Source organism: Cetorhinus maximus, chromosome 13 (genome assembly GCF_964194155.1).
Source record: "Cetorhinus maximus chromosome 13, sCetMax3.hap1.1, whole genome shotgun sequence".
Taxonomy (NCBI): Eukaryota; Metazoa; Chordata; class Chondrichthyes; order Lamniformes; family Cetorhinidae; genus Cetorhinus; species Cetorhinus maximus.
In genome coordinates, this window is record NC_135891.1 from 65227624 (window position 1) to 65515981 (window position 288358).

At 43.7% G+C, this 288358-nt stretch overlaps 4 protein-coding genes across 10 annotated transcripts in view; 3 read left to right on the plus strand and 1 right to left on the minus strand.

Annotated features, from left to right (window-relative positions):
• The first annotated feature begins 13914 nt into the window (after positions 1–13914).
• On the plus strand, positions 13915–24928 carry LOC144689203 (ciliary microtubule inner protein 1-like). Its single transcript, XM_078556316.1, has 4 exons — positions 13915–14023; positions 18308–18389; positions 23399–23497; positions 24088–24928. Exons 1-4 carry the CDS (start codon positions 13965–13967, stop codon positions 24241–24243), a joined length of 396 nt encoding a protein of 131 aa, XP_078412442.1. The 5' UTR covers positions 13915–13964; the 3' UTR covers positions 24244–24928.
• A 51791-nt stretch (positions 24929–76719) lies between these two features.
• ppp4r1l (protein phosphatase 4, regulatory subunit 1-like) lies at positions 76720–164880 on the minus strand. 4 transcript variants are annotated; one of them, XM_078555481.1, is made up of 20 exons: positions 164864–164880; positions 164723–164767; positions 159146–159278; positions 148287–148393; positions 141562–141704; positions 137632–137778; positions 133981–134088; positions 133502–133567; positions 132652–132810; positions 131958–132091; positions 127049–127620; positions 122698–122960; positions 119938–120030; positions 114548–114733; positions 105495–105656; positions 102716–102816; positions 93712–93832; positions 83006–83140; positions 82491–82632; positions 76720–78731 (listed from the first exon to the last, which is right to left on the minus strand). In XM_078555481.1, the coding sequence occupies exons 1-20, from the start codon at positions 164868–164870 to the stop codon at positions 78583–78585; spliced, it is 2973 nt and encodes a 990-aa protein (XP_078411607.1). In that variant the 5' UTR covers positions 164871–164880; the 3' UTR covers positions 76720–78582. The 4 variants fall into 4 exon arrangements, with proteins under 4 accessions (XP_078411607.1, XP_078411606.1, XP_078411609.1 ...); XM_078555480.1 differs by having other exon boundaries at positions 127049–127623; XM_078555483.1 differs by lacking the exons at positions 164723–164767; positions 164864–164880 and having other exon boundaries at positions 127049–127623; positions 148287–148389.
• A 338-nt stretch (positions 164881–165218) lies between these two features.
• Positions 165219–229754, plus strand: rab22a (RAB22A, member RAS oncogene family). The gene is made up of 7 exons (XM_078555488.1): positions 165219–165493; positions 185212–185291; positions 185390–185471; positions 209509–209580; positions 210395–210501; positions 217857–217966; positions 218862–229754. The coding sequence occupies exons 1-7, from the start codon at positions 165458–165460 to the stop codon at positions 218957–218959; spliced, it is 585 nt and encodes a 194-aa protein (XP_078411614.1). The 5' UTR covers positions 165219–165457; the 3' UTR covers positions 218960–229754.
• Positions 229755–288118: 58364 nt separating this feature from the next.
• Positions 288119–288358, plus strand: part of vapb (VAMP (vesicle-associated membrane protein)-associated protein B and C) — an 88118-nt gene continuing 87878 nt past the window's right edge. For 3 of the 4 annotated variants that reach the window (XM_078555484.1, XM_078555485.1, XM_078555487.1), the window contains exon 1: positions 288119–288247. In XM_078555484.1, coding sequence (XP_078411610.1) covers positions 288190–288247 — 58 coding nt within the window. In that variant the 5' untranslated portion in view covers positions 288119–288189. The remainder of the gene's footprint in view (positions 288248–288358) is intronic. The other variant, XM_078555486.1, reaches the window with a different exon arrangement.

Sequence of the window (288358 nt, forward strand, 5' to 3'; positions counted from 1 at the left end):
TGGTCCAAACCGGGATGATGACATTGCAAGGGGCTGTGAGCACCTCCACCAGTGACTGCGCCATGGCCAACTTTCACAAGGGGATTCTACAACTTGCCCAGTCGTCCAATTGTTCTGCTGCCCCCTAAAACACACATTAATTTGCAGTCTGTGCCCAAGGGGGGAAAAGTTCTGGAGCATTTGATGGCACTTTCATACTTTTGCATTGCTTGAGTGGGCAGAAAAGTTTCAGAGGCCCGAATCTAAGCGTGTTAATGCTGAACAGTCTCAGCTGCGGAAAAATGATCACTTTTGACAAGCTTTTCCAAGTGCTTGGCCGCTTCCCTCACCCCCCTCCCCTCCCCGGCATGTGCTTGTGGACTTCCTCAGTCTGTGCTGCCTTTCCCTGCACCTCCCCAGCCTTCCCCAGCCTGACCCACACTGCAGCCCTTGCCCCAGAAAAGCCAGCCAGCAAGAAGCAACTTGCCTGTGCCCCCCACAATGCGCGGCACCTCTTCCTTGATGTCCTACTGGCGATGCTCGTGAATGCTGTGCAAGGTTGTGTGCACTCACCTCTGAGTTCCCCTCAAAACTCAGCTCGCCAGGTGCATGCCTTTTAAAGGCTGTCGTCAGCCACACCGTTCTGAAGTCACACCAACGTGGGCAGTAAATTTGACGTGGGGGGAATGATTCTGACATGAGCGCACAATAATGAGATGCAAATACATTAAAATTAAGTTCCTGACATTGGACGGCAGAAACACGGCCCACCATTGGTAGGCAGGGTGGGCAATTGCAAACTGGTTTCACAACAGCATGAAACTGATTTTTTGGCCTTCTCGCCATATTGTCCACTTATGCCCGCCATGATGTCCATCGTCAATGGGATCGGATGATACTGCCCAATGTATTTCAGAGAATGGGTGCTTTGGAAACAGAGCAGTACACAGAATAATGATATTGCCGAGGATAAACACTAGCATGGGCTGGTGGGGTAGAATTTCAATGTTGTAATTTCATATAATGCAACTGAAAAGTCGGGCTAAACACGCCACCGATCCGCAGTGCCAATTTAACACCCGGGTAACATCCGGGTATGCCAGGGGACATTTAGGATACGGTATACATGATCTAGTACACATGTTCTTCTGAGTTACACAACTCTCTGCATTAAATAATAATCCACAGGAGCACTAAGAAACGTTTCTAATTGTTTTAGTCTGTGCTTATCAAACTGAGAGATGTTGGCGCCAGATAATGGAACATGTTTGGTTTCAGATATTCAGTATGAGCGTTAAGCACTCCCAAGCCATGTATAGGTTGCCCAGATGTAATATTCAGCTCACCTTATACTGCCTCATCCTTAACTTGAGAATTGTGCCCTTAACTGCATTTGTCTAAGATCTACTTTTCCATTTCTGTCGCTCATTTAGGTGATTATCAATTAATATTGAATTTAAGCAGTTTTTTACCATGTGGCCCTGTCCATTGAAGTTGCCCAAACCAGGCCCATAACAAAATGTTCTCCCAAATAAACGCTCCAATTGATGGGATAATAACAGGCTGCTTTTATTTCTAGACCATGGAAAATAATATGTCAAAGAAGAACAAAGGAAATACAAGAGAAGACTACACATTGCAACTGTTAAAACGTGCTTACTCCCAACAGAGGTCCATCTTGTGGTCAGTTAACACTATGCCAGTACCAATCACATGACAAAAGGTCAGTTCAGACAGCTGTAATGACTGGACAGAGCAGACAAGATTCAACAAGAAACAGATAAACTTTATTACAGAGAGCTTTTCAGATGCTGCATGCTCGATCAGGGCTATCGTCAGGAAGTCCCACCCCCGGATTGCCCACGTTTAGGGCTCATTGGTCAGAGCCTCCAAGAACATCACATGACCCTGCTAGACAGCAGGAGAGGTTATACCTTCAGTTACTACACCAGCAGACAGAGGAGGCATTCATCTCAGATGCCTGGCTGCCTTCATAGAATTATAGAATTGTACAGCACAGAAGAAGGCCATTCAGCCCACTGTGTCTGTACTTGATCTTTGAAAGTGCTTTCCAATTAGTACCCCTCCCCTGCATTTTCTCCATAGCCCTGCAATGTTATCCATTTCAAGTATATATATCATTTCCTTCGGTCATTATTATTGAATCAGGCATTCTTTCAGGCACTGCATTCCAGATCATAACAACTTGCTGGATGAAAAATAAATGCTTTTCCCTCACCCCCATGCTCCCAGTTCCGGAGCCGGAGGCTCAGTGTGCCCAGTGCAGTTCACGTTTTTGGCAGTGATTACTGCAGTTTGTGGCTGGACAATCAGATAGATTATTGATGGAAATATGAAGAATTCTCTAAAAAAAGGTGGAACACAGAAAGGTATGGAACATGACACAGGATATGGCAGAAGCCAGAAGTCAGCAGCAGGAACTGTGACAGATTCAGTTGAATATAGACTTACACAGAATGTGCAGAACTGAAACCGGCCATTCAGCCCAACTAGTCTATGCCAGTGTTAACGTTCCATTTAAGCTTCCTCCCACTTCACCCCATCAACGTATCAGGATACCTCGTGATAATGAAGGCTTTTTAATTCATATTCAGAATAGGAAATCATGCCCTATCATATTTTCTCCAATGTTACTTGATATTCAATGCATCAATGCTCTGTGCAGTCTGAGGGTTGCGCTAAGTTTGTTTTGTTATTCTTTCATTTTAAACGAATGAGGTGTGGTATCCAGGAAGCTCTGAGGTAAAAGGACTTGACCCAGTTGTGTTGGGGTTTTTGTACTCTGTGATAGCACAGGGACTGAGTGGAGAGATCTCAAACGCTGGGATAAGGGGGAGCTGCGGGGAGGAACTCAAAACACATCCACTTCCAGGTGACTGAAGACCAACTTCCATTTCATCACCTCACCCTCGGAAAAGTTCATTCCACAGGACAGCACAATTTATTGGTTCTGGGAAACTCTTCATAAAAATAACAGCTGAATTTCTGGAGCAGATTTCAAAATGTCCCCAAACCTTTCCAGGCTCTTTGTACCACATGATCTCTCTCACATTGTGACTCCGTAAAATGATTCTACGCAGCCTGGGATTCGAGCTACCAGACCTCAACCTACATTCAGGTATTCATTTTGCAAACTTATAGAGGAGCTGCACCGTCATTAATGAGCATTAGACACAGTCAGCCAGGTAAAGGTCAATTCTAAAGTCAGTGCTGGGACAAAAAGACATTTGAAACACACAAGCAATCTGGTTATACAGTCAGTCCAGAATACACAGAATCGGTCCAGTTATACAGTCAGTCCAGTTATAGGCGGTCAGTCCAATTATGCATACAGTCAATTCAATTATATGCACAGTCAGTCCAGTTATATACACAGTCTAGTTATATAGGCAGCCCAATTATACACACAATCAGCCCAATTATGCACACAGTCATATAAAAGCAAAATACTGCGGATGCTGGAAATCTGAAACAAAAACAAAAGTTGCTGGAAAAATTCACAGGTCTGACAGCACCTGTGGAGAGAAAGACAGCGTTAATGTTTTGAGTCCCTATGACTCTTCTTCAAAACAGTCAGTCCAGTTACACACGCAGTCAGTCCAATTATACATAAAGTCAGTCCAATGATACACAGTCAGTGCAGTTATACAGAGTGAGCACAGTTATACACACAATAAGCCCAGTTATGCACACAGTCAGTCCAATTATACACGGTCAGTTGTAAAGAACCAATGTTACATCTTTTTTGGACTGCGGCATTAAAGGTTACACTGTGGCTTTAAAAACTACCATGGCTGCAGTTGAGAGACATGTTCGCTGGAACAGGATGAGCAAAATCTATAATGTTGCTATCCTGGAAATAGAGTGCCATAAGAGAACAGGGTGGTACCGGAAAGGAGTTCTGGACTAGATGGGAACTGCCTAATGATGGCATTCAAATTGGCTCCTGACCAGGAGACAAGGGTTTTGTGTGGTAACAGCGCAGATAGAACAGCTCCTAGCCTGCAAAGAGGGAAGACCTAAAACCACTCTCTCCTGTGTTTGTAAGATTCCAGCAATTCTGCCATAATAGCTAGCTGGCTATCCTTCATTTTTCTGTAACCTGCTTTCTCTGAAAACACCTGTCAAGAGGAAAAGGGGAAAAACCACCAGTAGTGACATTAAAAAGCACACTTTTCAAACAGTGAAACACAGACTGAAAGCACTGGGAGACTACCTTGTGTTATCAACAATGAACTGCAAGGAATTTGGAAGACATCAATCAAAATCAACCCATCTAATCCTGTCTCCGGATTGGTGCTATTGAACTGTTTTATCTCACCCTTAAATTCCATGTTTTGTGTGTCTTATGTGTTTGCATGTGTGTGTGTGTGTCTGTCTGTCTGTGGGTGTGTGTGTGGGTGGGGGGGGGGGCGGGGAATAGGGATTTAAGAAGGGGTAGAGTTTAAGTTATAGTGTTAAAACTTAGCAGTTCATATTACTTTCTTTTGCTACTAGTTAAAGACAATTTGTTCAATAACCAGTTATTTACTTATTAAGTTTACAAACCTGGAGCTCATATTCTGTTAACCTAAATCAAACAGTTAGGTAGAATTGGGGCAATCTGGAGGTTTAGTCAAATTTTTCACATTTGTCGCGGCTCGGGGAACAGTGGGGCTTGGTATTACAGCGCACTATCCCCAGTGAGTCATGACAAAGTTTGGGGGCTCAAGTCTGGGCTATTTTGGAAAAAAAGACAATGATGATATGGGTATAGATTTAGTAAGTAATAAAGACTAAAAGGAAACACCAGGTTTGAACTATCAAAAATAAGATGACACTTGAAGCTGCTAAAGCCTTCCTGCAAGTGGAAAAGATAATTTTACAAGGGATCCCAAAAGCCAGGTTAATCGACTTGGTAAGTAAACTAATCCTGACAAAGTTACGAAGGTGGAGATAATCAAAGAGATGGCACAGCATTTAAAACAGGTAGAAGTACCCGAGAGACTGAGTTCTCCAAGGAGTGTTTCATTGGAATGGGCTGAAATTCAGTTACAAATGAAAAAATTGGAACTAGAGGTACAGAAAAAGAAAGAGTATTCCAAAGAGGAATAGGCAGAAAAGGAAAGAGAAAGGGCATCCTAAAGGGAACAGGCAGAAAGGGAATTAGAAATGGAAAACTTAGAAACGGAGGAAAGAAAAAAAGAGAGAGACAGAGAATTCCAGCTTAGAATGCTGGCAGTTAACAAAGATACACCAGGAGGTGAGACAGGAATTATGTCCAGATCAGAATCCCATGGGGAGATGTTTAAATTTGTACTTTCTTCCAAAATTTGAAGAAAGATATGTTGAAGCATTCTTAATTTCATTTGGGAAGATAGCTAAACAGATAAATTGGCCAAAGGAAACCTGGACATTGCCCATGCAAAGCAAATTGACAGGTAGAGCACAGGAAATTTCTGCTTCACTGTTAGAGGAGGTTTCTAGGGTTTTTGATGTGCTGGAAAAGGCCATGTTGAGTGCATATGAGTTGATCCCTGAAGCATATAAACAAAATTTTATAATTTTAAGGAAATAGCTTGTGCAAACTTACATTGAATTTGAAAGGTTTAAGCAAAATAGTTTTGAAAGATGGATACGAGCATTAGGAGTTGAAACTATCTATCCTCAGAGAGACTATTCTCTTGGAAGAATTTAAACTACCTTACCTTCTGTAATAAGGACCCATGTGGAAGACCAAAGGATTGCAACTGCTAGACAGGCAGCAGCAATAGCTGATGATTAGGAGTTGATCCATAAAACTAAACCTTTTTTCCATCAGTCCCATAAACTTGAAAAGGATAGAAAGTGAGAGAGTGAAAGGAACACAAATAGCCAGGGTAAAGAATGGATAGCTGTGAATACTTTGAGATTGTCTCCCTAGATCAGGAAGGAAAGTACTGAGGGTGGAGGTAAAACTCAAAGGCCTAAGTGGTTCCACTGTAATAAAGAGGGACACATTCGTTCAGAATGCTGGAAGTTGTGAGGGAAGCCAGTGGGACCTACTGGGGTTCGTAAGAATGAGTCCAAAAAGGGAACTCAAAAAGAAAACACCATGGATCAAATTGTAGCTTTAACTACAAATAAGGGTCTGGAGGTAAACACTGCTGTGAATGCAGGTGAAGTGAATAAGGTAGATGAGAGAAGTAAAGGGTTTTTATCTAAAGATAACCCCTTTTTCATCAAATGATGTAGCTAAACCCATAACTATATTAAGGGACACAGGAGCTACTCAAACTCATTTGCTGGGGGAGGAGCTAGTTTTCCCTCCAGAGAGTTCAATGAAGGCTAAAGTATTGGCAAACAGGAAAAGTGGAGAATATATCCCGGTTCCATTGTACAAAGTGCAATTGGGGTGTGATTTGTTGTCTGGATCGGTGGTTGTAGGAGTGGTTAAGAAATTACCCGTGGATCAAGTTGCTTTACTCCTGAGGGATGATTTGGCAGGAGTGAAGGTTATAGCTTCGCCCATAATTACGGAAAGTCCGAAAGAGGCTAAAGACCAGTTACAAGAAAAGTTCCTGGTATTTTTCCATCATGTGTGGTGACTAGAGCAATGGCCATACAAAGTCCATCACCAGAGGTCAAAGGAATACCATGAGCAGATGTTAGAGTAGCCAAAACCTTATTTAAAGATGAAGATAATTCAAAAGAAATGTTTGGTATGTCTTCCTAATTGAGGGTCAGAAAGCAGATCAAGAGTTAAACAAGTTAGCACAGTCAGCTGACACTGAAGCTGAGGCTGAAGGAGTTCCGGAGTGCTAATACCTTGAAAATGGAGTTCTATTGACAAAGTGCAGACATTCCTAACAGACATGCAGATCAGGAATGGACGGTTGTTCATCGGATAATGGTACTGCCCAAATCTTGTAAGGAGATATTGTGAGTAGCACATGAAATCCCAATGGCAGGACATATAGGAATATGGAAAACCCAAGCATTGATAAACAGGCATTTTACTTGGCCAAGACTTCATAAGGACCTAGTGCAATTTTGTAAAACGTGTCATACATGTCAGGTAGTAGGTAAACTTCAACATGTAATCAAACCAGCACCTTTAATACCCATACCAGTTTTTGAAGAACCATTCAGTCAGGTATTTGTAGAATGTGTAGGACCATTACCCAAAATGAAACTAGGACATCAATACATCCTGACAATCATGGATATGACCACCCAATTTCCAGAAGCTGTTCCTTTAAGACAATTACAGCTAAGGTAGTATTGGGAAAGTTAACTCAGTTTTTCACCCGTTATGGCCTACCAATTGAAATACAATCTTACCAAGGTTCTAACTTCATGTCTAAGACTTTCCAGGACATAATCAGCAATTTGGGTATCAGACAACTAAAGACTACTGCTTATCATCCACAGACACAGGGAGCTTTAGAGAGATATCATCAGACTCTCAAAACCATGATTAAGTCATATTATCATGAATACATAAAGGATTGGAACAAAGGATTAGATTTCTTACTATTTGCTACCAGAGATTCTCCCAATGAATCGACTGGATTTAGTCCATTTGAATTGATCTCTGATCATGAAATAAGGGGTCCCTTAAAAGTGATTAAGCAAAAGTTGCTAAAGCAGAAAGACGAATCCTCCATGTTGGGTTATGTGTCCATGTTTCTAGAAAGAATCACAGGAGCGTGTAAATGAGCACGAGAACGGACTAATGGAAAAGAGTTGGAGAAACAAGTCAAGTCAAAACCCAGCACACGTGATCCAGAGCAGAGTAACGGTAAAGAGGCAAAATCCAGAAGTAAAGATCATAAACAGAATCAAAACAAAGAGAGAGCAAAATGGATCAAATCGAAACCTAAAAGTCAAGAACACAGTAAAAGCAGACAGTGATTAAGCAAAAGTTCCTAAAGCAGAAAGACAAACCCTCCATGTTGGATTATGCATCCATGTTTCTAGAAAGACCTACAAGAGCATGTAAAGTAGCACGAGAGCGGGCTAATGGATAAGAGTTGAAGAAACAAGTCAAGTCAAAATCCAGCAGATCCAGAGTAGAGTAATGGTAAAGAAGCAAGATCCAGAAGTAAAGATCATAAACAGAATCAAAGCAAAGAGAGAGCAAAATGGGCCAAATCGAAATCTAAAAGTCGAGAACAAAGTAAAAGCAGACAGCGAGAAAAAAGGGCCAAGTCAAAATCTAGAAGCCAAGATAGAGATCAGAATAAAGAAAAAGATAGAGGGAAAAGGGACAAATCTAGAAGTAAAGATAGGGTTAAAGAAAAAGTAAAGAAAGAGAAAAACATGCAAACTCAAAAAGCAGAGGTAGGGAACAAAAACACAAAGAAAACTGGGTTAAATCCAGTAGTAATGATGCGGAACAGGGCAAGAATAAAGATCAAGAAAAAAAGAGCAAAATCCAAAAGCAAGGAAACGAATAGAGAAGCCGGTGGGGTACTTTTCCAAGAAACTAAACCAATATCAGAGGAAGAACTCTACAGTAGAAAAAGAAACTCTAGCATTGTTGTTGTCTCTTCAAGACTTTGAAGTTTATGGCCAACGCGATAACAAAGAAACACTAATCTACGCTGACCATAATCCGCTGGCGTTCATTGAAAAGTTTAAAACTCGAAATGCGAGACTGTTCAGATGGAGCCTATTGTTTCAGCCATTCAATGTAAAGATTGTTCACATTGCCGGTAAAGACAATGTGATCGTGAATGCTTTTTCCCGGGTGTAAATTACTGAATAAGTATAAGTGGGAAGGATGGATGAATGAGTGTAAGTCTCATGTTTTATTGTCCATGTGTCACATATCTTGTAATGAAATGCATTTTTGAAATGGTGTTTCATCTCTTTTAAGGGTGGAGGCTGTAAGGAACATATTTTTATTTGTCTTGGACTATGGCTCTAAAAATTAGACAGTGGCTTTAAACACTATCATGGCTATGGGTGAAAGGTATGTTCACTGGAATAGGATGAGGCATATCTACAATGTTGCTATCCTGGAACATAGAGTGCCATTAGAGAACAGGATGGTGCCGGAAATGAGTTCTGGACTAGGGGGAACTGCCTAATGATAGCATTATAATTAGCTCCTGAACAGGTGACTGGAGTTTTATGTGGTAACAGTGCAGGTAGAACAGCTCCTAGCCTGCAAAGAGGGAAGTTCTGAAACCTCTCTCTCCTGTATTAGTAAGATTCCAGCAATTCTACCATAATAGCTAGCTGGCTATCCATCATATCTCTGTAACCTGCTTTCTCTAAAAATACCTGTTAAGAGGAAAAGGGGAAAAATCACCAGTAGATACATTGAAAACCAAGCTTTTCAACCAGTGAACCATAGACTGAAAGCACTGGGAGAGCACCTCGTGTCATCAACAACAAACTGCAAGGAATTTGGAAGACATCAATCAAAATCAACCCATCTAATCCTGTCTCCAGATTGGTGCTATTGAACTGTTTTATCTCACCCTTAAAATCCATGTTTTGTGTGCCTTATGTGTCTTTGTGTGTGTGTGTGTGTTTGTATATAGGGGTTTAAGAAGGGGTAGAGTTTAAGTTATAATGTTAGAAGTTAGCAGTTCATATTTCTTTCTTTTGCCACTAGTTAAAGACAATTTGTTCAATAAACAGTTATTTACTTATTAAGTTTACAAACCTGGTGCTTGTATTCTGTTAGCCTAAATTAAACAGTTAGGTAAAATTGGGGCAATCTGGTGGTTTGGTCAAAATTTTCACATTTATCACTGCTCAGGGAATGGTGGGGCTTGATATTACAGCACATTATCCTTAGTGAATAGTACAGTTATACACAGTAAGTCCAGTTATACGCACAATCAGTCCAATTATATACACAGTCAGTCCAGTTATACACGCAGTCAGTCCAATTATACACAATCAATACAGTTATACACAGTAAGTCCAATTATATATACAGTCAGTCCAGTTATGCACACAGTCAGTCATCCCCAACACCCAATCCCTCCTACCGCACCTTTCCATGCAAGGCAGAAGATGCAATTCCTGTCCTTTTACCTCCTCCCTTCTCACTCTAAGGCCCCTAATCACTCCTTCCAGGTGAAGCAATGATTTATTGTACTTTTTTCAACTTAGTATACCACGTGGCCTCAGAGAGATCTGAGGGTACATGTGTTCAAATCATTGAAAGCAAGTTAAGGTAAGAGTGATAAGTCATGAGAGATCCTGGGCTTTATAAAGCAAGGAAGTTATGATAAATCTTTATATGATGATTCTCCAAGAAAGAAATTGATCATATTTTGGAAATTAGGGGCATCAAAGGGTATAGAGAGAAAGCAGGAATATGACGTTGAGATAGAGGATCAGCCATGATCATATTGAATGGCAGAGCAGGTTTGAAGAGCTGAATGGCCTACTCCTGCTCCTAGTTTCTATGTTTCTATAACACTGGTCCAGCCTCAACTGGAGTATTATGTCCACTTCTGCATCACAATTTAGGAAGGATGTGGAGGCTTTAGAGAGGGTGCAGAAAAGATTCACGAGAATGAGTCCAGGGATGATGCACTTCAGTTGCGTAGATAGATTGGAGAAACTGGGGCTGTTGTCTTCAGAAATGGAAAGCTTGAGAGGAGATTTGATAATGGTGTTCAGAATAATGAGGCGTCTGGACAGAGTAGATAGGGAGAAACTGTTCCTGTTGGTGGAAAGATTGACAACCAGAGGGCACGGATTTAAGATGATTGCAAATGAACTAAAGGTGAAAATAGAAGCTTTTGTTACCCAGAGAGTAGTTAGGATTTAGAATGTGTTGTCTGAGAGTGTGGTTGAAGCAGATTCAATCATGGCTTTTTAAAAGGGCATTGGATAAGGATCTGAAGAGAAAAACAAATTCAGGGCTGCAGAGAACAGACAGGGGAGTGTGTCTAGCTAAATCGCTTACAGGGAGCCAGCATGGATGCAACAGATCGAATGGCCATCTTCTGTGCTGCAACTATTCTTTATTCTATGATTGTATTCACTGCTCTCGGTGTGATCTCCTGTGCACTGGGGAGACCAAACATGGATTGGACAATTACTTTACAGGACATCTCTGTTCAGTCCACAAGCAGGGCCTTAAACTTCTGGTCTCTTGCCATTTTAAATTCTCCATCCCGCTCCCACTCTGACCTCTCTGTCCTTGACCTCCTACAACATTCCAATAAAACTCAAAGCAAGCTCAAGGCACAGCACCTCATCTTTTAACTGGGCACATTTCAGTTTCTGGGCTCCACATCATGTTCGACAATTCAGATCATAGCCTCTGCTTCCTGTTTTTGGACAGCAGCTGCCAGTAACAATTCTGTAGTTGTTATTTAATCTCATCTAGATCCATCTTTTGATTCTTTGTTTTTTGTCTCATTACCACATTGGTTAGCCTCCCATCATCATCTATTTTGTCATTAAATCGCTCTTGCCTTCCACTATTTCATAGACCTTCCCTTTTGTGCTTGCCCTCCCCCCAGGCCCTGCCTCCACATTTGCATAAACCCTGTTCCAACTGTAAACTTTTTCAAGTTCTGATAAAAGATCAATGAGCTGAAACATTCAGTCTGTTTCTCTCTTCACAGATGCTGCTAGCCTGCTGAGTATTTCCAGCATTTTCTGTTTCTATTTCAGATTTCCAGTATCTGCAGTATTTTACCTTAGTATTACTGTTTTTCCTTCAGCCAGACAGGCACTCTTCTTATACATATTGTCTTGTTATACACACAGCTGGTGTTCTAGTGTTGAAGAGCTGCGTGCATCTGTGTGTGGGGGTGGGGTGACACAGGAGAGGAAGTGAGTGTGTGTCTGTGGGTATGTGCGAATGTGCGTGGATGTGTGTGTGGATGTGTGTGTGAGTGGGAGTGTGTGTGGATGTGTGTGTGGGAGTGTGTATGGATGTGTGTGTATGGAAGTGTGAGTAGATGTGTGTGTGGGAGTGTGCGTGGATGTGTGTGTGGAAGTGTGTGTGGATGTGTGTATGAGAGTGTGCGTGGATGTGTGTGGGAGTTTGTGTGGATGTATGTGGGAGTTTGAGTGGGAGTGTGTGTGGATGTGTTTGGGAGTGTGTGTGGATGTGTGTGTGGGAGTGTGTGTGGATGTGTGTGTGGAAGTGTGTGTTGATGTGTGTGTGAGAGTGTGCGTGGATGTGTGTGGATGTGTGTATGTGGGAGTGTGTGTGGATGTGTGTGTGGGAGTGTGTGTGGATGTGTGTATGTGGGAGTGTGTGTGGATGTGTGTGTGGGAGTGTGTGTGGATGTGTGTATGTGAAACTGTGTGTAGATGTGTGTGTGAGAGTGTGCGTGGATGTGTGTGTGGGATGTGTGTGGATGTGTATGTGGGAGTGTAGGTGGATGTGTGTGTGGAAGTGTGCGTGGATGTGTGTGTGGGAATGTGCGTGGATGTGTGTGTGGGAGTGTGCATGGATGTGTGTGTGGGAATGTGCGTGGATGTGTGTGTGGGAGTGTGCATGGACGTGTGTAGGAGTGCGTGTGGATGTGTGTGTGGGAGTGTGCGTGGATGTGTGTGGGAGTGCTCGTGGGTGTGTGTGTGGAAGTGTGCGTGGACGTGTGTGGGAGTGAGTGGATGTGGCTATGGGAGTGTGTGTGTGTGAGTGTGTGCGGATGTGTGTGTGGGAGTGTGCGTGGATGTGTGTGTGGATGTGTGTGTGGGAGTGTGTGCGGATGTGTGTGCGGGAGTGTTGTGGATGTGTGTGTGGGAGTGTATGCAGGTGTTTGAGTTTGGGGGATTGGGGTGGTGGAGGAGAGATTGCGGTTGTTGGTTTATGGCGGGGTTTGGGTTTGGGGGAGGGGATCCAGATGCTGATCCTGATTCCAAATCTGATCCAGATCCTAACGCTAATCTTGACCCTGATACTAACCTTGACCCTGATTGTGACCTTCATCCTGATCCTGGCTCTGATCTTGACCTTGATCCTGATCCTGGTCCTGATCCTGTTCCTGGTCCTGATCCTGACCCTAGTGCTGATCCTGATCCTAATCTTGATATTGATCCTGATCACAGTCCTGATCCTGATCCTAATCTTGATACTGATCCTGATCCTGGTCCTGATCTAGATCTTGATTCTTATCCTGATTCTGGTCCTGAGACCATACCTGGAGTATTGCGTGCAGTTTTGGTCTCCCTACCTAAGAAATGATAAACTTGCCATAGAGGGAGTGCAGCGAAGGTTCATTAGGCTGATACCGGGGATGGCAGGACTGTCGTATGAGGTGAGATTGGTTCGACTGGGCCTGTATTCACTAGAGTTTAGAAGAATGAGAGGGGATCTGATTGAAACGTATCAAATTCTAACAGGGCTAGACAGACTGGATGCAGGGAGGATGTTTCCCCTGGTTTGGCAGTCTAGAACCAGGGGCCACAGTCTCAGGATACGGGGAATGCCATTTAGATCCGAGATGAGGAAAAATTTCTTCACTCAAAAGGTGGTCAACCTGTGGATTTCTCTACCACACAAGGCTGTGGATGTTGGGTCACTGAGTATATTCAAGAAAGAAATTGATACTTTTTTGGATATTAGGGGCGTCAAGGGGTATGGAGAGAAAGCGGGAATATGGTGTTGAGATAGAGGATCAGCCATGATCAAATTAAATGGTGGAGCAGGCTCGAAGGGCCGAATGGCCTACTCCTGCTCCTAGTTTCTATGTTTCCAACATTTTCTATTGATCTACAACCTGATCCCGATCCTGAGACTGATCCCGATCCTGAGACTGAATTCCAATTCAGGTCCTGATCTTGATCTTGACCCTGATCCCGATCCCGATCCGGATCCGGATCTTGATCTACAATCTGACCCTGATCCACTCCAGCCGGATGATGTCAGTCGGCGTCTCCGTTGCCACGGTGACGGTGCCGGTGTCACGTGCTGTCAATAATGGGGTCGGTTGTTACAGTGAGGCGGGTGCGCGCAGGGGCTGCGCGGGGGCGCGCCTGAGCCAGCGAGCAGCGAGGAAGCAGCAGTGATGGGTGGCAGAGGGAGAGACTCTAAACTATACGACTTCGTAGCAGCCGATAAACAGTGGTAATTAAAAAGACAGCATATTCATTTCATTCCTCTAACAATATAGCAGCGCGGGGGCTGGTCTATAATTGCAGACTAATGGACCCATGTATCTTTACTGGCTCTTGAACACTATTTACTACATCTCAATCGCAAAACTTCCCGTAATGGTGACTGGAACATTCGGACTGTCCACTACCGCAGGCTGGCACCAGGAGAATCTCGCACCACCGTGCTTTACCAGGACAGTACTGTCACAACGGCGGGGCACCATTGTCATTAGGTGTGCCCAGAGCAGAGTGCGAGTGACTGTGCATTGAGAGTGACCTGGCAGAATGGGAGTATATAAAACAAAGCAGCAGTGACAGCAGGGTGGGACTGACAAGAGTTCAGTGGAAATGACAATGCCAGTTAAGAGTGGATTTACAGAGTGGGAGTTGCAGTGTAGATTTGGAGTGTATGTGCTGAGTGTGAGTGGCAGTGTTGGGCAGGAGTGACTGTTCAGGGTGCAAATATATAGAGCAGTTAGGAATTACAGGATAGATTTGGAGTGAAACAGCAAATTGAGCAAATTGGAGGTGATAGTAGAGTGAGGGTTCCAATGTAATGAGATATTTTTAATACTTTCATGGGATGTGGGCATTGCTGGCTAGGCCAGCATTTGAGCAGATGGTGGTGAGCTGCCTTCTTGAACCGCTGCAATCCATGTGGTGTAGGTACACCCACAGTGCTGTTAGGAAGGGAGCTCCAGGATTTTGACCCAGTGACAGTGAAGTCAGGAAGGTGGTGACTTGGAGAGGAACTTCCAGGTGGTGGTGTTCCCATGTATCTGCTACCCTTGTCCTTCTAGATGGTAGAGGTCGTGAGTTTGGAAGGTGCTGAGTTGCTGAAGTGCATTTTGTAGATTGCACACACTGCTGCCACTGCATGTCAGTGGTGGAGGGAGTAAATGTTTGTGGATTTGGTGCCAATCAAGCAGGCTGCTTTGTCCTGGATGGTGTCCAGCTTCTTGAGTGTTGTGGGAGCTGCACTCATCCAGGCAAGTGGAGAGTATTCAATCACACTCCTAACTTGTACCTTGTAGATGGTGGATGGGCTTATGGGAGTCAGGAGGTGAGTTATTCTCAGCAGAATTACCAGCCTCTGACCTGCTCTTGTAGCCACAGTATTTATTTAGCTTGTCCAGTTCAGTTTCTGAGCAAAAGTAAGTTTCAAGGATGTTGATAGTGGGCGATTCAGTGATGGTAATGCCATTGAGTGTCAACAGGCGATGGTTAGATTCTCTCATGTTGGAGGTGGTCATTGCCTGGTGTGCCACTGATCAGCCGAAGCCTGAATGTTGCCCAGGTCTTGCTGCCTATGTGCATGGACTGTTTCAGTATCTGAGAAGTCGCGAATTGTGCTGAAAATTGTACAATCATAAGTGAATAACTCCATGTCTGACCTTATGATGAAAGGAAGGTCGTTGGTGAAGCAGCGGATGATGGTTGGGCCGAGGACACTACCCTGAGGAGTTCCTGCAGTTATGTCCTGGAGCTGAGATGATTGTCCTCCAACAACCACAACCATCTTCCTTTGTGCTAGGTATGACTCCAACCAGCGGAGAGTTTTCCCCCTGATTCCCATTGGCTCCAGTTTTGCCAGGGCTCCTTGATGTCACACTCGGTCAAATGATGTCAAGGGCAGTCATTCTCACCTCACGTCTGGAGTTTGTCCATGTTTAATCCAAAGCTACAATGAGGTCAGAAGCTGTGGTGCAACCCAAATGAGAGTTCAGAATGTGAGTGACTGTACAAAGGAGGGGAAGGGGTGGGAACTCAATCACTACATATATTGGGAGAGTGAGTGTGGGTGGTGGGGGTGGGTTCTGTTGGGGGCAACCATGCAGAGTGTGAATATCAAGAGAAGAGTGCAAACTAAGGTATAGATTGGGAGTAACAGCAGAGTGACAACCCAGAGCGACAGTATAAGACAGAAATAGACTGGGAATATATAGTGTCATATATCTGGCGACTCAAGACTGGGCATCCTGAGGCGCTTTGGGCCATCAGCAGTGGCAGAATTGTACTCGAATACAATCTGTAACCTCATGGCCTGGCATATCCCCCACTCTACCATTACCATCAAGCCAGGGGATCAACCCTGGGTCAATGAAGAGTGCAGGACAGCATGCCAGGAGCAGCACCCTAAAAATGAGGTGTCAACCTGGTGAAGCTATAATGCAGGACTACTTGCGTGCCAAACAGCAGAAGCAGCAAGTGATAGACAGAGCTAAGCAATCCCCAACCAACGGATCAGATCTAAGCTCTGCAGTCCTGTCACATCCAGCCATGAATGGTGGTAGACAATTAAACAACTTACTGGCGGAGGAGGCTCCACAAATATCCCCATCCTCAATGATGGAGGAGCGCAGCACAGCAGTGCTAAAGATAAAGCTGAAGCATTTGCAACAATCTTCAGCCAGAAGTGCCAAGTGGATGATCCATCTCGGCCTCCTCCGGAGGTCCCCAGCATCATAGATGCCAATCTTCAGCCAATTCAATTCATTTCACATGATATCAAGAAACAGCTGAAGGCACTGGATAGTGCAAAGGCAATGGGCCCTGACAATATTCCAACAATAGCACTGAAGACTTGTGCTCCAAAACTTGCCACGCCCCTCGCCAAGTTACAGTACAGCTACAACACTGGCACCTACCTGGCTATGTGGAAAATTGCCCAGGCATATCCTGTACACAAAAAGCAGGACAAATCCAACCCAGCCAGTCATCGCCCCATCAGTCTACTCTTGATCATCAGTAAAGTAATGGAAGGGCTCATCAACAGTGCTATCAAGCCGCACTTGCTTAGCAATAACCTGCTCACTGATGCCCAGTTTGGATTCTGCCAGGGCCACTCAGCTCCTGACCTCATTACAGCCTTGGTTCAAACATGGATAAAAGAGCTGAACTCCCAAGGTGAGGTGAGAGTGTCTGCCCTTGACATCAAGGCAGCATTTGACAGAGTGTGGCATCAAGGAGCCCTAGCAAAATTGGAGTCAATGGGAATCAGAGGGAAACTCTCCACTGGTTGGAGTCATACCGAATACAAAGGAAAATGGTTGTGGTTGTTGGAGGTCAGTCATCTCAGCTTCAGGATATCACTGCAGGAGTTCCTCAGGGCAGTGTCCTCGGCACAACCATCGTTAGCTGCTTCATCAATGACCTTCCTTCCACCATAAGGTCAGAAGTGGGGATGTTCGCTGATGATTGCACAATGTTCGGCACCATTCGCGACTCCTCAGATACTGAAGCAGTCCATGTCCAAATGCAGCAAGACCTGGACAATATCCAGGCTTGGGCTGACAAGTGGCAAGTAACATTCGCGCCATACAAGTGTCAGGCAATGACCATATCCAACAAGAGAGAATCCAACAAGAGAGAACCCAACCATCGCCCCTTGATGCTCAATGGTATTACCATCACTGAATCCCCTACTATCAACATCCTGGGGATTACCATTGACCAGAAACTGAACTGGACTAGCCATATAAATACTGTGGCTACAAGAGGTCAGAGGCTAGGAATCATGCAGTGAGTAACTCACCTCCTGACTCCCCAAAGCCTGTCCACCATCTACAAGGCACAAGTTAGGAGTGTGATGGAATACCTCCCACTTGCCTGAATGAGTGCAGCTCCCATAACACTATCCAGGACAAAGCAGCCCGCTTGATTGGCACCACATCCACAAACATTCACTCCCTCCACCACCGATGAAGAGTAGCAGCAGTGTGTACCGTCTACAAGATGCACTACAGGAATTCACCAAGGCTCCTTAGACAGCACCTTCCAAACCCATGACCACTACCATCTAGAAGGACAAGGGTAGCAGATAGATGGGAACACCACCATCTGGAAGTTCTCCTCCAAGTCAATCACCATCCTGACTTGGAAATTTATCGCCATTCCTTCACGGTTACTGGGTGAAAATCCTGGAACTCCCTCCCTAACAGCACTGTGGGTGTACCTATACCACATGGACTGCAGCGGCTGAGGAAGGCAGCTCACCACCACCTTCTCAAGGGCAACTAGGGATGGGCAATAAATGCTGGCCCAGCCAGCGAAGCCCACATCCCATGAATGAATAAAAAAATATATATATAGTATAAATAAATAAATGAATAAGTATGGTATAAATTTGGAATGACTCTGCAGAGTAGGAGTTGCACAGGGAAGAAATAAATAAGTTTCCAAGCAGATTGAAAGAACTCCATGGTTTAGATATTTTACAGTGAATTGACTGAAAATGTCATCCATCTTGTTTCAGGACAAATGCAATCTTATTGGAGGCTGATGCAGCAAGGAAATGGGTGAACAGATGGGGATTTCTACTAACTGAGCGTGATCAGGTAATGCCAATCCCGATCTCCGGAATCTAAGATGAGCAGGATTCAAAGGGAATTCAGTAAAGGCAAGGGATGTAGGGGGCGGAGGGCGGAATAGCGTCATGCCAAGGGACACCGCTCCTCCTACTGCTCCACGTAAATAAGTCGCTGCTTGGGATGAACGAGACAATGCACCGGATTCCCCACCACCACAGCTAAAATGTCGGGGGTGGGTGCCCTCCAAGGGGAACACTAGTTGCCAAGCAGCCATTTAGCAGTCAATTGGCTGCTAATAGACTGGAGGTGAGGTTTCCGACAAGAGGTTTCACGTACGAGAGCTGCTGGCCAATCAGAGGCTGGCAACTCTTCGGGACAGAGATGTGTAAATATTGGATCAGGATTTGGGTGGTGGAGTCTCGTGCCCTCCCACATGTTGAATTTGGTGGTAAGAGGGCATTAAATAAGGCGGGACGATTGCAGGTGGGGATCCCACTACCTTCCTGCCTTCACCCCAATTAAGTCCATGGCAGGAAGACGTGTGATCAGCTTTCCTGCCCCACCACCAATCGAGGCCCTTAATTGATGCCCCCTTTAGGGCCTCATCCCACTGCCACCAGGATTCAACTGCGGAGATTGACCCACGCCAGGTGGGCCAGCCCAGCAGGTTTCGCTGTGTGGGCTGGGGTGACGGGCATGGGGTTTTCTCCTTAATGGGCCTCCTGGGCTCATTGGAGGGCCTCCCCAAGGTTTTACCCCTCCCAGTTTCCTCCCTTTATTGACCTCTCAAACCCCAGCCCACTATCCCCCCCGACCAGGCCCTGCCGGCCTGGCATTGAACGAGACCTCAAACACTGGGCAGAATCAGGTGGAGGCAATGGGGCTCGGATGTCGGCAGGTGACCCAGCAAGAGCCCCGCATTGCCTTGCCTTTTTTTGGGAAGGCCCACAGCATCTTGGTCCACTCGGGCACTTGCCAGGCCAGCAACAGGCCTTCCTCTGGGATCAAGAAACCTGAGGCGAAAGTCCCGCCTGACGAGAGCTGTCAGCCAATCAGAATCCAGTGGCTGTAATGAATGGCAGGGCCACCAGGGCGGGGTAGTGACTGCTCCCTGTTTGACATCCACCTGAAGCCTAGGATCATCACTACACTCCAGGCTAGAGGTGAGTAATGGCATGATGGGGGGTCGTGAGCTGTGGGTCATGGGGGAGGGGTTTCAGCAGCAAGGACTGGGGAGTGGGGTGACTCTCAATGAGGCTCCACCTTCTCGATGCCAAGGCCCTCAATCAGGCAATGAGTGCATTTGAATGACTGACTCATCTGGGAGCCTGTAAGCAACCCTGACAGGGTTTGCCCAACATGCTCCCTGTGTGGCGAGCCGCTATCCACCCCTAGGTTAATACCAGGCAGGCCACTCGCTGGAATTTAACAATGCCCACCACCTTCAAACCCGCCGGCTGGAGAGTGTAAAATGCCAGCCCGCTGTTTTGAACAGTCGATAGAACTGGGCAGTGCTCAGGCCCAGCAGGCTGCCTTGCCATTTCTACCTGTCTGCCCCACATTCCCTACATGAATCTATTTGCCACCCACACTGGGGCTCCAAGCTCCAAGTCTGGATGCTGAGGAAAACTTGACTACACAATCCTCTTCCTCAATACAACCTGCAGGCATGAGGAAGGAGCAGTCTCCAGAATTAGAGATGTGTCACGTCTTCTCCCCAGTGGAGAAATTGCAGAAATTGGACAGACTTTTGTTGGTTAGAATTGGAACCCTACTATTTCTCCTGACTACAGTCTGATTCAAAACCCCAATCGCCGCAAACACTAAGTGAAAATCTCCTTATCTCCATTTGTTTTGTGTTCAGCCAAGGGGGAAGAAAAATCTTTGTCAGATTTGCTTTCTCCATTTGGGCTATTGTATGCAAGGATATAATTTTACAATAGAATGTAAGCAACTTGACAAGGGACCAACATTTTGGGCAACTAAGCCTTCATTCATACACCATCCTGACTTAGACACACAGCTGGGTCAAAATCCTAGAAATTCCGACCTCAGGACTGGGTGTAGCTACACCAAACAGACTAGTCCAGTTCATGAAGGCCCACCTTCTCAAGGGCAGTTAGTGACGGACAGTAAACGCTGGGCTTCACAGCAACATCCATATCCCAGAATGAATCTTGTCCAGTCTCGTTTGAAGAATGAAGCAGTACCTCAGTGAGGCAGAACGACCCCAGTGAAGGCAGAATGACCCCAATGAGGGCAGAACGACCCCAGTGAGGGCAGAACGAGCCCAGTGAGGGCAGAACGACCCCAGTGAGGGCAGAACGAGCCCAGTGAGGGCAGAACGAGCCCAGTGAGGGCAGAACGACCCCAGTGAGGGCAGAACGAGCCCAGTGAGGGCAGAACGAGCCCAGTGAGGGCAAAACGAGCCCAGTGAGGGCAGGACGAGCCCAGTGAGGGCAGGACGAGCCCAGTGAGGGCAGGACGAGCCCAGTGAGGGCAGGACGAGCCCAGTGAGGGCAGGACGAGCCCAGTGAGGGCAGGACGAGCCCAGTGAGGGCAGGACGAGCCCAGTGAGGGCAGGACGAGCCCAGTGAGGGCAGGACGAGCCCAGTGAGGGCAGGACGAGCCCAGTGAGGGCAGGACGAGCCCAGTGAGGGCAGGACGAGCCCAGTGAGGGCAGGACGAGCCCAGTGAGGGCAGGACGAGCCCAGTGAGGGCAGGACGAGCCCAGTGAGGGCAGGACGACCCCAGTGAGGGCAGGACGACCCCAGTGAGGGCAGGACGACCCCAGTGAGGGCAGAATGACCCTGTGGGAGCAGAACAACACCAGTGAGGGCAGAACCACCCCAGTGAGGGCAGAACCACCCCAGTGAGGGCAGAACCACCCCAGTGAGGGCAGAACCACCCCAGTGAGGGCAGAACCACCCCAGTGAGGGCAGAACCACCCCAGTGAGGGCAGAACCACCCCAGTGAGGGCAGAACCACCCCAGTGAAGGCAGAACGACCCCTGTGAGGGCAGAATGACCCTTGTGAGGGCAGAATGACCCTTGTGAGGGCAGAATGACCCCTGTGAGGGCAGAATGACCCCTGTGAGGGCAGAATGACCCCTGTGAGGGCAGAATGACCCCAGTGAGGGCAGAATGACCCCTGTGAGAGCAGAATGATTGCAGCGAGGGCTGAACGACCCCATTGAGGGCAGAACGGCCCCAGTGAAGGCAGAACGACCCCAGTGAGGGCTGAACGGCCCCAGTGAGGGCAGAACGGCCCCAGTGAGGGCAGAACGAGCCCCAGTGAGGGCAGAACGAGCCCCAGTGAGGGCAGAACGAGCCCCAGTGAGGGCAGAACGACCCCAGTGAGGGCAGAACGGCCCCAGTGAGGGCAGAACGGCCCCAGTGAGGGCAAAACGGCCCCAGTGAGGGCAGAACGGCCCCAGTGAGGGCAGAACGGCCCCAGTGAGGGCAGAACGAGCCCCAGTGAGGGCAGAACGAGCCCCAGTGAGGGCAGAACGACCCCAGTGAGGGCAGAACGGCCCCAGTGAGGGCAGAACGGCCCCAGTGAGGGCAGGACGGCCCCAGTGAGGGCAGGACGGCCCCAGTGAGGGCAGAACGGCCCCAGTGAGGGCAGAACGGCCCCAGTGAGGGCATAACGGCCCCAGTGAGGGTAGACACCATCAGGTTATGCAGAGAGAAAATGGGGTGGTGCAGAAGCTAGTTAGTTTCTAAGGGTGTAGGTCAAAGGAGAACTAGACATTGAAGGAGTTTGGCATTTATTAAAATGAATAGCTGATGGCCATGAAATTGAACTTGGAGAAGAGCCCAGTTCCTGGTGTCAAGGATCTGAGTTGTGATTGGAAACTTGTGGGCTTTTCTCCTAGAAGGGAGAATTTGGAAGAGATGATGTAATAGGAAATATGCAGGAATTGTCCAGATATAAAATAAATTGACATGAATATTACTTTAAAACAAATTACAAGAGAAGATCATGGATTTAAACTAGTGAGGGGCAATTTTAGGATAGGTTTTAAGATATACTTTTTCACATAAGAATGTTCTGAACTGAACACGTATTAACTATTAGTTAATTAACTATTAGTTAATTAACTATTAGTTAATTGATGTATGGAGCATTGGAGACTAAAACCTTGGGATTATCTAAGAAACAATTGCATGGAGGTCTCAGTGCAGATGAGGTAATATGGGCCACTATCATGCGATCCTGTGATATCAGTACATAAAATATGGCGAGAAGCACTTCTTCCCACAAAGAGTAGTGGAAATATGGAATACTCTAAAAACTGCTGGGCTAGGTCAAAGATTTCGCCACTTAAATTGATAGATCTTTCCTAGGCAAAGGGATTAAGCGATGTGGAACCCCGGAGGGTAAATGGAATTGATCGACAGCGATCTAATTGAATGGAAGAACTGATTTGTAGGGCTGAATGGCCCGATTAGCCTCTGCTGAGATTCCATTTCCGATTGGTCCAAGCTGAGATCACAGCCCTGATTGGTCCATGCTGAGGTCCTAGCTCCGATTGGTCCATGCTGAGGTCCCAGTTCCGATTGGTCCATGCTGAGGTCCCAGCTCCGAATGGTCCATGCTGAGGTCCCAGCTCCGATTGGTCCATGCTGAGGTCCCTGCTCCGATTGGTCCATGCTGATGTCCCAGCTCTGATGGAGGCTGAGATATGATTATTTGTCTCTGTGACTCTTAGACTAGGAATAGGAAACTCATCTGCGTTTCCCCACTTACAATGTACATCCATGAATCTCCTGCTCTGTAGTGTGCCGGTGGGTTGAATTGTGCTGTGATGCCCTCTGTAGCTGCATAGTTTGTCAATATGTTGTCCAGATTCAGACATGAAGAAGGGCCTATTTAAGTGAGGATAGCCGAGGAGCTGAAACCCAATAAAGAACAAGAAGGGAGGGGAGAAAACTGACGAAACTAGCCTCATGTGAATGATCTAACTCTGAGCACACTAACAGTGTCCCTAGCGAGTCTTTAAACACAATGAATGCTATTTATTCTCCTTTCAGATTGAGGCTGAACAGGAGAAATTGAGAAACAAATGCCGACTGCAGACCCCTGATCACCTGAAAGTTCGACCTGCATCTCCCATCAGCAAGTACATCAAGGTTAAGAGTGCCTTTTATTCTATCAATGAGCTTTTGTTAAGGTAGATCTTAACCCAGGTGGAATCTCCCATGCTTCCATGCACAATTTCATTATGTCGCTCAGACTGCAGCTACCTCACCCACACCTCCTGTTAAAAGCCATTCCTTCACGGTCACTAGGTGATAATGCTGGAAATGCCCACAAGTACCTTATCCCCACATACACAGACACACAGCCACATACACAGACACACACACAGACATACACAACACACACAGGCACACACACAGACACACACACCTATGTGCACACACAGACACGGTTCAAGGAGGCAGCACTGTCTCAAGGTCAACTAGAGATAGACAAAAAAAACGCCAGCTTTAGTGACACCCACCACTCAAGATTGATTTAGTTCACATCTGGACTGTCCCCACTGGAAAACTATTACTATTCCAGACTACTCCACTTTGGTATGAAGTCACAGCTGAGAAAGCACCCTCACATCCTTCCTAAAGTGTGGTGACCAGAACGCGTGACCTAACCACAGCTTAAGTATAATTTTGTCACAAGACTCCAGACCTATTTCCAATCTCTCTGTGTCTTTCTGCAGGTGGGGCCATCTCCGCCTGTACCACAGACAACCCAAGGGTTTATTGGCTGGAGGTCTGCTCTACCAGAATTGAAACTGGAGAAATACGGAAGCCCCAAACGAGGGAAATGGAGCTTTCTCAGTCAAATGAAATGGCCAGAAGATTGTATTGACTAACTTTGCAGCAGTCAAACCATTTTTGTAATCAGTGCAACTTAACTACACAATGATGCTCCAGGGCTGATGGCTTTAGCTGCAACCCAGTGGTCATCCAATGGACTTGTTGGTTATTCTTAAGGTTTTAAAAAAGGTCATCTTGACCAAATCTACGTTCATTTCCACAAGGCATAAAAAGCATTTAGAAACATATAATAACAAACCATTTTTACATTAAATATTATATATTGATCCTTTGTCTCTTCTTCAGTACCCCTCTACTTCAAACACTTGCCTCTTTCAGTCTGCTCAATGTGGCCAAAATGAAAGAAATTACTTTCAGTCCAGGGTAGTGACTCTCCTGAATACAGCAATCTTCATTTGAATGTGTTTATTCTACTGACTTCAATTAATGGGAAGCTGCCATGGGTCAAAATAGGATGTGGGTACAGAGACATCTCACAGAGTCAATAAGTGCTCTTTATAATTATTCAGTCCAACCAGCAGTTAAGCCCACCAGAAAGAAACACTTAATATTTCCCCATTTTCTCATTTAGAGACTGTATTTCAGTATTACAATAAATTTTCCCTCTGTGATTGAATTTGTACTCTGTGGCATTGAGGTTTTGCTCCTGTGACTCAGTCCTATCGATGGTGTTACCTTTACTCTTGCTTTGCTTCTGTTACGGACAGGAGAGGAGTTAATTTAAACAGCACTAATTTCTCCTCATCACCCGTCCATAAACAAAAAGGTGTTTTTGATTTCCTTCCCCCATTATAAGCAGTGGCGTATTCCCAAAGCCTTGTTGGTTTTGGTGTGACCCAATTTCTATTAATAACCCACAGCAAACTTGAGGTAGGATGAACTCAAAGGGTTAGTTTATTTGCACACACCCAAAACACGAAAGGAGAGTTGCAACATTGCTTCCTTTTCACTCATACAGTAAAAGAGGGATAGAGAAAAGAAAAATTTACAGGGCAGAGATCACAGGGAAAAGAATTGTTATTTCTTGTGGGTTCCAGAGTCCAAGGAGCAGGAGTAGGCCATTTGGCCCCTCGAGCCTGCTCCACCATTTAATAAGAGCATGGCTGATCTGATAGTAACCTGAAATCTGCATCCCGCCTACCCCCAATAACCTATCACCCCCTTGTTTACCAAAAATCTATCCACTAAGATAAAAGCAAGAATCTATCCAGCTCTGCCTTAAAAATATTCAAAGACTCTGCTTCCACCACCTTTTCAGGAAGAGAGTTCCAATGACTCACGACCCTCTGAGAGAAAAAGTTTAACCTCATCTCAGTTTTAATGGGTGACCCCTTATTTTTAAAGAGTGACCCCTAATTCTAGATTCTCCCACAAGAAGAAACATCCTCTCCACATCCAACCTGTCAAGACCCTTCAGGATCTTATATGTTTCAATCAAGTCGCCTCTTACTCTTCTAAACTCCAGCAGATACAAGCCTAATCTGTCCAACCTTTCCTCATTAAGACAACGCACCCATTCCAGGTATTAGTGTAGTAAACCTACTCTGAACAGCTTCCAATGCATTTACATCCTTCCTTAAATAAGGTGACCAATACTGTACACAGTATTCTAGATGTGGTCGTACTAGTGCTCTATATAAGTGAAGCATAACCTCCCCTCACTTTTGTATTCAATTCCCCTCATTTTAATGGTAACATTCTATTAGCTTTTCTAATTGTTTGCTGTACCTGCAAACTAGCCTTTTGCAGTTTATGCACTAAGACATCCAGATCCCTCTGCACCTCAGAGCTCTGCAATCTCTCACCATTTAGATAAATGCTCCTCTTTCATTCTTCCTGCCAAAATGGACAATTTCACATTTTCCCATATTATACTCCATTTGCCAGATTTTTGACCACTCTCTTAACCTATCTATATCTTTTTGTAGCCCCCTTATGCCCTCTTCACAACTTACTTTCCTACCTATCTTTGTGTCATCAGCAAATTTGGCAACCACCCCATCCATCCCTTCATTCAAGTCATATATAAATTGTAAACAGTTGAGGTCCCAGCACTGATCCCTGTGGCACACCACTCGTTACATCTTGCCAACCTAAAAAAAGACCCATTTATGCCTACTCGCTGCTTCCTGTTAGCCAGCCAATCTTCTATCCATGCCAACATGTTACCCCCTATACCGTGAGTTTTTATTTTCTGCAATAGCCTTGATGTGGCACTTTATCAAATGCCTTATGGAAATCTAAGTATGTCCACCAGTTCCCCTTTATCCACAGCACATGTTACTTCCTCAAAGAACTCCGATAAGTTGATTAAACATGATTTCCCTTTCACAAAACCATGTTGACTCTGCCTGATTATCTTGAACTTATCCAAGTGCCCTGCTATAGCTTCTTTAATAATAGCTTCTATCATTTTCCCTATGACAGATGTTAAGCTAACTGGCCTGTGGTTTCCCGCTTTCTGTCTCCCTCTCTTTTTGAATAATTGAGTTACATTTACTATCTTCCAATCTGATGGGACCATCCCCAAATCTAGGGAGTTTCGGAAAATTAAAACCAATGCATCAACTATCACACTAGCCATTTCTTTTAAGACCCTAGGATGAAGTCCATCAGGACCCAGGAACTTGTCAGCCCACAGCTCCAACAATTTACTCAGTACCACTTCTCTGGTGATTGTAATTTTCCTGATTTATAGCTACTTCTGTGCTGTTACTTGTATCCTCTATAGTGAAAACTGATGCAAAATACCTGTTTAATCAATCTGCCATTTCCTTGTATTTCATTATCAATTCTCAAGACTCACATTCTATAGAACCAACGCTCTCTTTGTAAACTCATTTCTTTCTTAAATATTTATGGAAACTCTTACCATCCTTTGCTGCTCCTTATATTCTGTCCAATCTTCTGGCCTTCCATCTATCTTTACACAATTATGTACTTTTTCTTTAAGTTTGATACCATCTTTAACCTTTCTAGTTAACCACGGATGGTGTGTCCGCCCCTTGGACTTTTTCTTATTTGGAATGTATCTATTCTGCGTGTTCTGAAATATCCCCTCAAACATTTGCCACTGCACCTACATAGGAACATGGGAACAGGAGAAGGCCATTCAGCACATCAAGCCTGCTCCGCCATTCAATACAATCGTGGCTGATCGTGTGGTGACCTAGGCAACTACAGGGAACCCATATAATGCTAAAAGGGTTAATGGGGAAGTTGAATTATATGCCTAGGCCTAAGAGAAAAATACTGCAGCCTTGAGAACAATACCATCTTGTCTGACCACAGTTGTAGGATGAGCCCTGAGACATTCCATTTTGTTCTTTCTCAGGCCAATGTAATCAGGATTGTGATAAGCATTTGCGTAAGCGCAACATATGTTGTGCTGGGAATGAAAATTTACTGAAATATGGATTGGTCAGTTAACTTATGCAAATAAGCGGATAGGTTTGTGCAAAATTTACTGATTGGCTGTAAAAATGCTTTTAACAGGTCTGCGTGTATTCTGCTACGAGACTGTACAGTAGCTCTTTTGTGTGCTGTCTCCCTTGTGCACAAGTAATAAATGGGGTTTCTACGTATTAATGATGCCTTGGTGTGATTAATCTCTGACAATCGAACACTTCAATGCCTTTTACCCACACTATCCCCATAACGCTTTACGTTCTTGTTAATCAGAAATCTATCAATCTCTACCTAAAACATATTCGATGACTGAGCTTCCACGGCCCTCTGGGGTAGAAAATTCCAAAGATTCACAACCCTCTGAGTAAACAAATTTCTCCTTGTCTCAGTTCTAAGTGGCTTCTCCCTTATTTTGAAATTGTGCCCCCTGGTTCTAGACTCCCCAGCCAGGGGAAACATATTACCTGCATCTACCCTGTCTATCCATTTAAGTATTTTGTAGATTTCAATGAGACCACCTTTTATTCTTCGAAACTCTAGAGAATACAGGCCCAGTTTCCCCAATCTGTCTTCATAAGGCAGTCCCCCATCCCCGGAACAAGTCTGGTGAACCTTTGTTGCACTCCCTCTATGGCAATAATATCCCTTCTGAGGTAAGGAGACCAAAACTGCACACACTACTCCAGGTGCGGTCAGCCAAGCTTCTATACACTTGAAGCAAGACTTCACTACTCCTGTACTCAACTCCTCTTGAAATAAAGGCTAACATCTCATTAGCCTTCCTAATTGCCTGCTGCACCTGCATGTTAGCTTTCAGTGACTTCAAGTCCCTTTGTACAATACTTTCTAATCTCTTACCATCTAGGAAATACTCTGCACATCTGTTCCTTCTACCAAAGTGGATAACCTCACATTTTTCCACATTATATTCCATCTGCCATGTTCTTGCCCACTCACCAAGTCTGTACAAATCCTCCTGTAGCCATTTTACATCTTCCTCACATCACACATTCCCACCTAGCTTTGTGTCATCTGTGAACTTGGAAATATTACATTTGGTCCCCACATCCAAATCATTGATATATATTGCGAACAGCTGGGGCCCAAGTACTGATCCTTGTGGTACTCCACCAGTCACAGCCTGCCAAAGGGAGAATGACCCGTTTATTCCTACTCTCTGTTTTCTGCCTGTTAGCCAATCCTTAATCCATGCCAGTATATTGCCTCCTATCCCATGTGCTTTTATTTTGTTAATCAACCTCCTGTGAGGGACTTTATCAAAAGCCGTCTGAAAATCCAGGTATACTATGTCCATCGACTTTCCTTTATGAATTTTGTTAGTAACATTCTCAAAAATCTCCAGCAAGTTTATCAAACATGATTTCCCATTCATAAATCCATGCTGACTATGCCCAATCACATCATGATTATCCAAGTATCCATTTATCACACCCATTATAATAGATTCTAGCATTTTCCCTACTCCTGATGTAGGGCTAACAGATCTGTAGTTCCCTGTTTTCTCTCTCCCTCCCTTCTTAAATAGTGGGTGACTATTTACTTATTGACCTATCCCTTAACCTAATTTGCCAATCCACTTTAGCCAGCTCTGCTTTCATGCCCTCATAATTGTCCTTATTTCAGTTTAAAAACATAGTCTAGGACCCACGCCTCTCTCCCTCAAACTGAATGTAAAATTCAAGCATATTATGGTCACGGCTACCTAGGGGGGCCTTCATTATGAGATCATTAATTAATCCTATCTTGTTGCACAATACCAGTTCTAGTATAGCCTGCTCTCTGGTTGGCTCCAGAACATGCTGTTCTGAGAAACTAGCCCAGAAACATTCTATGAACTCCTCATCTAGGCTACCTTTGCCCATCTGACTTTTTCAGTTTATATGTAGATTAAAATCTCCCATGATTATTGCTGTGCCTTTCTGACAAGCTCCCTTTCTTTCTTCCTTTATGCTCTACCCTACCATGTGGTTACAATTAAGGGGGCCTGTTCATCATGCCCACAAGTGACTTCTTGCCTTTATCATTCCTCTTTTCTATCCAAACCATTTCCACATCCTGGTTTCCTGAACTTAGGTCATCCCTCTCTATCGCGCTAATACCATCATTAACTAACAGAGCACCCCTCCACCTTTCCCCCGCTTCTTGTCCTTCCTAAATGTCCTATACCCTTTTAATATTCAGATCCCAATCCATCTCCCCCTGCAGCCATGTTTCTGTTATTGGTTATCAAATCATACTTATTTATTTCTATGTACATTCTGAGTTCATCTGTTTTGTTTTGAATACTTAGTGCATTCAGATACAGAGCATTTAGTTTGATCCTTTTCTCCTTTTTATAACCTCTAGTCTCATCTGTTGATTTACTGTTAGATTTGTACTCTCTATTCCTTCCTATCACAGTCTGTTTTTGATTTCCATAATAATACGTTTCTCTTTTGCCTTGTCTCTACTCTTTGGTTTACCACATCTTCCCAAATCTGCACCCTTGTCCCCACTATTTAGTTTAAAACCCCCTCTACCTTTCTAGTTATGCAGCTCGCAAGAACACCAGTCCCAGCACGGTTCAGTGTAGACCGTCCCAGTGGTACAGATCCCACTTTCCCCAGTACTGGTGCCAGTGCCCCACGAACCGGAACCCACTTCTCCCACACCAGCCTTTGAGCCGCACATTTATCTCCCTCATCTGATTTGTCCTGTGCCAATTTGCATGTGGCTCAGGTAATAATCCAGAGATTATGACCTTTGAGGTTCTGCTTCTTAATTTGGTGCCAAGCTCCTCATACTGACTATGCACAACCTCCTTCTGTGTCCTGCCTATGTCATTGGTACCAACATGGACCACGATGACTGGGTCCTCCCCCTCCCACTGCAAGTTCCTCTCCAGCCCCAGCAGATGTCCCAATCCCTGGCACCGGGCAGGCGACTCAGCAGTCTGGACTCACGCTCTTTGCTGCAGAGAACAGTGCCAATCCCTCTGACTATACTGTCCCATACTACCACTAGATTCCTTGTAACACCCCCTGCTTGATTGGCTTCCTCTACCACGGTGCCATGGCCAGTTAGCTCATCTACTCTGAAGGCCCCACTCTCATCCAAACAAGCTGAAAAACCTCAAACTTGTTGGACAATTGCAAGGGCCGAGGCTCCTGCACTCCTGCCCTCTGGATCCCTTAGCTGCCTCACTTACAGTCATGCCCCCCTGTCTCTGATCACTGACCAAACCAGAAGACTCCATCCTAAGGGATGTGACCGCCTCCTGGAATAAAGCGTCCAGGTAACTTTCCCCCTCCCTGATATGCCGCAGTGCCTGCAGCTCAGCCTCCGGCTCAATAACTCAGACCCGAAGTTTCTGCAGCTGCAAACACTTACTGCAGATGTATTTGCCCCAGATCACACTGGTATCCTGAAGCTCCCACAGTCTGCAATTACAGCACATCACCTGTCCTTCCATCTGCAATATGTGTTAATTAATTATTTGCTAATCAAAGTCCAATGAAGTATGCCTTCACAGAGGTCGGTGACCTGAAAACCTATGCTAGATAATTCATTTTTCCAATGGCGTTGATTTCACACAATGAGCTAGGTATGCAGAGATGAATCGGTCTTGTAGGCGATGGTACAGAAATTCCAGCAAAAACAATGTACATGGGGCCAGGTATTCAATCTGCATGGAGCTCCTTGTCTGTGAGGCTGCTTGTAGGATGGTAAAATGACAGACTGAGATTGCAGTTCCACAAGGCAATATTACTGATTTCACAAACAAGAGGTCCATGTCACACGACCCCGACATCTCCACACTGTCTTTCACAAGGGATGTATGTTCCTCATCTGGGTCCACGAGAAGGTTAAATGCCCCAACCATTAAGAATTGAAAGGAAAGTTGTGGGGCCCTTTGTCCAAGCAGACGAGTAGACTCTGATTGGCCAACCGGGGTTAGGAAATGCAGATGGCCTTTGTATAGTTCTCTTTAATTTGATCATGGCAGCCCACAATGTGTCATTAATGGCACTTCAGCGATCACGAGGTATCCTTACTACTGCCAGGTAGCTCGTTTTGTTCAGGGGTCACAGACAGACATGGATTCAACCATTTTAATAGTTCTTAAACTATTTTAGTTTATAAAATTTTAGAACTAGCCATGAGGGTATCTATATATGTTTAATAAAAATATACAGCGTGAAGCCTTAGTCCTCTCACACTTTAGTCTTTGATGTGAGTGATATGTACTACTCAAAATGTTTGGATTTTTTAGGAAACCATCCACGGGCGGGATGAGGTTTCCAACGTTAATTTTTTAAAAATAAACATTTTTTGTTCATGTCAGTGAGTCCTTTATGAGGACATGTTTTCACATTCTCAAAATCTTTATTCTTGATTTTAATACTCTTCAGCTCCCTGAGGTTGCTACCTGCCTTCAGGGAGCTTTCAGTGCATGCTCACCCACGCATGCGCAGACTTTTGCGCTCCCCTTCCTCCTGCCCCCACCCCGGCAGTGCCGAGCTTCTCAGAGTGACTTTCACTCTGGCTCTCCGTTAATTGGCCAGTGTGAAATCGGGGTTGGAGGCCGATTGCAGGTGCCGGACCATTTCCCAGCCGCTCCCAGGCCCACTCGCCATGCCCGCCCGACAACCCAAGAATCCTGCCCTGATTTGAGTTGGAAGACGCATGTCAGGGCCCCAAAGAAGTCCTGACACACAGACTTGTGCCGAAATTGCCTGGAAAGTTCAAACTTCCAGTGGGCTGATTCCCACCACCCAGACCCTCAGCAAATGTCTCTGACACTAAGCTCAGTGTCAGAGACTTGGGCCAGATAAGTGGGATCACCTGGATACTTACCCAGGAAATGTTACACTGATTAATACCTGGTCTAACTCAGAGATTAGCCAGCGTAACTCAATTGATCACCACAACCAACCCCACACCCCACCCAACCATCACAACCCTGGCCACCTGACTAAACCGCCTGACCTAACACAACTAACCCACCCATGCGGCTACCCTCCTGACTCAACTCTCCTTCTCCCCCGACCCAACTGCTCACTTACTCACTCATCCACCCACTCACCCACCCCTCATTCACTCACTCACCCAATCACTCCTCTCTCACACACTCACTCACTCATCCAGCCACTCACCCATCCCTCACTCACTCACTCACCCAACCATTCCTCCCTCACACATTCACTCACTCACTCATCCAGCCACTTACCCACTCCTCACTCACACTCACACTCTAACTCACTCACCCCTCCCCCTCTCACTCACACTCACTCATCCACCTACTCACCCACTCCTCCCTCATTCACTCATCCACCCACTCCTCCCTCACTCACTCACTCACTCATCCAGCCATTCACCCATTCCTCACTCACTCATCCACCCACTCACCCAGCCCTCACTCACTCACCCAGCTACTCCTCCATCACTCACTCACTCACTCATCTACTCACTCACTCATTCACCATTCCTCACTCGCTAACTCACTTCTCACTCACTCACCCATTCCTCACTCATTCACTCACTCACTCACCCACCCACTGCTTGCTCATTCACTCACTCACTCATCCACTTCTCACTCACCCACCCACTCCTCACTCAGTCCTCATCCACCCACCCACTCCTTACTCACTCACTCACTCACCCACCCACTCTTCAGTCACTCACTCACTCACTAGCCCACTGAATTGAGACCCTTCAAAATTTACCTGAATACAGCAGCTAATATCATGGGGCGTGTCTTCTCTTTGCTTGTCTTCTCCTACACTTGCCAGTCTTAGCTGGGATTGCCTGCTCTGACCCATCACTGCTGCATCCGGGATCAGAGGTCCCAGCTGAAAAATTGCAAAAAGGTCAGGATGTAGAAATCCTCGTGGGCAGCAGCAGCACCCGCAGCATCAGCACTGACTGCAAGATCTGCACTAGAACTCTCTCCCAGTGCAGATGACTACATCTCCAAGCCATGGATCACTCAGCTCATTAGGCCTGTGGCCTTCAGACCTCCATTGTAAGATTAATTTGGGAAAATCTGAAGCCCGGACCATTGATCCTTCGTTTCTTATGAATAGTCATTCTGGCTAAAGGTTTTTGGGATTAAAATGCAAACTTTATTTCTTTAAAAAGTTTTCACCGCCCAGTGAAGCCTTTTGGAACCTAGAACAGCTCAGGTTTACGTCTCTCAATAAAACAGTCCAGCTACCAATAAGCAATGGAGTGGCTGCGATATCTGACTGAAACCATTGCTATCATTACAAAAGCAGATTAGAAACAGACTGTGATTTTTTTTGGTATGTTTCCCCCTCAGTGGATGTAGCTGACCGCCAGGTGATCTTTCAGCTTTTATTTCACCAGCAATCAGTGATTCTCCAGACTCTGTCCCCACACTTTGTCTGGTTTTAGCTGCGAACTTGGAGAAAGCTATGCTGATTGGATAGAATTCTCCACAGGATACCTCATAGCAACACAACTGGATATTTATCCCATCTACCTTGATAGGTGAGAGGACGTTTGGATTGATTTTCGGATTTCAGTTCCAATGCTACATGCCTGATGAGCTGGAAGAGGTTTGGGGAAGTTGGGGAATTCACCCAATTTTCATCACATTTATTTAAACATTGGCTAGGATCTTTTCAGCAGTTGATCTACTTTGCCAGAATACCATCAGTCCAGTAAAGGTGGATACCAGCTCTCTGTCCTGGGCCTTGATTGAGCACCATTATCATAATAAAACATCCCAAAGTGCTTCATAGGAGCATTATCAAACAAAATTTGACACCGAGCCAAATAAGATAGCAGAGCAGATGGCCAAAAGTTTGTTAACAGAGGCAGGTTTTAAGGAGCTTCTTAAAGGAGGGACTGGTGAGGTAGAAAAGTGGAGAGGTTTAGGGAGGGAATTCCAGAGCTTAGAGCCCGATTAACTGAAAGCACAGCCACCAATGGTGGAGCAGTTAAAATTGGGGATTGTCAAGAGGCCAGAATGAGTACAGATATTTCAGAGGGTTGTAGGGCTGCCAGAGATTACAGAGATAGGGAGGGGCAAGGCCATGGAGGAATTTGAAAACAAGGATGAGCATTTTAAAATCATGGCAAATTGACTGGAAGCCAATCAGCGAGTACACAAGTGTTAACTGAACGGGACTTGCTGTGGTTAAGACACGGGCAGCAGAGTTTTGGATGACCTCAATTTTACAGAGGGCAGAATGTGGGAGAGCAGCCAGGAGTGCGTTAGAATTGTCGAGTCTGGACCAAACATCAACCAAATATCAACCAAACAAGGTTATTTTAACTGTGAACCCTGAAAGCAGCTTAATGAAAAATAGAAAAAGAAAATTGTTACTTGAAGCTTTTCTAGCATCAGGCCTGCTGCTTATTCACAGAACACTGCGTGAATAGCCGGCAAATAATGAACACACAGAGAGATGTGGGACTCCCACATGTATAGTAGAGGCATTGGAGAGCTGTTGTAAGAGGTAGTAAAGGAGGTCAACTGTGAGCTAGCTGTGGAAGGACTGGTTTTAGTGGGCCACATACAGCAGTATCTGAGTACCAAGAAGGAACATGTTTCCTGGCACCAGGAGTGCTTCTCCATCAGCTCCTGCTTTAGTCGTGTCAGAATCACAGACTAATATCCGTATTCTGCTAACAATATCTTATAGAACTACACCAAGTGTCCCACCTTAAATAGGGAGAGTTTGGGAAGTGTTGATGACCTAAGGGACCTGGGAGTCCTTGTTCAATAGTCACTAAAAGCTAGCATGCAGGTATAGCAAGCAGGTGGGAAAGCAAATGGTATGTTGGCCTTCATCGCGAGGGGATTTGAATACGGGAGTAAAGATACCACTGCAGTTGTATGGAGCCTTGGTAAGACCACACCTGGAGTACCGTGTACAGTTTTGGTCTGCTTATCTAAGGAGGGATATACTTGCCATGGAGACAGTGCAACGGAGGTTCACCAGACTAATCCCTGGGATGGTGGGATTGTCCTATGAGGGGAGATTGAGGAGACTAGGCCTGTATTCTCTAGAATTTAGAAGAATGGGAGATGATCCCATTGAACCATACCAAATTTTTACAGGACTCAACACGGTAGATGCAGGAAGGATGTTTCCCCTGGCTGGTTGCGTGGGGGGGCTAGAACCAGGGGACACAGTCTCAGAATGAGGGGCAGGCCATTTAGGACTGAGATGAGGAATTTCTTCACTCAGAGGGTGTTGAATCTTTGGAATTCTCTACACCAGAGGGCTGTGGAGGCTCATACATTGAGTATATTCAAGACAGAAATCGATAGATTTCTAGAGATCAATGATTTCGAGGGATATGGGGATAGTGTGGCAAAATAGTGGATGATTAACCATGATCTAATTGAAAGGTGGAGCAGGCTCGAGGGGCTGAATAACCTATAACCTATCCTGCTCCTATTTCCTATGTTTCTTTATTCCACACCTGCCAACCTTCCTACGAAAAGAGCAAAGAAGGCATAGCACAAGGATAAATGTTGAGCTGCAGATACAAAATGCAGAATCTTTCTTCTCAATATTCTGGGATTGCGCAAAGGAAGCAGCACACATTTTACAGGGGAAAACTTAATTTAGGCCTTAAGAGAAACAAATTAGCAGGACTACAGGGATAGAGCAGACGAGTGGGGTGGAGGGGAGAATGGGACTGACTGGAAGCTCTACAGAGAGCCACCAACGATTCAAGGCACCAAAGAACTCCTACTGTGCTGTAATGACTCAATGGCTCTGCATATTGCAATTTTCACTCTGAACCTGCACTGAAACACATTGAAGTGACTTTGCACAAGTATCAGTTTCGGCTGGTCATGCGAGTGGTATGTATAATATCTTCTGTTGCTGTCATCTACTTTATGGAAGAACAGACAGCAGACTGATTGGCCTCCTCTTCACTGCCTGAGAGAATGGTCCCTAAAAAATATTTGCATTTCATCTGGGAACAGCTGGTGAAGACTGGTTTTCTGAAACTGCCCAGTTAGGATTGTTGGGGTCTGTATCACATTCCCGGAGTAGCGACAGGTGAGTGTTTAACTGCTCATATCTGTGTCCGATGTCCCCATAACAAAACATCATCGTTTAACTCAACGGGGAACTCCACAGGTTCCCAGCGCCTGGTTCTCCAGCAGCAGTGAAACAGGCTGCAGTAAGATCAAGGGTGCAACACAAAAGGGTTTTGTAGCAATTGCGAAGTAAAGAAGAAAAAAATCACTACTGGATACAAAATCCAGGAATTCTAAAATGTAAATGACAAAAAAAGTCTCAATATTAATTACAAAAAAAAACACAGCTTTAAGCAGCAGGTCAACGTGTCAGTCAAGGCTCTGCTTTATCTGACACAGTCAATGCTGAGGGTACAGAGGGTGCTTGGGTTACAGTGGATACTGTGTGTACAGTGGGTGCTGTAGGTTCAGTGAGTGCTTGGGTCAGTGGGTGCAGGGGGTACAGTGGGTGCTGGGGGTACAGTGGGTGCTGGCATTACAGTGGGTGCTTAGGGCACAGTGGGTGCTGGGAATAAAGTGGGTGCTGGGAGGAAAGTGGGTGCTGTGGTTTCAGTGGGTGCTGCGGGTAAAGTGGGTGCTGGGGGTACAGTGGGTGCTGACAATACAGTGAGTGCTGGGGGTACAGTAGGCACTGGGGGTACAGTGGGCACTGAGGGTACAGTGGGTGCTAAAGGTTCAGTGGGTGCTGGGGTACAATGGGTGCTGGCGGTACAATGGGTGCTGGGAGTACAGTGTGTGCTGGGGGTACAGTGGGTGTAGGAGTATTATGACAGAACCGATGTTAAGGGCTGAGTTGTTCAAAGCCCAGAGGGAAACTTGAAAGAACTGTCAATCCATTTTAGCAATTTGTATGTTTTGAGATGCAGGCTTTGAATTCAGTAGTAATAAGACCACCGAGTCTCAAGAAGTTTTTTATAAAACTAAATTAAACATTTATTAATACAAGAAAAATTGTAAGCACATACATATGTCTACAAAATTACTACTATAATAACTACAAAAATCCCCTAATTAATTTGACTCTCAGTTACACCCCCGTTAAGGCAACAGTAAAACTTATAGATTTAAAAAGACCCCAGGCAAAGCACATTTGACCTTACAAGTTTAAAATGAGGTTCTTTGCAGACACAGTTAGAGGTGTACAGACTGGTTAGATCTTAAATGCCTCTGTCTTACACAGACAAACTCCTTTCTGTTTATACCTAGCTTTTCCTTTGAATGTAAATTTCCCATTGTGTTACTAGTTTTTAAATTTACCTCTTCTAACAATAACGCCCTTTGATTCCACCAATTTTGTTAGTAAGCTGAAAAAAATATACAGATTGCTTGGCGTCTTGTAGCTAGGTGCAAGATTTCACCCATTCTTTTGAATAGTTTATTTAAAAATGCAAATTTCCCCTTGACACCAATTTTTCTAAACATCCCCATGTTTATCTAACTACCATTTCAAACCTACTTCTTTCTATAAATTAAAGCACCCAGACTAGCTGGCTTTAATCCAATTAAGACACACACACATAGACACCACTAAACACTATTTTAAAAAATAATTTCCAATAACATTTTAGACATTAATCTCTTCATGACATGGAGATACAGTATGTGCTGTCAGTACAGTGGGCGCTGGGGGTACAGGGGGCACTGGGGGTTCTGTGGGTGCTGGGGGTATAATGGGTGCTGAGGGTTCATTGGGTACTGAGGGTTCAGCGAGTGCTGGGGGTACGGTGGGCACTGTGGGTTCATTGAATACTGTGGGTTCAGTGAGTGCTCAGGGCACACTTTGTGCTGAGGGTACAGTGGACACTGGGGGTACAGTGGACATTGGGGTTCAGTGGGTACTGTGGGTACAACTTTGCATAACTGTCACCTAATATGAGTAACTATGCTACAGAAATGAGCCCTACCCCAGCAGCAGGAGTTCACCTCACCGGCATTAAACAGTGGGTACAGAATCCACCCCCTTCCACAAATTGGGCAACATGAGAACCCGCACCCAAATTTGCTAGCCCCACAACTCACTCTTATCCACTGTAAATTTGTGCCTCTTACCATGGGTCTTGGAACTGACTCGACACGTGTTGGATTTTAAGCTGACCCGCCAGCGGAAAACTAGAGTGGGTCTGGGGTGGCCACTCGATTACGCTGCCCACTGAAAACAACGGAAAGCAAAATGGGACAAAGAAGTGGGTGCTGAGCCTGTTTCCTAAAACAGAACTTTGTGTGTCGGTGTGTGTGTCTGTGTGAGTGTATGTGTGTGTTTTTTTAATTCATTTACGGGATGTGGGCGTCACTGGTTAGGCCAGCGTTTATTGCCCATCCCTAATTGCCCTTGAGAAGGTGGTGTAGGTACACCCACAGCCCTGTAAGGGAGGCAGTTCCAGGATTTTTACCAAGCGACAGTGAAGGAACAGTGTTATATTTCCAAGTCAGGATGGTGAGTGGCTTGGAGGGGATATTCCAGTTGGTAGTGTTCCCATGTATCTGCTGCCATTGTCCTTCTAGATGGTAGCGGTTGTGGGTTTGGAAAGTGCTGTTGAAGGAGCCTTGGTGAGTTCCTGCTGTGCATCTTGTAAATGGTATACACTGCTGCCATTGTGTGTCAATGGTGTAGGGAGTGGATGTTTGTGGAAGGGGTGCCAATCAAGTGAGCTGCTTTTTCCTGGATGGTGTTAAACTTCTTGTGTGTTATGGGAGCTGCACTCATCCAAGCAAGCGGGGAGTATTCCATCACACTCCTGACTTGTGCCTTGTAGATGGTGGACAGGCTTTGGGGAGTCAGGAGGTCAGTTACTCACCACAGGGTTCCTAGCCTCTGACCTGCTCTTGTAGCCACAGTATTTATACGACTAGTCCAGTTCAGTTGCCGGTCAATGGTAATCCTCAGGATGTTGATAGTGGGGTACTCAGCAACGGCAATGCCATTGAATGTCAAGGGGAAATGGTTAGATTCTCTCTTGTTGGAGATGGTCATTGCCTGGCACTTGTGTGGGCCAAATGTAACTTGCCACCAGTCAGCCAAAGCCTGGATATTGTCCAGGTCTTGCTGTATTTTGACTTGCGCTGCTACAGTATCTGAGGAGTCGCGAATGGTGCTGAACATTGTGCAACCATCAGCGAATATCTCCCCTTCTGACCTTATGATGGAAGAAAGGTCATGAAGATGGTTGGGCCAAGGACACTACCCTGAGGAACTCCTGCAGTGATGTCCTGGAGCTGAGATGATTGACCTCCAACAACCACAACCATCTTCCTTTGTGCTAGGTGTGTGTGGCTGTATATGTATGTGTGTATGTATGTGTGTGTATATATGTGTGAGTGTGTATATATGTGCATGTATGAGTGTGTATGTGTGTGTATATGTATGTGTGTGTGTATCTGAGTATGTGTGTGCGTGTGTTTGTGTGTGTATTTGTGTATGTATGCATGTGTGTCTGTATGTGTGTGTGTATATGTATGCGAATGTGAGTGTATGTATGTGTATGAGCGTGTCTGTGTGTATATATGTGTGTGTGTATGAATATGTGTATGTGTATCTGTATGTGTTTGTATATGTATATTTGTGTATGTATATGTGAGAGAGAGAGGGTGTATAAGAATTTGCAAGTTAATGCATTTTCTTAAAAAACATTCATAGAAAAGCAGAAGAGACTGAGTGAATTTCAGGCAGTTGTAATCCTGAACTGGACAGGTTACAGGGAACTGAAGGGGTTGAGAAGGTGGATTCTTGATAAGAGGTTGCCCTCTGCTGGCTCAGGAGAACTTATTCTATTTTAACCCAAGACATCCAATCAACAAAACTAGATTCTGAGAATCAGAAATAAAAATTGCTCATCAGAGAGCAGCTGTCCACAAATAGTGAGTTGACAAATAGTTGACAATCATCTCTGATGAAGGGTTTATACATGACACATTAACTGGCCCCTGTTTTCATGATGTTCAATGCACATGGTGAATAGAAATATGGCCATCTGTAAGTGTATAAAACCCCAGGGTGTTGGTAAATTGACAATAATGTATATAGTGTATTGTATGCAGATACAATAATGTATACTGTAGGCTGCCCAAGGGACCAGCTTATTGGTCACTGAGGTCAGTGACAGGCTTGGATCGGCAGTGATTCTGGGGTTTGCTGATATGAGGTTAGAGATATCAAACACATCCAGGGACATGTGCCACATTCTCCTTCTTCACTAAGTGTAAATATACAAAATTATATACACCACTGGGTAAGGTTTCTGTTATATTTTTTATTTTGTTGTTGACGTCCCCATTAAAAAACAGCATCAACAACACCAAAAAACAGGATTGGGAGTATTTTGATATCTGGGCCGTAGTGTTCTACATCTGTGTCTATAATTGAACAGGTAGCATGATGTAAAATGATGAATTATAGTAATGTACTGAGTCTGTGGGAGGCAAAGGGAACATGCTGCAGCCAATATTGGAGCATGTCACTTCCAATGAACCATTTATCAATAAACACATGGCTTCACTAACCCTGGCTCTGTCAGGCCAAAAGGATGATCATTACACCCCCAATCACCATCACATCGTCAACCCAAACACTTCTCCCCTCTCATTCCTACACACCCTCCTCCCACTTCTTCCACCCTTCCTCCTGCTCCTCCCTCACTCTCACCCATCACTCCTCCCTTCTATCTCACCCATCACCCCTCCCATCTCACCCATTACCCCTCCCTCCCCTCCTCCACACTTCTCCCTCCCTCCCCTCCTCCACACTCCTCCCTCATCTCCTCCATTCCTCCTCCTCCTCCACTCTTCCATCAGTCCTCCTCCTCCTCCTCAATCTCAATCCCAACCCCTCTCTTTCCTCCATCACTCATCCCCCTATGCCCCTATCTGACTCCTTCACTTCTCTGTCCACCTCCATCACTTATCTTTCATCCTCCAACACCTCTCTCTCATCCTCCATCATTTCTCTCTCATCCTCCATCACCGCTCCTCACCTCCTACATCACCCCTCTTTTATTGTCTTTTATCAGCTCTCCATCCAGCGACCCATCACTCCTGCCTCTCCCTCCTCCATCACTCTTCCCTCCCCTAGTCCCCTATTCCCCCACCCCTCCCCTTCTTTCATCACTTCTTCCTACTTGCTTTACCTGACCCGCGACAGGTTGCCCCCCGCAGTCTCTTGGGCAGTTTTGGGTTGTGGGTGGGCAGCAGCTAATGGGCCTGACTTTATTTGGGCCGATGAGGTGTTTGGCCTGTGAGTGCTATTGCTGTTCCCTTCAGCCTTGGTGCCTGTGGTCTCTTGCTGCTGAGCACCATGGGGCTGTGTGGGTAGTTTCCCCTCCTGTACATTGCTTATAGTTATGGTTGGCTTAGGTTTTTGGACCTGTTTAGTGCTATCCTTGGGCCTAGAGGGCCTGGCAGTGCTGGGGGATTGGTTTTTCCCAGTCCACTTTTGGCCCGGCCTCTTCCGCACTCTGACATGGCCTCCCCGGGGCTCACCCGGTTTCAGCAATTCAGCCATGTAGAGTTCACCGTGAGTCCCCGTGTGCCATGTCTTCAACGTGGAGTCATACTTCTGGTGGGCAAAGAGAGCTGACTTGTCCATGAGGGCACTCCCCTTCATTTGAGACTTCTTGTTCATCCAATGGGCCTGGAAGATCTTGCCGGCAGTGTCTTGGGATCCCATCATTTGAGCCAGGTCCAGCAACGTCCGGCCTTTACTGTCGACACCTTCAACGTCAGCTCCTTGAAGCAGCAACTGGTCAAGACACTCAGATCTGGACATGATCACTGCCATGTGGAGAGCAGTGTGTCCATCTCTTGTTTTAGTCCTTAAATTGGCACCTAGAAACAGACATAGGAGCATATGAACATTGGAACAGGAGTAGTTCATTTAGCACCTTGAAGCCTTCCTGCCAATTCAGTGAGATCATGGCTGACCTGGACATTACGGAGACACGGCTGCAAGGGGATCAGGACTGGGAGCTAAATATCCAAGGATATACATCCTATTGAAAAGATAGGCAGGTTGGCAGAGGGGGTGGAGTTGCTTTGTTAGTAAGAAGTGAAATTAAATCGATAGCAAGAAATGATGTAGGGTCAGATGATGTAGAATCTGTGTGGGTAGAGTTGAGGAACCGCAAAGGTGAAAAAACCATAATGGCAGTTATGTACCGGCCTCTGAACAGTAGTCAGGATGTGGGGCACAAGGTACACCAGGAGATAGAAAAGATGTGTAAGAAAGGCAAGGTTACAGTGATCATGGGGGATTTCAATATGCAGGTAGACTGGGAAAATCAGGTTGGTAGTGGATCCCAAGAAAAGGAGTTTGTGGAATGTCTACGAGACGGCTTTTTGGAGCAGCTTGTGGTGGAGCCCACTAGGGAACAGGCAATTCTAGATTTAGTGATGTGTAATGAGGCAGATTTGATAAGGGAGCTTAAGGTGAAGGAACCCTTAGGAGGAAGTGACCACATTATGATAGAATTTACCATGCAATTTGAGAGGAAAAAGCTGGAATCAGATGTAATGGTATTACAGTTGAATAAAGGCAACTACAGAGGCATGAGGGAGGAGCTGGCCAGAATTGACTGGGAGATGAGCCTAGCAGGAAAGACAGTGGAACAACAATGGCAGGAGTTTCTGGGAGTAATTTGGGAGACACAGCAAAAATTCATCCCTAGGAAGAAGAAGCATACTAAAGGGAGGACGAGGCAACCATGGCTGACAAGGGAAGTCAGGGAAAGCATAAAAGTTAAAGAGAAAGCATACAATGCGGCGAAGAGCAGTGCGAAACCAGGGGATTGGGAAGCCTACAAAGACCAACAGAGGACAACTAAAAAAGAAATAAGGAGGGAGAAGATTAAATATGAGGGTAAATTAGCCAGTAATATAAAAGAGGATTGCAAGATTTTTTTTAGATATATAAAGGGTAAGAGAGAGGCAAAAGTGGACATTGGGCCGCTGGAAAATGACGCTGGAGAAGTAGTAGTGGGGAACAAAGAAATGGCGGAGGAACTGAATAGGTACTTTGCGTCACTCTTCACAGTGGAAGACACGAGTGACATCCCCAAAGTTCAAGAGAGTCGGGGGGCAGAGGTGAGTATGGTGGCCATTACCAAGGAGAAGGTGCTAGGAAAACTGAAAGGTCTGAAGGTGGATAAATCACCTGGACCAGATGGATTACACCCCAAAGTTCTGAAGGAGATAGCTGAAGAGATAATAGAGGCGATAGTGGTGATCTTTCAGGAATCACTGGAGTCAGGGAGGGTCCCAGAGGACTGGAAAATCGCTAATGTAACCCCCCTGTTTAAGAAGGGAGTGAGGCAAAAGACGGGAAATTACAGGCCGATTAGCCTGACCTCGGTCGTTGGTAAGATTTTAGAGTCCATTATTAAGGATGAGATTTCAGAATGCTTGGAAGTGCATGGTAAAATCGGGCAAAGTCAGCATGGTTTCATCAAGGGGAGGTCATGCCTGACAAATCTGTTAGAATTCTTTGAGGAGGTAACGAGTAGGTTAGACAAAGGAGAGCCAATGAATGTTATCTACTTGGACTTCCAGAAGGCCTTTGACAAGGTGCCGCACAGGAGGCTGCTCAGTAAGATAAGAGCCCATGGTGTTAGAGGCAAGGTACTAGCATGGATAGAAGATTGGCTGTCTGGCAGGAGGCAGAGAGTGGGATAAGGGGGTCCTTCTCAGGATGGCGGCCGGTGACTAGTGGAGTTCCGCAGGGGTCAGTGTTGGGACCAAAACTTTTCACTTTATACATTAATGATCTAGATGAAGGAACTGAGGGCACCCTGGCTAAGTTTGCAGATGATACAAAGATAGGTGGAGGGACAGGTAGTATTGAGGAGGCAGGGAGGCTGCAGAAGGATTTGGACAAGTTAGGAGAATGGGCAAAGAAGTGGCAGCTGGAATACAACAAGGGGAAGTGTGAGGTCATGCACTTTGGTAGGAAGAATAGAGGCATAGACTATTTTCTAAATGGGGAGAGAATTCAGAAATCTGGAGTACAAAGGGACTTGGGAGTCCTAGTCCAGAATTCTCTTAAGGTTAACTTGCAGGTTGAGTCGGTAGTTAGGAAGGCAAATGCAATGTTGGCATTTATTTCGAGAGGATTAGAATATAAAAGCAGGGATGTGCTGCTGAGGCTTTATAAGGCTCTGGTCAGATCACATTTAGAATATTGTGAGCAATTTTGGGCCCGTATCTCAGGAAGGATGTGCTGGCCCTGGAGAGGGTCCAAAGGATTTTCACGAGAATGATCCCAGGAATGAAAGGCTTAACATATGAGGAACATTTGAGGACTCTGGGTCTATACTCGATGGAGTTTAGAAGGATGAGGGGGGATCTGATTGAAACTTACAGAATACTGAAAGGCCTGGATAGAGTGGACGTGGGGAAGATGTTTCCATTAGTAGGAGAGACTAGGACCCGAGGGCACAGCCTCAGAGTAAAGGGAAGACCTTTTAGAACAGAGATGAGGAGAAACTTCTTTAGCCAGAGAGTGGTGAATCTATGGAATTCATTGCCACAGAAGGCTGTGGAGGCCAGGTCATTGAGTGTATTTAAGACCGAGATAGATAGGTTCTTGATTGGTAAGGGGATCAAAGGTTACGGGGAGAAGGCAGGAGAATGGGGTTGAGAAACTTATCAGCCATGATTGAATGGCAGAGCAGACTCGATGGGCCGAATGGCCTAATCTCTGCTCCTATGTCTTATGGTCTTATGGTCTTATGGACCTACACCTCAACCCCAGTGACACACCTCTTCTCCATATTCCTTGATAATCTTATCCAGCAAAAATCTATCAATTTCAATAGGAGGAACAATAGTAGAAGTTTCAGAATAACACAGGCCCAAAGTAATATTGATCAAGTAGATACAAGAAAGGCTGCAATAGAGAGGATAAGATGGAATCACCTAGAATGCACCATTCAGTTACCATGGAGGAGATCAGTGTTTAGCCAATGTATAACTTAATGCATTCATACTGGTAGCTATTTAACCATCTTGAAGAAATGTTTCAAAAAAGTAGTGAGATGATATCACACCCTCCATCTTTGGGTCCTGCCTGCATTGGGGGATAATATTTCTCTTATTTTTTCATGGGATGTGGGTGTCACTGGCGAGGCCAGCATTTGTTGCCCATTCCTAATTGCCCTTGAACAGAATGGCTTGCTGGGCCATTTCAGAGGGCAGTTAAGCGTCAATCACATTGCTGTGGGTCTGGAGTCACATGTAAGCCAGATCAGGTAAGGACAGCAGATTTCCTTCCCTAAAGGACATTAGTGAACCAGATGGGTTTACAACAATCCATGACATTTCCATGGCACCATTACTGAAATGAGCTTTCAACTTTACTTAATTTAAAAAAAATAAAATTCACCTGGCACTATGACGGGATTTGAAACCATTCCCCCAGAGCTTTAGGCTGGGCTGCTAGCTTGCTAGCCACATGACAGTACCACCACGCCACCATCTCCCCAGTGGACAATATGTTGTCCACTTCCGCATATGACTCAAACAGGATTCTTTCTACCTGATCTGGGTGTGTTTGACGGACTTTTACTCTGTACTTTACAGGCACTGTCCCTGGCCTGGGACTGCATTGAAGCACTCACTGGTTACTGAATTCTTACCATTCATCAGAAGAAATTTGACAGCATTAATGTGACCCCTGTGAGCAGCAATAAAGAGTGCAACAAAAGCACGTTCTGCGATCCAGGCCTCCCTCTGCTTGACATTCATTTGCCTCGAATTTGGAGTGGAATACTCAGTGTCCTTGGTAACGCCTAGAGATATTAACTGCAAGTCAACAAAGACCATGAACAAAATCAGGCTCTATTCACTCCTTTTTTTTAATCATTCTCAGGATATGGGCATCGATGGCAAGACCATGATTTAGTGTCCCTCCCTCATTGCCCTTGAGAAGGTGGTGGTGAGCCGCCTTCTTGAACCGTTGCAGTCCCTGTGGTGTAGGTACACCAAAAGTGCCTTTAGGAAGAGATTTCCAGCGACAGTGAAGGAACAGCGATATTTGTCCAACTTGGGATAGTGTGAGGGGAGCTGATGGTGTTCCCATGCACCTGCTGCCCTTTAAACTAATGACCCCTGTTACAAAGTGGCTTTGTGTGCATGTCAGCTGAGGAGAGAAACACGTCCACTGCTGATACTCACTCCACTCCCCTCCCCAATCTGTGAGGCACTACCTTTGAGAGAGGATGGAAGCAATTGGCAAATACCAGATTTGCAAACATCGAGACTAAGAGGTCAGATACTGGCAGCCATCAACTCATGGGAAAGGGAGAAATTCAGGACACTGAGCCATTGAAAGACCACGTCGGTCACAGATACAGAAACAATACAAATTCATTTCCTGAAACGGCTGATGGGGAGGGGTGGAAATGCCCTGGGAGTGTTTGATGGGGACAGCATAGAGGGAGCTTTACTCTGTATCTAACCCTGTGCTGTCCCTGTCCTGGGAGTGTTTGATGGGGACAGTGTAGAGGAAGCGTTACTCTGTATCTAACCCCATGCTATACCAGCCTGGGAGTGTTTGATGGGGTACAGTGTAGAGGGAGCTTAACTCTGTATCTAATCCCGTGCTGTACCTGTCCTGGGAGTGTTTGATGGGGACAGTGTAGAGGGAGCTTAACTTTGTATCTAACCCCTTGCTGTTCCTGCCCTGGGAGTATTTGATGGTATTATCTATTATTCAGTATTAGGCAGCACTACCTCCTTAATATCACCATGTGCAGCACCATGTAGCAACTTCTGCCAGCCATCTTGAAACCAGGTTTTCATTTTTATTGTTGGATTTTTGATGATACCATTGTATTTTAGGGTAACATTGTCAGGCATTTCTCCTGTGGAAAACAGACACAGCTCCATCAGCATTACCAGTCTGTGACCGCAACAAAGAACACATTCAAACACTGAAAGGAAGTGACAGCTTAGAACCAGTATGGACTGAAGTACATAACCTAGAGTAAGGCTTGACTGCAGTAACGTGGAATGCTGTATTAGGAGGTGCTGTCTTTCAGTTGAGGTGTCAAACTGAACCTCAGCTCAGCTATTCAGATAAACCTAGAAGCCAAGGGCACAATCTGATGCAGGGAAGGCAGTTCAGCCAGTGTCCTTGGCTAATGTGTATCCCTTAAATAAGATCAGAATAACCAGTGACCCATTTCATTTGCTGTCTCTGGAATAAATTGGCTGAGACTTGTCTCTGTAACAACTGTGATTGCACCAGAAAAAAGTGTCATTCATTGGTGACAAAGTGCTCGCGGACACAAATGCTTTTTCAAACTGACAAAGATCACCCTGAAAATGAGGGCCCTAGTTTGTAAAGGAAATGTTTTATTAGCTGCCCAGCTATAGACTGCAAAAGATCCAGTCAGGTTAAGATTAATCTTGGCATCAGTAGATCAGTAGGGTTTAGAGGGGGAGGGGGGGTGGGTGGGGAGCAGGAATCAACCAGGGTTCCAGCTGCCAGTCCTTACCCAATGGCGAATGTTGGAAAGTGTGGTTCAAATGTTAACTTTGGCTTAGTTGGCATTATTCTCACCTCTGAGTCAGAAGGTTCTGGGTTCAAGTGCCACTCCAGGGGCTGGATTTTACACTCCCCCCACAGTGGGTTTGAAGGCTGGGGGCCTGTAAAATCCAGCAGGTGACTCCCCCCACCTATCCATCCACCTGTGGCCTGTTTGATATTTTATGAGGTGGGGAAGGCATTGGGCCCTTGGACCAATTGAGGCCCTTAAGTGGCCAATTAATGGCTATTTGAGGTTCTCATCCCGCCCTAGCTGGTATTTTACCCATGGCATGGGGAGACCCACACCATGCGGGAAGCCCGGCAGCTTTAGCTTTGGGGACCCCCTGGGCCCATGGCAGGTATTCCCCAGCCTCCAAAGTCATCCCTCTCCCTATACCCTACCCACACCCAGCTTCTCAAACCATGCACTGCCCCCCCCCACTCCACTCTCCTACCCTTCATTCCCCTCACTAGAGCCTGTCAGCTTGGCCCTGGTGATACCCAACTTCCAACTTCTTATTAAAGGTGTTACAGCAGGGCACTTCGAAAAATTCAAGGCAATCAGGCAGAGTCAACATGGTTTTGTAAAAAGGAAATCATGTTTAACCAATTTATTGAAGTTCTTTGAAAGAGTCACATGTGCTGCGGATAAAGGGATATACTGTACTTAGATTTCCAGAAAGTATTTGATAAATTGCCATATCAAAGGTTATTGCAGAAAATAAAAGCTCATGGTGTAGTGGGTAACATATTGACATGGACAGAAGATTGGCTGGCTAACAGGAAACAGAGAGTTGGCATAAATGGGTCTTTTTCTGGTTGGCAGGATGTGACGAGTGGTGTGCCACAGGGATTAGTGCTATGGCCTCAACTTTTTACAATTCATATAAATGACTTGGATAAAGGGACCGAAGGAATGGTTGCTAAATTTTCTAGCAACACAAAGATAGGTCGGAAAGTAAGTTGTGAGGAGGATGTAAGGAGGCTACAAAGTGACATAGATAGGTTAAGTGAGTAGGCAAAGATCTGGCAAATGGAGTATAATGTGGGCAAATGCGGAATTGTTCATTTTGGCAGGAAGAATAAAAAAGAAGCTTATCAATAAATGGCAATAAATTGCAGAGCTCTGAGATTCAGAGGGATCTGGGTGTCCTAGTGCAAGAATCACAAAAAGTGGGTAATTAGGAAAGCTAATAGAATGTTATCATTTATTGTGAGGCGAATTGATTACAAAAGTAGGGAGGTTATGCTTCAGTTGTAAAGGGCATTGGTGAGAGCACATCTGGAGTACTGTGTACAGTGCTGGTCTCTTAATTTAAAGATGTAAATGCATTAGAAGCAGTTCAGAGAAGGTTTACTAGACTAATACCAGGAATGGGCGGGTTGTCTTATGAGGAAAAGTTAAGCTTGTATCCACTGGAGTTTAGAAGAGTAAGAGGTGACTTAATTGAAACCTTTAGATCCTGAGGGGTCTTGACAGGGTGGATGTGGAGAGAATGTTTCCTCTTGTGGGAGAATCCAGAGCTAGGGGTCACTCTTTAAAAATAAGGGAGCACTCATTTAAGACAGGGATGAGGAGAAAATTTTTCTCTCAGAGGGTTGTGAATCTTCAGAGCTCTCTTCCTCAAAAGACGGTGGAAGCAGAGTCTTTGAATATTTTTAAGGCATAGCTAGATAGATTCTTGATTAATAAGGGGGTGAAAAGTTATCAGGGTAGGCAGGAATGTGGGATTGAGGTTGCATTCAAATCAGCCATGATCTTATTGAATGGCGGAGCAGGCTCAAAGGGCCGAGTGGCCTACTCCTGCTCCAAATTAGTTTGTTGGTATTTTCATAAGTCCCTCTGAGACTGGGTTCCTCTTGGAAGGATTGCCTGTAATCCCAGCACTGGTCACCACTTCTGGCTGGCGCTGCTGAGATGACAGAGCCACCGGCCATCCGATTGGCCGGCAGCTGTCTAAAGTGGGTCTTCCTTCCCAGATCGGGGCAGAAGCCTCGCCTTAAAGCAATTAATGCTGCTCCCAATGGGGCAGCTGGCTGGACTGTGGGTGGGCTCTCCTCGACCTTTTAGCCTGGGGGCGGGGCGGATAGGTACTGCGGCACCCCGTGAAATCCAGCCCCAAATAAGCACAAAACTCAAGGTTGATCCTCCAGCGCAGTGCTGACAGGGTGCCACCCTCAATCTATCCTCTCAGCTGATGTAAAAGAACTCGGGGCGCTAGTTCAGAGAAGCCCATGGGAGTTCTCCCCAATGATCTGGGGCAATACTTATCTCTCAATTAATGTTACAAAAACAGATTATCTGGTCATTATCACATTGTTGTTTGTGGGAGTTTCCTGTGTGCAAATTGGCTGCTACATTACATAGGGTAGGGTAGACAGGAAGGAACTTTTCCCCTTAGGGGAGGGATCAATAACCAGGGGGCATAGATTTAAGGTAAGGGGCAGGAGGTTTAGAGGGGATGTGAGGAAGAAATTTTTCAACCACAGGGTGGTGGGAATCTGGAACTCACTGCCTGAAAGGGCGGTAGAGGCAGAAACCCTCATAACATTTAAGAAGTATTTGGATGTGCACTTGTGATGCCATGGCGTACAAGGCTATGGGTCTAGTGCTGGAAAATGGAATTAGAATAGTTAGGTACTTGTTTGACTGGTGCAGACTCAATGGGCCAAAGGACCTTTTTCTGTGCTGTAGACCTCTATGACTCTGACTATGACTAAGAGAGTGACATCCATATATCACTGGTTGATGTCAATGTAAGGCCCATTAATGAGACAACAATGCCCTTTAATGGGATTTAAGAACAAGGGAGGGGTAAGAGAGGGAGTGACAATGTGAGGGAAACCCGGAATGATTGCAAGGGAGTTCAGTCTGCATCGAACCGGTTAATTGATGCATCATTTAGACCAAAAACTAGATAAGAAAATCCCTGGTCTGATCCTTGACCGAGTCAGCTGAGCTTCAAATATAAGGTATAAGTTGCAGCTACAGCTGGGCTCAGCAACTCCTAGGCTAGAGGAGGGGACATTCAACAAAGTAAATTGGAAGACAGGGTCCTACACAACTAGGTTTACTAATCCTCCAGGATTATATTCTAATCTCTCTCTATCTCTCCCTGTCAGCAATCTGAGATTAAGCTAGTCCGTTAGCAATCTTGGTGTCACCTTTGAACCCGAGATGAGCTTCTAACCTCACATTCATGCCATCTCTAAGACCACCTATTTACCTCTGAAACATCACCGAAGTTCATTCCTGCCTCAGCTCATCTGCTGCTGAAACCCTCATCCATGTCTTTGTTACCTCTAGACTCGACTATTCCTGGCTGGTCTCCCACATTCTACCCTCCATAAACTTGAGGGCATTCAAAACTCAGCTGCCCGTGTCTTAATTGGCACCAAGTCCCATTCCCCTATCACCCCAGTGCTCTCTGACCTACATTGGCTCCCAGTCAAGCAACATCTTGATTTTAAAATTCTCATCCTTGTTTTCCAATCCCTCCATGGCTTTGCCTCTCCCTATCTCTGTAATCTCCATCAACCACAAACCCTCCAAGACATCTGCGCTCCTCTAATTCTGGCCTCTCGTGCACTCCCAATTGTAATTGTTCCACCACTGGTGGCCGTGCCTTCAGTTGCCTGGGCCCCAAGCTCTGGAATTCTCTCCCCACCTCCCTACCTCCTAACCTCACTTTCCTCCTTTAAGGCACTCCTTAAAACCTACCTCCTTGGCCAAGGGTTTGATCATCTGTCCTAATATCTCCTTATGTGGCTCAGTGTCATACTTTGTTTTATAATGCTCCTGTGAAGTGCCTTGGGACGATTCATTACATTAAAGGTGCTATACGATGTAAGTTGTTGTTGTTGCTGTCTCCAGGAGTTAAAGTCCAATCTCCAGGACATTGCAAAGAAAAGTCATTGGGGCAATTAAAGAAAATTCTTTGAGCATGTGAGAGCATCTAGAACAGGGGGCACAGTTCCTGAATAAGGGCTCTCCCATTTAAGTTGGAGATGAGGAGGAATTTCTTCTCTCAGAGGGTCGTTAGTCTTTGGACTTCTCTACCCCAGGAAGCAGTGGAGACTGGGTCATTGAATATATTCACGGCTAAGTTCGACAGATTTTTGATCAACAAAGGAGTCAAGGGTTAAGAGGGACAGACAGGGAAGTGGAGTTAAGCCACGATTTTATTGAATGGTGGTGCAGGCTTGATGGGCCGATTGGCCTACTCCTATTTCTTACGACCTTTGAGCACATTTGTTTACCAGTTACAAAGATATGCGACATGGGGATAAAAGGCTATTCAGCCAATGGTCAGGAAACATCCAAATGTTTCACACTGTTACACTGTCTGCTCACTTTCTAATTGGCTGGCTAGGTGAGGCACTACAAAGATGGACAGGTCAGGCAACAAATGGTGGGGTAGTTCGAAGCAGGAGGTCATGTGATGAAACCTCCTGGTATATGTATAACTAGAGTTGGCATCCCTATACCTGGCACCACATGTCCTGAATAAATGGGGGTGTCGTAGTCGTGCCAACCAAGGGCCTTACCCTCATCCATGTAGTAGAGCCTTTGTAGGTTGGTGGGAATTCCGATTACCAGCTCCAGCATGGACTTCAGCTCCCCTATCGTCATGTTCATGTGACCCTTTTTTATTTGGAAGGTCTCCCCCGTGTCCTCCAGGTATACTTTCAGGCTGAAGGTCCCTTCATGTGGCATGAGGAGCTCGGCAGGTTGGCTGTCAAGCCTCACTCTGGCCACCTGCTGATAAATGTTTCTCCAGCTGGAGTGACCAACCTATACTGCAACCTAAGATAAAAGCAAAAAACTGCAGATGATGGAAATCCAAAACAAAAACAAAAATTAAAATACCTGCAACCTAGCAGGCCTTCAGAAAATTATAAATACATATATTAAAACCAAAGCTGATAAAGTATTTAATCAAAGTCATTAATTTCTAAACGTTTTATTGGCTAAAAAATATATCCTTCACTGCCTGGGTTTAAGCAGAGTGAGAGTTTCTCTGCTTCCTGGCATCAACAGGGCAATCACAATCAGAGCTTGTGTTTTGACATCTCCCTGGAGACGAGCTTTGCTTTCTGAGTGTGAGGTGTGGAGCCTCCCAGCCACCATCAGCTCCTCTGTAGTTTAAAGGACTTACTTCGCCAGGCTGCATGTTCTGCACTGTCCCTTTGCCATTAACAAGGCACCAACCACTGATAATAAAAAAACGAATTCTCCCTCAGAAGGTCTGAAGCATGTGTGTATCCTCAGAGAGAGGTGTGTATGTGTGTCTGTCCATTTGGTGTTTATCTCCATTTGCACCTGCGGTTGTGTGTGCATGTGTGTGTCTCTGTGTGTGTACCTGTGGTTGTGTGTGTGTGTCTTGCTGTGCATGTACTTGTGTTTGTGTATGTGTGTGTGCTTCCCTGTGTTGTGCCTGTGTTTGTGTATGTGTGTGTGTATGTGTCCCTGTGTGTGTACCTATGTTTGTGTATGTGTGTGTATCTGTGTTTATGCAACTATGTGTGTCCCTGCTTGTGTACCTGTGTTTGTGTATCTGTGTGTGTGTGTGTCCCAGCGCATGCCTGTGTTTGTGTCCCTGTTTGTGTACCTGTGTTTGTGTATGTGTGTGTGCGCGCGTCCCTGTGTGTGTACCTGTGTTTATCTGTGTGTGTGTCTTTCTGTGCTGTGCCTTTGTTTGTGTATCTGTGTGTGTGTGTGTGTCTCGGTGTGTGTACCTGTGTTTGTGCATCTATGTGTGGCCCTGTGTGTGCACCTGTGTTTGTGCATCTATATGTGTCCAGATTTGCGTATCTGTGTGTGCATCTCCCTGTGTGAGTACCTGGGTGTGTCCCTTGTGTCTGTGGCTCTGCTACGTGCACATGTGTCTATCTCAATGGGCAGAATCTTACACCGTCTCTGAAATTTTTCTGCCATCAGGACTCAAAGAGGGTCCCGACTCCAATGATGTTGGCTGGCAACAAAGCCTTGTGATCTTACGGGAGGCAGCCAACTAAGAGGCTACCTCTGCGTTCGCCGTCCAATTAAGAACAGTGGATAGGTTTCTGAGGCAGGATGCCCAATAACAGGGCCTAATGGTGTGGATGGCTGGAAGATCCAGCAGAAAAGGGGAACCCCTCCACAGGGCTGTAAGTGGTTGCAGTCTTGGCCCTCTGGTCTCTGCCGCTCCATGATGGGTGGGTGGAGAGACTGAGAGAAAGGATTGAAGCCTCCCTGGCCTATCATTGAAAAACAGCCTCCAGGCACCCTCTGGACTTCAGCCTCAATGAGGAGGCTGTCCAATGTCGGGAAGATCCCACTGACAGCAGCATTTTTCCCACAATTGCTCCCCAAAGTGATCTATTTGGCTACTGGCCACGGCTGGGAGGGTTATCCACTCTGCAATGAACCAGCTTCTGGCAAGATAACTTGGAGGAGGGAACCCCTCAGGCAGCCCACCCAATGCACTATCGTCAAATGTTATACTTGGTGCTGCCTTCAGCCGACGTGTGGGGGATGACGGGAAGATCTCACCCAATCTGTTTGTGCGTCTGTGTCTGCATTTGTGTGTGTGTGTGTCTGTGTACATGTCTGCGTCTATCTGTGCCTGTCTGTGTGTCCACGCCTGTGTGTGTGTGTGTATTGAAGGATATGTGCACGGGTGTGCGTCTGTATGTGTGCGTGTGTGTGCGCGTGTGTGGATATCTCCCATTGTGCAGTTGGACAGGCAGTGCCCAGTGAATGGAGCTGGACAAATGATAACAAATGGGTGGAGATGGAATGTTTTGCAGTTGAAGAATATGTAAAATTACTTACATACTGAATCTAACAACCTTATGGGAGATAAATCCCAGTCTATGGAGAACACCCACTGGTGACAGGGGTGAGGTAACTTTCTTTTTATTCATTTATGGAATGTGGGCGTCACTGGCTAGGCCAGCATTTATTGCCCATCCCTAGTTGTCCTTGAGAAGGTGGTGGTGAGCTGCCTTCTTGAACCACTGCAGTCCATGTGGTGAGGTACACCCATAGTGCTGTTATGGAGGGAGTTCCAGGATTTTGACCGAGCGACAGTGAAGGAACGGTGATATATTTCCAAGTCAGGATGGTGAGTGGCTTGGAGGGGAACTTACAGGTGGTGGTGTTCCCATCTATCTGCTGCCCTGGGCCTTTTAGATAGTAGTTATCATGGGTTTGGAAGGTGCTGTCTAAGGAGCCTTGCTGAGTTTCTGCAGTGTATCTTGTAAATGGTACACACTGCTGCCACTGTGTGTCAGTGGTGGAGGGAGTGAATGTTTGTGGATGGGATGCCAATCAAGCGAGCTGCTTTGTCCTGGATGGTGTCAAGCTTCTTGAGAGTTGTTGGAGCTGCACTCATCCAGGCAAGTGGAGAGTATTCCATCACACTCCTGACTTGTGCCTTGTAGATGGTGGACAGACCTTGGGGAGTCAGGAGGTGAGTTACTCGTTGCAGAATTCCTAGCCACTGATCTGCTCTTGTAACCACAGTATTTATATGGCTGGCCCAGTTCAATTTCTGGTCAGTAGTAACCCCCAGGATGTTGATAGTGGGGGATTCAGCGATGGTAATGCCCTTGAATGTCAATGGGGCGATGGTTAGATTCCCTTTTGTTGGAGATAGTCATTGTCTGGCACGAATGTTACTTGCCACTTGTCAGACCAAGCCTGGATATTGTCCAGGTCTTGCTGCATTTGGACACGGACTGCTCCAGTATCTGAGGAGGTACGAATGGTGCTGAACATTGTGCAATCATCAGCGAACATTCCCACTTCAGATCTTATGATAGAAGGAAGGTCATTGATGAAGCAGCTAGAGATGGTTAGACCTAGGACACTACCCTGAGGAACTCCTGCAGTGATGTCCTGGAGCTGAGATGACTGACCTCCAACAACCACAACCATCTTCCTTTGTGCTAGGTATGACTCCAACCAGTGGAGAGTTTTCCCCCTGATTCCTATTGACTCCAGTTTTGCTAGGGCTCATTGATGCCACACTCGGTCAAATGCTGTCTTGATGTCAAGGGCAGTCACTCTCACCTCACTTCTGGAGTTCAGCTCTTTTGTCCATGTTTGAACCAAGGTTATAATGAGGTCAGAAGCTGAGTGGCCCTGGCAGAACACACACTGAGCGTCAGTGAGCAGGTTATTGCTAAGCAAATGCCGCTTGATGGCACTGTTGATGACCCCTTCTATCACTTTACTGATGATGGAAAGTAGACTGACGGGGCAGTAATTGGCTGGATTGGATTTGTCTTGCTTTTTGTGTACAGGACATACCGGGGCAATTTTCCACTTGGCCAAGTAGATGCCAGTGTTGCAGTTGTACTGGAACAGTTTGACTAGGGGCATGGCAAGTTCTGGAGCACAGGTCTTCACTACCATTGCCGGAATATCGTCAGGGCCCATAGCCTTTGCAGTATCCAGTGCCTTCAGCCGTTTCTTGATATCACGTGGGGTGAATCGAATTGACTGAAGACTGGCATTTGTGATGCCCCCTTTAAAAGCTCCAAGTCACACAGTGGGGCAGTTCCTATCCATCTCTGCTGCCTACTGAATCCTTGCTACATTGTAGCTTGGTCCAGAATTCAGTACTCTGAAGGATACGACAGGTGACCTTGGAAGACGAGGAAGCCATTCAGCCCCTTGAGCCTGTTCCACCATTCATCGAGGTCATGAAAGAGGGCATCAAGTATTGACAGGAATGGATTGGCAGCACAGTCAAAAAGCCTGATGAGCAGCATTGTGTAGGATCCATGTGGCAGGTGGTTATGCTACTGGACTAGTAATTCAAAGGCCTGATCTAATAAAGAGGGCAAGTTCAAATGCCACAATAGCTGTTTGGAAGCCCGTTTTAAAAAAGAAAACTGGATGAAAAAGCTAACCTAAATAAAAATGACCACGAAGCTGTCAGATTGTTACAAAGACCCAACTGGTTCACTAATGGATAAAGTTAACTGCTTAGCCGGCCTGGCCTGTTTGTGACTCCAATCCCACACCAATGTGGTTGATTGTTAAGCGCCCACTGAATTGGCCTGATGAGCCAGGCAGAGGTGGCGGCACAGTGGTATACAGTAGGGAGGGAGTTGTCCCGGGAGTTCTCAACATCGACTCCGGACCCCAGGAAGTCTCATGGCATCAGGTCTAAACAGGGGCAAGATTGATTACTACATACCGCTCCCTACAATCCCCCTTCAACCCTCCCTCAGCTGATGAATCAATGCTCCTCCATGTTGAACATCACTTGGAGAAAACACTGAGGGTGGCAAGGGTGCAGAATGTACTCTGGGTGGGGGACTTCAATGTCCAGCACCAAGAGTGGCTCAGTAGCACCACTACTGACCAAGCTGGCCATGACCAAAAAGACACAGTTACGAGACTGGTTCCCTCACTACCTGCTGCAGACCCAACAAGAGGGAAAAAGATACTTGACCCCATCCACACCAATCTATCTGTTGCAGATGCATCTGTCCATGACAGCATTGGCAAGCATGACCACCACAGGGTCCTCATGGAAACAAAATCCCACCTTCACATTGAGGATACCTGCCATCTTGTTGGGTGGCATCTAGCAACTCAAGACTGGGCAATCATGAGTCGCTGTAGGCCATCAACGGCAGCAGAATTGTACATAACCACAGTCTGTAACCTCATGACCCGACATATCTCCCACCCTACCATTAGCATCAAGCCAGGGGATTAACCCTGGTTCAATGAAGAGTGTAGGGGGGGGAAACCAGGAGCAGCACCAGGCATACCTAAAAATGAGGTGTCAACCTGGTGAATCTATGCCACAGGACTACTTGCATGGCAAACGGTGAAAGCAGTAAGTGATAGACTAAGAGCTAAACAATCGCACAGCCAACGGATCAGATCTAAGCTCTGCAGTCCTGTCACAACCAGTCGTGAACAGTTGCAGGTGATTAAACAACTCGCTGGAAGAGGAGGTTCCACAAATGTCCCTATCCTCAGTGATGGGGGAGCCCTGCACATCAGTGCAAAAGACAAGGTTGAAGCATTCGCAACAATCTTCAGCCAGAAGTGCCGAGTGGATGATCCAACTCGACCTCCTCAGTATCACAGATGCCAGTCTTCAGCCAACTCAATTCACTCCACGTGACATCAAGAAATGGCTGAAGGCACTGGAATACTGCAAAGGCTATGGGCCCTGACAATATTGCGGCAATAGTACTGAAGACTTGTGCTCCGGAACTAGCCGCACCCCAAACCAAGCTGTTCCAGTACAGACACTGGCTTCTACCTGACAATGTGGAAAATTACCCAGATATATCATGTACACAAAAAGCAAGACAAATCAAACCTATTCAATTACAGCAGCATCAGTCTATTCTTGATCAGCAGTAAAGTGATGGAAGGGGTCATCAACAATGCTATCAGGCAGCACTTAGTGATAACCTGCTCACTGATGCTCAGTTTGGGTTCTGCCAGGGCCACTCATCTCCTGACCTCCTTACAGCCTTGGTCCAAAAATGTTCAAAAGAGCTGAACTCCAGTGGTGAGGGGAGTGACTGCCCTTGAACAAAGCAGCATTTGACCGAGTGTGGCATCAAGGAGCCATAGCAAAACTGGAATCAGGGGGAAAATGCTCCACTGGTTGGTATCATACCTCACACAAAGGAAGACGGTTGTGGTTGTTGGAGGTCAATCATCTCAGTCCCAAGACATCACTGCAGGAGTTCCTCAGGGTAGTAGTGTCCTAGGCACAACCAACTTCAGCTGCTTCATCAATAACCTTCCTTTCAGCATAAGGTCAGAAGTGGGGATGGTCGCTGATGATTGCACAATGTTCAGCACCATTCGCAACTCCTCAGATACTGAAGCAGTCCATGTCCAAATGCAGCAAGACCTGGACAATATCCAGGCTTGGGCTGATAAGTGACAAGTAATATTTGTGTCACACAAGTGCCAAGCAATGACCATCTCCAACAAGAGAAAATCCAACCATCTTCCCTTGACATTCATTGGCATTATCAACGCTGAGTTACCATTGACCAGAAACTGAACTGGACTAGCCATATAAATACTGTGGCTACAAGAGCAGGTCAGAGGCTGAGAATTCTGTGCAGATTAACTCACCTCCTGACTCCCCAAAGTCAGTCCACCATCTACAAGGTATAAGTCAGGAGTGTGATGGAATACTCTCCACTTGTCTAGATGAGTGCAGCTCCCACAACACTCAAGAAGCTCAATACCATGCAGGGCAAGGCAGCCCAGTTGATTGGCACCATATCCACCAACTTAAACATCCACTCCCTTCAGCACCAATGCACAGTGGCAGCAGTGTGTACCATCTTCAAGATGCACTGCAACAACTCGCCTTTGACAGCACCTTCCAAACCTGCGACCTCTATCACCTGGAAGGACAAGGAAAGAAGATGCATGGGAACACCACCACCTGCAGGTTCGCCTCGTAGTCATACACCATCCTGACTTGGAGCAATATCGGCATACCTTCACTGTTACTGAGTCAAAATCCTGGAACTCCCTCCCTAACAGCACTGTGGATGTACGTACACCACATGGACTGTAGCAATTCAAGAAGATGGTTCACCACCACCTTCTCAAGAGCAATTTTGGATGGGCAATAAATGCTGGGCAAAGCTCACCTCCTGTGAAAGAATTTTTTTAATATTCTCGATCCTTTGGCCATGTCCAAATGCCAGTTTTGAAGGCACAGGTAAACTTACCCACGTGGGACTGGATGGCAGTTTAACTAAACCCCTTGAAACATCTGAAGTGGTGCACAGAATCATAGCCAATAGATTTGGAACTAATCCTCTTGTAGAATGTTTAGAACCACAGGCCAATTGTGGGTTACCTAGGAGATTGTGATTCATGCAAAGCAATGTGTAAAGCTCTTGAGCTGTGAGAAATAGGAAAACTGCTCTGTAAAACCAGTGGGAACGATGAACAATCAGAATATAACAGTAAGCTGCTCACTAGTGGAGGAATCCAATCAGCTATTTTATATTTGGAGTTTAATCTAGGGGGTTGTCTTTTTTAAACACATTGTGAGTTTATGTGAAAGTCCCTGATGAGATCAGCATTTATTGCACATCCTTAGTTGCCCTTGAGAAGGTGCTGATAAGCGAACTTCTTAACAATTGGGAGGTTTGCTAGGCCATTTCCAAGGGCAGGTAAGAGTCAGCCACCTTGCTGTGGGTCTGGAATCACATTTAGACCTAAATGGGTAAGGATGGTAGATTTCCTTCTTAAAGGCAATGAGCCAGACATGTTTTTAAGACAAGTTACATGGTCACCATTTACTGATATCGGTTTTTCATTCCAGATTTATTTCAGGAACTAAATTTAAATTCCCTAGCTAGTGGGGAAAAACTTACTCATGCAGCGAATGGTTAGGGTCTGGAAAGCAATGGCTGAGATTGTGGTGGAGGCAGGTTCAATCAAGGCATTCAAAAAGGAATTAGACTGTTGTTATCTGAAAAGGAAGAATGTGCAGGGTTACAGGGAGAAGGCAGGGGAATGGCAAATCAGTGAATTGCTCATTCAGAGAGCTAGTGCAGAAACAATGGGCCAAATGGCCCTCTTCTGCCCTGTAACAATTCTGTAACTCTGAAGATAAATAATATCTGGGAACGAGTTTCAGGCTGGAATCTGATTAAGAAGCTAGATATTTTATGGGTAGAATAATAGATACCCATTTTAATAGTTGCTAATGGAATCCGCGGAAGCTTTGAATAAAGGTGACCCTTGTTACAAGCAATGCTTTTAGAGTTGCCAATTTCATTCTGTTTCTCTCATCTGTCCAGCTGTTGTTCGTGATGGAAAAGATCCATTCCACGGGTGTGTTAGTTCCAGGCAGACACATTGCAAACTGAACAATAAAGCCATCTAATTAAGATGGCGTGGTTGAAGCAAATAGCCTAGATACATTCATGAGGAAGCAGGCTAAGTGCATGAGGGAGAAAGGAATACAAAGATACTTGATAAGATGAAGATGGGAGATGGGATGAGGCTTATGTGGAGCATAAATACCAGCATGGACCTTTTGGGAAAAATCACTATTTCTGTATTGTAATTCTATATAATATGTAAAGAAGTTTATACATAGAATAACAGGTACCTGCAAGCGAGCTACATGCTAAAATCTAATCAAGGGATTTTGAACCTTTGTCATATCCAGGAAAGAGTAGGAAGAAGTCAGTAGAATGAAAAATCAGGTATGGCATAAATTAGGCCCTGACTTTATTTTTCCTATTAACAATGTGTTGTCACCAGTATGTTCTCTTACTGACAACACACGCAGCTTCTCTTATTAACATCACATTAGCAATTGCAGCTTCCAACCTTAACCTGACTGCTAACCCTACACCATGTGGTGTCAACAGCAAATGCAAGGTTGCCAATGGTGCATATAGATAGCATCATCAATAGACTAATATATGTAGATATATCAGCTGAAGAGAAAAAAATTGCAAGGCTATGGGGAAAGGGAGGGGAATGGGACCAGCTGAGTTGCTCTTGCAGAGAGCCAGCATGTATCCAATAGGCCAAAATGGCCTTCTGTGCTGTAACCATTCAATTATATATTATGGAAAAACTAATTAGAAACTTCAGAAAGGAAGATTATGGTTGACAGGGCCAATGGAGTTTATTGAGAGATGACTGTTATGATCCCTATGGGGGAACCATAAACTAAAATAACCAAATTTACCAAACAACCCCCAAATAACAAAATTACCAACAAGTTTTCACTTTTTGTAACTTTTACTTTAATACAAATCAGAACCAATGCAAATTAAACATGAATTAACAGGCAAGTCATACTTCAAATAAAAAAGTAAATTTCACTTTGAATATTCTATACAACAAAAACACGTCTTATACAACCACAAGCACACACATCATGCCCCAGCTCTGGCAGAAATGTGGCACCACGTGCAGTTCCATTGTTCTCTAACTCAGCCTCTGGTACATAGGATCTCTCAACTTTCACACTCAATTGATTTGGCCCTTGAGTTGCATTCATCAGCAGCCGTATTCCATCCAAGGACCCAGAGATGCCATCACCCGAACGGCACAACCTCGCAGATCCTCCTTAGCTAGGTTCACAGCAGTCTTGATGACACAGATTCCCCAGAGACTCCTTTAATAAATCTCGTTAAATGGTCTGGTTGTAGGGTGAACAGGTTTTCAAAAGTCTGGTACACATTTAAAAAGCCTTGTGAAGATGAGGTTCTGTGATGATTGACATGTTGGACAACCAATCGCAGGAGTCTGGTGGAGGGACAGTTGAACATAGGAGGTCATGTGATGACATCTCCTGGAATATGTCCAGCCAGAGTTGGCAACTCTATTAAGGCACCCAATTATTGAAGACAGCAGTTATGAGCTGCAGACTTTTTCAATGACACTTATGCTTCATTTTCTTAAGGCTTGAATCAAGGATTCATTTGTCACAATACCCTAGCCAGAATCCTCTATTCCACTGTAAATTTACAGTGTAATGCACAATGATAATACCAATCTTCATTTAAAAGCCTTGTTTGTTTTCATTTGCACCCTGGGTTCTAAAATAGATGTTTTCAGCCAGGAGCTGGAATTTAAATTAGCAAACATACCTCAAGTGTGGAAGATTCTGTTTGCACCCAGAGATATAATGGCTATTTGCCATATATTAGCTAATGCTAATCTTTATATTGAGTTTTGCCTAGCTTAAAAACAGAAGTTATTTAATTAATTGATGTAATCTTACCTTTATTTTGGCGACCAGAATACTTCTCTGAGAAATGTATTTTCTGTAGCACACTTCTGTTTTTCAGTAGTTGCTAATGGAATCCATGGCAGCTTTGATTAAAGTTGACCCTTGTTACAAGAAATGCTTTCAGAGTTGCCAATTTCATTCTGTTTCTCTCATCTATCCAGGTGTTGTTCGCGATGGAAAAGATCTGTTCCACAGGTGCTTTACTTCCAGGCAGACACATTGCAAACTGAATGATAAAGTCTATATTTTTGAATGTGGTCAAGGAGGTCACAGTCTAAGGATACAGGGTAGAGCATTTAGGACTGTAAAGAGGAGGAACTTCTTCACTCAGAGGTTGGTGAACCTGTGGAATTCTCTACCACAGAAGGCTGTGGAAGCCAAGTCGCTGAATATATTTAAGAAGGAAATATCCTAGACTCTAAAGGCGTCAAGGGGTGTTGGGAAAAAGCGGGAGTATGGCGTTGGGATAAAGGATCAGCCATGATCATATTGAAAAGTGGAGCAGGCTGGAGGAGCCGAATGGCCTACTCCTGCTCCTATTTTCTACGTTCCTATGTGTCCTTGTTTCTAAAATGGGCAAAAATCTCTATCCATCGTTCATCCGCAGGCTTATCCTCCTCATTCCATTGTGCAACTCTCACACCTGTGTATTTTAGTACTCAGCTGGTTTCATCAAACAGCTCAATTTCACCTTTTTGCAACTTTGAAGTTACAAACTGTAGACAGATTCCCACATTTTCTCAAACAGGGATGTTGTTTGGAAGTGTCCATGAAAAAGTGTGCAGTTCTGCAACATTTTCCCCCCGTTCATCCAGGTAAGCCACGCAGCTGTCATCGAATTACTAGATTGACAGAATTGAGCTTTGTGTACTGTTCCTTGCTCCTTCAGGGAGTTAAGAAGACCTTTAGCCCCAGGAAGCCTGTATCTTTCAATCAGTTTTTCTTTCAAGTCCACCAGTTTCAGTGTGACATCATTTTACCATTGCTTTCATTGTGCCATGTTGAAGAGAGGTCAGTTGTGCAAAATCCAGAGCCAGCTTTCACCGATGAGGTTCCCAAAAAATGTGACAATTGCTGTTGGGGCTTTTTCTGGTGAGCAAAAATAGGATTTCAGAGGAGACAGTTCAGCTCCTTGTCAACTGCAGGCATCGAAAGCAAACAAGTGTTGCTGGTACTCAGGGGCTGCTTCAAATCAAGAATCAAATTCTCTCAGAGAGCTTTTTCCGTAAGCTTGATGCTTTCCTTAACTTCCTTAGTTAACCATGGATGGTGGGTCCTCCCCTTAGAATTGTTCTTTATAGTAGGATAATACTTATTCTAAGTATTCTGAAACATCCCTTAAATGGCTGCCACTGCTCCTCTATTGACCTATCCTCTAGTTTAGTATCCCAGTTCACTTCAGTTAGCTCAGCTCTCATGCCCACATAGTTGTCCTTATTTAAGTTTAAAGTACTAGTCTTAGACCCACTCTGCTCCCCTTCAAACTGGATGTAAAATTCAATCAAATTGTGGTAGCTGCTAGCTAGGTGTGCCTTCACTCTGAGGTCATTAATTAATCCTGTCACTTTACATAACACCAAGTCTAATATAACCTACTCTGTTTGGTTCCAGAATGTGCTGCTCTCAGAAACTATCACAGAATTCTGAGAGAATTCACATAATTCTCTCAGTTGTTCTGTTCAAACGATGTAGAAATGGAAGTATATGTAAATCTTTACAATGAATGAGTCAATGTGAAGGGACAGCCTGTCTGTCAGCAGCAGTTTGTACTGCCATGTGGACAATGTGTGCTGCACACTCCATGTCGTTGCTTTGAGGGATTGCTTCATTGAGCTCTGACCTTTCCCACAAAGTTTATGTCAGCACAAACCCCGATCACATTTTCCTGCAAAATGTACTTCCCTGAGATCTGGTGCAATTCTTCAAAAATTCAGCGGAGGTTTCGCTGGGAACAGACGCGAACTGTAAAATTTTCGCTGTACTTGAAATAACAGACGACAATGGATATCAGCTTTATTGGAAGCATCAGTCGAAACAAATGTATAATCGATGTTGCTCAAGTCACTCTTCAGGTCATCCATTGTCAGAGGCGCTAATACATTAGTGACCAAGGCCTCAGTTTTCGTGCGAGCACAGTAGAATTGTGCAATTGTAACATGTACAATTTTCGAATCCATTGACCGAATGCTGTGGTTGTGCTTTGCGAGATGTGATGCAAAACTTGTCTTCGGCTGCAGTCCTATTAAATTCAGTCTTTCCAGGGGCTGCCTTCTCAAATACATTTGCAATGCTGCAGCTTCCAGATTCGACCCACGATTTGTGTTTTTTTGAACATGGTTGTTTACATCTGTCCTTCCACCGTGACTAACCGAGAGTGCTGATTTGCAGTGCGCATCACTTTCACTCTTTCCAACTTCCTCAAAAACGAGAACGCTCTCTGTAGCTCTCCGGTGAACTAACATTTTTGCTTCGGCATCTTGCTTTTTTTTATTATGGAAACTTGAAGAGAAAATATATATTTTTTAAAAATCCTGGATCCCGGTATCTGTTAAGAAGTAAATAATAATAATCTATGTGTGTGGGAGGAAAAATGTGGCCCTCACAGTATTTCTCATCCTTGACTGAATGAAGTCGCCCATTCTTCAGCCAGCATGCGCTGATTGTATGTATGTGTGTGTGTGTGTGTGTGGGTGGGGTGGGGGTGGTTTTGGTAATCTATCTTCGAAGCCACCTACAATCTGTGTCTTTTTTGGAAAGATATGAACTCACCACAGGGAGAAAGCTCCTGTTCTTTTGAATAGTGCAATGGGACCTCTTACATCCACCTGAGAGGATCTCAGTTCAATGTCTCATCCAAACTGTAGCCTGCCACTGCCGCACCTCCTTATACTGCACTGGAGCATCAGCACCGATTACATGCTCATATCTCTGGAGAAAGGCTTGAACGCACACTATAATGTATATATACATATATTATATATGTATGCTCATTGGCTCCCTCAACAAAACCATAGGAGTGTGTGGATTCCAGAGATGGCTTGACAATCAATTCAATTCAACAATTCAATTCATATTCATCCCTCCCCATATACGAACATACAAAGATACCAAATAGGAGCATAAGTAGGCCATTCAGCCCCTCCAACCTGATCCACCATTCAATAAGATCATAGCTGATCTGTTTGTGTTTTAAATTCCACATTCCCATCTACCCCAGATAACCTTTGATTCCCTTACCTAACCAGAATCTATCTACCTCTGTCTTAAAAATATGCAATGACCCTGTCTCCACCACCTTCTGAGGCAGTGTTCCAAAGTCGCACAACCCCCTGAGAGAAAAAAATTCTCCTCATCTCTGTCCTAAAAGGGTGACCCCTAATTTTAAATAGTGCCCCCTAGTTCTAAACTCACCCACAAGAGGAAACATCCTTTCCACATCCACCTTGTCAAAACCATTCAGGATCTTGTTTACTTCAATCAAATCATCCCTCACTTTTCTAAACTCCAGTGGAAACAAGCCCAGTCTGTCTAACCTTTCCTCATAAAAACCAACCCATTCCAGGTATCAATCTAGTAAACATCCTCTGAACTGCCTCCAATATATTTACATCCCTCCTTAAATAAAGGAGACCAAAACTGCACACAGTATTCGAGCTGTGGTCTCACCAATGTCCTGTATAACTGAAGCATAACATCCTTACTTTTTTGTTCAATTCCTCTCAGAATGAAGGATAGCATTCCATTAGCCCTCTTAATTATTGCTGTACCTGCATACTAACTTTTTGTGACTCATGCACTAGAACACCTAGATCCCTCTGCACCTCAGAATTCTGCAGTTGTTCTCCATTTAAGTAATACTCTGCTTTTTTATTCTTCCTGCCAAAGTGAACAACTTCACATTTTTCCACATCATACTCTGCCAGATTTTTGTCCACTCATTCAACCTATCTATATCTGTCTGCAATCTCCTTATGTCCTCTTCACAACATATTTTCCTACCTATCTTTGTGTCATCTGCGAATTTAGTTACCATGCCTTCACTCCCCTCTAAGTCATTGATGTAAATTGTAAAAAGTTGAAGCCCCTGCTGGACTCTACTCGTCAGATCCTGCCAATCAGAAAAAGGCCCATTTATGCATACTCTCTGTTTGCTGCCAGCCAGCCAGCCAATCTTCTATCCATGCTAATATGTTACCCCCTACACCATGAGCTTTTATTTTCCGCAATAAACTTTGATGTGGCATCTTATGAAATGCCTTCTGGAAGTCCAAGTACAGCACAGATACAGGCTCCCCTTTATCCACAGCACGTTACTTCTTCAAAAAACTCCAATGACTGGGTTAAACATGATTTCCCTTTCAAAAAACCATGTTGACTCTTCCCAATTGCCTTAAGTTTCTCTAAGTGCCCAGCTATAACCTCCTTAATATCAATTCTAACACCTTCCCCACGAAAGACGTCAAGCTAACTGGCTAATAGTTTCCTGTTTTCTGCCTCCCTCCCTTCTTGAATGGAGGGGTTATATTTGCTACTTTCCAATCTGATTGAACCTTTCCCGAATCTAATGAATTTTGGAAAATTAACACCAATACACTTACTACCTCATTAGCCACCTCTTTTAAGACCCTAGGATGAAGTCCATCAGGATCCGGAGTCTTGTCATCCCACAGCTCCTTCAGTTTGCTCAGTACCGCTTCCCTAGTGATTGTAATTTCACCAAGTTCCTCTCTCCCTTCCACCTCCTGATTTACAGCTATTACTGAAATGTTTTGTGATATCCTCTATAGTGAAGACAGAAGCAAAATATTTATTCCTTTCATCCACCATTTCGTTATTATCCACCATTAAGTACCCACTGTCACTCTCTAGATGACCTACACTCACTTTACTTCTTCTTTTCCTTTTTAAATATCGGTAGAAACTCTTTCTATCCATTTTTACATTTCTAGCTAGCTTCTTCTCATACTGTCATTTCTTTCTCCTGATTAACCTTTTAGTCATTCTCTGCCATTCTTGATATTCTGAACAATCAATCATCTGATCTGCCACTCATCTTTGCCCAGTTTTATACTTTTTTCTTAAGTTTGATGCTTTCCTTAACTTCTTTAGTAATCATGGATAGTGGGTCCTCCCCTTAGAATTTTTCTTTATAGTAGGAATATACTTATTCTGAGTTTTCTGAAACATCTCCTTAAATGTCTGCTACTGCTTCTCCATTGATCTATCCTCTAGTTTAGTATCCCAGCTCACTTCAGTTAGCTCAGCTCTCATGCCCACATGGTTGCCCTTATTTAAGTTTAAAATACTAGTCTTAGATCCACTCTTCTCCCCTTCAAGCTGGATGTAAAATTCAATCATATTGTGGTCACTGCTACCTAGGGGTGTCTTCACTCTGAGGTCATTAATTAATCCTGTCACATCACAAGATACCATATCTAATAGAACCTGCTCTCTGGTTGGTTCCAGAAAGTTTCTTAGAGCAGCACAATCTCAACAGCATTCCATGAACACCTCATCCAGGCTACTGCTGCCAATCTTAATTTATATGTAGATCAAATTCACCCATGATTATTGCCATCCCTTTATCACAAGCACCCAATATTTCTTCTTGTATACTTTGTGATTACTGTTAGGGGGCCTGTAGACTATTCCCACTAGTGACTAGTGATGGAAGGGGTCATCAACAGTGCTATCAAGCAGCACTTGCTTAGCAATAACTTGCTCACTGATGCTAAGTTTGGGTTCCACCAGAGCCACTCAGCTCCTGACCTCATTACAGCCTTGGTTCAAACATGGATAAAAGAGCCGAACTCCTGAGGTGAGATGAGAGTGACTGCCCCTGACATCAAAGCAGCATTTTACCGAGTGTAGCATCAAGGAGCCCTAGCAAAACTGGAGTCAGTGGGAATCAGGGGAAAACTCTTCCCTGGTTAGAGTCATACCTACCACAAAGGAAGGTAGTAGTGGTTGTTAAAGGTCAATCAACGTAGCTCCAGGACATCACTGCAGGAGTTCCTCAGGGCAGTGTCCTAGACCTAACCATCTTCAGTTGCTGCATCAATGACTTTCCTTCCATCATAAGGTCAGAAGTGGGGATGTTTGCTGATGATTGCACAATGTTCAGCACTATTTGCAACGACTCAGATGCTGGAGCAGTCCATGTGAAAATGTGATAAGACCTGGACAATATCCAGGCTTGGGCTGACTAGTGGCAAGTAACACTTGCGCTACACAAGTGCCAGGCAATGACCATTTCCAACAAGAGAGAATCTAACCATTGCCCCATGACATTCAATGGCATTACCATTACTGATTCCCCCATTAACAACATCCTGGGGTTACCATCAATGAGAAACTGAACTGGACTAGCCACTTAAATACTGTGGCTACAAGGGCAGGTCAGAGGCTAGGAATCCTGCAGCAAGTAACTCACCTCCTGGCTTCCCAAATCATGTCCACCATTTTTAAGACACAAGTCAGGAGTATGATAGAATACTTTCCACTTGCCTGGATGAGTGCAACTCCAACAACAGTCAAGAAGCATGACACCATCCTGGACAAAGTAGCCCACTTCATTGGCAACCCATCTACAAACATTCACTCCCTCCACCACCGACACACAGTGGCAGCAGTGTGTACCATCTTCAAGATGTACTGCAGGAACTCACCAAGCCTCCTCAAAATCCTGGAACTCCCTCCACCCCCCCGCCCCCAGCACTGTGGGTGTACCTACACCACATGGACTGCAGCGATTCAAGAAGGCAGCTCACCACCACCTTCTCAAGGCCAACTAGCGAAGGGCAGTGAATGCTGGCCTAGCCAGTGATGTCCACACCTGAAAAATGAGTTTAAAAAATTCCCCCGTGAACTTTATTCACCACTCACTTGGTCTCCATTTCTTTCAGGCAGTCTCGTGCCTCCTCATGCACCCTTTACTGATCATGCAATTTGAAAAGCCTAGCTCTTAAATATGCTTTTGAGTAAAACAAGGGTCAAATTAACAAATTAAGTTAATAACTTATTGTTAAAATTAACAAATCATGAGGGGTACCATCCCTTAAAGGGACAATGACTCTTATATAGACTCTCTGATGTGCCACTAGCTAGTTTAGCTTCCTGCTACAATAATCAGCACCAATTGAACTAACTGGTTTCAGTTGGTTGACAAATAATTGCCACTACGAGGCAGTTCCCTAATTAACAAGCTAGTTCCTTTCAGTTGATTGACATACAACTGCCACTACCAGGTTGTTGCCTATTTAACAAACCAGTCTAACTTACTTGAAGGTTGTTATTTATATGTCAGAGCCTGATTTTTAATGTATATTTAAACCTGAAAAATAATTTTAAAAAATTTGTTCATGGGATTTGGGCGTCACTGCTTTAGGCCAGCATTTATTGCCCATCCATTGTTAAGAAGGCATTATAAGAGTCAACCACATTGCTGTGGGTCCGGAGTCACATGTAGGATAGACCAGGTAAGTACGGCAAAGTTCCTTCCCTAAAGGACATTAGTGAACCAGATGGGAATTTACAACAATTGGCAATGGTTTCATGGTCATTATCAAACTTTTAATTCCAGATTTTTTTTAACTGAACTCAAATTTCACCATCTACCATGGTGGGATTTGAACCTGAGTCCCCAGAGCATTACCCTAGGTCTCTGAGATACTAGTCCAGTGACAATATCACTATGCCACCACCATGTGAACTTAATTAGCTACTCAAACAGGCATAGTCTCCTATCTCCTTGCACGCCCCTTACTGATCATATGAACACAGTGTCATGGGAAGGTGAAACAATTTGGCTTTATAAGAGGTTCCAATGTTAAATAGGGTAGCAAAATCATGAAGAATAGTTGAACGATGCCATTGATCTGAATGTGCAGAAGAAACCTTGACCAATGTAGCTTACTCATTCCTTACACAGATCTTTATGAAAATGTTTGTTGCACAGCACATTTTGAAATACCATGCATGAAGCAAATAAATTACCTTTTATAGCTTTGGCCTTTTAAAAATTAATTTAATTCTCCTATTTTTTACTCACACCTTCTTTGGGTTTGTCTCAATTTAAGTTACTGGCCAGGAAAATAAGAAATTGAACTTCTCTGATGTATCTGCTGATTGATAGCACTGATCTACTGGGCATTAGAAAAGTGTGTAAGAGTGCCATGGACTGACTAGATCTTTGATTTTTCCAACTTCACTAATGGGAAGGTTCATACATGCATGAAATTTGAGCCAGTGTGTTAATTACTCTCTTAGTTCTAGAGGATCTGCTGTTCCAGCAGTTATTTGCAATCCACAAGAAAGATGCTTCCCAGTGTTTTATAGACAATTGTTATTATAATAAGAGATAAAAACAAAAAACTGCGGATGCTGGAAATCCAAAACAAAAACAGAATTACCTGGAAAAACTCAGCAGGTCTGGCAGCATCGGCGGAGAAGAAAAGAGTTGACTTTTCGAGTCCTCATGACCCTTCAACAGAACTGAGCAATATTAGGAGAGGGGTGAAATATAAGCTGGTTTAAGGTGGGGGGGTGGGGGGAAAGAAGTTGGGGGGAGGGGGTGGTTGTAGGGACAAGCAATGCCTGGTGACAATTGACCATAAAGCTGAATCAGTCTAGAAGATATTCTGGGTTATTCTTTGTCATGACCACATAAAAGGTGTTTCCTTAAAACGGTCTGTGAACTACAAATTTGTGTGTGTATATGTAGCCCCCTTTTAACTTATGAGTGATCCAATTTGAAAATAACTCAGCAGACAAGCTTTAGTGTTAAACAAAGTAAAGGTTAGTTTATTAGAAGACTACAGCTGAAAGTTACTTAGGTAAAAGTGATAAAAGTTATTAGCTAAAATATGGATACAAAGATACAGATAAATGGATACAGATAAAGGGAGAAGATACTTAAAGATGAGATTTCAATCCAGTCTCTGTGAGGTATTGTTGTGGGCCCGTTGCTTAAGTTCTTTCTTTCTGAAGTGAAGGGGTTGAAACTTGAAGTTTGGTTTAGCAGCTGCGAAGGCTTCTGCAGTCGACCAGTTGGTGTTTGTCTTTTTCAGGCAGATTAAGCAAGTTGGCAGGTTTTTGGAAGAGAGAGAAGGTTTCCTATTCCTCACTAATTCTACAGTTATGGCACTTGCAGATTGCCTGGACTCTTTCAGCAGAACAGCAGCTGATTTAATACTTTCTTCTTTCTCCTCCCTTAGCCAAGAACCCTCTGTGAAGTTGATTCTTAGAGTTTTTCCTGGGGTTCTGCATACAAAGTGACTGTTCTCAAACATGCTTCATACAGCTCTAAAACTTAAAATGGCTGCTACTTTCCAACAGGAAAAGAAGTTAGTTATGCTAAGGTGCTGTGAAGTCCCTTCCTGTCTCCTGTTCCCTTAGAAGTATAAGAGACTTTCACACCTTTTAGAATTCAATGGACATCTGGAAGGGTCTTTGCACTTTTAATGTCTCTTCATAGCCAGCTCTAGAGATATGAGTCTGACAATGTTTGAATAAACAACAGGTGCCGTGCTGTTTGTTCACTAATTCCGGTTTGGAAAAAAGCTTTAAAATCAATGTTGTTTAAAAACAGAAACGTGCCTTTAAAACAGTTGTCCTTAAAATCTGTAATATCATAATTATAAGTTCATGAAACTCTTATATTGCAAATAACCGCTGGAAGAGTGTATGGTGACAATTGACTGGGAAAGGTTCATCTGGCGTGTTTGGGGAGTATCTTCCTTGTGGATTTCAAATAACTGCCGGAATAGTATATCCATTCCGTAAAGCAATTTGGACACCAACTCAATAGCAGTTGAGATTTCCCCAGTCTCCCATTTAACCTCAGACAACAGCCAGCTACAGAATCAGTGGAGCATTACTTGTTTTTACTAGAATCTAGAGGTGGTCATTATGACATTTAACAATTGTACATTTCCAAAGGCTGTTTGTTCCTTGGTTCAGAATAGAAAACAAGGAAAGATGAAAGGAAGGAAAATGGACAATTTTGGATCCTAATCCTTATTCCTCCATCAACATGAACTTGGTGATAAAAACAAAAAGCTAAAAGCTACTGTGGATGCTGGAAATCCAAAACAAAAACAGAATTACCTGGAAAAACTCAGCAGGTCTGGCAGCATCGGTGGAGAAGAAAAGAGTTGACGTTTCGAGTCCTCATGACCCTTCGGCAGAACTGAAGTATAGTTAGGAGAGAGGTGACCTACTTCAGTTCTGCCGAAGGGTCATGAGGACTCGAAACGTCAACTCTTTTCTTCTCCACTGATGCTGCCAGACCTGCTGAGTTTTTCCAGGTAATTTTGTTTTTGATATGAACTTGGTCCTTGTTCCGAGGCCAGAGGGTGAGCTTGCAACTGTTTGATCAGGCAGGAGGGTGTGCAGCCTGGCAGGCGGGCAAACTCTTTCGAGTTACCAACAGTCACAGATTGCAACTTCTTTCGAGTACAATCACAGTTCTTGGTTTTCCAGGAGTGGGACGTGAACCCACAACCCTCTGATTCAAAGGCAAGGGTGCTATGGACTGAGCCACAGCTGACACCTCCTGGCAGGCGGGGAGTTGGGCGCAGCTACATAACAGCATTATCACTTGTCAGCAGATCCATAATTGCGGGACCATTTAAAAGCCTGGCTTGCCATGGACATTTATACACACCATGTGTTCTCCTGCTTCTAACAAAATAGACGTTTTCAGCCAGCCAGCCAGAAGCTGGAAACTAGCGAGTATACTTCAATTATGGAGAACCAGAGCTGTAAGAATCAGGAAAGCATGCAACAATCTTCAAATCAAATGAGAAGTTTGGTTGTGCGCGCCATGGCTCAACAGAACTTGCCTGCCACCTCCCCTCGGTGCTGATTGCTTTTCTCTCTACAAGTGCAACTTCTGATGGCACCCAGCTGATTCCCTCACGGCTCTGATGCCGGTGAGAAGGGTTTTTCTGTGTATGCGGGAGCGTTTCGGCACATTGGCAGAACGCTGCACCACACAAGACTTTTTTTTGGTGATGCTGTCATACAGTAAAAATGGAATGTGACAGGCAGGATAAAGGCGAAAGTTCAGGCATTTGAGAATTTTGGAGAAAACTGTCTGGACACCAGGGCCTTTAATGCAAATGTCAGCGTATCTGGTCATCTCTGGCAAAACTGAAACATAGCCATAGAATTGTCCAATTCACAATCCCTATTCTAACTCGGTCTTCAGCTTTCTGTCCTTTTAACCGTATTACACACACACAGCTCCTTGTAAATGTGCCTTCCCTATTACAGCTTTCCTTTGTCTATCGTTTTATGTCTGACCACACAGCTTTTGTATGTTCACTTCTTTCCTGTTGTACTACTTCCAGGTCAAGAGTGACCAGGTCATTTGGGCCAGCATTTCTCATTGTTGGAGAAAATTACAACTGATCCCTTTGCAATTGATGCAAGCTCTTAAAAGTCCCTTTCAACCATTCTTAAACTCAATTGCTAAACATCTTAAATAAATTACAAATTTTCTATACTGTACTGCTTTCAAGTCAAAGGTTGGACTCTGTTGAAGGGAGGAAATGGAGTGGATGTGAACTTTTGGAAAATCTTTAATACGATTAAAGAGATTGTGCAAGAAGATATAAGGGCATGGAATTAAGGAGGGTAGCAAATTGGATTACACAATGGTTAGAAGGGAGGCAAGAGCATGTGAGTTTAGCCAGTTTTGTGGACTAGGTCACGGTGTCCTGCAGAATTCTGTTCTAGGCTTGCGTCTGTTCACTGTGCATATGAATGCTTTGGTTATAGGGCTAAAGGGAGTGGCATTAAAATTTGTAGGTAAAATTATTTACTAAATCTATTTTGTTATGAGAGCTAAAGGAAGCGACAATGGGATATTGACACCATAGTAGAATGGCCAAAATAAAGTGATAGGGATAATTCAATGTCAGTAATAACTACTTTGATTAGGGGAAGGTTGGGTAATGTGGAAGAGCAGAGAGATTTGGCGATCAGGTTCACATGTCATTACAAGTATCACCTCAAGTGGGTAAGGCCATTAAAACCTACTGAAAACTGAGTTTAAAATGTAGACCATGAAAGGCAAGATGTAATGGTGAATCTTATAAATCCTTAGTAAGATCAAAGCTGGAGTGCCATGCATGGTTTTGGTCTCTGCCCTACAGGGAATATGTTGAGGCAATAGAGGTTACAGAGCAGATTCCAGAATATTATCTGGTATGAGGAAATACAAATAAGGCAATTGGAAGAATTGGGGCTGTTTTGGATTGCCTCAAAATCTCTAGCTTACAATTTAAGAGCTGTTTAAATTTATGAAGCAATGGAAGAAATAGATAGAAACAGATTGCGAATTGTAATCAAGTAGTCTAGAACAAAGGAACATAGAAACAAAATTAAATGTTAGAGATTAACAGAGCAGGAGAAACTTACTGAGAGGACTGACAGGCTGTGGAATGCACTACTGCATGTTTATGATTGAAGCAGAGACTGCGTCAACATTTAAGAATAAGTTAGCTTGGTGCTTGAAGGAATAAAAGAATATGGTAACAGGGCAGAGACATGGGATTAGGGCAACTGCTCATATGGAGAATAAAGAGACACAAACCCATTGGGTTAAATGTCCTCTTTTTGTGTTTTAATTTCGGTCTAATTCTGCCTGATAGTGTCCCCATGCCATTTCTTAAGGATCAGGGTAGTTAAGATATTAAATCCCACACCCCTGAATCAAATGGAAATGAAATAGTTAGTTTACCTGAAGGTGGTGTAAACTGCAGGAGGGAACTCATGTTAGTAAGTGACTATAACTACTATGCCCTACAATTATGTAGTCAACTGAGTGGATGACAGTCAAGGAAGACGGATCATAATTCAAAACAATAACTACACCCATCCCATGCAGGATGGTACAAAATTTGGGAGCCATATAGACCAGGCCTATTATTGGAAACCAAGTTAATCAATCAAATCCTAATGGATTTGGGAGTTGAAATACATCATAGCATGCCCAGGCCAGATGAGTTACAATGGAGGCCCCAATGGAATAACTTAACTCAAACAATGTAACAGTTACCATTTTGGCAATTTGGATTAAAAAAAAGTGTCTTAGACCTTTTCAAGGTGTAAATGCTGAAGACTTCTGTTAAGTTTCAGCTTGTTATTTTACTCAGACCAGGGATAACCTAAAACTGCTTAGTAAAAGACACTAAAACTTCTCTCCAAATCTTGGGCCATCCTGCCGCAGATGGGAACATAAGGAAGATTAGATCAGTACTAGAATGGGCTATCAACAGCGACTGGAAAGTATATTTGTGGGCATCAAGTGAGGACAGGTACAAGCTCAGTTATGCCTCTCCTCCTCCACCCTGAGGCCAGGACTCTCATATAATATCCCCATGGTGAATAGACAGCTGATAATCACCATCTAGTCTCGTACAATAAGAATGGCAAGTAACTGGAAGGCAACTGGTGGCTGTGGAACAAAAACAGAATTACCTGGAAAAACTCAGCAGGTCTGGCAGCATCGGTGGAGAAGAAAAGAGTCGACGTTTCGAGTCCTCACGACCCTTCAACAAGTCAAGCCCAGCAAGTCAGTACCTTCCACGGCTAAGAATTGGTTTTGGCAGCAAACCACCCACTAATCAGATGATAATTTAATCAGGATAGAGGGAGTGTTGGAGACAATGTCACGTTATTATTAATTATTGGTATTAATTGTAACCATTTATCAGTTCAAATAACTAAACATATACTGGTGCATTAAGGGAGTTCGATGAAAGCAATGAGAACACACGAAGTATTACAGCAACACAGTATTTAATGTTAATTGTAAAAACGCAAACTTGTAACTATAGTTACAATACAATCAGCCTTTACACTATACAAAAAAAACCTCATTCTTATACACCATTTAATAAAAAATGCTTGGTAATACGAGTCGGCATCAAAACAAGGGAAGTGCAAAGGCAAGAATTCCTGATGCAGGGCATTTCTTTCACCATAAACTGAGGAGGAGGAGATGGAAAAACAAAGGAAAAGATGTCAGACATTCAGGGAACACCCAAAGCCTCCTTTACAGGGAGTTGAGAGCAATCGACTTGAATACGGCCAGTCCGTTCCCATCAAGATGCTTTGCAAGTTGTTCCAGCTCAATATAAGACAAACAAATCTGGAAACATTTCAGTTACTGTACCCAGTCAGTTTTAGCTCAGTCAACTCATTCACTGCCACTGCAACACCATTTGTCCCAGTCCCCAGTGACTACAAGATTTGACAGTGCACAGAGTCTTCAATACAAAGAACCTTAGGGGAACAGTGGTGGGCATTTTGAGCACTGAACGAGTCGATGAACAATGTGAACATAACTGATGTGGGCACGGACTGACACCAGCACACCCCCAAAGCAACTATTCAAGTTGAATTCAGCACCAAAAATAGTTAGATGGAGATGCAATGTATCTCTGCATTAGCTTGGAAGTACCGTGCAGTTCCATCTCCAAGCCCTTACCACATAGCAATCAGCAGATATGGAACCCGTAGCAGCTGCTTTGAGGATAAAACATTCAAATTATATTTGAAACAAATATTAAAGCTCATTCTACCTCACATTTACTGTGTTCAACTTTGAATATCAAATCTCTAGCATTTTTCATTAGTGGTATGAACTGCCTTCTCAGTGCTATTGAACTCTACAGCATTGTTCCCAATTACCTTGTGAATTGAAAAAGGAGAGTGTAAAAATGCATCTATTTAAACAGTCTAGCTGAGCCCAGTCTGCTGGTCTCACAAGCATGGCTGCACCTTCCTGGTTAGGTTTCCCGCAACTAACCTGGCTCAGTTAATCACAAAAATGGTGTGCGGGTGGTGGGGCAGGGTTAAGTAGTGAAGCAATATATGCTCTGCTCATATCCACTCTCCGCACACCTGGAGTCACCGCATTTCTTGCCAATGAGCAGATGTCAATTGTTAACCAGTTAAGAAGACAGCTCAGTGTGGCTCCCAAAGTGCAAATGGAAAAGTAGCTGCATGTGGGAAGGGGAAAATTAGGAAGGATCGCTGCAAGTTTCGAAAAAATTAAAATGCGCTTGAAATCAGTTAAAACGCACTTGAAATCATTGCGTTCACATGCTTTCTAAAGCATACAAATGTATGTCAGTTGGGGATATTAATATAAAAAAATCTGTACAGAATTAGAAAGGTGAGGAGCACATATTAAAAATAAAAAATACCAAGTCGTAACTGTTTCCAAATTAGAAAGTTCATTTTTAGAAATAACTGTGTTAGCAAATAAAAAAGATTGTGTCAAGAATCAGAAGGAGTTTTAAAAAGAAACTTTCCCAATAGTTTTTTGATCCAAAAATAGCTGTAGATTGTTGAGGAAATATGGGCAGGTAAGGCTCTTGTGGTCTCCAGCTTTATTAGTGAATTCCCCCCTTCCCTTCCCCTCATTTATAAAAGCTCTATTGCAGATCTATACACATATTTAACAAAGAGGAAGGTGCTCTGCATCCTCCAGTCCAGATCCAGCCTGTAGACCAAGGCAATGCCCACTTCACCGCTAGGTATCGCCTCCACCTTGTGCGGGACTCGGGGGCTCACCAGACGCACCACCAGTTCAAGACTGTGTGCAGTTAGGAAGTTGACAACTTGGTTAGAAAGGTTCTCAGTTTATAAATGAGGTGGTGTTTTCAGGGTTATTCCGGAGCTCGGCGCTGGCAAAAAACCTCACATCACGGTCTCTGTCTGATTGCAGAATCAGAACAATCTCTTCGACAGCTTCTACGTGAGGGTTCTCAGCCTCTGTGAAATATGCTGGGAAGAACAAAGAATCAATGCAGCATTAAACAGGCCCGCTTTCTTTTAGTCACTTCTCCAGCTGCTGAAAAAAGCTACCAGTTAGTCCCTCTCTGTCTTTCAACATTCCTGCAAATTTATCTTTTTCCAATATGTACATCTTTGCTTCAGGGAAGTGCTTTCCAAATCATGACAAGCCACTGAATATAGAAGCTTCTTGTCTCCCAACGACACCCATCCCTCACCCCCAGCTTTTTATTTTTACTGATTATTTTAAATCTGTGCCCTCCAGTTACTGATCTTCTTGCCAGTGGCAACAGTTACTTCTAAGAATTTCCCTTAAAAATAACCTTGCAAGTTGTGCAAGTGGAATCTAATATAACCAGTATACAAAACTCTCAAATGATAAGTTGTCCCCTTCCACAATCCCTCTTTTTTCTCTACTCTTTACTATGCCAGCTTCACCAACCCCGAAAACTCTCCAGACAGTTCATCCACAAAACTACTGTTCAGGAATTGAGCCTGGTGTAGTAACGTGAGCTTTTATGGTATATTCACCACAGAGAGTCAGCTTGACTCAGTATTCGCTAGATGCCCAGACATGCACACTTCCTAGCAGGAGCTACTGGATAATAAACAGAAGCAGGAACAGTTTTAATTTGCTCATGAGATGTGGGCACTGCTGGCATATCCAGTATTTATTGCCCCTCCCTAACTGTTTTCGACAAGGTAGTGGTGAGCTGTCTTCTTGAACCGCTGCAGTCCATGTGATGTAGGTATATCCACAGTGCTGTTAGTAAGGGAGTTCTAAGATTTTGACACAGCAATTACGAAGGAATGCTGATATCATTCCAGGTCAGGATGGTGTGTGACTTTGAGACAAACTTACAGGTAGTGGTGTTCCCATGTGCCTGTTGCCTTTGCCCTTCTAGCCAATAAAGATGCAGGTTTGGGAGGAACTGTTGAAGCACCTTGGCAAGTTGTTGCACTGCATCTCGTATATGGTACACATTATAGCCACAGTGGAGGGAGTGAATGTTGAAAGTGGTGGATGTGGTGGATGGGGTGGAGGGAGGGTAAATCAATCAAGCTACTTTGTCCTGGATGGTGTCAAGCTTCTTGAGTGTTGTTGGAGCTGCACTCATCCATGAAAGAGAGGAGTATTCCATCATACTCCTGACTTGTGCCTTGTAGATGGCGGACAGGCTCTAGCAGGTCAGGAGGCAAGTTCCTCATCAGGATACCCAGCCTCTGACCTGCTCTTGCAGTCACAATATTTATATGGGTGATCTAGTTCAGTTTCCAGTCAATGTTAAACTGCAAGATGTTGATAGTGGGGGATTTGGCAATGGTAATGCCGCTGAATGTTAGACTCTCTCTTGGCAATGGTCATTGCCTGGCACATGCATGGCATAAATGTTACTTGCCACTTATCCACCCATGCCCAAATGTTGTTCAGGTCTTGCTGCATGCGGGCACAGACTGCTTTAATATCTAAGAAGTTGCGAATGGTACTGAATGCTATGCAATCTTCAGTGAACATCCCCATTTCTGGCCTTATGTTGGAGGGAAAGTCATTGATGATGCAGCTGAAGATGGCTGGACCAAGGACACTGCCCTGAGGACTTGGGTTGTTTTTTTTCTCTTCTTCTAAGTCCAAGGCTGCAAAGGCCACTTGTAGAGCCATTCCTCCACGCCAAACTGGTCCCAGCTCAGATTAACTAACAGCACATTGATCCCTGGGCTGGGATAATCAGGAGAACCCCTTGTAAGGACAGTACTACAGCTTATTAGTTAATCACAGAATCACACAGTGCAGAAGAGGCTCTTCGGCCCATCGAGTCTGCATTGACACGTGAGAAACACCTGACCTACCTACCTAATCCCATTTACTAGCATTGGCCCATAGCCTTGAATGTTATGACGTGCCAAGTGCTCATCCAGGTACTTTTTAAAGGATGTGAGGCAATCCTCCTCCACCACCCGCCCTGGCAGTGCATTCTAGACCGTCACCGCCCTCTGGGTAAAAAGGTTTTTCCTCACATCCCCCCCTAAATCTCCTGCCCCTCATCTTGAACTTATGTCCCCTCGTGACTGACCCTTCAGCTAAGGGGAACAGCTGCTCCCTATCCACCCTGTCCATGCCCCTCATAATCTTGTACACCTCGATCAGGTCGCCCCTCAGTCTTCTCTGCTCCAACGAAAACAACCCAAGTCTATCCAACCTCTCTTCATAGCTTAAATGTTTCATCCCAGGCAACATCCTGGTGAATCTCCTCTGCACCCACTCCAGTGCAATCACATCCTTATTATTATTCCATTAGGGAATTTGAGGAACAATGTTTTTAAATGTAGCAATTCATTAGTGTTCATGGAGAAAAATGTAACAATTGAAGAGAAGCAAAGCTGTTCAGTCTCAGCGACATGCAGGACCAGTATTTGAAAATCCACTGATGGAAATTTTCCACATTTAGCAGATTTGCCTTCAAATACCTGACAAGCAGTTTGTAAGCCCATATAGTTCATGTTTAGATATCCAAGCATTACGCTCAAACTTTGCCCAAATCCAAACAATCCTTTGACTCATCACAATGGGACTAGTTGTTTCGCAGGGTGGTTCACCAATTCCCAGTTTTTAATGACTGAAATGGGGCATAGACAGGTAAATTGAGTGACCTAAACTTCGGAAATTCGAGGTCAATGTGAGGAAATGCAAGCTGGAGCTGAGAGACACAGATTGGAATATTTTCTCAATGATGGAGGACTAGGATCTCTAGAAGAGCAAAGGGATTAGGGTACACAAAGCACTAAAGATTAATGCACTGGTACCGAAAGTAATCAGAGACAAACAGAATGTTGGCTTTTATCCTGAGGAGTTTGGAATACAAAAGAGGAGGAGGCTATACTTCAGTTGAACGGAGACTTGGGTCAGACTCTACCAGGACTCCTGCAATCAGTTTTGGCACTGCACCTCAAGAAGCTTAAAATAACCTTGGAGGGTGTACAGTGCAGATTTATCAACATGATACTCGGCTTAAAGGGTTAATTATGACAAGTTGCATAAACTTAAATTGTATCAACTTGCGTTTAGAATGTGAACAAATTGAGGGGTTTAAAATTATAAAAGGATTTGAAAAAGCAGATACTATGAACCTTTGGTGGGGGATCCTGAACTAGGGTGCATAATCTTAGCACAAGAGCTAGATCATTTTGGAGCAAAATCAGGAATATTTTTTCACACAAAGGGTAGTGGAAATCTGGAATTGTCTTCCTCAAAAGGCTGTGGATGCTGGATAGTTGAAATTTTCAACACTGAAACGGATAGATTTTTATTAACTAAGGTTTTCAAAGGATATGGAGCTAATGTGGGAAAGCAGACTTAAGATATGAATCAGCTGTTGTCTAAATGAATGGCAGAACAGGCCAAAGGTTTTAATGGTCACTGAATGGTCTACCCCAATGATACTAAAAACATAGCAACGGTGTTACTCAAAAGCTGACAAAATTTATTACTCAGCTAAAGTGTAATTACTGTGCAATTTTGGATCATTTGGAGGCTAATTGTTCTGGGGCAGAATCTATTTACCCAAACAGAAACACACATATGCAACATTCTAGTATAATGTATGAACATATCCAATGCCAGCTGTTAAAATCTAGCTGAAAACAGTGTGGCTCACTGTGTGAGTAATGACTCCTAGAATCCCACAGTAAGTTGTTCATTGCATTAAACAACCAATACCCTCCTTTAAGAGTGCTATACATTTTCATATTTACCTTTCTCCAGCAGTGTGTGCCTCAGCGCCTTGGCAAGCAGCACCCGAACATTTGGAACAGGATCAGTAGCCAAACCAAGCAGACTTGGAAGCAGGTGTTCAACAAACTGGCTCACTGGCATGCATTCCTCCTCCACAACAGCCTGCATAGAAATCAGAGTGTTTTCTTAATTTTTTTTAGAAGCAACTATTGTCATCAATTAGGGCCCTTCATTGCTCACCACATCTCTTGTATGTAAAACACTTTTCTAGCCTTTTATCCTGTAACGCACCAACTCTTAAGGGGTTATAATGCTTACCTGCACCAGTAGCCCCGTGCATGACTATACGCGAACCTGGAAAGTGAGCATCAGCAAGACAGGTTGGGAGGAAGGCAGAGGGCAGCGGGGTAGTGGAAAACCACTACTCTTGATTCTGTTCCCCTTCCTCTGGCCCACCAAATATTCCCAGAGTCAGCAGTGAAAAATGTGCCATTTTAACAATAGAAGGAATTATGTTGCTTATTCGTTCACTTACCTGACAGATGAAGGCAAACGCCTGACGTCCGATCCACTTGGAGCAGTGGCAAAACCGAAGTGTGAGCTCATTCATGAGGTTCACAGCTAATGGGTCAGTGGCAGTTGCATAGAACTTCCTTAGGATCTCCACCACCTGTTCAATAACAACAGGAACAAACAAAACCTATTAGTGAAAACAAGCTCCAGTGCAGGGTGTAGCTTCTGCTACATACCTGAATTTATTCCATAGGTAGGCTTTGGCCATCATCATGCAGTCTCAGGCTATCACTTTGGTAACCTCTCCTCGTGACCACATTATCCCAACACTTCCAAACAGAAATTATGCAGCAAGTAACATGAAACCCAATGCTTCTTCTCCCTTCCCTCTTCCCTAGAATTCTGATCTTGCTAAAATGCTTCTTCATTCATTTTTTCAATTCTGAAGGACTGAAGCCCAAAATTTAACTCATTTGCTCTTTCCACAAATGCTGACCATAGAACCATAGAAAAATTACAGTGCAGAAAGAAGCCATTCAGCCCATCATGTCTGTGCCAGCCAGAAAAAGATGAAAAAGAAACTAGCCGCTCATTTTAATCCCACTTTCCAGCACCTGGTCCGTAGCCTTGCAGGTTACTGCACTTCAGGTGCAGATCCAGCATGTATCCAGGTACCTTTTAAATGCGTTGAGCATTTCAGCCACAACCACCGATTTAGGCAGTGAATTCCAAGCACCACCACCCTCTGCATTAAAAAGTTTTTCCTCATGTCCCCTCTAATCCTTCTATCAGTCAGCTTAAATCTATGCCCCCTGGTAATTGACCCCTCAGCTAGGGGAAACCAGTCTTTACTGTCTACCCTATCTAGCCACTCATAATTTTGTACACCTCAAATAGGTCATCCTTAGCCTCCTCTGTTCTAAGGAAAACAACCCTAGCCTATCCAATCTTTCTTCATAGCTGCAATTTTCAAGCCCTGGCATCATTCTTGTAAATCTTCTCTGTACTGTCTCCAGGGCAATTAGGTCCTCCCTGTAATGAGGTGACCACAACTGTACACAAAATTCGAGCTATGACCTAACCAGCATTTTATACAGTTCCAGCATTACACCCCTGATTTTGTATCCAATAAAGGAAAGCATTCCATATGCTTTCTTTACCACCTTATCCACCTGTCCTACTACCTTCAGGGACTTGTGGACATGCACTCCAAGGTCTCTCACTTCCTCAACCCCTCTCAATATTCACCTGTTTATTGAGTATTTCCTTACTTTGTTTGCCCTCCCCAAATGCATTACCTCACACTTTTCTGGATTGAATTCCATTTGCCACTTTTCTGCCCACTCAACCAAACCATTGATATAATTCTGCAGACAACAGCTATCCTCTTCACTATCAACTACACAGCCAATTTTTGTATCATCTGCAAAATTCCCAATCATACATAAGAACATAAGAAATAGGAGCAGGAGTAGGCCATTTGGCTCCTCAAGCCTGTCCCACCATTCAATAAGATCATGGTTAGATCTGCCCCAGGCCTCAACTTCTCTTTTGTGACAGCTGTTCATAGCCCTCAACTCCCCGATATTTCAAAAATCTGTCTACCTCCTCTTTAGATACTTTCAGTGATCTAACCTCCACAACCCTCTGGGGCAGAGAATTACCTCCCATACTTATGCCCAAATTATTAATATGTACAACAAACAGGAAGGGCCCAAACACAAGCCCTGTGGAACACCACTGGAAACTATTTTCCATTTTCAAAAACATCGACCATTACCCTTTGCTTCCTGTCACAGAATCACACAGTGCAGAAAAGGCCCTTCGGCCCATCGAGTCTGCACCGACACGTGAGAAACACCTGACCTACCTACCTAATCCCATTTACCAGCACTTGGCCCACAGCCTTGAATGTTATGACGTGCCAAGTGCTCATCCAGGTACTTTTTAAAGGATGTAAGGCAACCCACCTCCACCACCCTCCCAGGCAGTGCATTCCAGACCATCACCACCCTCTGGGTAAAAAGGTTTTTCCTCACATTCCCTCTAAACCTCCTGTCCCTCACCTTGAACTTATGTCCCCTCATGACTGACCCTTCAACTAAGGGGAACAGCTGCTCCCTATCCACCCTGTCCATGCCCCTCATAATCTTGTACACCTCGATCGCCCCTCAGTCTTCTCTGTTCCAACGAAAACAACCCAAGTCTATCCAACCTTTCTTCATAACTTAAATGATTCATCCCAGGCAACATCCTGGTGAATCTCCTCTGCACCCCCCTCCAGTGCAATCACATCCTTCCGACAATGTGGTGACCAGAACTGCCCACAGCACTCCAGCTGTGGCCTCACCAAGGTTCTATACAACTCCAACATGACCTCCCTACTTTTGTAATCTATGCCTCAATTGATAAAGGCAAGTGTCCCATATGCCTTTTTCACCACCCCACTAACATGCCCCTCCGCCTTCAGAGATCTATGGACACACACGCCAAGATCCCTTTGTTCTTCAGAACTTCCTAGTGTCATGCCGTTCATTGAATACTTCCTTGTCAAATTACTCCTTCCAAAGTGTATCACCTCTCACTTTTCAGGGTTAAATTCCATCTGCCACTTATCTGCCCATTTGACCATCCCGTCTATTTCTTCCTGTAGCCCAAGACACTCAACCTCATTGTTAACCACCCAGCCAATCTTTGTGTCATCCGCAAACTTACTAATCCTACCCCCCACATAGTCATCTATGTCGTTCATATAAATGACGAATAATAAGGGACCCAGCACAGATCCCTGTGGTATGCCAATGACACGGGCTTCCAGTCACGAAAGCAGCCTTCTGTCAACACCCTCTGTCTCCTACAACTAAGCCATTTTTGAATCCACCTTATCAAATTACCCTGTATGCCATGTGCATTTGACTTCTTTATATGTCTCCCACATGAGACCTTGTCAAAGGATTAGCTGAAACCCATATAAACTACATCAACTACACTACCCTCATCTACACACCTGGTCACCTCCTCAAAAGATTCAATCAAATTTGTTAGGCATGACCTCCCTCTGACAAAGATATACTGACGATCCCTGATCATACCTTGCCTCTCCAAGTGGAGACAGAATCTCTCCTTCAGAATTTTGCCCAATAGTTTCCCTACCACTGACATGAGACTCACTGGCCTGTAGTTCCCTGGCTTATCTCTACAACCCTTTTTAAATAGCGGAACCACATTAGCTGTTCTCCAGTCCTCCGCAAATTGTGCACATATTTGCTCCCCGTGGCCAGAGAGGAATTAAAAATTTGGGTCAGAGCCCCTGCGATCTCCTCCCTTGCCTCCCTCAGCGGTCTGGGACACAAATCATCTGGACCTGGAGATTTGTCCACTTTTAAGCCTGCCAACACCTCCAATACCTTGTCACTCCCTATATCAATTTGCTCAAGAACCTCGCAGTCCCTCTCCCCGAGTTTCATACCTTCATCCTCATTCTCTTAGATGAAGACGGAAGTGAAGTATTCGTTCAACGCTCTACTGATGTCCTCTGGCTCCACCCATAGATTGCCCCCTTGGTCCCTAATGGGCCCTACTCTTTCCCTGGTTATCCTCTTCCCATTGATATACTTATTAGAACATCTTGGGATTTTCCCTACTTTTACCAGCCAGAGCTTTCTCACATCCCCCCTTTGCTCTCCTAATCGCTTTCTTAAGCTCCACCCTGCACTTTCTGTACTCCACTAATGTCTCCGCTGATTTGCTCCCCTTTGCTAAAAACCTCTCTTTTTCTTCTCATCGTATCCTGAATGTCGCTGATCATCCATGGTTCTCTGGGCTTGTTACTCCTTCCTATCACCCTAGAGGGAACACGTTGAGCCTGTACCCTCCCCATTTCCTTTTTGAATGCCCCCTACTGCTCTTCTGTAGATTTCCCCACAAGTAGCTGTTCTTAGTCTACCTTGGCCAGGTCCTGCCTTATTTTACTAAAATCCACTCTCCCCCAATCCAAAACATTTTTTTTGCAATTTGTCTATTTCTTTGTCCATAACAAGCTTAAATTGTACCATGTTGTGGTCGCTATCACTAAAATGCTCCCCCACCAACACCTCATCCACCTGTCCGGCTTCATTCCCCAGAATTAGGTCCAGCACTGCGCCGTCCCTTGTTGGACCCTCTACATATTGACCTAAAAAGTTCTCCTGTACATATTTCAAGAAATCCACTCCATCCAAGCCCTTAACACTATGTCTATCCCAATTAATGTTGGCAAAGTTGAAATCACCTGATATAATTACCCTATTGTTATTGTTTTTACACACCTCCGCAAATTGTGCACATATTTGCTCCCTGTCACTGAGCTAATTTTGGATCCAACTTGACACCTTTCCCTCTATCCCATGGGATCTCACTTTTCTGACCAGTCTGCCTTGTGGGACCTTCTCAAATGCCTTACTAAAATCTATATCGACAACATCCACTGCATTACCCTCATCAATTCTCCTCGTTACTTCCTCAAAAAATTCTGTTAAGTTAGCAAGACATGATCTTCCCCAACAAATCCATGCTAACTGTCCCTGATCAACCCGTGCCTTTCTAAGTGACAGCTCATCCTGTCTCTTTGGATTGATTCCAATAATTTGCCCAGCACTGAATTCAGACTGACTGGTCTATAATTTTCTGGCCTATGCCTTGCACCCTTTTTAAATAATGTTACAACATTTGCAGACCTCCAATCCTCTGGTACCTCGCCTGTATCTAGTGAGGATTGGAAAATGATCCTCAGAGCACCTATTTCCTCCCTGGCTTCCTTTAACAGCCTGGGATACAATCCATCTGACCCTGGTGACTTATCCACCTTCAAGGGTGTCAGTCGCTCCAGTACTTCCTTTCTCACTATGCTTATTGTGTCTAATATTTCACACTCCTCCTCAATAACTAGAATGTCTGCATCATCCCTCTCCTCAGTGAAGACGGAGATAAAGTACTCATTAAGAACCCTGCCCACATCTTCAGCATTAATGCACAAGTTACCATGCACATCTCTGACAGACCCTACCCTTTCCTTAGGAGCAGGAGTAGGCCATTCAGCCCATCAAGCCTGCTCTGCCATTCAATACAATCATGGCCGATCATCCACTTCAATGCCCTTTTCCTCCACACTATCCCCATATCCCTTTATGTCACTCGTATTTTGAAATCTGTCAATCTCTGCTTTAAACATACTCAATGACTGTGCTTCCACAGGCCTCTGGGATAGGGAATTCCAAAGATTCACAACCCTCTTGAGTAAAAAAAATTCCTCATCTTGGTCCTAAGTGGCTTCCTCTTATTTTGACTCATCAACCAGGGGAAACATTTTACCTGCGTCTACCCTGTCTATCCCTTTTAAGTATTTTGTCGGTTTCAATGAGATCACCTCTCATTCTTCGAAACAGGCCCAGTTTCCCCAATCTGTCTTCATAAGACAGTCCCGCCATCCCACCCAAAGGTGAACCTTTGTTGCACTCCCTCTATGGCAATAATTCCTTCCTAAAGTAAGGGGACCAAAACTGCACACAGTACTCCAGGTGTGGGTCTAACCAAGGTTCTATACAATTGAAGCAAGACTTTGCTACTCCTGTACTCAAATCCTCTTGCAATAAAGGCCAACATGCCATTAACCTTCTTAATCGCTTGCTGCACCTGGATGTTAGCTTTCAGTAGCTTATGGACAAAGACACCCAGGTCCCTTTGTACATCCACACTTTCTAATCTCTTATCATTTAAGAAATAATCTGTACATCCATTCCTCCTACCAAAGTGGATAGCCTCACATTTTTCCACATTATGTGGAACATTATGTTCTTGTCCACGCACTAAGTTGGTCCAATTCCCCTTGAAGCTGCTTTGCATCTTCCTCACATCACACATTCCCATGTAGCTTTGTGACGTCCATGAACTTGGAAATATTACACTTGGTTCCCACATCCAACTCATTGATATATATTGTGAACAGCTGGGGCCCAAGTACTTATCCTTGCAGTTCCCCACTAGTCACAGCCTGCCAATATGTGAATGTATTCCTACTCTGTTTTCTGCCTGTTAGCCAATCCTTAATCCATGCCTGTATATTACCTCCTATCTCATGTGCTTTAATCTTGCTAACCAATCTGCTATGGGGGACTTTATCAAAAGGCTTCTGAAAATCCAAGTATACTACGTTCACTGACTCCCTTTTATCAATTCTGTTCGTAACATTCTCAAAAAACTCCAACAGGTTCATCAAACATGATTTCCCATTCATAAATACATGTTGACTATGCTCAATCAGATCATTATTATACAAGTGTCCATTTATCACATTCTTTAGAACAGATTCTAGCATCTTCCCTACTACTGATGTAAGGCTAACAGTCTGTAGTTCCCGGTTTTCTCTCTCCCTCCCTTCTTAAATAGTGGGGTGACATTTGCTACCTTCCAATCTGCAGGAAAATTATCACCCATGCATCCAGTATCTCCATAGCTACCTCTTTCAACACTCTGTGATGTAGAATATCAGGACCCAGGGATTTATCAACCTTCAGGCCCATTAATTTCCCCAATACAACCTTCTAACTAGTACTAATTTCCTTCAATTCCTCATTCTCCCTAGTCCCTTGGATCTCTAATTCAGGGAGATTACTTGTATTTTCCTCAGTGAAGACAGACACAAAGGAATCATTTAGCTTCTCTGCCATTTCTCGATTCCTCATTATAAATTCTCCTGACTCTGCCTTAAACGGACCCACATTTGTCTTAGCCAAACTTTTCCTTTTTACATACCTATAGAAGCTTTTACAATCCTTTTATGTTTTTTGCTATTTTACATTCATATTCTATTCTCCCTTTATCAGTTTTTTGGTCCTTCTTTGCTGTATTCTAAAATACTCCCAGTCCTCAGGTTTACTACTATATCTGGCAACTTTATAGGCCTTTTCTTTCAATCTTATACAATGCTTAACTTCCTTTGTTAGCTATGGTTGACTGACTTTTCTTTTTGGGTTTTTGTGCCCTGATGGAATGTTAATTTGCCGTAAACTATGTAATAATTCTTTAATGACTATTCATTGCCTATGTCCTGTCATACCTTTTAATGCATTTTTCCAAAACACCTCAACCAATTTGCCCCCCCATACCTCTATAATTTCCTTTGTTCAAATTTAACATCCTGGCTTCAGATTTAACCACCTTACTTTCAAACAGAATGTAAAATTCTGTCATATTAGGTCGCTCATCCCTAAAGGTTCTTTTACAACAAAATTATCAGCCCTTTTCGCTTACATAATAGTAGATCTAATATAGCCTATTCCCTAGGCAGTTCCTCAACATACTGCTCTAGAAAACCATTCCTAACACACTACAGAAATTCATCCTCCACAGCATTAGTGCTCAATAAATTTACCCAATCTATATGCAGATTGAAATTACCAATGCTACATGCTTTTCTAATCAGCAGGTCTGGCAGCATCGGTGGAGAAGAAATCAGTCAACGTTTCGAGTCTTCATGACCCTTCGGCAGAACTGAAGCATAGTTAGGAGAAAGATGAAATATAAGCTAGTTTAAGGTGGGGGGTCGGGGGGAGAGAGAGAAGTTGAGGGTGTGGTGATTGTGGAGATAAGCAAGCAGTGATAGGAGCAGATAATCAAAAGATGTTACAGACAAAAGGATCAAAGAGGTGTTGAAGGTGGTGATATTGTCTAAGAAAGGTGCTAATTAAGAATGGAAGACAAGGACACTCAAGGTACAGCTCTAGTGGGGATGGGGTGGAAAGACTAACAAAGTTTTAGTTTTAGATTTAAAAATAATGGAAATAGGTGGGAAAAGAAGAATCTATATAAATTATTGGAAAAAAAAAGGGAGTGGGGAGAAACGGGGTGGGGATGGGGGGAGGGGGTGGGGGTGGGGGGTGGGGGGAGAGTTTAAGATCTAAAGTTGTTGAATTCAATATTCAGCCCGGAAGGCTGTAAAGTGCCTAGTCGGAAGATGAGGTACTGTTCCTCCAGTTTGCGTTGGGCTTCACTGGAACAATGCAGCAAGCCAAGGACAGACATGTGGGCAAGAGAACAGGGTGGAGTGTTAAAATGGCAAGCGACAGGGAGGTTTGGGTCATTCTTGCGGACAGACCGCAGGTGTTCTGCAAAGCGGTCGCCCAGTTTGCGTTTGGTCTCTCCAATGTAGAGGAGACCGCATTGGGAGCAATGAATGCAGTAGACTAAGTTAGGGGAAATGCAAGTGAAATGCTGCTTCACTTGAAAGGAGTGTTTGGGCCCTTGGACGGTGAGGAGAGAGGAAGTGAAGGGGCAGGTGTTGCATCTTCTGCGTGGGCATGGGGAGGTGCCATAGGTGGGGGTTGAGGAGTAGGGGGTGATGGAGGAGTGGACCAGGGTGTCCCAGAGGGAACGATCCCTACGGAATGCCGTCAGGGGGGGTGAAGGGAAGATGTGTTTGGTGGTGGCATCATGCTGGAGTTGGCGGAAATGGCGGAGGATGATCCTTTGAATGCGGAGGCTGGTGGGGTGATAAGTGAGGACAAGGGGGACCCTATCATGTTTCTGGGAAGGAGGAGAAGGCGTGAGGGAGGATGCGCGGAATATGGGCCGGACACGGTTGAGGGCCCTGTCAACGACCGTGGGTGGAAAACCTCGGTTAAGGAAGGAGGAGGACATGTCAGAGGAGCTGTTTTTGAAGGTAGCGTCATCAGAACAGATGCGACGGAGGCGAAGGAATTGAGAGAATGGGATGGAGTCCTTACAGGAAGCGGGGTGTGAGGAGCTGTAGTCGAGGTAGCTGTGGGAGTCGGTAGGCTTGTAATGGATATTGGTGGACAGTCTATCATCAGAAATTGTGACAGAGAGGTCAAGGAAGGGAAGAGAAGTGTCAGAGATGGACCATGTGAAAATGATGGAGGGGTGGAGATTGGAAGCAAAATTAATAAATTTTTCCAGGTCCAGACGAGAGCATGAAGCAGCACCGAAGTAATCATCGATGTACCGGAGAAAGAGTTGTGGGAGGGGGCCGGAGTAGGACTGGAACAAGGAATGTTCCACATACCCCATAAAGAGACAGGCATAGCTGGGGCCCATGCAGAAGATGCAACACCTGCCCCTTCACTTCCTCTCTCCTCACCGTCCAAGGGCCCAAACACTCCTTTCAAGTGAAGCAGCATTTCACTTGCATTTCCCCTAACTTAGTCTACTGCATTCGTTGCTCCCAATGCGGTCTCCTCTACATTAGAGAGACCAAACGCAAACTGGGCGACCACTTTGCAGAACACCTGCGGTCTGTCCGCAAGAATGACCCAAACCTCACTGTCGCTTGCCATTTTAACACTCCACCCTGTTCTCTTGCCCACATGTCTGTCCTTGGCTTGCTGCATTGTTCCAGTGAAGCCCAACGCAAACTGGAGGAACAGCACCTCATCTTCCGACTAGGCACTTTACAGCCTTCCGGGCTGAATATTGAATTCAACAACTTTAGATCTTAAACTCCTCCCCACCCCTACCCTCCCCCCATCCCCACCCCGTTTCTCCCCACTCCCTTTTTTTCCCAATAATTTATATAGATTCTTCTTTTCCCACCTATTTCCATTATTTTTAAATCTAAAACTAAAACTTTGTTAGTCTTTCCACCCCACCCCCACTAGAGCTGTACCTTGAGTGTCCTGTTTTCCATTCTTAATTAGCACCTTTCTTAGACAATATCACTACCTTCAACACCTCTTTGATCCTTTTGTCTGTAACATCTTTTGATTATCTGCTTCTATCACTGCTTGCTTATCTCCACAATCACCACACCCTCAACTTCTCTCTCTCCCCCCGCCCCTCCACCTTAAACCAGCTTATATTTCATCTTTCTCCTAACTATGCTTCAGTTCTGCCGAAGGGTCATGAAGACTCGAAACGTTGACTGATTTCTTCTCCACCGATGCTGCCAGACCTGCTGAGTTTTTCCAGGTAATTCTGTTTTTGTTTTGGATTTCCAGCATCCGCAGTAGCTTTTAGCTTTTTGTTTTTATCTCTGCTTCTCTAATCTCCTGATTAATACCAAGCCCCACCCTACCACTACGGTGAGTATTAAAAATACAAAATGGGAGCAGTGTCTAAACTTATAACGACTTAACTGAATGCCACTTTGACCAGCGAATATGCACAATACAGCCCATGCAGTCACACTCATGGACACTCACAAGGTAATGATCTATAAAGGTTTTTGAATTTTGGATTAAAGGCCCTTTTATTCTTCAAGTAGATTACAAGGACATTTTTCTAAGTTAAAGATGCTATATAAATGAAAATTGTTATTGCTGGTAAAAGCACCATGGGATCTTTTACGTCCAACTAATCAGATCTTGGTTTAATATCTCCTTAAAACAGCACTGACACTGAACTGTCATCTATAAGTGGACCATGAATCCATAACCTTCTGACTCAGAGGAGACAGTGCTGAGACATACTTTTGTTTCTATTTTCCACCTCTATCTTGATAGGCTAGAGAAGCAGTTAATCACTGAGCCACTAATTGAAGGCAACCCCATTTCAGAGTCAGAAATTAAAAATTAGACAAGTACAAGCAGAGTTGCAGGCTGAGGATTCGGACATGGAGGACCTCCAACAGCTGAAGACAGGCCCAAATTCCAAGTGAAGATAAATCAATGAGAACCAGACAAAATTGAAACATGATTCCATGATAACTTGATACAGCAGCACTTGTGTCACACATACCAGCTTGAATGAAATCCACCGAACCTCAGCAACCTTATCAGAACACAGGGAGAGAGCAATGTGTCGCAGGTAGTCGTGCACATCGTTGGGGTTGTAGAGTTCCAGCAGCAAAATTACTTGTCTGAAATAGGTCAAGAGTCAAGTTTTAATGTGAAAAACACAAATTTTCCTTTTTTCAATTCAGCCCACACCTCTCCTTTTCTGAAAGAATTAACTCTGGTCACAGTACAGTTCCACCAGACACCTTCAGGTAATTCACCACATGCAAAATTCTTGGTGAATTGTCTGGCTGCAGGGAACAGGACATCACAGCTTCTGTGTACAGTTAAGTGCAAAAATCATGGCTAATGTTACCTTCCCTAAACCAGACACTCTGAAGTGAATTAGCACCCTTATGAGACAACCTTACTCAGGACAAATACAGATCAGGGACTCTTCTGGTCTGAATGGCTCACTTACTCATTGGATAACTTGGGGAGTAGGGTTGGAAGGAAAGAAAGACTGTTGCATTTTTTAGTCCAATATGATTTGCAGGTCATAGTTACAGCCACAATGGGCTTAATCTCTGCAGTAAACTAGTGCTAAACTTGGGTACTATGCTTAACAACATGCATTCAAGGCCGACAAGGCTGCATTTGCTTCACTGAATCAAGTTCAGCAGTTCCTGATCTAAAGAACAGGCAGGATTCAATCAACCAATAATGCTAAAATAATACCCCCCCCGCTGTCCATTCTTTGTGCGATCTGAAGGCGGCACCTGTACCTCTACTGCAGTTAACAAAGATCCACAGAAAACAAGCAACTAGATTATAATTATGATAATGAATCACACGACAAGAACATTTTTTTTTGTAAAAATATACTTTATTCATAAAATATCTTCAATCACATTCCAAACCATTTCAAAAACAACATTACAAGGGTACAATCCAGGTTACACTTTTACAAGATGTATCACCAGGTGCATCAGTACAAACAATATTACAATCATTTACAGCCTTTCATTTTGATCTGTACAGCCCGAGGGGCTCTAAACAGTTCCAAGTCTCTCGGTGCGCTGTGGTAGAAAGGTCTTAGACAGCGACCCTTCCCCATTGCGCCTTTGCGGCAGCTGCCCCAAGCTTTAGTGCGTCCCTCAGCATGTAGTCCTGGACTTTGGATTGTGCCAGTCCGCAACAATCGGTCGGGGACAACTCTTTGTGCTGGAAGACCAACAAGTTTCGGGCAGACCAAAGCGCCTCTTTCACCGAGTTGATGATCCTCCAGCTGCAGTTGATGTTTGTCTCGGTGTGTGTCCCTGGGAACAGCCCGTAGAGCACAGAGTCCTGTGTCACAGAACTGCTCGGGATGAACCTCGACAGCAACCACTGCATCTCTCTCCAGACTTTCTTTGCAAAGGCACAATCCACAAGGAGGTGAACAACGGTCTCTTCCCCACCACAGCCACCTCGAGGGCAACGTGCAGAGGGGGTGAGCCTCCTGGCGTGTAGGAAGGATCTGACGGGGAGGGCCTTTCTCACCACCAGCCAAGCTACGTCTTGGTGCTTGTTGGAAAGTTCTGGCGATGAGGCATTCTGCCAAATGACTTTGACAGTCTGCTCGGGGAACCATCCCACAGGGTCCACCCTCTCCTTTTCCCTCAGGGCCTCTAGGACGTTACGTGCTGACCACTGCCTGATGGACTTGTGGTCAAAGGTGTTTTTCTGCATAAATTTTTCCACCAGGGACAGGTGGTACGGCACAGTCCAACTACTTGGAGCGTTCCGCGGCAGCGTGGCCAGACCCATCCTTCGCAACACCGGGGACAGGTAGAACCTCAGCACGTAGTGACACTTGGTGTTTGCGTACTGAGGGTCTACGCACCGCTTGATGCAGCCGCACACAAAGGTGGCCATCAGTATGAGGGCGATGTTGGGCACGTTTTTTCCCCCTTTATCTAGAGGCTTGTACATCGCGTCCCTGCGGACACGATCCATTTTCGACCTCCAGATAAAGCGGAAGATGGCTCGAGTGATCGCCGTCGCGCAGGAGTCTGGAATGGGCCAGACCTGCGCCACGTACAGCAACAGCGAGAGTACCTCACACCTGATGACCAGGTTCTTACCCGCAATGGAGAGGGAGCGTCGCTCCCACATGCCCAGTTTCCTTTTCACCATAGCCACTCGCTCCTTCCAGTTTCTAACGCATGCCCCGGTCCCTCCGAACCATATCCCCAGCACCTTCAGGCCGTCAGCCCTGACAGTGAAGGGGACAAAGGATCGGTCAGCCCAGTTCCCAAAGAACATGGCCTCGCTCTTCCCACGATTTACCTTGGCTCCCGAGGCCAGTTCGAACTGGTCGCAGATGTGCATCAGTCTGCGCACCGACAGCGGATCCGAGCAGAAGACGGCGACGTCGTCCATGTACAGGGAGGCTTTTACCTGAGTGCCTCCACTGCCTGGGATCGTCACTCCTCTTATGCCCGGATCCTTCCTGATGGACTCGGCAAAGGGTTCTATGCAACACACGAAAAGGACAGGCGAAAGAGGACAGCCCTGCCTGACTCCAGATTTAATCGGAAAGCTATCTGTTTCCCACCCGTTGATTGAGACTGCGCTACTGATGTTAGTGTAGAGCAGTTGGATCCAATTTCGAATTCCCTCCCCAAACCCCATTTTGGAGAGCACATCCCCCATGTAGGTGTGCGATATTCTGTCAAAGGCCTTCTCCTGATCCAAGCTGATGAGGCAGGTATCCACACCCCTGTCCTGTACGTAGGCAATCGTATCCCTGAGCAGCGCCAGGCTGTCAGAGATCTTCCTGCCTGGCACAGAGCAGGTCTGGTCAGGGTGAATCACCAATTCCAGAGCGGATTTGACCCGGTTGGCGATGACCTTGGACAGAATCTTATAGTCCACATTCAACAGTGAAATGGGTCGCCAATTTCTAATTTCCTCCCTTTCCCCCTTGTGCTTGTAGATGAGGGTGATGATGCCCTTCCTCATGGATTCTGACATACTACCGGCCAGGAGCATACTCTCGTACACTCCTAGCAGGTCTGGGCCGATCAAGTCCCACAGAGCCGAATACAACTCCGCCGGCAAGCGGTCGCTTCCGGGGGTTTTACTCTTCTCGAAGGACTCGAGGGCCTTAGTCAGTTCATCAGGAGTTAGCGGTTTGTCCAGGCTCTCCCGCGTACTGTGGTCTAAGACCTCCGTGATAGAGGACAGGAAGGACTGGGAGGCCGTGCTGTCCGTGGGCTTCACGTCATACAATCCGGCATAAAAGGATTTGCTGATCCTCAGAATGTCGGACCGTGATGACTTTACTGAGCCGTCTTCTTCCTTCAGGCTGCTGATCACAGAGCGCTCTCTGTGTACCTTTTGGAAGAAGAAACGTGAGCACGTCTCATCCTGCTCCACGGAGCGGACTCTGGAACGGAAGATGATCTTGGAGGCCTCCGAGGCAAAGTGCAAGGCTTGCTGGCCCTTCACCTCTTGGAGCTCCTCCTTGACATCGACCCCCATCGACTGCAGCCGGAGCAGATTCTGCATCTTTTTCTGGAGTCGGGACATTTCCCTCTGTTCCTTTCTAGCTTTCTGGGTGCCTTTGCGGATGAAAAACCTCTTGATGCTTCCCTTGATCACTTCCCACCAGTGTGTCAGGGACTCAAAGAGGGGTTTCACGGTTCTCCAATCTTTGTAATCCCTCTTGAGCTCCTCAATGTTCTCTGGGGTCAGCAGTTGCACATTTAGCTTCCATGCCCCCCTGCCCACCCTCAGGTCCTTCTCCAAGTGGCAGTCCGCCAGTAGGAGGCAGTGGTCAGAGAAGAACACCGGCTTGACCTTGGTGGATCTGACTGTGAATGCACGGGACACAAACAGGAAGTCTATCCTGGAACGAATGGACCCGTCTGGCCGCGACCAGGTGTATCTACGCTGCGCTCCGTCTGCAGGGTTGCTGAAGACGTCGTGCAGCTTGGCATCCTTAACTGTTTCCATCAGGGATCTGGACGTAGCGTCCAATCTGCTTCCGGCCCTGCCGGATCGTCCAGCCGCATCGATGATGCAGTTGAAGTCCCCGCCCAGAATGACCGGCCTGGAGGTCGCCAGCAGCAGTGGGAGCTGCTGAAAAACCTCCAGCCGCTCAGCCCCTTGTGCCGGGCCATACACGTTAATTAACCGGAGTGGAGCGTTCTTGTACATTACGTCTGCTACGAGGAGTCGCCCGCCCACCACCTCCTTGACCTCGGAGACGGTGAAGTTGCCTCCCCGCAGCAGAATACCCAGGCCGGAGGAACGAGAGTTGTTTCCGCCCGACCAGATCGATGGCCCGTGGGACCACCATCGTGACCATTGCCTGTAGGAGCTGAGGTGCGGTATCGCACACTCCTGCAGAAACAACAGGTCAGCTTTGACCTTGGCTAGGTAGTCCAAGGTCGCAACACATCGCGTAGTAGATTTAATGCTACGCACATTTATGGATACAATCTTTAAACCCATTTTAAAGCATTTATTCTCCTACCAAACCCACTGTCTCTGAGAGTCCCAGACCTTTTGTCTGCTCCTTCATACCCGTAGTGAGCTCAAATTCCTTCACTTTGGATGGGCTGAGGTAGATCTCCTTGGCCGTGTTCTGCTCCGTTGGCATCTGGAGGTTCACGTAGAGAGCGGGTTTTGAGATGACCTTTGCTGGAGAAGCTTCTCCAAAACTCACCCCCTCTGGGGTGTTGCTGTTCCCGGCTTCCTGGAGCTGGGGTGCGATGATGATTGCCTCACTGCTCCCAGATTCCAGGGGCTGTGGTGCACTGGCCTCCTCAGGTTGCAGGCAAAGTTGGGGTGCGCTGGTCTCCTTGTTGTCTCCAATTTTCTGGAGCTCGGGTGTCTCGTCCTCCAACGCCCTGGAGCTTTGCCGCCTCTTCTGTTGGTGCCGCTCTGGCACTTCATCATCCGAAGAGCTGCTGCCCTTGTCATCCGTGTCGGATGGGAGACGCCTCTTGCCGCTTCTCTGGGAAACGCCTTTGCTTCTTCTTCGCTCCCTCTTACTTTTCTTGTTCTTCACCGTCCGCCACTCCCCCTGCTGCTTTTCCACTGCTGCCTCCTCCTCCATTGATTCGCTGTCCTGAGGACTGGGAGGTTCAGGGGGTAGTGCTGTTGATTGGCTCTCTGTTGCCTCAATCTCTTTCTCCACCTTGTCTCTCTCTGTGTCCTCCTTTGTCCCGTTGAGCTCCCTGGGGGCCTTGGTGGTTGGAGTGACACGAAACATTTCTTCTGCTTCCCCCTGGTCGGCTTTGGCTGCCTGTGCGTAAGTACGGCAGCGTTTGGGGCAGGTCCTGTAGAGGTGACTTGCCTCGCCACACAGGTTGCAGCACTTGGCCTGTTTGCAGTCTTTTGTCTGGTGCCCTTCCTGTTTGCAGATCTTGCAGAGGGAGGCGCTGCAGTTGGCCGCCACATGACCAGCCTTGCCGCATGAGCGACAATGCTTGGGTTGCCCAGCGTAGACCAGGTAGCCACGGTTTCCCCCGATAGCGAAACTGGAGGGAGGGTGGAAAATGGCTCCCTTACCATCGGTCTTTAGCGTGACCTTAAACAGGCGTTTGCCTGTCCAGATCCCCAAGTCGTCTCGAATCTCGGTGCCGCTCCCCACCTTATCGAAGTACCTGGTGAGGAAGGTGACCACGTCGGCGACAGGGACGAAGGGGTTGTACACATGCACCATCACCTCACGTTCCCGTTGCAACGGCAGAGAAAAGTGCGGCTCCGCCGTCAGGATCTTCATCTCCGGCAGGTCTCTCTTCTCCTCGAACACCCTCAGGAGCCGGACGCAGTCTGCCACCCGCTTGAACGTCATGTCAAAATAACCACCTTTGCGGGAGTCATGCAGGGTGAAGATCTCCGTAGCTTGGAAGCCGCACGCCTTCAACAGGATCCTCCTGGTGAAGAAGCCCCGATCCATAGGTGATCCTCCTTCGCTGTGGTTCACCGTGACTCGGACGGTGATAGGTAACCCACGGTATGGATTTGGATTGCGATTGGTTATCGCCCTTCCATCCCGACCTTGCCTTGGCAGGACCATGGTGTCGCCCCTGCAACACTTGATCTTAGCCAAAAGGCCGAGAAGCGATCACACGACAAGAACATACACCTCTAAACTTCATTTCTTACACAGTTCACATCATATGGAAGAGCCCAGGGATGATCTGGCACCTGATCACATAGAACATCTTTACAGTTGCGTGTTACAAATTGCCACTCAAACGTTACACAATAAATATAGAAATTAAATTAAAATGCACGAACAAGCTGTTGCATGCTGTTTAACATCTCAGAGTCATAGCGGTCTACAGCACAGAAAAAGGCCCTTTGGCCCATCAAGTTTGTGCCGGTCAAACAAGTACTTAACTATTCTAATCCCATTCCAGCATTCGGCCCATAGCCTTGTATGCCATGGCAACGCAAGTGCACATCCAAATACTTCTGAAATGTTATGAGGGTTTCTGCCTCTACCACCCTTTCAGGCAGTGAGTTCCACCCTCTGGGTGAAAAAATTCTTCCTCACATCCCCATTAAACCTCCTGCCCCTTACCTTAAATCTATGCCCCCTGGTTATTGATCCCTCCCCTAAGGGGAAAAGTTCCTTCCTGTCTACCCTATCTATACTCCTCATAATTTTATACACCTCAACCATGTCCCCCCATAATCTCCTCTGCTCCAGGGAAAATAGCCCCAGCCTATCCAATCTCTCCTCATAACTAAAACTCTCCAGCCCAGGCAACATCCTGATAAATCTCCTCTGCACTCTCTCTAGTGCGATCACATCCTTCCTATAATGCAGATTCCAGAACTGCATGTAATACTCTAGCTGTGGCCTAACCAGCGTTTTATACAGTTCCAGCATAACCTCCCTGCTCTTATATTCTATGCCTCGCCTAATAAAGGCAAGTATCCCATATGCCTTCTTAACCACCTTATCTACCTGTCCCGCTAACTTAAGGGACCGGTGGGCATGCACACCAAGGTCCGTCTGATCCTCAATACTTCCCAGTGTCCTACCATTCACCATGTATTCCTGTGCCTTGTTTGTCCTGCCCAAATGCATCACCTCACACTTATCAGGATTAAATTCCATTTGCCACTGATCAGCCCATCTGACCAGCTCGTCTATATCCTCCTGTAATCTAAGGCTATCCTCCTCACTATTTACCATCCAACCAATTTTCATGTCATCCATGAACTTTCTGATCAACCCTCCTGCATTCAAGTCTAAATCATTTATATATACCACAAACAGCAAGGGACCCAACATCGATCCCTATGGAACCCCACTGGACAAAGGCATCCAGTCACAAAAACACCCCTCGACCATCACCCTCTGCTTCCTGCCACTCAGCCAATTCTGGATCCAATTTGCCAAATTGCCTTGAATCGCATGGGCTCTTACCTTCGCTATTAGTCTCCCATGTGGGACCTTATCAAAAGCCTTGTTGAAGTCCAAGTAGACTATCTATGCACCTGGTCACCTCTTTGAAAAATTCAATCAAATTGGTCAGACATGACCTCCCCTTAACAAAACCATGCTGACTGTCCTTGATTAATCCCTGCCTCTCCAAGTGTAGATTAATTCTGTCCCTCAGCATTGCTTCCAATAGTTTCCCCACCACTGAGGTTAGACTGACTGGCCTGTAGTTCTCTAGTTTATCCTTTCTTCCCTTCTTGAATAACGGTACCACATTGGCTGTCCTCCAGTCCTCTGGCACCTTTCCTGTGGCCAGAGCGTTATTGAAGATTATTGCCAGCACCCCTGCTATCTCTTCCCTTGCCTCACTCAACAGCCTGGGATTTATTTCATCCGGTATGGAAATTGGTCTACTTTTAAGCCTGCCAGACCGCTTAGAACCTCCTCCCTTTCCATGCTAATTTCTTTAATTATATCACAGTCCTTCTGCCTGATTTCTATACCCATGTCGTCCCTCTCACTTGTGAACACCGACACAAAGTATTCATTTAGAACTCTACCTATGTCTTCCGGCTCCACGCAAAAATTATCACTATGGTCCTTAATGGGCCCGACTCTTTCCCTAGTTATCCTCTTACTCTTAATGTACTTGTAAAATAGCTTTGGATTTATCTATACGAGCACTAGTTCCAATTCCATTTGTGCACATATATCCCTCTATATTCTGCTCTTTTTCAACTGCCTATCTAACCCACTCTTAGCGGATATAATCTATTTCATTCTACTCTGTTCCATTCTCCATTTTAAGGAAAGCACTTCCAATTCTTAAAACATTTCTTTGTGCTTTTATTTCTTCACGCCAGACAGCATCCTAATGAATCTCTGGTCGAATCTCTCTTTAGCTCAATAAACCCAAAATATTCTTTCTCTTAGACATCAAAGCGATACACAAATACTGCAGAGCAGACATTCTGGGATCAACAACAGGATAGTGGGCCTGACAAATAGTCAAGGCACTGGAGGGCAGCCTGCACCCTTGAAACTGGATTACAGCTCAACTCAGTGCTTTCCTGTGGGGAGGGCAAGGAAAAGAGAGAAAATACCGGAACAGGTGAGAGGCAGAATACAATACATGAAGTCAGCTCATGCTTCACACTGCTCACAGTCCAATCAGTTTAATACCAGCATGTTGCTGTAACCTACAATTATTACGCAATTTCCTGTAGATATTGCTCTTAAAATTTTATAACCTTTTTAACACAGTCATGTTTTGAGCATTGCATAAATTATGAGAATACAGGCTTATACCTCACATATTTCCTTTTCCAATAAACTGAACTCAGACAACCCGAAGGGTCATGAAGACTCGAAACGTTAACTGATTTCTTCTCCACCGATGCTGCCAGACCTGCTGAGTTTTTCCAGGTAATTCTGTTTTTGTTTTGGAACCCAATACTCTAATTCATTTTGAAGAATCATTCTCAATCACACACGGTTGCAAGAAAACAGTTTCAGAATTTCAAGCAAACAGATCTTTCTGAACAGTACTGAGAATATACAGAACACCTACTCAGCCAGTTCGTATCGAAAGCGCCAATTCCGGCTGTTATCCGTTACCATGAACTCCTGGAGCTGGTACAGGTACTCACGACGCTTGTCCATATGAAGCAGCTGTGAACAAGAATACAATGAGTTCCAGGGCAGACGGATACAACCAGCTAAACAAAATGCTAAATGGAAGTAGCCCATCCTTTCTTGAGCAGTCTTACAACTGGAAGCTCATCACTGTGCTTAACTGTCTCCAAATCCAATATCAGAAACAACATTAAGAAAGCAGATAGGACAGAAGATTCTCTAGTGAAATTCATTTAAGATTTCCATAAAGAAGAGGGAAAATAAAGTAAAAAAAAATCTTTAAGTTCTTAGGTTTAAATTAACAGTTTTATAGCAAAAACATTTAGTGTGCTTCAAGGAAATCGATGTCTGAACTTAACTTGCAAGTGTGAACTAGCAAATGACAGTGTTAATGGGTTCTTCCTGTAGCAAATATGCATGACAGAAATTACAGACAAACACGCACACCTAATGCAAACCTAATACATATTGAATCTTTTTGACATTACTCCATCCAGGCAACAAGGTGACTATCTTAATTCAGGCTCCCCCAATCTTTTCTGATGTTAATAACTTTCAGCAGACAAGATCATCCAGATTTTGTCTTTGTAGGCCATCAAGTATGCATCAAAGAGCCTTAAGGACCACACATGAAGTTGAAATAGACAATCCCATTAATTTGCATCTTTCTCAGCTTGCTGAGACCAACAAGTTCTGCTCTGGGGTTTACCCACCCAAAAGGAAATGGTGCTAAGAATAGCCCTATTCAAATTTCCAAGCCCACAAAATTCAAAGATGACAAGTTATCCTGAAGTTCATAGGTTTGGTTGCCAAGGATTTTGGGGCGGGGCGGGGGGGGGGCTTCGATGACTCACATGTTGTAGTTTGAACATTTTGCCCATACTTGGCTTGCCATATATCAAAATTGACCACCGTGTGGCAAATTAGGCAGAGCTAGACAGGTTCTTGATAAGTTGCCACTGGGAAATATATACAATTCCCACCATGGCTGGTATCTGGATGACAGAAAAATAATGGACACATTGTCCACAGGCTAAACCTATATCTGGTTTAATTCACAAAGTAAGATTATGCAGAGGCAATTTCATAAAATAGCATTTTGCGCAGCTTTCAAACTGTCTTGACCATTTAAAAAATAGGTTCCAGTTCTTCCAGCTTCAGTGAACTCATAGGACTGAATTTTACCAGCCCTTTATGAATGGCCTCGGAAGTGATGGGGGGGAAGGGGGGTGGTGCTGTAAAGTTGAAGGGGTGGGGGGGTGCCTGTCGTGTTCCCAGTACCATAGAATTTTATTAGGGACAGAGAATGTGGCGAGACCCCCCCAGCGAGCTCAGGGTGGGGGAAGCCCTCATGATCAGGCACTCTGTGGTTCACGAAGGGCCCTGTAAAGACGAGGGCCACTCTGTAGGGCCTGTCTGATTGGCCTCAGTAACCCCCAACGCCACATACCATTTGGGAAGGTCAGCATCCATTTTTGACAACTGCAATCCCAGCAGGCCACTGCTCCGGGTAGCACTGCTGACCCCCTGATTGGCCTCTAGCAATTGGGCGCAGATTCCTGTTTTTTAAGTAATTGCCTGAGCGCCATAAAATGTAACTGTGGGTCTCCCAAAAGGCCGAGGTGGGGTTGCCCCTTGCTTTCCGGTCCGACGTCAAGACCCCACCATGCCAATGAAATTCAGCCATAGAGAAACAGTCCCAATAGGATACATACACCCTGCCAGGAAAGTCCCTAAGCTTGCAAGCACCTCCATGCATACAATCTCTAAGTTACACCTAAAAATGTGCCCATTCTACCAATGTCAAGTTCCGCTTAAAATTCCTGCAATTTGTATTTGAATAGGCCTGAATGCAAAATGGCTGCAAACCAGCATAAACAGACTGATACCATAATAATGTATTCAAAGAAACAAGAGTGCAGAAAATATAGCGAAAACACAGAGGTTATTTTTTTTTAAATCTCAAAAAGTTGTAATTAAAACACCAGAAAAACCACTGTTTCCTGCTGTGCCTGAAAAATCTAATTAAAATTTGAAGAGAGCTAGCACAATTGCAGAGAACTTCCATAAATGAGGTTCTACAACTTGGGAACAGATCCAGCTTTATGGACAGAGATGCAATCGGGCAGATGGATCAATAAACAGAGAAGAACTGGACATATTGTACTTATGTACATATGTCACATCCAAAATTCACAACTGTTTAGGCCAAATAACTTACTTACACCTCTGTGACATGTGTCTATGGGCAAAGATGTGGACAAAATTCAAGATCCCGGTGTCTATCTGCAATCTATGATAGAAATGAGTGTGCCTGGAAGCCAAGAGACTTGCTCTGATTAAATCGCTCACTTACTTCACCATTCACCACTAAGACTCAGATATAAATTGTCATTTGGACAGAGTAGCATATGAGAAACCTTATCCCAGAAAGCAGTCAAGCCCCTTCAAGAGGAGAGGGGAAGACAATAGAAAAGCCATAGACAGCTGATGGTCAGATTTGGTATCTAATGAATCCTGGTCTACAGATAAAAAATGTCCATTATTTAACATTTAGTTTGAAACATTGAGAAGCCACCTGCTGTGATGTAGAATCTCACTGTAAATGTTAACCTGCCTTTTACTTTTTCAGCTACATTTATCTCATCAGTTCTGGCAATAATCCAACATCAAAAGCTGTATGTTGCCCAATAGATCACTCTAATGAAGTTTACCTTCAAGAAGTCGTACAGATGCTTTAGGACTCCAATTCGCACTTCATCTAGATCTTTTAGAAACCCATTGAAGATAGGAACCAGATCAGCTGCTGTTAGCTGATCACCAAGAATCACAGCCAACTCGTGTATAGAGAAGGCCAATGTCCGACGTACCTTCCACTGTCAAAATATGAAACGATACGCATCAGTAACGTACCCATTTAGAATGTTCCAAAGTGTTCAGAGCACAACAATATTATAATTCCTGTTATTATCTTTTGCTGTTTGTGGGAACTTGCCATGTGCAAAAGCTCTGTCATGTTTCCTACATTACAACAGTAATCACAGTATCTATGAAATACCTCTGAAAAGTGCTTTGGGGTGTCATTTAGTCATAAAAGGTGATACATAAATGCAGATTCTTTCTTTTACAGATACCTTAAACTATTTCCAAAACCAAAATAAAGAACGTAAATTCTTAAGTGCAGTCTTTTGACATTTCTTACATGGAAAACACTTGTCCCCAGAGTCTTCTCTCACCATATATGGAAAATAAATGGTTAAACTGAGGCACTAATCCAGACTGAGGCACTTGAGCAATGAACTGTCAACCAAGCCAAAATCAAAGACACAGGGTGGATGATGTTCACATCACTGCTAATAAGCACAGCTAACTAGCCCTAATAACTGTTACATGCTGTTGTTCTTCTAGGTGTCATTTGTGACTCAGTCGGTGGCACTCTTACCTCTGAGTCAGAAGGCTGTGGGTTCAAGTCCCACTCCAAGGCTTGAGCACAAAAATTAAGGCTGACACTCCAATGTAGTACTTGAGGGAGTGCTGCACTATTGGAGGTACCATCTTTCAGATGGGGCACTAAGCCAAGGCCTTTCTACCCTCTCAGGTGGATGTCCCATGGCATTATTTTGAAGAAGAGCAAGGGAGTGCTCCCCGATGTTCTGACCAGTATTGATCCCTGAATAAACGTCACTAAAAAGATTATCTAGCCATTACCACATTACTGTTGTTGTGGGAGCTTGCTATGCACAAATTGGCTGCTGCATTTCACACATTCGTAACAATTATGAGATTTAAAAGATTGTTCTGTTTTTGGAATGTATTCTATTTTTGGAATGTATTCTTAAGGTAAAACTGAAGCAGGCCATGTGGTCTGTTCTGAAGTCTGTGTGACAGCAAGCCCATCTGGTTTGATTATCAAAGAAAATGAAAGAGGCCCAGGTCATTTTACTGGGGAATAGGTGCAAGGTATTCACACTTGCAGACAATGGCAAAGGCAGTTGTGATGCTGATGTGACAGTCTCTAAGTCCCAGGAAAGCGTGGAGAATGCCGGGTTGTTAACAGTTGGGCTTTAACCTATCCAATTATTTCCAAGATAAAAAGAGAATTGAGGTCTCAAGGATAGCTCATTAGCATTTCTACCTATATACAAGGCCCATGTGATTCATGTTGCCATGGAGATTGGCTTTGAGAGGGGAAGGGGCTAAGATATCCCTCAAAACTCTCAGACAAAATTAGTCTGCCATGATCTGGGACAGGGAGAGCAGTTACAGGCAGCTGTGGTTCATCATGCAGGAATGCAGGTGGGCGCTTGTGCTCGGACTGTAAAGACTGAATTCATGAGCAGTTAATATGAGGCTGGAAGATTCGCCTAGTTTGCATTAGAGGAAGAATCTCCAGGGGGAAGAAACCTCATTATGAAAGTCAGTTCTGAGATTAAAAATTTCCAGTCTGAGAAAGGAAAAGAACAAAAGCAAATCCTCAGGAGCCAAGAATCACTTTGGACTGGTCCTAGAGAATTGAATGTCTACATAAAGGACAACATAAAGCATACTGTTTTTTCAGTTGTACTAAAAGAAAAAGGGAATGTTCTGTTTTGTGGTTTAAAGTATAAGTTGCCTAGAAAATTAGTATTTAATCAATACTGCTTTCAGTCTGTTATAGTAGTTGTCTTAAAACATGAAATCTAATCATGTCATCCTTTCAGCTATTAACTGAAAATTCAAATTTCTTTTTAAAAAGTTATCGGTCCCTCTGGAGATCGTAACTAAATTGGGGGTTCCTTGCGGGATTCAAATCCACAGGCTGAGATAAATACAGTGGGTTTGGCCAGAGTTTAAATGGTCAAGATTTCACAGTGACTTTTGCTGTATTTATTGGAAATTAAAATGGCTTTCTTTGAAAGAGAGTCTTTGAGTGCCTTGCAACAGTTAACAAAGGCCAGCTTAAATGCGAAAGCAGAAAAGTTAGAAATAGATTTAAGGTAGGCACTTAAAAAGCAGACATAGTTGTGGTTTTGACTCAACATTTGAACGTCAAGGAAGACTAGGGTAATCCAGATATATCAGCAATTGAGTTGACTAAGATTCAATTGCAGATGAAGCAACTTGAATTAGAAAAATAAATTTTGTAAAGGTCCAGCAGATTGGAAAACCACAAATGTAACACCTCTGTTCAAGGAAGGAGGGAGATGGAAAGCAGGAAACTATAGGCAAGTTAGCCGAACGTCTGTCATTGGGAAAATGATAGAATCTATTATTAAAGAGGTCATTCAGGACATTCAAAAAATCATAATACAATCAGGCAGAGTCAGAGTCAACATGGTTTTGTGAAAGAGAGGTCATGTTTGACAAATTTATTAAGAGTTCTTTGAGGATGCAACAAGCAAGGTGGATAAAAGGGGAACCAGGAGAGTATTTCCAAAAGGCATTCAATAAACATACCACATAAAAGGTTACCACACAAGATAAGAACTTATTGTGTTGGGAATGATATATTCACGTGGATAGAGGACTGGCTAACTAACAGGAGAGCAGAGATAAATGGAGATAAATAAAGACTGGCTAGGCCGGCATTTATTGTCCCTCCCTAATCTGGGAAAATGTGAGGTTGTCCACTTTGAAAGGAAGAACAGGAAAGCAGAACATTATTTAACTGGAGAGACTGCAGAATGCTGCAGTTCAGGGGGACCTAGATGGCCTTGTACATGAATCAGAAAACCGCTACAAAGTCACAAAAATGGAATGAAACCGAATGGTCCACCCGGCATCGACCTAGGCACCGGAAATGACAACAGCAATCTCAGCCCTGTTGACCCTGCAAAGTCCTCTTTACTAATGTGTGGGGGCTTGTGCCAAAATTGGGAGGAGCACTGATCCATCAGCTGAGGGAGGGCGGTACGTGGTAATCAGCAGGAGGTTTCCTTGCCCATGTTTGACCTGATGCCATGAGACTTCATGGGGTCCGAAGTTGATGTAAAGGACTCCCAGGGCAACTCCCTCCCGACTGTATACCACTGTGCTGCCACCTCTGCTGGGTCTGTCCTGCTGGTGAGAAAGGACATACCCAGGGACGACTTGCGTGCCAAACAGCATAAGCAGCAAGTGATAGACAAAGCTAAGTGATCCGACAACCAACGGATCAGATCTAAACTCTGCAGTCCTGCCACATCCAGTCATGAATGGTGGTGGACAATTAAACAACTCACTGGAGAAGGCGGCTCCACAAACATCCCCATCCTCAACGATGGAGGAGCCCAGCACATCAGTGCAAAAGATAAGGCTGAAGCATTTGCTACAATCTTCAGCCAGAAGTGCCGAGTGGATGATCCGGAGGTCCCCAACATCACAGGTGCCAGTCTTCAGCTAATTTGATTCACTCCACGTGATATCAAGAAACGGCTGAAGGCATTGGATACTGCAAAGGCTATGGGCCCTGACAATATTCTGTCAATAGTACTGAAGACTTGTGCTCCAGAACTTACTATGCCCCTAGCCAAGCTGTTCCAGTACAGCTACAACACTGGCATCTACCCAGCCATGTGGAAAATTGCCCAGCTATGTCCTGTACACAAAAAGCAGAGCCAATCCAACCCAGCCAATTACCACCCCATCAGTCTAGTCTCCATCATCAGTAAAGTAATGGAAGGGGTCATCAACAGTGCTATCAAGCAGCACTTGCTTAGCAATAACCTGCTCACTGACAACCGCTAGGGCCACTCAGCTCCTGAGCTCATTACAGCCTTGGTTTAAACACGGACAAAACAACTGAACTCCCGAGGTGAAGTGAGAGTGACTGCCCTTGTCATCAAAGCAGCATTTGACAGAACGTGGCATCAAGGAGCCCTGGCAAAACTGGAGTCAATTGGAATCAGGGGGAAAACTCTCTGCTGATTGGAGTCACACCAAGCACAAAGGAAGACGGTTGTGGTTGTTGGAGGTCAGTCATCTCAGTTCCAGGACATCACTGCAGGAGTCCTCAGGGTAATGTCCTTGGGTCAACCATCTTCAGCTGCTTCATCAATGACCTTCCTTCCATCATAAGGTCAGAAGTGGGGATGTTCACTGATGATTGCACAATATTCAGCACCATTCACGATTCCTCAGATACTGAAGCACTCTATGTCCAAATGCAGCAAGACTTGCACAATATCCAGGCTTGGGCTGACAAGTGGCAAGTAACATTTGTGCCACACAACTGTCAGGCAATGACCATCTCCAACAAGAGAGAATCCAGCCATCACCCCTTGATGTTCAATGACATTACTATCACTGAATCCCCCACTGTCAACATCCTGGGGATTACCATTGACCAGAAACTGAACTGGATTAGCTATATAAACACTGTGGCTACAAGAGCAGGTCAGAGGCTAGGAATAGTGTAACGAGTAACCCACCTCCTGACTCCCCAAAGCCTGTCCACCATCTACAAGGTACAAGTCAGGATTGTAATGGAATACTCCCCACTTGCCTGGATGAGTGCAGCTCCCACAACACTCAAGAAGCTTGACATCATCCAGGACAAAGAAGTCCGCTTGATTGGCACTACATCTACAAATATTCACTCCCTCCACCACCGACGCACAGTAGCAGCAGTGTGTACCATCTACAAGATGCACTACAGGAATTCACCGAGGCTCCTTCGACAGCACCTTCCAAACCCATGACCACAACCATCTAGAAGGACAAGGGCAGCAGATAGATGGGAACACCACCATCTGGAAGTTCTCCTCCAAGTCAATCACCATCCTGACTTGGAAATTTATCGCTGTTCCTTCACGGTTACTGGGTGAAAATCCTGGAACTCCCTTCCTAACAGCACTGTGGGTGCCCCACACTACATGGACTGCAACGGTTCAAGAAGGCAGCTCACCACCACCTTCTCAAGGGCAACTAGGGATGGGCAATAAATACTGGCCCAGCCAGCAAAGCCCACATCCCATGAAAAAATACATCAGCATGCAGCAAGTAATTAAGGCTAACAGAATGTCGGCCTTTATATGCAACGGGGATGCAGTATAAAAGTTGTGAAGTCTTGCTACAACTGTACAGGGCATTGGTAAGACCAAACCTAGAATATGGTGCACTGTTTTGGTCACTTTGCTTAAGGAGAGACATACTTACATTGGAAGCAGTTCAGAGAAGGTTCATTCAATTGATTCTTGAGACGAGGAGTTTGTCTAATGAGAAGAGGTTGAACAGGTTGGGTCTTTGCTCATTGGACTTTAGAAAAATGAGAAAGGATCTTATTGAAACATAAGATTCTGAGGGGCTTGAAAGGGTGGATACAGAGAGGATGTTTCCCCTCGTGGAAGAATCTAGAATGGGGACACTTTCAAAATAAGGGGTCTCTCGCAAAAGACAGAGATGAAAAGGAATTTCTTCTCTCAAAGGGCCTTTAAGTGTATGGAATTCTTTTCCCCAGCGAGCAGTGGAGGCTGGGCCATTGAATACATGCTGTGTTAAACAGATTTTTGACTGACAAGGGAGACAATGATTACAGGGGACAGGCAGGAAAGTGAAGTTAAGGCCACAATCAGATCCACCATGATCTTTTTGAATGGCGGAGGAGACTTGAGGAGCCGGATGGCCTATTCCTATTTCTTACGTTAAATTTAAAAACTTGAACTCGAAAGAGAGGGGAAAAAAAAGAAATAGAAAGGGAAACGAGAAAACTTGAATTAGAATTTCAAAGAGAAAGGGAAGCATGGAAATTTGAAATGAATACAGAAAGGCTTCAATTATGTGAACTGGGAAATTTGACGATTGGTCAAATCCTGGTTTTGATTTGGCAAGGAATATTTGCTTAATGCCTAAATTCAGTGACGAAGGAGTTGAAATATATTGTCTCACTTGAGACAATTGTTATTATGTTACAATGTCTAAGAGAAAATGAACCATTCTATTACAAAGTGTTTGCTAGGAAAAGCATTGGAGATTTTCACAGTCTGCAGACTATGATACAGTCAAGGCTGCTGTGGTTAATTCATATGAATTAGTTCCATCACAACAGTGACTACACTTCAAAAGTACTTCATTGGCTGTAAAGCACTTCGAAATGTCTGGTTGAGAGGTCATGAAAGATTCTATGTAAGTGAAAGATTTTTGTTCTTACAAAAAACAGCTTTATCTCACCATTAGATCAATAAATTTGACCTGATTTCCCATAAAGAGCTCTATTCTATTTTGCCTTTTTGAAAAATTCATTTAGTGGATTTAAGCACCACTGGCAAGACCAGTATTTATTGTTCATCCCCAATTGCCCTCAAGAAGATGATGGTGATCCGCTTTCTTAAACCACTGCATTCCATGTGGTGGAGGTAAATCCCACGGTGCTGTCAGGGAGGGAGTTCCAGGATTTTGACCCAGTGACAGTGAAGGAATGGTCATATATTTCTAGGTGGTAGAGGCTGTGGGTTTGGAAGGTGCTGTCGAAGAGGTCTGTGTGAGTTCCTGCAGCGGGTCATGTAAATGGCATACAATGCAGGCACAGTGCACCAGTGTCATGGAGTGAATGCTATGGTGGATGGTGCTTTGCAAGCTTCTTGAATGTTGTTGGAGCTGCACTCATCTAGGCAAGTGCAGAGTATTCTGATTTTATTAGGGCTCCTTGGCATCACCCTTGCTCAAATGATCAACCTTGATGTCAGAGCCCATTACTCCCACCTCATCTCTGGAAATTAGCTCTTTTGTGCTCTAATAAGAGAAGACAGCTCCCATCTAACTGCAGTTACTTCAAAAAGCAACCACTATATCATAACATTCAAATAGTCTTAAAATTTCTGCATTCTCTGGTTTTTCCTTTAAGGCAAGAAGCTGGACAAAGTTTGTGCCTGTCACACACAGGTTTGTGGGAGTGGAATGTGGAAGTGATTATGATGCTTTCAGTCCCTCGAAAAGCATCCTGATTCCCAGTATAAACATTATTCATGGGTAAAGTACCAGCATTACATGGTAAGTCACCAGGGAGTAAATACTAAGGGAGGGTGAATGAGAGCACGTGGGAGAGCACACGAGATGAAATGATAGAGATCAAATTGGCAAGAAGAAAAAAAATAAACTTGCAGTTAGGAGTTACTCTGCCCTACTTTGTTATTGCAACGGCTCATTCTGGACCATGCCTTTAGCTTCCCCTCCCCAAATCAGCAACAAACAAGAAAGTCTGTAATCTGCACATCCAAGTATCCTGACTGCCCTGTCTGAAAGAGCAACTGGAACAAATGGAGAAAATTGATAGCTGCCGATTATATACCCTGTAGGACTTCAGTCACACAAGTAAAACTGAAGCTGTGAAGGATCTGACTTTGGCCTAAAACCAGATGACCCAGTAAACTGGCCTGATTGAACCAGGCCACATTTTGCTGGCTTTTCCACATAAACCTACAAAATGATCCTTTTTGTTGAACAAAGTCTCAGACCCCTTTCAGATAACTAACCTACTTCAAGAACTGAAATATGTAGTCAGGGATAATGAGAAAGTGGGAACACCAAAAACTTCAGACTTATTGTACACAGCTGCAGCAGAAAAGTTGAACTCATTGAATCATAGAAAAGTTACAGCACAGAAAGAGACCATTCAGCCCATCATTTCTGCACCAAAAAGAGAGAAAAAAAAAAGAAACCAGCCGCTCATTTTACTCTCACTTTCCAGCACCTGGTCCATAGCCTTGCAGGTTACAGCATTTCAGGTGCAGATCCAGTTACCTTTTAAATGAGTTGAGCATTTCAGCCTCAACTACCAATTTAGGCAGTGAATTCCAGTCGCCACTACCCTCTGGGTGAAAAAGCTTTTCTTCATATCCCCTCTAAGCCTTCTACCAATCACCTTAAATCTATGCCCCTTGGTAATTAACCCCTCAGCTAGAGGAAACAGGTCTTTTCTGTCCATCCTATCTAAGTCCCTCAATTTTGTACACCTCAATTAGGTCACCCCTCAGCCTCCTCTGTTCTATAGAAAACAACCTTAGCCTATCCAAATTCTCCTCATAGATGCAATTTGTCAGCCTTGGCAACATTCTTGTAAATCTTCTCCGTACTCTCCCCAGAGCAATTATATCCTCCCTGTAATGTGGTGACCAGAACTGTACACAAAATTCCAGCTGTGGCCTAATCAGCGTTTTAAACAGTTCCATTATTACATCCCTGCTTTTTCCATGAAGTACTGTAGCACAGCTTTGTGGTGAGGGATCTCTGGTTTGCTAGCAAGTTTACTGAATACGGGAAGACTTCCTTGCAAAAAAAAAGGTGCAGCTCCCATGAATCCAATTTATTTTGTTGAAGTGGGTGAAATAAGAGATGCAGTGTGATAGTCAATAAGGGGTTTGCAGTTTCAGACGGCTCTGGGAAATCTATAGATGGAGTGAAAGGAAGATGGTCTGAATTTGTACCATGCATCAATCTTCACTCAAGGATCTTTGGAAGCTAGAATAAAGGTTCTACAAAGCACTGCAACATGTGTGCAGAAACACATGTTATTGAATGTGGTTTCCTTCTTTAGAAATCAACTGCATTTTAAATCAAACCTTGGCAGCAACCAAGTACAACTTGCTTTCACTTTGTCTGTACTCCTCTGTGTGCTGTTCTGTGGTCTTTGGCCTTCCATCTGGATTTTATAAAGAATCAAACTGGGACAATGTCCACTGCCCCCATTATTTCCACACTATATTAGGGTATACATGTAATTGAGAAGGAAAATATGATTCCCCAGTTTTAATATCATGCACCATTAATGCTAATCTAAGGCAACTAGGTCATAGCTTTGGGTTCAAATACTCACCTGCACATCAGATGCCAGCGTCTCATAGGTATTCTTTAAACAATGCCAGTTCTGCCTGCCAAGGGTGAGAGCCACACCTGGGAGACTGTATGCACAGTGCTTTGTAATTTCAGTGTCAACAGTTTGAGCTCGGGAAGGATCAGTCATCGACAGGTACTGATCCAGCAATGGCTGTGGAATAACATCCTGAAAAGGGAAAAGAGCAGATATTGCAAGTTTACAAAACAAAAAAAAAACCCGTAAACTGTCTGGTAATTGCACTTGCGAAAGCAAAAGTGAGACAAAGGATAAAAGGTAGTTTAGGCTGTTCATACCACATTATAACTTGTGGATAAGTATCGATCCCTTTCCTGTAACTTGAGTTGGGTTGCTGGGTATACAGTAAATCCCATCCCTGTAACTTGGGGCAGGGGCTGATTTGGATCTAATTCTAATTTACTTTAGGTGATGTCGGTACAGGGAGGAGTATTAGCAAGTTCACATCCCCATCCTTCCTTACAGTGTCACAGGATTTTTATCACCCACCTGAACCACTGGAACAGGCAGAGGAAATATCAGTTTAACATTTCATCCGAGGATGGCATTTCCGTCAAATAAACATTCGTTCACTGTTGTACTGGAATATCCTAGAATTTGTACTCAGGAACCCTGCACCTTAGGATGCACTCGAGCAAGAAAGTTACCAACTGAGCTAATATTTGATTGACTGAAGGCATCATCCAAGTGCTGCAACCTCATGTTGCTGGAACAGTCACAAACGCTGTGGCTGCAAAAGTAGGTCAGATCTGGGAATTCTGCAGCAAGTAACTCAACTATCGACTCTCTAACAAGCTATTCACAATCCACAATGCACGAGACAGGAATGTGATAGAATACTCTCCACTTGCCTGGATTGGTGCACCTCCAAAAACACTCAATAAGCTTGACACCATCCAAGACAAAGCAGTCCACTTGATCTGCACCACATATGGGAAGATGGTGGCATAGTGGTAATGTCACTGGATGAGTAATCCGCAGTCCTAGGCTAAAGCTCTGGGAACATGGGTTCAAATCCCAGCATGGCAGCTAGTAGAATTTAAATTCAATTACTAAATCTGGAATTAAAAGAATGATTGTTGTTTGTCATAAAAACCCATCTGGTCCACTAACGCCCTTTAGGGAAGGAAATCTGCCATCCTTACCTGGCCTGGCCTACATGTGACTGCAGATCATAGCAATGTGGTTGACTCTTAACTGTCCTCAGTTGCATCAGCCTGTTACAAGGTCAAAAAGGAGTGAAACCCGACGGACCACCCAGCATTGACCTAGGCACTGGGAACAACGACAAACTCAGCCCTGTCAACCTTGTAAAGTCCTCCTTACAAACATCTGGGGGTTTAAGCCAAAACTGGGAGAGCTGTCCCACGGACTACTTGTGCAACAGCCTGTCATAGTCATACTCACCGAATCATACCTTACAGATAATGTCACAGGCGTCACCATCACTGGGTATGTCCTGTCTTGCTGGCACCAGAGGTGGTGGCACAGTGGTATACAGTCATGAGGGAGCCGCCCTGGGAGTTCTCAACATTGACTCTGGAACCCATGAAATCTCATGGCATCAGGTCAAACACGGGCAAGGAAACCTCTTGCTGATTACCCGCTCCCACCCTCAGCAATTGAATAGTATGCTTCCATGTTGAACGCCAATTGGAAGAAGCACGGAGAGTGTCAGAATGTACTCTCGGTGGGGGACTTCAATGTCCATCATCAAGAGTGGCTCAGTAACACCATTACAGACCAAGCTGGCTGAGCCCTAAAGGACATAGCTGCTAGTATAGGTCTGCAGCAGGTGGTGAGGGAATCAATAAGAGTGGAAAACCTATTTGATCTTGTTCTCACCAATCTACCTGTCGCAGATGCATCTGTCCACAACAGTATGGTAGGCGTGATCCCGGCACAGTCCGTGTGGAGACGAAGTCCTACCTTCACATTGAGGATACCCTCCATCATGTTGTGTGGCACTACCGCCATGCTAAATGAGATAGATTTTGAACAGATCTAGCAACTGAAAACTGGGCACCCATGAGGTGCTGTGGGCCATCAGCAGCAGCAGAATTGTACTCAACCACAATCTGTAACCTCATGGCCCAGCATACCCCCTACTCCAACATTACCACCAAGTCAGGAGATCAACCCTGGTTCAATGAAAAGTGCAGGAGGGCATGCCAGGAGCAGCACCAGGCATACCTAAAAATGAGGTGTCAACCTGGTGAAGCTACAACACAGGGTTACCTGCCTGCCAAACAGCGGAAGCAGCATGCGATAGACAGAGCTAAGAAATCCCATAACCAACGATCAGATCTAAGCTCTGCCGTCCTGCCACATCCAGTTGTGAATGGTGGTGGACAATTAAACAATTAACCAGAGGAGGAAATTCGGCAAACATCTCCATCCTCAATGATGTTGGAGCCCAGCATATCAGTGCAAAAGACAAGGCTCAAGATTTGCAACCGATTTAGCCAGAAGTGCTAGGTGGATGATTCATCTCAATCTCCTCTTGAGGTCCCCAGCATCACAGGTGCCATTCTTCAGCTAGCTTGATTCAGTTCACATGATATCAAGATACAGCTGAAGGCACTGGATACTGCAAAGACTACTGGCCCTGGCAACATTCCAGCAATAGTACTGAAGACTTATGCTCCAGAACTAGCCACATCCCTAGTCGAGCTTTTCCAGCACAGCTACAACGCTGGGATCTACCAGGCAAAGTGGAAAATTCCCCAAGTATATCCTGTCCACAAAAAGCAGGAAAAATCCAACCCGTCCAATTACCCCCCCCCATCAGTCTACTCTCAATCATCAGCAAAGTGATGACAGGTGTTGTCGACAGTGCTATCAGGCAGCACTTACACAGCAATAATCTGCTCACTGATGCTCAGTTTGGGTTACACCAGGGCCACTCAGCTCCTGACCTCAAAGGATGAGGTGAGAGTGACTGACCTTGATACCAAGGCAGCATTTATTGAAAGTGGAATTAAAGAGCCTACCAAAACTGAAGTCAATAGGAATCAGGGGGAAATCTCTCCACTGGTTGAGGTCATACCTAACCACAAAGCAAGATACCTGTGGCTGTTGGAGGTCAATCATTTCACTCCCTAGACATGCTGCAGCAGTTCCTCAGGGTAGCATTCTAGGCCCCAACTATCTTCAATAGTTTCATCAATGACCTCCCCTTCATGATAAATTCAGAAGTGGGGATGTTTGCTGATGATTGCGCGATGTTCAGCACCATTCACGAATCCTCAGATATTGTAGCAGTCTGTGTCCATATGTAGCCATACTTGGAGAACGTTCAGGCTTGGGCTGATAAGTAACATGCCACACAAGTGCCAGACAATGACCATCTCCAACAAGAGAGAATCTAACCATCTTCCCATGATATTGAATGGCATTACCATCACTAAATTCTCTATCAACATCCTGGGTGTGGTGGGGGGGGTTTACCATTGACCAGAAATTGAACTAGGTCAACCAAATATAAATACTGTGCCTACAAGAGTAGGTCAGAGGCTGCAAATTCTGCAGACAGTAACTCACCTGTTGACTCCCCAAAGACTTTCCACCATCTACAAGGCACAAGTCAGGAGTGTGAAGGATTACTCTCCACTTGCCTGGATGACTACAGCTCCAACAATGCTCAACACACCATCCAGGACAAAGCAGCCCACTTGATTAGCATCAAACCCATTGCTTTAAAAAAAACACTCACTCCCTCCAACACTGATGCACAGTGACTGCAGTGTGTACCATCTACAAGATGCACTGCAGCAACCCACCAAGGCACCTTCGACAGCACCTTCAATATCCTGACCTCAATCACATCAAAGGACAAGGGAAGTAGGCACAAGACAACACCACCACCTGAAACCTCCCATCCAAGACACACATGATCATGACTTGCAAATATATCAACTTTCTTCCCTGTTGCTAGGTCAAAATCCTGAAACTCCCTCCCCTACAGCACTGCTGGTATACCTACACCTCAAGGCCCACAATGGTTCAAGGTAGCTCATCATCACCTCCTTAACAGTAGATAGGGATGGACAATAAATGCTGGTCAACAGCACCTACATCTCATGAATAAATAAAAAAAACACGATCATAATAAAGAATCACATCCATGTTTCCTGCATTTAGCCCTTGAGCAGACAGTTTGATGGAGGACAGCAAAAGATGCAGGCTCATAACGATGTGATCTATAATGCAGAAATATTCTATTCTGTTACATCACTGCATGTTCTGGAGGCATGCAGACTTGCACTGTTAAACAGTCATGTGTTAAGGGTTCCTTACATCCTGGTTGTGAATCTACTGCTTTTACCTTACAAACAACAGTGGGAACATACTACAGGTAGTTCTGTGACGCAACACCCCCAGCGGGCAGGTAATCAGTCTGCACAACTGCAATTTTCCAAGGGGTGTTGTCTGTGAATGCCCTTTCACAGAATCATCCCCACTGTCTCCTATATTTCACATCATAATAAAAGGTTTTACATAATATTGCTAAAAATAACAGTTTTTGGGTGACTGCAGAGGGATTCGAATGTGGCAGAGGTGAACAGCCACTCTTCTTCCATTGCAAATGCAGTCAACTAAACTCAATAAAGACACCACCTCTTTAAAATGAATATTTCCCTCAAAGAACTCTATATTCCTCCAACTGTGACCTCTTACACATCTTGCACTCTCCTCTTTCCACCACTAATAGAATGCTTTCAGACATCCAGTACATGGCTCTGGATTTCCCTCCCCAAACCTTTCCACCTCCCTTGGCTCAGTGTCAATTTTTATCTGGTTCCAGTACAGTGAAGCATCTTGGGGCATTCTGCTACATTACAGGAACTATCTAAAAGCAAGTTGTTGTTGTTGTTGTATGGTGTAAGTGGAGACAGGAGAGAGAGAAAAGAGTTTAGCAGAGATGCAAAAAAGTATCCACTGCTGCACGACAGCTCTGCAGTTATCTCCCAATTTATCTCCAGATGGGAAACAACAAAAAGTGAACCTGGCCCCCAATCCAGTGTTAAATGAAAGCCATCAAACAGATCACAGGAGTATTTACCCTATAGCATCCCAATTCTGAACTCAGTGAGCAATCATTTATCTCAATCATGTGTTAAGAGGCAGGAAAGAGAGAAATGGGATTACGATTATTTTCTGCTCCAACATGGCCCACCTGTGTAATCAGAGAAGGTTTGTTCCTTTCTATCCCAATCACCAGGGTTGCTGAATGACATTAGGGTGAGGTAAAATTTCACAGTTATTAGACATTCTGGGATCTTTAGCAATGCTTAAGAAGCAAAGGCCTTACTTAGCACAAGAGCTGAAAACAGCATCTATCCAATACCAACCTGAACTTTTGATTGATCTTCACCAAAAAGCAAACTGTCATCACCTCCCAGCTCTAATGACCCGGCATCACAGCCTGGCTGATTACTCAGACTCTGAAAGTGGAAGAACACAGTGTGTGTCATACAAGCATGTACAATGTGAAATCATACAGATACTACTCCCAGTAAACTAACAGGTACAGAAAAGAGAAACAAAGACTGAAGAAAGAGCAAAGAGTATTCAGAGCACTTACTGAAAATGCAAACTCTCACTATTGTTTAACGTCTTTAGAGCCACCATCTGAGGAGAACAGCCTGTGTAAAGCCCCCTAAAAAAGCACGTGCTCATGGAGAGAGCATTAAATCTGGTATCAAGACAGCTATCCATCAGGGCACATCTGCACTGTGTTTGGACTGTTCCCAGTGACCTGTTTCAAAGAAGCCCCATGATCCTGTGACACATTCACCAGTGGGATTCAATAGTTGAAGAGGGTTTGACAGCTGGAAAAACTATGTACTTGCCAACATAACTCATGTCTTTATGCAGTCACTTTATATCCCAAGAAGTTACATTTTTCTTATTATTATTTCATGTTTAATGCAGGCCAAGCTAGAGAATGAAGTCAAGATTAAATGTGCAAACTTTATTACTCACTGGAGATTTTATATTCTGTGCCAGACATGTTAATTGCTATTGTGCCTCATTGATAGTTTCAGTGGCAAGTGGGCAAATGATTAGAGTGAAAGAAAGGGGGAGATTGCAGTCAACCCTATCAGATGCCCCAGAGGATGAGAAGCTAACAAGAGATGCCACCAAACTCAGACTGACAGGTCTGGGACACAGGATCGGCAAGGCATTCAGTTCTGTCTTACCAAGACCAGGGTATACTTGTCTATTCTGTTCTCAATTGAGAGGAGGGTTCCTAAAGGGGTTTTGCCCGAGATCAAATATTAAAACAGCAGTGTGCATGCAGCACAAGTTTGCCAATTCTGGATGGATGTATTCCTGGAATTTATAGAATCATAGAATGGTTACAACAGAAGAGAAGGCCATTTGGCCTGTTGAGTCAGTGCCAACTCTCTGTAAGACCAAATGAGCTAGTCTCACTACCTGGCCCTTTCCCCATAGTTGTGCAAATGTTTCCCTTCAGGTTTTTATCCAATTACCTTTCGAAAACCATGATTAAACCTGCCTTCACCACTCTCAAGCAATGCATTTCCGTACTCTAACCACTTGCTATATTAAAAAAAAAGATTTCCCTCATGTTGCCATTTGTTCTTTTGCTAATGACCTTAAATCTGTGCCCTCTGTTTCTTAACGTAAGGGTTAAGAAAGAGGGCACAGATTTAAGGTCATTGGCAAAAGAACAAATGGGAACAGTTTCTTCCAATCTAACCCCTCATGATTTTGAGTAGATCTATCAATTCTCCTCTCAACTTCGTCTCCAAGAGCAGCTCCAGCTTCTTCAACCTATTCACGTGACTTAAGTCTCTCATAATTCTCATAAATCTTTCCTGCATCCTCTCTAAACCATTCACCTCCTCTCTAAAGTGCAGTGCTCAGAATGGGAAAAAATACTCCAGTTGAGGCTGAACCTGTGTTTTATAAAAGGTTCATCATAACTTCCTTGCCTTCGTACTCTATGCCCCAACTGATAAAGTCAAGAATCCTGTATACCTACTTAACCACTTTCTCAATCTGCCCTGCCAAGCTCAACAATTTGTGCACTTATATATCCAAGTCTCTTTGTTCCTGTATTCCTTTTAGAATTGTATCCTTTCCTTTACATTGTTGCTTTTTATTCTTACACTCCACACTCCTCTGCATTAAATTTAGTCTGCCGCCTATCTGCCCATTTTATCAGCCTATGTATTCTCAAAGTCTATCACTATATCTTCCTTACAATTTATAATATTTGCAAGTTTTGCATCATCAAAATTTTAAGTTGTGCCCTGAACCTCCAAGGCTAAATCATCAACACAGATCAAGAAAAGCAATGACCCTAGTATCAACTCCGTGGAGAACCTCACTATGTACCTTCCTCTTTGGACTTCAACTTCGTGGACAAGTATATTATGTAGTACTTTACTAAACTCCTTTTGAAAGTCCATATACACGCTGTTCGCTCATTCACCCTCTCTGCTACCTCATCGAAAACTTAATCAAGTTAGTTAAACCTGATTTGCCTTCAACAAATCAGTGCTGCCTTTCCTTAATTAATCCACACTTGTCCAAGTGACTGTTAAATTTTGTTCCGGTTTATTTTTTCTAAAATCTTTCTCACCATTGGAGGTTAAACTGACTGGCCTGTAGTTGCTTAATTTATTCTTTACACCCTTCTTTAAACAAGGGTGTAACATTAGAAGATTTTGCCATCCATGGCAAAATCAGATTAGCCACGATCTTATTGAATGGCAGAGCAGACTCAAGGAGTCAAATTACCTACTCTTGTTCCCAATTTTATGTTTGTATGTAAACCTAGAGAGTTGGCAATCCATGTGCAGCATAAAGGTTGGGTCTGCTATTTCAGAGTTGGCAGTGGGTAGGCTGATCCCTCAGGTCAGTGAACTGCAGATCAGCAATGAAAGCCTACTGGTCTTCCACTGATATCTGGGAAGATAAGACAGGAAACTAGATTATCTTTCAAAGATGCTTCCATTGGGAACAGTTCAAGTGCAATTATATAGATGCAGCAGACACAAGTTTTTAAAAAATTGACAGCTTATTTGATGCGCAAAATTTTTAATATCAGAACATATTTACTAATGATATTAACATACCATATTCTGTTCATTTTCATTAGACTCCAAACATTGAATTGAGTGCCCAGTTGTTGCTGCTGCAATCTCAGCTGCTGAGTCCAAGCCCAGCGACATGTCAGTGTTAATGCATCCAGAATGTGGGGATACAGGAAGCTCTGGGCTGGATGGCAAAGGCTGTGCCTGGATTTCTTCGGTATTTTCAGCATCAGATGATGGTTCTTCTTCGGCTACAGAATCGAGTCGGGCAGCTCGAAGTGCAGCAGTAATCACCTGCACTTGTGCTGTAAGAGGAAACCAAACAAAGTCATTAGAGACAATCAGCTACAGACTTCATCAAACCTTCTTGCAAAGATTCCTCAGAGGTGGATGTGCAGTCTGTGCTGTGAAGGACAGCTTTGTCTCACAACCAGATTACAATATTACTATGGAGAATAGACAATGGTGCAAGTAGAAGAACAACATTTATGGGAAAGCTAGACATGTACATGAAGGAGAAAAGAATAGAAGATATAATTTTATTTTTCATGGCTGATGAAGCACTTATAGCTCAATGTCAAGGTTAACAATCCATTCAATGGCTTCAGCTTATGCAGTGTGAATGTGATGCCACCAGGAATGGGTGTCTCAGGGCAAAAGTTCAATATATAAGAAATGGTCTGACTGGGATGCCCACAGTAACAATTTGAGCTGTACCTCATGTTCCACTTGTGGAGCAAGGAAATAGTAATAGGGTGAGATGAAGTAAGTAGAGTGGAAGGAAGTTCCTATCAAGAATAAATCATGGAATAGACTGTGGCCTGCTGCTATGTTATAAAAACAAAGCAAAAAAAAAATTTGGAAACACGACATAAAAAATCTTAAGACAAGTTAACTTATCACAGGTTGCAGTTGTATTATAGAGGCAAAGACACAAGATTTCCACAACAAGCAATGAAACAAAGTGCCAATTAATGTGTTTTCAGTAGTGTTCGTTAAGGGAGGAATGTTGGCTAGGGAACCAAGGCCAGTGAATAGTGCCATGGTAGAGTTTAACACCTATCTAATAGCAAGCTTTATTTAACATTTTATCGAAGACTGCACCTCCAATATTGCAGAATTCCCTCAGTACTGATGGAGTGTCAGACTGAATTGGGTGTTCAAATTCTAGAGTTGGGCTTGAGCCCAAAGTTTTATAACTAAGCACAGCTGGACATGGATGGTAAGACAGGAATGCTTACTGCTCCCCTGGCTCTTTTTGGCTTCCCTGCAGCAAATATTTGGCAATAAGGCAAGGCTATTCAAGAGTGATGTCAGGAAGCACTTCACACAAAGGGCAGTGGAAATCTAATCTCTCGTCCAAAAAAACGTTGAGCATAGGTCAATTGAAAATGTCAAAACTGAGATTAATAAGGCTTTTTTAGGTTAGGGATAAATGGAGTACAGATACAGATCAGCCATATTTAATTAAATGTCATTAACAGACTTGAGGGACTGAATGGCCCAAATTTTCTTGTCTTCCAAGGGGCAGAAAAACATGGCTAAAGAACACCCACAGGTTTTAAAATGGAGTAATGGAGTGGACAATGCTGAAAGGGAGACCTCTATGTCCATTGAAAAGTGGATGCTGCAAACCTAATGATACCCTTTTTACTCTAGCATGGAGGCGAGTGCTTACCTGTCCTCACCTATTGTTGGAGGCCAATTCTAAAGTCTCCAGAGTTGTAGGAGGTTATAGGAAGTGTAGTGAGTCATGTAATCTCACACACCAAGCTTCATTACACCAGCTATTCTCTCTAGTCAAATAATCTGGTTTAAATTGAAAACTGTTAAGCAAAGTGGCATGTTACAAACAGCTATGTAAAGCATAGCGTCATAGAGTTTTACAGCATGGAAAGAGGCCCTTTGGCCCATCGTGTCCAGGAAGAATTATAGTCATGTTACATATGGCCAGGTTTGGGTCGACTTCCTAACACAGCAAGAGCGCCAGCACCAACTTACTGCTTTGTATGAGACTTTGAATCATAGGTTGAACCAGTGGGTGGTTTCCTCAGAAATTTACCTGAAGAGGTGAGGACTAAGTTGGAAGCCCTACCCCAAATAGATAAACTTCATCAAGAAAATACCAAAAAGCCTCACAGAAAGTTTACCAGACACAAAGAACATCTAAAGTATGAAATCCTGAGAATGCAATTACAAAATAAAATGGGAACAAATTAGAAAGAATGAGTACAAGGATTTCCCTGCCATTACAGTATTTTGGTGCTCATTTCAGTTCTTCAAAATGAAAATTCAGCACAGTACAGATTTAGTGCAAATGACACGCCCGCACGCACATATGGCGCTCACGTGCACACACAGGACACACACCCGCTTTGATTTTAAAAGAACTGATCAGCAAACGAGAACATTTCACAAAACTCCAACCCATGTTCATCCAATATTGCTGGAGGAAATCACTTGAAAAAAGCAAGGCCTCACTAAACTTCAATTAGACATGTCAATAGGGCAAAGTTACATTTCATGTGAACCGAATCTGTATGGGGTTTGGCTGGTAAAACTTCTTGAAAAATTCAGTTGACAGGTATGGAGGGAGACTGGCAAAATTAACCGGTGTGGACGAACAGAATAAAAATAAAGAAAGCAGTTTCTGTCAGTATGCAGGTATGTAAATTTTTGTACCTCATTATAACAGTGGTACAGCAGGTGAAAAAGCACCAGAACTGCTACCAGATCTCCATTTGAAGCAAAGCAAGGCAAATAACAGCTGGTAACGCATGACGAGCTCCAGCAGAACTCTCAGCAAACATGTTTGAGAATTCAGTGCTTGCGTAGCCATTGAAATTCAGTGTGGTAGCACATGCATTTCCTTAACTGTGCCAAACTTACTGATCTCAGGTGCAGCACCACAGTTAGTCTCAGTGCCCTTTTGCTGGGGAGTGAGAAAAAACAAAAAACAGTCAGACAGTAATTCCTGTCCCAATTGCAATTCAGTGACCCTCATCCCCATTGGAAACGGCATGCTAATGAATATTGGAATAAGGATCACCTGTGACGGAGATGCCCCTCATAATCCAGCAGCCTATACTGTTAGACCGGCCACTTGGACAAGGGATTGGAAGTCTACTAAACAAGTCAGCATCAACAGGTAAGGAAACTCTTTCGAGTTATCAACAGTCACAGATTGCAACTCTTTCGAGTACAATCACAGTTCTTGGTTTCTGGGAGTGGGACATGAACCCACAACCCTCTGATTCAAAGGTGAGGGTGCTATGAACTGAGCCACAGCTGACACCTCATCAACAGGTAAGGAAACTCTTTCGAGTTATCAACAGTCACAGATTGCAACTCTTTCGAGTACAATCACAGTTCTTGGTTTCCGGGAGTGGGATAAGAACCCACAACCCTCTGATTCAAAGGTGAGGGTGCTATGAACTGAGCCACAGCTGACACCTCATCAACAGGTAAGGAAGGAGGAAGAAAAATATTTGTGGGTTAATTGGAGACAGGCAGGATGAGGAGGGGAGCACAAGACAAGTTAGCTGAAGCAGTGCACTAAGTAGAAGTACCAAAATAGGTACAGATTGCTTTAAGTACAGGATGCAGGAACACCACCATAGAAACCACTTAGCAGAAGGCAAGCAGCACAACTTGAAAGGAAAAAAATTACAAACGGATGGCACTGTTAAAATAGGCAGAGGGGGAGGAGGAGAATAGGAGATAGTACTCAAATGAATGGCACGGTGTAAAGAGTTGCCTGTTCTTTGCAGCATGTTGTTATAGTGTTCTTTATTCTGGGGAATATTGTTAAGCATGTGATAGTATGTATCTTGTATTAAAGTGAGGTTCCAATTGGTGAGCCATTTAAGAGATCCCTCTTCCATTATCAGTATAGATTGTGTCCGTGTTATGTTTCTCTAAGTTCTATTTGAGCAAAATCTGCAAGTGACACCATTATGAAAAACATGGCTAGAGAGAATAATTTATATGTATAATGCCAGAACTGATGTACAAGGATTTCATGGGGATAAGTTACCTTGGATTGAGGTTTTGTAACCTGTGGCACATTCACAAATCAGCCCAAATCTTATCTTATTCAAAAATAATACAAATTGAAAAGACCATGAAGGAATTTGATCCTAGCAGCTTATTCCTTGTCTCAACCTTCACAGTCAGTCAGTTTTAAACTAGGACAGACTTTGGATGGATATGACACGAATGGTTTGTGAAAACACCGTTCAAAACCGAACATGTTCTTTTGTTCACCTTAAAAAAAGTGCTGCACACTTTTCACGCCAGTGAAGTGTTCTCGCAGTTTTAACTAAAGCTGTTAACCTGGCCTGTGACATACTACGTTGCGAACAAATTACAGGAGCCTTTATGACAATCATACCTTGGACATCAGGATCATCCAAGTGAGCCTGCAAGCTTTCCAGAACCTTCTCCAGTTCATTGCTCCTCGTGAAGCCTTCGGTTAGTGACCCCAAACTGGAACTGACTGTCTGATCTCGCTGTTCCTCCTTGACCACCAACTGTAGTAGCTCCAAGTCAAAATTGATGTCAGGCAAAGGCTGTCGCCAATAAACAAATGAGTTAAATAAATCTCCAGAGACCTCCAAATTTACTGAAGGGGAAGTGGCACAAATCCTCCCAGTTTCTTTTGTAATTGCTACATCTAAACAATCATCTGTAGAGGTGCATTTGCTTTTTACTTCTGTATGGTCCATAGCTGCCTGGTTACTTGATATGGAAGCAGGGTCAGTACTATTTGAAGGTTTGGACAGTGATATCTTCACCTGACCCTCATGGCTGCCACAGTTCAAGCTTGACTGAGAGTTCCCGTCAGTTTCAGATGTCTCACCCTGCTGAGGCAAGCTTTCCCCGCAGTTCGATTCCACTTTCCTCAATGAAGTGGGATTCTGTAAAGTGCCTTGGTTCTGAATTTCAGACGAATCTCTGGCAGGACTGCTGAAATGAAAAGATATGTGGTACACATAAACGAATGAAAGCACAAAAACACACATACACCAACAATCTAGCTCATGACTATTAGTAGCTCCACATTATACAGCGATTTCTATGCCTTTTTTGCAGGGATAGGTAAAATGTCAAAAGCAAACTTTATGGCACTATCCAGAGAGAACAAACACGGTGTAACTAGCACCACAGACAATGCTTCTTATCAGAGTCATTGCTACCAGATATATTTGCTGACACAGATAGATCATGTTCCATGTACAGCCTCAAGATGCAGCAAGTTCCATGCATGAGAAAAGACATGGAGCTGGATTAAAAGGAACAAAGGTTTCCCCAAATTAAAACAGATCAAACCTCTTGTTTTCAGTGAGTGAGTGCGCTGGTGATAATGAAGTTTTAACAGAAACAGCTGCAGTGAAGAGAATATTGGTGATTCAGGGGTTGAAGAATTATTTTTACTCTTATTTTGATTCAGGTGTTTTTATGGAAGGTAGTCCTTCTTTAAGTGCCCCATCACTCTATATTATACAGCAGAAAAAAAGGCAAACAGGCAAATAGTTTCTCCTTTCTTCTCCCAACACCATTTCCCCCACCTAACCCATCACTTTTCAAACAAGTGTGGGAGATTCCTTGAAAATGGTGACATATTTCTGCCAACTCCACACAAACAAACAAATATCCAGAATGCTACTGGAAGCCTTTGTCCTGACTTTGGAAATATAGGATCAGCTAGCCAAAGAAAAATGCCGCTATGACAGCAGAAACCATTCTCAAAAATTAGTATATAGTAACAAAAATAACATGTTAGTAAAATAACAAACACAGATGGATCAAAATCTGTTGCTCTCGGTCTGAAATTCTCTACTCTTATCTGACTTAGAAACACAAAAGACCCAGAAATCCTTTTCATTAGCAAGCGCAGGATCCAAAAAAGGGTGAAGCTGGTTAGAATAAACCAAATTATTTTTGCTTCTACACTGCACAACATAAATGTTTAGCTGCATGCTGGTAACCGCATCACCAGTGGTAATCTCCCTTTGCAACCAATATAGACAATTGATATGTTACCTAAAACATTGAGCAGATTATGAACGTCATCCCAACTGAACATGCTCATAATACTCAGACAGACAAAAAAATGAAAAAACACAAAAAAGCTGAAGACTTCGGGTCCACCTTTATGATTCTGAGAGATTTAATTTTAAAAGTTTGTTAGGAATTTTACCTGCTACTCATGGCCAAATTACTGAGAGATCAGACAGTTAAACAGAAAATGCTGGGCTACAAATTAAGTCATCACCTGAAAGCATGACAGTCAAGACTGAGCCAAGAGCCTCTCTCAGAATTCCCTCCCATTTCGTTAACCTGTCTCTTCCCTTTTCAGATGCTGAAAGATGTGCTCTGCACTTCAAGCCTTTCCTGATTTGTTCAAATTTCCATTATTTAGTTTTAAACTTTATTATGTAAAAACACCTAACTCACAACAGAGGTTTAGGGGCGAGCGAGAGAGAGAGAAAAAAAAATCATCTTGCGGGGGTGGGGGAGCGGAAAGCAAGGAGTGAGGGGAGGCATAAAGCGAAGCTGGAGGCTGGGTGGGGCTGATTACAAAATTAAGAGGAGACATATGCATGGGGCAGAGGGCATGGCGGAGCTTCTAGCTTTATTCAAACAATACCTTTAAGGACAAACCAAGCAACTATAGGCCAGTCAGTTAAACTTCAGTAGTGGCAAAGCTTTTAGAATCGAAATTCCTCGACAAAATTAATAGTCGCTTAGACAACTGCGGATTAATTAATGAAAGCAGCGTGGTTTTGTTAAAGGCAAATAATGTTTAGCTAACTCAGATGTGCAAAATGATGCATTTTAGGACACGACTCTGAGAAGGGGGACAGGAACAACAAAAACCGGGGTTGAGGGGGGGTGGTGGTTATGTGCATAAATCGTTGAAGATGGTAGGGCTGTTTGAGAAAGCGGTTAGAAAGACATACAGGATCGTGCGGCAAAGAGTGAAGGAGCACGACACTGGTTCGGCCTCACCTGGAGTATTGCACCCAATTCTGGGTAGCGCACTTTCAGAAGGATACAAATGGTTTACAGAGTGTGCAGAAAAGATTTACAAGAATGGTTCCAGGGATGAGGAACTTCAATTATGTGGACAGACTGGAGAAGTTAGTGTTGTTCTCCTTGGTGAAGAGAAAGTTGAGAGGAGATTTGATAGATATGTTCAAAATCATGACGGAGGGAGGGGGTGGAGGACTAGGCAGAGTCGACAGAGAGGGACTGTTTCCATATACGGAAGAGTTCGAACAAGAGGACACAGATTTTAAGTGACAGGCTTACCATCTTGAATGCACTGCCTGAAGGGGTGGTGGAGACAGATTCCACCATGGGTTTCAAAAGGTAATTGGGATAAGCACTTGAAGGGAAAACTTGCAGGGATACAGGGAAAGGGCAGGGAATGGAACTAGCTAAATTGCTCTTGCATAGGCTCACGTGCAGAATCAAATCCTTTTGTTCTAATATATTATAGGGAGGGGGTGTTGATGGAGATGGGAAAAAATTGGGTGGAGGGGGGGGGGGGTGATGAAGAGATGGGAAAAACGGAGTGGCTGCAAGTATTAAACAAAATTATACTTCAAAAGGGGAAAATCTGCTATCCAATGTGAACATTAACATTCCATCATCCACTTTACCAGGAACAGTGACCTTAATTCTAAATATTCATTGAAACTAATATTTTCAGTTATAAAGTGACCAGGGAGGTGCATTTTATTGAATTTTATAAAACATTCATTCCTGTTAAGCTAAAAAGGAGAATTGGAAAATTGCCCAAAGGTCCAAATGAACACTGGAATAATGTAGTACACTAATATATGCTGACTAGTATTCTCATTGTAACAAGTACATTGTGTCTTGGTGATATTTAACACTCATTTACAACTTATTCACTCAAAAATCTGGACTCGGCTTTCAGTTGCCTCTCAAATTCATTCTCCCAGGTTCCTCATTCGACTCCCCCACTCCTCTCTCAGCCTCTTGTTCCTCCTTTTACTCATTCCCTCACCCCCTTTACAAACAACAATACCCTCTCACTCTCTTAAACCAAATTTAAGCCATTTAGCACCTGCCAGTTGAAGATCAATAACTATTGTGGTAACAAATAGTGTCACTCCTGTTTTGCTCCTTTATCAGGTTGCTGCCTGGCTTGTTATTGAAGAGGCACGAGTGTGCAGCTCTCCCCTGCTGTATATTCTGGTGCATTCACCCTTAAATCAACTAATTTATGTGCAATTGGATATATTGGGTTAGCTGGGTCATATTGGAAAGAAGGTTTCCTGCTTTACTTTGGCTAGTCACATTCTTTATATCCATATTTCTCAAATCAGATCAGGTGGATCAGGGTAGATGCTAAACAAAGCATTCAGAGAGCTGCACTTCAACCACAGAAGCTCAAATGGCTTAGATGCTGGAATGGCTGATCAAACATGAAGGTGCAATTTTCATACCAAAGTTTTGTGGAAACATGTAGATTGACTGTCAATCTGACCCGAACCAAAGAATCTGCCCCTTCATTAGGATCAGACATGAAATTGGGTGATGGTAGAACGGGGCTGTACCTTTTCCAGAGAGTATTCAGAGCAATCTATCAGTGAGCTGCTGACATATCAGTAACATTCTGCTGTGATTGCATGACTTTTAAAAAGGTGCTACTTTAATATGAGCTGTATTAACAGAAGGCCCAAGAACGCAATCCTGAATGTCCAGTTTGTTCAACAAGTTTGAGCCGGAGACACAGGTACATTACAATTAGTAATCCAGTGTGCTGCACAACGTAAGAGTAGAACACAAACTCCTGCCCGCTGTCTTTCCACATAACGCATATGATCTACCACATTACTTTGAGGGAGCAGCACCACAAACAGAAAACAAAGGCCATTCTCATGTACCTTGGGGGCTGAGTCCTCGCAGTGGGAAAGGGAAAGGAGAAATCAGTGATACAAATTACAACAATGTCTTCTCTAAAGACAATTTCTTTCTATTCAAACAGCATTTTTTGATTTCATTGAAGTATTGTATACCTGTTTTGAAGAAAGAAAATGGCTTGAGGATTATATAGTGAGGATTTTCCAAAAGGGTGATTATATTGACCTTGGGGAAAATAAAAGCTTAATCAAAAATAATTTTGCTGGAGTGAAATTGATTTGTCCTCTTCTGCATGGGAAATGGTTATTCAGAGTACAGCTTTCTGCAGAAGCAGCAAGCAAGCATGAGCAATCTACCCACCTAAAGCCACAATTTAAGTACTGTCTGATCTGCATGCATACCTGACATCTGCACCGCTATTGTCCAGCTGTCTAATGCTCAGTGTACCATCCTCCTTGATATACAGGCCAGCACTAGATGGGTTGGCAAAAGTGGAGATAAATGGACCTAGAGACTGGAACGCAGCTTGGCGGACCTGGCAGGGTCAACAAAGTTTCAGTAAACGGATATCATTTTGTTAGTGCAGTCTTCAGATTTAGAAGCTGAAGTTTACAATTACATGCGTATGTTACGCGTCAAGTGTTACGCATATCTCGGAACCGCAAACCCAGCTAAATCAGTTTTATTGCAGGGCTGAAATGGACTATGTAAAAATTCTTTGCAGGCTCACTTAACCGATCTATGACCACGTGAGGCTCTCCCAGAGTTCAAGTTTAGTGAAGGAATAAACATATACAGGATAAGGATCTTCTTCCAAACTGGCACCGCTAAAAAGTACATGGACTCAACCCAATTAGTAAATTGTAACTGCTTGTACAAGAGCCCAAAATCGCCCATTGATCTCCTTCAAACTGGATGCATGATATGGCAATAGCAGGTTATATGCAGCTTATAAAGCAAACATGCGATTTACGTTATATCAGAACACAAAGGCTCACTAGTTCTCAAGAGCTGCAGCAAGCTACCTGTTAAAATCTCTTTCTCAGCACTGCTCTCTAAAACCATATATATTAGTTTGCCCGTTGTGGTCCTTACCCATCTAGAAGGGTCGCTGATGAGATTAATGAAAAGTGGGGAGAGTTTAGTCCTGCGGACCTCAGGAGAAACTGAGCAGGAAACCGCCATGAAGCATTCTGCGCATGCTTTCCGAATGCCCCAGACATTGTCTGAGCACAGCTGGAAGAACCTGGGGATCTGAAATCAAGTACAATTTTGTGAGAGACACTTAAAAGATTAGGGAACAGAGGCATCTTAGAAACTGCTAGTCGATATTCTTAACAGAGCTGGGACATTGGGATATTTGGTGGGCGAAAAGGACTAAAAGCAGAAAATTAGTAACAGCTGAACCAGTCAACAATTCTAAACTTCAAAAGGTAACCAAATGATGAATTATCTCCTTTCAATACACAAGCTAACATCTCTTCCATAGGGCTGGGGCTTTAAGAGCTCAAAGGCCACAAATTTAGAGTCTTTTCGAGTTTGGCAGGGAAGTTCCAACATGCATCCGATACAGTGTATTATTCTGAGGTGCAACTACTTGTTTGGCAATTGTTGTGCACAGCAAGGTGTCACATTTGAATAATGAGCTGAATATCGATCTAGTCGTAGAGATGTGCTGGGCTGAGGGGTGGCATCTGTTAATACTTCAGTGGCACAATGAAGTATCAGCCTCATAACATGCTTAAACCCTGGAATCGGACTTAAACCCATAATTCTTACTCACATGCAAGAGTGCTATAGTGCTAATGAACCAAAATGATACTACATAAGCCCAGCCTGGATAAATGTTGTGCTTGCTTGTGTTGACTGGTAAAAGTGAGAGGAATGGAATTAGTGATTCACACACTGGTGCCAGTGTGAAAAATGGAAGAAGTCATTCACGTACCAGGTACTTCTCAGTTGCTTCCTGGCCAACTGTATTACAGATATCTCCAAAATTCGTTGCACACACCTTAAAGGAGGCAGAAAAAAAGGGTTATATTGCCACATCAAGCTAAGAATTCAAAAATGGATAGTGTACACAAATACAATTTGTTTAATAGATTCGATGCCACATTTAGTGCAGAGTTTGTCTTCCCAAAATATCACTAGAGGCCTTGTATGAACTCATGCAGTGACTGATTTACAGCATTCGCTGTTCTGAGTTCAGGTCAAAGCATTCCCTTCTCAAAATGTGTTAAATTCTCTTTTCTTTTCTCAAATATTGACAAGCCTTCACTAAATTTCCAATTTATATCTCCAAAACACAATAAAGTGTTTTTTCAGGTCACCGGTTAAACCGAACAACAGATTAAGACCATGCCAAACTAGTGTGCCACCTAGTCCATCTGTGGAGGGAAATAGAGATATTATAATTCCATTTACCTTACGAACATGGAACAGCTTGCCATCACTGCACAGCTCACAGAATCGAAACAGGAGCAGACGCTCAGTTATTTCACCAGTCAAGATGGAGGCCATTTTACAAATTATCTAAAGTAAGAGAAAGGGTTATCAAAACAAGTATGAACATAAAAGATCCACAGCACACAGCCAGTAGTGAACACATGCACACTGGAAAAAACAGTCAGTAAATAATTCTGGCTGCATAAATAGGGTATCCTCAAATTCATAATGCCAAATATAGCAGTGAGTCTTCAAAGAGCCACAACTCAAACACCAGTTAAGAATAACAAAAAAGAAAATGCTGGAAATACTCAAGCAAGTAAGGCAGCATGTGTGAAGAGAAACAAGGGTTAACGTTTCAGGTCGATGATCTTTAATAGAACTGAAAAGTTAAATCTGTTTTTCTCTCTCCACAAATGCTATCTGTTATGACATGTATTTCCAGCATTTTCTGTTTCTATTTCACATTTCCAGCAACTGCAGTATTTTGCTTTCAAATCCCAAATGTCCAGTGATCTGTTCTGTAAGTTTACCTATATTTACCTCTAATTGGTATTTGTAAAACAAAAACATAGCATTTTATATTTACTATCAATACTACCCAAGCAAACTAATTTTCAAGAGTTTCATTTACTTGACCAGGAAGACGCTGCAGTGCACCTTGTAAATGGTACACACTGCTGCCACTGTCCACTGTCTACTGGTGATGTAGGAATTGAATGTTTATAATGGTGGATGGGGTGCCAATCAAGGAGGCTACTTTGTCCTGGATGGTGTCAAGCTTCTTGAGTATTGTTGGAGCTGCACTCATCCAGGTGAATGGAGAGTATGTATACCTCCTGACTTCAGCCTTGTAGACGGTGGACAGGCTTTGGGGGGTTTGCAGGTAAAGTTATTCGCTGCAGAATTCCCAGCCTCTGATCAGCTCCTGTAGCAGAATACCTATGTGGAAGGTCCAGTTCAGTTTTGGGTCAATGGTAAACCCCAGGATGTTGTCAGTGGGGGATTCATTGATGGTAATGATGTTGAATATCAAGGGGAGATGGTTATAGTTTCTCTCTTGGAGATTGACTGGCATTTCTGTGGCACAAATGTTACTTGCCGCTTATCGGCACAAGCCTGGATGTTATCCAGGCCTTGCTGCATTTGGACATGGACTGCTTCAATGTCTGAGGAGTTGCAAATGGTACTGAACACTGTGCAATCACCAACAAACATCCCCACTTCTGGCCTTATGATGGAGGAAAAGTCATTGATGAAGCAACTGAAGATGGTGGAAGAGGATATTCATGGAGCCCCCTCTTCCAGCAAGTTGCTAAATTGCCCGCCACCATTCATGAGTGTACACGGCAGGGCAGCAGAGCTTTGATCTCCTCCATTGGTTGGATTACTTAAATCTATCTACAGCACACTGCTACTAGCTGCCAGGTTGATTGTTCACTTTTAGGTATGCCTAGTGGCACTCCTGGTATGCTACGTTGCTACATGCTACGTTGAACCAGGGTTGGTCTCTTGGTTTGATGGTAACGATAGAGTCAGATTGCGATGGAATACAATCCTGCTGTTGCTGATGGTCTACAGAACCTCATGGACGCCCAGTTTTGAGTTGCTAGATCCGTTCTGAATCTATCTCATTTAGCATAAGGGCAGTGCCACTCAACACCAGGGAATATGTCCTCCGTGTGAAGACGAGACTTTGTCTTCATAAGGTCAGTGTGACGATCACACCTACCAAGACTGTCAATACTGGTGGATTGGTGAGGAATGTCAAGTAGGTTTCTTTCTCATATAAAAGCAAAATACTGCGGATGCTGGAAATCTGAAACAAAAACAAAAATACCTGGAAAAACTCAGCAGGTCTGACAGCATCTGGGGAGAGGAATACAGTTAAAGTTTCAAGTCCGTATGACTCTTCATACAGACTTGAAACGTTAACTGTATTCCTCTCCGCAGATGCTGTCAGACCTGCTGAGTTTTTCCAGGTATTTTTGTTTTTGTTTCAGGTTTCTTTCTCATGTTGGTTTTCTCACCACCAACCACAAGCCCAGTCTGGCAGCTAGGTCCTTCAGGGCTCAGCCAGCTTGGATAGTAGTTGTGCTACTGATCCACACTCGATAATGGATAATGAAGACCCCAACTAACATATATTCTGTACCCTGACTTCCCATAGTGCTTCTTCCAAGTGGTGTTCCACATGGAATAGTACTGATTCATCAGCTGAGGTGGGGTGGGGTAGGTGGTATCGAGCAGGAGGTTTCCTTGCCGATGTTTGACCTGCCACCATGAGACTTCATGGGATCCGGAGTCAATGTTGAGAACTCTTAGAGCCACTCCCTCCCAGTGGTATTCCATTATGCTCCCACCTCTGGTGGGTCTGTCCTTACGTTGGGGCAGGACATAGCCAGATATGGTGATGGAGGTTTCTGGGACAGTGGCTGTAAGGTATGATTCAGTGAATATGACTATGCCAGGCTGTTGCTCGACTAGTCTGTGGGACAGCTCTCCCAATTTTGCCACAAGTTCCCAGATGTTAGTGTGGAGAACTTTGCAGGGCCGACCGAGTAGGGCGTGCCATTGTCATATCCAAAGCCTAATCAATGTCGAGTGATCCATCTTGTTTTATTTGTATTTGACTTTTCCTTAGTGGTTGGATGAAACTGAGTGGCTTGCTGGCCATTTCAGAGGGCAGTTAAGAGTCAACCACATTGTGCGGGTAGGGAGTCATATATAGGCCAGACGGGGAAAGGATGGCAGATTTCCTTTTCTAAAGGATATACTGAACCAGATGGGTTTTTATGACAAACCAGCAATTTTATAGTCATCATTACTGAGACTAGCTTTTTTATTTCAGGTTTGCTTTGGTAATTGAATTTAAACTCCTCCAGCTGACATGATGGAATTTGAACACATGTCTCCAGAGGATTAGTCCAGGCCTCTGCATTATTTATCCAGTAACATTATCACTGTGCTATAATTCTCACTTGCAATAGAGCTTCTCTGGGAAGTGCATGGCAATTAACAACACCGAAGCAGGGAGGCAATGACCCTCCCGGAGGGTCTCTACAGCTGTAATAACAGATGACTTAAAAATCTTTTATTTGGTGAGAATTATCATTTTAGTCTATAATAAGGAATGAGAATTTTTTGTAAAAAAAAGCACTCCCCCTAAATTTTGCTCTACTTTAGTAGTATGCATTAGCAAAGGCCCACCTGATTTCTAACAGAGATGACCAGCTTTTGTAATTTAATTTATAAACACTATGGAAAAGGAATTCAGAGGATAACTAAAGGATAGGTTATAAATCAGCATTTTTAAAAAGTTTCTAAATACTTAGTAAGCCCATATACATGAGAACGTTTGTTTCTAGGAAAATTTAAGATAAATTGTCACCTCCACAGCAAATAGCCTAACCGTTATAGAACTCACTCAATGAAATCAATGGGAAGGAAATCAGGCAAGACGATCCACGGCCACCTTGCTACCCAGGCAGGGAAGATGAAAATGACCTCCCTAGCTCCCCACCCTGAGCCCGTTAGACCTCATTTCAAAAGGAAGGAAACAGTTGATGGGCACTAGACACATTCCAGTTCGAACAACGCAGGCATCAAGACGGCATTCCAGCTACTCACTGCCACAGCTTCGATCTTGTAGTCATCATCACTGTCAGGAGCTGTGAGATCCAGAAGAACTGGGCAGACCTTTACCTCCACGTCAGTCCTGTCAATCAGCTCCTGTTCCAGCAATACCAGCAGGGCTGCCTGACTTGTTTTTCTAACCTAAGAATGAGAAAGGAGCACAAATGGGAAACGTTAAAATTTGAAGGAAAAATATTGTCCTACAGGATCCTGCTTCACAGTTGCTAACCAGGTACAGCTGGAACCACTTAACTGCCTATCAATTGTGGTTAACTGTGTGCAGGCAGAGGGCATTGATTGGGTTTTTACTTGAGTACATATAAAGTGGCACTGTGGTATGGTTGAGTTAGGAGATATATATTTGTAATATCTCACTCTGTGAATAAATATAATCTGAGTAAAGACTGGCTTTGGTTTCATCCTTCACCAACTGGCTATCAGATGTATCTGCATTAGAAGACCTTGGTTTCCTATAGGTCTTCCACTCAAATATATTAATAATGCAATTTTCTATAACAGGTTGATCTGACAAGGCCCCATTACAGTTCCTATGGCTCAATCTCAATGGCCCGAATTTTGAGGACTGCAGCAAACAAACGACACTAGCTGTTTGTAACACCTTCTTCGGGCTTCGTAACTGCAACTTGCAATCATTAGAAAGTTATTTCAACACAGTGCCCTCTACAAGGAATCTCGGACCTAAGAGAATCATGGCCAATATTCTGCCTCAACTCCACTTTCCAGCCCATTCCCCAGCCCCTTTGATTCCCTGAGAAATCAAAAATCTATTTACCCCAGCCTGGAATATACTCAACGATGGAATATCCACAACTCTCTGGAATAGTCAACTGCATAGGTTCTCAACCCTTTGGCCTGTTTACCCCTACTCTCGGCTTCCTGTCCATTAGCTAATCCTCCATCCATGCTAATATATTAACTCCAACTCCATGAGCCCTCATTTTGCATATGAATCTTTTGTGGCACCTTATTGAATGTCTTTGGAAACGGAAGTATATCAAGTTTAAGGGCTCCCCTTTATCTACCCAACTAACTACATTCATAAAAATCCCTAATAAGTTTGTCAAACACCATTTCTCTTTCACAAAACCATAACGACTGTCTGACCATACTGTGATTTTCAAATACATTGTTAAGGCTTTCTTAGTAATAGATCCCAGCACTTTTCCAATGACTGATGTCCAGCTAACTGCTCTGTAGTTCCTTTACTTTCTCTTCCTACCCCCTTTTTTGAACCGCAGCATCACATTTGCTAATTTCCAATCCGCTGAGACCATTCCAGAATCTAGGAAATTTTGGAAAATCATAGCCTGTGCACCCATTATCTCTGTAGCTACCTCATTTAGAACACAAGGACATAGGCCACCAGGTCCTGGGGATTTGCAGTTTTTCATCCTGTAAGTTTCTGTAATACACTTTCTCTACTAATTATCATTACTTTTAAGTTTCTCTCTCTTCTCAGACCTTTGGTTACCCTTGATTTCTGGTATATAATTTGTTCATTAGACTGTGAAGACGGAAACAAAGGGCAGGATTTTCAAAGCAAGGTCAAGAAACCAACACAGATGAATTTAGGCTTCAACATCGCCTCCTGGCCTGCAACTGGCCAGAAGGTGAGCTCAGCGCATTGTGCTCCTCCAGGAGGCGGGTGCTGCCTGCCTGGCACTAGTGAAAAAGGCAAGCAGCTACCAAGTTGGGGGCTGCTGCTGCTTTGCCAAACAATGCAGGTAGTTCCTCTGGGGGCCGGTAGCTCCTCTGAGGGCCACTAGCGCCAACAGAGCTAGAAGGAGCCATGAAGGAAAAATGAAGGCCTAGTGTTCGCATGGCACAAGTAGGTCCCGGAAAAAACAAATAAAAAGCAAAGCTGGTTAAACTTTATCCGACGCAAATTCAAAAGCTTGAAAATGTAATTCTGCACTGGACAGGCCCTTTAACAACTGGGATAAAAGCAAAATACTGCGGATGCTGGAAATCTGAAACAAAAACAAACATTACAAGCCTCTTCTTTGATTCCAACACTATCCTCAACTTGAAACAAAAACAGAAAATGCAGGAAAAACTCAGCAGGTCTGACAGCATGTGTGGAGAGGAATACAATTAACTTTTTGAGTCCGTATTACTCTTCATCAGAACAAAGTTCTGTTCAAACAGGCAAAGTTCTGATGAAGAGTCATACGGACTCGAAACGTTAACTGTATTCCTCTCCGCAGATGCTGTCAGACCTGCTGAGTTTTTCCAGCTATTTTTGTTTTTGTTTCAGGCCCTTTAACAAGCTCCTTAAAGAGCTTAACAGGCCATTAACTGGTAGCAAGTGGGTTTCCCATTCCCTTCCCCCTGCTGGCCTTTGAAAATTGCAAATTGTCCCAGAAGCGTCAGGACGACCTCGGACAGCACCAGCTCCTTCCTGGCCCTCTGAAAATCTGGTCCAAAATATCCATTCAACATTCTTGCCATTCCCTACGCTAGTCTCTTGGAAGCAGAGACAGGAGAAATAAACAGTTACTTTAGCTACTCTCTTTTCTTTTTATATCCTTGTAAAATCTTTAACAATCTATTTTTATATTCCAGGCTAGTTTACTTTAATCCTTTATCTTTTTCCTCTATCACCAATTTTTTGGTCACCCTTTGCTGGTTTCTCAAACTCTCCCAATCCTCAGGCTTACTACTATTCTTCATAACATTACAAGCCTCTTCTTTGATTCCAACACTATCCTCAACTTGAAACAAAAACAGAAAATGCTGGAAAAACTCAGCAGGTCCAGCAGCATCTGTGGAGAGAAAGACAAGAGTTAACTCGAAACGTTAACTCTGTTTCTCCCTCGACAGATGCTGCTAGACCTGCTGAGTTTTTCCAGCATTTTCTGTTTTTGTTTCAGATTTCCAGCATCTGCAGTATTTTTCTACCATCCTCAACTTCCCTAGTAAGCCATAGATAGATCTTTCTCATTGAGTTTTAATTTTTTAATGAAACATTTTTGTTGGACTTTTCCCTTCCATAAAAATGTTGTGTTGAAGCTTTCCACATGCAATCTAAAGCTAAAAATTTAAAAACTTTGGTATACCCGTTTTGCATTGTTGAATCAATTCAGACTAATCATGTGACAGACTATCAACAAATTAATCAGATGATCAAAAAGCTATTGGCTGTCATTTAAATTTCTCTGCAACCAGTCACACTCACCAGGCCCAGTTCTCAGTCTAATCCTCTGGCAACCCCAGAGTTGTTTTGAAAGAGACACTGGGAAATAAAATAAGTCCTCTTGCTTCTGTTTAATTCCCGATTTGTAATTAATAGCCTGAGATATACAGTCTGTCAGAATGTTATTGGTCAGAGATATCAAGAGTGGGAGAAGCAGCTCTTACCAGTAACACTATTATTCACCCTAGACACATTAACTTCCAAATCACCTTGCGCGTAAGGGCCTGTGTGGGCTTATAGGAAGCAAAAGTTTGCCTGTGGAAACAGTCCCTTGTAGTAGGCAAAAAGCAAATTATTAGGAGTGCCCAGATACAAACAATTGATGAATTTGTGCTGGATTACACAAGCAGCACAATGAAATGTCAACCCAAAGTCAGGCACCATGAGCAGAATGTTGCTCAGCAATTTTAAAGTGCTGATGAACAACATTAGTAATAGTTGAGAAACACAGACCAGACAATCCCACTGAACTGCAGATTAATAATACTATTAGGCATTATTTTAACATTAACTTTTCGCTATCGCTGGGTCAAAATCCTGGAACTCAGATTGTGGTGTTCAATGGCATTGGAACCTTGAGCAATGCATTTCAGTCACAGCTGTTCAGTTCTTTTGAGAAGGAAAAATATAAGAGATCTTTTAAAGTTGGACACGGTGTCCCACACCAATTATTAAAGTGCTATGCCAAGCAAACCTTGTTCTCTTACCTGGTTATTGGGGTCAGTGAGGTATCTTACAACAATAGGTACCAGGTACTTGGAAAAAGCAGTTGGGAAAGACGGTCGGTTCTCCTGGAGAAACATGGCTAGATGTGGTACTTGCTCCATCAATTCAGCACGAACAGTGGGCTCTATGGGTGAAGTACAGTGAGATCAATCAATAACTCCACAGCTGCCAAATTACAACACTTCAGCTTGAAAGTGCAAAGGGTTAAGCTCCAAGGCCTCCACTTCTGTGCTGAATTTTATAGTATCTAAGTTAGTCCATTAAAGATATGTAACCTTGAGGTTGGAGGAAATGAGAATTTTTTTCCACATTGTCATTCCTCTACCACACCATTCCCAACAAACTGTTCTAAACATGTGGCTGTGCCCCTGTTATGCTGCGAATTATTGAAAGCTCAGCAGTATTGTCATGAATTTGAATTTATGTAATTCTTCCTCCATCCTTACAAGTCAGCAACACGTAACTTGTAAAAGTGTAAGCCAGAAATATACTGCCTCACTATAAAGTATTCAATACACTTCATTTCTCTCAAGTTTATGATTGTTTGTATGGGGGATATTAAAAAGTCTTAATGAGAATATAATGCACAGAACAGATATATATTTATTTGTTTTTTTTACAGGTTGGCATTAAAAAAGTTTCCACTATGAGATATTAAAATCGCCGAGGAACTGCAAGTCAGGTGTTAACAGTTTTACAGAGTGGGCCATCAGCAGCAGAATTGTATTCAACCACAATCTGTAACCTCATGGCCCAGCATATCCCCACACTACTGTTATAATCAAGCTAGGGGATCAACCCCTGGTTCAATGAAGAATGCAAGTGGACATGCCAAACAGTAGAAGCAGCGCAGTGATAGATAGAGCTAATTGATCACGCAACCAATGGATCAGATCAAAGTTCTGCAATCCTGTCAAATCCAGCCATGAATGGTGGTGGACAACTCACTGGAGGAGGAAGCTCCACAAATATCCCCATCCTCACATGATAGGTGTGCCAGGCACATTTGTGCAAAAGACAAGGCTGAAGCATTTGCAATCATCTTCAGCCAGAAGTGCCAAGTGGATGACCCAGCTTGGCCTCCCCCTGAGGTCCCCAGCATCACAGATGCTAGTCTTCAATCAATTCGATCCACTGGATATCAAGAAACAGCTGAAGGCACCGGATACTGCAAAGGCTATGGGCCCTGACAACATTCCAGCAATAGTATTGAAGACTTCAATACTAGCAGAACTAGCCATGCCCCTAGCCAAGCTGTTCCAATACAGCCACAACACTATCCTAGCAATGTGGAAAATAGCCCAGGTTATGTCCTGCCCACAAAAGAACTGGACAAATTGAAACCAGCCAATTACGGCCCCATCAGTCTACTCTCGATCATCAGCAAAGTGATGGAAAGTATCATTGACAGTGCTATCAAGTGGCACTTACTCAGGAATAACCTATGCACTGATGCTTGTTTTGGGTTCTGCCAGGTTCATTCAGCTCCTGACCTCATTACAGCCTTCGCCCAACCATGGACAAAAGAGCTGAACTCCAGAGGTGGGGTGAGAGGGACTGCCCTTGATATCAAGACAGCATTTGCTAGGCACCCTAGCAAAACTGGAGTCAATGGGCATCAGGGGGAAAACTCTCCACTGATTGGAGTCATACCTAGCTCAAAGGAAAACGGTTGTGGTTGTTGGATGTCAGTCATCTCATTTCCAGGACATCACTGCAGGAGTTCCTCAGGGTAGTGCCCAAGGCCCAACCATCTTCAGCTGCCTCATCCATGTCCTTCCTTCCATCATTAAGTCAGAAGTGGGGATGTTCACTGATGATTGCACAATGTTTAGCACCGTTTGAGACTCCTCAGGCACTGAAGCAGTCTGTGTCCATATGCAGCAAGATCTGGACAACATACAGGCTTGGGCTGGTAAGTAGCAAGAAACATTGGCCAGGCAATGGCCATCTCCAACAAGAGAGAATCTAACCATCTCTTCTTGACATTCAAGGCATTGCTATTGATGAATCTGTCAAAATCCTATAGGTTACGATTGCCAGAAATTGAACTGGACCAGCCACATAAATACTGTGGCTACAAGACCAGGTCAGAGGCTGGGAATTCTGCGGCGAGTAACTCGCCTCCTGATTCCCCAAAGTCTGTCCACCATCAACAAGGCACAAGTCAGGAGTATGATGGAATACTCTCCACTTACCTGGATGAGTGCAGCTTCAACAACACTCAAGAAACTTGACACCATCCAGCACAAAGCAGCCGCTTGCCTGGCACCCCATTCACTATCTCAAACATTCACTCTTTCCACCACAGTGCCAGCAGTGTGTAACATCCATAAGATGCACTGCAGCAACTCACCAAGGCTCCTTCAACAGCACCTTTCAAAGCTACGACCTCTACACCTTGATGGACAAGGGCAGCAGATACATGGGAACCCCACCACCATCTGCAAATTCCCCTCCAAGCCACATACCATCCTGACTTGGAACTATATCACTGTTCCTTCACTGTCACTAGGTAAAAATCCTGGAATTCCCTTCTTAACAGCACTGTGGATGTATCAGCGACAAATAGGCTGCAGAGTTTCAAGATGGCGGCTCACCACCATCATCTCAAGGGCAATTAAGGATGGGCAATAAATGGTGGCCTAGCCACCAATGCCCACCATCCCGTGAAATAATAAAAATGTATTGCAAATGCTGTGTTGTTAGGTTGAAGACTGGTCACTTCCATCCATACAGCAGTTTTGTCACAAAGAATTTCATTGCACTGTTTAGCATGGGAGAACAATTATTACTATTACTAACTTTCTTTTATTCTTTGCAACTCCTCTTTCCCCGAGTTGCCCAGGCCAAGAGTAAAAGCAATCAAAGAATAGGAAACAACAGTTCAAGGGGAGCAAACTTAAAAATCTTGGTACATAAGTCATTAAAAGTTAACTCCCAGTTGCAAAAAATAGGTTGCTGGGTTTCATTACAAGAGGTACCACATATACGTAAAAGGCAATAGTTCAATTGTACAGAGTGCGCTCTTTAAACAATTACTACTTTTAGGCATCCTCACCGGGAAAAGGATGTGGTCTTAGAAAGGATTCAGGACCAGTGACAATTCAAAGGACCATTCCTGTGATGAGGAGACTGAGCTACGATGAGATTTGAACAAACTTTGGTTATGTTCCTTAGAGATGCATTGTGATCTAACTGGCACTGCAGATGTGAGCTCCAACATGTCACTTCTAGATTTAACCAATACACTATTCTAGATTTAAATATAAAATATTAAGAGGAAGACGCTTATGGCCATATCCTGCTACAAATCTTGTGCCCTCTGGTGTTGGCCCATTGTTGTCAACTAGCTGAAACAAGCAATGGGCAGAAGATATTCAAACAGGTACTGATGCAGTATAGGCACCAATAGGAGCAGACGGGCCACTTTCCACTAAGAGGATAAATATTTCCATGATCTTAGCATAGAAAATTCAGATGAATCTTTCTATTTACTATCTGCTGTTTGCAATTTGCATAAATAACGGAGTCTTAACACTTTCCAGGCAGTAAGCCCATTAGAGAAGAAGTGTGTGGAAAGATTGTAAAACAAGAACATTGTTTTGATGGCAGCACTATTCAAGTGTTCATTGGACTGTCTGTCTCCCCCATAGGTGAGTAGAACTTTTTTTTTTTAAAAAACACATTTGTTGAGTGGCACTGGCAACTCAGCATCTGTTGCCTGTCCGTGGTTGTTGCAGGCACACAGAGAGAGGAGTAGGCCATTTTAGTCCCTCAAGCCTTTCCATCATTCAATGTGATCATGGCTGATCTGTGATCAAAATCCACATATCTGCCTTTGTCCAGTATCCCTTAATATATTTGGCTAACAAAAATCTATCTCAGATTTAAAATTAATAATTGATCTAGCATCAATTACTGTTTGCAATACAAGAGTTCCACAACCCTGTGTGTGTACAAGTGTTTCCAAGCTTCACTCCTGAAATGTCTTGACTCTTAATTTTTAGAATATAGCTCCAGTTCTGGACTCCCCAAACAGTGGAAATTGTTGCTCTCTATTTATCCCATCAGTTCCCCTTAATATATTGAAAACTTTCATCAAATCACCCCATATATGATAAATTATAAAGGATACAATCCTAGTTTGTGCAATCTCTCCTCATAATTTAACTTGTGGAGTCCAGGTGTCATTCTGGTAAATCAACTCTGTACTTTCTTCAGGGTCAATATATCCTTCCTAACATTTGGTGCCCAGAATTGTTCACAGTACTCCACATGTGGTCTAACCACGGCATTGTTTCACTGTAGCACTGTAATCTAGATATACACTCCAGCATCTCATTAGCCTATTTGATCATTTTCTGTACCTGTTCATGACACTTTAATGATCTGTGTACAGGAGTCCTCAAGTCTCCTAAACCTCCACTGTTTTTAGGTTATCATTAGGAAAGTACCCTGTACTAGCCTTTGTGGGTCCAAAGTGAAAAACTAAATTTAAATGTCCATGGTAGGATTTGGAGTCAAAGTCTCTGGGTTTTTAGTCCAGGCCTCTGAATGACTAGCCCACTAACTTAAACATTATATTAACATAATTGGTCAAAATAAAAACAACTTGAGCCCAGCCCAGAGTAGATATCACATGTGCTCCATTCACTGATGTACTATTGATGGCTACATGCTGCTCTCCTGAAATGCAGCAGCAATCATGTGAGATCTGAAAATGTACAGAGGGGATTAGGAATCCCATATATTATAGGATTGCAGTCGCTTAGGCCAGGTTGGGGTGTCCTTTCCTAAGACATTAATGAAGTCACGTGGCTTTCATGGCCATTTGGCTAATATCATGGTCATTTTTAATGACATTTAACAGCACCAACACTACTTAAAAATGCCTACTTTTTAGGCATTAGGCAGCGCATGAGCATTTGGGTTACAAATTCAACAAAACTTTGCCTTTTTGTGTGATTAGATGAATTCTTCACCAAATATTAGCATCCTTGGTTAAATTATAAAAGCCTACAACCATCTTCAAAAGTAATCATTGTCACACATTCAGATGGTCAAGCACTCAAAGGGGTTACCAACTGCCATGCATTCTAAAACATGCATTCAAAGTCGACGTGCAATTGGTTTTGCACGGAAACATGCAGAGCAACAAGATCCAGAATTCAATTCCTAGATTCTGGTGAAATTGTGGCTCACCTTGAACAATGACAGTGCACCTTCAAACTCGCCAGAAGAAGAAAAACATAAAAAGGTTGAAACAGGGATCCAGTTCCTGATCACTGTGTAATGGCTGCTACCACTGGGAAGTGCATGTGTGAGGGCACAAAGTGGGATCAGAGTTTGATTCAAAGATAATTCACTTGACATTCCCTGTCCGGGATCACGCACAAAGGGGAAAGTGTTAAATGATCCTTATAAATTCACCTATTTTTATCCAGGCTACTGGATCAGCAAAATCGATTCCTTCCTGATGCTGGTATTAAAAATAGTCAAATTCTCACTAGTCTTTATCAAGGCTTTAAAGGCCAAACAAATTCCCAAGTATCAGCTGGGGCTCAGTTCCGAGCACTCTTGTCTCTGAGTCACAAGGTTACGGGTTCAAGTCCCACTCCAGAGCTTGATCACACAAACAGATTATCTGGCCATTATCTCACTGCTATTTGCAAGAGTTTGCTGTGTGCATATTGCTTCTGCATTTCCTACATTACAACAGTGGCTATACTTCAAAAGTGCTTCATTGGTCACTTTGAGACGTCCGGTGGTCGTGAAAAGCGCTACATAAATCAAAGTCTTTCTTTTCTTCTTTATGTCACTACGTTGCAATAGTGACAATGTCACATGCATTTTTCAGGACTGACCTTCAGCAGCAAGTTCAACAAAGATATGAAATGAGCTCTGGGTTTAAGTAGTGATTGCTTTATTAGACTCTCCTTGTAAAGAAATAGGGAAATGATGGTTGTGACCAGTGGGAACATCAGTTGTCTGAAACAGCCAAAATAGATTTATCTACAAAAGTGAGGAGTTGCAATGTCAGGAATGTAAAGATATTTCTGGTAGCAGACAGTTTATCAGATATGGAGAGCAAACAGTGCCCAGAAATATTCTTGTAGGAGGATGACTACTTAATTAAAGGAAATCTTATTTCTGTTGCATATTGTCTAAAAGTTTGTTTTAATATACTTGCCAGAACTTTTGGAATTGCAATGAGACTCATAACAGTATAAATCATTGGGAGCTGTAATGTATCTTTGGCTGTATCTGTTTATTTTTCAGTTCCCCATTTTCTTTCTTATCCTCAAAAGATTTTTCATATCCAAAAACAAATGTTTTAATCTAAACCTATCAGTTTGTCCAATCTCTACAAATCATGCCCCTCAGCCCCTTACACTGTTTTGACCCTAAAATAAACACTGAAAAGTACCCACCGCAAAATAATTTTTGAGACCAGCAGTAAAAATGGAATTTTGAATAACGTTTACACAGGAAGAGTGGCTGCCTGGAAGAGGTATCACAAGGTTAACTGCAACTTTGGAAAAAGAGCCCAGTATGATTCAGTGCCACAAGGCAGAAAAGCAAAAGGGAGATACTAGATGAGGGTGGGGAAAAGAAAAGAGAGAACAAGGAAAAGAAAGCAAACAATCACCTACTTCTGCAAAACACTGTTCCATCACTCAAGACAAGCAGATCACCAACATACCTGTATCTTCAGAGAGTCTAACTATCGTCTCCATGACAGCCAAGAAATCTTTCTCATCGTCGCTAAAAGCTCGCAGAACATCCAGGAGCCCTCGAGCAACAATCTGCCTGTTCAAGATGAAAATGTGTCAAAAGTGCTCATTATTTAGGAAAGAATCATTTGCATAGCACAGTGAATTTCACATTAAGACAGTCAAACTTTTTGGGCCTTTTCTAATCTTCAGATTATTTTGGTTCTTCTATCTTAGATCACACTCATGGGCAACTCCAAACTCCTGATACATACCAATTGCCAGAATGTCAACCCTCACTTGGAGAGATTTTGGAAATTAACAACAAATGTTGCCTGTTTGTTGCTTTAACACTAAACATTTTTTCTCCAAACCATTTCCATACACAGTCTTCAAAAATAACAAACCTAATTAAATGTAAAATTATCAAGCAAATTTAAAAATGAGTTAAGTACATAAGGGACTCCCAAAGTAGTTAAATATTTACTGCCAAACAGTTTATCTAATTCCTTGAGCAGACAAAATAACAAAGAATGTTACTAACTTAAAATATACATGTCTCTTCTTTTTTATGGGACATATCAAATTGACCAGTACTGACTGGCAGTTTCAGATATCCAGCCTCCCCTCATCATGTTTAAATAGCACTAATTTAAACATTTTAAATGTCTTCTTTTCCTTTTAACATACCACTCAGATTTTAAAAAAAGGGCAATCAACCATGTACCAACTGAGCCAACTTCACAGTATTATTTAAATACAAGTTTATTTTTCGCTCTCCAGTCTGTAGCAGAAAACGCTTACAATACTATTAAAATAAGCTCGGTTCAGAGGTCCGAGCAGAAGCCCATTTTCCTTTTAAAACTACTTATGTACGGTGACTGGATTTATAAAAGAGAGCCACTAAAGTAGAAACTTGAAAAGAAACCTTCCCTCACCCCACAGGCTTAAAAAATGAATTAATAAGGAGCCTTGTTACCAACCAGTCCATTTCCACTGTAGAGAGTTAATATTTGATGTTGCCATTGTAATTGCATCGGGACCGACTCTGGCGGGGGTGGGAGGCATGTACAAGCTGGAAAGTTTACACCTCAAAAGGGCCGGGGCCAAAATCACCGCAGGGAGGTTTGCTAATGTTGTCGGGGAGGGTTTAAACCATCCCCTGAGCATAGATTCGGAAGGGAGAGAAACAAAACTGGGAAAGAAGGCAGAAAATTAATAAGCAACTGTGGAAGGCAGGAAACAAGGATTAGAAAATAAACAAGAGTATGGCAGTGCTTAAAGGGGAATACAATGCAAGGAATCTAGTGAATAAGTCAGATGAGCTGAGGGCGCAATTAGACTTGGAATTATCATATCAACTATTACTGAAATGTGTTGAAGGAGGGTAGGAATGGCAGCTCAATATTCCTGGTGCTGGATTTTCAAATGGGATAAAGAGGGAGATAAAAAATAGGGGGGCAATATTGATTAAAGCAACAATGATAAGTATGAGGGATGGTATGCAAGAAGGATGGACCATCAAATGAGGCCACATGGGTTGAACTGAAGTGGAAATCACACTGCTGGGAGTCCATCTTACATGACAGAACAGGCAGAGGGAGATAGAGGAGTAAATACATAGCCTGAGAAGCGCAAAAACAGTATGGTGGTAGTAATAGTGGATTTCAACTGCCCTAAAACAACTAAGATAGAATCACTGTAAAAGCTATGGAGGATGCAGAATTCTGAAAATGCATTCAGGAGAACTTTTTTCCCCCAGTATGTAGCAAACCCAAGAGAAGGGGCAGTTCTAGGCTTGGCTTTAGGGAATGAAGTTGGACAGGTAGAAGGTGCATCAATAGGTGAACATTTGTTGCTAATAATCATACTTAAGTCAATTTAGCACAGTTATTTTTTTATTCATTCATGGGATGTGGGCTTCGCTGGCTGGGCCAGTATTTATTGCCCATCCCTAGTTGCCCTTGAGAAGGTGGTGGTGAGCTGCCTTCTTAAACCGCTGCAGTTCACATGGTGTAGGTACACCCACAATGCTGTTGGGAAGGGAGTTCCAGGGTTTTGACCCAGCGAGAGTGATGGAATGGTGATATATTTCCAAGTCAGGATGGTGAGTGACTTGGAGGGGAACTTCTAGGTGGTGGTGTTCCCATCTATCTGCTGCCCTTGTGCTTCAAGGTGGTAGTGGTCATGGGTTTGGAAGGTGCTGTCTAAGGAGCCTTGCTGAATTCCTGCAGTGCATATTGTAGATGGCACACACTGCTGCTATTGTGCATCAGTGGTGGAGGGAGTGAATGTTTGTGGATGTGGTGCTCTGTCCTGGACGGTGTACAGCTTATTTAGTGTTGTGGGAGCTGCACTCATCCAGGCAAGTGGAGAGTATTCCATCACACTCCTGACTTCTGCCTTGTAGATGGTGGACAGGCTTTGGGGAGTCAGGAGGTGAGTTACTCATCACATGATTCCTAGCCTTTGACCTGCTCTTGCAGCCATAGTATTTATATGGCCAGTCCAGTTCAGTTCCTGGACAATGGTAACCCCAGGATGTTGATAATGGGGGATTCAGTGATGGTAATGCCATTGGACATCAAGGGGTGATGACTGGATTCTCTCTTGCTGGGGTTGCTCATTGCCTGACAGTTGTGTGGTGCGAATGTTACTTGCCGTCTATCAGCCCAAGCCTGAATATTGTACAGGTCTTGCTGCATTTGGACATGGACTGCTTCAGTACCAGAGAAGTCGCGAATGGTGCTGAACATTGTGCAATCATCAGTGAACATCCCCACTTTTGACCTTATGATGGAAAGAAGGTCATTGATGAAGCAGCAGAAGATAGTTGGGCCGAGGACACTACCCTGAGAACTCCTGCAGTGAAGTCCTGGAGCTGAGATGATCGACCTCCAACAACCACAACCATCTTCCTTTGTGCTAGGTATGACTCGAATCAGCGGAGAGTTTTCTCCCTGATTCTCATTTACTCCAGTTTTGCTAGGTCTCCTTGATGCCACACTCAGTCAAATACTACCTTGATGTCAAGGACAGTCACTCTCACCTCACTAAGATAAAAGCAAAAAACTGCGAATGCTGGAAATCCAAAACAAAAACAAAAATAAAAATACCTGGAAAAACTCAGCAGGTCCTCTGACAGCATCTGCGGAGAGGAACACAGTTAACGTTTCGAGTCCGTATGACTCTTGAACAGAACGCTCACTCTCACCTCACCTCTGGAGTTCAGCTCTTTTGTCCATGTTTGAACCAAGGCTGTAATGAGGTCAGATGCTGAGTGGCCCTGGTGGAACCCAAACTGGGCATGAGTGAGCAGGTTATTGCTAAGCAAGTGCCGCTTGATAGCACTGTTGATGACCCCTTCCATTACTTTACTGATGATGGAGAGTAGGCTGATGGGGAAGTAATTGGCCTGGTTGGATTTGTCCTGCTTTTTGCGTACAGGACATGCCTGGGCAATTTTCCACATAGCTGGGTAGATGCCAGTGTTATAGCTGTACTGTAACAGCTTGGCTAAGGGCGTGGCAAGTTCTGGAGCACAAGTCTTCAGTGCTATTTCTGGAATATTGTCAGGGCCCATAGCCTTTGTAGTATCCAGTGCCTTCAGCCGTTTCTTGATATCACGTGGGGTGAATAGAATAGGCTGAAGACAGGCATCTGTGATGCTGGGGACCTCCAGAGGAGGCCAAGATGGATCATCCACTCAGCACATCTGGCTGAAGATTGTTGCAAATGCTTCAGCTTTATCTTTTGCACTGCTGTGCTGAGCTCCTCCATCATTGAGGATGAGGATATTTGTGGAGCTTCCTCCTCCAGAGAGTTGTTTAATTGTCCACCACCATTCATGACTGGGTGTGGCAGGACTGCAGAGGTTAGATCTGATCTGTTGGTTGTGGGATCGCTTAGCTCTGTCTATCACTTGCTGCTTATGCTGTTTGGCATGCAAGTAGTCCTGCGTTAAGGCCTCACCAGGTTGAGGCCTCATTTTTAGGGTGCTGCTCCTGGCATGCCGTCCTGCACTCTTCATTGAACCAGGGTTGATCCCCTGGCTTGATGGTAATGGTAGAGTGGGGGATATGCTGGGCCATGAGGTTATAGGTTGTGTTCGAGTACAATTCTGCTGCTGCTGATGGCCCACAGCGGCATCAGCATTACAGTGAAAAGAGACAAAGATAGACTAGGAGTAGAAGTTCTTAAAAATTGAGGGAAGGCTACTTTTATGAAGCAGAAACGTGTTAACAAAAATGGATCGGAATCAGCTACTTGAAGGTAGCTATGAGGCATTCAAAGAGATCACGAAGGTTCAGAACAAATATGTTCTCAAAGGAAAAGGGTGGGTCTCCCAAATCTAAAGCTTCCTGGATGTCCAGGAGCATAATTAGGTGTGATAGGGCAAAAAAAAAGGGAAACTCATGTCCGATATCAAGGGCTCAGTACTGCAGACAGCATGGAGAGCTGTAGACAGTGCAGGTGTGAAAGTAAAAAGAAATTAGGGAAGCAAAGAGCAGGCATCAAAAGAAAAAACGAGTAAAATCAAGGATAACTCAAAGATGTTTTATAAATGCATAAAGAGCAAGAAGATAACTAGGGAAAGATTAGAGCCTGAAGAGAATAATTTGCCAATATTCGCTACATTTGGTCTTGCAGTTCCAATTTAGGATTCATCCAATAGGAACAACCTTCACCACCTCCAGCTCATTAAGTTCAAACAAGATAAACCAGCAAGCTAAGAAGGAGTGCAAATAGGATGGAGTTTGGCTGGACTTCATGGTGTTCATTAGGTACCTTGGGTATACAGTGTCAGCCCTAAGATTAAAACCAGGTGATGCTGCAACAATCAAGAAGAAACATCAATTTCCAATATTTACTTATCCCTTGGAGCACTGCATTTATGTGAAAAATAGAAAGTAGGCAACACTCATTAAACTATTAAATGCTGGAAAGGAATTCAAAACATTAAAATCTGGGAGTACAGGTCTGCTTTGCTTATTTGTACAAGAACAATCTAAACTACTTATCAATTTTTACCCTTCGCCTAACCTTACAATCTTGGGCATTGTTTAACTCAAATAACTGAATTGTCTCTAGTCAAAAGTCAAGTTGTCCCATTGGCTCTAACTTGGCAGCAAGTACACTGAGGTTCAGTCATCAGATTGGATGTACTGACCTAAACAGCCCAGTCGATGTGTACAAACAGAGGATGGCTGCTGTTTCAGACTGTCTTTTTGACAGATACAGTGATAGGAAGACCCTAGACTCAAGGCAAACTTCCCGTAAACCGCCCCCCCCTCCCCCGTTCAGTGAGCACAATTGCCCGAGCAGAACTTTTTTTTTAAGAAAAGGAAAATCCCAGAACATATTGTAAACATATGACAAGTCAGTCAGCATCTGGAGAGAGAAATGACAGGTCTGTTTTCAGGTCAAGTCCTTCTTTAGAATAAAAAAAAGAATTTTAATAGAGGTGGGAAAATAAAACAGGAAGGTAAGAGAAAAATCAAATGGATACTCCAAACACCAAAAGGAAATATTGGTGGAAGAACTGGGAACCTGCCTTTAAGTTAAAAAAAATGCTGCGGATGCTGAAAATCTGAAATAAAAACAGAAGATATAGAAAACACTCAGCAGGTCAGGTAGTATCTAAGGAGAGAGGAACAGAGTTAATGTTTTGTATTCTGATGGATGTTTCCAGCATTGGAGACCTACATTTGAAGAAATGACCTTTTGAGAAAATGGAAAGTAAGAATTAAAGAAACAAAAGAATGAGCAAACAGCGCAGTAAGAGAATGAGAAAACTCAAATCCTGCACATCTGGTCAGAAATTAAGAGTAACTTGACAGAACAGAGTTTTAAAAAAAGGAAAAAAGAACATCAAAGAATGTACAGACCAACTGCACCCTCTCATACTCCCAAACAATCAGCACATTCGAGAGAGCAAGAAAGACATCGTGCAAGCCAGACTTGTATTTACAGTGCTTTCCACAGCCTCAAGATGTCCCAAAGCATTTTATAGCCAATTAAGTACTTTTGAAGTGTAGTCACTGTTGAAATGTAGGAAACACAGCAGCCAATTTGTACATAGAAAGCTCCCAAAAACAGCAATATGACAACAATAAATAGAAACAAGAAATGCTGGAAAAACTAGCAGGTCTGGCAGCATCTGTGGAGAGAGAAACAGAGTTCACATTTTGAGTCCATATGACTCTTCAGAGCGATATAACAACCTATTTCAGTAACAATGGTGGAAGGATAAATATTGTCTAGACCACCAGGAGGAATTCCCCTGCTCTTCTTCAATATTGTACCATGCAATCTTTTATGTTTATGAAGTTGAAACCCTGTCTACCCCTTAACATCAAAACTGAAGGACAACATCCTCATTGATGCAGCATTCCCTCAATAATGCACTGGAGTGCCAGCTTAGATATTTTGCTCAAGTCTCTGGAGTGGAACTTGAACTCACAACCTTCTGGCCCAGAAGTAAGAGTGCTTTTTTATTTCAAAAGGCAGATGGGGATTTTGCTTCACTTTTAAAATCAAAGAGGTTACATGAATACATCAATGCAGATGTGCAAGAAAGGACCAAATCACTGAAACAGTTAGTGTAATTTTGATCAATGGTCATCTACTTCTCAAAATTTTACATTGCACAACCAGATTTAAAACGCAGCAATTGGTTTTGCAAATCAGAAAACCCCAGCAGGTGGGAGAAGAAAATTTAAAAAGTGTAAGTGCCCCAGGGAAAACTACATAAAGGAGCATGTGAAGACAAGTCATGTGATAAAGGGATATGTTATGTCTCCTTCTCTTTACCCTCCACCCCTTTTACCTTTTAGGGTTTGCCAGTGTGCAGCATTCCTGGGCACAGATACAAAACAAGCAAACTGGCCCCAGACCACTAGCAATACTAATGCATAACCATCTGCTTCAAGGGCATCTGCTTGGCCTGTGACAAGTCAGGAAGCTCATCACATCAATGTACCTCCATTGTGGGGTTTTAGACACAAAAATAACCATATGTGAAGTTGAAAAATGATTTTGCAGTGTTGAGTATGCCTGCCTACTCTGTCTATGCAATGGCTTTGTTTCTGCAATGAGTGCTATTCAGAAGAGCAGTTGGCAAATCAGCTATTTGGGAAGATGAACAGCAATGTAAGGCAAAAAATGACACCAAATCTCAGAGTACTTCTTTTCAAACAAAAACATAACAAGATAAATAGGTACCGCTTTCTTATATTTGAAGCACATTTTGTGACCGATCCAACAGCAAAAATGCTTGAGGGCAGAAAGTGGGAAGAAAGAGGAGGCATAGGAAAGGAAGAAGGCAGTGTATTGCACTAGGATTATAAGTATAAAAGGTGCACGTGTTATGTTATCATATTATTTCCACTAAAATTATATATTAAAGTAAACAGCCAGCATTACAAATATATTCAGGTGACCTTGGCTCAGCGGTAGCACTCCAGCGTCAGAATCAGAAGGCCACTGGTTTGAGTCCCACTCTGAAGACTTGAGCACATAACCCAGGCTGACACTCAAGTGCAATACTGAGGGAATGCTGCACTGTCTGAGGCGTCATCTCCCAAATGAGATGTTAAATCAATTTTGTGTTTCCCTTTAAGGTCGACATTAAATAGCCACAGCATTTGTCTAAGAGTTCTCCAAATGTCCTGGCCAACATTTATCCTCCAACTAACACCACTGTTAGAATTTGCCTGAGTCCAATAGTTAATCACATCTCAATGTGATTATCAGAAATTGAATTTGTGTTAACATAGTAATTGGCCAGAACAATGGGAGTAGAAACTATGGGAGACAGTTGGCTATATCCCATGTCAGGTGCAAGTATCAGGTATTGGTCAGAACAATGGAAATACCCAAGCAGTTTGACTTAACTATTTGAGATTATCTAGAACATCCTGTTCCTTTTATGATATTAACTGCTTAACAGTTAAACCATCAAGACGGCCATTACGTCAACGTATGGAGGTTGGGCGAGAAGGAACTGTCTCCCATAGTCATAACACAAATTCAAATTCTGACTACGGGACTCAGGCAAATTCTAACAACCACCAAAAAACAATTATCTTGCCATTCATCTAATTTCTGCTTGCAAGACCTTGCTTTGTAGGCACTAACTGTTGTGTTTTCCTACACTTCAAAATAATTTATTGGCTGTGAAGCACTTTGTCCTGAGGTCATGAAAGGAGATATGCAAATCCAAGTTCCTTATTTCCATAGAATTTGTTCTTTCAAACTTGGTTGCACCTGAAGAGAGCATTTCACACATTATCCATGTCTTCCACACAATTTAGTCATCCACAGGACTCAGTGAAAGGACTCCCCTTTTAAATGTAAAAAACATATTTAAAGGTACAAATAGGCATTTGAAGAGTTTCATCAACACAGAAACCTATTTTGTTTTACAAAAGCAAAATGCTGCTTTTGAAATCTTGAAATGAAGACAATAAATGCTGGAAATACTCAGCAGATCAGGCAGCATCTATGGAGAGAAACAGAATTGACGTTTCAGGTCGGTGTCCTTTCTGATCCATTTTATTTTAGTCTGCATGATGGTATCATAAAACAGCGAAAAATGCAATTTACACAGGCAGGTCTTGAAGATTCTGCGACATAACTTTCAAACAGGCAATGGTTTAACAATACTATGCTCCTTCTCCCAATGGCCACATGAATAGGAAGCAAGCCAACGGGAACGTCCCAAGGCAAGAAACACAAACAGGTTGAGTAGCAATTGGTTTCTTTTGGATCAAAATGAACATGTAAACTTTTTTTGAGGTTAAATTAGAGGTAGCATGATGGTGTGGCACTGGATTAGTAATCCAGATACCCGAAATAATGATCGGGAGACAAGAGTTTAAATTCCATCATGGCAACTGGGAATTTTAATTCAGTTAATTAAGTAAATTTGGCATAAAAACTAGTCTATGTAATGGTGACCATAAAAACCTCTCTGGTTCACCAATGTCCTTTAGGGAAGGAAATCTCTATCCTTACCCAGTTTGGCCTATGTGAGATTCCAGACCCATTGCAATTTAGTTGACGTTTAACTGGCCTCAGAAATGACCTAGCAAGCCACTCAAGTCAAGGTAGCAGCTCAACACCATCTTCTGAAAGACAGTCAGGGATGGGCAATGAATGCTGGCCTTGCCAGTGATGTCCACATCCCATGAATGAATAAAAAATCAAATAGGCAAGGGAAGCTATTTTAACTTGCTGCCCGGATAACATTGTCTACAGTGCTCCGTCACTGCACTTAACTTGCTCTTCAACAATTCCAACAGTTTTCCCTTGGACAAAATCTCAAATTGCAAAAAATCTATTTCAAGTATTGATTATGTGTTGTGTGATGAAAATCTTCACAAGTCCTGAATTGCCCTATTTAAGAATTTTGGTCTGTGCCCTAGTTCTACTGTTTTACTTACCTTGCAGTAGTGCTCCAGGTGTACCCTTGATATACACAGTTCAACATCTTTTCTTTCACTAACCTCTCACTTATCTGGTTAGGCCTGTTGGCCTCAGTGTAGGACATTCCATCCTCTCTTTTCCTGCTCCTGACAATATTTTGTTAAACCTTCATCAACCACTGATTCCACAAAGTCTTACAACTAACCGCACTTAAAAGGCCATTTTTGAAAAGGCCTGCACAAAGGCTGTGGGCCTGATACATTGTACTCCAGGTTTTGCTCAAGTTTTGAAAGAACCAACATCAAACTATAATGAATAGATGCTGGCAGAGACAACTTGTGAATGAAATATGCCACCACTAACCAATGTCGATACTGTGCTAAATACACACATTTCTTGAACCTTTATGAATATTTTACTCACTTGTATTGACAACAAACAATTTTGGTCTAATGCTTGATGACTGCACATCACCAGCTTGACACTTTACATCATTTTGACCTAACACTTGCCATAGTTGGTTGCTATTCACAATCTACTGTTAGCGCCGTTTGTACTTTGGCCAGTTTTCTTCTTTGCCCTTGTCCATTTAAGAATTCTTAAATAAAAAATTAGTTAAAAATAAATATTGAGCCTTGATGAACTTTGTGGCCAGCTAGGTGTATTACAAAGGCCTTTCCATTCAGGTACAGCAAGCACCACAGATACACAATACACAACTACAGTGAGCGTAGCAAATCAACAGTATGGCCTCCCCCACTCCAGGCAGTAACCATATGAACAAAGGCCTGGTCAAAGGTTTATAGGTAATTTTGAGCAATAATCCACTATTAACAGCCCCACAATCACAGTACAGAAGGTTTCCAGAGATTAGTCAAACATCAGAGTTTGTGCCCTGTCACAAAGGCAGAGTCCTTCACACCATTTGCACCAAGGTGATTTGACATCACACCCCTCCCCAAAAGCAAGACCTTTAATTTGTCACAGTCTCAACCACACACTTTTGTTGACAAATTATTTTAAATATTAATAAACACATTTCAAAACATCTAGACAGCGGAAAATGTTGAAACAGCAGGGATACCCACGACAGTTCAATGGAGCAACGGATGGCCAAATTTAGAAGAACAGGTGTGTACTATGGAGCATCGGGGCCTACATATGTTTAAGCCATGTACCCATACATCCCACACATTTGAAATTAGCAGATTTGACATTCTAATTTAGGATTTAGCTACCAAGAGGTAACTGTATTGAAAACAGCCAAACCTCTAGACCCAGGATATATAAACAGGACAAATCAGTGAATAAGAAATTAGAAGCATGTCCAGATTGAGGTGCCTTGACTTCCAGGACTGGATTGTCACAACTCAATCATCCTTGTAATGTCAGTTAAATCCCTATTGCAGCCTTCCTTTACCTGTTGAACACGTTGTCACTGGCAGCATATTTCTCCAGTCTGGAAAGGGGGGTCATTTCATCTTGATTAGCCAAATCCAAGAATGAGGTTATCCGTATTCCATCACAGTCTGAGCTGTATTCATCAAACCCAACTGCAAGCCAAGAATAAACAGCATCAGGTGGCATCGTCGACATAGGTCATGGTCACTTTAAACAAAGCTTAGGCAAAACAGTCCTAGTGCCTGATGTCCAAATAAGATGCAACAAAGGTTTGCACAATGCATCACATCAACCACAGTTTTTCAGCAGGAAGGTACAAAACAGAAAGACCACTCGCATCACAGAGGGGTAACTAAAATGAAGCAGCAACCTGCAGAGTATACTGGGGTTATAGTGTATTGGGGGTACTTTGCCTGTCCCTCATATACAATATGTAGTTCAGAAACGCCAGGAAGCACAGGGAAAACCCGGGGCTGAGGGTGGCATATGGGGTGTGCTTGCAATACAGAAATAAATCCTGATTGCCAACAGCAAGGATTTCTTGGTATTAGGAACTGCAATGCAAAGAAGCTTTTGAAACTTGACAAATACTAAACCTTCTTCCACAACACATGCTGCTTAGTCGTTCCCTGGCAAATAGCTTGCCACAACTCCCAAGAGATCTGTGCACATACAGCATCAAATTGATTATCTGCACTCCCATTGTCTGATTCTGATTATCTGTGAGGAGGCCAATAAGACTCAAGCTAACAGCCCCTTGCCAGCAAGATCAATTGATGCTGCAAGAGTTGATCAGTTAACTCCTGACTCCCAGTGCATGAACCAGCTAGTACAGCCAACAGATTTCAAAAGGCCCAAAAAGACCCTGCAATTTAAAGCACCCTTCCTAAATCCCCAGTGAATTAATTACTTTTCGAAGTGCAGTTATGCCAGAAAACCCAGCAGCCAACAACCGCAATAGCCCATAAACAAACAATAAATGACCTGCTTTTTCACAACCCTCTGAAAAGCCAGACAGCTCCCAGTATAACATCTCACTCAAGAGCTGGCACCTGACAATGTAGTCTTCCCTCACTGAAAGATTAGATGCTCAAGTCCCAGAGTGGCCTTGACACCAAGTATTGACATCAGTGTTAAATTGAATACAATATCCCCTATATTTGTGTGTGATCTATACACAGAATAAAAAGATGAAGTACATTATTTTGGAAATTGCAGGATTGATATAGTGAATGGCACTGTACTGAATAATAGCTCAATGTCACACAATCAAATGGTCATCTTCATGCACGATAAATTAAATGTTTAAGCACATTTTTTTAGTATCATTATCCTTTTATTTTGAAATGCTGCAGATTGCATTTCGACGTGAAAAGTTTGCAATAGAACTTAATCATAGAATATTCCTGCACACAAAGTCCATTCAACCCACCAAATCTCTGCCAGTGTTTCCTCCCTGGGCCACCGAATCCAACCTTACTCTCCTGCTTACAGCCCACATTTATTCTCGGACATTCCTTTGTCCAGCAACTAACCAATTCCCCCAAAATTTTATGGAGACTGCTTTGTAGCTGAGAAGTACACATTCAAACCAACCTGTATAGTCATTTTTTAAAAAAATACTTCCCTTTAATTCTTTGTGCCATAATTGAACTTCCTCTCACTACTGTCTGGCAGAAAGCTGGAATAATTGACTAAGCTCATGCACGGAATATAAAAATGTGTTTTCTTCCAAATCAATTCTGTTGCTGCCGGTCCTTTGAGCCTATCAGGGTCTTGGGCATTGAGATTATTTTAAACCTACATTTAACATATAAAATTTCCCAACTTTTTTCAACCAGTTAATTGCTGTATATTACTCATCCCTCCATAAATCATATTTGTGGCCTAGTGAGTTTTCTGGGACTTGCTATCAGTCCCTCCTCCTTCTCTCTAATAAGGGTTATCAGAACCTCCCTTTAACAGGCAGACAAATAATAAGACAAGTGACGAGAAGCTTGGAACATCTTAAAGGAGGAGAAGTGGAGATATTTAGGGAAGGAATTCTAGAGCTTAGGGTCTTGACAGCGGAATCCACAGCCACCAATGGTGGAACAAAAAGTCACGAAGCACAACAGGCCAGAATGGAAGAGCACAGAGACCTTGGGAGAGTTTTAAGGCTGGGGTTCATAGAAATAAGGAGGGGGCAATGCCATGGAAGAATTTGAAAGCACAGCAAGAATTATTTCTTAAAAATAAACAGATAAAAGGATTGGAATCTAATGCAGGTTCATGAAAACTGGGGAAATGAGTAAATGGGACTTGGTGCAAGTTGGGAGACTGGCATCAAAGTTTTGGCTGAGCTCAAGTTTAAGGGGGGTGCAAGAAGGGAGACTGGTGAGAAGAGCACTGGCATAGTTGATTCTAGGTGGTGACAAATACATGGATGAAGGTTAAGCAGCTGATAAGCTGAGGCAGGTGCAGAGATAGTTGATGTCAAAGGTGAAAGTAGACATATCCTGGTGATGAAGAATTTATGCTGCTGAAAGCTCAATGCTGGGTCAACTAAAATGGCAAAGCTGCAAACAGGATAGTTCAGCTTCAGACAGTACCCAGGGAGAGGAACAGAGTTTGTGGTGTGGGCAGTGTCTTCGGTCTTGCCAATGGTTAATTTTCTGCTCATCCTGTGCTCGATGTCAGACAAACAGTGTGATAAATCAGAGGCAGAGAGGTTGAGTGAGGTAGCGGTGTGGTAGAGCTAGATGTTGTCAGCATGCATGCGGAACCTGATAGCAATGATGTTGCTGAGGGGCAGCATGTAGGTGAGAAAAAGGAGACGGCCAAGAATACAATCTTGGAGTTGGGGGGGTGCTTCAGAGGTAACAGTACAGAAGTGGGAAAATAAGTAATTGTAGGTGATTCTCTGGCTACCACTGGATAGATAGGAACGGAACCAGGAAAGTACAGTCAACAGAAGCGAGGCATCGGACAATGTGATCAATCGTGTCAAAGGCTATAGACAGGTTGAGAAGAATGAGATGGGATAGTTTACCCTGATCACTGTCATAGTGTCATTTGTAGCTTTCATAAGGGCCGTTTCTGCACATGGCAGGGGCTGAAGCCTGATTAAAGATGCAGTTAGGAACTGGGTGTGTAGAGATTCTGAGGAGAATGAGCTACAGTTCTACAGCTGAACAACAGTGTGGAAGTTCAGTAATTAACTCAGTGACACCTAGCCATCATTTTGATTAATGGGAGCTGCTGCAGCAAATAATCTGCAATAAAATGGCCAACGACTGTTATGGACAGAAGCTTAGATTTGCCAACTGGCGTTATATATATGTGACAGTTTGCTTGTGGTAGTTATCATCGGGTCTTTTAACCAAGGACATTTTTCTAACGGCAATCTTGACTCAAGAGCAAGATAGATAACACTATGATGTGCGAACTCAAATGCAACCATATATCAGCTATGAGATGACGGTACATACATTTTGCAATGGTGCTATAAGTTTGAAGCTGTATAATTACATAATTTAAAGTCCCAGTATTTGCCAAGATATCTTCAGGATTTAAACAACAAACTAAAAAAAAATTCAGATCCAAAATTTCACAAAAATACATAGAAAGGGTTTTTTGTCAATACCTGTTCAGGTTGCTTTACTGCAGATGGCAGGCTTAGTGTTCAGCATGCAAAAGCACCAACAAGTGTGGTACTGCCTCCAGGAGACCATAACAATCATTAGTGTAACACTGCATCTATAGCGATTAGCTGATCTCAGCTGGGGTCATAGCACTGTTGCTATAGCTGACCCATTGTGCTTGCATTCTGGGCGGGGATGTTGGGCACAGAAGTGTGTGTGTTGACAATGAGTAAGGAGAGGATGGCTCTGCTGTGATGCCCCATCTGGTGAACAGCCCATCATCATTCACTTTCTACAACAGCAATGCTTTGTGGATGAAACAGTAAACTGAGGTAACATCTGCCTGTTCAAGTTAATGTAAAATAAATCTGATACCATTATCTGATAAGGAGCACGGAGTTTTCCCTGCATCTTAGCTAACTCAATCAACACCACTAAAATGCATCGACTGGTTATTAATTTCTTTGTTGTGAAAAAATTAGTTGCATTGTCAGCCTAAAAGTGACCATGCTTCAAAAGGTAATTGGCTCAGAATCCCTTTTGGATCTCCTGAAGATACGAAAGGTGTAATATAAATGCAAAATCTTTTGCATAGGCTACTGGAACCAGTACCAGAAAGTGTATTCAGCACCTATTGAACTTTATACATGCAAAACCTTGAGCAAAGGAGGGGGAAAAACTGGCAGGAAATGAAATATGGACACACACAGCATGCAACTGATATTTCTCAAGGGAAGTGATTTGGGTCTTTTATTACTTTACTTATTATCTAAAAAAAACCTTACCAACACATTAATCAGTACAACGTCCAGCAATATATTTCTGACATTGCCAATTCTGAGACCAGTATTGATTGGCTCCTTCAGTTACTGGAGCAAACAGGTGTGTCCTTGATTTTGTGTCATTTTTCCTCAGGATTTTAGTCACCATATTAGCTTACATACAAGACAAACACGTTTTTTGTGGCACAAGATTCAAATTAGGGTGCAACTTATGTTACATAGGCATAGCCTATATGCTTGTCAATATGGTCCTTAAAGCTAAAAGCTACTGCGGATGCTGGAAATCCAAAACAAAACAAAAACAGAATTACCTGGACCTTAAAGGGTCGATAATTTATATTAAAACTGAGGTAATATGGCTCATTTATGGAAAGGCAGAGCCCTTATTTATTAATATCCCACGCGTCTATTGAACTGAAAGATGTCAAGAGCCTCAATAAAGAAACGTAAAAAACATTCAAACACAGCATTTTCGTGATGCATAGTATTTTTGCCTTCCCCTCAATATTTTTCAGTGATCTGTTCTACAGCCTAGTTACATTCAACGTTAAAAAGAATCTTAATCCGCCAATTTATCGGTAAACTCAATCACGTTCGCCCACGCGAATCAGATCATTCACAGGAAATTGTAGCGATGTTTAAAAATAAAGAGGGATTTTCAAAAAAAAGCAACAGCTCATAGATCAACAACCTCCTCATCTGGACAGCTACAGATTCTAGCCATTGATGCACATCAGCGCTCAAGTACACAGTTCAGCTCAGAGAGAAGCCACCTTGGGGGGGGGGGGGGGGGGGGTGATTATTGCAATGTCATCTATTTAAAATCGAAACTGATGGCGACAGTAGCATGAAGCCCAAGAGGATAAGGGGAACGGAGCGAGATCAGACACTGACAGGCAGCTCCTCTACACCGGGGGACCCCAGGGAGCTGGAGCCGACAGATTGAGATTAGGGCTAGGGTTTGGGGGGGGGTGCTAAAGAGAGAAATTCGGCACCAGGCAGCTGACCGGTCAGGCGGATTTGAGGGGAGGAATCAGCAGCATGGGGGCATGAATAGGGAAGGGAGATGCCGAGCTGTCAGGACTCCGACCACGAACACCCCATCCCCCCAATGCTGTGTCTGAGGCCCGGGGCCCCAGACTCTGTCAGCCTGGCCCCAGCACCAACAGATCCAGCCCCCTGGATACTCACATTCCTCCAGCTCGTCCTGGGAGTCCTCGTAATACAGAGAGAGGCCTAGGAAGAGAACAAGGTGAAAAGACAGAGACAGGTTGTTAAAGGCCGCCGATAAGAAGTGTAAAAGAGCCGCTAGTGGAGAGATAAGTCACATACCCGCCATCTTGGATGGAGCTGGGGGGGAGGGGGAGAGCCTGCTGCCCACTTCCGTAATTAAATAACAAAATAAATTAATACGCCCAGCGCCGCAAAACGCCTCCTGGCAGCCATCTATCGGGCAGCTATTTAGAATCAAAATTAAAGCCCGGTAGAATTATTTTCAAAAATAGTCCTGTGATCACGTGCTCAACGGTCCGGTTTCCCCCCCCCCCCCAAGGATTCACCTGACCTCATATTATTTTGAAAAATCTAGGAGATGATTTCCAGCCTTTAAGATCAATAAAGGAAGCAATGTTACGTCAAGGAATTAAAAATATTTGAACTGAAAGCTATCTGAAGGAGCATCTGACCCGGTCACGTGACGGCGGCCCTGCAAGATGGCGGCGGCGGCCCAGCAGAGGTGGGAGTTTGTTGCAGCTGCGAGAGGTTAAAAGCAGAGGCTACAATCGGCCTGTTTTTCCGGTGTAAACATCACCTTGTAAAGCTTTATATTAAAGTTTAAAAGGTGTTGCTGTGTCTTTTTTTCAGGACATTTTTTTAAATGTCCTGGCGGGGATGCCTGTGGATTTCTGAAAGCTGCCAGCTTTTACCATGGCTTTGAGGGAGCTGAAAGTTTGCCTGCTTGGGGTAAGTGGTTGTCCGGGTTACAGCCTACTCCAGGGCGGTTGAAACCATCGGTGTTGGATGAGGAGCAGTTTTAACATGTAATATTTGATGTTGTTGCACAATTGCCTTTTGCTGTGATGATTTTGTGCAGTGAAATCCTTTACAAATAACAAAGAAAAGGGAGAACTGCGCATTGAGGAAATCTGAAACAAAAACACAAAATGCTGGCAACACACCAAGTCACTCAATAAAGACTAAAGGCAGTTGGCAGTTTGTGAAGGTGTATTTATAAACTGTTTGGCTGGAGCAAAAACATGGTTTCGTATTTTTGTTTCATGCGAATGACGTGTCCTCCGAATGTCATAAAAGGAGAGAAATGTTTTCGGTAGAAAGGATAGTTATACACTAAATATTACCCATTCTCTGTAACAAAGAGAGCTGTTTTAGGTCTAAATCACAGCTATTAATTGGTAGGATTTTAAGAGGCTGGGACTTACGAATTTATCAAAATTCTCAGGGTAGATGTTGAACCAATAATGTTCACTGATCCATATATTGAGCAATGACGAGATTTTAACGAACACTGGGTTTCCTTTATTTTTAATGTATATTTTAATATGTTGTCACTTAATCTTGTGGGTGATGTTTTTGCTTTTTCTTTGTAAACCTACCTGCATTCATATTTTCGTTAATGCATCCCCCAGTTTTTAGTTGACTCAAGTTTTTTGTGTCTGGATCAGATAGGCCAACCTGATAGACTCACTGAGATAAAGGCAAAATACTGCGGGTGCTGGAAATCTGAAAGAAAAAGTACTGGAAAAACTCAGCAGGTCTGACAGCATCTGTGGAGAGAAAGACAGAGTTAACGTTTCGAGTCTGTATACGGACTCAACGTTAACTCTGTCTTTCTCTGATAGACTCACTGTTGGCCATTGCATTGCTGCTATCTGGGGAAGAGAGGCTGGCTGAAGTTGAAATGGGACCAAACAAGTTGTTTCTGTTCAGCCTGCAAACCAGGAAAGTAGTGATTGATCCTGGTGTGGAACAAAATTAGAAGAATTTGTGAATCAACTTTTTTATATTGGTGTTCAACACTGTGTGGATGTATATGGATCCTTAACCAGTTTTTTTTAATTTGATTTTTTTTATTTGTCACCAAACTAAAATTATATTTTGTGCTCTCTTGCCTTAGTGCAATCATTTATAAACTCAATAAGATTATATATTGCTTTAGTTTATTATTAAAGAGTAATATGAGCCTCAAAATTGCTGTTGGCAGTTTTACTGGACAAATGCTTAAAGTGTGTAATATGACATTTTATGGTACCTATTTTAACAGTTTTAAAACATTTAAAATGAGAGTTTAAACCTTTGTTAAAATGTACACCGATTGGCTGCCACGTTTCCGTACATTACAACAGTGGCTATGCTGCAAAAGCGATTTTAGAAGGCGAATAGAATGTTGTTGTTAATTGCAAGGGGAATGGAATATAAAAGGATGCTTTGGTACAATTATACAAGGTGTTGGTGTGACCACATCTGGAGTACTGTGTACAGTTTTGGTCTCCTTATTTAAGAGAGGATATAAATGCATTAGAAGCAGTTCAGAGGCAATTCACTTTACCGATCCCTTGAATGGAATCTTACCTTATGAGGAACGGTTGTATCCATTGGAATTTAGAAAAATGAGAGGTGATTTTATTGAAACATATAAGATCCTGAGAGGACTCGACAGGGTGGATGTTGATGGGATGTTTCCCCTTGTGGGAGAGACTAGATCCAGGGGACGCTGTTGAAAAATTTAAGCTGGAGATGAGGAGAATTTTTTTTTGAGGGTTGAGCCTTTGGAATTCCTTCCCCAGAGAGCATTGGATGCAGGGTCAATTAATATTTTTAAGGCAGAGTTAGATTCTTAATTGATAAGGGAGTCAAAGGGTTATCGGGGCTAGACAGGAAATTGGTTTGAGACTACAACAGATCAGCTGTGTTCTCATTGAATGGCGGAGCAGGCTTGAGGGGCCGAATGGTCCACCCATGCCGCTGGTTAGTATGTTCATATTTAATTGTGAAATGCTTTTGGAAATTGAGGTTGTAAAAATCACTAAACAAATGTAAGTTTTTTTCCAATGTTATGAAAGTGTTAAGAATTCACCTACCAATGTCATCTGCAGTAATTTCTAATGATCTCTTCCATCTTCAGTTGTGTGTTTGAACATGCTCTTGTTGTACTGCTATACTTTCAGCTCTGTAATAGGATAGGTAAATTTACACCTAACCCCTGGAAGGGCCGAATTGCACAAATGGCCAAAACTGAAAGGACAGAATTCTGAATTTGGGATATTATGGGTGACTACTTTCTCTTTTCCACCACTCGCCCTGTTCCCAACTGCTACCAATGCCTCAGCCTAATTTGGCGTGACCTGTTCTGATTTCAGATCCTTAGGGTTGTTACAGGATGGTAATGGGTTTGTATGGTCACAGAACTGGCAAAATTATCTTTCATTGTCTCCAGCAGGTTGAGTTCAGGTACTCATGAAATAAAATATACACTTGTTGTCCTGCAAATTTAAGCAACCTCTAACTTAAAAGCGCATTTTTAAAATAGTTTGCATCTGTATGGTTCCCATGGAAAAATAGACAAAGAATTCTAAATCATGACAGCCATGTTGTTAGATGACATTCTCAAGGGAATGTGCTTTGCTGTATCTGTTTGCTATCTACACATGGAAGACATCTAATTTCCATGATTATCCTGACCCTAAGTGTACAGTATTCTAAATGAGTGATCCAGTTTCAAAATTAGCTACCTGATGTGTTACTTCCCTTTCCTGAAGAGTGAGTTGGATGCCTCTGTAACTTGGTAACTCACTGTAAGGTTTTAAGAAGCAAGCAACAAAACCAGTCTCCAATGATATGAGTTTGTGGGGTGGATATTATAGAATCATACAATAATAAGCACAGAAGGAGGCCATTCAGCCCATCAAGTCTGTGCTGGCTTTTTCTAAGAGCAATCCAATTAGACCTACTCCCCAGCTCTTCGCCCAAAATCTCTGCAAATTTTTCTCCAAGTATTTTATCCATTTGAAGGCTACCACTGAATCTGTACCCAACAACCTATCTGGCAGTGCATTTCCCAAATCCTAAACCACCTGTTGTGTAAAGAAAAAAATAGTTTTTTTTCTCTCCATTTTCTGCTTCTTGCTGTCACTTTCCCTCTTGTAAAAATGTGCCCTTCTTTAAAGACCGTCTATTGCTACAGTATATTTCTGGCTGCGTGTCTTTGACTCCAATTTAGCTGGGCAGATCCCTCCCCAATTCACTAAATGTGTACTTGTTTCCACAGCTGCCACTTTTGGGGGCATCATGGCCTGAATGTCGTCCTGTCACTCTGGGCTGGATTTGAAATGTGAAATGAGTTTAGGTAATCTTGAGCCAGTTTCTAGTGAACATGGGCTTACAATATAGAACTGTTCCCAGTCAGCATCAATTGGAAATTTCCGTCAGGCTGCAGGATGTCTGACATGAGAATTGGAGCAGATGTCATATCCGTGCAGCAAGGATGGTGAGGTTATGGGTGAAGTTTGTTGATAGTGCAGAGTGGAGGAAGCTTTATGCTGCATCTAGCTATTCTGTACCTGGTCTACAAGTGCTGGATGCCCATCACTCCTGTGCTCTCTGGCCTATATTGGCTCCTGATCAAGCAACATATTGATTGTAAAATTCTCACCCTTCCCCATCTCTGTAATCTCCTTGAGCCCTACAACCCTTTGAGATATTTGAGCAAATCTAATTCTGGTCTCTTGAGCACCCTCAATTTTAAATGCTCTACCATTGGTGTATGTGCCTTCAGTTGCCTTGGTCTTAAGCTCTGGAATTCTCTCCCTGCGCCTTTATCTCTTTCCTTCTTTAAGAAACTCCTTAAAACCTACCTCTTTCACCAAGCTTTTGGTCATCTGCTCTAATATCTCCTTATGGGTTCTGTGGCATGCTTTGTTATTTAGTGTTCCTCTGAAGTGCCTTGTGATGTTCTATTACATTAAAGACATTACATGAAAATGGGTTGTTGTTGAGATGAACACTGAATGCCTTTAATGGGTAGTGCTCCATTCCCTGGCACCAGAATCTCTTGCCTTGGTGAGGCAGAAGAAAACCTCCATCTTGAGTGTCAGCTGTAGCTCAGTGGTAGCACTCCCACCTGATTTAGAAGGTGATGAGTTCAGGTCTCATCTAGGGTGACACTACATTGCGCAATTGAAGGAGTGCTGCATTTTGAGACAGTCCTTCAGAAAGACATTAACCTGAAGCCCTGTCCAGCCTCATAGACATAAAAGATCCTACAGCATTATTTGAAGAAGAACAGGGAAGTTATTAGTGTCCTAGTCAACATTTATTCCTTAACCAACATCAGTAGAACAACTATATGTTCATTGTAACCTTGCTGTGTGCAAATGGTCTGTTGCCTTTCCTATAATACACTAGTGACTACACTTCAGAAAAAAATGCTTCATTGGCTATGAAGCACTTTAGGATGTCCTGAGGTCATGAAAGACACAATATAAATGCAAAGCTTTCTTTTGAATCATCCCTACCTTGCAATCTGCTCTGATGTTCTTAGTGCATAACAACAAGGCTTAAAGTTGGTACACAAGTATGGTGACCTCAGGGCTTTATGTACTGCAACAGTAGGTTGTCTTTTCTTGGCTTCAACTCCAGTTGAGATTGATAGATAAAAGTCTCGTTGGCTGGAACACCTCTAAGCAAACTTTCAAGGTTCACCCTGGTTCCAAGTGGGCAAAGCTCGTGACGCAAGACTGCTCAGTAAGTCGGAGATTGGTTTGAGAAACAGAGCTGTTCACCTTGGACTAGTGCCCAGGCTTGTGCTGACAAGTGGCAAGTAACATTCGTGCCACACAAGTGCCAGGCAATGACCATCTCCAACATGAGAGAGTCTAACCTTCGCCCCTTGATGTTCAATGACATTACCATTGCTGAATCCCCCACTATCAACATCCTGGGAGTTAACCTTGACGAGAAACTGAACTGGGCTAGTCTTATAAATACTGTGGTTACAAGAGCAGGTCAGAGGCTAGGAGTCCTGTGGTGAGTAACTCACCTCCTGACTCCCCAAATCCTGTCCATCATCTACAAGGCACAAGTCAGGAGTGCAATTGAATACACTCCACTTGACTGGATGAGTGCTGCTCCAACAACACTCGAAGCTTGACACCATCCAGGATAAAGCAGCCGCTTGCCTTGAGCCCCATTCACACTCTCAAACATTCACTCCTTCCACCTCTGACAGAGTGGCAGCAGCGTGTGCCATCTGCAAGATGCACTGCAGAAACTCACCAAGGCTCCTTAGGCAGCACCTTCCAAACCCACGACTGCTACCATCTAACAGGACAATGGCAGCAGATACATGGGAAGACTACCACCTGGAAGTTCCCCTCCAAGCCACACACCATCCTGACTTGGAAATATATCGTTGTTCCTTCACTGTTGCTGGGTCAAAATCCTGGAACTCCCTATCAGCCTAAGGATGTACCTACACCACATGGACTGCAGCGGTTCAAGAAGGCAGCTCACCACCACCTTTTCAAGGGCAATAAATGCTGACCTAGCCAGCGGCGCCCTCATCCCATAAATGAATTTTTTAAAAATTCCACGGTTCACATTGACAGCTCTCAGTTCCAACACTATGCAGCTTCTATCAACCCTAGGCTTGTTGTCTCTCTTCTTTATACCCCTCAGACACCCAGGGCATCCAAAATTTCACGCAGCCTTTTTTAAACTTGGAAAGACCACAGTTGGAGTACAGGAATGATGTTGAGGCAATAGAAAGAGTACACTGAAGATTCACTTGAATGTTGTTTGGGTTGAGGAAACACACATACACAAAATGACTTCAAAAACTGGGTTTGCTCGAAAAAAAGAGAATGGATGCTCGAATAAAGAGGTTAAGCAGAACAGATAGGAGCAGACTGTTTCCGATGATTGATTGAGGGATCTAGAGCAAGGTGGCAGAGAGATAAAATCAAGTGCAAGAGGTAAATGTGATTGCTTCAAGTGGAAATATGTTTGTCACTGCTACACAAACGTGCTTTCAGCTTGAGGGAGAAAACCATTTTTTAAATCAGTTGTATCTAATTCTTGTCCCAAATCTCTCAATTGCTACCAACGTTGAACCTCAAGTATGTTTTTAAAATATAGCATAGTGGTTTTGACCTCTGAATTCACTGTGGAATAGGACATATGTCTTGTGCTGGGTGTGGATATTACTATTCGTGAAACTGACTGGATACTTGGAAGTGTCCCACATTTATGTCCCATCTCACGTCGCTTTTAGAGCTGGTCAGTAGATTTATGATGTTTTCATTCTTGACTCTGAAGTTGTTTCATCCAGTGTTCACTGGGCAGTCACCTCTGATCTTTAGATCCTTCCATAGAGTATGATATTCTGTCCTTTACGGGCTATCTGAGCCATTGATTTTTATATGTTACTTTCGCGGAAGATCAGCCCATGATTTATGCTGTGCTCTCTTTTCAAGTATTTTTAAAATATATTTAGTTTTTTACCTCTTGTAAATTAATGGCCTTGCTGATTGATAAAAGCTAGCAACCATGCCAGCTTTCTTTTAATCAGGTGAGATGTTGGCACAGCAGACCACTTCAGAGTTTTGTTTTAACTTTTGGGAAGTGTAACGAGAAGCTGTGCACCAGCTGCAGTTGTGCAAGGGCCGAATTTTTGTCTGTGCAGCAAAATGAAACCATGTTAGTGTTACAGGATGAACACTGCTGCTCTGTCTTGTCTATGAGGCAAATCTGAGTTAGAACCTGTCAACTTTGTGACTGGCAGACAAAAATATTACTGTCTCAAATAAATCCCAAAAATATTTCAGTCTACTCCAAGAAAGGAAATATATTACATAGAATAGGAGCGAGCTGTTCGGCCCAAGTGAACCACGCTGGTGTTAGACTCCAAATGAGCCTCCTGCTACCCTGTAACCATATCATTCTATTCTTTTCTCCCTCCTGTTTTTCTTGAGCTTCTGATTAAATGCATTTGCACATGAGATATGCATAAGGGAGAGGGGAATAGAGGGTTATGCTGACGAGAGTTAGATGAGGGAGGATGGGAGGAGGTAGAAGTGGAGCATAAAATGCCATGATGGATTGGTTATTCCGAGTATTGTGCGTATCTCATTTTCCCCTTTTTATATACACCTATGCTACTTGCCTCAACTACCCCTTGTAGTGATGACTTCCAATTCTCACCACTCTCTGGGTAAAGAAGTTTTTTTTTCAAGGAACCACAAGCTGGTTATCCTGACATCAGTCGTTGGAAAATTGCTGAAATCTATTATTAAGGAAGACTTAACAAAGCACTTAAATCATAGCATGATCAGATAGTCAACTAGTTTCATGAAAGGAAAATCATGACAGATTTGTCAAACAAGAGCTTTTGAACATCTGACTAGGACAGTGGGTAAAGGGAAGCCAGTAGATGTAGTTTACTTAGATTTCCAAAAGGTATTTGATAAGGTGCCACATAAAGGTTAATATGTAAGATAAGGGATCGTGGAATATGGGATAATATATTGACATGGATGGAGGATGAGTGAGTGGACAGGAAATCAAGAGCAAAGATAAGCAAGCCATTTTCAAGTTGATAGACTGTGTCTAGTGGAGTGCTGCAACGATCAGTGCTAGGGCCTCAGCTATTTACAATCTATGTTAATAACTTGGATGAAGCGACCAAGAGTAATGTAACTAAGTTTGCTAATGATACAAAGCTTGTTGGGACACAGGCTACAAAGAGATATAGACAGGTTAAGTGAGCGGCCAACAAGGTGGCAGATGCGAGGAAGTGTGAGACCACTCATTTAGGTCGTAAAAATAGAAAAACAGAATATTTTTAATAGGCATAAAACTTTTAAATGTTGATTTATAGAGACACTTTGGTGTACTCCTACAAGGAAGTTAGAATGCAAGTGCAGCAAGCAATTGGGGTGAAGTATAAGAATAAGGAAGTCTTGCTGTGGTTGTACAGGGCTTTGAGATTGCACCTAGAGTACCGTATGCAGCTTTGATCTCCCTGGCCAAGGAAAGATTTACATGCCTTGGAGGTACAGTGAAGGTTCACTGGGTTGGTTAGTGGGATGAGAGGGTTGTCCAATGATAAGTTGAGAAAATTAGTCCTCTATTCTTTGGGGTTGAGATGAATGAGAAATGATCTAATTAAAACATGCAAGATTCTGAAGGAGCTTGCCAGTATGTGGTTGTTTCCTCTGGCTTGGGGAATCTGGAACATGGAGTTGCAGTCTCACAGTAAGGGGATCAATCATTTAGGGCTGTGATGAGGAAAGATTTCTTCACTCAAGAGGTTTGTGAATCTACGCTAGAGGGTTATGGATGCTTCATTGTTAAGTATATTCAAGATTGAGATAGATTTTTGGTCTCCCAGCGAATTGAGGAATATGGGGAGCAGACAGGAAAGTGGAGTTGAGGCAGAAGATCAACCATGATATTGAATTGGTAGAGCAGCTTGAGGGGCTGTAGGGCCCACTACTGTGCCTTTTTCTTGTGTTCCGAATTCCCTATTGGAATTCTTGGTGACTATCTTATATTTCTGGCCTCTAATTTTACACTTCCCCACAAGGAGAAGCACTCTTACTAAGTTCACTCTCTCCTCTATCAAATTGATTCCTAATTTTAAATACCTCTATTCGGTCACCCTTCAGCTTTCTCTTTAAAAGATAGAGATTCAGTCTGTTCATCCTTTCCTGATGATGAGAACCTCATGGTTTTAACATGGAAATTTGGGATGTATGACTATTTGAAAGGGAAGTCCAATACTCCTCTGCCTTCATCTGGTCACTAATTAGCTACACCTTATTAAAATTAAAATTCAGAATATTATATGAGCAGAGCACTCTGAAGGGGGAGGATGAACAGCCAGAAGTCGTGAGCCATATCAGTGCCAACAACATAGGTAGAAAGCGGGATGCTGCTGGTAGATTTTAGAGAGCTAGGAAAGAGATTACAAAATAGAATCTCAAAGTAGTAATCTCTGGATTATTCCCAGTACCTCTAGTGAGTATAGAAATAAGAGAATAGTTCAGCTTAACTGGCTGGAGAGATGGTGCAGGAGGGAAGGCTTTAAATTCCAGGGACATTGGGACAGTTCTGGAGGAGGTCGGACCTATGCAGACTGAATGTGTTGCAGCTTTTGCTCTTGCTGTTGGGGAGGGTTTAAACTAACTTGGCAAGGGGGTGGAACTAGGGTGTAGCATTAGAATGGAGCATTCAGGTGCACAAAGGATTGGGAGATAAGTAACACTGCAAGAAATATCAAGGTACTAGTAAAGACCTGCAAAACATTTATGTCCAAATTAATATCTTTATTTAAAAAATAGAGTTGCAATACAGAATTTCTAGTTATTTTTTCATGAAGGACTTTAACAGGACTTTTTCATTCTGGAAAAAGCTACATAAAACTGCCCATGTGTAAAAATAGACCTAGGAATATAAAGTCCAGTTTTGTCAGAAGTCTTGCCTTGTGACTTGTTTATAATCATGGAATATGAAAGTTTATTTGGGAACTATTTTCTCCTGATTTGAAATGGCAGGTTTACATCTACAACTGCTCCTTCCTCAAGTCTAATTTTGTGTGGTGGCTTGCCCATTGGAGTTAGCCTAGAGAAACTTTGTAAGTTATTATCTTTGTCAATATACTCCAGTGCTGATATGATCTTTTAATTCACATTTAATTCACTTGTAATTTAATTTAAATTGAGTGAGTTTTTAGCACAAAAAATAGCTTTCAAATAATTTGCATCAAATATATATCCCTGCTATTTTTCCCCGTGCTTAACCAATTCCATCATCTCTGGCACCCCTCCCCTGCATGTACCAGGCATCGCCCTCAAAATAAACCCACCAACAGATGCAGCCCTTAAACTAGCCAATCAAAACAGTCCGGACAGATGAAACTGATTATTATCATTATTAGAGACTAGGCGGTCTCAGAATGAGAGGAAATAGTGAGATCTAATTCAGTTTAGAGTACCTAAAGGTAAATGCACAGTGTGTGGTAAGCAAGGTTGGTGAGCTGCATGTGCAGATAGTCACCTGGGAATATGATGTTATGGTGTTGAGGGAGACCTGGCTCAAAAAGGCACACAACTGGTTACTAAATATTCCTGGATACAAGGTGTTCAGGAAAGATGGGGAAGGAAAGAAAGGAGGAGGGGTGGTAGTATTAATTAAGGAGAATATTACAGTGCTGGAGAGAGGGGATGCCATTGAGGGGTCAAAGACAGAATCAATTTTATTAGGGTTGAGGAACAATAGAGGTGTCATTACAGGTTGTATTCTATAAGTTACCAACTAATGGGAATGATATAGAGGAGCAATTTTGCAGGGAAATTAGAGGGGCACAAGATCTATAGGGTAGTGATAATGGGGAATCCAAATCTATAGGCATATAAATAGTAACGGGTAGTAAGAACACATGGGATTGATTTAAGCACCAAAAAGAGAATCTATGCCTGGAAACAGGGCATGGCCATGGTATTAAATGAGTATTTTGCATGTGTCGTTACCAAGAAAGAGGATGCTTATCCTTATTTAGACTAGGATAGTAATAGTGTAATGGAGGGAAAAGCTTTCTGAAGTGTGTTCAAAAGAAATTTTTTGACCAGTATGTTTCCAGCCAACAAGGTTCTTGGGAATGAGGTAGGTCAAGTGCATCAAGCATCAGTAGGGGAACATTCAGAAAACAGGAGGATGCTGCAGGCTGATTGGGCCATATGACCTATTGTTGCTACTGTCTTGTGTTCTTGAGCTGAAATCCTAGTGGAAGTGGAGGTAATTAAAATACTACATGGGCTAAAAAAATCAATAGATGAGTTATTATAAAGGCTCGCTGTACTTAAAGTTGATAATTCACCAGGACTGGTTGGGATGCATCTGAGAATGTGGAGGGAAAAGGATGGAAATTGCAGAAGCACTGGACATAATATTCCAATCCTCTTTGGGTATCAGAGAATTGCAAATGAACCTATTGTTCAGAAAACAGTCTAGAGATCTACCCAGCAACTAAAAGGCCAGTCAGTTTAATGTTGCTGGTGGGAAGGCTTTTAGAAATTATAATCCAGGACAAAATTACAATCACTTGGACAAGGATGGATTAATTAAGCAATGTCAGCATGGATTTGTAAATGGTATATCATGTTTAACTAACTTGATTGTTTCTAGTGTATATGGCCATCCGAAAAGCATTTTGATAAAGTGCCACATGGTAGGCTTGTCCGTAAAGAGGAAGCCCATGGAATAAAAGAGACCATGGCAGCATGGATACAAAGTTGGCTGCGTGAAATGAAACAGTAGTGGTGAACAGTTTTTCAGACAAGAGGAAGGTATACAGTGGTGTTCCCCAGGGTTTGGTACTGGGACCACTTTTTTTGATTATATATATTAATGACTTAAGCTTGGGTGTATAAGGGCACAGTTTCAAAATTTGCAAATGACACAGCTTGGGAGTATTATGAACTGTAAAGAGCAGAATGATGGACTTCAAGACAGTATAGATAGGATGGTGAAATGGGTGGACATGAAGCAGGTGAAATTTAATGCAGAGAAATATGAAGTAATCCATTTTGGTAAGAAGAAAGAGGAGAGGCAATATAAATTTAAAAGGGTGCAACTATTAAGGAGGTACAGCAACAGAGAAACCTGGGGGGTATGCACAAATTGTTGGCAGCTGCAGGGCAGGTTGAGATGAGGCAGACTGAATCCTGGGCTTTAATACTAGGGGAATAGAGTACAAAGTCAAGGATGATGAGCCCTTCTAAAGCATTGGTGTGACATCAGCTGGAGTATTATGCCCAGTTATGGGCACTGCACTTTAGGAAAGATGTGAAGGCTTTAGAGAATGGTTCCAGGGATGAAGGACTTCTCTTATGAAGATAGATTGGGGAAGGTGGGGTTGTTCTCCTTGGTGAAGAGGTGATTGAAAGGAGATTTGATAGAGGTGTTCAAAATCACAAGGGGTCTAGACAGAATAGATGGAGGGAAACTGATCCCTTTGGCAGAAGGGTAAAGAACCAGAGAACACAGATTTAAGGTAATTGGCAAAAAACCAAAGGCAGCATGAGAGAGAACCTTTTTTACACAGCCAGTGGTCAGCATCTGAAATGTACTGCTGGAGAGTGTGGAGGAGGTGGTTTCAATTGTGCTTTCAAAAGGTAATTGGGGTAAGCACTTGGAGGTAAGCACTTGAAGATAAGCAGGGCTATATGGAAAGGGCAGGAAGTGGGATTAGTGAAATTGCAGAGTGCTTACACAGACTTGATGGGCGGAATGGCCTGCTGTGCTGCAACCATTCTATGATTCTGAGTCAATATTTTATAGGTAGATTAAGAATAGGGAACATTGTTTAAGTGCACAATTTTTATGGCATTGGTAGGGAAGCTATTGTGGAGGAATAACTAAGCACAATACTTTTAGTGCAGAATGAGTTTTATTCTACAACTGAATGGTGCAGTGCAACCATTGCAGTCATTGATAACTCCAGATGTCCAAAGTGGAAAAGTGTTCTATTCCTCAGCAATAATGTTTTTTTTAACCTTCCGAGCAGAAAATTAATCATAGCCCCCTGTCTTGTCAGAGTCCACTTATACCTTTTTTAATGTGATTCTGAAGATTTCCTATGGCAACAATCCATTTTAATGGAAACAGGTTAGTTTGAGAATGGTGCGATCAGTCCCTGTCATGGGGAACTGCTACGGTCATTTACTCCGTTGCTACTTGGTACTGTCGCTTGCTCCTAATAAAAGGCAATATACTCGATTTTGCTCCAATGATGCTTTCCAAAATGGGCACTAGTTACAAATGTGCCAACTGTAATAATTGCTCATTTGAATCATTTAAAGAAGTGATATCTGTGCCCTCTCAGAGTCACAGAATTGTTATGCCGCAGAAGGCCATTCAGCCCATCGTGTCTGCACCAACTCTCCAAATGAGAATTATGACTTAGTGCCATTCTCCTGCCTTTTCCCCGTACCTTTGCACACTGTTTCTATTCAAATAATTGTTCTCATTCTCGATCCTTTCACAAGTGGGGACAGTTTGTCCCTATCCACTGTGTCCAGACCCCTCATGATTTTGAATATGCCTTTCAAATCTCCTTTCAGCCTTTTTTTCCTCCAAGGAAAACGTTCCTAACCTCACCAATCTATCTTCGTTATTGAAGTTTCTCATCCCTGGAACCATTCTGGTAAATATTTTCTGCACCTTCTCCAATGCTTTCACATCCTTCCTAAAGTGCAGTGCCCAAAATTGAACGCAATACTCCAGCTGAGGACAAACTAATGTCTTATGCAAGTTCAACATAATATCCTTGCTTTTGTGCTGTGGGTTCCTGTTACTAAAGCCTAGGATACTGTATACTTTATTAACTTAACCTTCTTAACCTGTCCTGCCACCTTCCCTATATACACCCAGGTTCCTCCGCTCTCCCTCTTTTAGAGTTGTTGAGTCTAGGACACGACCATGAGGAACTCGTGCAGTGACTGAGATGATTGACCTCCAACAACCATGGGCATCTTCCTTTGTTGTAGATATGACTCCAAACAGTGGAGAGTTTTCCCCTGATTCCCATTGACTTCAGTTTTGCTAGGGTTCCTTGATGCCACATTCAGTCAAATGCTGCCTTGCTGTCCACCTCTGCCTCACCTCTAGAGTTCAGTCTTTCTTTTATTTGTCACATTCTAACAACCTTCTCATGCTTATTTCTAGACTCCTCCTCCTCCTTCAGGTACCATGATCTTGAGGAGTCTTGACAGGGTGGATGTGGTGAGGATGTTTCCTCTTGTGGGAGAATCCAGACTAGGGGGTTATGGTTTAAAAATAAGGGGTCACCCATTAAGACAGATGAGGAGAAATTTTTTCTTGAGGGTCATGAGTCTCTGGAACACTGTTCCTCAAAAGGAGGTGGAGGCAGGGTCTTTGAATGTTTTTAAGGCAGAGCTAGATAGATTCTTGATTAACAAGGGGGTGAAAGATTATCAGGCATAGGCGGGAGGTTGCAATCAGATCAGCCGTGATCTTATTGAATGGTGGAGCAGTCTTGAAGGACAGAGTGGTCTGCTCCTCCTAGTTCGTATGGTGACCATAGACTTCCATTGGATTGGTCCATGATTATGCTTGGCAAAGTACTGCAGTGGTTTGCTGTTGCCTTCTGCAGTATGGCTGACCAGGAAACTCTCCTGCTCTTACTGCCTACCATCAGGCATATTGGAAGTATTTAAGGTTTGATAATCAACCTGTTTGATCACATTATGAACACATCTTCTGTGATAACCAAGTCCTGGAGTGGGACTTGAACCATGAGCTTTTGGCCCAGATGTAGAGACACTACCACTGTGCCACAGGACCTCCCTTGAATTCAGCTCTCTGGTCCATTTTTGGACCAAGGATGTAACGAGGTGAAGAGCTGACCTGACAGAACCCAAACTCGGCATCAGTGAGCAGGATCTTGTGTAAGTACCATTTGATTGCGCTGCCCATGACCCCTTCCATCACTTTACTGATGATCGTGGGTCGATTGATGTGACGGTAGTTGGCTGTGATTGAATTTGTCCTGCTTATTTAGTCCTCCTGAAATCTGGCACTAACTTTAAATTGCCTACATTCTTTGATGAACTGAAGCCTGTTGATGTCTTTGATCATTGTTGTCTATCTTTTCATTTTTGGATCACTGTTCCCCTCACAAGGAGGTCCAATAGCAGTTTAGAGTCAATGCGAAGGAATAAATGGGGTGAATGATTTTCAACTTGCACTTACATTGTGGCTTTTAAATAGGACATGTCCCTAGATGCTTCACAGGAGTGGCATCAGACAAAAATTGAACAGGATAAAAGCTTGATCAAAGAGGCTTTAAAGGAGGGTCTTATAGGTGTTGTTTAGGGAGGGAATTGTAAAGGTCCCTGCTGAAGGCACAACCACCAGTGGTGGAATGCAGAGAGCCAGAATTGAAGACAGGTAAAATTCTGGGAAGCTTTTAGTGTAAGAGCAGGTTACATACAGAGACAGGAAAATGCAAGGTCATAGACGGATTTGAATACAAAGATGCATTTTATACATTGTAGGTGTTAGTTTTATTGTGTGGCCAACAACACATGTCAGCCAGTCCCTCACCCTGTTACCTTGTATAGTGCTTCCAGTCTGGTGGACTGGGAGCCAAACTGGTCAATGAGCAAAAGGAAGCTAAATGTGCAGGACTTGTGAAACAAAAACAGAAAATGCTGGAAAAACTCAGGTCTAGCAGCATCTGTGGAGAGCGGAACAGAGTTAATGTTTCTAATCCATATGATCCTTCTTCAGAGCCTGTGCAGGACTTCTTGTGGGTTAGAATATGTACAGAGTTTTCAATGAGCTCAAGTTTATGGAGGATGGCAGGTGGGAGGTCAGCCAAGAACTAGAACCGTGCTGAACCAGAGTCCCTGCTTCCTCAAATTGTAATTAGTCTAAATACCATGTTCTCTAAATGTTGCTTCTTGCAACATTTAGAGAAAATAAATGTCTAATCCTCTCATTTGTCCACATACCAACACCTACTAACTTCTGAATATTGCTTTTCTAATTTTTGCAAGGATCCTAGACATCTGAAGGTGAAGTAGAGATTGCAATGTTTTAATAGTTTCTTTGCTTTATTCCCCTAAGCTTTTGTTCCCTCAGTTATGGTTCTACAATTTGATTTTCAGTTTCATCTCAGTATTTCTAACACCGTATGTTGCTTTTATGTTCCTACTAAATCATAAAATGATGTTTAAAAAGATATTGTATAAAATACATTTACGTGCAGGAGTCTGAGGCAATAACTCAGTGCTAGGTTATAAATTCCATCCTGCAGAAGAACCCCAGTCTGGATTTAATCGGTTACCTGATTAAAAGATTTCTAAAAATACTAACTAGTGTTACAAAAAGATCTCCAAATCCTTAAAATGGTTATAATTAGTGTTATTAAAATAACGTCATTTTCGTTCCCTCAAATCAAGTATATGTACCTGAGCTCTTGGAAAGAATGTAACAAATCTAGCTTTAAGCACAGATCCGCAGAAGCAGACAAAAGCATGCTATAGACTGAATCAACACCTCAATATGGTTGGCAACAAAAAAAAAGGCTTCTTGCACTTCCTGAAGATAGCAAGATTGTAAAAACTGCCTTATCCATTTATGATCTTAATCAGAGTATCAGCTACAAATTTAAGCTTCCTGCAATAAATATAAAACCATTAAATTCTCATTTCCTCAGTCCGAAAGGTCACAAATTTGTGTATGCACTTAGCAGACAAATTAACTGTACATAGTGGACACAGAAAATAATATAAAAATAAGGTATAAATGCAAAACTCAGTTGAGCTAAAAATAAATGGCAAGAGGATTGTGGATCGGTGTAGTACCAATAGTACTTTTGTAAATTATATTAGAAGTAAGGGTGACCAGAAACTGCATAGAGTGTTGGATTCATCAGAGCTGGCTGAGTTACAAAATGGTTTCTTTGCATATGTTTTCACGACGGAAGATGAGGCAACTTGTCAATGATCAGAGAAATATTAGAATTTCCTCCTGAAAATCCGAGGCACAAGTGGATTGTTGCCCCTGCTGTTGCCACATTTGAAATGTAGCATCTCAGCACAGCTAAAGGCACTGCATACTGCAAAGGCTATGGGCCCTGACAATGTTCCAGCATTATTACTGAAGATTTGTGCTTCAGAACTAGCCACACTCCTAGCCAGCTGATCCAGTAAAGCTACAACACTGGCATCTCCCTGACAATATGGAAAATTACTCATGTATGTCCTGTCCACAAAAAGCAGAACAAATCCAACTCAGCCAATTACTGCCCCATCAGTCTACTCCCGATCACCAGCAAAGTGATGGAAGGTGTTGTTGACAGTGCTGTCCAGCAGCACTTACTCAGCAATAATCTGTTCACTGCTCAGTTTGGGTTCTGCCAGGGCCCCTCAGCTCCTTGCCTCATTACAGCCTTGATCCAAACATGGACAAAAGAGCTGAACTCGTGAGGTGAGAGTGACTGCCCTTGACATCAAGGCAGCATTTGCCGAGTGTAGCATCAAGGAGCCCTAGCAAAACTGGAGTCAATGGGAATCAGGGGGAAAGCTCTCCACTGTTTGGAGTCATACCAAGCACAAAGGGAGATGGTTGCGGTTGTTGGATGTCAATCATGTTAATCACAGGATATCGCTGCAGGAGTTTCTCAGGGTAATATCCTAGGCCCATAACGCCCCATGACATTCAATGGCATTACCATCACTGAATTCCCCATTATCAATATCCTGGGAGTTACCTTTTACCAGAAACTGAAATGGACCAGCCGTATAAAGACCATGGCTGCAGGCCAGAGGCTGGGAATTCTGTGGAAAGTAACTCACCTTCTGACTCTCCAAAGCCTGCCCACCACATACATGACACAAGTCAGGAGTCTGATGGAATAGTCTCCAATTGCCTGGATAAGTGCAGCTCAACACCATCCAGGACAAAGCAGCCCACTTGTTTGGCACCGTATCCACCAAATTAAACATGCACTGCAGCAACTCGCCAAGGCTCTTTTGACAGCATTTTCCAAACTCTCAATCTCTACCATCTGGAAGGTCAAGAGCAGCAGATGCATGGGCATACCACCACCTGCAAGTTCTCCAAGCCATACACCATCCTGACTTGGTGCTATATCTCTGTTCCTTCATTGGGTCAAAATCCTGGAACTCCCTTCCTAACAGCACTGTGTGTGTACCTACACCACATAGACTGCAGCGGTTCAAGAAGGTGACTCACCACCACCTCAAGGGCAATTAGGGACGGACAAATGCTGGCCTAGCCAGCGATGCCCACACCCTGTGAAAGAAAAAGGAGACCTCCCTGTCTGGCTCTGTGCTACAACTGGCAATGCTTTTATCCACTGGCATAACAATATGCAATCTGGTGATGAATTGAGTTTTGAGAACAAACAGTCCAGTTTGGAATAGTGCCCATCTGGTTGGATGCTGAATTCTGATGTACCTCACTTAATCACATGTTTACTGGCCTGGTTTTCTGACTCCTTTAGCACCATATTTGGTGAAGAATGTGCTTCAGAGGGTGATGCTTGTGATCTAATCACACTCTTCTAGCATGCCACTTGCTAAACATGATGGACAATAAATCATCTCTATCTTTCCGGTCTCATGAACCTGTGCAAATTTTTCTAAATTTAGTAAGGCTCGGGTTTATACCACATCAGATTAATTGGAGTGTAGGTGTTCAACCTCTGTGGGTGTGCTATAGAGACTGATCATTTTGACCTGTGATAATTATCATGCAATTGGGCATGATTAATACCAATCTAAAATAATATAGTTAAACAGATTAGTGACATTAGAATGTGAACTGTTGGATTACTATGTGATGGCCAAGGTATTTGTGGGTGAAAAAACAATTTTATCTAGTTATTCCTGATCTTGACTGGGACAGCAAAAAGAGCTTTCTGTCGCTGGGTGAATGAAAGGAAAATCATCTATCGGTTGTTAGAAAATGTCCTTGAGTGGGCATTGAATAAGGTTCCTTAAACTCCAGAATTGTCCTGTGTGTTCCCAAGAATTAAAAGCTAATCTCTTGGAAACTGCTGCAGCTAACCCAGAAGAAATATTGGGGCAGTAAAAGATTTGTTTGTTCCATTTTCTTTGAACACCTTAGTTTATAAAAAAAATTGGGGGTGGGGGCGTGGTCCTGTTTGATGGGGCAAGGCTATCAGAGGGAGAGTTCATGTGACATCCAACATCCAGCCATAAGCCTAACGGGAGTTGGCATCCCCAGCATTGGATACAAACAAGTTGGAAGGTCATCTCCATGATTAAATCTGTTACCAAGTTTGCCCAAATGATTGTTTAGGTAAGGCACTGGAGGGCTTGGTTGGCTGTGCGACCATACATAGGAGAAAACTGGTAGACTGTGAAACAGATGTAAATTTAATTTTAGCTAGGCCGATGTGAAGGAGGCAGAGCTGAGTATAGTTTTGCTGTTGTGTCAGTGACTGGTTCTGTCGTCTAACTGTCTGCAAATTTAATTTTGAGCCCTGATTAAGCTGCTTGGCTGAGCCCTGAGACTAATTGCAGTAATAGCCCACTTCTTCAACATGAGCTCAACTGCTATAGTTACTATGCGTTAGTGGTTTGGGCATGGAATGATGTTGTTTGGTGGTTATTTTACTGGACTGGTAACCCAGAAAACCTGAGTTCAGTTCCCGGCATGGAAGTTTGAACATTTGAATTCTGTTTATAAGATCTCGGAAACCAGTAAGCTTTTGGATTTTCAGCTGATTCACTAATATGCTTTAGGGAAGGAAACTTTCTGTCTGTGTCTGGTCTGGCTTAAATGTGATTCCAATCCTGCACTGATATAGTACACTGTTAACTGGCTTCTGTAGTGACCTTACAAGCAACTCTGTTGTATCAAAACCTCTAAGTAGCCCCACTGCCACCTCTTAGAGAAAAATAAATGCTGGCTGAGGAAATCATTTTTAAAAATTGAATTATGCATCTCTCTTTGGCCCATCTTTTGAAAGTAGTTGCAACTATTTGATTTGTAACATTTTGCCTTTGTCTCCCATTTTTGCTCATCTCAATGAGGAACACTGAAAGGATAAACCTAATGATTTTTTTCCTTTCATGTACATCCAGGACACGGGCGTTGGTAAATCCAGCATCGTTTGGAGGTTTGTAGAAGATAGTTTTGACCCGAACATCAATCCCACAATAGGGTGAGCAGTGCAAAGGATTTTTAAAGATGTACTTTTGAGAATGCATACTGCCCTACTCCTGAATGTCATCTAACTTATGATTTCTTGTCTGTATTTAGGGCTTCCTTTATGACAAAGACAGTCCAGTATCAAAGTGAGTTGCACAAGTTTCTGATCTGGGACACAGCTGGCCAGGAGAGGGTAAGTGAATAAAATGTAGCTTGACTCCAGAAAGTGTGCATGTGTGAAACATTTTGGGGGGGATTTTACTTATAAATATTTTCCTTGAATTCAGTATCTCAAAATGCTCCCAAGTTTTGATTCCAACGAATGATTATTCTTTTACCTGCCCATTATCTGTGTAATTTATAGCTAGTCCAGAGATTTTCAAAGTCCTATTAAACTATATATTTGGCTTTGGTCTCCTACTTTACAACAATTCAAAGGTGCTTAATTGGCTGTGATGAGCTTTGTGGTGTCCTGAGCTCAACTGCCAAGAAAATGTACTAAATAGTAAACATGTAAGTGAAAAATAGCATTTGACACAGTAAATCTAAATTGTGGTTTCTGGCTTGCTATTCCTCTTCAATGATGGAAAGTAGCAGCTGTGTCTACTACACCTAGCCGCAGTGTGAACAAGACTAGACTTGAAATTAAAATCGGCCCTGTTGCTGACCTAATGCCCAGTGATTCTGGGCTTTTTTTCTCTCGTTTCCTCACTCACTAATTCTCATGCCCAGTGACTGGCTTCAGAAGAACTATTCAACAAGTCAAGCTGAGAAATACTTTTCAAAATTTATCAAAGGAAATTGAACAAAATTTATCGAGCTTCCAATCAAACACACAAACAAAACACATCTGATGCTTGTATTTAAAAATCACAGTAAAATATCACAGTATCTTTACAGTGCAGCAGGAGGCCATTCAGCCCATCGAGTCTGCACTGGCTCTCTGAAAGAGCATTCCACCTAGTCCCACTCCCCTGCCTTATCCCCGTAACCTTGCACATTCTCCCTTTTCAGATAGCAAACCAATTCCCTTTTGAATACCTCGATTGAACCTGCCTCCACCACCCTTTCAGGAAATTTATTCCGGACTCCAACCACCCTTTGGATGAAATTTTTTTTAACCACATCACATTTACTCTCTCTGCCAATTATTTTGAATCTGTGCCCTCTAGTTCTTGATGTTCTCCTGAGTGGGAACAGTTTCTCACTATTTACCCTCTCCATATCCCTCAGGATCTTGAATCCCTCTATCAAGTCTCTTCTCAGCCTTCTTTTCTCTAAGGAAAACAGTCCCAGCCCCTCCAATCTTTCCTCATAGCTATGGCTCTTCATCCCTGGAATCATTCTTGTGAATCTTCTCTGTACTCTCTCCAATGTTTTCACATCCTTCCTCAAGTGTAGCACCCAGAACTGGATGCAGTACTCCAGATGAGCTCAAGTTTCTTGCAACACTTTGCAGATTAGCTTTGAAATGCATTGAACTGTTTGAATGCTTGACTGCTCCCTCAAGTAGCTATGACAGGCATTACATCTATATGCTGTGACTGTTGTACATCAAAACAAGCTGAATGAATCACTTTATAGTGAGTCTGTTTTTTAACCCCATATGAACCATGAATGAAAGATGGAGATCAATAAATCATAACATTAGAAACATGTAAGTTATATAGTGCCTTTAATGTAGTAAAGCATCCCAAGATGCTTCACAGGAGCATTATCAATAAAAACCAAGCCATGTAATAGGGCAGATGACCAAAAGCTTGGGTGAAGTAGGTTTTAATGAGCATTCTAAAGAGGTAGTGAAGACAGAGGTTTATGGAGGGAATTCCAGAGTTTAAGGCCTTGACAACTGAAGGCACAAGAACCAGTGGTAGAGCAATTAAAATCAGGGGTGATCAAGAGGCCAGAATTAGGGGAGCATAGTTATCTCTGAGGGTTGGAGGACTGGAGGAAATTACAGAGATAGGGATTTGAAACAAAGGTGAGAATTTTAAGATCAAGGCATTGTTAACCAGGAGCTAAAAGAGATCAGTGAGCAACAGGGGTGGTGATCGAACAGAACTTGGTGCAAGTTCAGATATATGCTGCAGAATTTTGGATGCACTTAATTTTACAGAAGGATAGAAACTGGGAGGTTGACCAATGTGTTGGAATAGTCGAGATTCCATCTCTAGAGTAACAAGGGCATGAATGAGGGTTTCAACAGCCAATGAGCTGAGTCAAGCAGGGTGGATTCGGACAACGTTACGGATGGAAATAGATGGTCTTGGTATTGGTGTGGATACATGGTGAGAAACTCAACTCTGGATCAAATGGTACCAAGGTTACAGACAGTTGCCTGGAGAGGAAAGGAGTCAGTGGCTAGGGAACAGGTTTGTGGTGGAAATCAAAAATAATGGCTTTGGCCTTCGCCATATTTAGCTGGAGGAAATTTATGCTCATCCAGTACTGGATGCCAGACAAATCAAGAGTGTAGAAGCGCGAGAGAGGTGGTGAGGTAAAGCTAGGTGTCAGGATACATGTGGAAACTGACAGAGTTTTCTAATGATATCGCTGAAGGACAGCGAAAGATGAAAATTAGGAGGCCAAGGATAGATCCTTGGACATCAGATCAATAAATAATAACCTTAGAATCATGATACATGAGCGGGAATAGACAAAAATGCTTTTTTTGGCACTACTCTTTAGCAGAGCTGTTATTAATTACAAGAACTGTTCTTCATGGGTGTGACTGCCAGATTTCAGTTGAGAACTGCCTCATGGAAAAGTTTTTATTTTAGTGACAACACAAAATGCATGGGTAGAGTCAACAAAAAAGCCCATTGATTTAGACTGGCCTCAACATTGGTCGTTTTGACTATTGTAGCCCTTGAAGCTATTTCCTTCACATGTCCAATAGATTTTCTGTGTCAAAGTCAGAAATTTAGAACTTGTATTTTTGTTTTGAAACCGACCTTAATTCCTGAATTAAAAACAAAAAACTACTGCGGATGCTGGAAATCCAAAACAAAAACAGAATTACCTGAAAAAACTCAGCAGGTCTGGCAGCATCGGCGGAGAAGAAAAGAGTTGACGTTTTGAGTCCTCATGACCCTTCAGCAGAACTGAGTATAGTTAGGAGAGGGGTGAAATATAAACTGGTTTAAGGTGGGATGGGTGAGGGGAGAGAAGTTATTGGGGGGGGTGGTTGTAGGGACAAGCAAGCAGTGATAGGAGCAGATAATCAAAAGATGTCACAGACAAAAGGATCAAAGAGGTGTTGAAGGTGGTGATATTATCTAAGAAAATGTGCTAATTAAGAATGGATGGCAGGACACTCAAGGTACAGCTCTAGTGGGGGTGGGGTGGAAAGACTGACAAGGTATTAGTTGTAGATTTTAAAATAATGGAAATAGGTGGGAAAAGAAAAATCTATATAAATTTTTGAAAAAAACAAAAGGGAGGGGGAAGAAATGGGGTGGGGATGGCAGGGGAGGGAGTTTAAGATCTAAAGTTGTTGAATTCAATATTCAGCCCGGAAGGCTGTAAAGTGCCTAGTCGGAAGATGAGGTACTGTTCCTCCAGTTTGCGTTGGGCTTCACTGGAACAATGCAGCAAGCCAAGGACAGACATGTGGGCAAGAGAGCAGAGTGGAGTGTTAAAATGGCAAGCGACAGGGAGGTTTGGGTCATTCTTGCGGACAGACCGCAGGTGTTCTGCAAAGCGGTCGCCCAGTTTGCGTTTGGTCTCTCTAATGTAGAGGAGACCGCATTGGGAGCAACGAATGCAGTAGACTAAGTTAGGGGAAATGCAAGTGAAATGCTGCTTCACTTGAAAGGAGTGTTTGGGCCCTTGGACGGTGAGGAGAGAGGAAGTGATGGGGCAGGTGTTGCATCTTCTGCGTGGGCATGGGGAGGTGCCATAGGTGGGGGTTGAGGAGTAGGGGGTGATGGAGGAGTGGACCAGGGTATCCCGGAGGGAACGATCCCTACGGAATGCCACCAGGACGGGTGAAGGGAAGATGTGTTTGGTGGTGGCATCATGCTGGAGTTGGCGGAAATGGCGGAGGATGATCCTTTGAATGCGGAGACCGGTGGGGTGATAAGTGAGGACAAGGGGGACCCTATTACGTTTCTGGGAGGGAAGAGAAGGCGTGAGGGCGGATGCGCGGGAGATGGGCCGGACACGGTTGAGGGCCCTGTCAACGACCGTGGTTGGAAAACCTTGGTTAAGGAAGAAGGAGGACATGTCAGAGGAACTGTTTTTGAAGGTAGCGTCATCAGAACAGATGCGACAGAGGCGAAGGAATTGAGAGAATAGGATGGAGTCCTTGCAGGAAGCGGGGTGTGAGGAACTGTAGTCGAGGTAGCTGTGGGAGTCGGTAGGCTTGTAATGGATATTGGTGGACAGTCTATCATCAGAAATTGAGACAGAGAGGTCAAGGAAGGGAAGAGAAGTGTCAGAGATGGACCATGTGAAAATGATGGAGGGGTGGAGATTGGAAGCAAAATTAATAAATTTTTCCAGGTCCAGGCGAGAGCATGAAGCCGCACCGAAGTAATCATTGATGTACCGGAGAAAGAGTTGTGGGAGGGGGCCGGAGTAGGACTGGAACAAGGAATGTTCCACATACCCCATAAAGAGACCGGCCTAGCTGGGGCCCATGCGGGTACCCATAGCCACACCTTTTATTTGGAGGAAGTGAGAGGAGTTAAAGGAGAAATTGTTCAGTGTGAGAACAAGTTCAGCCAGACGGAGGAGAGTAGTGGTGGATGGGGATTGTTTGGGCCTCTGTTCAAGGAAGAAGCTAAGGGCCCTCAGACCATCCTGGTGGGGGATGGAGGCATAGAGGGATTGGACGTCCATGGTGAAGAGGAAGCGGTTGGGGCCAGGGAACTGGAAATTGTTGATGTGACGTAAGGTGTCAGAGGAATCACGGATGTAGGTGGGAAGGGACTGGACAAGGGGAGAGAGAAGGGAGTCAAGATAACGAGAAATGAGTTCCTGGGGGCAGGAACAGGCTAACACGATCAGTCTGCCGGGACAGTTCTGATTGTGGATTTTGGGTAGGAGGTAGAAGCGGGCCCTCCGAGGTTGGGCGACTATCAGGTTGGAATCTGTGGGAGGAAGATCTCCAGAGGAGATGAGGTAAGTGACAGTCCTGGAAACAATGGCTTGATGTTCAATGGTGGGGTCATGGTCCAGGGAGAGGTAGGAGGAAGTGTCTGCGAGTTGACGCTCAGCCTCCGCGAGGTAGAAGTCAGTGCGCCAGACAACAACAGCACCACCCTTGTCAGCGGGTTTGATGACAATGTTGGGGTTGGACCTGAGAGAACGGAGTGCAGTAAGTTCAGAGAGAGACAGATTAGAATGGGTGAGAGGAGCAGAGAAATTGAGACGGCTAATGTCACGCCGACAGTTCTCAATGAAAAGATCAAGAGAAGGTAAGAATCCAGAGGGAGGGGTCCAAGTGGAGGGAGAATATTGGAGGTGGGTAAAAGGATCCGTTGAACGGGGAGAGGACTCCTGCCCAAAGAAGTGAGCACGGAGACGAAGACAGCGGAAGAAGAGTTCAGCATCATGCCGAGCCCGAAATTCATTGAGATGAGGGCGTAAGGGTATGAAACTAAGTCCTTTGCTGAGCACTGAACGTTCAGCATCGGAGAGGGGAAGGTCAGAGGGTATAGTGAATACGCGGCTGGGGCTGGGATTGGAAGATGGGGTGAGGACGGAGGGACAAGCAGGGGTGGAGGGTCCCAGATGGGTGTTGGTGTCGATGAGTTGTTGGAGCTTGTGTTCCTTAGCACTTGAGAGAAAGAGAAAAAGTTTATTGTTGAGGCGTCGGATGAGACGAAGAATAAAATGAAACTGAGGGCAAGCGCAGCTTTGAAAAAGGGTGCGGCGGTGCTGCTGGAGGGAGAGGTCGAGTGTGTTCATATGGCGGCGCATGGCACTGAGTGTGGATCTCAGAATGCGACGGGAACAGCAGTCCGAGAAACGTTTTATGTCCCGGAGATACCTGTAATCCTGGGTGGGTTCGAAACAAGAGGGATGGAATTTCAGTTGAAATCCACGTGGGGTGAGTCGGAGACGGAGACAGTCACTGAGAAAGGAAAATATGGCTGTGAAAGCGGGTTTTAGTAAACACCTTGTCAAACACCAGGAGAGAAATGGAAAGCAATGAAGGTGAACAAGGCAGAAGAGACAGGTGGAAATCCTGTCGGAGTACAGAGCAATACTTCTTCAAGGTAGGCATTTCTTGAAGAGGAGTGGCCGTCAATTAAACACAGAGATAAAAACAAAAAACTGCTGCGGATGCTGGAAATCCAAAACAAAAATAGAATTACCTGGAAAAACTCAGCAGGTCTGGCAGCATTGGTGGAGAAGAAAAGAGTTGACGTTTCGAGTCCTCATGACCTTTCAGCATAACTGAGTATAATTAGGAGAGGGGTGAAATATAAGCTGGTTTGAGGTGGGGGGTGGGGGGGCGGGGGTGGGGGGAGAGAAGTTATTGGTGGGGGGTGATTGTAGGGACAAGCAAGCAGTGATAGGAGCAGATAATCAAAAGATGTCACAGACAAAAGGATCAAAGAGGTGTTGAAGGTGGTGATATTATCTAAGAAAATGTGCTAATTAAGAATGGATGGCAGGACACTCAAGGTACAGCTCTAGTGGGGGTGGGGTGGAAAGACTGACAAGGTATTAGTTGTAGATTTTAAAATAATGGAAATAGGTGGGAAAAGAAAAATCTATATAAATTTTTGAAAAAAACAAAAGGGAGGGGGAAGAAACGGGGTGGGGATGGCGGGGTAGGGAGTTTAAGATCTAAAGTTGTTGAATTCAATATTCAGCCCGGAAGGCTGTAAAGTGCCTAGTCGGAAGATGAGGTACTGTTCCTCCAGTTTGCGTTGGGCTTCACTGGAACAATGCAGCAAGCCAAGGACAGACATGTGGGCAAGAGAGCAGAGTGGAGTGTTAAAATGGCAAGCAACAGGGAGGTTTGGGTCATTCTTGCGGACAGACCGCAGGTGTTCTGCAAAGCGGTCGCCCAGTTTGCGTTTGGTGTCTCCAATGTAGAGGAGACCGCATTGGGAGCAACGAATGCAGTAGACTAAGTTAAGGGAAATGCAAGTGAAATGCTGCTTCACTTGAAAGGAGTGTTTGGGCCCTTGGACAGTGAGGAGAGAGGAAGTGAAGGGGCATGTGTTGCATCTTCTGCGTGGGCATGGGGAGGTGCCATAGGTGGGGGTTGAGGAGTAGGGGGTGATGGAGGAGTGGACCAGGGTATTCCGGAGGGAACGATCCCTACGGAATGCCGCCGTGGGGGTGAAGGGAAGATGTGTTTGGTGGTGGCATCATGCTGGAAATGGCGGAAATATTTCCATTATTTTTAAATCTACAACTAACACCTTGTCAGTCTTTCCACCCCACCCCCAAGAGCTGTAACTCTTTCGAGTACATTCACAGTTCTTGACATTTTTTTTTCCAGGAGTGGGACATGAACCCACAACCTTCTGACTCAAAGGCGAGGGTGCTATGAACTGAGCCACAGCTGACACCTCCACTAGAGCTGTACCTTGAGCGTCCTGCCATCCATTCTTAATTAGCACATTTTCTTAGATAATATCACCACCTTCAACACCTCTTTGATCCTTTTGTCTGTGACATCTTTTGATTAACTGCTCCTATCACTGCTTGCTTGTCCCTACAACCACCCCCCGCTCGACTTCTCTCTCCCCCCACCCCCCACCTAAAACCAGCTTATATTTCACCCCTCTCCTAACTATACTCAGTTTTGCTGAAGGGGCATGAGGACTCGAAACGTCAACTCTTTTCTTCTCCGCCGATGCTGCCCGACCTGCTGAGTTTTTCCAGGTAATTCTGTTTTTGTTTTTAATTCCTGAATTGTTTTGTGGTGTGCACTCCTAAGCATTTAGCTTCAGGGGTGGTGGTGGTGGCGGCGTATAGTGGTAATGTCACCAGACTAGTATTCCAGAGGACAAGGCCAATGCTCTGGGGACGTGGGTTCAAATTCCACCACAGCAGCTGGTGGAATTTAATTTGTTAATAAATTTGGAATTAAAAAGAAAACCTTGGTAATAGTGACAATGAGACCATTGTCGATTGTCCTGAAACCCCATCTAGTTCACTGATGCCTTTTAGGGGAGGAAACCTGTCGTTACCTGGTCTGGCCTACATGTGACTCCAGATCCACAGAATGTGGTTGACCCTTTACTGTCCTCTGAAAAGGCCTAGCAAGTCATTCAGTTGTATCAAAACTATTACAAAGTCTGAAAAAAAGGAATGAAACCGGATGGATCAACCAGCATCGACCTAGGTACTGGAAACAACAACTACAAACCCAGCCCTGCCGACCTTGCAACATCCTCCTTACTAACATCTGGGGGTTTATGCCAAACTTGGGAGAGCTATCCCACAGTCTAGTTAAGCAACAGCCTGACGGAGCCACGCTCTATGGAGCCAGTCCCAGGCACCACCATCACCACCCTTGGGTATGTCCTGTCCCACCAGCAGAACAGACCCAGCAGAGGTAGCAGCACAGTGGTATCTGGTCAAGAGGGAGTCCTGGTAGTTGTCAACCCTGGACCATGTGAAGTCTCATGGCATCAGGGCAAGGAAATCTCCTGCCCATTACCACCCACCCCCAAAATCTGGGTCTATGGGTGGTGAGGGAACCAACAGGAGGAAAACCCTATTTGACCTCGTCCTCATCCTTGCCAATCTGCCTGTCGCAGATGCATCTGTCCATGACAGTATGGTAGGAGTAACTGCCACACGGAACTTGTGGAGACATTGAGGATACCCTTCATAATGTTGTGTGGCACTCTGCCATGCTAAATGGGATAAATTTTGAACAGGTCTAGAAACTCAAATATGGGCAAACTTGAGGCACTGTGGGCCATCAGCTCCAGCAGAAATGTATCTAAATGCAATCTGTAATCTCATGGCCGGGAATACCCCTACTCTACCATTGCCATCAAGCCGGGGGAGCAACCCTAGCTCAATGAAGAGTGCAGGAGGGCATTCCAGGAGCAGTACCAGGCATAGCTAAAAATGAGGTGTCAACCTGGTGAATCTACAACACAGGACTACTTGAATGCCAAACCGAGCAGCATGTGATAAACAGAGCTAAACAATCCCACAACCAAAGTATCCAGTCCAACTCTGCAGTCCTGCCACATCCAGTCGTGAATGGTGGTGGACAATTAAATAACTAAGTACGAGGCGGCTCCACAAATATCCCCATTCTTAATGATGAGTGAGCCCAGCACATCAGTGCAAAAGATGAGGCTGAAGCATTTGTAACAGTCTTCAGCCAGAAGTGCCAAGTGGATGATTCATGTCAGCTTCCTCATGTGGTCCCCACTGTCACAGATGCCTGTCTTGAACCAATTCGATTCACTTCACGCGATATCAAGAAATGGCTGAGGACACTGGATACTGCAAAGGCTATGGGTCCTGACAATATTCCGGCAATAGCACTGAAGACTTATGCTCCAGAAATGGCAGTGCCCTTAGCCAAGCTGTTCCAGTACAGCCACAACACTGGCATCTACCTGGCAATGTGGAAAGTGCCCAGTTATGTCCTGTCCACCGAAAGTAGGAAAAATACAACCGGCCAATTATCACTCCATCGGTCTACTCTTGATCATCAGTAAAGTGATGGCAGATGTCATCGACAGTGCTGTCAACTGGCACTTACTCGGTAATAACCTGCTCTCTGATGCTTAGTTTGGGTTCCACTGGGGCCACTCAGCTTCTGACCTCTCCACAGCCTTGGTCCAAACAACAACAAAAGAGCTGAACTAAGAGGTGAGGTGCGACTCCCCTTGACATCAAGGCAGCATTTGACAGTGTGGCATCAAGGAGCCCTAGCAAACTGGAATCAATGGGAATCAGGGAGAAAACTCTCCATTGGTTGGAGTTATACCTAGCACAAAGGAAGATGGTTGTGGCTGTTGGAGGTCAGTCACCTCAGTTCCGGGACATCACTGCAGGAGTTCCTCTGGGTAGTGACCTAGGCCCACCTGTCTTAGGCTGTTTCTTCAATGACCTTCCTTCCATCATAAGGTCAGAAGTGGGGATGTTCACTGATGATTGTGCAATTTGGAATTCCTCAGACAAGACCTGGACAACATTTAGGCTTGAGCTGGTAGGTGGCAAGTGACATTTGTGCCAGGCAATGACCTGGAAACTGGAGAAGTGCAACTCCCAACAACACTGAAAAGGCCTGACACCATCCAGGACAAAGCAGCCTGCTTGACTTGCACAACATCCACCACCTTCAGCACCCACTCCCACCACCACCAATTCTCAGTAGCAGCAGTTTGTACCAACTACAAGATGCACTGCAGCAACTCACCAAGGCTCCTTCAATAACACTTTTTTTTTCAAACCTGCGACCTCTGCCACCTAGAAGGACAAGGGCAACAGATGCATGGGATAACCACAACCTGCAAGTTCCCCTCCAAGCCACACACCATCCTGACTTGGAACTATATTGCCATTCCTTCACTGTCACTGGGTCAAAATCCTGGAACTCACTTCTACACCACATGGACTGAAGCAGTTCAAGAAGGCAGCTCACCACCTCCTTCTCAAGGGCAATTAGGGGTGGGCAATAAATACTGGTTTAGCCAGCGATGCCCACATCCGTGAAAGAATTTTTTTTAAATTGGGGAAAGGGGCATTTTCCAATCTTGTTACAACCACCACAGAGGGGAAATCTTACACCTTTGTTCAACTTTTTTTTCTGAACATTTTGTATTTATTAGGTGTCTTTTGAAAGCTGCTAGTACTCTTTTAATAAAGGGTTCAAGAGAAAAACAGCTGCTGCCATCAAGGACAGAGCAGGATTTTGAAAATTGTTTCCAGTTTAGTTTGGTCAGAAATTATCTTGCTATCTATGTTTTGAACAGAAAGAATGGTTTAAGAGTAGCAATGTTTCTCTGTGGTGAACATAAGCACAGGAAAAGGCTGTTTAGTTGCCTAATTCACCAATTAATTAGATCAAGGGTAATCTGTATCTTCACTTAATTTACCTGTCAAGGTTCCATATTCCTTTAATATGACTATGTCAGCAGACAGGTAGATGGGTAATTTTAATTTCCAGGCCTCTAAGTGGCGCACAACTGGAGCAGGAATGACTTGCTTACAATTCCCATCACCATGTGACTTGAATCAGAATGTCAGTTGCAGTGGAAAGTTGCAGGAGAGAGAGATTCATTCTCTCGCCCTCCAGTTCTTTGCACTCCACATTGATGTTCCAACACTCTGTACCCACCGCAGTATCTTGTTGTATTTTCTTTATAGTTTGCATGATCTCGTGTTCCTACTGTATAATATTCTTAGGGGCAGCTGGAGAAGAAATCACATTGCTAGCCTGTATAATGCCCATCTGCATCGTTAACTATACAAGCAGTGCCCTAAGGTTAGTTTTATCTCCAAGCTGAATTTTTATGTGGAATGATACTGGAAGGATTGGGTCTTCTGAAGTTTTGCAATCTATAATATTTAGAACTGGTTTGTGGCTTTTAATGTTAAGGTTACTGTGATAAATTGCTACATTGCACTATCTCTGGTTTCCATTGTGGGCTTATAACTTGTTTACCTGTTGATGGGTTAGTCAGAGTTTCCCCTTTTTGAAAGTTTCCGCTGAGGTCATTTGCTGCCTTCAGGAGATTGAGGGGAGTCCATAATACTGCAAACTGTAAATCAGCAATTGAAGAAGTTAGTTTGAGTTAAACAGTGTGTACGTTTTGTTGATTTTCCCCTTAGCTGTAGCTTCTTGAAATAAGTCTTAGAATTCTGAATGATCCTGGGGCTGGCAGAGTTGAACAAAAAAAAAGCTGCATTCGTGTTAGGTCATTTGCTCCAGTAGTTGGGTAAATGTATCTTTTAGTCTCTTGCCAACAAAATTTATCACACTTCATACAATTTTACAGCCCAAAAGGAAGTTATTTTTCCAATTATACCTGTGCCAGCTCTATGAAAGAGCTGTCCACCTAGTTCCACTCCATAGATCTTTCCATGCCCTCTCTTACTATAGATATAATTTCAACCTTTGAAACCTCCAAAGATCCTTCTAAAAATGTGGGCCAACTTGTACTCTGAGTATAAAATGTGAACTGCTGGTTCGCCACTTCAAAATGTGAAAAAATAAACACAGTCCACTCTGTTATGATGCATATGGGGAAACTGTAAACCAAAATATTGAATGCTCAGCAGAACTTCCTGCCACAACTAAAGTACACTGAGGAAGCTGCTGCCTCTCCCCTTTGCTCAGCAAAGAAATCAAGAGTCGGGCTGAAAAGGTAATTAGAACCAAGGCATGTGCAGTTTTAAATAAGCATCAATGTAAAATGTCAAGTAAAGACAGAAAATGCTAGGTACACTTAGCAGGTCAGGCCACATCTGTGGAGAGAGAAACAGTTAACATTTCAGGTTGACCACCTTTCATCAGATGCTGTCTGACCTGTTGAGTATTTCCAATCTTCTCTGCTTTTATTTAAGATTTCCAGCATTGACAGTATTTTGCTTTTGTTGTAGAGTGTCAAGTAGTTTGTTCAGAGTCTGCGTTACCTTACATTGATCAAGTGCCAGCATCTGTCCATTATGGAAAAGGCAGATACCCAAGTTCTATACTGGCTGTGAGCGTCTTCTATTATCCATGTTCACACATCTATCTAAGCAGTTCAGGTTGTTTTCGATTTGTCTATCCATGGAAGGTTTTTCCTTTTCTGTGGTCTTTTGTAATTTAGGTCTGTATTCTTAAGGAGCTCATAAGACTGGTGCTTGAGTTCTTGCCTCGCCATAGGACGTTTCTCATGCAGTTCTCTTCACACTTCAGTTAACTGATGATTTAACTCTTGATAGTGTGAGGCATAAAGATCTAAACTTTAGACCACAAATCTTAGCAATGACATTATAGTTGCTAGATATTTCCATCAATGCTGAAACTATACTGTGGAGGCTGCTGCTCCAAACAGCAGTTAAACAACTGGAATAAAAACAGAAAATGCTGGAGAAACTCAGGTCTGGCAACATCTGTAGGGAGAAAAGCAGAGTTAACGTTTCAAATCCGTATGACTCTTCAGAGCTGAATAGAGGTAGAAAAGTGATGGATTTTATACTGTTTGAGAGGGGGAGGAGCAGGTGGATCAAAATAGAAGGTAGGGGATGGGTGAGAGCTCAGATTTGACAAAGATATCATGGACACAAGACAGAGGGAGTGTTAATGGTAGTGCTAAAAATTAAAGATGGTGCTGATAGTGGCATAAAGGTAAGATAACAGCATGTGTTAATAGCAGAAGATCAGTGCTGTCTGAAAGTAAAACATAAGAACAAGTGATAGAGGGGTGGAGGGTTGCCGTTGGGGGAAAAAATTGGATTGAAAAAGAGGCCAAGATGAAGGAGAGAGTTCATGGTCTGAAATTGTTAAACAACTAGTGTGTACAAAGCTAGTCTGCAAGGTGTTGCAAGAATACTTGAGGAAGGATGTGAAGATATTGGAGAGCGTACAGAGGAGATTCACAAGAATGATTCCAAGATGAAGAACTGTAGCTATGAGGATAGATTGGAGAGGTTGGGACTGTTTTCCTTGGAAAAAAGAAGGCTGAGAGGAGACTTGATAGAGATATTCAAGGTCCTGAGGGGTATGGACAGGGTAAATAGTGAAACTGTTCCCACTCAGGAGAACATCAAGAACTAGAGTGCACGGATTCAAAATAATTGGCAAAAGGAATAAATGTGATGAGTAAAATCTTTTTCACCCAGAGGGCGGTTGGAGTCTGGAATAAACTTCCTGAAAGGCTGCTGGAGGCAGGTTCGATTGAGGTATTCAAAAAGGATTGGTTTGCTACCTGAAAAGGGAGAATGTGCAAGGTTAAGCAGATAAGGTGGGGGAGTGGGACCAGGTGGAATGCTCTTTCAGAGAGCCAGTGCAAACTCAATGGGCTGAATGGCCCCCTACACTGTAAAGCTACTGTGATATTTTACATGGTGCAAGTATGGCTTAATATTTTTTCAAAATTTTATATTCCTTGGCTGTTGTATTTGATACAAATTTGAGGTGGAGAACAAGACAAGACCATACGGCCTGTTAAGCCTCCTGTGCCATTCAATATGATTGTGGCTGATCTTGGGCTTCAACTCCACTTTCTTGCCCTCTAGGAGACGCAGTGGAATTGAAGGAGGCAACTCAGAAATTATGGGATGAAGACAAGCTACGTAAATAGTCAGTGCAGTGGCAGCTAACATTTCCATCTTGACCTCCACCAGAGGTCCCCGGCATCACAGATGCCAGTCTTCAGCCAATTCGATTCACTCCACATGTTATCAGGAAATGACTGAAGGCACTGGGTGGTGCAAAGGCTATGGGCCCTGACAATATTCTGGCAACAGTACTGAAGACTTGAGGTCCAGAACTTGCCATGCCCCTAGCCAAGCTGTTCCAATACAGCTACAACACTGGCATCCACCCAGCAATGTGGAAAATTGCCCAGTTATGTCCTGTACACACACAGCAGGACAAATCCAACCTCACCAGTTGCTGTCCCTACAAGCCTACACTTGGTCATCAGCAAAGTGATGGAAGGGGTTATCAACAGTGCTATCAAGTGGCACTTGCTTAGCAATAGACCTGTTCACTGACATCCAGTTTGGGTTCTGCCAGGACCGCTCAGCTCCTGACCTCGGTTACAGCCTTGGTTCAAACATGGGCAAAAGAGTTGAACTCCTGAGGTGAGGTAAGAGTGACTGTCCTTGACATCAAGGCCACATTTGACCGTGTGGCAACAAGGAGCCCTGGCAAAATTGGAGTCAATAAGAATCTGGGTGGGTGGTAGGGGGGGAGGGGGTGGAGAAATTCTCCGCTGGTTGGAATCATATCTAGCATTAAGGAAGATGGTTGTGGTTGTTGGAGGTCAGTCATCTCAACTCCAGGGCATCACTGCAGGAGTTTCTCGGGGTAGTGTCCTCGGTCCAACCATCTTCAGCTGCTTCATCAAATGACCTTCCTTCCACCATAAGGTCAGAAGTGAGGATGTGCAATCATTAGTGAACAATGTTCAGCACCATTCGCAACTCCTCAGATACGGAAGCAGCCCATGTCCAAATGCAGCAAGACCTGGACAACATCCAGGATTGTGCTGACAAGTGGCAAGTAACATTCACACCACAAGTGTCAGGCAATGACCATCTCCAACAAACGAAAATCCAACCATCGCCCTTTGACGTTCAATGGCATTACCATCACTGAATCTCCTACTATGGACATCCTGGAGGTTACCGTTGACCAGAAACTGAACTGGACTAGCCATATAAATACTGTAGCTACAAGAGCAGGTCAGAGGCTAGGAGTCCTGCGACCAGTAACTCCCCTCCTGACTTCTCAAAGCCTTTCCAACGTCTACAAGGCACAAATCAGGAGTGTGATGGAATACTCTCCACTTGCCTGGATGAGTGCAGCTCCCACAACACTCAAGAAGCTTGACACCCTCCAAGACAAAGTAGTCTCTGTGATTGGCACCCCTACCACAAACATTCACTCCCACCACCACCAAAGAACAGTGGCAGCAGTGTGTACCATCTACAAGATGCACTGCAGGAATTCACCAAGGGCCCTCAGACAGCACCTTCCAAACCCATGACCACTATCATCTAGCAGGACAAGGGCAGCAGATAGATGGGAACACCACCATCTGGAAGTTTCCCTCCAAGTCACTTACCATCCTGACTTGGAAATATATCACCATTCATTCATTGTCGCTGGGTCAGAATCCTGGAACTCTTCCTAACAGCATTGTGGGTGTACCTACACCAAATTGACTTTTTTAAAATTAATTCACGGGATGTGGGCTTCGCTGACTGGGCCAGCATTTATTGTCCATCCCTGTTGCCCTTGAGAAGGTGGTGAGCTGCTGCCTTGAACCGCTGCAGGTCCATGTGGTGTAGGTACACCCACAGTGCTGTTCGGAAGGGAGTTCCACGATTTAAACCCAGCGACGGTGAAGGAACAGCGATATATTTCCAAGCCAGGATGGTGAGTGACTTGGAGCGAGGACTTCCACATGGTGTTCCCATCTACCTGCTGCACCTGTCCTTTTAGATGACCAGTAGGATGCCCAAAGCTCCATTTCAAGGATGCTTGCAAGCATGAAGGCCCTAAATATCAATTCTTGCGCCTGGGAGACTAGCTAACGTCAAAGGAAAATGGCAACATCACCTATGGAGCAGCATGTGCTGCCATGACTATCAATGGCAGACACCAACAACGAAAACCTAAAACAACACCCGATAACCATTTCATATAAGGCACTTTTTGGCATAACCTGCTATCATGGATTGGTCTCTTCAGCCATCAGCAGAAACACATCATATGGAATTTCTTACATATCGAAGCAGTCAATATGCTAGTACATGTAACAACAGATTTTATATACAGACTGACCTGATCTTCTGACTGTTCGATGTGTTGTATGCTACACTTTCCTGAACTATAATTAGTGAAAATGGTTTAATCATTCATTGTTTACTGGTTTAGGCATGCCTTCTGCAATAGAGTTTCCACACCTCTGAATGGAGTAAGTAATGCAGATATTAATACATTCCTGGAAAAGCCCCTCTCCATCCATTTTGTTCCCTCAGTTTTTCTTGGAGTTCTTATATATTCAATTAAGACTATCACAGGTAATAGTTTAAGTTCAGTTGAATAGCAACATGCTAGTAACTTAGGAAATATATAGACATTGTTCCTGAGCTCCAGACGGATAAATTGGTTGATCTTGTGATTCCTAGAGTCCTTTTATTTGGGTGGAATCCATTGGCCCTAGTTTAAAAAGCTGCTATGTAATTGCAGGGTAAGCTTAAATTTCATATCCAATCTAAACTGAACTTTGGCATGATCAAATAATAGAAATATCTTGACCAGCTAAACATGACTGAGTATCTGGACAAATGCAAGTTAAATATGCCTTGGGGCAAATCTGACCAAGAGCCAAAGGCTTCTACCAAAAAGGATAATAGTGCAATTTGTGATCATGTTCATTCCAATTGTGTTCACCATTGCAGCTGTCCAAAGTGTAAACATCCCATTGCTAGGGAAGGCAAAACATCCCTTATCCAGAATTATGCCTGTCTCTTTATGGGGTATGTGGAACGTTCCTTGTTACAGTCCTACTCAGGCCCCCTCCCACAACTCTTTCTCCGGTACGTCGATGACTGTTTCGGTGCCACTTCGTGCTCTCGTCTGGACCTGGAAAAAATTTATTAATTTTGCTTCCAATTTCCACCTCTCCATCACTGTCACATGATCCATCACTGACACTTCCCTTCCTTGACCTCTGTCTCAATTTCTGGTGATAGACTGTCCACCAATATTCATTACAAGCCCACCAATTCCCACAGCTACCTTGACTACATCTCCTCACACCCTGCTTCCTGTAAGGACTCCATCCCATTCTCCCAGTTCCTTCACCTCCGTCGCATTTGTTCCGATGATGCCACTTTCCTTAACAGTGCTTCTGACATGTCTTCCTTAACCGAGGTTTCCCACTCATGGTGGTTGACAGGGCCCTCAACTGTGTCCGACCCATCTCCCGCGCCTCTGCCCTCACACCTTCCTCTTCCTCCCAGAACCATGATAGGGTCACCCTTGTTCTCACTTTTCACCCCACCAGCCTCCGCATTCAAAGGATCATCCTCCACCAACTCCAGCATGATGCCACCACCAAACACATCTTCCCTTCAGCACCCCCCACCCCCGTCAGCATTCCGTAGGGACCATACCCTCCGGGACACCCTGGTCCGCTCCTCCGTCATCCCCTACACCTCAACCCCCTCCCACAGCACCTTCCCGTGCAATCACAGAAGGTGCAACACCTGCCCCTTTACTTCCCCACTCCTCACCGTCCAAGGACCCAAACATTCCTTTCAAGTGAAGCAGCACTTCACTTGCACCTCCTTCAATTAGATCTACTGCATTCGCTGCTCCCAATGTGGTTTCCTCTACATTGGAGAGACCAAACGCAGACTGGGTAACCACTTTGCGGAACACCTTCGGTCTGTCCGCAAGCATGACCCAGACCTTCCTGTTGCTTGCCAATTCAACACACCATCCTGCTCTCATACCCACATGTCCGTCCTTGGCCTGCTGCAATGTTCCAGTGAAGCTCAACGCAAACTGGAGGAACAGCATCTCATCTTCCGATTAGGCACTTTTACAGCCTTCCAGAATTAATATTGAGTTCAACAACTTCAGACCGTGATCTCTCTCCTCCATCCTCATCCCTTGTTGATCTTCTTTTTTTCAAATATTTTTAAATTTTTATATATATTTTTCCGTTTTTAAAATTTTATTTCCATTTTTTTCATTGTTTTATCCCCACCTTTTAGCTTATTTCGATCTTTTTTCCCCACACTGTCCCCTCCCCCACCCCACCCCCACTAGGGCCATCTGTCACATGCTCATTCTGCTTCCTACTCTTAATGTCACCATTAGCACCTCCTTTTAGCCAGTATCACCACCATCAACTACTCTTCGACCTTCTGTTTATGACATCTTTTGCAACCTCTCCTTTGCTTTCACCTATCACTGGCCTTCTATCCAGCTTCACCTGTCCCACCCCCTTTAAACAGTATATATTTCACCATATTTTTACTTCTCTTTAGTTCTGAAGAAGAGTCATACGGACTCGAAACATTAACTCTGTCTTTCTCTCCACAGATGCTGTCAGACCTGCTGAGTTTTTTCCAGCACTTTTTGTTTTTGTTTCAGATTTCCAGCATCTGCAGTTTTTTGCCTTTATCCCTTATACTCTGCGCTCACAATTTGCTCTCATTCAGATACTAGCTATCCTCATTGTTCATTAATAGAAGTTTTTACAGATTTTAAAAACATGTGCAGTGCATGTCATAATAATGCCATTGAGTTGGTTGCTCCTGCTCAATTTTCTGCTAAGTTCATTGCCTCTTGCTGTTCAACTGCAGTTGCCATTTTTGTGTTCACCACTTGAGTTCTGCCATTGTTTTCAAAAGTTTGGTTCCTCACTATATTGTACTCTTTCATTGGATCTAGTTTAAATAGGTGATGGACTTAAACAAAACGGCCATATTTTTAAAAAAATGTTGAGCTAAAGTTTTTCAATAGTGATGGATTAAGAGGTTGAGGGGTGACCAGAGCAGCTTTTGGCCTTGTGTTGCTGTGCAAAGTCTGCAGCTCCCACAAAACTTTGAGACAACAATATCAACAATATCAATGCCTTTTTAACTTGTATTAATTGCACTTCACTTAAAATCTTCTGCCTTGTTGACTTCAGGCTGTCTCTGGGTTCAATGGGACATGTTCAGGACAGAACCATGGATGTGTCTGAAGTTTATTGCACTTCATTTGCTAATTTTGGTAAATGTTTGTGGGTTTTGTTTTTCAATAGCATCAGTTTTTGTGGTGGAATTTTAACTATCATTGTCCCAAAAGAACAGGTCCTAGAGTCGTCGGTACTAGTTACAATGCTTGGTGATCAGATGGGAAATAATTGATAAGTGATCCTACCTCTTGGACCACATTCAGCAGTGTTTCCTATACTATCCTGGGCTGCTTGCAAGCCAAGAAGACTTGCATCTTCAGTGTCATTCTGAGATTTTGGCAGAGTAGCAGATACAATAGCTGTCACGTGTGCTAAACATGTCAAACGGTCAAGAATAAATGATATATGGCTTAAGATCAAATATTTGGACTCCACATTCCAGATGACATTGTTACTGAAAACGACCAGCCAACTAAACTCTTTTAATGTACAGATTTTGCACTTTACTAGTTTCATATATGCTGGCTATCTGAGTTTTAAACTGTGTTCTGCTTGTCCTATTTTGGTTAAAATGAACGTGAATTTAAAATCCTTGATATCTACCAAGTCATTCAACAGTTGTTGCTCCTGTATGTAGATGGTTCGGTTCCTTGGGCTCCTGTATTGGATGGGCAGATTATTGTTTGTTGGTAGAAAGAGAGATTGACTGCATTAGAATCCTTTGTGAGGAAAAGCAATTGTTGCAGTGTGACACTATAATATGGTTAAAATCAATAACTAATTGTTAAATATTAATTACCATGAATATTTCCCTGCAGTGAGATTCATGGAGTGTGATTAGAACTGTACTGGAGTACAAATGAAAGTCGGCTTCACCATGGCTTCTAGCAGAGGCAACAATCAATTGAAGCCCCCACTTCGTATCCTGTCCCTCACTCTTCTGTCTCCAACGAACAACAATATTCACAGGATCACAGAGTTGTTACAGTGCAGGAGGAAGCCACTCGGCTATTATGTCTGCACCGGCTTTCTGAGCAATTCACCTAGTGCCATTCTCCTGCCTTCCCCTCATAACCCTCACATTCTTCCTTTTCAGATAACAGTCTAATTCCCCTTTGAGTGTCCTGATTGAACATGCCTCCACCACACTCTCTTGGGCAGTACATTCCAGACCCCAGCCACTTGCTGCATGAATAAGTTTATTCCTCCTGTCGCTTCTGCTTCTTTTGCTAATTACCTTAAATCTGTGTACACTCATTTTCAATCCTTTCACAAGTGGGAACAGTTTCTTCATAACTACCCTGTCCAGACCCCTCGTGATTTTGAATACCTCTATTAATTCTCCTCTGTTGTTTCTTCAAGGAAAGTAGTCTCAATTTCTCCAGTTTATCTTCATTACTGAAGTTCCTCATCCCTGGAACTGTGCCTCACTGAAAAACTGAGTGGCAATCCCTTACAAGACAACTTTTAGTGTAGCAGCTTTCATTCTACAGTTTTCAACCAGGAACTGCAGAGAAGTTAGGAGTAGGTCTGAAACCTGAAACTTTTAAAATATTGGCAACACATGAGTCTTTGCTATCGATGGGAACAACCCCAAGTCTTGGTAGACTGTTCAATATGATTGAAAGCTCAGAGCACAGCCCTTTTAGGTTTTTTAGACTGACTTTTTATTCATATTTTAACAAAGGTATTTCCATGACAGATCTCCCATTTCTCGTTCTTGAGTGTCCCTGAGCGTGTTCTCGTCCATTTACTTGAGTTAAAAATACATTGGCCCAGAACATCCAATCTCCGGATAGTCGGAGACCAGAGGAACTCGAAACGTACACACAGGGACCCGGTTGAAGTCCTGACATAAGCAAGTCCCCCGTACTTACGTAGGAAGTTTATACTCCAGTTGCTGGTTTTACACTGCCTGGATTGCTCTGTAATTGGCCAGAACCTTGCAGACTTGAGCTGTTTACCCTATTCTTACTCTGTTTTTACATGGATTCACTTGGAGATTTTCATAACCGATATAAAACCAGTGAAACTCTAAATCAGCTGGAGTGTAAAAGCACTCCAGAACCCACAAAGTCCCTGACCCCCCCCAGGCAGTGCTGCTCCCCTACCCCAGCTATCCCCCAGGCCACCATGCCCTGACAGAGAACCTGACCCCCTTTATTCTTCTCCACCCCCCAACCATCCTACTCCCTCGCTCCTTTACCCACTTACCTTCTCTCCTGTCAAAATGACCGAGACCTTTAAATTTACTGGTTTACAGCAGTTGTTGCTGTAAAAAAGGGGGTGTGGCTTCACTTCTGCCTATGTTGCTACGCTGCACTGAAGGCCTCCAGAAGCAGCTACGCTTCATAGTTCTCAGCAGGCCTGGAATGGAAGTCTGGGCGAGTAACGTGAAGCTTCAGTCTGAGGAGCGAGTTGCAATCCAGCGGTGATTGCCACTCCAGGAAGATAAAGCTCATTATCTTCATTGATATCTTAATACCATTGTTAATTAAAATACTAGAGTATTGGCCTTGGCTTGTTTGAAAGCACAGTCACCTCTGAGTCGGTAGGTCGTGGGTTCAAATCCCAGCACATTCTTACACTTCGGTGTCAATATTGAGAGTGCTGCACTGTCAAAGGTGCTATCTTTCTGGTGAGGCTATCAGTCATGGTCCTGTCTTCACCCTCAGGTGGGCAGAAATGATAGCTAGGCACTACTTCGAAGAACAGCAGAGAAGTTCCTCCCAGAATCCTGGTCAATATTCCCTCAGGTAACACCACAGAACTGATTATCTGGTTATTTATTCATTGCTGTTTATGTGACCTTGCTGTGTGCATAATTGGCTGCTTTATTTTCCTGTGTTACTTTTAAAGTGTAGTCAATATTGTATTTGATGGTTGGGATGCCCTGATGTCATGAAAGGCACTGTATAAATGCAAGCTCTGCTTTCTTTACCTTAATTTTCTGACGACCTGTAATATGATAATCCAGGGTTTAGTTCTTCTCCCAGGCCAATCTGGAGTCTCAGTTCACATTGTACTTGTATCTGTCAAAGCAGCATATAGTCAAGAACATAACATTAGAAATAGGAGCAGGAGTAGACTATACAGGCCCTCAAGCATGCTCCGCCATTCAGTACGATCATGGCCGATCTATCTGCTTTCTCCACATATGCCTTGATTCCCTGAGAGACCAAAAATCTGTCTGTCCTCCTCACAACTTACATTTCCAGCTTTGTGTCGTCAACAAACTTGGATACGTTACTCTGTCTCTTTGTCTAAGTCATTAATACAGATTGTAAATAGCTGAGATCCGAGCAGTGATCCTTGCAGCACTGCACTAGTCACAGCCTGCCAACCTGAAAATTCCCTATCCATCCCTACTCTCTGCTTCTTGTTCATTAACCAATCCTCCATTCATGCTGATATATTACCCCCAATTTCATGAGCCTTTATTAATTCTGACACGACTATTCTGTGGGTAAGAAATTTGACTCGGCTTTTGCCCAGTAAACAATCTAGGAATAATTTCAATAAGAGGGATACCTCCTGGTCTTCCTCATTTAGTCAATATTGAACATGTATGTCAGGCAGGATGTTGGTTCAATGCATTATCGGAACTATAGCAAAAGAAATAATTTATATAGTGCCTTTCGTGCCCTCAAAACTTCCTAAAGTTCTTTATAGCCAATGAAATACTTTTTAAAAAGTGTAGTCATTCTTGTAGGAAGTGTGGCAAAATTTTTCCACTCAGCAAGCTCCCACAAACAGCATTGTGATAATGACCTAATAAAGTGATGTTGGTTAAGGGATAAATATTGGCCAGGACACTGGTGAGAGCTCTCTGCTGCTCTTCAGAATACTGCCATGGGATATGTTATGGCCACCTGAAAGGGCAGACAGGGCCTTGGTTTAATACCTCAGCCAAAAGACGGCTTCGATGGCAATGCAGCACTCCCTCTGACATATGCATCGTTTTTATTAGTGTTAGTGTGTGGTCTTCTTGCTAACAGGATCAGGCAATTTGCTCATAACTTAATGTTCTTTCTAAAAGGGATTTGTACTTGCAGTGCCAATGAGCGACGCAGAAATTTAAAGCAGCACTGTAACAAATTATTATAATGCAGTATCTCTGGATCACTGATGGAGTATGAAATTAATGGCAGCTTTCATGTCTGACTGAATTATCCTGGAATTTTGTTCTAAGCCACAGCCATTCCTCCTGGTCTCTTGCCAAAGCTGTTTCTTGGAGCTTCTGTCGCAACTTCTTTCGAGCGACCCCCTGGAAGATTCTGTTTTTGCCCTCATAAGGATCATTTTGCTTTCATATGACTTTAATTTTAATAGTCTTTCAATTGAATGAAATTCTTGCCCCAGACAGTTCCTTTTGTAATTGGAAAAACATGGTGTCTGCCTCTCTGTCCCCTCTCTGTTATTCCTAAAAGCTCTGCTCCTGTTCTCTTCCCTAAACTGCATATCTTCTATGCGGTTCAGAGCATTGCTACTGGAGGAAACCTATTCACCCATTCGGTTAGATTATTGCTGACCTGTATGTTGACTCATTTTACACCTTTGGTTCTGCAACCCTTAATAAACTTGCCCAACAAAAATATGTCAAGCTCAGTGTTTACATTTTTAATTGGACAGATTTTCGAGTGGGGAGGTGGTGGGGTTGTTCCCAGATTTCCCCTACCCTTATTGTGCAGTGCTTTCTGACATTGACCTTGATGTCATACGATCCATCTCCAAATTGGAGCAGAATGCAACTCCTGCCTGCCAGGAATCTGTCAATGTCCCACAGCGCTGCTTGCCTCACTTGCAGGATGGCCTCTATCTCCAATATCTCCAATTATAGGTAAATGCAAATTATTTTTCTTTCATTATCTTGAGTATTCAATTCACCTGTTGATTTAACTATTTTTCCATTCCTTCCCTGAACAGTTCCGTGCGTTAGCTCCAATGTATTATCGTGGATCAGCTGCTGCAATCATTGTATATGATATCACAAAAGAGGTAAGAAATTGTGGTTGCTGATCAGTCATCTCCAGGATGGGAATTAATACAGTGAGGAATGCTAAAAGCTCCTGACAGGAAAGTTTATTTTTGGTAAACTTTGCTGGAGTAGCCAACAGATATTACCGTACTGTAATGTGGGTAATGTTTCATTCAGTGATTCCACAGTTACAATATTTAACTCTACGTAAATGATAAAGGAATGAGCTGCTCACTTGGATTTAAATACTCTGGTTCCTCCTGCCACTGCCACACAGTAACTTGCTGAACTATTGACCCATTCACCTAATGAATCCTACTTATTGTTTTAAGTCATCCTTCCCTGTCTGGGGCTTTCCTTCCTCAGTAGATGCATATTCCGATCTGTATGATGGAGCATGTCCATTCTCAGAGGAGCTGCTGGAATAAGTTCCTGGTAAAAAGAATTGTGCAATTTGGGAAAGGACAACTGCAGTTCATATGGCTGGTTCCAGTGAAGTGCCTTGACTTTCAATAGAAACTACAGGCAAGCTTCTGCTTCCAATGCATTGTCCTCTTCAGGAGCAAGGCAATGCATGGAAGCTAGAGAAAGTTGAACTGGTATTAAAAAGAAAATGTATGGTCTAGTGATCCAAGGACTGTCTGCCTGCATCTCATCAGCAGGTGCCAGGAAACAAACCGTCTCTCATGGGCAGTTAATGCAGCTACACAAATGGGAGGAAGCGGAAATTACTTTTTCTCTTCTCAAGTTGATTATTGGTAATGGTTTGAAATCATAAATTGCCTCTGGGTGGTTGTTTTCTCTACTAATTACTCTGGTCATACTCTTGTACAGGAGACGTTGCAAACGTTGAAGAACTGGGTGAAGGAACTGCGACAACACGGACCTCCTAATATAGTGGTAGCAATTGCAGGAAACAAATGTGACCTTACTGACGCCAGGTATACAGCATTGTGCTGGAGTTGGGGTCAAACTTGAGAGCATGCTTTCATGTTTAACAACTAATTGATTTTTAAGTGCATCAAGCATTGCACTTTGGTTGATAAAATACTCGTCACATAGCAAACATTTGCCTCAGTTTGCCATCTGAGACAACGACCAAGCTGGAGCCTGGGACATCGGAGACAAAGAGATACTCATTCCAGGCCTCTGCTCTCATACCAGTTTGCAGGTGTTTTTTTAAGTATCAATTCCATTGAAATATTCAGAAGGAGATTGTTTCAAAAAAAATACTACTGCTATCTTTTATAGTTTTTTTTTACACAATGAAACACACCAAGGTGCTTCAGAGAAAAGTGCAGAATTGTGGTACAACTTATAGATTGTAAATAGTTGAGATAAAATAATTAACGACTTAGATAAAGGGACCAAATGTAATGTATCCAAGTTGACTGGCAATATGAGGCAGGGTGGGCAAGTAAGCTGTGAGGAGGGCACTAAGTTATGCGAAAGGATATGGGCAGGTTAAGTGATTGGCCAAGAAGGGGGCAGATGGAGTATATGTGAGGAATTATGAGGTTATTCACTTTGATCAGAAGATTAGAAAAACAGAATATTTTTAAATGGTGAGAAACTATTAAGTATTGGTATTCAGAAGATTTGGGTGTTCTAAAATTAGCATACAGGTCAGGAAGCAATTTGGAAGGCAAAAAGTATGTCTCCCTTTATTGCAAGGGGGTGGAGTACAAGAGTAAGGTAGCCTTGCTGCAGTTGTACTTTGGTGAAATGACACATGGAGTGCTGTGTACAGTTTTGGCCACCTTACCTAAGGTAGAAAATGCTGGCAATGTACTTGCCTTGGAGGTGGAACAGCAAAAGTTCACTAGATTTAATTCCTCAGGTGGAAGGATTGCTCTATGAGAAGAGATTGAGTACGCTAGGCCTTTATTCCCTATAATTTAGAAAAATGAGAGGTGATCTTGTTGAAATATAAAATTCTGAAGGTCCATGACAGGGTAGATGCTGAGAACATGTTTCCTTTGGCTGGGGAATTTAGAAACTGGGGGGTCCATCAATTAAGATTGAGATGATGAGAAATTTCTTAATTGAGAGTTGTGAATCTTTGGCATTCCCTACCCCAGGGGGCTGTGGCTGCTCAGTCATTGAGCATGCTAAAGGCTGAAATAGTTCTGCCTAAGGGTTATGGGGATAGTGCAGCAAAGCAGAGTTGAGATGGAAGGTCAACCATGATCTTATTTATGGTGGAGCAGAGTTGAGGGGGTGTCTGGGCTATCCTATTTCTTAGGTTTGTATGAAAGTTAGGAGAGTTGATTGAAGTAACTGAACTAGGGGATTTAGAAAGATAGCTTCAGATAAAATATGGGTTGGAGTCAGAGTGTTCTGGATAAGGAGAGTTTCTTCTGCTGGGGATTTTAGTGTTACAAGGGTGAATTCCAGATGATGGGAGCCCTTGAGAATGTTATGGAGAGAATTCCTTCTTATCAGGAGTCTTGAGTATTATAGGCAACATGAGAAGTAAAGTTAGAATGGATACCTTGTAGAAACAAATGTTCATCGCATAGGTCAGAAATGAATTATGCTTTATGTACTGTTGTGACCAAAATTAAAATGTGTGCATGGTTTGGTGTTTAGGTTTTTGTTATTTTATAAATTTCTAGTAATGGCTGTCCTGCATGTTGCTTATGATAACTAGCATGTTGTATTGTTTAATAACGGCAGTATTATGCCATATAACACGATTACTGCTGAAGTGCAGCTATGCATAACTAGTCTGTCCTATTCAAAATTTATGGAGCTTCATTTCTGTGCCTTACTGAACTCAATTAGAGAAAATTGCTTATGGGCAGTTTGACACTCCCTTTATAGAGTACATAAAAAGAAGTATGATTCCTTAATTAGAAGACATTTCCTGAGGCTGACCTGGTTTCTTTGCAGATTGGATAACACCAGCATTTCTTCTTAAATAAGTTTATACAATGTGTGACAGACTAATCTCAATTTCCGTATTGGCAGATCTCCTGTGGCATTGCTCATGATGAGTTGGGGATGCAATGTTTAAATGTGCAGTGTGATTAACTGCATGTTCCCAGGGAACCTAATCAGTAGATGTGCACTATTCAGAGTTAACTTATCTCAACTATAAAGTGCAGAATAGAAAGAAAGAGAAGATGGTTGAGGTTGAATGCAGGGACTGCATGTGGGGCAATGGGATGGATGAATTTAGTTGTGTTTGTGTGTGTGTGTGTGTGTGTGTGTGTGTGTGGTCCTGAGGTTTGGGAACAGCAGATTGCGGAGGTCTGAGATCAGTGACCAGAATGTGTGTGAGCACTGGGAAGGGGGCTTCCAGATCTGGTAGGATGAAAGAGGAGTTCCTGCTTGGGTGAATATCATAGGAACCTAGGAGCAAGAGTAGGCCATATGACCACTTAAGCCTGCTCCACCATTCAATAAGGTCATGGCTGATCTGATTCTGACCTCAACTCCACCTTCCTGTCGGCCCCCAATAATTCTTAACTCCATTTTATATCCAAAATCTATCTAACTCAGCCTTGAATAAGTTCAATGACCCTAGCCTCCACTACTTTCTAGTGAAGAGAATTCCACAGACTGACTCTGAGAAAAAATTCTCCTTATCTCCATTTAAAAGGGAGAACTCTTAATTTTAAACTGTGTTCCTTCATTCTAGTCTCCCCACAAGAGGAAACAACCTCTTAGTGTCCACCCTATCAAGCCTCCTCAGGATCTTATATGTTTCAATAAGATCACCACTCGTTCTTCTAAACTCCAATGGCCAAACCTGCTCAACCTTTCTTCATTGGATAAGCCCTTTATCCCAGGAATGAACTAAGTGAACCTTCTCTGAAGCGCTAACACAATTTTGTCCCTTTTCAAATAAGGAGATGAATACTGTACACAGTACTCCAGATGTCTCACCAAGGCCAAGTATACCTGCAGTAAAACTTTGCTACTTGTATATTCAATTCCCTTTGCAATAAATGCCAAGATTCCATTTACCCTCCCAATCACTTGCTGTACCTACACACTACTTGTGATTCATGTACCAGAACACCCAGATCCCTCTGTACCACCGAGTTCTGCAATCTCTCAATTTAAATAATATGCTGCTTTTCTATTCTTCCTGCCAAAGTGGACAAGTTCACATTTTTCCTGCATTATACTCTATCTGCCAAATTTTTGCCCCTCATTTAACATTTCTATATCCCTTTGTAGACTCTTTACTTCCACTTGACAACTTAGTTTCCTACCTACCTTGCAATTTAAACTGCCTTACATTCAATCCCTTCATCCAAGTCATTGGTGGATTGTAAATAGTTGAGGCCCCAGCACTGATGCTTACTAGTTGCAGCTTGCCGACCCGAAAATGACCCCTTTTATCCCTACGCCCTACTTCTTACTAGCTAACCAACCCCTCTATCTATGCTAATATGTTACTCCCTACACCATGAGTTCTTACTTTGTGTAGTAACCTTTAGGATGGCACCTTATTAAAGCCTTTTGGAAATCCAAGTACACAACATTTACAGGTTCCCCTTTATCCACCTTTCTTGTTACTTTCTCAAAGAATTCTAATAAATTAGTTAAACAGGATTTCCCTTTCACAAAACCATGTTGACTCTGCCTGAGCCCATTCTGATTTTCTCAGTGTTCTGCCATAGCCTCCTTTAATAATGGTTTTAGCAATTTCCCTATGACAGATGTTAGGCTAACTGGCCTATAGTTTGGAAAAACTCAGCAGGTCTGGCAGCATCGGCAGAAAAGAAATCAGTTAACGTTTCGAGCCTTCATGGCCCTTCGGTTCTGCCGAAGGGCCATGAAGGCTCGAAACGTTAACTGATTTCTTCTCCGCCGATGCTGCCAGACCTGCTGAGTTTTTCCAGGTAATTCTGTTTTTGTTTTGGATTTCCAGCATCCGCAGTAGCTTTTAGCTTTTTGTTTTTATTTTTGGCCTATAGTTTCCTGTTTTGCCTCCCTCCTTTCTTGAATAAAGGTGTTACATTCATTATTTTCAATTCACTGCCATCCTTCCAGAATCTAAGGAATTTTGGAAGATTATAATCAATATCTCTAATATCTCAGCAGCCAGTTCTTTTAAGCCCTAGGATGCGGGAATCAGGTCCAGGGGACTTGTCAACCATTAGTCTCATAGTTTTCTCAGTAACTTTTCCCTGGTGGTGGTGATCTCCCAACCCACCACTAACCACCCCTGTATTGCAATTGCTCAAGCCCCTTAGGTGCTTAGTGGTGGTTTGGGTGCTGGGGGATCATTCTGGAACAGAATAGGCAGTTGATACGTATGGGAGTAATAGAAACTAGTTTGTGTGGTGCCATTGGCAAAGATGCAGTGAAGAGGATGTTCCCAGGAATGGTTTGGGGTGGGGAGTCAGGGGAAAGATACAGGGTCTTGGGATAGAGGGGACCAGTTCTGGTGTTTGGGGGCAGAAGGGTTGGGTGCAAGGATGTAGTGTGGGGCTCCTTTTCAGTCATCTAGTTAATAATGATCACTGTCGGGGAAGCTCTATTAAGTAATCAACTCTTAATCCCGGGTCTCAAGGCCAGAGGCCCTCACATGTACACTCAAAAGCTGCGTTTGTCTCTGCTGGGAACTAGTTTGAATTTTTAAACCGACGTTGGGAAGGAGTGGGGCGGTCATGGTGGTGAGGTGAAAATCAGTGGGCGGTGTGAAATTGGAGACCTACTGATGCTGGGTGGGGCAAGTGGCTGCATTGGACTGCAGTCCACTTGTCTTGCCTCTACATGTGGCCTTGTGCACAATAGTGTCACCTACTTCAGAGATGAAACTCGGAGAATTCTATCAGCACAGTGAAATGCATAAGCAGATTTAGCCAAGATTGAAATACACCTAACAGGATAGTGTTGCAGCCCCTCCCCCACCTCTTAGCCATCACCCTTGCTAATATGCCTCCTACCTTCTGTAACCCTCTGCTCTCTGCCTGCATCCTAACAAGCAAGATATACATAGGATAGTGTCTTGTGATCGGCCTCAAGCATAATACCATAAGAAATAGGAACAGGAGTAGGCCATTCAGCCTATCGAGCCTGCTCTGCCATTCAATAAGATCATGGCTGATCTGATTGTGGCCTTAACTCCACTTTCTTGCCTGTGTCCTGTAACTCTTGACTCCCTTGTCAATAAAAATCTGTCTGCCTCAGCCTTGAATATAATCAATTACCCAGCCTCCACTGTTTGAGAGAGAATTCCAAAGACTAACAACCCCCTGAGAAGAAATTCCTCCTCATCTCCATCTTAAGTGGCCAACTCTTTTTTTTTAAGCTATGCATCCTTGGTCAAGATTCCCCCCGAGAGGAAATATCCTCTCGGCATCTACCCTGTCAAGCCCCCTCAGAATCTTAATTGTTTCAATGAGATTACCTGTCGTTCTTCTAAACTCCAATGAGTTCAGACCGAACCTACTCGGCCTTTCCTCATAACCTGCTTGAGTTTAGGGCCTTGGCCAAACGTTGGTGAGCACTCTGGCTTGGTGCTGCACTGACCAAAGACTTTACACCCAAGGTAATCTTTTTACTGATGTCGATGAAATATAATGTACAGGGACAGTACAGAAATAGGGACCAGTGCTTATTGCCAATTTAAAAAATAAAACATTTTCTTCGCTTGGGGCTGGTTTTGATGGGGAAATAGTACTGTAATCCTCACAGTAAGGAATGGGTGGATCACTTGTAATATTTAACACACTGCTGGCTATTTTATGCAGTAAATTCTGGCAAAAAAATCCTCCTCACACCCTGCTCTCTCCAGCGTGCATTATTTCAAAAACTCGCCAAGTGCTGTGGTTTCAAAATTGCAGTACTGTTCGGATAACTTAAAAGATGGGAATCTGTTTTAGAAAGTGAACATTAACAGCTGCCACAAACATTAGTGATAATACAGAACCATTAAAGTTTAAAACACTGCTTTCACAATGTTTCTGAACCTTCTGGCTTGGCTCAACACTCCCACCTACTGGTTACTCTGTTTGTGAAAAGGATCAGTGTTTGAAAACTTTTAAACTGTAGCATGTAATGTACTTTCATCAAACTTTGATAATCTGGGGAGAAAAAAAATAAAATCGATCATTGACCTGGTACCTAAACTTTACAGGCAGTTCCAACTGCCCTCTGATGTTTGGATATGACAATCAAAGGACCAGCCTTAGAGATATGCTGCATTAGCAGCTAAACATCACACCATACTGCAATCCTCAGTGAACAGTGACATAGGAGGTCTACGTCTGTTGTTAAAAATTTTTTTGCCTAAAACTGATGATTTGAGCACTTTAAAGAGACCATAACTTTGCACCTAGGCCCTGATTTCACCTCCTAAAGGATGTGTATGTCCACGTACCTCCGGCATGGTGAGAAATAGTTTAACTATCTTTCCTCACCACCACCTCAGCCATAATTGGAACTGAAGCTGGGTTTTGTTGCTAGGCAGAAGACAGCTTCCAGTAGCAAAGATGTAATCGGCTTAAGGAGCAGGAGAAATTTTCTTAAGGAATTTTAGATTTGTCAGACCTGTCACCATCTGCTTACTTCGTGTGGCCTAGCAGCAATAAATCAAGGAGGTGCCTTAATGTCATTAGAGACCCGATGTGGTTGGCAACATGCAGCTTTCTTGACAGTGTCATTAGCTTGCTGGCTGTTCTTCTGCCTGCAGATGAAAACTTGAATCAAACCTCATCTCATTGTTACCCATCTTGTGACTATTCTGCCCATTGTATAAAATACATTTGTAACAAATCAATCTCTCAATTCGCAGTTGGTACTGCTGATATTTGCAATCTGTAATAGAAGTGTGTTTACCTCAAGAAAAGGTTTGCAACTCTGACACATGATTTTAAATGCTACTTTGAATGATGACCGTTGCAGGCCTAACCCTTCCCTCCCAACAGCCCCCCAAAACCACTGATTTAATTTTTTATTATTCATTCTTGGGATGTAGGCACTGCTGGCTAGGCCAGCATTTATTGCCCATCCCTAATTGCTCTTGTTCGGAGGGCAGTTAAGAGTCAACCACATTGCCGTAGGTCTGGAGTCGCATGTAGGCCAGACCAGGTAAGGATGACAGATTGGGACACAGGTCCCCAGAACATTAACCTGGGTCTTTGGAATACTAGTCCAGTGACAATACCACTGTGCCATCGCCTCCCCTTAAATTGCTTTCAATAAATTAGAGAAGGGTTGAAGGAGTGTAAATGTTTCCTTGCCATCATTCACCTGTATTAGTCCTTTCCTGAAGATCTTTCCTGAATTATATAAACCAAACATATGCTCATCTTTTTGACTTTTATTGCAGGGAAGTACTTGAAAAGGATGCCAAGGACTATGCAGATTCCATCCATGCAGTCTTTGTGGAAACTAGTGCCAAAAATGCCATTAACATCAATGAGCTGTTTGCAGAAATTAGTGAGTATGGCCTTAGCTCTGTGAAGTTCGTCGTTAGAGATTCGGTGTGCCTCATGTTTTCATCTGTATTGCCCACACCACCCAAGAAAAAAATCGCAGTGAGAATTTTAAATATAATTAGTTCACTGGCAGCCAACAGTACCAATGAGAGGTTGCTAATCCCCAGCAGTTTTGATGGGGCTTCCGAGTCTGGCTGTTCTTTGTCAGTTTGGGTCGTTAACAATTCATCTCAAAACTACAAATCACTGACATTTTACTGCAAAGCTGTGAGCCTCCTATGTGAAAGGATAAGTAAGCTAGTTACAATCTCCTCGAGAGTTACGAGGTTTGCACATGCTCATGCGTGCAATCAAACCAAATAGCCTTTCCTCCCTTCTCAGTAGCTTCTTTCCAAGTCCTGAGTTTCAACAAATCTCAGATAAACTAGAACAAATTTATATTGACTTAATATGATCATGGGCAGTGGGCTGTCACACTGCCGGAGCTTTGGTTTGTGCATCGGTTTGTTTCGTTGTTCTTTTTAGCACAAGTTCTGTGTTATCAAGAAGGACAGCATCATTGTATGCTTGAAAGTTATAATCCCAATCTGATCTGTCAGAAAATATCTGTTTCCTGTATCATTTGCCAAATAATGAAGTGCTAAACTTTGACAGAGCAGACCATGACTGATGCAAAGTCAAAATAAGAACGTAAGAAATAGGAGCATCAGTAGGTCATTTGGCACCTCAGAACTGTCCTATTCAACAAGATCTGTTTCTGGCTTTAACTCCACTTTCCTGCCTCCCCACACACCACCTCTGCCAGCCCCCACTCCCACCACGACCCTTGTCGTGTAGATCAAAAAAATCTTCCCAGAGGTCAGTTATTTCCGCTTTCTTTTCCCCTGGCTCTTTAGGTCGTCGGATTCCTTCAACAGCTGTCAACCCAGGAGCGAACAATAAAGGATTCAAGCTGAGAAGACAACCTTCTGACACAAGACGTAGCTGTTGCTGACCGTTCTCGGTGCTTGGACTGGCTCGGAGCAAGCACATAAAAAGATGGATGGATCCCTGTGAAACCATCTCTCTTGCATTCAGCCTTTCTGCTGTGCTGTCCTCAAAGGAAGAATAATCACCGTTCTTAAAATTATTATTGCCACATTCTTCCACAAGTGCTCCAAGCACTTTTTCAATCGTTCGTGTTTCACTCCTCAATATGTCCAAGAGCAGGGAAACCAATGAACCGGGGAATGGTTTAAATGACGTCCAACGGCAGTCTGGTACAGAGGTACAAAACCAAACTTGGGTTTTTTCCATTTCATGTAAATAGACCTCAATTAATTGCATAAAAAAGGGAAATTATAAAACTGAAGCACTTTGTTTAGTTTGTGTTTTGTAACCAAGAATTGGACTCCCTTTTTAAAATGCACTTTGCAGCTCTTTGCTCAAGTTCAACAATCTAAAGTGATTCCTTTGTTAAAACCTCTTGAACCAAGTGTTCGGAAATACATTGTTAAGCATGTAACTATTCCACGACTACATATTCCCAGCAAAAGAAGAACCTTTTGTTTAAGGAAGGCACAGTTCAGTCTGCAGAACATGACTGTTTGAACTCAAGCACTTTGGATTGAAAGGATCCAAAAACCTCTATCTCTCCCTCTCTCTCTATGCCTGTTGCCCTCTGGCTGTTAAGAATATCCAAGTGAGATGAGTTACTGCCACTTCGAAGCAGGCAGGCTTCAACATATGATGGCCTCTGTACCGTTGTAAGGAGAAAACTATTACCTCCCCTTGTGGCTAATTAGATAAATATGCCATGTTGTGTAGTCCCAGGTTTGATCTTGGTCTGTGCTACGTTACCCGATCTGACCAGGGAAGGGAAAAATTAACTACTGTTCCTGCTCCTGATCACCCTGCCTACCCTGCTGAAACTTTGTGCGTGTGGATGGCTGGTGAGGACAAGCTGGAGTTCTGCTTTAGTGTGCTTCGTGGTCAAGTATTCTGCAGAAGCTCGCTGTAGAATCTCATGTCTGAAGGGGAGCCAGCTGGTGACTCTAAAATCTACCCCATCAAAGGTTGAAACAGTCAGATGAGAAGGCAACCTGCATCTCTATACAGAAAGGAATAATGTCTTAAGTCCAGGGAAATATTCTTGGCTCTTGTATTTAATCCTACAACGATGAATTTTAACTGATGGTGAAGTGGGCCTGGATTTCTGAGTATGGGGTGAAGGTTTGCACAGCTTAGACGGCAATGTCTAAATCCTTGGGTTGGAACCCAAGGAAGGGAATGAAGTAGGTTGTGTAGTTTGTTTTCTGGTATTCAATCTGTATGTGAATGTATGTCTGCAAACCATGCTTGCTTAAGTGGACGATATGAAAGATTTAAGAGATATAAATCAGAAGGGTGTTCGATTTTAAAAGAACACCCAGATTAACACTAAAGAGTATTGTCAGAAAGTGGCAGGAGCTGTAAAAGGGATTGTGTCTCTTTAATGTAATAGTGCATTGCATTTACTGTAACCATGTCAGCAAGACACTGCTGGTTATCATGGATGAGTGCAACTTAAGGTGTGAAATCCAAGAAAGTTTATGCATGATCAATTTGGCCAGAGTTGAATGAATGCTGCTGGGTATTTAGTGACGGTTGTTGGTACTCTTCAACATGTTATTGGGGTTATCTATTGGCTAACTGCCATGGTTGGGGAAGAATGTCTGAGGGTTAATCACAGTGCACCTTTCTCTTTTTTTTCTCCATTTTTTGCCTCCAACCCGCTCCACCAAAGAACATATTGAAGTTTATTTTTCCCTTGCTGTAGTTGGTCTACCTGAAATAGACAATTCTGATTTGCAAGAATCTCAAACCATTCAAAATAGTTGAATTACGACTATCTTGTTGAGAAACCTGCCATTACATTAGTGATTCCAGCCTCTCCTTTGGTTTTCGGTGGATATGGATAACCTAACCTAGGCCGGGCCAGTTAGCTATCAAAGTGTAATTTTAGTATCCCTTTTCTGTTGGGAGTAGTGTGACTATCCAGCTGGGATAGTGGTCTATGTGGCTTTCACTTCCGCCCCAGTAATTTCATATAACTTGAGCATTAGCTGGTGATGTTTTCAGATTTAGAAAGAAGCAGCTTGCATTCATATAGCACCTTTCATGACCTCAGGATGCCCCAGAGCACTTTACAGTTAATTAAGTACTTTTGAAGTGTAGTCAATGTTATGGCAATCAATTTCCACACGACAGGCTCCTACAAACAAAGGTTTAAAGACCAGGTAATCTGATTTAGTAATGTTGGTTGAGGGATAAATAATCGGCCAGGTCACTGGAGAGAACTCCCCTGCTCTTCTTTGAAATAATGCCATGAGATCTTTTGCAGCCACACAAGAGTACAGATGAGCTCTTTGTTTAACATCTTCCATGAAGGGCGGCATCCCTGACCTCAGGGCTTCACTGGAGTGTCAGCCTAGATTTTGTGCTCAAATTTGTGGGGTCGGACTTGAACCCACAATCTTCTACCTCCAAAGTGAGTGCGACCACTGAGCCGCAGCAGATAGCTAAGCAGCAAGTACATCTAAACGGCATTGGCAGCACCATTTTCCAGAAGGTCGGCATGGGGAGTACAAATGAGAGTGTTTACTTTGAGGCAGGTTTATGGTCCTGTTGTAGTCGTCCGTATTTCTCCCTTTCCCCCATGTTAATAATAATTTTCACAGTGCAATGCAGTGCTAACTTTCATGGGCAAATAAAATTCAGTGTGTTTGTTTGAATGTTTATGGTAATAATGCAAAATTCCATATTCTGATGCAATAAACCCATCTAAGCACTTGGAAAGGTAAGTTCTCAGCACAACTTAATGAATGGTTTCAAATCCACCTCCGAACAAGAAGTGCAAGGGGAGTGAGTTTGTTTCTCAGCATAAAATCTTGGTTTTAAAAAGCAGTCCTTTGTTGAGATTCTTAAATAGATTTGTCGTAATTAATATTTATAGCAACATCCTTCAATCTGGAGAGAATCTGATCCAAGGCAAAGACAATATGAAAGTAAGATAGTATGTTTGAGGTGTGAAGACAGGTAGAACTAGAGGTCACCCATATCAAAAGAGGAAGGAGGGAGTGAGATTGGATGTCTGGATTGTTTTACTACTACATCTAAACGGCATTGGCAGCACCATTTTCCAGAAGGTTGGCATGGGGGATACAAATGAGTGTTTACATTGAGGCAGGTTTATGGTCATGTTGTAGTCGTCCACATTTCTCCCTTTCCCATGTAGAGGCTGATTATCTGGTGGACCTAGACTTGAAAATGTACTGATTGAATATCTTTATGGTTCTTCAAGAACGTAATAAATGGACTTCTGGAAAAGAGGGTAATTACAGCCCATGGCATACAAATCATTCTAACGATTAAATGGGTTTTGGGGTCACTTCAGGCTTGCTGAATTGCTATGAAGAGGCAGAGAGGAATTTTTGAGAGAGGCCTCCTGGATTACTGACAGATCTCTCTGCCAGGAGGCAGAGGTGAAGAAGGATTAGTGTGAGAGATTGGAATCAGCCAAAGGATTTGGTGAGCGAATGAGGACCTGATGGAAGCACCATAAAGACCGCAGTTTAGCTTGTGGAGTCTGATGGCAGTATCCAAAGTTGTAGTTTAACACCATTTTTTATGCAGCTGAGGAACCCTCTATTTTGGTTAAAGGTAGGACATTGTCTCTTTAACAGCATCTCCTATAGTTGATAGTAGTAACAGGATGGGATGGGCTGTCTTAAATGGAATTGGAAGTAATTGTGTATTTTGCACATCAATTGATTTGAATTAAGGGCAGTCAGTCTGTCCTTGGCTGCTTATTTAACTTCTCTCAGTTAGGCCGCAACTGGTAGTATTGTTGTCACATAGAACAATGCTAGATAGGCCCTGACAATTTACAAAAATACCTGGAAAAACTCAGCAGGTCTGGCAACATCTGTGGAGAGGAGCACAGTTAACGTTTCGAGTCCGCATGACTCTTCAACAGAAGATTCAACATTCCTCCAAACAGTTCTGTTGAAGAGTCATGCGGACTCGAAACGTTAATTGTGCTCCTCTCCACAGATGCTGCCAGACCTGCTGAGTTTTTCCAGGTATTTTTGTTTTTGTTTTGGATTTCCAGCATCTGTAGTTTTTTGCTTTTACCTGACAATTTACCTATGGCTCCTACACAATGCTGCCTATCCTAAACCTTTCATTCTACACCTTCCAGGCAGGAACATAATAAAGACGAAAGTTAGATGACCTTTTCAGGTTACCTTCATTGTTGGTTGTGCCTGCTCCACAACATAATCCCACCCATCATCTGCAAGACCTGCAGGGCGATTCATTTTGGGGATCTGGTGTTAGTGTTAACTGGTTAGTTAATTTCAACTTAAACTGCAGCAGATCCGAGTGATTTAAGCGATTCTGTGCAACATTGTTTATCTCTAGTGGTATTTAAGTGCATGTTATGTGTGTAATTTCCCAGAATCAATAATGCTAAGCTACGCTTCTGTAGTTTGTGGAGAGTGTATCTGTGCCATATAACCTAAGTACAAATTCCTTTTAAGTTAGAGAATTTTTTTTCGAAATAGAAAAAAAATCCACACAGATGAACAGTATTTACCCAATTGCACCTGTCAGAGTTGGATTGGTTAACCTAACTAATTTAAACCCTTTTACCAACTCTTTCATATTTTTCCTTTTCAAATATTTAAAAGTTCCCTTTGTAACACTGTTATAAATGTTGCCTCAGTAACTGCTTGTGGGAAAGCATTCCTTGTTCTGATAACCTGATGAATTAAAAAGAAGAAAAATTTCTTTTGCCTGCCAGCTTCATTCTTGTGGAATTTTCTGTGTCCTTACCCGTTGTTATCAATTCACCAACCAATAGGAACTTCCACTTTCTACCCCTGAAAACCTTTTATTATCTTAAGATCCCCCATAGTTATCTCTCTCTTCCATTGAAACTCCCAAGTTTCCTCATGTCTATATAGCCTCTTATGCTGTATATCAACTGAGTAAACTTTTGCTGTACTTGTTTTTCCCATTGCTCTAATAGATATATTGCATATTGCAATAAAGGCTTATACGAAGTCAACGTCACTTCCTTGCTTTTCATTCAATAGCCTCAATTCACGGTTATTTTTCCCAAAATACAATACTTTGCATTTTCTCTGCTTTGATCTGCCACCTATCTGCTCTCTACAATCATGTCTTCCTTCAATCACTTGCATTCCTCCAAACAGTTTACTGTGGCCTCCTAATTGAGAAACAGCAAACTGTATCACCACGTCCAAATTATTGTGAATGACAAAACAAGAGCTCACAAATTCCTGGGACATACCACTACTCACATGCCACCAATCAAAAAACATACATGTATTCATACCACTTGATTTCTGTCTTATAGCCATCTTTCCGTTCACTTTTTATATTCACGTAGTTACATTCCTTTTAATACTGTGTTACTTCATTTTTAACTGCATCTCTTACGTAGCATTTTTATCAAGAGCTTGAAAATCCACATATGCAACATTCACTATGGTCCCTTTATCTGATTTACACAAATTTTAGATAAATTGTTTAATAGTTAACTGATTTAACTAAACTGGCCTGATATGACCTATCCTTCACAAATCCACCCTGTTCCTGATAAGCCAAGCCTCTCTAACTAACCTGTCATTTCCTGCCTTATCACTTCCCCTTTTTTAAAGAAGATGCAACATTTGATCCTATCCACTCCTGTGGATGTTTCATGTTTCTGAATATTTTTTGAGAATGATAGTGTCTGTTGGTTTCTCCCTAGCCCCCTGCTTATCCTAGATGGATATTCAGGGCATGTAGGGCAGCAGTGGATCATTCTTAAATTAATTTTGAAACAGGACAGATTAGCCTTGGAGGCATAACCGTGACCAATGGAGACACCAACTCCAAGGGCAGGAAGGAAGCATATCTCTGAATGTCAGAGATTTCAGTCACGGTTTGATCTTTCAGAGCTAAATTCCCACCACTATCTTTCTTCTTGCACTGTTTTTAAATGGGTGGAATTACACCCCCTACACCTATCCCACCAAAACACAGTATCAGGAGTTTTTAACCTTTATTTTCCTTTGGAGGAAGGGGCAGAGAAAGGGCCAGTGACAGCAGCAAAGAAGCAAGCGGGGCTTGATAGCAACAAGAAGTCAAGGTCCTATCCGGATTTAGTCCTTGTCTCCCACAGCAATCTGTGTTGCATCCAGTGCTTATGGTAGCTGCATATGTTGGGGGTGCTGTTAAGAGAATTACATCTGACTATGTTCAGGTCCAGCTGGTGCCAATGTCCTGACCTTGGGTGTCTCCATGACAGCTTGTGGTATAGCTTGTTCTGAAAAAAAAATCTTAGTTACATAAAAAACCTCCACTACAAGGACACCTGCAAGTAAGATAAAAGATGGCAGACACAGACAACTGAGCAACAGCTGCTGGTGGCAGGGACCTCTGGGGGCTGACTGGGCATTGGAACAAGCGAGGAGAAACTGAAAGCTCTGCTGACTGAAGGCCCAGAGAAAACAGGCCAACAAATCCTGCAACTGTCCTCAGCCCACTGTCTTCCACTGTAGCAAATGCAGCAGAGACTGCCACAGCAGGTGGTGATGACCACCAAGGGCAGAAATCCCAGCCAAAATTTCATGATCCTGGTTTTAAAACAAGATTACAGAGTTTCCATCCAACAAATTACTCCCTTTTGTCTCCATATTGAGTGGACTAGAACCTAGTTGCCATTAGCAGAGATTCTGCCCTGGTATGGTGAAGCAGGTTGGGTCGCTGCTTTAATGGAACTACTTTATTAAGAAAGAATCCCGGTGAGTAAATCAGTGTGTGAGTACCACACCATCCCCTCTTCTCCCCATCACCGGTCCCATTCCATTTTTATCTCCAAACGTTTCTTCATTAACTGTGATTGTGTTTTTAGCAAATCTTGTCAATTTTGCTACTGGGCACATTGTGCCCATTAGCAGAGTAGGACTGGAGCCTGTAGATTTTTATGTTCCACCAGTGTGTTTATATAATGTTCTTTAAATTATCAGCACATATTGCTCCCATCATGATCCCAATTGTTCTTGCATCACACTCCTATCAATCAGCTCCAAATGCTCTCTATTTGGAAGGGCAGAATATATAACTGTTTGTGGATGTTTTTCTTTGCTTCAAATAGACTGAAAATTTCACACTCACCAAGACACTTGGTGGAATCCTAGTGACTACACTTCTGGCTCCCTGGTTAAGCAGTCAGATGACTTCTTCACTGCTGAAGTTGGGAAACTGGGCAGACCCTCAAGTGTATGCTAAATACCAACTCTTTATATTTTGTGATTTTTCTCAAAGAAACTTGCATTGATTCCTCAATGAATATACAACCAAGTATTTTAGTAGAAAGATATGCAGTTTGAAAATAGTCCCCCTAGTGTTGAGCTGAGGCAGGCAATTCAAGTATCCATTTGTTAATACGCCCTCAGTTCAACACAGTTATTGTGAATGAGTAGAAATGGCCAAAGGCTCTGAATGTTCATCTCTGGTTTGAAACCAATTTTTTCCTCTACTCTTTAGATTCCATTTCTGATCTTTCAAGTGGTGCAAGTGACTCGCTGGCTCAGACACACATCAATGGGAAAAGGTTAAAAAATTTAGGAACAATACATGGAAAAGTTACAATATTGCATGCTATAAATGTCCACCCATCAGTCTGTCCATCCTCGGTGCTCCCCTAGTTGTCAGTGTGTGAACACTGGGGAGGTGGAATGGTTTCCGTAGTCATGGTTTGATCTTCCTACGATTTTGATTTTCTTCTCTCTCCTTTCCTTCCCCTCTATCTTTTCCTATCCTTCCTCCCTCTTCATTAAGTGCAGCCTTTATGGAGAGAAAATGTGCCATTTGTTGATAAGCCACACTGCATTTTATATTGTATTTGGAAAAGTTGAGAGTTTTAGTGCATGAAGCATGCTTTCTGGCTGTTTGTTTATCTGAATTCACCAAATGGCTGGAATGTGAGTTTGCCTTTTGAAGTTTGTTCATTGTTCACACACTGATACAACTAGGGGAGCACTGAGGATGGACAGACTGCTGGGTGGACATTTACAGCATGCAATATTGTAACTTTTCCATGTATTGTTCCTAAATTTTTTTAACCTTTTCCCATTGATGTGTGGATCTGTGTGATAGCAACTTGCATCCCAAGGATTTGCTGGCTGACCTTGACCCCCTTTGTAATCCAATTGGAGCTTGTTCATTGAATGTTGTTGCACTTAAAAGGAGAATTCATATTACAGTACCATTTTTGGGCTACAAATTGTTTGTAGGGCAGTCTGCCCACACTGCATTGCATGATCCTTTTGTGTTACACAGTTGTGATTAGACCATTTCAGTAATGGAGCAAGCACCTAACACAATAGAATACAACTCCAGCAGCTTTTTAATGTCTGATTGTATGGTCATTTGCCATGTAGTACAGCCTGAGTGGGGGTGGGGTGCATGGAGGGTTGAGTGGCATGTGTACAAATCCAGCCTCAAACGCTTGTAGATACATGTTACAGAAATGTGCACATGGCATGCAGCATTTCTTCAGAGTAAGGTGTATGAGGGGCCAACACAATTATTTGTAACATAATCACATGCTTCTAAACAGTGCTGGCCTTGTTTGAATGTATTTACCACTTTCACTATGCTAACTGCACAGCCACTCTGTTCTGTCCACCACAATAAACTCACTTTAATCAGACTTGTCCTTATTATTAAAGGCTTTTGCATACTGTTACCTTTCCAAATCCATATAAGGTAAGGGATGGGGATCTGTAATTTTATCTTTTAGTGCAGTTTCTCAACTGATGAAAATGTAGAAAAAAATGACCTGACTCATAGATCACTTCCTAAATATAATCAGATTTAATCTGAAGTCCAGTATGTTATATGTAATACATTAAAGATCTTACAGCTGTGCACATTTCCTGTCAGTTTGTTCCTTTTTAAACTTCCATGCCCACATTTATACTGAAGCTGCCTAAATAAACTAGTCATGCCATGATTATACCCCTAGCCTCCCTCCTGAGGTGATGCAACAGCACTGCCACTGGCAGGAGTGTATAATTACAGAGGCTGTTTTCATTATGATTTGTAGTTTATAATGCTAATATAAACATAAAGGTAAAACATATGATGTTGAAATGGGGCTGAATTACATCTGCAGGCTTTGATCCAATAATCCATGTTTTCTTATCCCTCTTCACTTGAAACCTATAGTCAGTTTTGACTGCCTGTTTGCAACACCATGAGGTATTGGCTAGTAACTGTAAAATGTAAATATTCAAGACAAGTCTGAGCAAAATGTACAGCTCTGAAATTATATCAGCCCATACTCTGAATAACCAAAAGACTGGTGGTTTTGAGTGCTTTTAAAAACCCTTTAAGTTTGCAAAGGAATAGGAATGCTCACATTATTGCACACACTCTTCACTCACGTACGCTTCTCTTCAAACTGTTGCAAAATCTTCCGTTTTCTAATTATACTCACTGCCTCCATTTATTGTGCAGTATCCAAAAGCACAAGAGGCGAAACCTGCTCCTAGGCCTCATCTAGCCCGTCGGTGTGTGACCAGCCGCAAGATTCACTCTGATTATCCTTCCTGCTGGGCAGGGGAAACGTGGGTATGAGCCCCGAGGGTGGCACACATTGTAGCACCAGAATGCTTTGCCACAGAGTGCATGTTCTGGCTCACCAATACTTTCGGCAGATACCATGTTGTCACTGATTCAGAACATATTATTATAACAGGGAAAAGTGGACAAAGTCAATACAGTTTAATATTGTCGCAATACTCTGGAATGTTGTGTGATGGTCTAAACTTGCACATGATTCTACTTTTAATATTAGGGGAGCAATGTCCATGTGCTGTTCACTGGCTGTTGTAATTGTACTGGGGTCTTGGTCTCTTGAGGTACATTTCCATTCAAGCCATGGAATTAACCCTTCATGTTCACATCCCAATCCTGATGGCCAAATAGCATTCCCATATGTTCGTGGGCCTGCACTGTCATTGGGGTTTTGCAGGATGGGCCTGTTTGCGCCACTGGTATAGACAGCAGAAGGAGGGGGTTGGTAGCTGCACTGCTAAGGTACAAAGGGTTTTTGGTTAATTCCCTGAAATGGTCACACCTCTCGTTACACAGCTGGAATTGCTCTCTCCAGACACAGCCAAACTTTGACATAGACTGGAATTGTACTGCTGACTGCTTTTTTTTAATAGTTAAATTGAATTCTGTAGATAATTGATGCACACCTATCGTTGGCGCTTAACTGAATCCTAGTGACAGCACTGGTATAAATCGAAGCCTGCAACTCATTTTGCTTTAATGCATGAAATGTTGCCTAATTACTAGTTGTGAAAGAATTTTTTTTGTTCAGCATATCTGAAGGGTAGGAATAGACTGTTTAAAACTTGGGCTGGGCCCAGACAGAAATGAATCGTTTAATCATTGTACCTATATAATATGTTACTCTTAACACCAGAAAGTGAGGTGTATAACCTGTTTAACTATAAAGTTTTGTCATAGTACTGAAGTGTATGACCCATATTTTAGTTTACAACCAGTAGATTAGCGTAACACATCAATACAGAATCATTTAAACCTGGAGATGCTAAGTATGCATTTGTCTTGTGTAGCCAATAATTGCTAAAATCACTACACTGTCAATGATGTATTTTCTAATGTGCAAGAGAAAATTGTATGCAGTTTATTAATAAAACTAATACATTTTTTGTTTATTGATGCTTGGCCTGTTTTGGTGTTCAGATTGTTAGGGGGGAATTAAAAATGTAAAAATTTACTGAAAAACCCTTAAAATCTTCAGGCAGACATGGCTGCTACCAGATGAGCATTGCACAGCCTTGAGAATCAGACTGGAGACAAAAGTATGACATAAATTAGATTAAGTGTACTCCACCCTCACATAGGGAAGGGGCAGATGGTTTTAGCTTAGATATGGGAAGACGAACAAGGGACAAAGAGGGGGCTTTGATGAAACACAAACAGCCTTGAGTTGTGAGAACCAAGGTTCTAGCGTATATGTTTTAATTTTGATTGGATAATCTAATTATGTATACATCCTTTAGAATAATTGGTTAGCAAAATCACATGTTTATGTACTCAGTAGGATAGAATTAGCATGGGACCGGTGTGTCAGTTACTGATTGGATGTATTCAAATGTATTATGATAAGAAAAAGTACAAAAGTAATGAAATGTAATCAATCTGGGAGCTGGGTCTTCATTCTTAGGAATGATTGCGGCTCCCTTGCATATGCTTGAATAAAACCGGTTAAAAGGAAGCCTGAGTCTCTGTGGTCGTTGCAGGATTGGAGAGTGTACCTTCTTCAATTGGCGTAGTCGGCAGGATTCCCCCGGACCTCTGCGAAGGTGGAACAATGATCTGGTGAGTATTTTCATTTGAAAGATACTCTCCAGTTGTTCGCGTCATACTAGAACAGAGGTCTAATAGAGCGAATCTGAACGTTTCGGCCAGGGAGACTCAGGTGGACAGGTGGGGCGATTGAGCCTCAGGAGACTCAGATCTTGGGGGAACTGTGGGTCCCTGTTTTAGTGTGTGTGACCATTTAGCGTGTTTGTGTGGATATGGCTGAGAAGACCGAACTCCAGTTCATTGCAGAATGGGGAGGTGAAGGAACCATGTCCCTTCACCTTGCCAGGAAGCATAAAAAGCTGATCAGCAGAATGAAACAACAAGGTTGGCAGCTGGGCGATCCGCTAAAGAATGGTGGAAAGCTTAGATTAACAAAAAAAAAACTGACAAAGCTACAGTTCTCCATTTTGAGTCTGTATCTGCAACAAACTAAACTAATCCAGAAATATCTCGGTCGAGTTGTGCCAGTCATAGCGGCAGATCGATTTTTCCCAGGGGCCACCAACAGATATTGGGAATATGTGGAAGGATAATTGGGACCTGAAAGGTCCCCTACTGATTTTTGTAACTTAAAAGAAATGAATTGATCTAAGTTACAAGAGCTGTTTGTGCTGGAGAGAGAGAGAGAGAAAGGGGGTACCCCTAGGGGGATAATAAGCAGTGACAGGTAGCAGCAGAGAAAATGAGCTTCAGCCAGTTTGATTGTATTCAAATGTATTATGATAAGAAAAAGTACAAAAGTAATGAAATGTAATCAATCTGGGAGCTGGGTCTTCATTCTTAGGTGAAGCCGCCAAGATCTCTTTATTCCCCCCACTGCTACTTGAAGTTTCGTTTAGAGTTAAGTTCAATATTATAGGAATATAAATACATACCTGTTATATGTGTTTGTTTGTGTGCAAGGAAGCGTTTGTATGTGAGCTTTAATGTGTTTTCTTCCCTAAATTGTCACTTGTGTGTGTAGTTCAGCACTTTAGAGTCGAAAGCCACATAATAGATTAAAGGAAAAGTGTACACAAACGCTTCAAAGTTTTGAGTATAAGGTTTGAGTTGAGATTTCTGGCAAAAGTTGCAATTTGAAGGTATTGCATAGATAAAACAGGGTTTGCCTTTGAGATGAACCAACCCTTGTACCACCCCCTTGCAGACTAGTAGGAATAACCCTCATCACCAGCTTCCAAGCTGATTGGGATTAATACATACGAGTTGGTGTTCTAAAATTCTGAGGGGAAAAAAAAATTACCTGAAATTCAAAAGGGTTCTAGGAAAACCAAAAGACATAAACACACGGTCTAGATGGTTCCAATGGATAAAATGGGGTTTCTTTTGAAGAGATGAATTAAATATTAAAGGAAATCTGCATCCCAACAGCACTGTAATTTGAATTTGGGACAATCTTGAGATGTAAAGTGCAGTGTAATTTAACAGGTTACTTTGAATAACGAGGATGCTATCCATAGATAAAGAATGAGTCGGTAAACATATGGGATTTCAAATTTGGATACAAATCATTACACATGAAAAAGAGGTTGTTTTAATTCTGACAGTGTAAAATACAGTTCTTACAAGTTTAAAAATTTGAGATTTGGCTCTTGATACAGTTCTCAAAAGGGAATTTTCATTTTAAAGGGTTTTTGACAACAATTGGCACTAATTCAAATGCTGCAAGCTTTTGTATTTGTAAGTCTGTTCCTAAAATATGAAGCTAAGCTCAAGACCTTGACAAAGTTTGGCAGAAATCCAATTTTTGGCCGAGTTAATGAATCTGGAATAATTATAAAAAAAAAAGGGTCAGACACAATTTAGTGGGTTACTTTTGAGACAATAAAATGTTGTTTGAGAAGAAGATAAGGAAGCAAAACTTGTCAATGCCTGATTTCTGTTTTAAAACTGTTATGAGAATACTTTATTGAACTGTAAAGTCTCTCCATACAACCTGAACGAGATAAGATGGTAGCTGTTGCATGTGTAAAATGGAATGAGGAAAGTAGAAGAGTTAGGGAAAGAGGACATAATGTAAGGGAACTGAATTTGATAATCTGGCCATCAACAGACATTGGAACTGCACAGGGGAAAATAAGCAAAGATCTGGAGATACAGATCCCCGTTGACATGGCCTAAAGAGTAAGGAAACATTTTAAACGATCAAGACAATAGAGCACCTGACCTCAAGAGAACTTTAGGATGATCGTGGTCAGGAAAAAAAAAACCTTAGAGGTAAAACTATTCGGAATCTGTAGTTGAGGCAATTGAAGAGTAAGAAGAAATAATACTTAACAATTTACCACAAGATGGATATAGGTAAAGGGAAAGCTGGGAAAAGGCTAAATAGATGTATTACTGACTATATTAATGTGCCTGCGAGCTACAAAGAGTAAGACCACAGGATTAACACCTTGATGAAGGGCAGAGTTAAGCGGCTCCCAGAGAGAACTGCCACTGGAAGTGAAGATAGTGAGCCGTTGAAAGACAGGATAAGAAGGTGCATTGTAGAGTTGTGTAGACCGCTTAAGGAATTGAGGTCTGACATGAGACAGCAGCAGGAGATAGTAAAACAAAAACAGAATTACCTGGAAAAACTCAGCAGGTCTGGCAGCATCGGCGGAGAAGAAAAGAGTTGACGTTTCGAGTCCTCATGACCCTTCGGCAGAACTGAGTAAAGTTAGGAGAGGGGTGAAATATAAGCTGGTTTAAAGGTGGGGGGAGAGAAGTTGCGGTGGGGGGGGGTGGTTGCAGGGACAAGCAAGCAGTGATAGGAGCGGATAATCAAAAGATGTCACAGACAAAAGGAACAAAGGGGTGTTAAAGGTGGTGATAGTAAACTGGAAGCAGTGGAGGTGCCTACCCAGATGGATTCAGATCAGGGAACTCATTTCACAGGGAGAGTCATTAAAGAAATGTGTAAGCTCATGGAGATTAAACAGAAATTCCATATTCCTTACCACCCCCAGAGTTCAGGGATGGTGGAAAGGATGAACCGAACTTTAAAAACATCTGTAGCCAAAGCAATTCAGGAGACAGGGAACAGTTGGGCCACTGTATTGCCCAGCATTCTGATGCACCTTAGGGCTACACCAAATAGGACTACCGGGTTCACCCCATTTGAATTGATGACCGGCAGGGCCACGCAATTACCTGAAGGAATTATAATAGGAGAAGGGGATGTAGCGCCACTGAAAGGAAGAATACGGGACTATGTAAGGGAATTAAGTAAGCAATTACATGAGTCGAGAGAGGAAGTTAGACACAGTCAGACATGATTAGGGACATAGAGGCAGATAAGTATGAAGAGCTACAGCGAACCCCTCAGGTGGGGACCAGGGTAATGGTCAAGATGAACCCAGAACGAACTGGGTTTGCACCCAGATGGCACGGACCATACGAGGTAATTATGACAGGTGACACGTGCGCACTCATGGATACGAAAACGGGAAGCAAAAGGAAACATTATTCTCAATTAAAACCATATGAAGGAAGTAATGATAACCTGGACAATGGGAGTCAATGTTAATGTTTCCACAGGTCTGTGATCCTGGCTATGGGCGTGTCAGCGCTGGCATGGGAAGAACTAACGGGCAAAGTCAATAATGACACCTGCCTTCACCCTGGGCAATACGTACTACTTCCCCAAGGAGGAAGTAGGGAATGGATAAGAAAGCCCAACACCTGGATTACAGATCAAGTCACTACACGGACACATCAAACGAACAATTGGGAACAGGACCCCCACGTGTGATCTCTCACTCAGTTGTAGGAGTACTTTACATTTAACAACACCAGGGCAGCCAGTTCAATTGACACCACTTGAGTGTAACAACGGGAACTTCACGGGATAGTGGTACTTACCCAAGGGTAAGGACAATGATGAACAGACGAATGCACTTTTGAGGATACACTCCAGCGGGAAATACCCAGTAACACCTCACTAAGCCTAAGCATAAGCATTGACACAAGTGGTGGGGTAACAATCATTGGGATTTACTGGGTTGGTGGTATGAGGGATGTAGAACAGAGCATGGCCTGACAGCCGTGGAGCCACAAGGAGAAGGTCTGCTACAGATCCTTAGGCAGACTGCAGATGGGATTATAGACACAGCCAAATCACAAGCCACAGGGAGGGGCTGCGATATGCTAGCACGAGATCTAATTGATGGGGTAAAATCCGACATTGAAGATATCATGTTCAGAACAATTCCCGAACACATGTTCGAGTCAGTATACCAATTAAACCTCAAATTTACGCAAGGAGTGGCAGGAATTGGTGGTTACACAACCTTAAGGTGGAGGAGAGGACGGAGTTATAAAATTTATCATGGCCATTCCCCAAGGACAACATCCAAACGGCGCTTTCCTGAACAGCTACAGGTTTGAGTCCCTAGGAGTAGATAAAGAGGGAATGGTATTCCGTATAGGGCTACGTGGATATATATCCTACTTAAAAGACACTGTATTGTTGAGTACTAGAGATTGTTGTACAGAATCAAGAGATTACATTGTGTACTCATGTCAAACACTGGAGGCATTTACAAATACTAGTAAAGTCACATTCACCACATTACCAATTCAGGAAGCATTTAAGGCAATTCCGGTGTCCTGAGCTCAGTGGTGCTTCATGACCAGCGAGGCTGAGTTTCTTTTATGGGGACTTACTTTGTGCTAGTAAATCAAGTTTCCACCTACAGGTAACCTATCCATTTATTATAGGAGACTTTAATTTGCCAGGCAGAACCACAGGATACTTGTTTAGCCCTTGGTGGGATGACACATTGTTCACTGATCGAACTCCTGTCAGAATAGCATGCCTAGCCATGCAGGAAGACACAAGAATAGCTCCATCGTATGTAGAAGCTTCTATAGAGCAAAATGCGAGGGGGCGTGTGCAGGTGGATTTAGCCACACAATCGGCTACTTCCTATGCTACGGCCGGAAGATTGATGAATTGGTGAGAGATTGTTAGAATAGGTGTGACTATAGTCACAGGAATTATGCTCTTATGGGCTATCGGACTCTGCTGCTACCAACGTAAAACCTGGAAAGGGACTCTCCAGACACAGACAGTATCAAACCAAAGGTGCGCATCAGTTCCCCGACCTTCCAAGGGAAGGGAAGATTAAGTTATACAACCAGGTGGTTTAGGATTCCTCTGGCGGTCTGGACAACTGGCCACTCGAGGAAGAACTCTCAACTTAAGGTGTGGCCAACTTGGGCTTTGCCAAGGGCCAAAAGGTGGGACTGTTTGCGGGAAATTAAAAATGTTGTAAGAATTTACTGAAAAACCCTTAAAATCCCCAGGCAGACATGGCTGCTACCAGATGAACATTGCACAGCCTTGAGAATCAGACTGGAGACAGAAGTATGACATAAATTAGATTAAGTGTACTCCCCTCTCACATAGGGAAGGGGCAGATGGTTTTAGCTTAGATATGGGAAGATGAACAATGGACAAAGAGGGGGCTTTGATGAAACACAAGCAGTCTTGAGTTGAGAACCAAGGTCCTTGCGTACATGTTTTAATTTTGATTGGATAATATAATTATGTATACATCCTTTAGAATAATTGGTTAGCAAAATCACATGTTTATGTACGCAAAAGGATAGAGTTAGCATGGGACCAGTGTGTTGGTTACCGTTTGGATGTATTCAAATGTACTCAAATGTATTATGATAAGAAAAAAGTACAAAAGTAATTAAGTATAATCTATCTGGGAGCTGGGTCTTCATTCTTAGGAATGATTGCGGCTCCCTTGCATATGCCTGAATAAAACCGGTTAAAAGGAAGCCTGAGACCTTGGTCGTTGCGGGATTGTAGAGTATACCTTCTTCAAGATATATCATCCAATATAGAACACTTAGTTCTGGGTCTGATATCTCAGTGGTTGTGACACTGACACTGGACTAGTAACCCACCACTGTACGTTGTGAAACTAAGGTCAATAAATCTGAGGACATGTGAAACGTCGACTCGTGATCCCACCCCAAATTTAGTTGACCCTTCCCTCTAAATAGCTAGTTGAAACAAACTGCTACAAGGAATAAAACCATTGCAGTTGTAACTGACAGATTGACACACAACAAAGGCAAAATAGCCTGGTCAACCCTGCAAAGATGGGGTTTTTGTGACAATCCAATAGCTTCTTTGTCACTTACTTTGGTCTAGACTTATTTTAACTGAATTCACATTCTCAAACTGAGATTTGGACTCGTGGCTTCAGGAATAATAGTTCAAGACCCTACTACTGCAGTAACCTAGCAAATACACTACCGTACTTTTACAATCCCTGTGGGGAATCGGAAACAAAAATAACCAAATTTACTGAATAACCCCCAAATGAAGAAATTAGCCCAGAAGGAGCCTACACTTTGTGATGTAAGAAGGCACGTGACTCAACCCATGGGTCAGTGTGGTGTTGAGCAGAGATGTGTAAAGTACTAAACAAGGAGCCTATACCCTTTACTGTACATGTGTAAATCCTTCTCATAGTTAAGATTTACTGAAGACTTCTTTAAGACACCGTTCTGTAACCAACGCCCTCCCAACATGGTGGCAGCTGTGCATCAGAAACCTTCAATCTTGCTAAAATGCTGAAACAGGCCGAAATGCTGGAAGACTAAGATGAAACTTCAACAAAAAAAATCTGACCTGAGAGAAATTCCCAAGAAAAGCTGAAGACGCAGAGAAAATTCACCAGAAAATGCTCCAGACAAGATGCCTGGAAGCTGAAGGCAGAGACTTTTACTGCAGCAGAAGACTCTGTTGAATCTCCCTTGGAAATCCAGCTTCAGAGCGCAGAGTCCACAGAGCCTCCATGAGTGAGCTAAACCTTTTAAAGTTCCAGACTGCAGGTAGTCTTGACAACCCTGTCCCTAATCCAGTGTCAGAGGCACCATTGAAGGAAGGTACATCGTGATATTGTCATTGGGCTGGTAATCCAGAGACCCAGGGTAATGCTCTGGGGACCTGGATTCAAATCCCACCATTGTAGATGGTGGAATTTGAATTCAATAAAAATCTGGATTTAAAAGTCTAATGACGATTGCTGTAAAAACCCATCTGGTTCACTAATACCCTTCAAGGAAGGAAATCTGCTGTCCTTACCTGGTCTTGACTATATGTGACTCCATCCCCGCAGCAATGTGGTTGCCTCAAACTGCTAAAAATAAGTCAATAATGAATGAAACTGTACGGACCACCCAGCATTGACCTAGGCACCGGAAACGACAGCGGCAAACCCAGCCCTGTCAACTCTGCAAAGTCATCCTTATTAAAATCTGGGTGCTTATGCCAAAATTGGGAGAGTTGTCTTACAGATTAATCAAACAACATAGTCATATTCACTGAATCCTACCTTACAGATCATGCCCCAGACACCACCATCACCATCCCTGGGTATGTCCTGTCCCACCAGCAAAGGTCGTGAGGGAGTTGCCCTGGGAGTCCTTAACATCGACTCTGGACCCCATGAAGTCTCATGGCATCAGGTCAAACATGGGCAAGGAAATCTCCTGCTGATTACCACGTACCACCGCATCCCCCACCCCTTAACTGATGAATCAGTACTCCCCCATGTTGAACACCACTTGAAGGAAACGCCAAGGGTGGCAAGGGCACAGAATGTACTTTGGGTGGGGTACTCCAAGAGTGGCTCGGTAGCACCACCACAGACCGAGCTGGCCAAGTCCTAAAGGACATAGCTGCTAGACTGGGTCTGCAGCAAGTGGTGAGGGAACCAACAAGAGGGAACGACATATTTGACCTTATCCTCACCAACCTGCCTGCCGCAGGTGCATCTGTCCATGACAGTATCGGTAGGAGTGACCACGTTACAGTCCTTGTGGAGACGACTTCCCATCTTCACGTTGAGGATACCCTCCATCGTGTTGTGTGGCATTACCACCAAGCCAAATGGGATAGATTTCAGGCAGATCTAGCAACTTGAGACTGGGCAACCATGAGGCACTGTGGGCCATCAGCAACAGAATTATACTCCACCACAACCTGTAACCTCATGGCCTGGCGTATCCCCCACTTTACCATTACTATCAAGCCAGAGAATCAACCCTGGTTCAATGAAGAATGCAGAAGGGCATGCCAGGAGCAGCACCAGGCATACCTAAAATGAGGTGTCAACCTAGTGAAGCTATAAAACAGGACTACTTCTGTGCCAAAGAACATAAGCAGCAAATGATAGACACAGCTAAGCGATTCCACAACTAACGGGTCAGATCTAAGCTCTGCAGTCCTGCCACATCCAGTCGTAAATCGTGGTGGACAATTAAACAATTCAATGGAGGAGTGGGCTCCACAAATATCCCCATCCTCAATGATGAGGGAGTCCAGGACATCAGTGCAAATGAAAAAAAGCATTCGCAACAATCTTCAGCCAGAAGTGCCAAGTGGATGGTCCCCAGCATCACTGATGCCAGTCTTCAGGCAGTTCAATTGACTCCACGTGATATCAAGAAACATCTGAAGGCACTGGATACTGCAAAGGCTATGGGCCTGACAATATTCCGGCAATGGTACTTGTCATGAAGAGACATTATTGTCTATAATGTTATTGGAAATTATTTTTTAAAATAGAGTTCTAGTGGGGTCTGTATCTGTGTGTGTCTTAATTGGATTAAAGCCAGCTAGTCTGGGTGCTTTGATGTATATTAGTTTTGAGATGTTAATTAGGTAAACGGGAGGATGGTAGAAGGTAAAGTGTAAATTTGCAATTGTTAAAAGAAACCATTCAAGACTGCGGGTGAAATCTTACACCTAGCTAGAAGACGCCAAGCAATGTGTTTATTTTTTCAGCTTAATAATAAAATTGGTGTGATGAAAGGATGTTATTATTAGAAAAGGTAAAATTAAAAGCCTAGTGATACAATACAAAATCTACATTTAGAGAGAAAGATATGTATAAAGGAGAAAGAAGATTGTAGGTAAGGTAGAGGCAATTTAAGATTCAACAAGTGTCAGAAGCCTCCAGCCTGTAAGTCTCAAGCTGCTGTCAGCAAGGACCAAGAGCCATAAAAAACTCACGTTGAAAGCAACTGTCCAGGGTGTGCTTTGCCAGGTGTCTCTTTAAATCTGGGATGTAATTGAGAGTCAGATTAAACAGGAGATTCTTGTAGTCATCATAGTAATTTTGTAGATATATGTATATACTTACAATCTTTCTTTTATTAATACATGTTTAATTTAGTTTTATAAAAAACCTCTTGAGACTCAGTGGTCTTGAATTCAAGGCCTGCATCTCAAAACATACAAATTGCAAAAATGGGTTATGACAATTGTTTCACGTTTCCCTCTGCGATTTGAACAACTCAGCCTTTACCATCAGCTGTGTCATTAATATACTGAAGACTTGTGCTCCAGAACTTGCCACGCCCCTAGTCAAGCTGTCCCAGTACAGCTACGACACAGGCATCTACCCGGCAATGTGGAAAATTGCCCAGGTGTGCCCTGTACACAAATGGCAGGATAAATCCAACCCAGCCAATTACCGCCCCAACAGTCTACTCTCCATCATCAGAAAAGTGATGGAAGGGGTCACCAACAGTGCTGTCAAGCAGCACTTGCTTAGCAGTCACCTGCTCACTGATACCCAGTTTGGGTTCCGCCAGGGTCACCGCTTCTGACCTCATTACAGCCTTGGTTCAAACATGGACAAAAGAGCTGAACTCCCGAGGAGGGGTGAGAGTGACTGCCCTTGCCAACAAGGCAGCATTTGACCAAGTGTAGCATCAAGGAGCCTGAGCAAAACTGTGGAGTCAATGGGAATCAGGGGAAAACTCTCTGTTGGTTGGAGTCATACCTCGCACAAGGGAAGATGGTTGTGGTTATTGGAGGTCAATCATCTCAGCTCCAGGACATCACTACAGGAGTTCCTCAGGGTAGTGTCCTAGCTGCTTCATCAATGACTTTTCTTCCATCACAAGGTCAGAAGTGGGGACGTTCACTAACAATTGCACAATGTTCCGCAACATTGGCAATTGCTCAGCTACTGAAGCGTCCATGTCAAATGCAGCAGGACGTGGACAATATCCAGGCTTGGGCTAACAAGTGGCAAGTAATATTCACACCACACAAGTGCCAGGTAATGACTATCCCCAACAAGAGGGAATCTAACCATTGCCCCTTGAAATTCAATGGCATTGCCATCACTGAATTGCCCACTTTCAAATCCTGGGGGTTACCATTGACCAAAAACTGAACTGGACTAGCCATATGAATACTATGACTACAAGAGCAGGTCAGAAGTTAGGAATCCTGCAGCAAGTAACTCACTATCTGACTCCCCAAAGCCTGTCCACCATCTACAAAGCGCAAGGCAGGAGGGTGATGGAATACTCCCCACTTGCCTGGATGAGTGTAGCTCCAACAATACTCAAGAAGCTTGACACTCTCCAGGACAAAGCAGCCGATGTAGGCGGATGATCCAGGGGGGTGAGTCCGGTGAGCTGGCCTTATAATGATATGCAGATGTATTACAATGTGGTTCCCAACGTTTGATGATGGGAAGGTGGGCGGAACGGACGATCGCAAACTGGTTTCACAATGTCGTGAAACCGATTATTGGCTTTTTGGCCATATTGTCCACTCACGCCACCTAACATGCCCGACACCAGCAGGCACGGACTTATGAACATACATATGAATTAGGAGCGGGAGTAGGCCACTAGGCCCCTCGAGCCAGCTCCACCATTCAATACGATCATGGCTGATCTGAATGCAACCTCAACCCCACTTTCCTGCCTTTCACCCCCTTGTTAACCAAGAATCTATCTAGCTCTGCCTTAAAAATATTCAAAGACTGCTTCCACTGCCTTTTCAGGAAGAGAGTTCCAAAGACACATAACCCTCTGAGAGAAAAAATTTCACCTCATCTCTGTCTTAAATGAGCGACATCTTCCTTATTTTTAAACAGGTTAGGCCCAGGGACAATCCAAGTCAGGGAAAAGAATTCCCGAACAAGCCAGCAGAGCGACCTTGCCAGTGCTGCGGTGCAAAGCGCCCTCACAGGAGAGATCAGTGTCCTGCGAGTACAGCCCAATGCTTCCACTGTCACATGAAGGGCCACTATAGCAACCTGTGCAAATCAAATCCCTGGGAACGCACCGAAGGCCCAAAAGTAATCCACAAGGTCGAGATTGAAAACCCAGAAGACACGCAGCCATGCGTCTTGAGTGAGGTTAAGGATTGTGGTTTCTCATTCTGGAATGAAGACATCTTTTTCAATGACCACCTAACAAATTTTAAATTAGATTCGGGTGCCAACATGACAGTCCCATCGGACAAGGATCCATGGCTCAAAGACCTCTGGCTTCGAGCGATGGACACTCCACTTTGCAGGGCAGGAGGAATCTGACTTCCAATCATTGGCACGATCCTGGAAGCACTGAGTTATGGCGGCAAACAGATCTTTGAGCTGATGTACATCATCTGTAACCAGCCTTTCTCTCTCCTGAGCAGGGATCCTGTGTAGCCTTGGATCTGCTCCAGACAGCGGAGGATATCAAGACAACCACAGTCTTTAGCCAACCAGAACTGCATGGTCTTGAGTACTCAAACACTAAAGACTTTGACTTTGCCCTTGGCTCTGTTTCACTGCTGCTAAAACACTCAATCTCTTGTTACCTCCAGACATGATTATTCCAACACGTTCCTGGTCAGCTTCCCACATTCTCCTCAGCAAACTTGAGATCATTCAAAACTCTGCTGCCCATGTCCTAACTCACACCAAGTCTTGTTCAGCCCTTTCCCCTGTACTTGCTGGTCTAAATTGGCTCCTGGTCAAGTAGAGTCTTGATTTTAAAATTTTCATCTTTGTTTTCAAATCTCCCCGTGGCCTTAGCCCTCCCTATCTCTGTAATCTCCTTCAGTCCTACAGCCCCTCTAGTTCTCTGTACTCTGCTAATTCTGGACTCTTAAAACCAACCTCTGACCAAGCTTTTGGTCAGCTGGCCTAAAATCCCGTTATGTAGCTCGGTGTCAAATTTTGTTCCATAATGCTCCTGTAAAGCGCCTTGGGAAGTTTTATGACGTTAAAGGTGCTATATGTAAATTCTCGTTGCAGCATCTCTACTATTTTCTATTGCAAGCAACAGCATTTACTTGCATTTACATGGTGCCTTTCATGTAAAAACTTATCTCAAAGTGCTTCACAGAGGCGTAATGAGACCAAATCAGATGCTGAGACAAACAGGTGGGTTTTAAGAGTAGCCTTAAAAGAGGAGAGGTGAAGGGAGGGAATTTTCGAGTGGGGGGCTCAGTTGGTGAAAACATGGCCACCAATGGTAGGGAGAATGCATAAAAGGCCAGAGTCAGAGGAAAGGGGTTTTATCGGTTTTGGGCTGGCAAGAGATGGACAAGTGAGGTCTTGAAGAAATTTGAACACATCCTTAGGAATTCCCAAAGCACATCATGGATATTGAATTACTTTTGGAGTGCAGCCATTGACTTTGTAGGAAAATATTGCAGCCAATTTGTACATAGCAATGAGACGGGTGAACAGTCAAGCTGTTTAAATGGTGTTAGTTGAGGAATGAATGTTGATCATGACCCAGGAGAACTCTTCTGTTCTTTGAAATAGCACCATGGATCTTATATCCACCCAACTGGCAGCAAGGATTTACTGACTTATCTAGAATAGATAAGAACTTATCTAGAACACCTTGGTTGACTCTTAAATGCGCTCTGAAATAGCCTAACAAGCCATTCAGTTGTATCAAACTGCTATGAAGTCTAAAAGGAACGAAACCAGACAGATCACCCAGCATCGACCTAGACACCGGAAATGACAATACAATAGCAATCCCAGGAGTCAGATACTGAAGCATGTCCAAATGCAGCAAGACCTGGATAATATCCAGGCTTGGGCTGACAAATGGCAAGTAACGTGAATGCCACACAAGTGTCAGGCAATGACCATCTCCAACAAGAGAGAATCCAACCATCGCCCCTTGACATTCAATGGTATTACCATCTCTGAATCCCCCACTATCAACGTCCTGGGGGGGACCATTGACCAGAAACTGAACTGGACCAGCCATATAAATATGGCTACAAGAGCAGGTCAGAGGCTAGAAATCGTGCGACGAGTAACCCACCTCCTGACTCCCCAAAGCCTGTCCACCATCTACAAGGCACAGGTCAGGAGTGTGATGGAATACTCCCCACTTGCCTGGATGAGTGCAGCTCCCACAACACTCAAGGAGCTTGACACCGTCCAGGACAAAGGGCACCACATCCACAAAAATTCACTCCACCATCGATGCACAGTAGCAGCAGTGTGTACCATCTACAAGATGCACTGCAGGAATTCACCTTAGACAGAATCTTCCAAACCCATGACCTCTACCATCTAGAAGGACAAAGGCAGCAAATAAATGGGAACACCACCACCTGGAAGTTCCCCTGCAAGTCACTCACCATCCTGACTCCACTGTCGCAGGGTCAAAATCCTGGAACTCCCTAACAGCACTGTGGGTGAACCTATATCACATGGACTGCAGCGGTTCAAGAAGGCAGCTCACCACCACCTTCTCAAGGGCAATTCAGGATGGGCAATAAGTGCTGGCCCAGCCAGCGAAGCCCACATCCCATGAATGAATAAAAAAGAACAATCATGTCAACCCCATGAAGTTGTGCCAGAATTGGGAGAGCTGTTTCGCAGACTAGTCAAGCAATAGTCTGATATAGTCATCCTCACTGAATCATACCTTAACAGATAATGTCCCAGACACCACTAAATTGTTCTCATTAATGAAAGGGTCGAGAACTAGAGGGCACCGATTTTAGGTGATTGGCAAAAAAACCAGAGGCATCATGAAAAAATTTTTTTTTCAAATGCAGAAAGTGGTTAAGAACATAGAAAATGGGAGCAGGAGTAGGTCATTCAGCCTATTTCAGCCTGCTCTGCCATTCAATATGATCATGACCGATCATCTATCCCAATGTCATACTCCTGCTCTCTCCCTATACCCCTTGATGCCTTTAGAGTCCAGATATCTGTATATTTCCTTCTTAAATATATTCAATGACTTGACCTCCGCAACCTTCTGTGTTAAAGAATTATACAGGTTCACCACCCTCTGAGTGAAGAAGTTTCTCCTCATCTCAGTCCTAAATGCTCTACCCTGTATTCTGAGATTGTGACCCCTTGTTCTAGAACCCCCCCCCACAGCCAGAGGAAATATCATCCCTGCATCCAGTCTGTCCATCCCTGTCAGAATTTTATATGTTTCAATGAGATCTCCTCTCCTTCTAAACTCCAGTGAATACAGGCCTAGTTGTCTCAATCTCCCCTCATACAACGATCCTGCCATCCCAGGAATCAGTCCGGTGAACCTTCACTGCACTCCCTCAATGGCAAGTATATCCTTTCTTAGGTAAGAAGACCAAAACTGCACATATTACTCTAGGTGTGGTCTCACCAAGACCCTGTACAGCTGCAGTAAGACATCCTTGCTCCTGTACTCAAGTCCTCTTGCAATGAAGGCCAACATGCCACTTGCCTTCTTAACTGCTTGCTGCACCTGCATGCTTGCTTTCAGTGATTGTTGTACAAAGACACCCAGGTCCCTTTGTACATCATCATTTCCCAATCTATCACCATTTAAATAATACACTGCCATTCTGTTTTTCCTACCAAAGTGGATAACTTCACAATTATCCACGTTATACTGCATCCGCCATGTATTTTCCCACTCACTCAACCTGTCTAAATTGCCTTGAAGCTCCTTATTGCTCACATTCCTAGTTTTGTGTCATCAGCAAACTTGGAAATATTACATTTGGTCCCTCATCCAAATCATTGATATATATCGTGAAGAGCTGGGGCCCAAGCACTGATCCCTGCGGTATCCCACTAGTTACCGCCTGCCACTCTGAAAAAGACCCATTTATTCCTATTCTCTGTTTCCTGTCTGCTAACCAATTCTCAATCCATGCCAATATATGTTATCCCCAATCCCATGTGATTTAATTTTACACACTAACCTCTTATGTGGCACCTTATCAGAAGCTTTCTGAAAATCCAAATACACCACATCCACCGATTCTCCCTTATCTATTCTGCTAGTTACGTCTTAAATGCACTGTCAGAGAATGTGGCAGAGGCAGATTCCATCATGGCTTTCAAAAGGGAATTGGATAAGCACCTGAAGAGAAAAGATTTGCCAGGATACAGGGAAAGGGAGGCAGAGTGGCATTTGCTGAGTTGCTGCTGCAGAGGCCTTCTTTGCTGCAACCATTCTACGACTCTCTGATTTAATTCAGTTTTTCTTATGCTGTTTTCACCTGTGGTTTCTTACAGTGCTGCAGATCTTCACCTACATTTTTGCATTTAAAAACATTTTTTCCCACAGTATTGGGCACCTACGTACACAGTGTGAGTGGCTGAAGGATTAAAATAGCAACTACCCCCTTCACTATTAAACCACTGAAGTTCAAAACAGGTTAGAGGTGAGACGCCTACCTTACAACAATAATTGGATATCACAACCAGGATGGTAATGTAATAGAGCACGTGGCTCCTTGTGGATGTCGGTGAATCCAGGAATTCCAGGGAATGACCTGTGAGACTGTACTGTGCTTCTTTAGGGAAGGGAATCTGACCACGTCTTGCTGCATATGGACGCAAACTTCTTCAGTTTCTGAGAAATTGCAAATGGTTCTGAACATTGTTTCCCGATGATTGCACATGGAATCACAAAATTGTTACAGTACAGAATGAGGCCATTCGGCCCATGGTATCTCCGCTGGCTCTGCAAAAGAGCAATGCTCTTAGTGCCACTACCCCGCCTTCTCCCCATAACCTGCCACTTTCTTCCTTTTTAGATAATAATCCAATTCCTACTTGAAAGCCTCAGTTGAACCTGCCTCCACCACACACTCAGGCAGCACATTCCAGATCTTAAACCACTCGCTGTGTGAAAAAGTTTTTTCTCATGTCTCCATTGCTTCTTTAGCCAATTACCTTAAGTCTGTATCCTCATTCTCGATCCTTCCATCAATGGGAACAGTTTTTTCCCTACTCTGCCCAGATTGTCAACCTGCTCTTCCCCAAGGAAAACAGCCCCAACTTCTCCAATTTATCTACGTAACTAAAGTTTCTCATCCCTAGAACCCATCTCATGAATCTTTTCTGCACCCTCTCTAGTGGCTTCACATCTCTCTTAAAGTGTGGCACCCAAAACTTGATCCAGTACTCCAGTTGAGGCAGAACCAGTGTTTTATTCAAGTTTAGTGTAACCTTGCTTTTGTACTCTATGCCCCTATTAATAAAGCCTAGGACATTGTATGCTTTAAGTGCTCTCTCAACCTCTCCTGCCACCTTCAATGATATGCACATATACATCCCTGCCCCTTTAGAATTGTACCCTTTATTCTATATTATCTCCATGTTTTTCCTATCAAAATGAATCTGTTCAAACTTCTCTGCATTGAACTTCATCTGCCACTTGTCCATTCATTCCACCAACTTACCAATGTCCTTCTGAAGCTCCACACCATCCTCCTTACAGTTCACAATGCTTCCAAGATTGGTATCATTCACAAATTTTGAAATCTCCACTTCTGACCTTATGATGAAACAGTTGAAGATGGCTGGGCCTAGGACACTACCCTGAGGAACTCCTGCAACGATGTCCTGGGTGTGAGGCGATAGACCTCCAACAGCATAAATCATCTTCCTTTGTGTTAGGTATGACTCCAACCAGTGGAGAGTTTTCCCCCTAATTTCCATTGACTCCAGTTTTGCTTGGGGTCCTCGAGACCAAACTTGATGTCAAGGGCAGTCACTCTCACCTCATCTTTGGAGTTCATCTCTTCAGTCCATGTTTGGACCCAGGCTGTAATGAGGTCAGGAGCCGAGTGGCCCTGGCGGAACCCAAACCGAGTGTCAGTGAGTGGGTTATTGCTGTATAACTGCTACTTGATAGCACTATTGGTGACACCTTCCATCACTTTGCTGATAATTGAGGGTAGACTGATAGGGTGGTAATTGGCCAGATAGAATTTGTTCTGCTTTTTGTGCACAGGACATACCTGGGCAATTTTCCACATTGCCGGGTAGATGCCAGTGTTAGTAGCTGTACTGGAACAGCTTAGCTTGGGGCGTGGCAAGATCTGGAACACAAGTTTTCAGTACTATTGCTGGAATATTGTCGGGTCCAAAGCCTTTGCATTATCCAGTGCCTTCAGCTGTTTCTTGATATCACATGGAGTGAATCAAATTGTCTGAAGACTGGCATCTGTGATGCTGGGGACGTCAGGAGGAGGCCAAGATGGATCATCCACTCAGCACTTCTGGCTGAAGGTGGTGGAAAATGCTTCAGCTTCGATATGCTGGACTCCCCCATTCACTGAAGATGGCAATATTTGTGGAGCCTCCTCCTCCTGTTAATTGTTCAATTGTCCACCACCATTCATAGCTGGATGTGGACTACAGAGCTTTGAACTGATCCATTGGTTTTGGGATTTCTTAGCTCTGTCAATCGCATACTACTTCTGCTATTTGGAATGCATGTAGCTCTGTGTTGTAACTTCATTAGGTTGACACATCATTTTTCAGTATGCCTGGTGCTGCTCCTGGCATGCCCTCCTGCACTCTTCATTGAACCTTGGCTTGATAGCAATGGTAGAGTGGGGGCTATGCCAGACCATGAAGTTACTTAATGTGGTTTAGTACAATCCTGTTGTTGCTGATTGCCCGCAGCATCTCATGGATGCCCAGTTTTGAGTTGCTGGATCTGTTCTGAATCTATCACATTTAGCATGGTGGTTGTACCACACAATACAAGGGAGGGTATCCTCAATGTGAAGAAAGGACTTTGTCTTTACAAGGACTGTGTGGTGGTCAGTCCTACCTATGCTGTCATGGACAGGTGCATCTACGACAGGTAGGTTGAAAAGAGTGGGGTCCGTATGTTTGCCCCCCCTTGTTTGTTTCCTCACCACCTGCAGCAGACTCAGTCTAGCAGCTATGTCCTTCAGGAATTGATCAACTCGGTCAGTAGTGGTGCTACCAAGCCACTCTTGGTGATGGACATTGAAGTCCCCTACCCAGGGTGAATTCTGCCCTTGCCACCATCAGTGCTTCCTCCAAGTGGTGTTCATCATGGAGGAGCACTGATTCATCAGCTGAGAGGGGGCGGTAGGTGCTAATCAGCAGGAGGTTTCCTTACCCATGTTTGACTTGATGTCATGAGACTTCATGGGGTCCGGAGTCAATATTGTGGACTCCCGGGGAAACTCCCTCCCAACTCTATACCCTGTGCTGCCACTGCTGGTGGATCTGTCCTGCCTGTGGGACTGGACATACCCCGGGAAGGTGATGGTGGTGTCTCGGTTACTGGCTGTAGGTATAATTCTGTGAGGACGATTATGTCAGGCTATTGCTTGACTAGTCTGTGGGGCAGCTCTCCCAATTTTGGCACAAGTCCCAGGGTTGACAGGGTTGGGTGTGCCACTGTCTTTTCCAGTGCCTAAGTCTATGTTAGGTATGTCCAGTTTTATTCCTTTTTGATACAACCAAGTGGCTTACTAGGCCATTTCAGAGGGCATTAAAGAGTCAACTGCATTGCTGTGGATCTGGAATCCCTGAGGCAGATTTCCCTCCCTAAAGGATATTAGTGATCTAACTGGATTTTTACGACAATCGACGATAAACTATCAATGAGATCAGCTTTCAATTCAAAATTTTATTTTATTGAATAAATTGAATGTATTAGCCCTGGTGTAGTAATTATGGTTTTATTTCATGTGTAATGTACCTTTAAGAATAGTACTTGTTAGGAAAGATCACATGATCTGTAGTAACCCATAGGAGAGTAGTGCGGGCTACCTCAGCAGTCAGTATAGAGATATAGTTGGTGTTGAAAGCACACATGTAGTTGCTGCTGAGTCTATTATAAATAAACTTAAAATTTCCACCCAAGAAGTGTTTGCGGATCAACTCTATCATTAATAATAGCAACTCGGCCACCCTTACAGCAAACTGGCAACGGGGATAAGACAGGATTGAACAGAAGAAATCAAGTTAGAAAGAAATTGGCACTGTACCTCGCCCAGTAATTGTAAGTAGCAAGCTCTGTTAGAATTGAAGAAGTTATCCCCTCTCAAAAAGCCACAATTTGGGAGAATTGATCCTTTTGGACCAGCCACAGACGATTGGTCTCAATACATAGAATGCCTCACGTTCTTTTTTCGAGTGAATGAGATTACGGGGGAAGAGGGGAGGCGAGTGATCCTCTTGAGTACTTGTGGGAACAAAACCTATGGTTTGATTCAATGTTTGACGGCACCCAGTGCCCCAGTTTCGAAAAATTTCGATGAATTGGTAGACCTCATGAAGGGTCATTTTCAACCAATGTCATGATGCAGAGATTCAGGTTAAATTTGAGAAATAGAGCCCCAGGCGAGACAATTGCATGCTACATGGCAAATTTGAAACAACAAATGGTACATTGTGAGTTTGGTATGTCACTAAACGACATGCTCATTTAGTGTATAGTGTGAATGAGGACACTATTCAGAAAAGATTATTGTCTGAAGTAAATTTGGATTTCAAGAAGGCGCTAGAGATAGCACTGGCCATGGAGAGCGTAGTAAGAGATTCAAAAGCAATACAGGGTGCATAAAATGGTGCCGTCCTCCACATCAGCAGGAAACTCCAGCCAAAAAGGGCGTGAAGATGCAAGACTTTGCCGAGAAGCGGGAAACAGCCCGCAAGCCGAAGAAAAAAGAAAAATGCAGCAAAATCAAAGAATAATATTAATAGAGGTGGAAACAAACAGTTTTTTAGCGATTAGCAGTTTAAAATATCAAATGCAACTATTGTTACTGGAATGGACATATGACGAGGCAATGCAAGGAAAGATTCAAGCAGGTTTGTAAACAAGAGAAGCCCAATGAAATCTACAATGTAGAAGAGCCTGAAACAACAAATTCAGACATTTACTCATTGTTTAAGCTGAAAGTTGGAAAGACAGAACCAATATTTGTCACAGTGAAAGTAAATGGCAAACCTGTTAAAATGGAAATGGGACCTCCCACTACAGTAATTGGGGAACATACCTTCAGATATCTGAATAATGGGGAACATCAATTAAGTTTAGAAGAAACAGCCGCCAAGCTAAAAACATATACGTATGAAGATATTCAAGTAAAAGGCATAAGCAGAGTAACTGTCCATTATGGAAGCCAATCAGCAAAGCTACCCTTGATGTTGGTGGCAGGTGAAGGGCCAAGCCTCCTGGGGGGAAATTGGTTAAAGGAGATTAAGTTAGAATGGGCTGAAATTTTCCAATTGAGAGCAAGTGGGCTACCAGAGCTACTTTGAAAGTACGCCACCGTCTTCAAGGACAAACTTGGGAAAATCCAGGGCCTGCAGGCAAAGATTCATATGGATCCAGAAGTAACGCCTCACTTCATGAAGGTGAGACCGGTGCCATACACCCTAAGAGAAAAAAATCGACATTGAACAGAACAGACTAGAGAAACTGGGCATTATATAACCTGTGCAGTTCTCAGAATGGGTAGCACCCATAGTCCCTGGCCACCCTTACAACACTGGGCCTCTGGACCACTAGTCCAGTGATATTCCCACTACACCACTGCCTCTGCCTTCAGGTAAAAGAAGAGGAGGAGGCCGTGCTATAACCCTATCTCTCCTTGGAGGGACCTCAAAGTCAGATTCAGATTTCTGGGACCAACTACCACCTTCCACATGGTGGCTCTCGGAAGTGGCAGTATATGAAGTAGAGGAGGGGGAATCCTTCAGGAATGTGGGCTCCTGTCATCTCTTTCCATTGCACATGCCAGGTGGGGCAAGAGCAGGGTCAGTCCCAGGAAATCCAGGTTATGTGGTGAAGTGTAGGTCTCATCTAGTCCAGTCCTCCTCTGATAGCCACAAGAAGAAGCAGTCGGTGGTGGCCAGATGTTGGAGTTCTGGTTTACTTGTACCCTTATTAACTCAGGCTAATAGTCGTGTCCATATTGCTGGCACACTGCTCCTTGTTGCATCCACAGACTGGGGAATAACTCGCTAAAATTCTGTCCAGACATTGGAGTTAAACTAAATTTACCAAATGAGCCATTGGGGGGAGCCTTTGTCTCAACTTCATAATCATGAACATTAAACAGTACAAACAGTATCTGTTGAAGGGTCATGAGGACTCGAAACGTCAACTGTTTTCTTCTCCGCCGATGCTGCCAGACCTGCTGAGTTTTTCCAGATAATTCTGTTTTTGTTTTGGATTGACCAACCCTTCCTCATCCTGCTTCAGGATTGTTACCATTTTTAAATTCAGGGTGTTATGGATCAAATCTTGCACATAATGCCAGACCCCCTACATGGTCCAGCAGAACCCTGCCCTGTGGTATAACAGGACCCCTGCCCGGGCCAGCAGACCCCCTGCCCGGTCCAGCAGACCCCCTGCCCGGTTCAGCAGACCCCCTGCCCTATGGTATAACAGGACCCCCTGCCTGGGCCAGCAGACCACCTGCACTGTGGTGTGCTGTCCAGCAGCCCCCTTGCCCTGTCCCGCACTCCCCCTGCCCTGTCCTACTTCTGGTCACATCTCTGCCCTACCTCGGTGCTGTTTCTATGTCTTGCGTCTTCCAACTCTGTCTTGTTTCTATCCTGTCTCTGTGCCATCTCTGTCCTGTTTCTCTCGTAGCTCTGTCCTTTCTGTCTTATCTCTATCCTGCTGCATTCGTAGCCCTAACTCAGTTCCATTTCTGTTGCCTCTGCCCCTTCCCTGTCCTGCCTGTGTTCCAATCATTTTCTCTATCACACATTTCTCCCCTCTTATATTTACACTAAGATAAATGCACATGTTCACTAATGGGTGCGCACCCACAACACACATGGTCTCCTCCCAACAGCAAAAATTTGTTTTTATATAATCCCTTTAACATAGCAAAATGTTCAAAGGGGATTCACAGGAGCATTTTCAAATAAAATCTGACACCAAGACACATAAGAAGGTAATGGCCTAAATCTCCCGGTCTCCAGATCGTTAGAGACCAGACGCATGACCCAAAATGCGCATTGGGACCCTGTGGAATTCCCAGTGCGCTAACCTCCATGGGGATTGCCTGGGACGTTTCAACTTCTGATAGGCAATCTCCCTGCACCCCGGGACTCTCTGTGAATGTCTCCAACTCTGAATTAGAGTTGGAGACTTCAGGTAGTTCTGTGGTATTTACCTGAATAGTTATCCAGGAAATGTTAGACAGATTAAAACCTACTCTAACTCCTGGGTAACTATACAACTGACCTTCTAATCATTCATACTGACTCTCCTCACCACCCGAACCCCAACTCCCTCCTCACCCACCTGACTAATACCCCTGATCCCCCAACTAACTCCCCGAACTCCCCCAACTCCCCCCGACTACCCAATTACCCCTCCTGACCTGACCTGACTACCCCCGATCCACTTACCCACCTCAACTACCTACCCTGCCCACCTGCAACTTCACCCACTTGACACCTCCCCCTCCCCCTCCCCCTCCCCACTTGCCTCACTCACCAACAAACGCTGCCACCCTACCCATTCACTCATTCATCCACTACCCCATTCACTAACATTTACACCAGACATTTAAACTTACCATACAGCAGGTCGTGCTGTAAAAAGGGGGCATGTCCTGTCTTCCCTGCTACTTCGATTCTACTCCCCCAGGTGTCTCTGAGGGATGTTGTGCTCTGGATTTCTGGTAAAGCCAGGTTCGGAAGACCCAGCAAAAAAGTGCAGAGCAGCATTGAGGCACGGAAAAGATTTAGTGGAGCGGAAATCCAACCGCTCCTCGTGCTGTGATCCCAGCTGATGTTACTACTGGACAAGTCAGATCCCAGAGTGGAACCCAGCCTTGTAGATCCTAACTTTTATTTTTTGTTTAGAAACATGGAAGGCGGCTACTGAACAGAGTCACAGAAGTCAGATGATGGACTTATAACAAAAGAATAAAACATTTATTAACAAGAAAAAATGAACTATATTACAATACTCCTTCACCCACAGCTATACCTTTATAGATATATACAGATTTGTAAGGATCACGCAAGTTACAAAAGCTATCTTATACTCTAATGTTCACAGTAAGTACACTGTCAATGTAAACCAATAGGCGACCTATGGTCAGGCACACCACATTCTGAAACCAAGTGACAGCTGCCACCCCAAACAGGTGATATGGATCTCTCCTCAACTCCCCCCACACACTTGTCACACCATAAGCCAACCAACCTCATTGAACTTAGTCTTTCACACGAGGGTTTCCAATCTCTACTCTCGAAGTACCCACTTTGGAATCTTCTCACAAATGACGCTTTATCTCGGACCACTTTCACAAGTGTCTACTGCCAGGGTTTTGAGCTGGCCTTCCGATGTTCCTCTCCCCTGGATCACCAGGTGGATTCAAGCTTTACCTTCCATGCACTCTCCCTGAGATATTCAGCAGTGCCAACAGAACACCACTGCTTCACATGCCCATAGTAAGCAGTTGTCAGCCTTTGGCTGTCTCCTTGGATCTTCTGGCTTCTTGTAAGCCTATTTTGCTGTAAGTCTATGTTCTACAGCTTCCTCCCTTTAAGTTTGGAGACTTCCTCTCTGCTCCTTGCTTTCACTTCCACTGAATAGAGTCTTGTTCAAGATCCCTGTCCTTGTCCTTTCACTTAACTTAAAGGGCTTCTTGAGACCTTTCTCTTTTTCCTTTAGGACCTGTCCCCTGCAGTTCCCTCTCCCAGTAGACTGCTGAAAACTTGGTATCTCCCTTGAGATCCAGAACCACTTGACATTCACTTTAACTTTAACTTGACTTTAACTTTAGAGCAATTCATCTAAGATTCTTAGACTTATTTTCCTCAGCAATCTAGAGAGAGACTTAAACTGCTTCCTCCACCTTAGAACATAATCGCCAATTGAACTTGAACTGCTTTTGGTTTCTCTTTGTCTGTGGGTTCCTCTCTCTGGACCCTTGTTGCTAGACAACAGCACTGTTTATTTTACCTTCTGTTTGTTTGAAATTCCATTCAAGAGTCATAAAAACTCATTAGAATTCAGACATCTTTTAAAGTGAAACCAAAACTCAAGTTCCCATATTTCTTAACACACAAAAACAGAAACACAAATTAAACTTAAAGATATACCTTACTCCTAACACACATAAATGCAAATATAACTTACATAAACTATCGCTGGTTCCTAACACACAAAAGATCCTTGCCATTAGGACAGGCAACCAAAAGCTTGGTCAAAGAGATAGGTATTAAGGAGCATCTTAAAAGGAAGAGAAAGATGTAGAGGGATCAAGGTTTCTGGAGGGTATTCCAGAGCTTTGGGCCTTGGAAGCAAAAGGCATGCCCACTGATGGTGTAGCGATTAAAACTGGCAATGCGCAAGAGGCCAGAATTGGAGGAATGTAGATATTAAGGAGGGTTGTGGGGTTGGAAGAGATTACTGAGATAGTGAGGGGTGAGGCCATGGAGGGATTTGAAAATAAGGATGAGAATTTTAAAATTGACATATTGTCAGACTTGGTGCCAATGTAAGGACAGAGGTTATGAACGAATGGGACAAGTATTTAAATTTAACAAATAAATATGGAATTAAAAAGTTAGGCTCAGTAATGGTGACCATGAAACCATTGCCAACTGTAGTAAAAACCCATTTGGTTCACTAATTCCTTTAGGGAAGGAAATCTGCCACCCTTACCCAGTCTGGACTACATGTGACTCCAGACCCATAGCAATGTGGTTGACTCTTAACTGCCCTTTGAAATGACCTAGCAAGCCACTCAGTTCAAGGACAATTAGGGATGGGCAACAAATGCTGGCCTTGCCAGTTACACCCACATCCCATAAAAAGAATAAAAAAGTGTGAATGAGGATATAAGCACCAAAGTTCTGGATAAACTCAAGTTCATGGAAGGTGGAAGATGGGAAGTAAGCCATGTGAGTCTTAGAATAGCCCAGTAACAAAGCCATGGATGAGGATTTCATCAGCAGAAGAGCTGAGGCAGGGGCTGAGTTGGGCAGTGTTGTGGGTTTGGATATATGGTGGTCTTGGTGATGGAGTGATGGTGATATGCAGTCAGATACTCATCTCAGGGTCAAATAAAATACCAAGGTTACAAACAGTCAGTCACTAAGTAACAGGAAATTTATGTTCATCCAATACTGAATGTTGGACAAGTCTGACAATTACAGGGGGTTGAGAGAGGTGGTTGTGGTGATGGGTGCTGGGTGTCATCAGTGCACATGTGGAATGTGACATTTGGATGATGTCGCTGAAGGGCAATATGCAGATATGAAATAGGAGGGGGCTGAGGATAGATCTTTGGGGGACACCAGAGGTAACGGTGCAGGAAGAGGAAGAGAAGCCATTGCAAAGTGATTCTCTGGTTCTGAATGCATAGATAAAAAAGGGCATGAGACAAGAGCAGTCCCACAAGCTGGACAATGTTGGAGAGTCTGTAGAGAAAGATGGTGTGGTCCATCCTATCAAAGGCTGCAGGTAGGTCAAGAAGGATGAGCTGGGGTAGTTTACCATGATCGCAGTCACAGAGAATGCCATTTGTGACTTTGATAAGAAGAGTTTCAGTACTGAGGCGGAAACGTGATGGTGGGATTCAGACATGGAGTTCTGGAAAAGATGGGAACAGATTTTTGAGGCAACAACATGTTCAGACTTTGGAAAGGAAAGGGAGGTTGGAATTGGGATGGTAGTTTGCAAGGAGGTTTGGGTCAAGGGTTGTTTTTTTGAGGAGAGGATGATGATGGCAGATTTGAAAGCAAAAGGGACAATACCTGAAGAGAGAAGCATTAATAATATCAACTAACATGGGAGCCAGGAAGGGATGTTGTGTTGTCAGCAGTGTGGGTCAAGGGGCTAGCCACATGTATGACTTGGGGAGTTTACATGGAGGGAGAGATTAAGGTAAGATAGGAGAGCAGTGAACTCAGAGAAGAGAGAACATGATGAGTTGACATGGAGGTTGAAACCACTGAGGATAAGTCACTCCATGCAAAGGCTGAGGGAGGAAAGCAGAGAAGATATATGAACAAACATATGAACATAGGAGCAGGAACATGCCCCTTGAGTCTGCTCTGCCATTTGAGAAGATCATGGCTGATCTGATTATAGCCTCAACTTCTCTGTATACCCCCTATACCCTTTGACACTGTTGTTATTCAAGAATCTATCTAACTCAGCCTTAAAAACATCCATTGACCCTGCCTCCACCATTCTCTGGGGAAGAGAGATCCACAGACGAACAACCTTCCGAGAGAAAAAAAATTCTCCGCATCTCCATCTTAAATGGGAGACCCCTTATTTTTGAATTGTGTCCCCTAGTTCTAGTCTCTCCCATTAGGGGAAACATTGGGCAGAATCTTGTTGAGGCTTCCGGGGTCCTTCCTGTGGCTGGAGAGCCAGTGAGAGACTTGTACTGCCCCTTCTTGGGAAGGCCGCCGAACCACAAGCGAATCAGGCAGTGGTGATGCCAGCTGCAGGCCTTCCACTGGAATCAAGATCCCGGGGGCAGCAGCCTCCCCTACTGAGAGCTGCTAAGCAATAAAGGCCGGCAGCTCTTGTGCTCAGCAGTGCCATTGGGGAGGTGGTGGCTGCTGCCGGAAGGACAGGCACCAGAGTCCCAGGATTGCAGGGCGACCCATGTCCTTAAATGGTGGTTAATTGGCCACTTAAAAGCCTCATAGGCGGCAGGGCAGGAAGGTCGACCATGGGCCTTCCCACCCAGAACTCAATCGTAATGGAGCTGGGAAGGCCCACGGTTCTGGTATGTCACATGCCCTATGTACATGCTCTTCCCGCCTCCAAGCTCACCACCAGTGAGAGCACAAGGTTCCACCCATTCTTTCGGCATCCACCCTGTCAAGTCCCTTGAGATTTTATCTGTTTCAATAAGATCATCTCTCATTCTTCTAGACTCCAAAGGATACGGATCCAACCTTTCCTCATAAGATACCCCTTCATCCCAGAAGTTAGTTGAGTGAACCTTCTCTGAACTGCTTCTAATGCAATTATGTCCTTTCTTAAGTATGGAGACCAAAACTGTACACAGTACTCCAGATGTGGTTCAGCAATGCCCTGCACAACTGCAGCAAAACTTCCCTACTCTTATATTCCATTCCCCTTGCAATAAATGACAAAATTCCATTGCCTTCCTAATCACATGCTGTACCTGCATACTAACTTTTTGTGATTCATGTACCAGGCCACTCAGATACCTCTGTAGCACACAGTTCTGCAATCTCTCTCCATTTAAATAAAATGCTGCTTTTCTATTCTTCCTGCCATGTGGACAAGTTCGCATTTTCCTGCATTATACTCCATCTGCAAATTTTTTTCCCACTCATTTAACCTATCTACATCCCCTTGTAGCCTCCTTATGTCCTCTTCACAATTTACTTTCTACCCATCTTTGTGTCATCAGCAAATTTAGCAACCATACATTCAGTCCCTTCATCCAAGTCATGGACATAGACTGTAAATAGTCAAGGCCCCAGCATTGATCCCAGTTGCACTACACATATCACATCTTGCCATCCTGAAAATGACCCATTTATGCGTAGCCTCTGTTTCCTATTCGCTAACCCAATTCTCTATCCATGCTAATACGTTACCCCCTACATGAGCTCTTATTTTGTGTAGTCAACACTTGGAAATCCAAGTACACCACATCAACAGGTTCCCCTTTACCCACGTTGCTTGTTACCTCTTCAAAGAACTCTAATAAATTAATTAAACATCATTTCCCCTTCACAAAACCATGTTGACTCTGCCTGATTGCATTGAGATTTTCTAAGTGCTCCAATATAACTTCCTTAATAATAGATTCTAGCATTTTCCCTGTGACAGATGTTGAGCTATCTTACCTCTAGTTTCCTGCTATCTGTCTCCCTCTTTTCTGGAATAGGGGAGTCACATTCACCATTTTCCAAACTGATGGGACCTTTCTAGAATCAAAGGAATTTTGGAAAATTACAACCAATGCATCTACTACCCCAGCAGCTACTTCTTTTAAAATCCTAGGATGAAGTCCATCAGGACCTGGGGACTTGTTAATCTTTAGTTTTAATAGTTTTCTCAGTACCCTTTCCCTGGTGATTGTAATTGTTTTAAATTGCTCCCTCTATTTCACCTCTAAATTTATAAATATTTCTGGGATGTTATTTGTGTCTTCTACAGTGAAGACAGATGCAAAATATCTGTTCAATTCATCTGCCATGTCTTTAAATTTGCCATTATTAACTCCCCAGACTCACTTTCTAGAGGACCAACACTCATTTTAGTTATTCCTTTCCTTTTTAGATATCTGTAGAAACTCTTATTATCTGTTTTTAATATTTCCAGCTAGCTTTCTCTCATACTCTAATTTCTCCCTCCATATTATTGTTTAAGTCATTCTTTGCTTTTAATATTCTGTCCAATCTTCTGACCTGCTACTAACCTTCATGGAATTGTATGCTTTTTCTTTCAATTTAATACTAATACTAATTGCAGGGGAGGTGATGGTGTAGTGGTATTGTCGCTGGACTAGTAATGCTCTGTGGTTCGAATGCCGTCAAAGCAGATGGAATTTGAGTGGAAGGTGGAATTTGAATTCAATAAAAATCTGGAATTAAAAGTTAATGATAACCATGAAACCATTGTCAATTGTTGTAAAAACCCATCTGGTACACAAATGCCCTTAATCTGCTGGTCTGGCCTACATGTGACTCCAGGTCCACAGCAATCACAGCCCTGTCGACCATGCAAAGTCCTCCTTACTAACATCTGGTGCCAAAATTGGGAGAGCTGTCTCACAGGCCAGTCAAACAACAGCCTGACATAGTCATCCTCATGGAATCATACCTTACAGATAATGTCCCAGACACCACCATCACCATTCCTGGGTATGTCCTGTTCCAACGGCAGGACAGACCCAGCAGAGGTGGCGGCACAGCATTGTACAATCAAGGGAGAGTTGCCCTGGGAGTCCTCAACATCGACTCTGGACCCCATGAAGTCCCATAGCATCAGGCCAAACATGGGCAAGGAAACCTCCTGCTGATTACCATGTACTGCCCTCCCTCAGCTGCTGAATCAGTGCTCCTCCATGTTGAACATCACTTGGAGGAAGCACTGAGTGGCAAGAATGCAGAAAGTATCCTGGGTGGGGGGACTTCAATGTCCATTAGCAAGAGTGGCTCGGTAGCACCACTACTGACCGAGTCCTAAAGGACATTGGTGCTAGACGGGGTCTGGGGAAGGTGGTGAGGGAACCAACAAGAGGGAAAAACATATTTGACCTCATCTTCACCAACCTGCCTGCCGCGGATGCATCTGTCCATGACAGTATTGGTAGGAGTGACCACTGCACAGTCATTGTGGAGACAAAAATCCCGCCTTCACAATGAGGATGCACTTCATCGTGTAGTGTAGCACTACCACTGTGCTAAATGGGATAGATTTTGAACAGATCTAGCAATTCAAGACTGGGCATCCATGAGGCACTGTGGGCCATCAGCAGCAGAACTGTACTCAATCACAATCTGTAACCTCATGGCCTGGCATATCCCCCACTCTACCATTACCTTCAAGCCAGGGGATCAACCCTGGTTCAATGAAGAGTATATGAGGGCATGCCAGGAGCAGCACCAGGCATACCTATAGCACAGGACTACTTGTGTGCCAAACAGCATAAGCAGCAAGTAATAGACAGAGCTAAGCAATCCCATAACCAACAGATCAGATCTAAGCTCTGCAGTCCTACCACATCCAGTCATGAATGGTGGTGGACAATTAAACAACTCTCTGGAGGAGGAAGCTCCACAAATATCCCCATCTTCAATGATGGAGGAGCTCAGCACAGCAGTGCAAAAGATAAAGCTGAAGCATTTGCAACAATCTTCAGCCAGATGTGCTGAGTGGATGATCCATCTTGGCCTCCTCTGGAGGTCCCCAGCATCACAGATGCCAGTCTTCAGCCTATTCCATTCACCCCACGTGATATCAAGAAACAGCTGAATGCACTGGCTACTGCAAAGGCTATGGGCCCCTGACAATATTCTGGCAATAAAACTGAAGACTTGTGCTCCAGAACTTGCCGCGCCCCTAGCCAAGCTGTTCCAGTACAGCTACAACACTGGCATCTACCCAGCTATGTGGAAAATTGCCCAGGTATGTCTTGTACACAAAAAAGCAGAATAAATCCAACTCGGCCAATTACTGCCCCATCAGTCTACTCTTGATCATCAGTAAAGTAATGGAAGAGGTCATCAACAGTGCTATCAAGTGGTACTTGCTTAGCATTAACCTGCTCACTGACACCCAGTTTGGGTTCCACCAGGGCCACTCAGCTCCTGACCTCATTACAGCCTTGGTTCAAACATGGACAAAAGAGCTGAACTCCCGAGGTGAGGTGAGAGTGACTGTCCTTGACATCAAGGCTGCATTTGACCGAGTGTGGCATCAAGGAGACCTAGCAAAACTGGAGTCAATGGGAAAACTCTCTGCTGGTTGGAGTCATACCTAGCACAAAGGAAGATGGTTGCGGTTGTTGGAGGTCAGTCATCTCAGCTCCAGGACATCATTGCAGGAATTCCCCAGGGTAGTGTCCTAGACCCAACCATCTTCAGCTGCTTCATCAATGACCTTCCTTCCATCATAAGGTCAGAAGTGGGGATGTTCACTGATGTTTGCACAATGTTCAGCACCATGTGGTGGCCAGGACTCTTTGGCATGCGATAAGGGGCCTTGAGAGACAGCCGCAGACGAAGACTTGGCCAAGAGTGGTCCTTAGGAGACAATAGCTGACCCTTGCATCTCTCTCTTTGACACTGCACTGAAGAGACCATCAGAAACATGGAGTCTGGTGATCTCACTGTCTGCCTCATTGCTTATAGACAGGAGAGAAGTTAGGAACAGAAGCCTGAAGACTAAGGGGGCAGTACGGCCTCCTCCGCATGCAGAGGATGAACCATACAGAGCCGTTGCTCGTAGGCACATCACTAGACCCAGGGTCTATAGATGGTGCACGTGCTACCTGAGTTGAGTGAGAACCAGTGTCACTGACGCCTGCGCGTGTCAAGGGAACTGGTCACTCATAGATCCCACCTTCTCCAGGATTTGGTACCACAGGGACTTGGAGGGCATCCACATTGGCAGTTAAAGTTACCGTTGTGCTCAATTTCTACGGCAGTGGCTCCTTCCAGGGCTCCACTGGAGACCTGTGCAGGATCTCACAAGCCTCCACCAATAAATGTATTTAGAAGGTCACGAATGCTCTTTTTACCAAGGCATACAACTTTGTCAACTTCAACAGAGACCAGGCAGGCCAGGAAGTCAGACCACTGGGGTTTGCTGAGATTTCTGGATTCCCACAGGTGCAGGGTGCCATCGACTGCACTTACATGGCTCTTTAATCTCCCTGGCAACAAGTAGTCCGTTACGTGAACCACAAAGGCTTCCACACTCTCAATGTTCTGCTGGTCTCCAAGAATAACAAACGGATCATGCAGGTTTGTGCAAGTTACCCCGGAAGCATCCACAACTCAGCAGGTCTCAGATCCCTGACATTTTCCAGGGACAACACAGACTGCAGGATTGGCTCTTTGGGGACAAAGGCCACCTGCAAAAGATGTGGCTGATGACGCCCGTGTGGCGGCCTCAGACCCCTGGTAAGAGAAGGTACAACGAGGCTCATGCCGCAACTGGAGTTTGGTTGAGTAAACCATTGGCATCCTGAAAATGAGGTTCCGGTACCTCAGCAGATCTGGGCAGTATACTCCCCAGAAGGTATCATGGCTTGCTGCACACTACACAACCTGGCGATGCAAAGGAGAGAGGGCCTGGATGATGAGGAGGTAGAAGAGCTGCACATCTCCTCTGATAAGGAGAAAGTCGAAGAGGATGAGGGTGATGAGAATCACAGAAGTATTATGGTGCAAAAGGAGGCTATTCAACCCATCGTGTCTGCACTAGCTCTCTTGAGCATTTTAACTTAGTGCTAATCTCCTGCCTTTTCCTCGTAACCCTGCACATTATTTCTATTTAGATAATCATCCAATGCCCTCTTGAATGCCTCAATCGAACCTGCTTCCACCATACTTCCAGGCAGTGAATTCCAAACCCTAAATACTCGTTGTGTGAAAAAGTTTTTTCTCATCTTGCATTTGCTTCTTTGGCAAAACATTTAAAAGTGTGCCCTCTGGTTCTCGAACCGTTTATGAGCGGGAACAGTTTCTCCCTATCTACTATCCAGGCCTCTCATGATTTTGAAAACTTCTATCTTCTTATCCTCCTCCTCTCCAAGGAAAACAGTCCCAACTTCTTCAAACTTTCCTCATAACTGAAGTCCATCCCTGGAACCATTCTCATAAAATCAGGTCCTGGAAGGCGAAGGTGCAGGCGATGAGGTCATTGCACTGGCCAGACAAGGCAGGCGTGCTCTTGATCACCCCCCACCACCCCGCCGCCATTGCCACAAGATTCCAAGAGGATGATGACGAAATACAAAAAGGATACTCCTGAGATCTTCACATTCCATCTGGGAATGTCTGACACCTTCTGGTTGAGGACAGCGCTTTGTGAAGAGGCTCATATCATGGAGATACTGCTGAGATACAGCGGGCACATGGACTTTAAGAAACTTGGACTTCATCACTTGTTCTCTTCAGCACCACACCTTCACCTGTCAGGAACAGTGATGAAATGGAGGGGTGGGGTGGGCAGAGCGCACAGAGAACATCATGGAACCATGTGACACTTTAAAAAATTTGTTCACAGGATATGGGCACCACTGTCTAGCTCTACTGTATTTATTGCCCATCCCTAATTGCACTTGTTCAGGATATTGTGGATCTGGAGTCACAGGGACATTAGTGAACCAGATGGGTTTTTACGACAATAGTTTCATAGTCACCATCAGACAGATTCAAATTCAAATTCTACCATCTGCCACCCAGAGCATTAACCTGGGTCTCTGGATTACCAGTCCAGTGACAATACCATTACGCCACCACCTCCCCTTGCTTGGGTATGAGCTTCTTGCAGCAAACACAAGCCACATTGAGGTGCAGGAATCACTGATTTGGCAAGTGACTTTGAAGCCAGACAATCACTGTGCTCAGAAGGTTACACACTGCACAGGGAGAGACCCTGGATTGCAAAACTAACCTTCATTTTGTGCAGGAAGCAAGGTTTCAGATTGACATGAACACTGGCTCCTTGTTATGATGAGCAAAGGCAAGGAGACATTCTTGGGAGTGTATTTACAATGGTCAACATTACAGACAAAGGATTCACACCCATGCCCACGTTGTGCAACTACATCTTCTTGACCTTTCTAACCTTGCCACTACGTCTTGGTGCTCCTCTGACATCCATAGTGGGGGTGAAGGTCGCCTCCTTACTGCTACGCCCTGTTGTCTGTGATGGCCTTGGCAGGTGTCCTCTGGAGGGCAGAGACTTGGAGGGCACATCCTCCTTTCAGGGTCATGCTGTGTGACAGTGTCACCCCCCTTGGCCTGCAGAGCTGGAGCTGCTGGGGTCACAGGAAGGGGGGATTCGGATCGGCCGGATACTCCCAGAGTCACCTGGGTGGATGGCCCTGGGGTGTGTACCTGCTGATCCTGCTCCCTATGGTTGCTTGATGGCCCATGGCTGACTCCTTGAGAGGAAGCGGCTGCTGGAGTGAGCGAGATGCCCTGCACCCCTCTCATGTTGACATTGATGGATGCAAGTGCCTCAGCGATGGAGTGCAGCTCCTGCAGCAGTCCAGTCCAGGTATCCTGGACCAAGGTCTCCATGGTGGCCATCATCCTACCAGTGTTGACCTCAGTGCATTGGCATGCTGGCACTATCACCTCGGACTGAAGGCAGACAGACTCCTCCATCGTGCCTTGCAATCTGAGGACTGCAGCGAACATCCCTTCCCAATGTTCCCATTTGCGGCCTTTGCGGCTTCAGCAATTGAGGTATGACTGAGTCCAGAGGCTCCTCATCTGACTTATACTTAGCAGATTTCTGGCCTCCAGCAGTCCTCCAAGTGCCAGCAATCTGGGAACTCCCTGCCGCCACCTGCTGTGGATCGGACAATGCGATGTGCTCTCCAGATTGTGACCCCGAGGCTACTCTAGCACTAGGTCCCACCAAGGTATGTGTTTCTACACTGGTGGAGGGTGTGGGTGAGCGCTGTGATGGGACTTCAATGTCGGTGTCTGCGGATTCCTCTTCTGTGGTGTCCTCAGGGCTTGAGTCAAGGACCTGGCACGTGGACCCCATTGGCTGTTTCTCAGATGTGCCTGCGAAAGCAAGGAGAGATAATTAGTGCCTGGCAAGGGACTGTGGAACAGGGGAACTGACTCAGCATGGTTGTCTGATGGATGTTACACTGCTGAATCCTCACTTGGTTGAACACCGCCGACCTCACCGTCAGCAGAGGAATGGTCCAGATCATCAACAGCCAGCTGGATGACTCTATTTTCTAAGTCTGTGAGGACCTTTTAAGTCGGGCATTCCTCCACCAGTCTGTGACCTCTCCTTTATGTTGTGTGCCAGCTTGTCCTGCATGAATACAGATGGAGAGAGTGTAAACAGGCGCCTGTCAGGCCAGATGAGAAGGATGTCTGCATGTGGTGCTGAGTGGTGGCATAGCCAGGGTGAGGGCATGATCGGCAGGGCAGATGAAGGTGTGTATGAGAGTGTGAGAGGGGTGGAACAAGATGAGATGTTTAAAATAGGAGAAGGTCTGTCCCCCTTATTCCTCTGGAACTTAAGGGGTGATTTGATGATTAGAGCCATCAGTGTGGACAGGGCAATTGGAAGGTATAGTCAGGTAGGGGAGCTTCAGGGAAGATGTCACCACTCCTCAGCCAGATATCTATCTTGGCCATGATGTCAAAAAGTGTACAGGTTTCTGGGATTTGTAAGTAGAGGCATAAAAGCCAAGAGATCATGCTAGATCTTTATAAATCACTGGTTGGGGCTCAGCTCGGGTATTCTGGGCAGTGCACTTCAAGAAAAATTTTAATCATAAAAAACAGGGTGGTTAGAGCATGGAAGGAGGCCATTCAACCTGTTGTATCCATGCTGGATCTTCAACAGCAACTCGGTTAGTTTCTCTCTCCTATCCTTACCCCGCAGCCCTACAACATATTTTTCTCTTCAGATAATTATCCAATTTCTACAATTGAAGCTGCCTCCTCCACACTCAGGCAGTGCATTCCAGATCTTAACCACTCAAAGCATTAAACATGGTTGTTCCTCATATAGCCTTTGGTTCTTTTGCCATTCACCGTAAATTGTGCCCTTTATTCTTTCATGGGATGTGGGTGTCACTGGCAAGGCTGGCATTTGTTGCCCATCACTAATTACCCTTGAACTGAGTGGCTTGCTAGGCCATTTCAGAGGGCAGTTAAAAGTCAACCACATTGTTGTGGATCTGGAGGCACACATAGGCCAGATTGGGTAAGGATGGCAGATTTCCTTCCCTAAAGAACATTAGTAAACTAGATGGGTTTTGACAACAATCAATGATAGCTGTCATGGTCATCATCACTGTGACTAGCGTTATATTCCAGATTTATTAACTGAATTGAAATTCCACCAGCTGTTTTGGTGGGATTTGAACCCATGTCCTCAGAACATTAGCCTGGGTCTCTGGACTACGAGTCCAGTGACATTAATATGAAGCCACCATCTCCCCCTATCCTCTGGCTCTTGACCCTTCCACCAATGGGAACAGTTTCTCCCTATCTACTCTGCCTTGACCCCTCTTGATTTGAATACCTCTATTAAATCTTCTCCCAACATTCTCTTCACGAAGGAAAACAGTTCCAGCTTCTCCAATCTATCCACAAAACTGAAGTCCCTTCTCTTTGGAACCATTGGAGGTTAATCATCTCAGTCCCAGGGCATCACTGCAGGGGTTCCTCAGGGCAGTGTCCTAGTCCCAACCATCTTAAGCTGCTTCATCAATGACCTTCCTTTGATCATAAGGTCAGAAGTGGGGATGTTCGCTGATTATTGCACAATGTTCAGCACCATTCATGACTCCTCAGATACTGAAGCAGTCCATGTCCAAATGCAGCAAGACCTGGACAATATCCAGGCTTGGGCTGACAAATGGCAAATAACATTCACGCTGCACAAGTGTCAGACAATGACCATCTCCAGCAAAAGAGAATCCAATCATCTCCCCTTGACATTCAATGGCATTACCATCGCTGAATCCCCCACTATCAACATCCTGGGGGGGGGACCATTGACTAGAAACTGAACTGGACTAGCCATATAAATACTGTGGCTACAGGAGCAGGTCAGAGGTTAGGAATCCTGTGGCGAGTAACTTACCTCTTGACTCCCCAAAGTCTGTCCACCATGTACAAGGCACAAGTCAGGAATGTGATGGAATACTGTCCACTTGCCTGGATGAGTGCAGCTCCCACAACACTCAAGAAGCTTGACATGGTCCAGAACAAAGCAGCCCACTTGATTGGCACTACAACCACAAACATTCACTCCCTCCATCACCGACGCACAGTAGCAGCAGTGTGTACCATCCACAAGATGCACTGCAGGAAGTCACCAAGGCTCCTTCAACAGCACCTTCCAAACACACAACCACTACCATCTGGAAGGACAAGGGCAGTAGATAGCTTGGAACACCACTACCTGGAAGTTCCCCTCCAAGTCACACACCATCCTGACTTGGAACTATATCTCCGTTCCTTCACTGTCGCTGGGTCAAAATCCGGGAACTTCCTTCCTAACAGCACTGTGGGTGTACCTATATCACATGGACTGCAGCGGTTCAAGAAGGCAGCTCACCATCACCTTCTCAAGGGCAATTAGGGATGAGCAATAAATGCTGGCCCAGCCAGCGACGCCCACATCCCATGAATGAATAAAAAAAAAAGAACCTCAGGTGGTCAGTGCCAGTGTGGGAGTTGGATGAGGCACCCAGTATCCTAGCTAGGTGCCCATCCATCAGTGGCGAGCATGGAGGTCCAGAGTGACCTCACGTTGGTGTACAAGCTGCTTGTCGTCTCTGCGGGCTCCTCTTAAGGTACTCTGGATGTTGGCAGCAGTTCCTCTGCCCCTCTGCCAGTGACCATGGCATCTGATGAGGCTGTGATTTTTGAGGAGATGCCAGTCGTAGCACTGGCCGCTCCATCCCAGGCGGAGCAGCACAGGTTCCACTGGCCAGAGGCTGACTACCAAGGTCATCAAGGCAAACAAGGCAGCAGAGTCAGCAGGCTGTCTCCACAGCGACAGGAGTGGGGGACACCAAGACGCAGAATTCCCAAACGTAAGTTTAAGGCACCATGAGCACAAGAGGGACTGTTCATGGGTGATCTTCTGTTCTGTCATGTTTTGTTAATATGTTTTTTGGTGTGGCCATCAACAGCAGATATTGTTCTGTTCATTTGATGTGTGTCTAAATGATATGAATTTTGCTTTTGTCTTAATGTCCTGAAAATGCTTCACTTATTTTGTAGATGCAGGGCACACCAGTATCTAATGCTGGATATGAGTGGCTCTAAAGCTTATTGCACAGGCACTGAGTGGACTTTGCGTTCAAAGGAAAGGGTCATTTCAGACAAACGCAAAAATATAAAAGCAAAAAACTGCGGATGCTGGAAATCCAAAACAAAAACAAAAATACCTGGAAAAACTCAGCAGGTCTGACAGCATCTGCGGAGAGGAACACACTTAACGTTTCGAGTCCGTATGACTCTTCAACAGAACTAAGGAAAAATAGAAAAGAGATGAAATATAAGCTGGTTTAAGGGGGGAGGTGGGACAGGTAGAGCTGGATAGAGGGCCAGTGATAGGTGGAGATAACCAAAAGATGTCATATACAAAAGGACAAAGAGGTATTGAAGCTGGTGATATTATCTAAGGAATGTGATAATAAAGGTACAGATAGCCCTAGTGGGGGTGGGATGGGGGGAAGGGATCGAAATAGGCTAAAAGGCAGAGATAAAACAACGGATGGAAATACATTTAAAAATAATGGAAATAGGTGGGAAAAGAAAAATCTATATAAATTATTGGAAAAAAGGGGGATCGGAAAGGGGATCATTTCAGACATCTGGGATGGAGGCGGCACCCCTGGCATGAGGTGGAAACAAATCTTTGGCAGCCTAGCTGAAGGAACGTTGAATCAAGGCATCCCTGGTGTCCCTGCATTCCTGAAGGATACAGAGGTCTGCCTCCACGCCCTCAGCATTCTCCGCACCGTGCTCCTCTTCTGACTCACTACTGGATCCATTCTCTGTGGACTGTGGAGCTGTGTCAAGATCCTCTTCTTCCAGTGGGTCCCCCTTGCCAGTGCCAGATTGTGGAGAGCGCTGCATGCAACACTATCAGTGACACCCGCTCTGGGAGGTATTGTAGTTCTCCCCCCGAATGGTCCAGGCATCGGAAGCATATTTTCAGAAGACCTATGGTCCTCTCTATCAGCACTCTTTTGGAGGCATGACTTCAAATATAACGCTGCTCTTCCTCTGTTCTTGGGTGGTGGAGAGGCGTCATAAGCCATCTTTTCAACAGATAGTCCTTGTCACCCAGCAGCCATCCATCCAGCCGATCTGGAGCACTGAAGAGCCTCAGCACCTGGGAGTGTCTGAGGATTTAAGCGTCATGGGAGCTGCCAGAGTACCTTGCACAGACTTGTAGAATCTGCATCCTGTGCTCACAAACTATCTGGACATTCATCGAGTGGAATCCCTTCCTGTTGATGAAGGCACCCGGCTGACCCGCTGCCGCCTTGATGGCCATATGTGTGTGGTCGATTGCACCCTGGACGTGGGGGAACCCAGCAATAGCTGTGAACCCTCTGGCTCACTCAGCCTGGCTGGCCTCGTCTATTTAGAAATGAACCCACCTGAACAGAGCATCTGTCAACAGCTTGATGCAACTGTGGACAGCTGATTGGGAGTCTCCACAAAGATCCCCCACTGAGCCCTGGATATGTCTGAGGCATAGAATGTGAGGGTCACTGTAATCTTCAGGGCCACTGGCATGGGGTTTCCACCCACACAGTTGGAGGTGACCTCAGGGCCGATCATCTGACAATTGGAGGTTCGCAGTCTCCCTGGAGAGGTGGAGCCTCCTTTGGCATTGCACCTCCAGACATATTGAGGTAGCCACATCACCGCCTGTAAACCCTGGCAGCAGGGTAGTGGCATCTTCTGCAGCCCCTTCCGCCTTTGACTGCCAGCTGGCCCTGCATCCCTTGTGCCTGTGCCTCTCCTCCCACAGGTCCCTACCCTGGCAGCTGCACTGGGACACCTGGCCTCCTCTCCCTTCTGCCCCTCTCTTCCTCCTCAGAGGAGGTGCCACCAGCAGACAGCACAATCCCCATCGCCATGGCAACAGAAGTCTGTCTGATGCCTGGAAGGGTCCAAACAGTCAAAATCCTCCGGGAGACACCAATGATCATGAAATGAAGCCTAGAAATGCTAAGAATGAAGCTCAGAACTGAGATGAAGCTGTCAAGTTCAAATAAGCAACCAGCAGCAAACTATCTCCTAAACTCCTCACTCCTCATACTGGCATGCTGACCCTTTTTATCCCGCCCTCGGATGCGGTTTTGTTAAAAGTGGGCTGCCCGTTTTGCCTGTGCAACAAGTGCAAAATCCTGCGGGCAACATAAAATCGAGTACAATTGGCTTTTTAATGGCCTTAAGTGGCCTTTTAATTGTTGATGGGCACGGCTCCTCTTGAATCCCCTTGTCATTTTAAACACCTTAATCTGATCAGCCCACAAACTTCTAAGCTCATAGGAATTTAAATCAAATTTATGCAACCAGCCCTCATAATCCTTTAAACTCTGGAGAATCTGCACAGTACTCCCTCCAAGAACGTTCCTGGACCTGTCTCTAAAATTGAATGCAATGGTCCAAATGGGGTCTGTCCAAAACTCAGTGCTACTGAAGTAGATCCTCCATCCCTTGTATTCCAGCATCCCCACCTTAAGATAAAAGCAACATTCCATTTCACATTTGTGACTTTTTTTTTAACATGCCCTAGTGGGGCATTTGAATAATTTCAGTGCCTGGACATGCAAATCCTTTTGCTCCTCTATGGTATGTAATCTTATCATTTAGAAGACGTGTTACCCTCAGAGTATGGGGTTTTACAGTTATGTGGTGAATGCTGCCTGTCAAAGTTTTTCCTCTCCCAATGCTGGGGGAGTTACACTATATTACATTTCTGTTTCAGTCAATTACACTCCCAGTGCTGGCAGTTACAGCTAGGCTCTGGTGCTGCCTTTTAGAGTTACAGTCCTGGCAAAATGCTAGTGTCATGTGGTACGCTCTTATTTGTGATGTCTCTTTCCAGTATTGTACTGTATTGTTTCAGTTACACACCTGTTATTATGCATTACATGTCTGTTGCAATATATTACACTACTCAGTAAATTACTTTCTAGCATTTTCTGGTGTTGGGTATGAAAACATTACATTCCTGTCACAATGTGTACATTCCAAGTACCTGCTTTCACAACATATTGCTCTTCTCACTCACTTTTCCAGAACCACTTCATCCAATTCAGGGTCACGGGGAGTTGGAGCCTATCCTGACATGGGATGGGTGCACCCAGGATGGGATGACAGTCCATCACAGGGCACACACTCGCATGTAGGCACAGACTGAGGGGCAATTTACCATAGCCAATCCACCTAACCTTTGGACAGTGGGAGGAAACTGGAGCGCCCAGAGGAAACCACGCAGACAAGGGGAGAACATGCAAACTCCACACAGACGGACACCAAAGGTCAGGGTCAAACCCGGGTCCCTGGAGCTGTGAGGCAGCAACGCTAACCACTGCACCATGTACTGCATTCCTGTTAGTTACAATAGAATGCATTTCTAATCCCGCCTGTTACAGTTCTGATACAGTTTGTAACGTTCTATGCACTATGGACAACAATGTATTACATTCCTGCTATAATGTGTTACTTGCTCAATATAGAGTGTTATTTGTACATATTAATGCACCAATATTGGATGTTATGATGTTACACCCTCAGTGGTATTTGTCACAGTCTGCGTATTGCAGTGTATGATGCAACAGTTGCAGTACACTCCCGGTACATCATATTACAATGTTGCAATGTGTCAGACTCCTATTAAGGGATAACATACTGTAACAGGGGCGCAATCTCAGTGCTGCATGTTACCATTTATTAAACTCATGTTATAAGTTCCTGATAGCGTGATTATTTTTATCCTCCTGTTACAGTCTATTACTCTTCCAGTTCCACTTATTAAATTAAACTCCAATTACTATGTGTTATACTCCTAGCACTTCCTATTACAGTTACATTCATGTTGTGTGCATGGAAACCTGTTGTATTTACACTCCTATTGCAGTATATTACATGGCCAGAGTTAAGGTCCTATTACACTCCTGTGCCAGTGTTTTTCAATCTCAGTGCTTCCTATTGTAGCGTATTGTATTTCTGTTGAAATGATTTGTACTGTAGGTACTGAGCATCACATTTCCATTCTAATGTGTTACACTATAGGGCTGCCTATTACAGTCCTGTTACACTATATTCTGATCAAGTTTACATTTGTATTATATTATGCCTTTAAAATAGTAAAACCTGCCAAGGTGCTTCACAGGTGTGTTATCAAACAAATTTTTCACGTGAGGGCATATTTGGACAGCTGACCAAAGCTTGGCGAAGAGGCAGATTTTAAAGAGAACCTTAAAGGAAAGAGCGAGGTAGCAAGGCAAAGAGGGTTACAATCATAGAATCCTACAGCACAAAAGGATGCTATCCAATCTATTGCTTCTATGTCAGCTCTTTGAAAGATTGCAACCTTTTCTCCATTGCTCTGTAATTTTGGCCACTTCAAGGATTTGTCTTTTGGAAGTTCCTATGGAATCTGATTTCACCACTCTTTCAGATAGTGTGTTCCAGATTTCCACAACCCTCAAAAGAAATTTATCCTAATTTCACCTCTAGTTCTTTTATCCTGTATTTGTATATAATCTATGGCCTCTAGCTTTCGACCTACTTGTCAGAGGAAATAGCTTCTCCCTACTTGCTTTAATAAAACCTCTTATCATATTAAGAACCTCTGTTAGATCTTTTATTAACATTCCATGCTCTCAAAAGGGCAATTCTACAATCTCTCATCATAACTGAAATTCCTCATGCCTCAGTATCATCCTGGTAATAGATCAGCCATGATCTCGAGTGGTGGAGCAGGCTTGAGGGGCTGAACGGCCTACTTATGCTCCTATTTCATATGTTTGTATGTTTGTAAACGTGCTATGTACTGTCTCTAGTGCCTCGATGTCCTTCCTAAGGAGTTGTACAGAATGCTCCAGCTGAGACCTGACCAGTCATTTGTTAAGCTTTGACATGCCTTCCTTGGTTTTGTACTCAATGATCTCTATTTACAAAGTCAAATATATCCTATACACTTTCTTAACTGTCGTACCAACTTACCCTGCTACCTTGAAAGGTTTGTGAATATGCACCGCCAGGTCCCTTCGTCCTTGCACTCCTCTTAAGATAATACCATTTAGATTATACTACCTCTCTTATGTTGATTCTCTCAAAGTGCATCACTTCACACTTATCAGCATTAAAGTGCCTCTGCCATGTGTTTGTCCATCTCATCAATCTGTCTATGTCCTCCTTAAATCTGCCACTTTTCTGCTCATTACGTACTACATTGCTAAATTTTGTATCATCCACAGATTCTGCAGCTGTACTCCCTATAATCTGGGCATTTATGCATAACAAGAAAAACAATGATCCCAGGGAAACTGCATACTCCTCTCCAGTCAGAAAAAAAGCATTCATTCACCAGCACATTCTGCCTATCCCTTAGCCGAATTTATATCTAAATTGCTACTGTCCATTTAATCCCATGTCATCAAGAATTCAAACAAGTTAGGCAGACAAAATGTGCCTTTATAAAATAAAAGTAAAACACTGTGGATGCTGGTGATCTGAAATAAAAACAAAAGAATGCTGGAAAAACGCAGCAGGTCTGGCAGCATCTGCCCAACATGACTCTTTGTCAGAGCTGACTTTAACAAATCCCTGCTTGGCTGTTACACTATAATGTAAATATATACTATAAAGAACCCATGCTTTTCCAAGTGAGAATTAATTTTACCTTTAACAATGATCTCCAATAATAGGTTTAGGGATGGAATTCCAGTTTAAGGCTGAGGCAGCTGAAGGCACACCTTTCCATAATGGAGCAAAGGAAATTGGGGAACTGCAAGAGGATTGGAGGCTGATGCGTTCAATGTAAGGTTATATGTGAAAACACCAGAAAATTAAATTTTACCTTTACTTTATTGGAAGGGAACTCTACAGGAAACAGAACTTTACAAATACTTTAGGGAACTCATTCCTACAGAGGGTGGGACATGTTTAAAATGATTTGCCAAGCAATGGAGTTTGGGGAGGGAATTCACAATTGGATCCAACTGCTCTACACTAACATCAGTAGCGCAGTATCAATCAATGGGTGGGAATTAGTTAGCTTTCCTATTAAATCTGGAGTCAGGCAGGGCTGCCCTCTCTCCCCTGTCCTGTTTGTGTGTTGCATAGAACCCTTTTCTGAGTCCATCAGGAAAGAGGAGTGACGATCCCAGACAGTGGAGGCACTCAGGTCAAAGCCTCCCTGTACATGGACGATGTCGCCGTCTTCTGCTCGGATCTGCTGTCGGTGCGCAGACTCATCCACATCCGCGACTAGTTCGAACTGGCCTCGGGAGCCAAGGTAAATCGTGGGAAGAGCAGGGCCATGTTCTTTGGGAACTGGGCTGACCGATCCTTTGTCCCCTTCACCATCAGGGCTGACGGCCTGAAGGAGCTAGGGATATGGTTCGGAGGGACCGGGGCATGCGTTAGAAACTGGAAGGAGCGAGTGTCTATGGTGCAAAGAAAACTGGGCATGTGGGAGCGACACTCCCTCTCCATTGGGGGTAACAACCTGGTCATCAGGTGTGAGGCACTCTCGCTGTTGCTGTACGTGGCGCAGGTCTGGCCCATTCCAGACTCCTGCACAATGGCGATCACCCAAGCCAGCTTTCGCTTTATCTGGAGGTCAAAAATGGATTGTGTACACAGGGACGCGATGTACAAGCCTCTAGATAAAGGGGGAAAAAACGTGCCCAACATCGCCCTCATACTGATGGCCACCTTTGTGGTGGCTGCATCAAGCGGTGCGTAGACCCTCGGTACGCAAACATCAAGTGTCACTACGCGCTGAGGTTCTACCTGTCCCCGGTGTTGCGAAGGATGGGTCTGGCCACGCTGCCGCAGAACGCTCCAAGTAGTTGGACTGTGCCATACCACCTGTCCCTCGTGAAGAAATTTATGCAGAGAAACACCTTTGGCCACAAGTCCATCAGGCAGTGGTCGGCACGTAACGTCTTAGAAGTCCTGCGGGAAAAGGAGAGGGTGGATCCTGTGGGATGGTTCCCCGAGCAGACTGTCAAAGTCATTTGGCAGAATGCCTCATCGCCAGAACTTTCCAACAAGCACCAAGATGTAGCTTGGCTGGTGGTGAGAAAGGCCCTCCCCGTCAGATCCTTCCAACATGCCAGGAGTCTCACCCTCTCTGCATGTTTACCTCGAGGTGGCTGTGGTGGGGACGAGACCATTGTTCACCTCCTTGTGGATTGTGCCTTTGCAAAGAAGGTCTGGAGAGAGATGCAGTGGTTTCTGTCGAGGTTCATCCTGAGCAGTACTGTGACACAGGACTTTGTGCTCTACGGGCTGTTCCCAGGGACACACATCGAGACAAACATCAACTGCAGCTAGAGGATCATCAGCTCGGTGAAAGACTCTCTTTGGTCTGCCCAAAACTTGTTGGTCTTCCAGCGCAAAGAGTTGTCCCCGACCGAGTGTTGCAGACTGGCACATTCCAAGGTCCAGGACTACGTGCTGAGGGACGCACTAAAGCTTAGGGCAGCCGCCGCAAAGGCGCAATGGGAAAAGGTCGCTGTCTAAGACCTTTCTGCCATAGTGCACCGAGGGACTGGGGACTGTTGAGAGCCCCTCGGGCTGTACAGCTCACAATGAATGTATGCAGTGAATACTAAGTGTATTATAAATGTATTGAAGCACCTCAGAGTGCAACATGGTGTGTGCTGATAACTCCAACACCATTGTCTGATTGTCTGTAATGACCATATTGAAATGATTGTAATATTCATTGATTGTATTGATGCACCTCGTGATCCATGTGTAAAAGTTGAATCTGATTGTACTTTTGTGATGGCGATTTTGAAATGTTTTGGAATGTTCTTCCAGATATTTTATGAATAAAGTATATTTTCAAAAAAAAGAGAATTTAATGTAATACACCAAAGGGCTAAGAGTTTGCCAAACTGAACACCGATGGATGGCTAAAGTGTTAAGAGACGACTTAAAACTAAGAGAGAAAGCATACAAAAATGAAAAAAAAACACGTCTTGAAAGGGTGACAGAGCAGAGAGTAAGAGTTACAAAAGGGAAGTTTGAAAAGAAACTTGCCAGGGATATCAAAATTAACACAAAAAATTGTTTACAATTATATTAGGAAAAACAAGGTGATCAGCAACATTGTGGCCCCTTTGCAAACTGATAACAATGATATTGTCAATGAGAATAAGGAAATGGCAGGCACTTGAATCATTACTTAGTGTCAGTATTTGCAGTAGAGGAAGAGGCCAGCATGCTGCACATTCCAAGGAAACTAACATTAAATCAGGGACAGGGACTCACCTAAATTAATGGAAGCAAAATAACAGTAATGGAGAAAACAATGGGGGAAAAACCCCAACCCAGGGGGAAACCCAAAAGCCCGGGGGGGGGCAAAACCCCAAAACCCAGGGGAAGGCCCCAAACTTGAAGAAAAACCCCAAATCCCAAGCCAAAAATGCCAAACCTGGTTAGGGGGGTAGAGGGTAGGGGGTAGGGGAAACCCCAAACCCAGGTTTGGGGTCCCACCTCGAGTTTGGAGTTTCAGCCCTGGGTTTTGCGGCTTTCCCCAGGGTTTGCAGTTTCCTCTCCAGGTTTTGACGTAGTTACCCTAGGTTCAATGGTACTTCCCTGGGTTTGGGGGTATTTCTCCTTGGGTTTAGGGGTTTTCCCCCCTACGCAGGGTATTGCCCCCAGGTTTTAGGGTTTCTCCCTGGGTTTTGGAGCATTTTCCTCAGGTTTTGGGGTATTTCCCCTGGGTTAGGAGCATAGGAGCAGGTGTGAGCCATTCGGCCCATCGAGCCTACTCCATCATTCAATTAGATCATGGCTGATCATCTACCTCAATGCCGCTTTCCCGCAGTATCTTCATACCCCTTGTGTCATTACTTTCCAGAAATCTATAGATTTCTGTCTTGAACATACTCAATGATTGAGCTTCCACAGCCCTCTGGGGTAGAAAATTCCAAAGAGTCACCACCCTCTGAGTGAAAAAATTCCTCCTCATCTCAGTTTTAAATGGCCTGCCCTTTACTCTAAGGCAGTGCCCTCTGCTTATAGACTCACCAGCCAGCGGAAACATCCTATCTACATCTGCATCTGTCACACTCTGTAAGAATTTTGTAAGATCCAATGACATCACTTCTCATTCTTCGAAACTAGAGAGTACGGGCCCAGTTTTCTCAATCTCTCCTCATAAAATGATGCTGCCATCCGAGGGATTAGTCTGGTGAACATCTTTTGCACTCCTTCCTTAGATAAGGAGACCAAAACTGTACATAATGCTCCAGCTGCGGTCTCACCAAGGCTCTATACAATTAAAGACATCTTTACTCCTGTACGCAAATCCCCAACATACCATGGGATTTGGGAAAAAAAAAATTTCACCCAGAGGGTGGGGAGTATCTGGAACTCACTGCCTGAAAGGGTGGTAGAGGCGGGGAAGCTCACAACATTTAAGAAGTATTTAGATGAACATTTGTATGCCATAGCATACAAGGCTTCGGGCCAAGTGCTGGAAAATGGGATTAGAGCAGAAAAGGGCTTAATGACCAGCGTGGACATGACAGGCCGACAGGCCTCTTTCCGTGCTGTAAACTCTATGGGCGGAATTTTGCTGTTGGCGTGTGGGGGCGGGCCCGACATGCTGACGCATAAAATGACACGCAATGACGTCGGGCGTGCATCCTGACGTCATCGTGCATCATTTTGATATTTTGTTCGGCAGGCGCATGCTGGCCGAACTGTCAACGGCCTATTAAGGCCACTAAAAAATTAATTAAATTTGTTAAGAACACTGCCTGTCCAACCTTAAGGTTGGCGGGCAGGCGAAGAGCCCAAGCGGCCTTCACGTTTTTCAGGAAATCTCATCCACGGGCGGGAAGAGGTTTCCTGAAGCTTTTATAAAATAAATAAATAAATTTTCCTAACTTCACAAACATGTCCCAGCTCATGTGACACTGTCACATGAGGGGACATGTTTAAATAAATTTTTACTTTATTTATTAAAAAGTTTTCAAATCCATTCAATCTCCTTGAGGCAGCTCCATGCCTCAGGAAGATTGCTGTGCTCTTTCGCACGCTGCAAAAGAATGCAGGCCCTAACTCTTCCTCCTCCCCCCGCCTGCACAGATAGCGCTGAGCTTAATTGGCCCACCCGCGTAAAATGGCAGTGTGCAGCCGATCGCGGGCGGCGATCGGCTCTGTGCCCGCCCCTGCCCGCTCCTGCCCAGCCCGCCTGCCATAGGAAAAATTCTCCCCTATGACATGCCATTTGCCTTCCTATTTGCTTGCTGCACCTGACTTATGAACAAGGACACCCAGGTCTCTTTGGATACCCGCACTTCCCAATATCTCACCATTTAAGAAATAACCTGCCTTTGTGTTTTTTCTACAAAAGTGCATAACCTCACACTTATTCACATTATATTCCAGCTGCCATGTTCTTGCCTATCCACTTAGCCTGTCCAAGTTCCCTTGAAGCCTCTTTGCATCCTCCTCACAACTTACATTCCCACCTAGTTTTGTGTCATCAGTAAATTTGGAAATATTACAATTGGTCCCCACGTCCAAATCATTTTTATAGATTGTGAACAGCTGTGGACCCAATACTGATCCTTGTGGTATCCTACTAGTAGCTGCCTGCCATCCTGAGAATGACCCATTTATTCCTACTCTCTGTTTTCTGTCTGTTAACCAATTCTCAATCCATACCAGTAAACAAACCCCAATCCCATGTGCTCTAATATTGTTTGCTAACCTCCTTTGTGGGACCTTATCAAAAGCCTTCTGAAAATCCAAATATACCACATTCACTGGTTCTCCTTTATCTATGCTACAGGTGACATGCTCAAAAAAACTCCAACAGGTTCGTGAAACATGATTTCCATTTCATAAATCCATGTTGACTCTGCCCATTCATATCATTATTTTCCAAGTGCCCAGTTATCACATCCTTTATAATAGATTCTAACATTTTCCATACTACTGATGACAAACTAACAGATCTGTAGTTCTCCATTTTCTCTTTCCCTCCCTTCTTGAATAGTGGGGTTACATTTGCTACTTTCCAATCTGCAGGAACCTTTCCAGAATCTATAGAATTTAGAAAGATACCCACCAATGCATCCACTATCTCCCTAGCCACCTCCTTAAACACTCTGGGATGTACCTCATCAGGTCCAGGGGATTTATCAACCTTCAATGCTGCCTAGAAGTGTGGTGGAGGCAGGTTCAATCGAGGCATTGAAGTGGACATTGGATGATTATTGAATAGAAACAATGTGCAAAGGTATGGGGAAAAGGCAGGGCAATGGCACTAGGTCTTAATGCTCATTTGGAGAGCCGATGCAGACATGATGGGCCAAACGGCCTCCTTCTGTGCTGTTAAGATTCTGTGATTCTGTAATATTTTGAGTACTTATAATAAATAGTTTGTAAAAGTTAAGGTATGGCAGGTCAGCTCAGTTGAGTGGAATGTGCCTCCTGTGCTATGTGGGAAGTCATGGACGCACCATGTGTCCTAGGCAACCACATCTGCAGGAAGTGTCACTGGTTGCAGAAGCTTGAGCTCTGGGTTTCAAAACCTGAGCGGTGGCTGGAGTTACTGTGTGCATCCATGAGGCTAAGAACTATGTGGATAGCACGTTTAGGGAGTTGATCACATCGCAGGCTAGGAGAATGCAGACAGCGAGGAAATGGGTGACCACCAGGCAGTCTACGAGAACTAGGCAGGTAGTGCAAGAGTTCCCTGAGTCGATCCCACTCAGTAATATTTTCCATTTTGGATACTGGTGATACTGGTGATGGTTCCTCAGAGGAGTGCAGCAAGAGTCAAGTACCTGGCATCATGGGTGGCTCAGCTGCACAAGAGTGGAGAAAGAAGATTGGAAGAGCTATAGCAATTGGGGATTTTTTAGTTAGGGGAACAGACAGGTGTTTCTGCTGTTGTAGACATGACTCCAGGATAATATGTTGGCTCCCTGGTGCCAGAGTCAAGGATGTCACAGAGTGGCTGCAGGACATTCTTCTGGGGGAGGGTGAATAGACAGAGGTCATGGTCCAGGTTAGTACCAATGAATCACAGAATTTTAACGGCACAGAAGGAGACCATTCGGCTCATTGTGACTGCACCGGCTCTCCAAATGAGCATTATGACCTTGTCAATGGCGCCCTTCCTTTTACCTGTACCCCTGCACATTGTTTCTATTCAAATAATCATCTAATGCTCTCTTGAATGCCTCGATTGAACCTGCCTCCACCAGGTTTCCAGGCAGTACATTCCAGCCCCGAACCACTCATTGTGTGAAAAAGTTTTTTCTCATGTCACATTTGCAGATTTACCTATGACATAGGTAGGAAGTGGGGTGAGGTCCTGAAAGCAGATTTTAGGGCATTAGGAAAAAAATTTAAAAAGCAGAACCTTAAAAGCAGTAACTTTAGCACCACACACCTCTTAGAAGAGGGTCAGTTGTTTTGGTCAGCAGTGAGGGACAGGAGGATGTGACTGTCAGTAAGGCAGGTAAAGGGACTGAGCAGACAGTAGGGGAGGAGCCTCAGGCTTTGCAATTGTCAAACAGGCTTGAGGTGCTCACAACCTGTGTGGATGAAAGTGAGGTCTACAAGGTGGATGAACTGGCTGGACATGCCACCATGATACAGGAAGCCATTCAAGCGGGGGGAGCAAAAAGGAATGTAGCAGTAGTAGGGGATGGCACAGTGAGGGTGATTGACACTGTTCTCTGCAGCAAAGAGCAAGAGTCCAGACTGCTATGTTGTCTGCCCGGTGCCAGGGTTCGGGACACCTGTTCAGAGATGGAGAGGAACTTGCAGTGGGAGGGGGAGGGTCCAGTTGTCATGCTCCATGTAGGTACCAATGACATAGGTAGAATTAGGAAAGATATTTTGAAAAGTCAGTCAAGACTAGATGTTATGAAGTTAACAAAAAGACAAAACTAAAGGCTCTCTATCTGAATGCATGTAGCATCATAACAAAATAAATGAATTGATGGCCCACATTGAAGTAAATAAATATGATCTGATAGCAATTACAGAGATGTGGCTGCAGGACGACAATGATTGGGTCCTTAACATTGAAGGGTACATAACATTCAAGAAGAATAGGAAGCAAAGTAAAGCTGGAGGGGTAGCACTGTTAATCAAAGAGGGCATTGGTGCAATATTTAGAAATTACCTTGGTTTGGGAGATCAGGATGTAGAATCGCTTTGGGTAGAGATGAGGAATAGTAGGGGAAAAAAGTCATTAGTGGGAGTGGTCTACAGGCCCTCTAACAGTAGCCACAGTGTAAGACAAAGTATTCAAGAGAAAATATTCACAGAATCACAGAATCACACAGTGCAGAAGAGGCCCTTCGGCCCATCGAGTCTGCACCGACACGTGAGAAACACCTGAGATACCTACCTAATCCCATTTACCAGCACTTGGCCCATAGCCTTGAATGTTATGACGTGCCAAGTGCTCATCCAGGTACTTTTTAAAGGATGCGAGGCAACCTGCCTCCACCACCCTCCCAGGCAGTGCATTCCAGACTGTCACCGCCCTCTGGGTAAAAAAGTTTTTCCTCACATCCCCCCTAAACCTCCTGCCCCTCACCTTGAACTTATGCCCCCTCGTGACTGACCCTTCAGCTAAGGGGAACACCTGCTCCCTATCCACCCTGTCCATGCCCCTCATAATTTTGTACACCTCGATCAGGTCGCCCCTCAGTCTTCTCTGCTCTAACGGAAACAACCCAAGTCTATCCAACTTCTCTTCATAGCTTAAATGTTTCATCCCAGGCAACATCCTGGTGAATCTCCTCTGCACCCCCTCCAGTGCAATCACATCCTTCCTATAATGTGGCGACCAGAACTACACCCATTACTCCAACTGTGGCCTCACCAAGGTTCTATACAACTCCAACATGACCTCCCTACTTTTGTAATCTATGCCTCGATTGATAAAGGCAAGTGTCCCATATGCCTTTTTCACCACCCCACTAACATGCCCATCCACCTTCAGAGATCTATGGACACACACGCCAAGGTCCCTTTATTCCTCAGAACTTCCTAGTGTCATGCCGTAGATTGAATACCTCCTTGTCAAATTACTCCTTCCAAAGTGTATCACCTCACACTTTTCAGGGTTAAATTCCATCTGTCACTTATCTGCCCATTGACCATCCGCAAACTTACTAATCCTACCCCCCACATAGTCATCTATGTCGTTTATATAAATGATGAATAATACAGGACCCAGCACAGATCCCTGTGGTACGCCAATGGACACTGGCTTCCAGTCACTAAAGCATCCTTCTGATATCACCCTCTGTCTCCTACAACTAAGCCAATTTTGAATCCACCTTATCAAATTACCCTGTATCCCATGTGCATTTGCCTTGTTTATAAATCTCCCATGTGGGACCTTGTCAAAGGCTTTGCTGAAATCCATATAAACTACACCAACTGCACTACCCTTATCTACACACCTGGTCACCTCCTCAAAACATTCAATCAAATTTGTTAGGCATGACCTCCCTCTGACAAAGCCATGCTGACTATCCCTGATCAAACCTTGCCTCTCCAAGTGGAGATAGATTCTCTCCTTCAGAATTTTCTCCAATAGTTTCCCTACCACTGATGTGAGACTCACTGACCTGTCGTTCCCTGGCTTATTTCTCCAACCCTTCTTAAATAGCGGAACCACATTAGCTGTTCTCCAGTCCTCTGGCACCTCCCCCGTGCCCAGAGAGGAATTAAAAATTTGGGTCAGAGCCCCTACAATCTCCTCCCTTGCCTCCCTTAGCTGTCTGGGACACAAATCATTTGGATCTGGAGATTTGTGCACTTTTAAGCCTGCCAACACCTCCAAAACCTTGTCACTCCCTATATCAATTTGCTCAAGAACCTCACAGTCTCTCTCCCCGAGTTCAATACCTTCATCCTCATTCTCTTGGGTGAAGACGGATGTGAAGTATTCGTTCAACACTCTACCGATGTCCTCTGGCTCCACCCATAGATTGCCCCCTTGGTCCCCAATGGGCCCTACTCTTTCCCTGGTTATCCTCTTCTGATTGATGTATTTATAGAATATCTTGGGATTTTCCCTACTTTTACCAATATTGTGTGCTTGTGATAAAGGGACGGCAATAATCATGGGTGATTTTAATCTACACATAAACTGGAAAAATTAGATTGGCAGTAGTAGCCTGGATGAAGAGTTCTTAGAATACTTTCAAGATAGTTTCTTAGAGCAGCATGTTCTGGAACTGACCAGAGAGTAGGCTATATTAGATTTGGTATTGTGTAACGTGACAGGATTAATTAATGACCCCAGGGTAAAGGCACCTCGAGGTAGCAGTGACCACAATATAATTGAATTTTACATCCAATTTGGAAGGGAGAAGAGCGGGTCTAAGACTAGTATCTTAAACTTAACTAAGGGCAACTATGTGGGGATGAAAGCTGAGCTAGCTGAAGTGAACTGGGAAACTAGGCTAGAGGATAGATCAATAGAGAAGCAGTGGCAGACATTTAAGTGGATATTTCAGAGTATTCAGAATAAGTACATTCCTACTATAAAGAAAAATTCTAAGGGGAGGACCATCATCCGTGGTTAACTAGAGATGTTAAGGAAAACATCAAACTTAAGGAAAAAGCATACAACTCCAATGATGAATGGTAGGACAGATGATTGGACAGAATATAAAGAATGGTAGAGAATGACTAAAAGGTTAATCAGGAGAAAGAAATTAGAATATGAAAGGACGCTAGCTAGAAATATAAAAATGGGTAGCAAGAGTTTCTACAGGTATTTAAAATGGAAATGAGTAAGTAAAGTGAGTGTTGGTCCTCTTGAGAGTGACAGTGGGGAGTTAATAGTAGATAATAAGGAAATGGCAAAAGAAATGAACAAATATTTTGCTTCCTTGTTCACTATAGAGGATACAAAAAACATTCCAGTAATAGCTACAAATCAGGAGGTGAACGGGAGAAAGGAACTTGGTGAAATTGAAATCACTAGGGAAACGATACTGAGCAAATTGATGGAGCTGCAGGCTGGCAAGTCTCTGGGTCCTGATGGACTATATCGTAGGGTCTTTAAAGAGGTGGCTAATGAGCTAGTAGATGCCTTTGTGTTAATTTTCCAAAATTCGCTAGATTCTGGAAAGGTCCATCAGATTGGAAAGTAGCAAATATAACCCCTCTATTCAAGAAGGGAGGGAGGCAGAAAACAGGACACTATAGGGCAGTTAGCTTGACTTCTGTCGTGGGGAAGTTATTAGAATCGATCATTAAGGAGGTTATGGCTGGGCACTTAGAAGAGCTCAGGGCAACTGGGAAGAGTCAGCATCGTTTTGTGAAAGGGAAATCATGTTTAACCAATTTATTGGAGTTTTTTGAAGGAGTAACATGCACAGTGGATAAAGCGGAGCCTGTAGATGTACTGTACTTGGATTTCCAGAAGGCATTTGACAAGGTGCCACATCAAAGATTATTACAAGAAATAAAGCGCATGGATAAAAGATTGGCTGGCTGGCAGAAAGCAGAGAGTATGCATAAATGGGTCTTTTTCTGATTGGCAGGATGTGATGAGTGGCGTTCCACAGGGGTCTGTACTGGGGCCTCAACTTTTTACGATGTACACCAATGACTTAGATGAAAGGAGTGAAGACATGGTAGCTAAATTTGCAGATGACACAAAGATAGGTAGGAAGGTATGTTGTGAAGAGGACATGAGGAAGTTGCAGATGGATATAGATAGGTTGAGTGAGTGAGCAAAGATCTGGTAATTGGAGTTTAATGTGGGAAAATGTGAAGTTGTTCACTTTGGCAGAAAGAACAAAAAGCGGAGTACTACTTAAATGGAGAACGGCTGCATAATTCTGAGGTGCAGAGGGATCTAGATGTTCTAGTATATGAGTCACAAAAAGTTAGTATGCAGGTACAGCAAGTAATTAAGAAGGCTAATGGAATGCTATCCTTTATTATGAGAGGGATTGAACATAAAAATAAGGATGTTATGCTTCAGTGATACAGGGCATTGGTGCGACTGCACCTCGAATACTGTGTGCAGTTTTGGTCTCCTCATTTAAGGAAGGATGTAAATGCATTGGAGGTGGCTCAAACGAGGTTTACTAGATTGATACCTGGAATGAGTTAGTAGTTTGATGAGGAAAGGTTGGACAGACTGGGCTTATTTCCACTGGAGTTTAGAAGTTTGAGGGGTGATTTGATTGAAGTATACAAGATCCTGAAGGGCCTTGACAAGGTGGCCATCAAAAGGATGTTTCCTTTTGTGGGTGGGTCCAGAGTCCAGGGGACAGTGTTTTAAAATTAGAGGTTGCCCTTTTAGGACAGAGATGAGGAGAATTTTTTTCTCTTAGAGGGTTGTGCGACTTTGGAACTCTCTGCCTCAAATAGTGGTGGAGGCGGGGTCATTGAATATTTTTAAGGCAGAGGTAGGTAGATTCTTGTTAGACAAAGGAATCAAAGGTTATCGGGGTTAGATGGGAATGTGGAAATCGAAACACAAAGAAGGTTAGCCATGATCTTATTGAATGGCAGAGCAGGCTTGAGGAGCCGAATGATCTACTTCTGTTCCTATTTCTTATTTCCTTGTGTACTACCAGTACCATGTGCTAGTGAGCATAGGAATAAGAGGATTGAGCGATTGAACACGTAGCTGCAGAATTAGTGTAGGAGGGAGTGTATCAGATTTCTGAGGCATTGGGACCAGTTCTGGGTCAGGTGGGACCTGTACAAGATGGACTGGTTGCATCTTAGCAGGACTGAGACTAACATCATCACCGGGAGGTTTGCTAGTGCTGTTGGGGAGGGTAGGAGCCTGAGAGGGAGCTCAGATTGGGGGGCAGCAAAACTGGTAACAGGAAGTAGAAAAGTAGTAGATGAAATTAGAAGGCAGATGAAACAAAGGCAAGCATCAAATAGGATCAGAATGTGGAATAGTGTTAGAAAGACAAAGTTAAGGGCAGACTATCTGATTGCATGCAGAATTCGCAATAAGGCAAATGATTTGTAGGCACAAATAGAGGTAAATGGGTATGATTTAATTGCCATTATGGAGATGTGGTTACAGGGTGACCGAGACTGGGGACTGAATGTTCAAGGATATTCGTCATTTAGGAAGGATAGGCAAAAAGGAAAAGGGGCAGGGTAGCACTATTAATAATGGATGAGATCAGTACATTAGTGAGAGAGGATCTTTGATGGAAGGATCAAGATGTAGAGTCAGTTTGAGTGGAACTAAGAAACAGCAAGGGACAGCAGATATTGGTGGGCATTGTTTACAGGCCACCAAACTGTAGTGGTAACGTTAGGCATGGTATAAATCAGGAATTTAGAGCTGCATGTAACATGCGTAATACAGTCATAATGGGTGATTTCAATTTACATATACACTGGGTAAAATGCTGTAGAGGATGAATTCCTGGAGTGAGTACGAGATGGGTTTCTGGATCAGTACATTGTAGAACCAACTAGGGATCAGACTATTTTAGATTTAGTATTTTGTAATGTGAAAGGGCTAATCAATAACCTTGCTGTAAAGGAGCCTTTAGGAAGTAGTGACCATAACATGATAACATTTTATATTAGAATTTTGAAAGTGATATAGTTCATTTTGAAACTAGGGGTTAAATCTGAACAAAGGAAACTATGAAGGTATGAGGGGCAAGATGGTTATGGTGGATTGGGAAACTACACTAAAAATTTTGATGGTAGGCAGGCAATTGGCTAGTATTTAAAGAAGTATTGCGTGGTCTACAACACGTATGCATTCCTCTACGACACAGAAACTCAACAGGAAAGATGAATCAAACATGGCTAACAATAGAAGTTAAAGATTGCATTAGGTCAAAGGAAGTGGCTTATAAGGTTGGCAGAAAAAGTAGTAAGGATTGGGAGCATTTTAGAATCCAGCAAACAAGGACCAAGAAACTGATTAAGAAAGGGAAAAGAGAGTATAAGCTTGCGAGAAACATAAAGGTGGACTGTAAAAGCTTCTTTAGGTATGTGAAAAAGAAAAGATTAGCTAGGACAAACGTGGCCCATTACAGGTGGGGACGGGAGAATTTATAATGGAGAATAGAGAAATGGTGGAGAAACTAAACAATTAATTTGTGTTTGCCTTCATGGAGGAAGCTGCAGAATACCTCCCAGAAATACTAGGGAACCAAGCAGCTTGTGAAAATAAGGAACTGAAAGAAATTAGTATTAATAAAGCGATAGTAGTCAAAATATTACAGAATCACAGAATCTTAATGGTCACCCTCATTGCCTGCGTTCTCCTAACCTGCGACGTTACCATCTTCTGTGATGTGACCACCTCCCTAAACGTGCTATCCACATAGTTCTCAGCCTTGCGGATGCAGCACAGTGACTCCAGCCACCACTAAGGTTCTGAAACCCAGAGCCCAAGCTTCTGCAACCAATGGCACTTCCAGCAGATGTGTTTGTCTAGGACACATGATGCATCCACATACCACAGGAGGCACATTCCACTCAACTGAGCTGACCTGCTATACCTTAAATTTTACAAACTATTTATTATAAGTAGAATAACGTACCAGTCACTCATCAATCAGCTTATTCCTCTGCAATGAAGTAAGAACCAAATACTGGAGGCTGAAAAAGGTAGAAAAGTAAAAAAGCACCTCCTTCACCAGATCCACCAAACTCCTAGCTGCACACTCTGTAAATTTGCATTCAGTGCCAGTCGCACTCAGACCCTTGTAGTTATACTAACTGAGATGTAGATGATTCACCTCTGCTAGAAACCAGAATATATGAGCTACCTAATTGACTAAATACAACTGCCCTCTAGTAGAGAGCTTGTTTATCACTGCTTAAAACTAGATTTAGAAATTTAAACGTAAAGTAACTTTTATTTCAAGCCTAAATGCAAAAAAAACTAGAATAAAACTTTCTCACTCACCGAACTCCCAGCTGCTCACTCTGTAAAGTCCTTTTGGGGTATTTACCCAGGGTTTTGGGGTATTTATACTGGGTTTGGGCTTATTTGCCCAAGTTTTTTGCGTTTTCCCCCAGATTTTGGGGTATTTACAACTGGTTCAGGGGTATTTTCCCAGGTTTTGGATATTTCCCCTGGGTTTTGGGTATTTGCTCCTGGTTTGGCGGTATTTATCCTAGGTTTAGGGATATTTACCCCTGGTTTTGGGGTATTTACTCTTTCATTCACTCTCTGTCTCTCTGGCGCTGCAGTTCTCCCTCCAGCCGCAGGGGTCAGTGCTGTGCTGCTGCTGACGTCAGCCTGTCTCTCTCTCTCTCTCTGTCCGCCATGGCGCGCCCGGAGCAGCTCCTCATCCTGGAGCCGCCCAACGAGCTCAAATTCAAAGGTAAGAGACAGCCCAGGGGTCCGGGACATCTCAGCACCATCCCCAGGAGGCGGCCCCCTGCTGTTGGACCCTCTTCTAAATCGAACGCGGGGTTGGGGAAGGGGTTCAGGC

What these genes read in the sequence shown, in the direction of transcription:
- rab22a (XM_078555488.1), top strand. Translation starts at nt 165,458, where the DNA reads ATGGCTTTGAGGGAGCTGAAAGTTTGCCTGCTTGGG. An exon ending in AACATCAATCCCACAATAGG is followed by an intron (nt 185,292 to 185,389) that starts GTGAGCAGTGCA and finishes GTCTGTATTTAG; the next exon opens with GGCTTCCTTTATGACAAAGA. An exon ending in TATATGATATCACAAAAGAG is followed by an intron (nt 209,581 to 210,394) that starts GTAAGAAATTGT and finishes ACTCTTGTACAG; the next exon opens with GAGACGTTGCAAACGTTGAA.
- ppp4r1l (XM_078555480.1), bottom strand. An exon ending in AAGCAACTGAGAAGTACCTG is followed by an intron (nt 132,811 to 133,501) that starts GTACGTGAATGA and finishes ACTTGATTTCAG; the next exon opens with ATCCCCAGGTTCTTCCAGCT. An exon ending in TCAGCGACCCTTCTAGATGG is followed by an intron (nt 132,092 to 132,651) that starts GTAAGGACCACA and finishes TGACCCTGCCAG; the next exon opens with GTCCGCCAAGCTGCGTTCCA.
- LOC144689203 (XM_078556316.1), top strand. Translation starts at nt 13,965, where the DNA reads ATGGGTGGCAGAGGGAGAGACTCTAAACTATACGACTTCGTAGCAGCC. An exon ending in GTAGCAGCCGATAAACAGTG is followed by an intron (nt 14,024 to 18,307) that starts GTAATTAAAAAG and finishes ATCTTGTTTCAG; the next exon opens with GACAAATGCAATCTTATTGG. An exon ending in CCATCAGCAAGTACATCAAG is followed by an intron (nt 23,498 to 24,087) that starts GTTAAGAGTGCC and finishes GTCTTTCTGCAG; the next exon opens with GTGGGGCCATCTCCGCCTGT.